Below are 288,358 nucleotides of genomic sequence, written 5' to 3' on the forward strand. Positions count from 1 at the left end.
CGAGGATGATCCAACAGGTTTACTAACAGAAATACAGGAACAGCACACGACAAGTCCAAATAAAACAGGTTCGGGGGTGTCGCGGGCGGGGGGGGGGGACGCTGCGCTCACCATGCTCGGGTCCGGCACTGCTGCTGCTTCGCTTGCTGCTCGGTGGCTCGAGCGGTGGGCCGGATCCGGGGACTCGAGCGGCGCTCCTCGCCTGTGAGTGAAAGGGGGAATGGTTTTGGGGATTTATTGTCCGTGACACCACCCACGGTTGTGGTGAGGTTGTGACACCACCGCTGCTCTGGACGGGGATCCCGGGAGCGATGACAGGGAGCAGATTAGATGTTGATATTCCCCTCCGTGGGTAGGGGGGTTGGTTGTCCCGGGGCCCGGTGAGGGAGGAATGGCAGGTGGGTTACGGGCCTGGTGAGGTGCAGGGTCACGGGGGCAGCACGGTGCCGCACGGCACGGTGGTACTCACTCAGCCAATGATGAATGCAAAGTCTCTGGTAAAACAAACGGCTGGATGGACGGGTCCCACAGACGGCTGCGGTGGTTCTTCTCCTGGTAGGTTGGCGGTGACTGCCTTTCCCTGCACCTGTGTTATGTTCTCGGTTCTGATGGCTTCCCACCGGTAACCCGCTCCCCAGCTTGGATGGATGCTGAGGGAGCCCCTTTTGCCCGCAGGCTCTGGCCCTGGGAACTATAGCCTTGGCGGTGACTGTATTTCCCTCCACGGTTTCAGCGGTTGCCTTCAATCGGGTTTTGACTGCTGGGAAACCCCGGAGGTTCCCTTCGCTAACGGATTTGACCGGTTTTACGGCGACTGCAAGCCTGGTCGGGGTTCGTAGGCCCTGCCGAATGGTGCTGGCTTCTCTTCGCTCCCCGATCCGGTACCGGCGGGCCACCGCCCATCCCCGGTCCTTACGGTTCACGTCAATCAGCCTCTCCTGCAGACGGTCACCACCGTCTGCCAACCTTGCTGTATGTGCCCGGGCCACGTACCCGGACACGGTCAGTCTGCTCCTCTACCACTTCACTCCTCAACTCTCCAACTCAACTACTCTTTTCTACTCTGACTTCCTTTTCCCGCCTCCAGGACTGTGAACTCCTCGGTGGGTGGGGCCAACCGCCTGGCTCCACCCCCTGGTGTGGACATCAGCCCCTGGAAGGAGGCAACAAGGATTTTTGTCTGACTTTGATGTGCCTAGCCGGGGTGTGGGGTGTGTTGTTGCAGTACCTGTGACGTCCTGGCTTGTCCAGGGCGCCACAGGGGCACCTCCCAATAATCCAAAGTGCCAGATCACGACGTAATAGTCCTTTTCAGAGTCCCAGAAATTCCACACAATCCACTGGACGGGTGAATTCTCACCCATACAGATACGGCCTTAGTTTCCTAAGGGCCCACACTACAGCCAGACATTCTTTTTCAACAGTTGCATAGGCCACTTCTCGGTCCAGCAGTTTCCGGCTGAGATAGGCGATGGGGTGCTCGTCCCCAGCTGCATTCACCTGGCTGAGGACAGCTCCCAGTCCATAAGCAGAGGCGTCCGTTTGTACAATGAATCTCCTCTTGTAGTCTGGAGCAGCCAGGACAGGATCGCAGATCAGAGCGTCCTTCAGCCGGTTAAAAGCCTCATCACAGGCTGGAGTCCAGATCACCAGCCGGGGCATTGTTTTCTTGGTCAGGTTGGTAAGAGGCTTGGCCACAGTGCTGAAGTGAGAAACAAATTTTCGGTAATAACTGGCAGTGCCCAGAAAAGCCATAACTTGTTTCTTAGTTTGAGGTACAGGCCAGTCTCTAATAGCCTGGATTTTGGCAGGCTCAGGACGGAGCTTCCCTCCTCCCACTCTATGCCCTAGGTACTGGACTTCACCCATCCCCAATTGGCATTTATCGGGTCGAATGGTTAGGCCGGCTGCAAGAATCAGGTCCAGAATAACGACTACTTGATGCAGATGTTCCTCCCATGTGTGGCTGAAAACGGCGATATCATCCCAGTAGGCACAAGCAAAGTCACCACATCCCCGGAGGATCTGGTCCACCATTCTCTGGAAGGTGGCCGGGGCATTTTTCATTCCAAAAAGCATGCTTAGAAATTCATACAGACCAAAGGGGGTTATAAAAGCAGACCGTTCTCTTCCTTCCTCCGTTAGAGGGATCTGCCAGTATCCCCCTTACTGAGATCCAAGGTAGTGACATATTGGGACCCAGCCAGTCGGTCTAGAAGTTCATCAATACGAGGCATTGGGTAAGGATCGCTGACGGTATGGTCGTTTAGTCGCCGATAGTCCACACAAAATCGAGTACTCCCATCCTTCTTGTGTACTAACACCACAGCGGAGGCCCAAGGACTATGGGAGGCCTGGATTACCCCAAGCTGTAACATCTCCTCCAGTTCGTGCTGCATGGTGTTTCGAATTGATTCAGGTACCCGGTAAGGAGCCTGTTGTATGGAACGGATGCCCTGAGTGTCCACAGGATGTTGGGTGACGGTGGTTCGACCTGGTTGGGATGAGAAAGCAGCCCGTCTCTGTTGAAGCACTTCCACAATCTGGATTTTCTGTAAGGAATCCAGGTGATCTCCCAGGGGAACCTGTTCCACAGTGGATGGGGCTCTCGCTGCTTCCACGAGATCAGGTAGAGAGTCCTCATCCTCTTGACCATCTTCTGAAGCCAACCGACAGCTTGCTATCGTTGGAATGTTCCTGTCATGGTACTCCTTAATGATATTCACATGGACAGTCTTTTGCCTTAGCCCCTGATCATCTAAAGCAAGAAGGTAATTGGTATCATTCAGTTTTCTGAGAACCCGGAAGGGACCCTCCCATGTGGACTGCAGTTTATTCTGCCGATGGGGAACAATCATTAAGACTTGTTGTCCTTCTACAAACTCCCGATAGCGTGCTTTACGGTCATACCATGTCTTCTGTCTGGTTTGAGCCATACGCAAATGACTCTGGGCAAAACTAGCAAGTTGGGCCAGGGTTTCTCGCAGCTTTAGGACATAAGGGACAACAGGGGTTCCTGCATCTTCAACTTGCCCCTCCCAGTATTCCTTGAGCAGGGTTAAGGGTCCTTGGACCTTTCTTCCATAGAGTAGTTCAAAGGGGGAGAACACAGTGGACTCCTGGGGAACTTCCCGATAGGCAAACAAGAGATGGGGTAGGTACTTCTCCCAGTCTGAATCTCGGTCCGTGAAGGCCCTCAGCATATTCTTCAGAGTGCCATTGAATCGTTCACAAAGTCCATTTGTTTGGGGATGATACGGGGTCGTTCGGATCGCTCGTACTCCACAGGTGCGCCACAGACACTGGACCAACTCTGACATGAACTGGGAGCCTTGGTCCGACAAGATCTCACTGGGGAATCCTACTCTGGTAAAAATAATAACCAAGGCCTCGGCCACCTTGGCTGCAGAAATACTTGACAAGGCCACGGCTTCTGGATATCGGGTGGCATAGTCCACAACAGTGAGAATGTACTGCTTTCCAGATTTACTTGGTTTAGCCAGAGGTCCAATGATATCAACAGCTACTCTTTGAAAGGGTTCTTCTATTATAGGGAGCGGTTGCAGGGGGGCCTTTGGGTGATCTCCGGGTCGCCCTCTACGCTGACATATGTCACAAGTTCGGCAGAAATGCGCCACTGCTTGGGAAATCCCTGGCCAATAAAAAGTTGTAGTCGGGGGGCGGAGCTGGACATGGCCGAGTGAGGAAGCTGCTTGTTAGAGCTCCTCTAAATATCCATCCAAAGGGCCGGTTTACTATATATATAATGGGCAAATCCACCAAGAAAAACAAGCCCAACACCTCAGGGCAACTTCCTGCATCTCAGGGCACGATTGGGGTGTACCTCACCCGTTCCCGGGAGCCTGGGACTGCCTCTCAGCCTGGGAAAGAACTACAGCCTGAAGGGGCCCCTGCACCGGTGTCTGCTGGGGCGATGGGCCCGAAGACCCAGAGAAGGGGTGAGGCGGCAGGGTCCCCACATGACAAGGATGGACCCTCCAAAGAACACCCGGGGACGGCGGGAATCAGTGGACCCCCTGCGGTGGAGGAAGCGGCATCATCTGCGGCGCCATTCCAAGATGGCGGCCGCGCCATGGAGACGCCATCCAGCAGACCGGGAAGGGAAGATGGGTCGACCGCAGCAGGCGTCCTACCTGCCTCACGCCCCGCGACATCTCTGCTGGAGCCGGGTAATCCGGATGACTCACCGGCGGCCGGCATCAGGGGAGCGGAGAGTAATGCGGCGTGCGTGCACGGAGTGCACGTGTGCTCGGGCCCAGAAGATGCATCACTGTGGCAGGCCCGGGCACGGGAGAAGCAGGCGCTGCACAGGGAAGCCGCGCTGCAGGCACTGCTGCCCCTGTCTGCATACACTGGCCCGGCAGCCAGAGGAAAGGAGGGAGCAGCGATATGCCCAGAAGGACTGCTGGGAGAAAAGACCCAGGTACGGGGACCGCGGGAGGGCCTGGGGAGCAGGACTCCTACCAGAGAGGGAGGTAAAGTAACCAGCCAGGCGTATGCACCAGGGGTTAAAAGACCTGCAGGGGAAGCAGGAAATGCAGGGGAGCCACCTGAATCCTGGGTAGCTGCCAACGAATCCTGGGGGACACCTCAGAGGGAAGCAACCCCTCCCTCCCCAGATCGATGGTCCACTGGATCTTCCTGGGCTGAGAGCTCGACAGTCTCGGACAGAGAAAAGGGCATTTTGATTCCCAGGGATGGAGGGCCCAGGGCACTGGGAACACCCCCAATGCGCCATACGTCCATGCCACTAATATGGGACGATATGAAAAACCCCCAAAGCACGCAAACGCAAACACTAATATACGGTCCAGCTATACAGGACTCTTTCTATTCATACCCCAATACGTCTTGCGCTGCCACCTCGATGGGCGAGGACCGCCCGGCCTCCCTGGCAGACCTACGGTCACTGTTGCAAGCGATCCCCACCAAGAACGACATTGCAGCACTGGCTAATCAAGTGGTGGCGGAATGTAAACAAGAGTTTATCCAACTACGGCAAGATCTTTCCTCACTTACTCACAGGGTCGACACCCTGACAGAGCAACAATCAAATTCTCAGACGTCTATTCAATCTATTCAAGAGACTGTAGAAAACCAATCCAAGCAACTATTTGCCCTTCAACAACATGTAGACGACTTAGAGAATAGAAACAGACGGAACAATTTATGTATTAGAGGTATCCCGGAATCTATTGCCGCTCCTGATATACCTACTGTCATGATGTATTTTACCTTCTCACTGTATTTGCTGTAATACTATGTCAGGATGTGATGTCACTTTCCTTTGGTTGTACTTACTGAACACTTTGAAATGTCTTGGGATGTAAGTAACCATACCTTCCCCCCATCTCCTGTGTCTCTAGGCCCATAATGCAATTATCTCTTGTCCACACAGCCAGGGGAACTTCTCATTGTTTCGTAAGCAGTGGATAACGCCAACTACACAAACCTGTAGACATCTCGGAGCCAACCTTCTAGAATCTTCTAGTGGGCCCAACCATTGCATAGACCCCTACTCTTGAGGGGCGGGCCCACAAGCTCAGACAATTCACTCCTGTTTCTAAATGCAGTTGGGAGTTGAGTTTTTGAAGAGGAAGGGAGCGAGATCTGAATCTGCGGACAGACCTCGCCGTCCAGTGGATTGTGTGGGATTTCTGGGACTCTGAAAAGGACTATTACGTTGTGATCTGGCACTTTGGATTATCGGGAGGTGCCCCCGAATCTGTTTTATTTGGACTTGTCGTGTGCTGTTCCTGTATTCCTGTTAGTAAACCTGTTGGATCATCCTCGGCCTGTTGTCTCTCTTTGCTCTGATGTACACCCCGTCACAAACTGGTTGGCAGCGCTGGGATCAGAGCAGAAGGAATGGAGGACAACGGCCCATTAACATCTGGAATCAGAACCTCAGAGTACAAGAACTGGACTGTGGTGAGCCTACAAACAATGGCCCGTGAATTAGGAGTCGGTTACAAAGGACTCTCTAAGGAGCAACTAATTGAGGCATTGGAAAACGCTTGCCTGCAAGATGGCACCGAGGAACAATTTCCACAGCAAAGGGAGGAAAGACGGGAGCTGGAGGTAAATACCCAAAAAAGTCAATGGATTGTGTGGTATGAGGAGGAAATGGCACTGCTTGGAGATGAGGCCACCATAGAAGATAAGAGGGAGGCCATGCGTGGAGCTAAAGAGAAGGAGCGCAGGATGGAGGAGATGGCACTGCTGGATAAGGAGCTCGCTGTGGAAGCCGCGAGAGGTTCCAGACAGACTGTAACCCCAGCACCCATCATGAGGGAACTTCCCAGGGTGTCCCGCAAAGACTTTAAGCCGTTTAATGAGGCTGCAGGCGACATTGAGGGCTTCTTCCAGGACTTTGAGCATCAGTGTCGATTAATGGAAGTCCCGGACAGGGAGCGTGTCCGGCATCTGGTTGGGCTCCTAGAGGGGGGAGCTGCTGAAGCCTATAGAGCTATGGACCCTCGGTGGAACTGTGAGTATGCGGATATTAAACAGACTATTCTAGAACATTATGCTGTGACCCCAGACACTTACAGGACTCAGTTCCGTGCTTTAGCCTGTGATGGGGAAGTGTCTTTTAAGATATATGCTCATAGACTCAAACAAATATGTAATCGCTGGCTGGAGGCAGAGGAGGCCTTATCTTGGGAGACCTTCCTGCAGGTCATCCTAAAAGAACAATTCTTTGCCCAGTGCCCCGCTGAGATCCGGGAATGGGTGCGTGAGAGAAAACCAGTGACAGTGGAGGAAGCTGCTGCTCTCGCTGATGAGGCTCTCACCATCAAGCCTCAGTGGAGGGTTCTGTTGGAGGATGGAGAGACGCCTAACAGCTCCACAACACCGGATGCCCCCAGTTATTCTGTCCCCATTGTTCCCCGTTCCTCTAAGCCACCACATGTTGATACCCGTGTTAATGTGCCTCCAGTTGCTTCTACTGCACTTTCTGGAATACGCCGGGGAGAGGAAGTAACAGAGCGCAGGTGTTATGTTTGTAGGCATCCCGGGCATTTGCAGGCCTCATGCCCAGCCAGGCCGTGGAGGAATCATCCTCAAACCCCTACAGCACCTTCAGGTGGGAGCCGGCCTCCAAGTTCCCCTACCCCTTACCCAAGAGGACGCCTTGGATGGAGGGAGACCCAGCTCAGATGCTATCAATGTGGACAGCCAGGGCATCGGCAAGTCTCCTGCCCAGCTGTTCAAATGAGGACTGATCCTGCACCCAATCGGATTGTTAATTATTTACAGCCCAGTGCCATGGAGGAAGATGTGGCACCGTTATGTGAGGACTGGCCTAGTGACTCAGCCCCCCATGTTGCACCACCAGGAGTTTACGGGGTGCGACCCGCAGTTATGACGACTTCTGCTCATCGAGGTAAGCACTTGCAGGAGGTTGTGCTGGATGGACAGAGACTTGTTGGATTTTGTGACTCGGGTGCTTTCCTCACACTGGCTGATCCCCGAGTGGTTCGGCCTGAGGCAATCCATAGAGGACCTGGGATTGTTATTGAACTGGCTGGTGGACAATGGAGGACTATTCCCACAGCCACTGTGGATCTGAACTTTGGTTTTGGGGTCAGGCGATGTGTGGTTGGGGTGATGGGTGGTCTGCCTGCAGCTGTTCTCCTGGGCAATGATGTGGGAGAGCTACGATGCCAATTCGTGGCTGCATGAAGCCACATGTAAGTAACGCTCTGCCTGTGTGTACTTAACCAGCGACCTGTAGAGGTCCCTAGTACGTACACAAGTTGGGAGGGGAAGGAATTGTCATGATGTATTTTACCTTCTCACTGTATTTGCTGTAATACTATGTCAGGATGTGATGTCACTTTCCTTTGGTTGTACTTACTGAACACTTTGAAATGTCTTGGGATGTAAGTAACCATACCTTCCCCCCATCTCCTGTGTCTCTAGGCCCATAATGCAATTATCTCTTGTCCACACAGCCAGGGGAACTTCTCATTGTTTCGTAAGCAGTGGATAACGCCAACTACACAAACCTGTAGACATCTCGGAGCCAACCTTCTAGAATCTTCTAGTGGGCCCAACCATTGCATAGACCCCTACTCTTGAGGGGCGGGCCCACAAGCTCAGACAATTCACTCCTGTTTCTAAATGCAGTTGGGAGTTGAGTTTTTGAAGAGGAAGGGAGCGAGATCTGAATCTGCGGACAGACCTCGCCGTCCAGTGGATTGTGTGGGATTTCTGGGACTCTGAAAAGGACTATTACGTTGTGATCTGGCACTTTGGATTATCGGGAGGTGCCCCCGAATCTGTTTTATTTGGACTTGTCGTGTGCTGTTCCTGTATTCCTGTTAGTAAACCTGTTGGATCATCCTCGGCCTGTTGTCTCTCTTTGCTCTGATGTACACCCCGTCACACCTACTGCTCTCCGTTCTATCTTTAACAATCTGCTAAAGAGGCCACCAGGGGCTCCCCTCGAGCTCGATAGAGTCCATAGAGCCCTGCGTCCCCCGGATCCAGATGACCCCCGCCCGAGGGATATCGTGTGCAGAGTGCATTTTTTCGCTGTAAAAGAGGCCATCCTACAAGCAGCTAGGGGGAAACAAAACTTGTCGTTTAATGGCTCTACCATACGCATAATGCCGGATCTCTCACGCCACACCCTGGCCCAACGTGCGACCCTTAAGCCCCTTCTTGATGCCTTGAAGGAGAGGGGTCTACCGTTTCGATGGGGATTTCCATTCTCCCTGTCGGTGCGGAAGGACTCCCGATGGATGGTCTTGCGATCCCCAGAAGACCTCCCGGCTTTTACTAAGAGCCTGAATCTACCTACAATCCCTATTGCAACCTGGCCGACTACCCTACTCCAGCAGTGGGTACCTAGGGGACGGCCGGCCTCTTCTGGACGGTCCACACCTCCTGTGTCCGGCAGGGGGCTGCCCCCGAGAGAAAGGCGGGGTCGGGGGACGGGCCGTCCCCGGTGACCGATATAGATGTGCTCAGTGGTGGAATGTATGCTGCCTTTAAGTTTATTCATCGCCCGTACTGCATGAATATTTGATATTGTTGCCGGTTCCTGTGGTTATCTTTAATGTTTTTCTTGCATGCACGGAGCTCGGCTTGGCTATGTCTGACATCCATTTTCCCCAAATAGGTCGGGATCCTCTGTCCTGCCTAGATCAGGCGGATATGTTCCCTAGGAACAATTGTTCGGATTTAGTTTACTGTGCAAGGTATTTTTTGCCTGATGTTCTCCCTGTTTTCGTTACTCTTTTCCTCTTCTCCCCACTATATCCTACTTGCCTCCAGTTTTCCCTTCTTTCTATTCTCGGCGGCCGGGCTGATAGTGTTCGATACCCTCTCTTATATATCTCTAATGTACTACTCTTTTATAGATGGCGGATCTAACCATTGCTTCTTTCAATGCCAGGGGCCTCAATGTTCCGGAGAAAAGGACACAGATACTGTATCATCTTCATAAACGGAAGGTGAGAATAGCGTGCCTCCAGGAGACACACTTCAAACAAGGACATGCCCCTATTCTTAAAAATAAATATTACCAGACATGGGTATCCTCAGATAACCCAGACTCCCGTTCTAAAGGCGTGGCAATAGCCATCCATAAATCCCTCCCACATCAAATCTTAAAGTGCACGACAGATAGTCTTGGAAGATATATTATACTCTCACTGAGGGTGGGAACCCACATTTTCACAATAATTAATGCTTACGCCCCAAATCAAAAACAGGACAGCTTTGTTTCCCGTCTGATTGACGTCGCGATCCCCTTGCTACAGGGCACGGTGATTTTATGTGGCGACCTAAATGTCACCCTCGACCCCACATTAGATAATTCCAAAAGGAAATCTAGTATTGCATACACCACCATTAAACGGATCAAAAAAGCTCTACTGCGCATTCAATTGTTTGATACCTGGAGAATACAGCATCCCTCGGACAGAGACTATAGTTTTTATTCACACACTCAGGACTCTTATAGTCGTCTTGACTACATACTAATTCAACATAGCGCTCTCCCATGGATCCAACATACAGGAATGGATAATATATTGTGGTCAGACCATGCGCCGGTGTATTGCACAATAGAGATCCCCTCTCTTTCGGCTCCTAAAGGGTCGTGGCGGCTGAATGAGTCGTTGCTACTGGATGAGCTTTGTGTTACTGATATTCAGACCTCTATTACTAGGTTCATGGAGGACCACTCAGTAGATGACACAGCCCCCACATATAAGTGGGAAGCATTGAAATGTGTCCTACGAGGCATTTTTATTAAACACGGGTCCCGAATCAAGAAAGAAAAGGCCCAAAGCATAGTAAAAGCTCTCCAGAAGGTCTCTGAACTGGAGCTCATCCACAAGCGAGCCTTATCGGCCACAAATCTACAAGCCCTTTTACAAGCTAGGTTCCAGGTTAAAAAACTGCTTGATTCCTCATATCAGCGTCTAATACAGGTGGGAAGGGGGAGGTTTTACGAGTTTGGGGACAAACCCGGCAGATTGTTGGCCAACGCGCTGAGAGAAGAAAGAGCTCATACCCTCATACCTTGCATCAAGAACCCACGTGACGAAATACTCTATGCCACCCCAGAAATCTCGAATACTTTCCACGACTATTATTCCAAGTTATATAATTTACCGGTCGAGCCCCCCAGGTCGAGTGATGAGGGCCCCTTAATGCCCTCACCTTTTGGACGTCTCGATAGCTCTATAATTGACAACTTGGAAAGTCCATTTATACTGGAGGACCTGCTGGCAGTGATTCGCGACACGCCTGGAAACAAGAGCCCTGGCCCCGACGGATTCCCCGCCAAATTTTATAAATCCTTTTCGGAACAATTAGCACCCCTAATGCTCCTTTCCTTTAACTCGATTTCGGACTCTGTCCCCTTCCCACCCCATTCCACCACAGCACACATCTCATTACTCAGTAAGGCTGGAAAGGACCCCACGGTGTGTGGTAGTTTTAGACCAATATCACTTCTTAATGTAGATTTAAAAATTTATGCCAAGCTTTTGGCAAATAGACTTGGTCCTTTGCTTCCTGACCTGATCCATTTGGACCAGGTTGGGTTTGTTCCGGGTAGAGAGGCAAGGGACAACACCATAAAAACCTTGGATTTAATTCAACACGCACATATTAAACAACTGCCGATGATGTTGCTATCTTTGGACGCTGAGAAGGCTTTCGACAGAGTCTCCTGGCAGTCAATTGCACAGACCTTGGACCACATAGGTTTGGGACCGGTTTTCTCATCCAAAATTATGGCTTTATACCATGCCCCGACTGCTCACCTTAAGATTAATGGCACTCTGTCGAAACCCTTCTCCATTCGAAACGGGACCCGGCAGGGATGTCCCTTGTCACCTTTATTGTATGTCTTAGTCATGGAACACTTGTTGTCGGCCATCCGGGCCAACCCGGACATAAAGGGAATTAAAATCGCCAACCGGGAGCATAACTGTGCTGCTTTTGCTGATGATCTCCTTATTTATCTATGTAACCCCATCACCTCTCTCCCATCCTTAATGGTGGAGCTGAACCGCTTTAGCAAATGGTCCAATTTTAAAATCAATTTTGATAAATCAGAAGCCTTAAATATTTCTCTACCCCAAACAACTGTGAATGTTATAAAACCAAACTTTCCCTTTCGATGGCCACCCCACGGTAATATTGGGTACTTGGGCATCAAGATCCCATCTGACTTGTCCAAGCTCTTTCAATTAAACTACCAAAGTTTCCTGTCACGGCTCGAGGGTGATTTAGCCCGGTGGCACAGAGGCACTCTTTCATGGTTCGGCAGGATCAGCGCACTCAGGATGACGGCGCTGCCGAGATTGCTGTACTTGATACAGACCGTTCCGGTTTATGTTCCAGCATACTATTGGGCCAAGATGCAGCGCATATTCAATCAATTTGTTTGGTCCGGAAGGCGTGCCCGTATAGGGAGTAGCGTCCTAACTAGGACCAAGAATGCGGGAGGGACAGGACTACCTGACTGTAGGCGGTACTACTTAGCAGCCGCTTATGCCAGGATCCTGGACCTTTTACATAATACTGGTTCTAAGCTGTGGGTCTGTATGGCACAGGATATGTGCCCCTTATCATTACCGACCCTGCCCTGGACCTGGCCGCTCCTCACCAGACATAAGATTGAGATGTCTTATAGTACTAAACAAACATTGAAAACGGTCCACTCTGTGTCATCACGCAATCTCATGATTCAGCCTGGAGGGCCCCTTATGCCACTAACCGATAACCCGGAGTTTTTACCGGGAGCGTCATCTAATAATTTTCTGGGAAGCACGAAACTGACTCCTTTAAGATTAAACCGGGTGGCTCCGGGCGGGTCTCTCATCCCACTCCTGGAGATAGTAGAGGGCCGGAATTTCAAAATGCAATTTAACTTTGAGTATGCTCAACTCAAGCATTTCCTAGCCTCTCAGGACACTACCAGGGCTCATTCCCCACCCCAAACTCCTTTTGAAAACCTTTGCACTGGGCCTTCCGACACGCGTCATGCAATATCAAGGGTGTATAAGCTTATGACTAGTGCAGCTGAGGGGTCGCTTCCTCGCTTTTGTAGAACTTGGGAGTTGGAACTCAACCAAACGATCCCCAGGAATCTATGGGAGCGTTGTTTCCGCTTGACCCATAGGTCGGTAGTTGCCACTAGGATGCAAGAAACCAGCTATAAAATACTTTCCAGGTGGTACAGGGTTCCGGCGTCTCTTCATGCGTGGTGCCCCGAAATACCGGACACGTGCTGGCGTTGCGGGGCCTCAGGAGGCACCATGTCTCACATCTGGTGGCACTGCCCGGGCCTGTCGGTCTTTTGGAACAAAGTACTGGTAGCCATAAAAGAGGTTACAGGGATCGTAGTACCCAGCCGCCCGGAGGCAGCTTTACTGTATATCTTTAACGTACCGGAAAAGGTTTTTAAAAAATCTATTTTGGGTCACCTTCTTCAGGCCGCCAAGACAGTGGTCCCACGGCGATGGAAAGACTCTACCCCCCGACATTGGACGAGTGGGTAACAGAGGTAAATGTGATCCATCGCATGGAGATGGTGATGGCCCAATCACGAGGGCAAACAGTGGAGACAGCCACTAAGTGGTTCCAGTGGGAGTCTTTCCTGTCCAGTGAGAAATTTCTTGAACTAATTTAATCTCCGGATTGGGGGCACCCTGGCCTTTTCTCTTTTAGACAGTACACACCATCCTCTCGACTAATTTTAGCTCAATAGACAAGGCATCAGCCCCGGTCGCCTCACCCTGCTTTCTATCTCTCCCCTCTTTCCTCTGAAATACCTCTCCTTCTTTGGATTCTATGACTATCACTCAACTTAATCTCTTCTTCTTGTTACATTATCATCTAAGGTTTTAAATGTTTACCCGGGTATTATTTCTACTATCCATAGAATATCACGAAGCCTGCGAAGGCATGGTATTGCATTGACTTGGGATTTCTGATTTGTATCATTTGGTACAGCATGGATGTATGATGTATGTTTTAATTTTGTAATTCCCTTGAAATTTAATAAAATCTTAAATTGGAAAAAAAAAAATTGCGTAGCAGAAATGGAGAGGTGGTGTACAATTCAGAGTTGGTCTAGCTTTATTGACAGCTGAAGAACCAACACTGAATATCACAGACAATGAAACTATGACCCTAAAACTGGCAGCACTTTTTGCAGTTAAAATTGCGTAGCAAAAATGGAGAAGAGTGTAGAATGCACATGTGGTGTACCTTGCTTGACAACAAAGAAACCCTAAGGTAGTATCCCAGACAATTTTAGTATGCCCCTAAAAGTGTCAGCACTTTTGGAAATTAAAATTGCGTAGCAAAAATGGAGAGGAGTGTAGAATACAGAGGTGGTGTACCTAGCTTGGCAGCAGAGGAACACCAAGGGGTACTTTGCACGTTGCGACATCACTACTGCGATCTCGTCGGGGTCAAATCGAAAGTGACGCACATCCGGCGCCGGTAACGGCGTCGCAACGTGTAAATCCTAGAAGCACCAATAAACGATCACAAAAGCGCCGAAAATCAGTGATCTGTGTTGTGTCGGTCATTTCCATAATTTCAATGCAGCGACAGGTACGATGTTGTTCCTCGTTCCTGCAGCAGCACACATCGCTGTGTGTGAAGCCGCAGGAGCGAGGAACATCTCCTTACCTGCATCCCGCCTGCAATGAGGAAGGAAGGAGGTGGGCAGGATGTTTACGTCTCGCTCATCTCCGCCCCTTCGCTTCCATTGGCCGCCTGCCATGTGACGTCGCTGTGACGCCGCACGACCCGCCCCCTTAGGAAGGAGGTGGGTCGCCAGCCAGAGCAACGTCGCAGGGCAGGTAAGTGAGTGTGGAGCTGCCGTAGCGATAATGTTCGCTACGGCAGCTATCACAAGATATCGCATCTGCGACGGGGGCGGAGACTATTGCACTCGGCATCGCTACAATCGGCTAGCGATGTTGCAGCGTGCAAAGTTAGTATCCCAGACAATTTTACTATGCCCCTAAAAGTGTCAGCACTTTGTGCAATTAAAATTGCAGAGCAAAAATGGAGAGGTGTGTAGAATGCACAGGTGCTGTAGCTAGCTTGTCAGGAAAGGAAGCCTCACTTTCTATCCCTGCCAATGAAACAATGCCCCAAGGAATTGCCTGAGTTGATGTAGCCAGACGCTGTTATATAAACCCCTGCACAGCGTTGGCACAGACCTGCCTAGCAACAATGGCTATTAAAATGGCCTTAAAAGGGCTGAAATTACAAGTAGTCCCTAATCCCTAAAGCGATCGGTAGATTTCACTGTATGTCTATAGCGCACACAGCAGCAGCAGCAGGAGCGGTGACGGTCACCCACCCGCAGCAGAGAGATAATGGCGGCAACGGGGAAAATGGCCGGGTCTTATAGGGCAAGGACATGTGACATGCACAGCCTATGACACATGCCCTTGCTTGTCTGGCAAAAATCCACTTTGCTTTGTGTGTGTGTCTGTGATTGGCTGACAGCCTGGCCCACCCCACTGTACGCGTGGTTAGGAAAAAAGGAAAAAAAAAAATGGCGATCGCCAGTCTTTCAGCACTCAGCAGCAGCACTGATTTAAACCCCGTCCCCCCCACACACTATACGCTGAATTTTGATAACATCATGATTCACAGTGACTCACACTATTACAGTGAAAAGCCAGCTAGTAACTAGCTAAACTTTTTGGTGATCGAACGTAACTCGAGCTGCTGAACTTGAAGCAAATCGTTTGAGTTCGTCGAACGACTCGAACACCGCCCAAAATCACTCGAACTTGAAATTGGCGAACCATTCGACTCAAACATCGCTCATCTCTACTCCTGGTAGGCCAGACCAAGAAAGGGAAAACTTCTGGTCCCCCATTCAAATGGGGTGAGGAAGAAGAAAACTCCTGCAGACAGGTAAAGTTGGCCCCGACTAGTGAAGAGATTCTGGCATATCCTGATTACAACCTACCCTTTGTGCTGTACACTGACGCTAGCAACGTGGGATTGGGAGCTGTGTTGCCCCAGGTGCAGAACGGTAAAGAGAAAGTAATTGCCTATGTAAGCAGGAAGCTTCGTCCTATGGAGAGGAACCCTGAGAACTACAGTTCCTTCAAGCTCGAGTTCCTGGCATTGGTCTGGGCTGTCACAGAGCGATTTAAACATTACCTGGCAGCCGCAAAGTGTACCGTTTTCACAGACAACAACCCTCTGACCCATCTGAATACAGCAAAATTGGGTGCACTGGAACAGCGTTGTGTGGCTTGGCTAGCAAATTATGAATTTCACCATCAAATACAGAACTGGTCACAAGAATGCCAATGCAGATCCCTTATCCAGGATGCCTCCCCTGACAAAGGAGGGAGAAGATGTGCATGAGTGGGAAGAAATTGAATTACCAGCTTTCCACCGCCCTTGTGCCTCCCAATACCAGTAAGTCTATAACAAGCATCAAGACGCTGGATTAAATCCGTTACCTCATCATGATTGGAAGGAAACCCAGGATGGTGACCCTGCGGTGAAATTGGTCAAGGAACTGATCACTCAACCAGATGCACACCTAGGACCTGATGCTCCACAGCTGTGGAAAGAAAGAAGCATGTTATGTACCCACAGAGGTAAACTATGCAGAAGTGTTACCAACCCCAAAACTCATGAAAGAGTGTTTATGTGACGCCCTGGCCTATCAGGTCGTCACGGGTATTATGCAATCTGCCCTTCTGTGCAATATCCATCTCCTTCTTGGTTACGGGTCCCTCACCTTTGGTGTTGCCAAGAACAAGGTAATCAAAATCCTAGGAACACTCTGCACCACACCCACCAGACACACCAGTAGACGGCCTGAGTGGAATAGGGTCGCCCACTTGGGGGGTTGGTAAGAGGGGTCAGGAGACAGGGAGACGGACAGTGACTCTCAAGAGCAGAGGTCAGGAGCTGGGCTCTGTGAACTACTAGGTGGCAGACGTTGGTCTGGGCCTGGTAGGAGTTGGACCCCGGTCGCAGGGGATCGTGACAAGGGGCACGGACTGTCGAGGAGGACAGCCGGCGGCCTTGTGCCATCACTGGGCAGGGGCCAGGGCACGACGGGGTACGTGGACCCTAGGTCAGGGAGTAGCTTCAAATGTGGCGCCCTGGGCAAGCCAGGACGTCACAGGCACTACACCAACACACCCCACACTCCCGGTCAGGCACACCAAAGTCAGACAAAAACCCTTGTTGCCTCCCTCCAGGGGCTGATGCTCACACCAGGGGGTGGGCCAGGCGGTTGGTCCCACCAACCGAGGAGTGCACAGTCCTAGAGGTGGGAAAAGGAAGGAGTTGAGTTTTAGAGTTTGAAGTGGAAGGAGTGAAGTGGTAGAGGAGCAGACAGAAAGTGGTCCGGGTGTGTGGCCCAGACGGAACAGCAAGGTTGGCAGACGGTGGTGACCGTCTGCAGGAGAGGCTGATTGGAGTGAGCCGTAAGGACCGTGGGCGGGCGGTGGCCCGGTGGTACCGGACCGGTACGCAAAGAGAAGCCAGCACCATCCGGCAGGGGCTTACGGACCCCGACAAGGCTAGGAGTCGCCATGCAATTTGTCAAATCCATTAGCGAAGGGAAACTCCTGGGTTTCCCAGCAACCAAGTCCCGACAGAAGGCAACAGTCCAACCGTTAGAGGGAAACACAGTCACCGCCAAGGCTAAAGTTAGCCAAGGCTAAAGTTCCCAGGGCCAGAGCATGCGGGCAAAAGGGGCTCCTTCAGCAACCTTCAAGCTGGAGGAGCGGGTTACCGGTGGGAACCCATTGGAACCGTCTACACTACAAAGGTGCAGGGAAAGGCAGTCACCATCAACCTGCCGGGAGGAGAAACACCGCAGCCATCTGTGGGACCCGTCCATCCAGCCGTTTGTTTTACCGGAGACTCTGTGTTTATCATTGGCTGAGTGAGTACCACCGTGCCGTGCGGCACAGCGCTGACCCCACGACCCTGCACCTAACCAGGCCCCGTAACCCGCCCCCCCGGGGCAACCAACCCCCTACCCACGGAGGGGAGAACTAACATCCAGGCTTCTCCCTGCCATCGCTCCCGGGATCCCCGTATAGAGCAGCGGTGGTGTCACAACCTCACCACAACCGTGGGTGGCGTCACGGACAATATCAAACCCCCACAATCAAACCCCCCTTTTTCACTCATGGGCGAGGAGCGCCGCTCGAGTCCCCGGGATTCGTCCCACCACTCGAGCCACCACCGAGCAGCAGCAGCAGCAGCCGGACCCGACCAGTGGGAGAGCGCAGCGTCCCCTCCTCCGCCCGCGACACAAGCATCCTGACAATTTACCAGACGAGGACGGAGCCTTCAAGATCCGTTCTCCACCCGCTCCAAAATCAGGGTACCAGTGCAATGAGAGGGATAGGACTTTCCACTACACGGTCCAGAAAATCCCAAGCGTGAACCCTGAGAGCAAGCTCACCCAGCTAGCCACACTGGGGAGCGGGACCCGATTAGTTTCAGACTAAAGGGACCAACTAGAAGACAAGGTGCCACGGGAAAAGGTCACAGGCCAACAGGCAACACCAACGGGCACGGGTCCCAGGCGTGCTCCCTCTCAGCGGCAACGGTGCCCAGAACTTTGGTTTACTACAGTTGTCGGTATCAGCGTTATTGGACTGAGTGAGTAGGCAAGTGACCCTTACTGTCCCAACGGCACACCCTGTCACCTTCACCGAGTCCCGGGGCATTCCTCCTACCCGTGGAGGTGTTAAACACCTAGCTGCCCACACCACCACCACCGGGTACTCCCAATTGCAGCGGTGGTACTTCACCTTACCACGCACCACAGGTGGCATCACGAACTTTCCACACCATCCCCTGTACATAACCCCCCTTGGTTTGAGGAGCCGTACGACCCCCGGGTCCGGAGCCTTCTCAAGCCACCGCGGATCCGGATCCGAGCAGCCCGGCTGCTGACGCGGGGGCGACACATGTCAAGTGGTGATACCCAGAAGCCACATTCAAATGGTGTTAGAAGCCTACCATGATCGAGCAGGACACTTTGGCTGGAAGACATTGGAAGCATTGCTGCGAGACAGATTCTATTGGATTGGAATGAGGAACTCCATAGAATATTGGTGCAGAAACTGTGATCCCTGCGTACTAAGAAGGAAGGATCGCAACAGTCAGAAAGCGCCACTGCAGTCCATTGTTACAAAACAGCCTTTGGAACTTGTAGCCCTGGATCATGTGAAGTTAACACCCAGTAGAACAGGTTACACCTATGCACTAACAATAGTGGATCACTACTCCAGATTCTTAGTGGTCATCCCAGTCAAGGACTTAACAGTAAAAACAGAAGCAAAAGCATTTCAAGCACATTTTTGCAGACCACATGGATACCCTGAAGAGGTTTTAACAGACAAAGGACCTGCATTTGAAGCTGAGATCTTTCAAGAGTTCTGCACACTGTACGGATGCAAGAAGATTCGCACTACTCCATACCATGCACAAACCAATGGCATGTGTGAAAGAATGAATCAGATCGTCATTGAATTGCTGAAGACTCTCCCACTGGAAGAACACAATCTGTGGCCAGAGAAGCTACCAGACCTAGTGGATATCTACAATAACAACTCAGTAAGTTCAACAAACTGTATGCCAGCATACCTTATGAGAGCAAGACCGGGACGACTACCAGTTGATCTAGAGATGGAAGTCATCATGCCAGAGCTGGATATATCAAGAAGTGGTTTTTCCCCAACAATCCCCCATACAATGGTACTTAGCTAGGGTCGGACCAATGGATGGCTGCCTAGAGGTGCAGCCAAACCAATCCACTAGGGCGACTGAGGAGAATGAGAAGACAGAGAACAGAGAGGAGACGGTGTGGTGTGTGAAGGTAGACGTTAAGTGACGGTCTGACGTGGGTTAACTTTGACCTGATACCCAGGAGAAGTGGTTGCCGGTGGAGTACTCCCAGAACTACGCACCAAAAGGGGTACAGGACCCTAGGACAGGAAAGAGCTCCAAGCTGACCTGTTAACACCTTCACAGCAAGGGGACCATCAAGGACCTTGCTGACCCAAAGAATCCAAAGACTCAGTAGCAAAGGGAGAGCCGGGGACAGGACCAGAGACTCCAACCTCACAGGGTTCACGCTACTGTCAGGCGGACAGAAGTGGACAAACCACCAGACTGGGACCCCCAGTTGCCCTACGCCACGGGCACCCATTTACCAGAGACAGGTGCAGGTGAAGAAGGTACCAGAGAACCAAACTGGAACGAAGAGGACCTGGAGGTGAAACCAGCCGACCTCGGGCAACCAGTTATTACCAGCCAGCCGTGAGTAAAACCAGTTGCACTTAACTCCCTTCTTCTAGCACCCGTCACAACAGGTACCCACTGGGGCCTGGCCCTGCTTGAGGAGGGCCTATCATCCAAGCTGCAAATAACATCAGCCCCAGTAGTGACATTCAGCCGTGGCGGCTCCATACCGGTAGCCGCAACACCGCAAGTGGCGTCACATATGAACACTAACCTCATCCCTTGTAAATACATTCCCATTACAAAAAGGGCCCAGGGCACGGAAAAGGGCAGCGGCCACCACTGTGACATCCCCCAAGAGAGACATTGCCCGGGACCGAGTACCCCATATCCCTGGGTGCTACATGAGCATTAAAAAAATGATCCCTATTACGTTCAATCTATGGTGCTTGTCACATGCAAGTTTTCCACATTCCACCACAAGATGTCAGTGTGAGCTCAGACACGTCGCTGTAAGTCATCAGCTCTGGAGTATATACTGTATATCAGGACACAGAGTTATACACAGATCACAGCCATCCCGCCATCCACAGATATATCACATCACAGCAATCACACAGTCCTGCAAAGATTCCTTCTGCCAGGGCCGGAAAATCCACAATATATGATGCAGATAATATTCCCAGCAGTGATCACTTATAAGCATCACATGTCGAGTAATCAACTGTTAGAACGGATCCTGCAGAGAACCATTGGGAAGGAAGTTTTACAAACACAACCTTTTGGTCCGTTGTTTAATAACTGATGTCTGCCGGATCCATTCTTTTTTTTTTAACATGAGAGTCTATGGGGGACGGATCCGTTAACAGATTGTTATTTATTAGGGATTATCGAATACCTCAAATACCCGGCTTCGCGAATATCCAACGAACAGGTCGCCACTATGCGAATATTCGATGTGCATTGTAAGTCTATGGGAAGCCCGAATAGTTCTGAATAGTTGTTATTTGGGTTTCCCATAGACTTACATTGCACATTGAATATTCGCAAATAGTCGAATAGCACCGACCTATTCGGCAAATATTCGCGAAGCCAAATATTTGAGGTATTCGATCATCTCTATTGTTTATCCATTTATTATTCTTTTGTTTATAATGGATCCGTTTTTTTTTACAGGTCCATTTCACATGGAAGATAAATAGAAATCCGTTCACAGATCTGTTCTCCATAGACTCCAAAGTTAAAAAACCAAATCCAACAGAGATCATAGTGATAACGAATCTTGGCAGGATCTGTTCTGATGGATGATTACTAATAATAATAATAATCTTTATTTCTATAGCGCCAACATATTCCGCAGTGCTTTACAATTCAGGAGGCTCATATACATATCATATACATAAACAAGTAACAATTATAGAAGATACAATATTTAAAGGGAAAAAAGGCAACCCTGCTCGTGAGAGCTTACAATCTACAATGAGATGGGGGGAGGGGCAAGGTACAAGTGCTTATTTACAATGACAATCCAGCCATCTCAAGGAAATGGGGGATAGATAATGGCTTCCTGGACCAATAGGCCAGAGCCTTGAGATGCATTTGGGTGCCATGGAGTTTGACGTGGGGTTATGTTCTGAGCAGTTGTAGAGGGACTAGGTGAAATTAGTTTTGCTAGGGAGTGTGATAGGCCGCCCTAAAAAGATGCGTTTTTAGAGAGCGTCTGAAGCTGAGTAAGTTGTGATTTGTCCTAACTTCTTGGGGTAGAGCGTTCCAGAGGTTTGGTGCAGCTCAGAAGAAGTCTTGGATCCGGGGGTGGGAGGTTCGAATTAGTGTGGATGTTAGTCGAAAGTCATTTGCAGAGCGTAGAGAACGGGTGGGATGATAGACAGAGAGGAGGGTGGAGATTAGGGGGGTGCCGCACTGTGGAGAGCTTTGCGGGTGAGAACAAGCAGTTTGAATTGGATCCTGTGATATATGGGCAGCCAGTGCAATGACTGGCACAGACCAGAGGCATGTGTGTGATGTCACAAATATAAATACAGTATACTGAGTGTAAACAGCAGTAATGTACATATAGTTACATAGGTTGAAAAGAGACCTACTGTAGGTCCGTCTAGTTTAACCTTCCTCCACCAATTATACATTTCATCACTAAATAATTTATAACTGACAATGTTGTGTACTGAGGAAATCATCCAGCCCTTTTGTAAAAGTTGTTATAGTGTCTACCATTCCTACCTCTTGTGGTCGGCATTCCACAGTCTGACTGCTCTAACTGTAAAGAACCCTTTCCTATTTAGCTGTCGGAATCGCTTTTCTTCCACTCTCAGTGAATGCCCCCTGGTCCTTAGTATTGTCTTTGTAAGGAATAAGTCATGTGCCAGTCCTTTATAGTGACCACACATGCATTTATACATATAAATGAGATTTCCTCTGAGACGTCTTTTTTTCCATCTCCCATCATACGGGCGGGCCTCCAATCCTTGCAATAATGTAGTTGCCACCTTTGAATTGACTTTAACTGCTGAATATCGTTTTAAAATGTGGATCCCAAAACTGGATCCCATATTCCAGATGTGGCCTTACAAGTGATTTATAGAGGGGTAACAATACGTTGCGATCATGGGATCTAATCTCTCTTTTTATACACCCTAGAATCTTTTTTGCTTTAGCAGCTGCTGCCTGACATTGAGAGCTGCTGTTCTGTAGTCCTGAGTTTACTTCCATTGAATGTATATGCAGCTATAGGATTACTCCGTCCTAGGTGCATTACTTTACATTTATCAACATTAAATCTCATTTGCCAAGTGTCTTCCCATTCCAACATCTTATCCTGATCGTTTTGATATATTGTACTATTGAGGTCTGTTTTTAATATCCTACATAGTTTGGTGTCATCAGCAAAGATTGACAATTTACTATCAATCCCATCCAGAAGGTCATTAATAAAGAGATTAAAAAGAATTGGTCCTAGCACAGATCCCTACGGTCCCCACTGCCCCAGTACAGATCTCTGTGGTCCCCACTGCCCCAGTACAGATCCCTGCGGTCCCCAGTGTTGACTCTAACCCAATTAGAGAATGTGCCATTTATGACTACTCTTTGTTTCCTATCTTTCAGCCAATTCTTTACCTATCTGCTTATAGTTACCCCTAGTCTTGGCTTCTGGAGATTCAGTACAAGACTGGAATGTGGTACATTATGAAATGCTTTTAGACCAAAACAATAAACCAATTTGATGTATCTAATCCTAGCCTGTGTGATACTGTCTGCAAAGCCATGTATCTAATCCTATAATAAAAAAGCAGGGTGCTCCATAGTGCAGATATCCTTAATTAGGTAAAGAAAATGAAGGCGAATGGTCGTGCACTCACCTTGAAAATGTGCAAATACCAGGCACAACCCTCCAATCCCAACAATCCAGAGATGGAAGAAATCAGCTGCCCCCAGAGATGGTCTATGTATCAGGCCGAAAACACACTTCCGCATAAAAAACGTACGTGTCTCATGTTCCGTGTTTCGTGTCCGTGTTCCGTTTTTTAGGGGCGTTTCTTTGGTACGTATGGCATCCGTGTGATGGCGTATGTGAGCCGTGTGTGCATGTGGAATGTCCGTATTGGCATAAAATACGTACGTGTGCTGTCCGTTTTTTCAGAACCGTATTTTACCACAAATAACCTTGTTATCCCATCATGACGTGCTCCAGTTGTATTTAATTGGACAATTAACTTCCCAATTTAGTTTTTTCGGTTAAACACCCTGTGAAATCAATGCTTTTGGGCTCTTTATCACATCATACACACTCCAACATGTCACTCTCCAATGAAGCAACCATGTATTTGCTGTGGTTGATATCGCGGAGATTTGGGGTTAGGGGACATATGATTGAAGAAGAGCCAGCACAGGAGAAAAGGATGTGGATTCACCCCCTTGTGAAGCTTAGGAATACACATGGCCATTTTCATATTTTGCATGCTGGAAATGCGGAAATTTCCTGCCAAATTCCAAGCCTACTGCCATCTCACCATTAATTCATTTGACAACATCCTTGGCCTTGTGCATAATCGTTTGAAGCATCAGGACACCTCTATGCACCTCAGCATCTCCCCTGAGGGACGACTGTTAGTTACTTTACGATAGGTTTTGTTATGTATACTCATGTTTTTTTAAAAAATGTAAGAAAATTTGAAAAAACTTAAAGGCATGCATTTAGCTAAACTATGCATTTTTTCTTTTTAGTTCTATTTGTGCAGAAAAATCATATAGACCACATAACATCATTGTAAACAATGATAATGGTCTGAGTGCTTACTCATACCATTCTATGGCTAAAAAGATTTAAGACACAAGAGACAAACATCAAACAATCTTGTTTATTAACCCCTTAGTGACGGAGCTAATTTTCACCTTAATGACCAGACCAAATTTTGCAATTCTGACCAGTGTCACTTCATGAGGGTATAACTCTGGAACGCTTCAACGGATCCCGGTGATTCTGAGATTGTTTTTTCGTCACATATTGGACTTCATGTTAGTACCAAATTTAGGACAATATTTTTTGCGTTTATTGAAGAAAAAAATTGAATATTGGCAAAAATTTTGAAAATGTAGCAATTTTCAACTTTTGAATTTTTATACCGTTAAACCAGAGATTTCTGTGACACAAAATAGTTAATAAATAACATTTCCCACATGTCTACTTTACATCAGCACAATTTTGGAAACAAAATTTTTTTTTGTTAGGAAGTTAGAGGGGTTCAAAGTTTATCAGCGATTTCTCATTTTTACATCAAAATTTACAAAACCATTTTTTTAGGGACCACATCACATTTGAAGTGACTTCAATAGGCCTAGATGACAGAAAATACCCAAAAGTGACACCATTATAAAAACTGCACCCCCCAAAGTACTCAAAACCACATTCAAGAAGTTTATTAACCCTTCAGATGCTTCACCTGAACAAAAGCAATGTGGAATGAAAAAAAGCAAAAATTAAATTTTACCTAAAAATGTTGCTCTAACCCAAATTTATTCACTTTTAGAAGACCTAACACAACAAAATGGACCCCAAAACTTGTTCCCCACTTTCTTATGAGTACGCCGATACCCCACATGTGGTCAGAAACCTCTGTTTGGACAAATGGGAGGGCTCGGAACAGAAGGAGCAATATTTGAATTTTGGAAAGCAAATTTGGCTGAAATAGATTGCGGGCACCATGTTGCATTTACAGGTCCGCTAAGGTACCTAAACAGAAGAAACCCCTCACAAGTGACACCATTTTGGAAACTAGACCCCTCAAGGCTTCTATCTAGGGGTATAGTGAGCATTTTAGATCCACAGGTACTTCACAGATTTTGTTAACGTTACGTTGTCATATTGAAAATTTGAATAATTTTCTCAAAAATGTTGCTTTAGCATCAATTTTCTCACTTTTTCAAGAGGTAATTCCAAAAATTTGACCTCAAGGTTTGTTAACCACTTTTTTATGAGCGCGGTGATACCTCACATGTGGTCTGAAACCTTTGTTTGGACAAATGGGAGGGCTTGGAACGAAAGGAGCAATATTTGAATTTTGGAAAGGAAATTTGGCTGAAAAAGATTGCGGGCACCATGTCACATTTGGAGGACCCCTAAGGTACCTAAACAGCAGAAACCCCACACAAGTGACCCCATTTTGGAAACTAGGCCCCTCAAGGAATTTATCTAGATGTTTGGTGAGTACCCTGAACCCCCAGGTGCTTCACAGAATTTTATAACGTTGAGCCATGAAAAAAAAAAAAAAAATTTTACCACAAAATTGTTATTTCAACCAGGTAGCTTTTTTTTTTACAAGAGTAAAAGGAAAAAATTCAGCATAACATTTATTGTGCAATTTCTCCTGAGTTTGGCGATACCTTATATGTGGTGGAAATCAACTGTTTGGGCGCATGGCAGGGCTCGGAAGGGAAGGAGTGCCATTTGACTGCAAAATTGGCTGGAATCAATAGCGGACGCCAGGTTGCATTTGGAGAGCCCCTGAGGTGCCTAAACAGTGGCGGTCCCCCACAAGTGACTCCATTCTGGAAACAAGACACCTCAAGGCTTTTATCTAGGTGTATAGTGAGCAGTATGAATCCACGAATACTTCACAGAATTTGATAAGCTTAGGTTGCCATATTGAAAATTTTCATTTTTTTCACAAAAATGTTGCTTCAGCATCAAATTTCTCACTTTTTCAAGAGACAACAACAAACCGTGGACCCAACAGGTTGTTATCCAATGTCTTATGAGCACAGGGATACCCCACATGTGGCCAAAAACCTCTGTTTGGATAAATGGGAGGGCTTGGAATGGAAGCAGCACCATTTGAATTCTGGAAAAGTTGAAATAAATTGCGGGCACCATGTCACATTTGCAGGGCCCCTTGGGTACCTATACATTAGAAACCCCCACAAGTGACCCCATTTTGGAAACTGGATTTTATTCAGGAGTATAATAAGCATTTTGAATCCACAGGTACTTCACAAAAATGTTGCTGTAGCAACCAATGTCTCACTTTTAGGCTATGTGGCCATGAGCCAGCGACACGGCGTCTAGTACACAGTGTCAGCCTCCTGCAGAGATGTGAGTGTTGTCCACGGGAGAACGCAGCTGCCCATGCCCACGATTTGGGTTCAGGCCGCTGTGGAGCTCTATGCTACCTGCAGAGAACACTCATCTCCGCAGCATAAATTGACATGCTGAGGCTCGGGAAGCTGCGCCACAGGTCAGTTTATGTGGCGGAGAAAAGAAGCACATTGGGCAAGCACATTGGGCATGGGATTTCTAAAAATCCTTCCACTGTGCTTCTACTGCACAATGCAGCGTTATGGACACAGGGAAAACACTCTGCGCCCAAAACGCTGCAAATCCCGATTGTGGGCGCACAGCCTAAAATGCTACAATGGATGAATGGATACATGTCAAACATATATAACGTCCCACCCCCTGCATATTCTAAGCTGGCGCCCTTTAGTGCCTTTCATGTGGCACTAAAGGGTGCCTAGCCTTGTATTTAGCCCCCCAAAAAAAAAATAATTAAAATAAACGACGTGGGGTCCCCCCCATTTTTGATAGCCAGCTAGGGTAAAGCAGACAGCTGTAGCCTGCAAACCACAGCTGACAGCTTCACCTTGGCTGGTGATCAATTTGGAGGGCTCCCCAGGCGTTTTTTTTAAAAAAAAAAAAACGTGGGGTCCCCCCCAAATTAGATCACCAGCCAAGGTGAAGCGGACAGCTGGGGTCTGGTATTCTCAGGGTGGGAAGAGCCATGGTTATTGGACTCTTCCCAGCCTAAAAATAGCAGGCCGCAGCCGCCCCAGAAGTGGCGCATCCATTAGATGCGCCAATCCTGGCGCTTCGCCCCAGCTCATCCCGCGCCCTGGTGCGGTGGCAGACGGGGTAATATATGGGGTTGATACCAGCTGTAATGTCACCTGGCATCAAGCCCTGGGGTTAGTGATGTCACGGCATCTAAACAGATACCCGACATCACTAACCCAGTCAAGTAATAGACAAAAAAAAAAGACAAAAAAAAAATTTATTTGAAAAAAAAACTCCCCGAAACATTCCTCTTTCCCCAATTTATTGAAAATAAAGAAATTACGGTCGCTGTAATCCGTGAGGTCCCACGCCGACTCTGGATCTTCTAGAATATGGGGGGCACGTTCAGGGAACGTATCCCCCATTTTCTGGAAGAGCAAGCTCTCCATGAGCAGTGTGGGTGCAGTAATCTGAGAATACTGCACTCACACTGCCCTGGTCCAACTTAGGGCAGAGTGACCTGCAGTAACCTCATTCCAGAATATGAGGGGCACGCTCACAGAACGTACCCCCCATTTTCTGGAACAGCAGTCTCTCCATGTGAGGACCACACTCCTCACATGGAGAGACTGCTGATTACTGCACTCACTCTCCCCCGGTCCACAGTGGAGCAGCCTGTGCATCAGCGACGTCAGCGTCCCTGCAAGACTGACGTCGCTGATGCACAGGCTGCTCCACTGTGGACCGGGGGAGGAATCCAGCTGACAGCCGCTGTCTGCGCATGCGCCGTCAGCATTCAAGAAGGAGGCGGCGTGATCGCGGGACGGATCACCAGACAGGTAACGTATGACCGGGGGCTGGGGGGGGGTGATGGGGGGTGACCTAGTGGGACCTGGGGACACCTTTCTGCCGCATGTGACGTGTCACATGCGGCAGAAAGAGCAGAATGAATGCGGGGGAGGGGGGGTGGCTCTGGAGACCCGGAGGGGGCTCCGGTGACCAGAGGGCTCCGGTGGACCGGAGGAGGGGTCAGGGGGAGGACATTTCCCTCCGATCTGAAATGTTTGATCATTTCAGATCGGAGGGAAATGAATGCAGAGCCGGCGGCGGCAGTTTTCAGCGCGCGTCGGCGCCATCTTGCACGCTCCGGAGGGGGGCTCTGAAGAACTGGAGGGGGCTCCAGGGACCAAAGAGCTCCGGTGTACCGGAGGAGAGGTCAGGAGGGGGACATTTCCCTCCGATCTGAAATGTTTGATCATTTCAGATCGGAGGGAAATGAATGCAGAGCCGGCGGCGGCGGGAGTTTTCAGCGCGCGTCGGCGCCATCTTGGATTTTCCAGGGGGGGGGGGGGGTTGGATGGATTTCTCCGGTACCGGGGGCTTTGGGGGCACTAAGGGCTCACATTTATTTCTCATCTGACATGTTTGATCACGTCAGATGAGAAATAAATAGATTTTACCAGCCATTTTTTTTTTTTTTATGTTGTCGCCGGTATACGGTGTATACCGGCGATCGCATTAACGGGGTGCATAAAAAACACCCCGATTCATAATCTGGGGGGTCTCAGCTACCCCCGGTAGCTGAAACCCCCGAGATTTTTCGTCACTGGGGGGCGCTACAGGGTTTTTCCGGCCTGACGTCTCAAGACGTCGGAACAGAATAAGTACCCTGTTTTTCCGACGTCTTGAGACGTTAGGCCGTCGCTATGGGGTTAAACAGATCAGTGTTTTTGTTTCCAATATGGAAAGTAAATATCAACAAATATGTTTTAACCACAAAAACAATAAAATAATAGTCATACAGAGTACCGTATTTTTCGCTTTATAAGACGCACCTGATTATAAGACGCACCCCCAAATTTGGTGAAGGAAAAGAGAATTTTTTTTTAATGTTAAATGGGGTCCATCTTATAATGCCAGTGTCCCTCTAACAAATCATATAGGGTATATGTCCCTCATAGCCCCCCATCCTAAAATTAGCCCCCTTAATCTGGATATGGCCCCCTTATATTGAATATAGCCCCCTTGTGATGGCACACGTTCCCCTGTGCTGCTTAGGGCCCCCTATGGATTGCATACATTCCCCTGTGCTGCCTATGGCCCCCTATGGATTGCATACATTCCCCTGTGCTGCCTATGGTTCCCTATGGATTGCACATGTTCCCCTGTGCTGCCTATGGCCCCCTATGGATTGCATACATTCCCCTGTGCTGCCTATGGTCCTCTATGGATTGCACATGTTTCCCTGTGTTAGATAGCGCCCCCATGCTGCTGCCCATGGCCCCTATATAGATCGCACAAGTCCCCCTGTGTTAGATATCGCCCCCATAGTGCTGCCCATGGCCCCTATATAGATCGCACAAGTCCCCCTGTGTTAGATATCGCCCCCATGGTGCTGCCCATGGCCCCTATATAGATCGCACAAGTCCCCCTGTGTTAGATATCGCCCCCATGGTGCTGCTCATGGCCCCTATATAGATCGCACAAGTCCCCCTGTGTTAGATATCGCCCCCATGGTGCTGCCCATGGCCCCTATATAGATCGCACAAGTCCCCCTGTGTTAGATATCTTCCCCAGTAGATGTAGAGAATCCGACCGGATTCTCTACATCTACTGGACTTATATTTTCCGAGCACCTGTATTTTTTCTTCCCCTCCCAGTTGACCAAGGCCTTTTCTAAGATATCTTCCCCAGGCTGCTGCCCATAGTAAAATAAAACCCTCTTTCCTTACCTCCTCCAGCGCTGAGCTCCCTCCTGTCTGGCTCCGTGCTTCTGTTCTTCCACTTCCTGGTTCTCAGTGCGGTCATGTGATCGGCACAGCAGACTGAGATCTCTGCCTGCCTGATCACAGTGGAAGCAGGGACACCGGGGAGAAACGCTGGAGGGAGTAAGTAAAGTTTTTTTTATTTTAGAATGAGCAGCAGCATGGGGGCCAAATCTAACACAGGGGGGGCATGTACCATCACAGGGGCGCGCAGAGACATATAATATGCACCGCTGCCCCAGCCCCTCACTGCGGTGCGATTTCAGCACCACCGGAGATGGATAGCGGCTGGGCATATTATATGAGCGGGAGCAGGAGATCAAACGCTGCCGCCGCAGCTTCACCTGCCCCCAGCACAGCGCCCCCTCCTCCCCTGGACCCTGCAGTGTACATGTATATATACCCCCCGTATATTCGGCTTATAAGACGCACCCCCTACTTTCCCCCAAAGTTTGGGGGAACAAAAGTGTGTCTTATAAAGCGAAAAATACGGTATGTTGCCAGCCATTGCATGACACAAAAGTTTGCATTGAAAACAAACTGTAATGATTACACAAAGTAATGTCTTGTTCTGTTTTAATTTCAGTTACCTTGCAACTGGGCAATCCATCAGCAGTCTACATTTCGAATTCTTTTTTTTTTTAACCTTCTTTTTATTAGATTTTAATAACAAAAACATATAATCAATAATCATATAATACAATACATTATGATTATGTTAAACTACAAAATTACAGATAATGTATCTCCTCGAATCCCAAACCCCCTCCCGACCTCCCCCCACCCCACCTCTGTGTGTCCTCTCTCCAAACCTAGATCTTTATGGTATTGGGTTGTGCCCTCCAATGACCTCTCGCAGGTACCATGAGGTATTTTCAAATTGTGATCTAAGACTATTTTTTAGTGTCTATGGGGAGTGTCTGGATGTATGGACTCCATGTTTCAAAAAATTTCCTGGTCAATTTTTCCTTGTTTGTCAGAGTCTCCAATCTTTCCATTTTAAACAGAAATTTGATTTTTGTGTCAACCAATGCCATAGTTGGGGGATTCAAGTTTATCCATTGGTGTAAAATGCTTTTCCTAGTGGCCGCTGCCCAAATAGAAAGTGCCGCCTTTGTTCCCCTGGGGATACTTTGCTGAGTCTCCCCTAGGATATTAAAGATGGCCCATTGAGGGGTTAACTGGAATTTAATCTTGTATGTGGTTTGAATTCTCAGATGTACTTGTTTCCACAGTTTCAAAATTTGCGTGCATTCCCAAAACTGATGGTATAGTGTAGCTTTTTCCAGACCACACTTAGCGCAAGCGTATATTGTAGATGACATTCTGGACCCAACCAGAGGTGATATGTACGCCCTATGAAAGACCCGCAAAGCCCTGTCTGTGTAACTAGCATATGGCACTAATTTTACTAGAGACAGGGTAGCTCCCAGTATATCTGCTATCTCATATTCCGGGAACTCTGTTATCCATTTCGCCGGGCCCGCCCTCTCCTCCTCCCAGTTCCAGTGAGGACGTAGCAACGAGTATATCTGGCTAGTGGAGGTGGCCTGCGTCCTAGAGTTACGGATAAAAGTGTCCAATTTTCTACTTGGCCCTACTCCTGCTCCTTGAGCAATATTTTTTAGTGCCAAGCTACGAGCTTGAAGGAATAAGAAAGGTTTGTGTGTGAATGCTGGAAAGCGGCGTCTCGATTCCTCAAAAGTTAGTAAAGAAAAGCCGGAATCCAACATATCCACCGCCATCTGACATTTTTGCTTGGCCAGAATTTCGTACTCCACTGAGGGGCTGCCCTCTAGAAAGTGTGGGTTCCCCCTAAATGTCTGGAATGGTGTTACATAGCAGCTAGCACCGCAAATCTTTCTTACCCTCCTCCATGTTTTTATTGTAGCCCAAAGTGTCACATTTCGAATTCTTATTGGGAAGGTCTACAATAGGCAAGATAATCCTGCATACCTGCACTGTGCTATGGGAGACCCTTAAGGTAACGTCACACATAACGAGATCGCTAGCGAGATCGCAGCTGAGTCACGGTTTCCGTGACGCAGTAGCGATCCCGTTAGCGATCTTATGTGTGACACTTACCAGCGATCAGGCCCCTGCTGTGAGATCTCTAGTCGTTGCAGAATGGTCCCGGCCATTTTCTTCAAAGGCGATGTCCTGCTGAGCAGGACACATCGCTGTGTTTGACACTGTGTGACAGGGTCAGTGACTGCTGAGATCGTTATACAGGTCGCTACTGCGACCTGTATTGTTCCGGCATCGCTGGTAAGATCTGACTGTGTGACATCTCACCAGCAACCTCCCAGCGACTTACCTGCGATCCCTATCAGGTCACATCGTTTTCGGGATCGCTGGTAAGTCGTTGTGTGTGACTGGGACTTTAGGCATCATGTCATGCAGCAGCCAACAACACAGGATTAGATGCACATTTCGGACGAATTTTTGGAGAAAACATCTTTTCCAAATTGTATTGGCGCCATTGACGGAAAGCACATTAGAGTGAAGAAGCCACCTAACTCTGCATCAAGATATTATAATTTTCACAAGTTTTTTTCTGTAGTTATTTTGGCAATGGTAGATACAAACTACTGCTTTGTTTTTGCTGATATTGGGGCCTATAGCAGTGTCTCAGATGCGCGCATTTTCAGAAGCTCACGTTTAGCAAGACGATTAATGTCTGATTGTTTAAGTTTGCCTGCACCAAGACCATTGCCTGGTACTAATGGGCCTACTATACCTTTTGTCATGGTTGCAGATCAGGGGTTTGCCTTGTCTAGGCATTTGATGCGTCCATATCCCAGAAGGGTGCTGGACAGATCAAAAGCCCAATTTAATAGCAACTTGGCCAGAGCACGTTGCTATGTTGAACGTGCCTTTGGCATTTTGGCCTCAAGATGGCGCATTTATCAAACCATCATCCAACTCCAACCAACCACCGTCAAGGCTGTCATTAAAGCTACAGTAGTGTTACATAATTACTGTAGATTACATGAAAGCAATGACGAAGAGATTGAAGAGTTGCCTGTTTTAAAAGCCCCATTTGTAAATAATGGTACTATTAGAACCAATTTGTCATCTTCTGGTCTACAAGTGAGGAATCAGTTTAAAGATTATTTTAGTTTAAATCGCCATAGTCATGTATAAAATTGACATTGTTATATATTTTGTTATCTTGGTTACATAATTACAAACACATATGTAATACAAAAGAGAAAATCACCATACATAGGTATATTTTTTGGTTTATTTTGTTGTATTGTTGTGTTTGTGCTACCAATAAGCTACTATGAGTTGTTTTTTTGTTAAAAACTTAGTAAATATTGCTTTGTCAGTGACATTACTGCTGAATATACCTGACTAATAAAAATATTGACAATTATTTAAAAAAAAGTAGTCCAGATTGCTTATTGTACCTATGTATGTCTTTTTTCTTTTGCAAAACACACTGTATTCTATTATTTTTTATAAAGAATTTTGTCAGGGAGATAATCCCATACAAAACACCATACTGTATTATGCAAAAATGTCACACAAACATGATTTGTTTGACACTATTGGAATACACGTATGGGACCAGACCATATGCAGATACTGCATAGTGGCTGGATTTTTAGTAATAAAGGTGTTTGAATGTTATTGTAGTAGTTTATGTGCGTGCAATTCTCCACTAAACACAGTTTTGTCTAATGGATTGACTAAACACCATGTCCAGAGCAAGGCAACATTCTAACAGGCCGGTAATGTTTAGGAAGTGATAGTGTAAGGGTTAGTCGGACCCCTGGTAGTGAAGGAGCGGTTTTTCCCCCCCTGAAGACGCCACAGTAGTATGGTGGCAAATTGTAAATGTTGATGGTAAAATGTTACCTGTCATAAACTGTTTCCCCACTGGAAGAAGAAGCAAACTCCAATACCTGGACCAAGCAGAATGGAGAACAGAGCGTGGCGCGCTCAGCATAAGCAAGCGCTCGCTGAAGCCTGTGGGCTGAAGAGTACCCCGACGGTTGCGCCAAAAGCGGCCGCCGAACCTACGGCTGGAGACAAGCCAAGAGAAGCATCGGCATTACTGGTGATACATCAGAGTATGGTGTCGCACCCGGTAGTTGTTGTCGGCAGCCCACTGCGGTCCAGCTACCCCCTCACCCCCGCAGGAGGCTGAAGGGCCTGAACTGGAGAAGGAAGTACCAGAGCCACCGGGTTATGAGCCGTTTCGTAGGCTACCCCGCTTACCTGGACAGTCCCTCTCCGACCATGTGAGGGCCCAGCGGGCCGAATGGCTGCGTGCATACCACCCGCAGTGAGGAGGTAATCGTCCGGAAGAGAGTGATTTGTTTGCCGTTGAAAACCGGTACTGTTGAAAGCCGGTGAATGTTTCCAGTTACAGTAACGTTAAAAGTACTGAACCCGGGAGGAGCTTAATGCAGAACTGTGCGTGGACTCCTTCCGTGACTGTTAAGAAGGAATCTTGTTGTCTTGTTGTTTTCTGCCCACCCAAAGACCGGGAGCGCTTGGAAATAGCCTCCGGGCAGAAGGTCAGCTAAGACCGGGAGCGCCTGAGGAGGGCCTCCGGGCAGATGTGCGACTAAGACCGGGAGCTTCCCTGGAGGGACTCCGGGCACCAAACTTGTGTGCCAGTCTGTGTGTTTTAAGTATTGTGTTTTCCTACATGTGTTGTTTTGCAGGTACGAACCTCGCCAGGAGGCTGAGGTTAAAGAGGGGAGGAATGTAAGGGGTAGTCGGACCCCTGGTAGTGAAGGAGTGGTTTTTCCCCCCCTGAAGACGCCACAGTAGTATGGTGGCAAATTGTAAATGTTGATGGTAAAATGTTACCTGTCATAAACTGTTTCCCCACTAGGTGCCAGTGTAGAGCAGTGGTTCCCCTGGTAACAGTGGCAGGGAAGGAAGGGGCAGGGCAGCCTAGGTGGGGAAGGAAGGGTTCTGAATGCAGAGTCCAGTGTGCAGTGAGATGTGAGAGGCGAGCAAGCTCGGTCTGAGGTGACGGGGCAGAGTGTGGGAGTGAGACGAGGCAGTCAGCCTGAGTGAGTACTCTTGGCTAGAAAGCAGAGGAAACCCATGAGAAACGGTGGAAGAGTTGGGACTAGTCCGGAGCCGGTGGTGTGTACTAGAGTGGAGTGCAGCTATCAGGAGGATAACAAGTGGCCCCTGCAGGCGAAGGTTAGTGCCCTGACAAAGAAGTGGAGAGGTGAGAACTTATCCAGAGCCGGTAGTGTGTGCTGGATCTGCCCTACAGTAAATCCGGGTTAGAGCGCAGCTACTAGGGGGTTAACGTATGTCCCCTGCAGGCAAAGGAAAGTGCCCGTAGAGAAAAGGAAACCGTTTTTGTAGAAAAGGACCTGTAACTTGTAACGTACTAAAGTAAGCCTGCTGCAAACAGAAAGATGGAAGCTTTGTTTAATAAATCGGTGTTTGGTTTATCTGCTGCCTGCAATTGTCTCTTTCCTGAAAGTGAAGAAGGAGCTGGAGAGCACAGAAAGAACGCTGTCATGAATGGGCCCCATGCATCCACACTCTGCCCCAACAACACACCTGTATTGCAAGTAACGGCCGGGCCGGGGTTCAGCCTGCGGCCCACAAGGCGAGGGGACCCGACTACACCCCCTGAGGTGCCCCCTGCCCCCGTTACAATAGATTAACTTTCTGTTGAATTTTTGGAAACATAATGACAAAAATTACCCTATGCATAAAGATTAATGTTTAACATTTTGAACTGTTTTGAGACCAGCAATAACCCTGAAAACATAACAAAATGTTTAACAATGCATACTTTATCAAATTATGAGTCAACTAAATCCTCTAGGCTAGTGATGCTTTCCTGTGTAGTCTCCATTGCATTGACACCTACTGAATATGTTTGCTGCCCAACACTAGATGTTGTAGTAAGTGACTGATCAGTGTTTCCACTAGTAACAGTTGTTGTACTTGGAACAAATATTGATGCAGTTGTTTGAGCAGATGGAAGACCAAGTGTAGGTGGTACATATTGATGTGTTTGAAGAGGCTGAGTATGTGTGTATGTGTAGTTAGTTGGGTAAGGCTGATGTTGAAAGTATTGTTGTTGTGGATTATTAGGAACATGGTAGGATGTTGTTTGTTGAATCATTTGAGGTAGTCTGTGAACATTACTAACATTATTTGGATAGCTAAAAGAGGATTGTATTGGTGTCTCTTGTGGGCCTTGTGGGTTAAATGATGGCTGTTGAGATGGCCTTTGTATCATTAATGTACCTGTTTGATGTGGGACAATTGTTGGCCTCATTTGTACATCACTTCCCATAGAAGAAGAAGGCCACTGTATATGTGTTTGTTGCACTACAGTATTTAGTTGTGAATTTGAGTAATGTTCATCTGTTTGGGTTTCCACAATTTGTTGGATTGTGTTTGTGTGTGGGCCACGTGGATTAGCTCTCCATTGCTCAATCACTTCAATACAATATATAAGTTCGGGCTCACGCTGGGTAGCAGATATTAGTGTTATTAAGGACGCCCTTAGCCTGTCCTGCCTATCAGCTTGGACCAATGCAAGAGAGGGAGAAAGTGAGAGGCAAAATCTCTCTCTCCATCACTCTCTGGTATCAGTGAATTCATCATGTGTATTATTCTAGTATCAATGATCTCAGGCAGGGACCGTAAATCTTCAAAATGCCTATGTCTGCGACCACGGATAGATTGGGTTATTGTGCGCATGGTATTAGTTGTTATTCTTGACTGTGGGCCTGTTTGTTGCTGTGGACTACTCTCTGCAAGAACTGGTGATGGACCACTTTGTTGACCTGTAGACTGGCCTGGAATTACAGTAGTGGATTGACTTGTTCCCAAACCCAAATCAGATGACATTTCTTCTGCGTCTGGCTGGCTGGCGTTGGGGATTGTGGGTGGTTGGTAGGAGGTTGGCTCCATCTCGGAAGCAGAGGTAGCTGTAGCTGTTAAGACTGCTGACTGTGCCTCCTTCTAGATTATCTGTGTATTAGACTGTGCCTGTCTTCTAGATTATCCTCTGTACTTATGTGTAAATAAAAAAAAATAATTACTGTGTGCATTGTAATAAAGACCGCCATGTGATATGAAGGTTAAAACTTACTTTTGTACTTCCATAATGGGCATGAGGAAGCTGAGTCTTGCATAATGGACATATTTATTCTTTTTGGATGCGGCAGCTGTGGTTGGCACTGGGTTATATTCTCTTCTGAACTGGTCACGTGCAGACCGCCAACGGCATTTCACAAGATCCACTGTTTCCAAAAAGAATAGAATATATCAAAATCATGAACAAATTATTTTCCATTAAAAAAGTCACATAGATCTTGTCTTGCAAACATTTCAATAATTGGGTTAACACATTCATGTGGATTAAAACTACAACCCATGACAATCATATAGTGACATAATAACACAATTAACCCGACCAAGTAAACCAGTTCACCTTTACACAGATTAAAACAATGTATAATCATTTATCACTTTAAACATAGCCAAAAAAAAAACGAAAATGCCATCAGTAAGCCATGAGAGCCTAAATGTCTATAAACCCATGAAGTGCCATATGTTACGCATATCTTGTACATTACAAACTACAAATTACTGTTACCATTACAGACATGGTGGCAACAAGGGTAATGCATGAAAAAAAACAAAAAAAGATTAATGTATAGACACTTAACAGCACATTTTAAAAAGCCTAAAAAAACAAAAAACAAAAAAACATAATAACACATGTTTGATTGATGCTTGACCAGCCTGAAATGCCTTTGGTACATGCATGAAGTGCATTGCAGACCATATACACAGGATGACATTACTACAAAACAACAAGGATTAGTTTAAAGGGAACCTGTCAGCAGAAATTTCGCCCAAAACCTAAAAGATTCCCCCTCTGCAGCTCCTGGGCTGCATTCTAGAAAGGTCCCTGTTATTATTGTGCCCCATGTGAGACCAAAATAAAGACTTTATAAAGTGGTACCTTTTTGTATGCAGATTCTGTAAATGTGACACGGGGGCGGGCTGCCTGATGGCCGTTAGTCTGCCTCCTGCCGCTTTAGGCCGTCCCCCATCGCTGATTTCCATAGCTGTGGACGCCGCCCAGTGCTCCACAGGTCCCCGCGCATGTCCAGTGCTCATCTCTCGTGGATGAGCACTGTGCCCAGTGTCACCGCTGGTGACGTGCGCGCAGGCTTTAGATTATGGGCGGTGCTGTGATGTTTATTACCAAGCAACCGCCCATAATCGCGGGACCGCGCTTTCCCCCCTCGGCGTCCTTCGTTCTGCGCAAGCGCGGTGCTGCTGACCCCACATCACCTCCTTCTATCTATTTCCTGCCTCAGGGCAAGATGGGAATGAGGTGACGTGGGGTCAGCAGCACCGCGCTTGCGCAGAACGAAGGACACCGAGGGGGGAAAGCGCGGGTCCCGCGATTATGGGCGGTTGCTTGGTAATAAACATCACAGCACCGCCCATAATCTAAAGCCTGTGCGCACGTCAACAGCGGTGACACTGGGCACAGTGCTCATCCACGAGAGATGAGCACTGGGCATGCGCGGGGACCTGTGGAGCACTGGGCGGCGTCCACAGCTATGGAAATCAGCGATGGGGGACGGCCTAAAGCGGCAGGAGGCAGACTAACGGCCATCAGGCAGCCCGCCCCTGTGTCACATTTACAGAATCTGCATACAAAAAGGTACCACTTTATAAAGTCTTTATTTTGGTCTCACATGGGGCACAATTATAACAGGGACCTTTCTAGAATGCAGCCTAGGAGCTGCAGAGGGGGAATCCTTTAGGTTTTTGGCGAAATTTCTGCTGACAGGTTCCCTTTAAAGGCCCAAAAAACAACAGTATCCTGTTTGTGAGTCTCCAGTGTAGCTCAAAATGAGTCAGGCCCATTAATAAATGCCAAACAAAGTATACAAATATGCCTAGATTCTGCCTACAGCATGCGCACATGTAGGTAAAGACAGAAGTAATGAAAATATCTGTACTCACCATATCTATTTTTCCTTCCAGGGGTGCATTGAGACCATCCATTCCTGGGGTAGACTAGTTCAGCCACAGACATCCATGCTCGTTCCACCATCAACCTGTCATGTTAGCCATCATCACGTGTGTCCCACAGCTCTGGATGCCTCTCTACTTCCCCAATCAGCCTCTCTGTATCGATTCTGGGCGCCATGATCAGTACCTGTGGTGTTCTCTGAGCTCAAAGTTCCCCTGCAGTGAGAGGACAGGTGCCCAGCTGCCGTCTGGCGTGCAAATGAGAAGGGAAATGTATGTTTGGCGCCAGAATTAATGGACTACAATTGACCTGATAGATTGGTAACAAGTGTTTCAGATTTTTTGATTAAAAACGGACACAGACGATACGTGCTGAACACGGACATACTCCGTGTGCAGTCCATGTAGAAAACCGCACACACGTACTTACCACACGGACACACGTTCCGTGTGATTTTACGTGTGTGTGCCATCTACCATAGAGTAACATTGGTCTCCGTGTCTCCGGTACGTGCAAAAACGTACCAAACACGTACCGGAGGCACGGATGTGTGTTGCGGGCCTTAGGAAAATAGTAAAATACTAAATAATGAAAACACTGCTGATTGTGCTAACCATATAGATAACATCTTAACAAAAAATAATTAAAAGAACAAAGACTCCATAGCCCTCAAACAGAAAAATGACCCCCACATAGCCCTCCATACAGAATAATGGGCCCTACATAGTCCTCCATACAGAATAATGTGCACAACATAGTCAATCATACAGAATAATGGCCCCCACATAGCTCATCATACAGAATAATGTGCCCCACATAGCCCATCATACAGAATAATGTGCCTCACATAGTCCTCCATACTGAATAATGGGCCCCACATAGCCCTCCATACAGAATAATTATTATTATTATTTATTATTATAGCGCCATTTATTCCATGGCGCTTTACAAGTGAAAGAGGGTATACGTACAACAATCATTAACAGTACAAAACAGACTGGTATAGGAGGAGAGAGGACCCTGCCCACGAGGGCTCACAGTCTACAGGGAATGGGTGATGGTACAATAGGTGAGGACAGAGCTGGTTGCGAAGTGGTGTACTGGACTGAGGGTTATTGTAGGTTGTAGGCTTGTTGGAAAAGATGGGTCTTCAGATTCCTCTTGAAGCTTTCCACGATAGGGGAGAGTCTGATATGCTGAGGTAGAGCGTTCCAAAGTATGGGGGAGGCACGGGAGAAATCTTGTACGCAATTGTGGGAAGAAGAGAGGAGTAGAGAAGGAGATCTTGTGAGGATCTGAGGTTGCGTGCAGGTAGGTACCGGGACACTAGGTCACAAATGTAAGGAGGAGACAGGTTGTATGTGCACCACATAGCCCTCCAATACAGAATAATTCTGTATGATAATGGGCCCCACATAGCCCTCCATGCAGAATAATGGGCCCCACATAGCCCTCCATACAGAATAATGACCCCCACATAGCCCTCCATACAGAATAATGTGCCCCACATAGCTCTCCATACAGAATAATGGGCCCCACATAGCCCTCCATACAGAATAATGGGCCCCACATAGCCCTCCATACAGAATAATGACCCCCACATAGCCCTCCATACAGAATAATGTGCCCCACATAGCCCTCCATACAGAATAATGGGCCCCACATAGCCCTCCATACAGAATAATGGGCCCCACATAGCCCTCCATACAGAATAATGACCCCCACATAGCCCTCCATACAGAATAATGGGCACCACATAGCCCTCTGGCATGAAAGTTTAATAGTCAGATATGTTTTTCCAACCCCTGTGTCAGGATTGGCCCCCCTCCCTCATGAGAGCTGTAAATACAAGATACCCACTTAGCATATGTGTTACCAACTCACTTACAGAAAGGAAACAAGCCTCTTTGAGCTCAGAAAACCCACTGGTACTAAGAGACAGTCAGACTAGCATTTGTGTACATGAAGGCGGCAGAGGTTTCTTGCTGGAAGACGGGTCCTCTGATCAAAATAGCCCATCTGGCTCTGATGGAAAAAAGTATTAATATTGCGAGGTACATAAGTCATACAAATATGGCAGGCCTACCTTCAGTCTGAGGATTCCATCACACATGGTAGACATATTTTAACTTAATCGTGGTATGGGCCCATGGCGGCCACGTGGTCTGCTGCTATTAGTGATACTCCAGTGGGAAAGGTAGTAGTTTGCTGAGCTGGGCGCTCGTGTGTATGGGGGGGTTTGGCAAAAATAGCTGTCAGCTGAGACAAGCATTCAGGTGTATGGGGGTTTCGGAGGTGGTAGTTGTCGGCACATTGATATTTTTCGCTTTTATGTCACGTCTCACTGAGTCTTCCATCCATTGCCCTACAGAGAATCATATCTCCGCTCCTTTGTGGATGTAAAAGTATCCTATACATTATAGATATCACAAGAAACTTTGTGTTTGTGTATTATGATCTCAAAACGAGATGCAGATTACGTTCCACACAAGAGCAGGAACACAACCTGACTCCTTGTATCCTCGACTCCCAAAACCCCAGCTGGCTCGCCAATTCCAGCTTTTGCTCATCCTTTGACGGCTCTACTTCTCCGAGCTCTTATTGTGAACTGGTCTTCACGTAAATGATACAAGCTGTTCTAAGCAGGCCGGACACTAGACAGAAGCATTCAGAATAACAAATGATGTATGGATCCTGCCTGGCCGTCACGCCAGTAATTCATGCAGCTCCGTAAAGAGGTATTTAATATTTATTAATCCCCAGAGATAAATCACGCTGAGCTTCAGGATCGTAATTCCTTCCATAATTTCCACCTTGATCAATGTGAAGCTTTCAATTCCTTCCCACCCCCTGCTCTTTCCCTCATGTGAAATGTTTGGGGTTTTTTTTTCTAGAAAGAATTACACTATAAGTTAGGTACCTTATAGAGAACCTTATAGCTGGACCACTATGAATATTTAGAACTTTAGGTGACTGCTCTGACTAATGGGGGTTTAAGGGTTTACCGGGCCTACTGGCAAAGTAGGGGGTTGATGAGAATATCGAGAGAGAAGGGTGGTTACTGTGACTACTTAAGAAGTAGGGAATCTGCAGTGACCACTAGAAATGTTTGACTACTGGGTTATTATGAGGGACTACTGTCGCTATCTGGAAAGCTTGGAGACTGCTGTGACTACTGAAAATTCTGTGTACACGGAAGAAGAAGGCTGGCTACTGAATTGACTGATAAAGTTGGGAAGCTACTGTGACTGTTGGATTAACAAAGGGACAAATGTGACCACCTGAGAAGTAGGGGGCTACTATAAGTACTGGGGGTAGTACTACCTGGCTGGAAGGTTCGGGTACTGCAGTGACTACTGGGGTCTAAGGGTATGTTCAAACACGGCATCTTTTTGTACCACAAAGATGCACCGTTTTTATCCCAAAAAAGACACAGAAAACGCACAGTGGCAAAAACGCATAAAAACGCAATGCGTTTTGACGCGTTTTTACCATGTTTTCCACAATACGTTTTTTTTAATTCAAATCTGTTAACTGGAAGGGCTCAAAAACGCTGGAAAAACGCAGAGTTGATATGCTGCATCTCAGATGCATCTTCAAAAATGCAGCTAAGAGGCAGCCAACAAAAGATGCCCAGTGTGGACAGCAAAATCAAAATCTCATAGACTTTGCTGGGAGAAGGAAATGCATGCATTTTGGTGCATCTTTGTGACCTAAAAAATGCACAAAAACGCAGCAAAAGATGCCCTGTGTAAACTTAGCCTTATAGGGTTGCTGTGAACCCTGGAGAAGAAGGCGGGCTGAAGTGTCTGCTGATGAAGTAGGAGAATGCAGTGGCTACTGGGTTAGAAAAGGACCACTGTAAGTATCTAAAAAGTTGGCAGACTGGCGTGACTATTGGGGTAGTGTAAATAAATAAGGAGGTGCTGTGAATACTGGAGAAGAAGAATAGCTTTTGTGACCACTGTTGAAGTAGAGGAAATGCTGTGCCTGCTGGAATAAGAGGACAACTGTGATCACCTGGAAAGTAGTGGTCTACTGAAACTTGACAATATACCCATGAAGTAAGGGGTCTCCTGTGACTGATGGGGAATTTGAGGGTTGCTGTGACTGCTGAAGAAGTAGATGGTGGCTGTGACCATTGTGACAATATGAAGGCTACCATGATGACTGTGGAAATAAGGATCTGTGACCAGTCATTGGCTGAGTCCTACGGGCTCCCAGGTTTTAGATTTGTTTTCTAACTAGGCTTGATCAGAATGTAGATATACCAGTACCAGTGTCTGGAGATATGAAGGAGAAATGGTATATGAGGAAGACAGCTGGGGACACATGGGAGAAGTATGACATACTGATGCCACCTGTGTCTCTTCAATTCGTAATTCCCTCATTGTGGCCAAACAAGAATTTGATGTGTACAAAACTCATAAGGACACAGACGGTACTTTGAGAAATCACAAAATAATATTTTGTGCCTCGCAATAGAATTTTGTACCACAAGATGTCATCATTTTTCCCTGCATGGTCTCGAATACACAAGAACCCACCAAGCCGTAAACATAAATCAATCAGATCTTCTCGGAGATGGGAGTGACTGGCAGTCTCGTCTATAATACGGCAGAGATTGCACTTTAGAAAGATTGATAACGCGCGGCTGGCACAGACCGGTATGGCCCCTTCCCCTTCGTCTGATGTCCTTTCAAGATGTGCGACATTCGTGACGGCTGACATCAGCCTGACACTTGTGGCTGAGATTAGACTCCCTGCCATGTGATACCCCATATTTTACGCTTGTTTGTGTCCACCGGCGGGACTCGCAGCTGTTTCGCTCTCACTCGTGCCCTATTCAGCTGAATTGGCGTGATGATCTGGCTCGTACCGGCTTGTTTCAGCCTGAGAGACACATTTACCCTTACAATTCTGAAGCCATTTAGGTGGACTTGTTGTACTCCGACGGCCATCTTGTTTACGAGATGCCATCTCTTAGCCTAGTTGAGCCTAGTAGATCCTGCTTCTGAGAAAGAACATATCTGATAAGAGATTAATTGGATAAGCATCTGTACCGTCATGTTTCTATCACTCAGTAGATACTACACCTGTCTTTGAGGTATGCTTTTTGACTTTGAGCCTCAAAAAGGTACACGGATCACCCAAACCTCAGCTTCCAAGTAGGCCTCGACCACTCTGAACTTCGTAGGTCATATTTTGTAGGACCTCAGAAGAAGGCTCCTCAACCGAAACGCATAGCTGTTTATAATTTCTGACACTGTCAGATTATTATTCCGCTACTGCTATGTTCTAAATTTTTAATATTTTCAATAAATGTTTTTTCAATTTTTTGCCTGCTCGCTGGACTTTTTTTTTCTCCTTTGGTATTTCTCTGACGGTGAAATCTCGTCCTGGTAAGGAGCGAGATTATTGGGTGATTGCCTTGTAGCAGCGGATATATTACTATTAGCGTTAAATTGGCGTGTTTTTCCTTGTTTTTGCATACAAGTTTATGGGTGCGAGAGAAACATCACACTGCATTCACATGACACCAGATTGCAGTGCGATATATGCATCAGCTAACAATGGAGGAAATAGGGAGATTAGTCCCTCCCTCTCCCCCGCAGTGGCCGCCTTTTCCTCCGCAGCTGTGCTGCGATTGCAGGATCGCATCACAGTGGGAAGATACTCAGCTTACACTCATAGTAATGCTCGTGTGGCCCCAGCCTTATACTCAGAAACTCAATAAAAAATCAAGAAAAGTTATCCAAAATAACATATAAGGGAGTATTTGTGATTTGTTCCTAAATTTTGACAGGGAAAACGATCATGAAAATGCAATTCAGGAACCCGATAGATAAGAAATTTGCAAAATGGCTGGCGTAATTCCATCTTTTCTTCCTTCGTGAACTTGATTGTGAAACATTATTATACCAGGTCCATGGACAAGGATGGAACTGTTTCTTCGAAGACTGCCCACCCATAGAGTCAAACTATGAGAAAAACAGAGCAAAATGTATGGCGAGAAAAAGGCCACAGGACCAAGAAAAAGAGAGGTCACCACAGAGACGTAGAAAACAACAACCTATAGGCCAAGGTCACGAAAGGGAAGAACCAGGATAGGGTAGAGCAGAGATAACAGCCACAAGTCACAAGGTAGAAACAGTACTGGAAAACTAAAGATAGGAGGGCACAGATTTTTTTGATAATGTGCCGTTAATAAACTACCTACAATCAAGAGGTTAATAAAATTTAAGTGATACCAGCTTGGTAAAATAGACTATGCTCACGTACAGCCTAAATTATGCCGGTGTTAACCTGAACAAGATTTTTGTCTACTTTCTTCTTCTACAACTTTATTTACTGCTCTCGATTTTGACATTTCACCGGCCCTTGTGTTTATTAAAATAACTAAATCTTGAGACTTTGCCTTAGAAATCAAACTCATTCAGGGTCCTTTTCCTGCAGCAGACTGGCATTAAAGTGCCTCTTAAGTTTCCTTTCATTGATGTCCAGCTCCTAGAGAAGTGACGGCTCCCAGAAGAGAAGCCATCTCTTGAACTTGCCAATATCTTTCTCATTTGCTTTCCTTTCATGAATATATTCACACCTCCACAGAAACAACTGTTCCGTATTCATGCCGCTTGATAGGAACCATGATTGAAAAATAGAAGAGAATTAGATTGCAGGAGATGGAAAGCAGGACACTGAGGCCGGGGGGATATAAAGTTGATTATTTCTCGCACGGACTATGGATATTTGACCTATAAAATGGTTTCTGGCTGAATCTCATTGTTTCTCCTTGCTCTTTAGACTTAGTTTTTATATCTTAATCTGCATATTAAGATGTCTTCTGCAGCTTGTTTCCTTTATCTCGTAACATAAAAACTAGTGCTTATAATAAGATATTAGACTTAATTGCTTACGTCAAGGTAGACAGGAGAAAAATGGCTTTGCAACCGGTTGTCTCGAATGCTATGCATCTCGTGGAGAAAAAGACTGGGAAACACAAACGTAAGTCTGCTATCAGATTCCGACTCAGGCTAGGTTCACATTTCCGCTGTTTTGCATCAGTCACATGCATTGCTTGACACTTGTGACTGATGTGGATGACAAGAATTGGAATTCATTGTTATGATAAAGCGGATTCCGTTTTAAAATGAGAGAGAACGATCAGCTGATCATTCACAATAGCTGTCCGCCGGCTTCTGAGAGCGATCAGCTGATCTCCCGGCCGCCGGCTTTTGAGAGTGCTCAGATGATCGCCCAGCGGCCAGCTTCTGTGAACGATCAGCTGATCGGCCAGCTATTGTGAACGATCAGCTGATCGCTCTCAAAAGCCAGCGGCCGGGAGATCAGCTGATCGCTCACAGAAGCCGGCCGCCGAGCAATCAGCTGATCATTCGGCCGCTGAGAGAGACATTCATTTGAATGATTAAACACAAGATTTGAGCATGTGCAGTGAAAACAAAACGATTCCGCTGCTCAAAAAACGTTACATGCTGCATTCCTGCCACCCGACAGTCAGTCGTTCCACAACTGATTAGTCGAGCGGCGGATGCAACGCAAGGGCATCAGTCGCAATACGCCGCTCATACAAGTCTATGGGGAACAATGGAATCTGCCAAACGGATTACGTTGTTTATCAGAGCGGCGGATTGTGACTGATCATAAACATCGGAAATGTGAACCTAGCCTAAAGGTGATGTCACACATAGCGACGACGACAACGACTTCGCTGCTAAGTCACCATTTTCTGTAACGCAGCTGCGACGTCCCGTCGCTGTCGCTGGGTGTGACATCCAGCAACGACCCGGCCCCTGCTGTGAGGTCTCCGGTCGTTGCTGAATGTCCTGCTTCATTTTTTGGACATTGCTCTCCCGCTGTGAAGCACACATCGCTGTGTGTGACAGCGAGAGAGCGACGAACTAAAGCGAGCAGGGAGCCGGCATCTGACAGCCTGCGGTAAGCTGTAACCACGGTAAACATCGGGTAACCAAGAAGACCTTTCCTTGGGTACCCGATATTTACCTTAGTTACTAGCGTCCGCCGCTCTCACACTGCCAGTGCCGACTCCCTGCTCCCTGCATACGTAACTGGAGTACACATCGGGTAATTAACCCGATGTGTACTCTGGCTAGGAGTGCAGGGAGCCAGCGCTAAGCGGTGTGCTCTCATGCTGCCAGTGCCGGCTCCCTGCACACGTAGCTGGAGTACACATCGGGTAATTAACCCGATGTGCACTCTGGCTAGGAGTGCAGGGAACAGGGAGCCGGCACTGGCAGCGTGAGAGCGGCGGACGCTAGTAACTAAGGTAAATATCGGGTAACCAATCGAAGTGCTTTCCTTGGTTACCTGATATTTACCTTAGTTACGCTTCCATGCGTCGCTGCTAGCTGGGGGCTGGTCACTGGTCACTGGTGAGATCTGCCTGTTTGACAACTCACCAGCGACTATGTAACGACGCAGCAGCGATCCTGATAAGGTCAGATCGCTGGTCGTGATCGCTGCTGCGTCGCTATGTGTGACACCACCTTAAGTCAATGTAATGTTAACTCAAAAAGTTAAAGAGGTTGTCTCACACAAAGAAACTTATAATCTAGGGGCAGTGAGTTTGACTCCTACATGGTTGACTCAAGGTTGTCCGAGCAGCTCAGTAGCTTTTGTGGCATTCGAGAGATTGGCTAGCTTATCTAAAAGGTCATGATTTTCTCAAGAGCTTCCCAGATATTCCCGAAGAGTTGGCAATCACCCGCTTATGGCTAGGAGGTATTGTGACCATTTTATTCAGATCTTTGGGACAACCCTGTGAGCTCTAAAAGAAGCCATCGAATGGGGAATGTGTATTGGAGAATCTATATTTGGATACCCGTACACCTATAAAAAAGCTCTTCCAGGTGACCGCCATTGTTTGCCACATCGAAAAACAACTCTGATAGATTGATAAGACATTTGATGGGCACACACATCCCAAGTAGCCAAGGTACAATATGTTTCGTAACAAAATGAAAAACCTAGACATATCTCTATAGGGTAAGACCCCCACTTAAACAGTCTCCTATATGTAAGCTCCCTTGACTGCTTACAAGGATGACCTGAAGAAATAGTGATGTTTTCGGTTAATTGTATCCACCCCCCGAATCTTGATGTTCAAACTACAGTTCAGCGTGTCCACATTTAAGCATTTTCTGCAGCTTTTCCTATTTATGTTTTAATGGCATCAACAAATCAACCATAACCTAATATCATAAAAGACCTTTATACAGAAAACTAGCAAGAAGATGATTGTGCTATTCTGTAAGTTGGATGATTAGCAAATTAGCTTCTTCAAGCTTCATGGGTGCGTATGGATTTATTAAGGTTACTCCAGCTTTTAGTCTGGTAATAATTGAAGATTTTACTGTATATTTGCAACATAAGTCAATTTCCTCATTCACTGGTTTTTCTATTACCATTGATCTTCTCCAGGCAACATTGAAAATCACTTCAAAACCTTCTGGTGAATCCATGTAATCCTGTGTCACATAACTACCGGGCTGGAGAGGCTTATAGCTACAAAATGCACCGGAAGGCATCCTTCATAGTTACTCTAAATGGTTCTCGTAACATACCTCCAGTTATTGAAGGCGAGTCAGGACTATCAATAGTGGACAAATGTCCATGTAGAAGTCCACCTACCTACAAATGTATCATCTAACATCAAACATTAACCATGACATACAAAGCCATCCACAACCTGTCTCCTCCTTACATCTGTGACCTAGTCTCCCGATACCTACCCGCACGCAACCTCAGATCCTCACAAGATCTCCTTCTCTACTCCTCTCTTATCTCCTCTTCCCACAATCGCGTACAAGATTTCTCCCGTGCCTCCCCCATACTCTGGAACGCTCTACCACAGCATATCAGACTCTCCCCTACCGTGGAAAGCTTCAAGAGGAACCTCAAGACCCATCTCTTCCAACAAGCCTACAACCTACAATAACCCTCAGTCCAGTACACCACTGCGCAACCAGCTCTGTCCTTACCTATTGTACCATCACCCATTCCCTATAGACTGTGAGCCCTCACGGGCAGGGTCCTCTCTCCTCCTATACCAGTCTGTTATGTACTGTTAATGATTGTTGTATGTATACCCTCTTTCACTCTAAAGCGCCATGGAATGAATGGCGCTATAAAAATAAATAATAATAATAATCTATCCTCTGGAAAACTCTACACATAAGATATGGAGAGAACCCCATATAGGAAGTGGACTTCAAAGAAGACACATAACCCAAATTTTAGCCAAACCTAAGTTCCTGACAATACTGGGGTGACCTACCAATCTGCATCCAGCAGTTGGACCATAGCGGTTGACAACTGGACAATATTCAGTCCTGTTTTTCAACTTCCATGACTACCATGGAGCACTATCAAGATCTTAGACCAATAAGGGCTCAGGTTTCCTGTACCGAAGTCTTTAACTTTCCTTAGGTTTCACCGATTGACCAAGTAAACACGTCCATTTAATATCACCTGACCATTGACTAAAGGACCACCAGCTTGGGGGGCGGAGCTTGCCGATGGCCGAGTAAGACGCTCAGATAACGGGCTCTCCCCTAAGCCCGTCACCAGAGACCGGCTCACAATACTTACTGCCGTGATTCTACCACATGGGCAAGGCCAAGAAATCCTCCAGACCCGGTGTTGCCGCTGAGGGATCCCAGCTTCCCATGGAACGTTTCCTGAGCTCTGAAGCTCCCCTGCCGCCCAGACACGCGCGAGGCAAGATTGCGCCGGCTGAGGGAGCAGGCCACGCTTCACAGGGAGAGATGCAGACTCCAGAAGCAACTGCTGGTGAGAGTATGAAGTCCCGGGGGGATAAATCCGGAGGCGGCGGTGAGCTCACGTCAGCTGAACTAAGTAAGCTCTTGCAAACACTGCCCACCAAAGATGACCTGGAGGGATACATACATAGAGAGGCTGGAACGCTCATACAAAAAGGAGCTCCACACTTTGAAAATGGAGTTCACCTCCAGAATAGAGGAAGTAGAAACCTCACAGGCTGATACACAAAAGGAGCAACAGGCTCACAGAGAGATTATATTAAGTAATTCAGCTAGACTGGAGGATATGGCAGCGGGAATGGAGGACTTTGAAAATCGCAACAGGCAAAATAATATCCGCATACGTGGCTTACCAGAAAAAGTCCTTCCACGTGACCTGGAACAGGCGGCCCAGAAGCGGTACTCCCAGGTTCTGGAGAAACCAGAGTCCATCTCCATCGAGCTAGACAGAATCCACAGGGCTTTAGGACCTCGACCCAGGGACATTATTTGCAGGGTACACTTTTTTAAAGAAAAGGAGAAGATCATGGCGGCGGCCAGGGGAAAGGGCCCCTTTCACTTTATGGACTCTCAAGTCATACTGCTGCCCGACCTGGCTAGGCGTACCCTGCAGCTGAGAAGAGCGCTCAGACCTCTCTTTTCCTGCTTGAAAGAAAAGGACATACCCTATCGTTGGTGATACCCCTTTTCCCTGACTGACAGCAAAGATGAGAAGACATTCTCATTCTGGGGCCTGGGAGACTTGGCCTCCTTTCTGAGTACCTTCGACCTCCCCTTGATTGCCCTCCCTAAGTAGCCCAGGCCTCCCCAGCTACCAGTGGGCCCTCCTGGCTAGATCACGGTTCGTTGGTACAGATCAAGCGGAAGTCCCCAGGCGCAAATGGGAAACCCCTGAAGCAATAGAAGCCTTTTACATTTGGGACGGATGTCCAAATTTGCCTTAAAGGGTCTGGTACTCCACCAGAAAGTGAAAATTTAAGCATGAGAATAATTGTGGTTTTCCTTTTTTTATTGTCCCTTTAAGCATCTTTTTTTTCACAGTTCTCTTCCATAGCTTAACACTATCAGTTGAATCTGGTCCACACTTCTATAAGTCCATAGTGGGCGACTTTTAAGATGTCTGACATATAGTTAAAAGAGTTTTTGCCTCCTTCTAGGTACTTCTACATCTGTGACTATGCCTATGTTATGCATTATATAGATTGGCTCAAGGCGGCGTTCATCATTATTATAAGTATTTTCATTACTATAACTATCATTATTACTACTTTATTTGAAATTACATTTAATATGCATAAAGTTCGGTCCAGGACGGGAGGGAGAGGCCAAATCGGTAGTTGGTTTCTCCACCTCCCCTCCAGTGCAACAGTTGGCTGGTTCTGCCTATAAACTACACCAATGGCAAATAGGGCCTCTATTTCCTACTGGTGTCTTTCTCATCTCTCTTGTTTTCTTTCCTTTCTTAACCTGTACCTTTCTATCCCCCCACTCACCTATATGGGATGGCTGATATATTTTATCCCAGCTCAATACGTCTATCCAAATGGGTAAGGTCAAATTTTGTTCCCTCAATGTTAAGGGATTTAACGTTCCTGAGAAAAAGAGACAGATCACATATTCGTGTCACAAACTCGAGTCTCTATTTTGCTCCTGCAGGAATCGCTCTTTCGCACTAATTTTATTAGGCGTTTTATTTTCCTGCAGGTGTCCTGGGCATCACGCACTTTCGTAGTGGCGAACATTTACAGTCCAAACCAGTGGCAGTGAAGATTCTATCTAAAATGTCTGCACCAGCTCGAGGGATTTGCGGGCTCTCCTGTAACCCTGGGTGGAGACTTCAATTTACCTCTCACCTCTCTTCAATGGATGTCTCCTCAGGTAGGACATCTTATCCTATCTGATATGCTCGGAGGCTTTGGAGACTTATGCAAGACATGAGACTGGTGGATGTCTGGAGGGTATTACATCCTGATGATAGAGAATACATGTTCTACTCCCCAGTATATACACTGTATAGCAGAATAGATCTCTTCTTAATTTCACGCTCCCTATTGGACATGCAGGTGGATGCGGAGGTGGGTTTGGCCCTATGGTAGGATCATGCCCCTGTTTACTTCACCCTACAGCTGGGTCCTTGCCAGGGACCAGGATATATCTGGCGCCTGAATGACAACCTTCTTCAGGACTCTGTATGCCTGGCAGAAATTAAGAACACTATAAGAAATTTTATGTCAGATAATGAAGATGACACCATGGCCCCTCCTACTAAATGGGAGGCTTTGAAGTGTACTCTGAGGGGGGTCTTGATCTCACATGGAACTCGTCTTAAACGAAAGAGAGCGGCGAAGATTAAAAATCTTTTATCAAACATTTCCTCCCAAGAGAGTCAACATAAACAAAACTTATCACCACAGGTATCCGCCCAACTCTCTAACATTGTTGGCCCTACTAGATCAAAAGTCGCGGAGTCTGAGGGAACGAACTAGGGGTCGTTTCTATCGACTAGGCGACAAAAGTGGAAACTTATTATCAAGAGCCTTGCATCCCCCAGAACTTTAACACGTACATTTCCAGTATTCTAGATCCTTCAGGGACGATAGTTCATAGCGACCGTGACATCACGGCCAGTTTTGTTTTAGGAGCTATTATGAGTCTCTTTATAATCTTAAGGACCACTTTGATGACCTTACCCCCTCCCATCGACAAGATAAGACAATATTTATCCCATCATAAGCTCCCTAGGATTCCTGACAATGTTCTGTCAGAAATGGAGAAAGACTTCTCGCTTGAGGAGGTGGTGGAGGTGATCAGAGACGCTAAGTTGGGCAAGAGCCCTGGACCTGATGGATTTGGAGTAGGTTTTTATAAGCCTCTGACAGAGGAATTGAGTCCTCTTCTCCTTTCAGTAACTTATTCTATTTCCTCTGGATGTCCCTCGCCCCCCCAGGTGTTGATGGCTCATATAACTGTTATCTTAAAACCAGGGAAGGACCCTGCTTTATGCAGCAGTTACAGACCAAGATCACTCATTCAAAGTTAAACTTTATCCCAAATTAATTTCAAACTGGTTAAAGGCCCTCCTTCCATTGGTGAGTGACTCGGACCAGGTGGGTTTCGCTCAGGGAAGGGAGGCCAAAGACAATGTCATCAGAATTGTCTCCTTGGTTGACTGAGCTCGGAGGAGAAAACTGAAATGGATGCTGAAAAAGCCTTCGACAAAGTGCACTGGGATTACATGTTTCAAGTTCTCTGTAAACTGGGACTTGGGGAGATGATGTTAAGGCGGATATTCTCCCTCTATGGCCTTCCATCGGTGCAGGTGAATGATTCTTTGTCCTCCCCTTTCTGGATCCGAAATGGCACTAGGCAGGGGTTTCTACTTTCCCCTCTCTTATATGTATTATCTATGGCCCCTGGCTGTGGCCCTGAGGAATAATCCTTCTATTAAAGGGATATCCATCGTAGGTGAGGAACACAAAACAAATTTATTTGCAGACTACCTTCTCGTTTATATTACATCCCCAACTATCACCATCCCAAATTTAGTATCTGAACTTAAGAGATTTGAATATTTATGTAATTTTAAAATGAATTCTACAAAATCAGAAATCCTAAATATCTCTCTGCCCTCCACAGAGACTAATCATCTCAGATCTTCATTACCTTTTCTATGGCAGGACAATCACCTGACTTAGGGTACCTTCACACTTTAGCGATGCAGCAGCGATCCGACCAGCGATCTGACCTGATCAGGATCGCTGCTGCATCGCTACATGGTCGCTGGTGAGCTGTCAAACAGGCAGATCTCACCAGCGACCAGTGACCAGCCCCCAGCCAGCAGCGACGTGCAAGCGACGCTGCGCTTGCACGGAGCCGGCGTCTGGAAGCTGCGGACACTGGTAACTAAGGTAAACATCGGGTATGGTTACCCGATGTTTACCTTAGTTACCAGCTCACATCGCTTAACTTAGCGTGTGCAGGGAGCAGGAGCCGGCACTGGCAGCGTGAGAGCTGCGGAGGCTGGTAACGAAGGTAAATATCGGGTAACCACCTTGGTTACCCAATGTTTACCTTAGTTACAGCTTACCGCAGGTTGTCAGACGCCGGCTCCTGCTCCCTGCAAATTCAGGATTGTTGCTCTCTCGCTGTCACACACAGCGATGTGTGCTTATCAGCGGGAGAGCAACAATAAAAAAACGAACCAGGGCTGTGTGTAACGAGCAGCGATCTCACAGCAGGGGCCAGATCGCTGCTCAGTGTCACACACAGCGAGATCGCTAATGAGGTCACAAAAAACGTGACTCAGCAGCGATCTCAGTAGCGATCTCGCTGTGTGTGAAGTACCCCTTACTTAGGAGTTAAGATACACTTGGAGCCCTCTAAATTGTACACTTTAAACCATGTAAGATTATTGATGACTGTGGAGCAGGACATAGAGAGATGGACTTGCCTTTCGCTGTCCTGGTTCAGTAGGATCAATACCATTAAAATGGACCTTCTCCCAAGACTTTTGTATGTCTACCAAACCATCCCGTTATGGTTGCCGGCCTCTTACTTTTCACGCCTAAAGGCCATGATAAATAAATTTATTTGGTTAGGCAGGCACCCTCGCATTTCATACCTAACCCTCACGAGGACTATGGGAACTGTTGGGCAGGCCTCCCAGATCTCCGCCTCTATAATCTCCTCTTTAAGAACATGTGTTTTGGACCTGTTCCATGGGAGAGGTCGAAAAAAATGGGTTGACATGGAGCGAGCTAGATCAGGGCTAGAGCCGGTGGCGCGGCTCTGGTCTGCTACAGCAGGTGAGGCGAGTCTGGATCCCCCCGGTTCTGATACAAAACCTAATAAAGTTTATGAGGCTCAGCCCGGAAGCTTTGCATATCTCATCAGTCCCGAAACCAATGACCCCCACTGTATGATAACCCAGAGTTTCCAGTAGGAATTAATAGGACTTCCTTCTTACACAGAAGGAAATCGAATTACCCGATTGTGATTAATTACATAGATTCGACTAGGATCCTTCCATTGTCAGCCATGGTCTCTGACCCTCTGTCTCAAACTGCGATCTGGCTCTTATATGGGCAAATTAGAAGCTTCATTAGATCTGTACACCCTCTGTGCGCTTTTTAGATCGTTTACCTCTTTTGAATCCCTGTGAATGGGAAGTGACCTACCGATTCACACGGTCTCATTATTATACAGAATCTTCCTCGAAGCTCGTAGGGGAGTTGGCTTTCAGTTGCCTTTCTTTACTAGATGGGAGGCTGATTTTGGAAGATAGCTATCAGAAGAAGAATGTACAAAAATCTTGCTTTTCTCTCACAAATCCTCTAGATCTTCCCTGACCCAGGAGAGGAGCTATAAAATTCTCTCGAGATGGTATAGATGCCCGACCTCTATTAATAACATTTTCCCTGGAGTTCCAGACACTTGCTGGAGATGTGAACATCATAGAGGTACCTATCTTCGTATATGGTGGTCTTGTCCTCTTATTAAAAACCTCTAGAGCGCGGGTTTTGATCATATTAACAAACTTTCAACGTCAAAAGTGAGTCCGACCCAGAACTAGCTTTACTATCTTTATGCAACTTTTCCATATCAAAATACAAGAACTTAGACATATTTTATCAGCTGTCAGAAGATTAATCCCATGTTTTTGGAAACAGAATAGGGTGCAGTCTCGTGCGGAACTTGTTGATGAGCTTAATATCATCTGTAGGATGGCAGATCTATCGGGACAGACTATGGGGGTTCAGAGAGATTCCTGGAAGTTTGGACACTTTGGATATTATTTCAAGATTCTCCTGACATGTTGTTGTGGCTTGATGGGATTCGACCCCCACATGTGAGCCAAATATTAAATTCACCAGAAGGTAGTCAGTCGTCCCTGTGGGTCCTTGTTGGCCTCATGTTCTCCCCTTATTTCTAGTACTTTCCTTTATTCTGGACTTTTCTTTTTTCCCCTCTTTCTCCTTTCCATATCTTCTCTCACTTTCTTTTAGTTCTATCCTCTAAATTTCCTCCTCCTTTCTCCTTAATGCTTCAATTCTGGTGTAGGACTATAACGTTGCGGAACATCTTTCTGATCATTGTCACAAAATTTGTAATCTGATTTTGGTAAATGTATGATTGTTCCATTTATATCTGTATTGTTATAAGTCTAATAAAACTTTAATTAACTAAAGGACCACCAGGTTTCACCACCTTTGTCACCTAAAGGCCCAGTCACACACAACGACTTACCAGCGATCCTGAAAACGATGTGACCTGATAGGGATCGCTGGTAAGTCGCTGGGAGGTCGCAGGTGAGATGTCACACAGTCAAATCTTACCAGCGATGCAGGAACAATACAGATCGCAGTAGCGACCTGTATAACGATCTCAGCAGTCACTTTGACCCTGTCACACAGTGTCAAACACAGCGATGTGTCCTGCCCAGCAGGACATCGCCTTTGAAGAAAATGGCCTGGACCATTCTGCAACGACTAGCGATCTCACAGCAGGGGCATGATCGCTGGTAGGTGTCACACATAACAAGATCGCTAACGGGATCGCTACTGCGTCACGGAAACCGTGACTCAGCTGCGATCTCGCTAGCGATCTCGTTATGTGTGACGGTACCTTAAAGCAAATGTAGACAGCTTAGAATAATAAAAAGGGTAGTTCTAGAGCAGAGCATAAAGATTTGCAAGACACAGGTCAAGTGGCCATGTTGTCACACCGTGGCTGTTAGACCCGATCCCTGAGAACCTCCACATCCATGGTAGCCTTCTAATCAGAAGATGCATTGGGGATGGCAGAAGGAGGTCTGTAGGGCTCTGGTCTGGTGGACCACCAATAAAGCTGTTGCACTGGCTCCTGGGAATCTTTTTACTAAACTCTAGGTAGTACCCTTTGAGCTGTTCGACCCTCCAATCAGAGAGCTGCTCCTGTTGGTTGGAGAATCTCACCAAATTACTCATGTGACCTAAAACAGAATATATTTCATAATCTGCTAGTAATAAACCACATAAAAATGCTAGATGGAGATTGATTGGAGCTCTCCACTGCTGCATACTAACCCATTCCTGCCTAATACGTGATGGGTAGAGATAAGGGAGGTTCCTAGGGGAATACACTGCTTAGTATGCAGGAGGTTCTGTCTAATTGGAATTCGACCCTTCTACCATTGCATCATGTGACAAAAATCCATTAATTGTATGCAGAATTTATAATCACAGTAATCAAGACTCTGTGCATATAAAAACAGAATTAATGGTGCTATACCCCTAGAGAAATAGTGTTTATAGGTACAATAATTACCAGAGGAAGAATAATTACATAATGAGATTTGTATATGTCAAGTGTCCGGATTTGTTAAATATGAAGAAACCAAGATGAAATAATAGAACGTAAACTAGTTTATCATCATACAATCCTTTTTCATATTCTTCACCATAGGTGCAGTATTATAGTAGCTGTATTCTTGTACATAGGGGGCAGTATTATAGTAAATATATTCTTGTACATAGGGGCAGTATTATAGTAGTTATATTCTTCTACGTAGGGGGCAGCATTATAGTAAATATATTCTTGTACATAGGAGCAGTATTATAGTAGTTATATGCTTGTACATAGGGGTCAGTATTATAGTAGTTATAGTCTTGTACATAGGGGGCAGTATTATAGTAGCTATATTCTTGTACATAGGAGCAGTATTATAGTAGTTATATTCTTGCACATAGGGGCAGTATTATAGTAGTCATATTCTTATACATAGGGGCAGTATTATAGTAGCTACAGTCAGGGCCAGAAATATTTGGACAGTGACACAAGTTTTGTTATTTTAGCTGTTTACAAAAACATGTTCAGAAATACAATTATATATATAATATGGGCTGAAAGTGCACACTCCCAGCTGCAATATGAGAGTTTTCACATCCAAATCGGAGAAAGGGTTTAGGAATCATAGCTCTGTAATGCATAGCCTCCTCTTTTTCAAGGGACCAAAAGTAATTGGACAAGGGACTCTAAGGGCTGCAATTAACTCTGAAGGCGTCTCCCTCGTTAACCTGTAATCAATGAAGTAGTTAAAAGGTCTGGGGTTGATTACAGGTGTGTGGTTTTGCATTTGGAAGCTGTTGCTGTGACCAGACAACATGCGGTCTAAGGAACTCTCAATTGAGGTGAAGCAGAACATCCTGAGGCTGAAAAAAAAGAAAAAATCCATCAGAGAGATAGCAGACATGCTTGGAGTAGCAAAATCAACAGTCGGGTACATTCTGAGAAAAAAGGAATTGACTGGTGAGCTTGGGAACTCAAAAAGGCCTGGGCGTCCACGGATGACAACAGTGGTGGATGATCGCCGCATACTTTCTTTGGTGAAGAAGAACCCGTTCACAACATCAACTGAAGTCCAGAACACTCTCAGTGAAGTAGGTGTATCTGTCTCTAAGTCAACAGTAAAGAGAAGACTCCATGAAAGTAAATACAAAGGGTTCACATCTAGATGCAAACCATTCATCAATTCCAAAAATAGACAGGCCAGAGTTAAATTTGCTGAAAAACACCTCATGAAGCCAGCTCAGTTCTGGAAAAGTATTCTATGGACAGATGAGACAAAGATCAACCTGTACCAGAATGATGGGAAGAAAAAAGTTTGGAGAAGAAAGGGAACGGCACATGATCCAAGGCACACCACATCCTCTGTAAAACATGGTGGAGGCAACGTGATGGCATGGGCATGCATGGCTTTCAATGGCACTGGGTCACTTGTGTTTATTGATGACATAACAGCAGACAAGAGTAGCCGGATGAATTCTGAAGTGTACCGGGATATACTTTCAGCCCAGATTCAGCCAAATGCTGCAAAGTTGATCGGACGGCGCTTCATAGTACAGATGGACAATGACCCCAAGCATACAGCCAAAGCTACCCAGGAGTTCATGAGTGCAAAAAAGTGGAACATTCTGCAATGGCCAAGTCAATCACCAGATCTTAACCCAATTGAGCATGCATTTCACTTGCTCAAATCCAGACTTAAGACGGAAAGACCCACAAACAAGCAAGACCTGAAGGCTGCGGCTGTAAAGGCCTGGCAAAGCATAAAGAAGGAGGAAACCCAGCGTTTGGTGATGTCCATGGGTTCCAGACTTAAGGCAGTGATTGCCTCCAAAGGACTCGCAACAAAATATTGAAAATAAAAATATTTTGTTTGGGTTTGGTTTATTTGTCAAATTACTTTTGACCTCCTAAAATGTGGAGTGTTTGTAAAGAAATGTGTACAATTCCTACAATTTCTATCAGATATTTTTGTTCAAACCTTCAAATTAAACGTTACAATCTGCACTTGAATTCTGTTGTAGAGGTTTCATTTCAAATCCAATGTGGTGGCATGCAGAGCCCAACTCGCGAAAATTGTGTCACTGTCCAAATATTTCTGGACCTAACTGTATATTCTTGTATATAGGGGGGCAGTATTCTAGTAGTTACAGTGCTGGCCAAAAGTATTGTCACCCCTGCAATTCTGTCAGATAATACTCAGTTTCTTCTTGAAAATGATTGCAATCACAAATACTTTGGTATTATTGTCTTCATTTAATTTGTCTTCAATGAAATAAAAAAAATAAATTTGTCATAAAGCCAAATTGGATATAATTCCACACCAAACATAAAAAGGGGGTGGACAAAAGTATTGGAACTGTTTGAAAAATCATGTGATGCTTCTCTAATTTGTGTAATAACAGCACCTGTAACTTACCTGTGGCACCTAACAGGTGGTGGCAATAACTAAATCACACTTGCAGCCAGTTGACATGGATTAAAGTTGACTCAATCTCTGTCCTGTGTCTTGTGTGTACCACATTGAGCATGGAGAAAAGAAAGAAGACCAAACTGTCTGAGGACTTGAGAATCCAAATTGTGAGGAAGCATGAGCAATCTCAAGGCTACAAGTCCATCTCCAAAGACCTAAAAGTTCCTGTGTCTACGGTGCGCAGTGTCATCAAGAAGTTTAAAGCCCATGGCACTGTGGCTAAGCTCCCTAGATGTGGAAGGAAAAGAAAAATTGACGAGAGATTTCAACGCAAGATTGTGCGGATGGTGGATAAAGAACCTCGACTAAAATCCAAGCTGCCCTGCAGTCCGAGGGTACAACAGTGTCAACACGTACTATCCGACGGCGTCTGAATGAAAAGGGACTGTATGGTAGGATACCCAGAAAGACCCCACTTCTTAGCCCGAGACATAAAAAAGCCAGGCTGGAGTTTGCCAAAATTTAGATGAGAAAGCCTAAAACGTTTTGGAAGAATGTTCTCTGGTCAGATGAGACAAAAGTAGAGCTTTTTGGGAAAAGCCCTCAACATAGATTTTACAGGAAAAAAAAGAGGCATTCAAAGAAAAGAACACGGTCCCTACAGTCAAACATGGCGGAGGTTCCCTGATGTTTTGGGGTTGCTTTGCTGCCTCTGGCACTGGTCTGCTTGTCCGTGTGCATGGCATTATGAAGTCTGAAGACTACCAACAAATTTTGCAGCATAATGTAGGGCCCAGTGTGAGAAAGCTGGGTCTTCCTCAGAGGTCATGGGTCTTCCAGCAGGAGAATGACCCAAAACAAACTTCAAAAAGCACTAGAAAATGGTTTGATAGAAAGCACTGGAGACTACTAAAGTGGCCAGCAATGAGTCCAGACCTGAACTCCATAGAACACCTGTGGAGAGATCTCAAAATGGCAGTTTGGAGAAGGCACCCTTCACATCTCAGGGACCTGGAGCAGTTTGCCAAAGAAGAATGGTCTAAAATTCCAGCAGAGCGTTGTAAGAAACTCATTGATGGTTACCGGAAGCAGTTGTTCACAGTTATTTTGGCTAAAGGTTGTGCAACCAAGTATTAGGCTACGGGTGTCAATACTTTTGTCTGGCCCATTTTTGGAGTTTTGTGTGAAATGATTAATGATTTGATTTTTGTTTCATTCTCTTTAGTGTTTTTTCATTGCAAGCAAAATAAATGAAGATAATAAAACCAAAGAATTTGTGATTGCAATCATTTTCAAGAAGAAACTGAGTATTATCTGACAGAATTGCAGGGGTGCCAATACTTTTGGCCAGCACTGTATATTCTTGTACATAGGGGGCAGTATTATAGTAGTTATAGTTTTAGATGGTTTTCTTATTCTACTCCCTTGTACCATCACTGCCTAATTTAGCACTACACTCTACAGTGCATTACCTATGCTGGAAAAAGATGACAGCAAACATTATTCTTTTTTCTTTTTTTTAATTATTATAATTTTTTTTATTATTTTTTTTATTTTTTTTTTACAAATTTTACATTCACTGTCTTTATAAAAATGCAGATGATGTCAGTCAATACAGAGGGACAACGGGTCGTTCAGTCCAGAGAGTCGGACTTTTATACATTTATTATAAGGGGTGAAGGGTGCAATTGTGTGTAAGGGTGAACAATTCAGGAACCTGCCGTAGACATTAATCTTTATCTGATTAATTGAAAGATCTTCTGAGGGGGAGGATACCTTGCATGGTGCTGCCATCTTTAGTCTCATGATCAAAAACAGTTGGATAACAATTCATTAACTTAACACCCCGGTACAAACGGGAAAAGAAATAAAAAAAAGGCTGGCATATCAGGATGAAATCACCAACAAATTAGCGGCCACCGCTTGTTTTACCACCAGGGACTACCTAACATAATTACTCTTTCGGTTTGGTACATTTTGAGTAGATCTTCCGGGTGAAGTCACAGGGATTTTTGATCATATTGATGACACTAGGGTGTAATCTAAACCCCATTCACAGGGAAAACTTGGATGTTTTTGAAAATTTTTAAAATTACTTTAGTTAGTTTTTCTTTGCTAAATTCATGAAAAATAATCCCAAAACGTCCTTGTGACGGGAAAACTTTTTTTCCCATACACCCTATTGGGGTTCGCTCGGTTTGGTCCGTTTTGTCAATATATTACACAGTTGGACATTCATTTAAATTCTCAGTGTGTTGTATTAAATTTTTCCTTCAGAATTTGACTATTGAACTAAGGCGGGCTTTGCACGTTGCGAGATCGCAAGCCGATGCTGCGATGTCGCACGCGATAGTCACCGCCCCCGTTGCAAGTACGATATCTTGTGATAGCTGGCATAGCGAAAATTATCGCTACGCCAGCTTCACATGCACTCACCTGCCCTGCGACCGTCGCTCTGGCCGGCGACCCGCCTCCTTCCTAAGGGGGTGGGTCGTGCGGCGTCATAGCGAGTCGACGTCACACGGCAGGCGGCCAATAGCGGCGGAGGGGCGGAGATGAGCGGGACGTAAACATCCCGCCCACCTCCTTCCTTCCGTATAGCCGCCGGCGGCAGGTAAGGAGATGTTCCTCGCTCCTGCGGCTTTACACACAGCGATGTGTGCTGTCGCAGGAACGAGGAACAGCATTGCACCTGTCGCGGCAGCGTAATTATGAAAAAGTCAGAGCCTGCACCGATGATACGATAACGACGCTTTTGCGCTCGTTAATCGTATCATCTAGGATTTACCCACAACGATGTCGAAAGTGACGCCGTATGTGCGTCACTTTCGATTTGGCCCCACCGACATCGCACGTGCGATGTTGCAACGTGCAAAGCCGCCCTAAGAGGCTCAACAGATGAAGACAACCCCTCTAAGCAGCTGATCCTTTTAGCTTCTCGTCTACTTGGCGTCACCGTGCCTGGTGAAGACACTGAAAGAAAAGAATTGGCAGTGATTTTTTTTGTTAGCATCTTACAAGTGTTGTATGTGTCAACGTTTTTGCGGGGATTTAATTGGGAAAGAAGGAAAATGCCGGCGTTCACGTCTGCAATTTTCAGAGTTTGTAACATAATTAATTCAGATCTCACATTTTATGTAAAAATCAATTAGCACAAGACGAGCAGCCAATCTCTGTCTGGATAAATGCCAAAAAGTTTTTCTATTTTTCCCAGTTTTTGCTAATTTCTTCATTTTAACAGTTTAGTTATCTGGAGACAGATGTGGCATTGTTACACCCGGTTTGATGATGCTGCATAGTAATACTCAAAACGTCCTGTTGACAGGGGTGGTGCTTTCAAAAATATTAATTGGATTAGTGTAAATACATTTATTGAAAAAAACAAAAATCCAGTGACTTTGGGGTAATGGAGTACCACATGCTGGTTTTCTGCATCCTCTCCTCTTCTAATGCCTTGTAGATATGACCTCTCAATTTTTGCTCACATTATAGCACTTGCAGAAAGGGAAAACTATGAACAGGTTTCACACCATCCACAAGGTAGAGGAAGAAGTTTAAGCCCCATTTTTGCCCCAATTGTATACACGGCCTTGCTGAAAGACTTGGTTGAACTTTTTAGGATGGTTTGTTTATGGCCAACTTCACTTGACCTCTGGTGGGGAAAGGGTGACCAAGGCCATATTGGACTTACTGATGAAAAATTTGGGTTTTCCGGACAAGAAACATGAAAATAAAGAACTAAGGTAATCTGGAAACTAAATCGGACACTACAGCACCCAAAGACCTGAACTTGTCTGTAGAGAAGGTCTTTGTAGATGTAGAACTTGTCTGTAGAGAAGGTCCCAACAGTGTCAAGTGGAGCACCCAAAAAGCACCCAAAAGATGATAACCACTCCGTGACAAAATAAATACAGACTTGTGTTGCTACAATCGAACTGTTCATAATACTAGATTGAAATAAGGCACACATGTACACAGACTATCCATTGAGCTAACTGGATTCAAACAAAGGCAGAACTGCAAGGCCAGGAACCTCTCGCACTTCTCAAGGAACTTGACGTCTTGGCCAACTCTGTTCGGACACTCGTCAAAAAGAGGCAGTGGGTCAGAGCCCCGTTTAGTTTGAGCACACAGTGCTTATACCTTGGCTGGCATACATCACCCTGATCTTGAATATATAGCGCTCATATACAGTAAGTCACCAGGGATTTTAGGACAGCCGAAACGAGACAGTTGACTTGCGATACTGATAAAATGAGAAAATCATTATATGGTGGGCCACCGTTGTTACCTAATCTTAAGGAAGTGGGAGGGTCACATTATAGCCTGCCTCAGGCACCAACATCTATTCCCCAATAAGTTTCTTTTTAACTATACATTTTCAGTAATATAGAAGTGAGTTCTTGCCCCTACACGGTAGGGTATTAAACCTCCTTTTATATGGAGTTATGTTGTGAAATATATATTTATATCTTTATATATATACACACACATGGATGTATATATATATATATATATTAATTTACATTTGATCTATTCCTCTTGAGGTATCCTTTCGTTGTATCCAACTGCATCCAAAAACATTCTGCTTTACACGTTCCTCATTAGTGGTATTTTACGGCTCAGGGACACAGGTAAAGTCCATTCAATTGATCCGTTGCTTGGTATGATCTGTGATGTTACTCCAATGGCCAGCCTCTCACAATACTGTCAACTTTTGATGGACCAACGAAAGGTCACTGGACGGCAACAGATCATGCTCTCCAAATAGAGGAAAACAATGTAGCTAGGTAGAATACTTAAAAACGAACAGCAGATGTCTACCTCCCAACAGAGTCCCACCATGGCTTCACATAATGATCTTTGATGGGGTGTTGGTGGCTTAGTCCATCTTAACTCTTCCCACCACTCTCCAGTCATTTCACACAACATTCCTGTTTGCTGGAGATGACTTGACATAGATGTTTTTGAAGCACTCTTTTAAGAGTTTTAGAACACCAAGGCAAATTTCATAGCATCTGTTTTCACATTTCTGAAGTTTAAAGAGTCTTTTGTTTGGTATAACTTCCAGAAGTGATAATTAATACTTAAACTGGTTTCCCTCCTTTACTGGGGAAGATGGCAAGAACAAGGGGTTTGAGGACATCTCTGGTCTTAAGGATAGGGTCCTTTTCACCATACTTCTCTGCATTGGGGTTTGCTCTGTGTAGCTGTGCTGGCGAGATAGAAAAACACTGTGACTATCCATAGGCACTGGAGTGCCTGTTGAATGCATCCTTGTAAGGAGAGGAGGTGGATGTTGTCTGCTACTTTGTCCTAGGCTATGCTGCCTTGAAACCAATGGCCCTCCTGGACCTATGCTCACGAGCTTGTGCCCGGAGGATAGCGAATGTCTCTGGGATGGGTGTCTGGATTGTTTTTCTAAGCATAATTGAGGAGTAACATCTGGTGGGATGTCCAGTCTCCTGGGCAGACTGTCTCTTGGAAGCGTCGAGGAGCTATAGTAAGGAGCACTTTCAGTGTCAGGAATTTGGGGCTGTACTCTGTTCATGAATGATACAGGGGAATGAGGACTCACAGCTTGTGGGCTTAATGCCATCATTCCTGACATTTTTCTTGGTGATCCTCCACCTTCTGGAAGGTGTTTTAGAAGTTCATCAAGAGTGGTCATTTCACTACCTTTTGGAAGATAACACTGTGAATGACGAATCAAAGCCCTTTCAGAGTTGGGTATCTTTTTATCATCTGCATAGCTAGAAAGAGGTTGGTCATATCCATGCATTGGGCTTGGTAGGATCACGGTGCTAGGAAACTGGAATACTTGGGAGTTTGAAACAGGGAAATGAAACACAGGACTCTTGCTTTGGATAGCTTTAGCATTATTACAGTTTTGGTTTCTTTCCAATTGGTTCTTGAAGGCTTTGAGATTCTTCATTGGTAGCTCTGGCGTGGACTCTGGGGTGGGAAGACCCTGAAGCTCTGGGTGTTCCTTTCCTCCAGCTTTGGTTGTCTCTGTTGGTTGCTCTTTGTCACCGTGAAGAAGAGTGGTATAGAGTTTGGGAGAAGTTGCTTCCATCATCCCTTCCTTGGACTGACTGTCTAGTAGCCCATTCATCTTGGCCAAACTTCTCAGGGATAGTGGTCGTTGAAGATTGGATTCTGGATCCTTAGTATTGTGTTTGTTTTTCTGGAACATATGGTTGCAGTAGCAAGACACAAAGAGACCAGAGAAGATTGCTCCAACCACAAATGCTACAAAGACACATCCGATAAGGAAAGTGAAGTGGACTGTCTTGGTAGAATCTTTTCCCATGACCTCCTGATGTTTACCTTCAAGAGAAAGGAGAAATCTATTAGTGCTGCAGCTGTAGTATTCACATCGTAGTAGGTTATTATTTTTAATCTGACAAGAATCCACCTTCTGGCATTCGTATCAGTCGAAATTTTTTAAAAATTGTTATTTAAGCATGGGGTGGCTTTAAAGTCTATACAGTGAGGAAACCTTTTGATCATGTATGGCACTATTATTTGGATAATGTATGACATTTAACCAAGTCCTGATATTTTTTAGACGCTGTAGTTGGGAAGTGCACACAAGGTGTACTGCACATCATCCAACATAAAGCATGTTGCCACCCCATCTGAGAGCACGACCCACAAAAGCTCCCCTGAACATTTATAGCCAAAATAATAGCCATAAGTCTTTTATAGAACACTCTAATGCGGTTCGGCTCTCTTACAGTCTGAAGTGGTTCTTCATTTTTTTGTTATACTTTCAGTATTCAAGTACTCTTTCAAAATGCAGCCAAGACTCTGCACTTTTTCCAAACTTCCAGTCACAGAAACCAAAAGGTTGTTTATCGAGAAAACATAGAATTGAGTTTAAAATTCTGTTCAGGTAAAGAAAAAAAACAAACTCTCAAAACCTTGTCTGCTCCTTTGAGAATGGAAGAAAACACAACAAATGACGAAGGAACAGCCGAGGGTCCAATTATCTGTACAGTCTCAGCGCAGGGTTTCTGTGCAGCGCAATGTTCAAAGCCAAAACAGAACAAGGGGGAACATGGACCTAATGTGGAACTAACAACTAAACTAAAAAACTATTAAAATATTTCATGGGGGTGACAATTCAGAATGTGGGATCTTTATAAAAATCTTATGATCATGTGATAATTATAAAACCTTTAAGCTTTTCCGCCCCAGAATCCTAACACAATTTGGAATTTGTTATATTTGCACAATTTGCTTATGCAAATTTGCTTGTCCTCCTCAACTCCAGGTAGGCCATAATATCCTTTTATATTTGACTTAATGAGTTCATACATTATTGAAACTTTCAAAGTTTAGTCTAAACCACTTTAACATAACTAGGGTCAAATCTATCGAAATTCTACCTTAATTTTTTTCCATAAGTTCACAATGAAACAATTAGTTAAATCAGTTGCAGGTGACAAAGGATCGGAACATGATTTCTCTTTTTTTTTTTTTTGTTAAACAATATATTGAACTTTGAGTGATAAAAGGGACATCGAACTTGTACATTTTGGTTCAGTATGCGAATAAACTGAGCTTGTTCCTCCTCGTGACCTGAGGTGTCTTTGAACATCTCCTCTAAGAAGCATTGTCCCACCTTTTCCTCTATGTCTTGTGTCGCAAAAGAGACCAAAGAATTTCTTTTTGGTAAAAGACGAAGCTGCGGAGTTGCATCAAACATCAAGGAGCTCGAAAAATCTATGCAATGTGCCATTCAAACCTCCAAAAAAAAAGTCTCAGTCATTGTTGTGTTAGCTAATGTAACCGGCCTTCATCCCTAAAGACTGCCTGGCATGAGCTGAGCCCTAGACCCGAGACAACTTCATTCAAACTAGCGAGAGCCGAGTGCCGGTAATGGAATGAAAGGCGGGAGCCAATCAAACCGGAGCGTGCTCAGCTGCCGAGAGGTAATGAGCTCTCTCCTTCAAAGCCATGACAGCAGGTAGGGCAATCACAAAAACTAATACACCACTTTTATAATTACACACCGACTCCTCCATGGCTCCCTCTAATCTTTCCACACTTGGAATTGTTACTTCTTTTTTTACCGAAAGCTTTGACGTTCTTGGAGTAATTTCCTTTACAGAAAGTGTCGGGAAATTGCATTTTCTTTGTATCCTATTCTAGAATCAATTATTTTAACCCAATTCACGCTGAGGTGAGGATCGGGGACGAAGAAAGAGATAATTGTTTCTCAACTTCAAGATCTATGAATAATTGAACTTTTTTTTATTTTTCTATATTTTTGTCCATATTTGCTGGAGGTTGATGCATTTCGGAGTCAGCTACTTGTTCAGTATCTCCAGGGCAGGTATAAATAGGCTAACTCTATATTTACTTTGCTGGCAGTGGAGAAAGTGGTTGATGTTCATTGAGAGAGGCAATTTTTTTTGCCAATGGAGCAGACTCCGTTAGCGTGTGCTCTGTCGGGGGAATCCGTCTGAACCTCCCCCACCCTGCAAAACGTGTTCCGGACGCATGCGCCAACGGGGCCATTGACTATAATGGAGCAGACTCCGTTAGCGTGTGGTCTGTCTTGCACCATTTTCGGGCATATACGTTTTCTGCAGGCGGACACCAAAACGAAGTCTACTACGTTCGGGTGTCCGCCTGCAGAAAACGTATATGTGCAAAAATGGTGCAAGACAGAGCACACGCTAACGGAGTCTGCTCCATTATAATCAATGGCCCCGTCTGCGCATGCGTGCAAAACACGTTTTGCAGGGGAGTGGGAGGTTCGGACGGATGCCCTGACGGGACCACTGAACGTAAGTAAAAACGCAATGTGAAAGGGGCCTTATTGTCTACTTTGGCGGATACCATACTTAAGAAGGAACTCAGAATCTAAAGTTTTGGCTGGAGTTTTTCTCTGCCTTCTACTTCTCACAATTCACGGTCTTGGATGTCTTAAGAGAGAAAGATCGAATCTACTGGTCCCAGGAGCTCTTAGTAGCAGACAGTGACAGACGGGGTTTTTTGATGACATCAAGTGTCCACATTTCCCTATATCGGTCAAAAACTGAACCTTTTCTCATGTATATATATTTTAAAAACCTGGAATTGAGGTTTGAGGACTTTCCCAATTGCCCTATTTTCCTTACATTACAGAAAGCCACATTTCAAGGAGAATTTTACGAAGAACCTATAGCTTGACAAGTTGGAATATGCAATGTCTTCTACCTCTTATATCATATGCTGCCTTAAATTTCTTAGGACGGGAAGGATTACTAGTTTATGAAGTTCTTAGTAGGTTTTTGACAACCAGAAACGACAGAGGACATGTTCTCTGTTGATGGTTGTTAGGCGGGCTTTGCACGTTGCGACATCGCAAGCCGATGCTGCGATGTCGCACGCGATAGTCCCCACCCCAGGTACAATATCTTGTGAAAGCTGGCGTAGCGAAAATTATCGCTACGCCGGCTTCACATGCACTCACCTGTCCTGCGACCGTCGCTCTGGCCGGCGACCCGCCTCCTTATTAAGGGGGCGGGTCGTGTGGCGTCACTGCGACGTCACACGGCAGGCGGAAAATAGGAGCGGAGGGGCGGAGATGAGCAGGATGTAAACATCCCGCCCACCTCCTTCCGCATAACCTACGGAAGCCGCTGTGACGCCGGTAGTAGATGTTCCTCGCTCCTGCGACTTCACACACAGCGATGTGTGCTGCCGCAGGAGCGAGGAACAACATCGGACCGTCGCGTCAGCGTAATTATGGATTACGCCGATGCTGCACCGATGATACGATTACGACGCTTTTGCGCTCGTTAATCGTATCATCTAGGCTTTACACACTGCGATGTCGCATGCGATGCCGGATGTGCGTCACTTTCAATTTGACCCCACCGACATCGCACCTGCGATGTTGTAGTGTGCAAAGCCCGTCTTAGACTTCGACACCTCTCAAAAGCTCAACCTTGTCTTGAGTATACATATAGGTTATAAAGCCAATAATGAAATTTGAGGACTTTCCCAACAGTTCCTATTGCCCCATGTTGGAGAAAACCACATTTAAAAAGGAGAACTTTACGAAGAACCTAGCGGCTTGACTTTATCTAGAGCCTTTATATTTTCATTGGGCTTCCTTAAGTATACTATCTCTTGGAGTTCAAAGAAATAGAGACACAGAACAGTTTATCAGATTCTTCTTAGACCTCCACACCTATTTCTGCTGGTCAAAAACTGGACCTTTTCTTCTGTTTGTAGATCATTTATGGCTCAAAAATGGAAGCTTGAAGACTTTCCCAATTGTGGTATGTGCGTTATCAAAGTGGAACTCTATTCAGGCCCTAAAGATTGACCTTGGTTGAAGCTTTCAGCCTCAAAATTGGCTATTCTGAGCTCCTTAGGAAGTGGAGGTCTACCAGCCCCTGGAGTAAATGTCTAACGATCCCTGGATTAAGTAGATTTGTAGTACCAGAAGTTACAGAGAACAGTTTCTTAAATTGTTGTCAGACCTCCACCTCTCTATTTGCTAGTACCTTTTATGGTTCCAGAAGAAGTTGCTTTAGTAGGAGAATATAGCAGAGATGATCTGTGACTTATGGTAAAAAAAAAAAAAAAAAAGGACAACTGTAGGGATAAGCAGTAAACATCTAGGAGTGGTCACTTCTGAAAACTCTTCCCAGGGGTCTATTATGTAAATTAAGTAACAAAGACAAATCATTTCAAGTAATATCCCTTTTAAGAAGGAGAAGGTACATTTTTGGGGCAGTTTCCTATATATATGGAACACTAGCATCGGTCTTTCTCTGCAATACAATAGAGTTAAGAATTCAGTTCCTCTAGGCGAAAAAAAAACAACTATTGGCGCTCCCTACGTCTCTATGACTCACTTTAGATTCGTGATGTCTTCTAGAAATAAAACTTGATGAATTAGATAAATTACAACACAAATACAATTATCAGATGTAACGAGAGCTTTGCAGTCTCATGCAAGGTCCATGCACTGTCTGCCATTAACACGCTTATAGCCGCGAGGCATCTAACAGGACACGATGGATAAAGCAGATGTTACGCCATGATGGATGGGAGGGATGTGGCTGAGGAAGGGAATGTAGCTTTGTGGGTGCAAGCCAGGACTAACCTGTAGCATTCACATGTCTACGTTAATTCATCTACCAAGAGCCTAGGGCTGCAAAGAACGAATATCCCTCTTACCCTGGGTTTTTAGATTTTGCCAGGCAGAACGTTGGTAGTAACCGTCTGATGTCACGCCTGGCGGGGCGTAGTGAGGCCAGCCTGGGTGAGTCACATCCCCAAGGGAGGCAACAATGGCAATGGAGTTGTCTCTGCTGGGCGGGACTTTCCCTGCATTACCAGCAAGAAATAAAACATAATAAAACATAGGCAAAGGCAATATCATTAATAGTGGTGAATAAGGTGCAGATCATTGGGTGAACGGAGCGGTGGGGGAAAAAGCGGTGGTGGGGTTGGGGATCTGGTTAATGTGACAATTACAAATCACCATTCAATGTGGCTCAACAGTTAAGTAACCCAGTGTAAGAGGAGACAAAAGAATAATGAATGTTCTATTGAAAGGGCTACCAGGATATTGAGCTCATTTAAAGGGTCATTAAATAATATGGTGCAAATGGGCTAAATGTGCTGCAATTAATACTAGCGAGTCAAATATTATACTTATTAATGATTGTGATCAATACTGATTGGAAAAATGGACCAGAAAGATGTATAATCTCCATGGCACGGTGGCTCAGTGGTTAGCAGTCTTGCAGTGCTGGGGTCCTGGGTTCAAATTCCACCAAAAACACCATCTGCAAGGAGTTGTTATTCCCGTGTTTGCATGGCTTTCCTCCCACACTTCACTGTCTGTCTGTCTGTGTTGCCAGTTGTTTTGTTATATCTTATATTGGGACATCTGAGATCAAAATTTACTGTCTAGATTGGCTGTACGGTGGCTCAGTGGTTAGCACAGCAGTCTTGCAGCGCTGGGGTCCTGGGTTCAAATCCCACCAAGGACACCATCTGCAAGGACTTTGTATGTTCTCCCCATGTTTGCGTGGGTTTCCTCCGGGTACTCCGGTTTCCTCCCACACTCCAAAAACATACAGATAGGGACTTTAGATTGTGAGCCCCAATGGGGACAGTGTTGCTGATGTATGTAAAGCGCTGCGGAATATGTAAGCGCCATATAAAAATAAAGATTTGATTTTTTATTTGATTCAAAAGCCCAGCCCCTTTTCCTAACAGGCCTATTGTATTGTTATTTGCACCATATTATAAAGTAATGCATGGAAACATATGGCCAGTGCAGATATTGGGACATTGCTAGAGCCCCCACTTTACAATGGTCTCGACATTAATCAACAAATGCAAATAGACACTTACATTATAAGCATATTCCTATGCTATACGAGATGCTCTTCTCTTAAAGTAGCAGTAGCCCCAAAATGTAATTTTTTTCAAAGATTTTAGTGTAATTTACAATTTGTCTGCGACTATGCGGGAATATAAATTAAGAAAAAGCAGTGTGTACAGTACCATAAGTCTAAGCTGCTTTCACCTTGTTTGGTCACAAGATGGCAGAGATGCTTTGGATTCAAAATGCCACAATAATAATGGAACATATGGATGTAAAACGTTATTTACTTAATCCTCTGCACTTTTTAAAGATTTTTTTTTTTTTACATAGTTACATAGTTACTTAGGTTGAAAAAAGACCTAGGTCCATCTAGTTCAACCTTCCTCCACCAGTTCTACATTTAGTCACTAAGTCATTTATAACCAACAATGTTTTGTGTACTGAGGAAATCATCCAGCCCTTTTTTAAAAGCTGTTATAGTATCTGCCATTACAACCTCTTGTGGTAGTGTATTCCACAGTCTGACCGCTCTAACTGTAAAGAACCCTTTCCTATTTAGGTGTCAGAATCGCTTTTCTTCCACTCGCAGTGAGTGCCCCATATAACTATAACAGAAAAACCTAGGTATTTTCTTTACGACTTGAAATGATTTTAGACTTTTTACCCTTTAAGTGGACTGATTCAATGTCACAAATTAAATGTCATCCCAATATATATATTACATATATTTTAAATGCAGATATGGTTTACCTCTACCATTTTCCATTTATGCCCTCCATCCATGTTGTTTTTTGTGGGGTTTTTATATAGAATCTTTAGTTATGATACAACGGTTTAGTTAAAACAATATTGCAATTACAATATTGCAAATTCTTAGGTATTTTATTTAATCTGATTCCTTAATTGTAAATATATTATTTTACAAATTAGATTAGCAGTAAAATTTGATTATATTTTTAAGATTTTTTCAATTTTTCCAATTTGTGCTCACTATTAGATATCAGTGATGACACTGTACATCATTCAGACATGTTACATTACTGTATGTATTTTAACCAACTCCTGATTTAAATAGAAGAGAATTTAAAAAAAAAAAAAAAAAAGAACAACAAAGTATAAAGTAAAAAGCAAAAAAACTTGCTAAGAGTACAGATAAAAAAAATTGAAATCTGTATTTTCTTCCGAGTTAAGGAACATATTCTGTAAATTAGAAATCTCCCTCCCCTGCTGGGTTTTCTGTTGCCGGGGGTTAAACATTGACTTTCATTCCGTTTTGGTAACTTTCCACTGATCTGATGGATGTTTTTTTTTCTCTCTCCCTATGTATGTCACACTTCAGTAAATCTTTCCATCTGACAAACACCTCTCTCTGGAGTGACAAATCCGAGCTTAAAGCAAAACGTCTTAAAGATACAAGATGGGACCCGCTGTTAAATTAATGATATACCATCTCGTCTAATCCTCACTGTAATACATCGACATCGCCTGCTCTTCCCACTGAAACAATCCTGGTTTCAGTAAAATGCCACGGGTTCACAAATTAATTCTTCTGCATTTTTTTTTATCAAGTTAAAAAAAAATATTAAGACCTAATTAAAATGTCTTTCTTTTTTCTTATCCTGACACTGTCCGAACATTTCTCTTGAGGCTTAATTTACATGGACAGGCGGTAATAGGCTGATAATGCTAAAAAATGTTAGTGCCGGTAAGGAAGACAAGGGATTTGTCACATGAGACACTGACTAAAAGGCATCTCATTAGCAGTTTCAGAAGAGAATGCCAAAATGTAACTCTCCCCCTCAGAAAAAAAGTTAAAAGTTAAAAAGATACATTTTTTGTTAAAAAGTCAACCAACTTTTTCATTCCTTGTTCTTACAATTTCTGTTATTGAGACTGTATAATAATAAAATCACCCTCATTTCTCTTTTTATTTGAATTGAAAACTTTTAGTAAATATTTTTTTGGGGTGAATTTACAATTTTTTCACAAATTTTATCAATAAGGTTCTAATAAGCCAAAACCACTGGCCATTATAAACCAATCCTGGCCCTTATTCACAGACTCGGAGGTCTGGAACTTCTCAGGCAACATGTATATGTTTCTCATGGACAATAAAATCTACATACAGTATAGGCCTGTAGATTTCGATGGGAACCTTATTATGATGCCACCATGTACATAAGGCCTAAAGGGTACTTTACACGCTGCGATATCGGTACCGACATCGCTAGCGAGCGTAACCGCCCCCGTCGGTTGTGCGTCACAGGCAAATCGCTGTCCGTGGCGCACAACATCGCTAACACCCGTCACGCATACTTACCTTCCCTGCGACGTCGCTCTGGCCGGTGATCCGCCTCCTTTCTAAGGGGGAGGTTCTTGCGGCGTCACAGCGATGTCACACGGCAGCCGTCCAATAGCAGAGGAGGGGCGGAGATGAGCGGCTGGAACATGCCGCCCACCTCCTTCCTTCCTCATTGCCGGTGGACGCAGGTAAGGAGATGTTCATTGTTCCTGCGGTGTCACACATAGCGATGTGTGCTGCCGCAGGAACGACGAACAACATCGTACCTGCAGCAGCAACGATATTAAGGAAATGAACGACGTGTCAACGAGCAACGATTTTTCACGTTTTTGCGCTCGTTGATCGTCGCTCCTAGGTATCACACGCTGCGATGTCGCTAACGGCGCCGGATGTGCGTCACTAATGACGTGACCCCGACGATATATCGGTAGCGATGTTGCCTGCGTGTAAACCACCCTTTAGACTAGGAAAACAGTCTATGGTGTGAGTGATAGCAGGCTGGTTACATTTTGGAAATGAGTTAAAAGCACTAAGGTACAACGTTTTTGCTTCTGATGACCTGCAGCATTCACAAGAGTTCAACTAGAAAACCATGACCAGTTTGGCCAAACGGATTTTGTTTATGATTGTTTCATACCCATTTTGCGTCATAAAATTTTTGGTGAAAAACCATGTGATCAACGTGAGGCAGAAAGCATTGGAAATGATGGGATATAGGCAGGGAAAGAATGACAGAAGGTTTGGAAATAGAAGAGGACAAGAAAGTTACCATAAGAAGAGTCACCTTCTATGTCTGTACTTCCCGAGGCGGTGACAACATCTGGAAGGGAGACAAAACGAATAGAAAATCCTGATCAATTTAAAGATCGAAAAAACGATCGATCAAAAGAGGGTGGGGACTAACTTTTTTTTTTGTTTAACTGATTACATTGTTAGGTACAAAGTCAAAATTTTGGAGGATCACTTAGAATTTTCAATGTTTGTAAATGGGAAAAATAAGAGAAAACAATAAAATTTTGAAACAAAACAGTTACAGACATAAAAATAAGATCACAAGGAGCTCAAAGACTCCAACCGGGGAGCCTCGTGGTTCACGCTTTGTTCCCAATGCACAATAACAAACAGTATCACAACATTCGTGGGTCTTAAGAACGAAGCGTTTCGCAGATTTCCTTAAGTCAATAAGCTCAGTGTAAGTCAGGAGCCGGCGGTGAACAATCATCCACTGTAGTGAACTCATGATCCACTCTGTGAGGTTACAAAACACATAACAGTCTTATCTTCAGGGCTACAATATATCCTTTACTGTCCTTAGAGTTTTTAGAAATAATGATTCTTTTTAGATCTCCCCTATTTTTTCTATAAACAAAATCGAGGCCTGGGGTAAATGGGGGAGGATGTAAATTTTTATTCTATGGCTTAAGCCTGCATTCATTTTCATATCGTATTAACTTATTGGCATTACCCTGTAACCAGACATTTACAGTTGGTGGTGGCTTTGGTCTGGAACAGATCAACTATCTACCAAATGTTGCCTGCTCGAAAACTGTATACAGATCTGCATCACAGTAATAATGCTATGTACAAAATCCTGGGGTTATGGTATCATATATATATTATATATAAAAAATTCTTTACAGGGGGTTGTCTAGGGCTCTGTTTATGACCTAGTAAAGTGAATCAGAGCTGAGTTCCAGTACTCAGGAATATGGAGTGATGCTGCTCTGTATTTGTAGACAGTCTATATCCAGCTACTGATGAAGCTTAAATCAGCTGATCGGTGAGGGTGCTGGGTGTTGAATCCACGTCGATCTGATATTGGTAACCTATCCCAAAGATAAAATCTTTGTGTATGGTAGGCAGAGGTCACCTCTTTACCAATTGGTGCTTTCTCAAAAACTGGATACAGATCTGCTTCTAATGACAAGTCATCAATATCACAGTCCAGATCAATCCCTTTAAGGTCGTGACTACCTCTAGTGTGCCTAAAAACTCCACCAGAGTCGGCACAATCAAATTGATTTGGTTACACAAGCCTTATGCTATGTTCACATCTGTGTTCAGAGCTATTTTACTAAATTTTATAACTTGGCACGAATTTTGGTATAAACATGGCTGACAGTACGGAAGAACCTGACAGACCCCATTGATTTACACACACGATGAGGCAACAGATCTGGTTATCGTATCCACTGGCTGCCATCTTCTCATCCACTATCATATGGATATTCTATTAGATATATTTGTTCACTAGTTAATACCAAAATACAAAACAATTGCCAACTTTTTGTTTTGTCACGTGAAGTTTCCCTTGAAAAATATATCTAACTTTCTGCTCCATACTATCCTACAAAATACACCAGAAAGAAAATGGCTGATAAAGCCCCGTAGCTCAACGTAAAAAATTAATGCAACCTTACGGACAGATAATAAATAAAGACAACATTGGACTGCAGAACAATAGCTACCGGTCGGCATTTGTCTTGTAAATGTCAGGACTCATAATGGGATCTTTACTTTCCAGCATGGTTAGGCGATATATATTGACTTTATTAATGCAGAGTCTTGTAATGCGCCCAGAAGGCTTCGAACATCGTGAAATATGAGATTGGGAATCGGACTAGAGTAAAACCCGCAAGTTAATATATAGGCAGCTTCATCCCTTCTGCCTCGCCATGGAGCCTGACAGAGAAACCCAGTCACAGAGGCCTCCTGCCGAGACGGAACTATCTGTAGGGCACACATTTCACCACTGCCAAATCTGTTCCTATAAAACATGGCTTTCATGTCCTACAAATAATCTCCCGTCACGCTTACTGCAACCCCCGTGAGTTCTTCTCATTACAACAGATGTATTAACTTTTATCTGGAACCAATTCCAACTGTGCATGGCTGTACCATGCTGACTATTTTTGTAGCCACTTAATATGGTTATTAGATGGTGGGTCACTCATCAGCGGGATCGGCCAGTCTAATATGCTTCAAGAGTAACTAACCTTTTCTTTATTTAATTATCAGACTTTGCAAAGTTCTAAATCTTTGTGATATACCTCATTACTTTATTTTGATTGTTTCTCATTCAAACGCCATACTGAAAGTGCTGTTTTAACCACTTAGTTTAATTTCCTTTAGTAGCTGCTTTGAACTGCAGATCTAGTAAGAATTACTATTTACAAACACTTTCCCAGCATCCCCTTCCTTCATGCTTCTACTATGGTAAATAGTGTCTGTGTACATATTTTTGCTAGTGTAGCAGTTCAAAGCAGCTGCTAAAGAAGCCTGAACTAGGCAGTTAAAACAGCACTTTCAGGATGGTGCTTGAGAGAGAAAAAAGTAAAATAAGGTAATGGAATATATTACAAAGATTTAGAAGTTTACTAAGGCTCATAATTAAAAGAGAAACTTTACTTTTGAAGCATATTAGGCTGTTCTAAAATTATTCTTCCGTATTAGATTGTTCCAATATTACTCTTCCCATATTTAGATAGTTATGAACTTGGAAAACATGGGTTTACTTTTGTGCCCCATAGCAAAGTAGGCGCCTGTCCTTGGACTGCCTCTAGTCGTAGATAGAGAATATTTTGGAAAGAGAGTCGCTCACCTTGACAGTTGCCTCGATGCTTCGGTTGCTCGATATCTTGCTCAAATCCAACCCTAGAAGGAAAAAAACAAAACAAAAACAACCCATCAATATAAAATCATAACACAAGAATATTGGAGTCTATTACTGATTTCTTTGGAGACCATGAAGAATAATATCAATCTTCTACAAGAAGTCGAATAATATCAATCTTCTTTGAAGACGTCAAAACTGAACAGGTCAACCAACAAGCTCCTGATACTAGGAACCCAACTGTAATCGGGAAGATTTGAAGAAAGACAATTCCCATCCTTAGGGGCTAAAATTGTCATGGCCAGAGATGTTCCTTCGACAATGTTGGCAGAGGAACCAACAAACTTGAGGCTAAAACCCCATATTGTATGGCAGCAACAACTCTCGAAGCCACATTGTGGCCATCTATGCCATGCTGCATATGTGTGATTACACCTCAAGTCGGTTTATATCGCTACATTTTCGTACTCCTGCGCATAGAAATCATCTTAAGCATAATTTATGGGTTGGGAAGTTAAGACAAGGATCCCTTAATATTTATTTGAACAGATTATTCATATTTTAGTTACATTTAATTAGATCTTAAGGGAACAGACTGTTCCATTCATTAAATGTTAATCTTCAGTTTGCTATAGGAGATTGGCGGAGCAGTGCCCCTCTCCGGTATACCACCACCCGTTATGTAATGTATCTTTCATGTTATATTACCTTATGTCACCTCGGTAATTGGCACAGTTCCCTGATTTTAACCACACGCAGTAAGGATCTCTTGATGCAAGGCAGCTTCTGCGGGAAGGAAAATAATTGACTTTGTACGGTACAACTTTTTTTTTTTTTTTTTTAATAACAGGGGTCTACGACATTTTCGGCCCACAAGAAGCAAAGGAGAACCCTGTCTGTACGAGAAAGCCTGGAGCTTAGCACCATTCTTATCGAAAAACCATCACAGACATCCTTACATCGGAGCCCCTGTAGGCACCACGCTAGGTTGGCAGCCTTCCAAAGATCTTAGGCTTGAGTAGGATGCATTTGGCAAGAAAGCTTTTTCGAGCCTTCGATTGTCTCTTGGCTCCCATCGCAATAAGGAGCCTGTAAATTAAAGCTTTTCCCTATCTGCCACCAGAGCTGCAGCAGCGGGCATCCTGGGAACCCTTCAAACATTATTGCTCGGCTCGTAATAATGATGACTTTGTGGTAGGGTTTTTTCAGCCTGGCGAATTTACCCGCTGGCAGAAGGGGAAGGGGTGGGATTGTCTCATCGAGGGGCATGCGGCGAATGAATGACTAACTGTGAATTGTAAGCCGCTTTGTTCTTGAGATGCACACATGTGATGTGACTTTATTAATGAGATTATTACTGAGCTGGTTCATTTTACTTCGAACAGAAGAGATTTTTTTTTTTCAACTGCTTCCAAAACTGGCGGGAACAATAGATGTGAAGCGATTGTTGTAATGAATACAGCCCACTTATGCAACACAAGCCACGGCTTTCCTTTCTTCTCTTCGTTATGGTCCATTCCCTTGATTGATGGAGCCCTTATTACATGCAACATTTAACATCTCAGCAGAAAAATTGGTGGAGTATGCAGGCATAGCTAGCGCGTATGCATGAAACTATTAGGGTCCAGGGCTCTCAGATGAGGGCAAAACTCCAAAATACCCACTATTACTCATCAACCAACACCCGAGTCAGAGTTACCTACCTCCTACAGGTCCCATATGATTCACATCGACTGAAAGGAACACGAATGATACAGCTCGAAAAAGCGACAAACAGGGCTTTATTGTCTCGATCCAACTGCAGTCCTAGGATCCTCCCATCATCCATCTTCCCACCGCACCTATGTTATACAATATTTCATTGTGTTGGTTGTAAAGTACCAGCACCAAAGACTGTACTGAAGGCTCAGCCCATACCTGTCTTGGTTGTAGACATTCAGTTCTTCCAGGAGAACAGTTTCCACTGTGGAGTTTTCCGTAGTTCCCGTAAGAACCTTAAGAATTTTTCCATCTTCGGATCCCAAGAAGATTACTGTGTAATTTCCGTAAGGACCGGCTGAGGTGTCGGCAGCAATCTGCGTTAGCTTATATCTGGGAATACGCAAGAATTTAATAGAAAAAATGTGTCAAAGAGGTCTTCAGATAGTAAGAGGCATAAAGAGAGTTAAACTTTTTTTGGGAAGGCGAATATGAAAAACAGTCATCATCTAAACCAGGGGCGTCAAACTCACTTTCACCAAGGGCTGCATCAGGGTTATGGTTGCCTTCAAAGGGCCCCTTGTAATATTGTAAGGACTCATGGAGGTCTCCATGCAACACGAGCATGGACTGCAATGCACAAACTGGCCAGGGGCTGTACAAGAGCTGACCATGGATAGTAGGGCTATACCAGAACTGTCCCTGGGTACTAGGGCTATACTAGAGCTGACCATGGGTAGTAAGACTATACGAGAGCTGTCAGTGGGTAGTGAGGCTATACGAGAACTGTCACTGGGTAGGAGGGCTATACGAGAGCTGTCCATGGGTAGTGGGGTTGTACGAGAACTGTCACTGGGTAGGAGGGCTATACGACAGCTGTGCATGGATAGTAGGGCTCTATTAGACCTCTCCCTGGGTAGTAGGGCTATACAAGAGCTGTCCCTGGCTAGTAGGGATTTACGAGAGCTGTCCATGAGTAGTAGGGCTATACGAGAGCTGTCCCTGGGAAGTAGTACTATACACGAGCTGTCCCTGGGTAGTAGTGCTGTATCACAGGTGCACCTGAGTACTAGGGATATACAACAGCTGTCCCTGGGTAGTAAGACTATAAGAGTTCTTGGGTATTAGGGATAGAGTAGTAGAACTATCCAAGAGCTGTCTGTGGGCTGTAGGGTTAATGACACCCACCCAGCATTGCAGACCCCCAAACTCCCACCACAGGCTTCTCCCAAAATCACAGACCCCCAAATCCCACCCCTGGCATATGCCCAAACATCACACACTTCCCAAACTCCCACCACAGGCAACCCTACAGCATTGTACACTCCTCAAATCCCATTCCAGGCACACCTACAGAACTATATACTCCAAAAACCTTTATAACAGCCATCCCCCAGCATCATACACCCCCCAAAATCCCACCACAGGTGTCCCCCAAGAATCACTCACCCCCTAAAATCCCATCAAAAACATCCCCCCACATTGCACAAACCCCAAATCCAACCGCAGGCATTATAGACCCCCAACATTCCACTGCAGGCATACCCACAGCATTATAGACCTACAAAACCCCGCTGCAGGCGTCCCTCAGCATCGTACCCCTCCCCCAAAATCCCAAGACAGGCATCCCTACAACATCGTACCCCCCAAAAAACCACCACAGGAGCCCTGTCAGCATCTTCTGCTCGCGAAATCTCAAGACTCACATCCATACAGCACTGCACACACAAACATCCCAACACAGGAATTCCCCCACATTATAGCCCCCCAAGTCCCACCACAGTCACTCCCCCAGCATTATTGACCACCATAATCCCCGCCACTACATTCCCCTCCGGCATTATACACCCCCCTAAACTGCCATGATGTTACACCTACCAGGAGCACATACATTCAAGCTTCTACCATTTGTACTGTGCACAGCAGTTTCTTTAGCCCATGTCCAGTACAAATTCGTGGAGAACGTTAAAAAAATTGTGGTTGGTGCTTTTTTCTGCCTACTATATGGACGGCAAAAAGATTTTTACTGGCAACCCAGCTTGCGGGCTACATAGAATGATGTGGTGGGCCGGATTTGGCCCATTGGCCTTGAGTTTGATGCCCCTGATCTAAACTAATTAAATAACTCATTAATTTCTCTGTACCTGCTGGTTGTTTTTGTAAACCATGGTGTCTCTGTAATAGAAGGCACAGCCTCATCTAAGAGAGGGTAAGATTTGATGAAGGAAAGGGTCTCATCTGGAAACTCGTTGGATGCCTTGTAGGAAGCGGTATTACCAGAACCTGCACAACACCCTGGCCTGGAAGGGAAAAAGAAAGTGAAAAGTCAAGACCTAAGTCACAATCATCAACAAGATTCAAGATATGGATCTCTTCAAAGTTTCATCAAATTCTGGATCTCTTTGAAGGCCCAGGCTAAGAAGCTCCTCAGAACCCAAGCTATAAATCACGTTGATGTCTTCAGGTATGAATCTTCAAAGTCTCAAGCTATGGGTCCCCTGAAAACCTCAAGCTTCATCTCCTAAAAGCCACAACTTATAGGCCCCTTTACACACTGCAACATCGCAAACGACATCGCTGTAACGTCACCGGTTTTGTGACGTTATAGCGACCTCCCCAGCGACATTGCAGTGTGTGAAACACATCAGCGACCTGGCCCCTGCTGTGAGGTTGCTGATCACTACACATCTCTCAGGACCATTCTTTGGTCCTTTGTTTCCCGCTGTGCAGCATGATCGCTAGAAAGTCTCAGTGTGTAAAGGGGACTTTACAGCGACTTCGTTAGCGACTTCCCTTTCAAAAAGCTGCTTTACAGCGTCCCCAATGACTAGCTAGGTCGTTCTGCAGGTCTGTATCGCTGTTGCGTCGTTTTCCAGGTATGCCTGTTTGACAGCTCACCAGCGACTCACCAGAGACTTTGTAGCGATCCTGGCCACGTTGGGATTGCTGGTGGGATCGCTAGAAAGTCTCAATGTGTAAAGGGGCCTTATGGATCTCTTTGAAGCACCAAGCTAAGGCTCTCCTTAAAACCCAAAGCTATAAATTCACTCAATATCTTAAGATATGGATCTCCTGAAAGCTTGAAGTTATGGATATCTTGGAAGCCTCAAGCTATGTATCTCCTAAAAGCCCCAACTATTGGATCTCTTTTAAGCACTAAGCTAAGGATCTTCTCAAAGCCTAAAGCTATAGATCTTCTCAAAGACTCAAGCTGTGGATCTCCTGAAAGCCACAAGCCATCATTCAAGCCACAACTCATCTAGAAGCTTTAAGCTATGGATCTACTTAGCAACAAGTAGATAATCACTTTGATGCCTCAATTAACGCCATCTATGAATCTCATTGATGCCTTGAGATACAGGTCTCCTAAAAACCTGGATCTCCTGAAAGCCACAAATTGTAAATCTCTTTAAAACATAAAGCTATGCCTCTCCCAGTAGCTTTTGGAAATTGCTCTCTACAGATCCTTGGATTTTCAAGATATGGATTTCCTCAAACCTTCATCTCATAGATCTTTTTGGATCCTCAATCTATAGATCTCCTCAAAGCTTTAAAGTTTGGGTCTCATCAAGGTTTCAAGCTCTCTTTCATACCATAAGCTACAAACCTCTTTGCAGTCTCAAGCTACAGATCTCCAGAGAGACTCAGTTTTTTTAAAGCTTCTTTGAAGTTTCAAGCTGTGGATTTTTCGAAAGACAAAAGATATGGATTTCTTTGAACCTTCAGACTATGTATCTTCTAGAAACTTAAAGCTATGGTTCTATTGTACTTTAAGGCTCAAGTTATCAATCCTTGTGAAGCTTATAAACCTCAAACTATCAATATTCTTAATGTCTCAAGCTATGGATCGCCATAAAGTCTCAAGTTATCGATCTCCTCAAAGACTCAATATATGAAACCTCAAGCCAAGGATCTTCTCGTTTAGAGTAATCTGAAGCTGTACACACCTGGGGACTGGGACTTTTTCTTCTGGAATTGGGGTCCACGCAGATTCGGTGGTCTTCTGCTCTTTGAACTTCCCGTTAAACACTTTCTCAATCTCATCCATGTAGAAGGAACAAACGCCAGATCCGGTGATACTATAACAATACAAGTTCTCGATGAGCTACCAGCTCACCCCTTTAGGAAGTTATTCTCCTGTGGTTTATGGCTCGGTACGGCACTGTGTTTGACATGGAGCCTCAAGCTCTCCATGCAGAAACATTTGTTAATAAGGATTTCTGCTGCAATTATGAGCAGCGGTATTAATCTCTCATTTTAATGGACCCTCTCCCTCGATGCCCATTCGCATGACGCTGCGTAGACGCTAATGTGCCTCCCATCCCATAGCAACACGTCCCTGTAGATCTATTCCCTTTATGAGCCGATACATTCGCTGCCATAGAAAACATTGATACAAATGAATATATTCCCTATGGCCTCAGGGATGGAGTCTGCGGCCCACAGAGGAGAGGAGGCCTCCTGCTCTGGCACCTCGCTCTGATGTATTGCCCTCCATTACCTGCGGTTTCCTTCTTTATAACCTGTAATTTATCGCCCCCTCTTTATTACGTTTTGTCTGGCGGCCGCAGAGTCGGCGTTAAATCTTCCTCTGAACTTTCCCAGCCACTTAATTTCTGTTTCACGGCCCTACCGGGCATCTCTGCACGGCTCTGTTTTGCTTACCTAATCCACTAATAGGGTCTGTATAATGCTCCACTTTGCCTGGACGCGGTCGAATACCGTGCGACCATTATTGGCGGCTTCCTATGCGCTTATGCAGCTTTCATAGCCCTCCCGGGAGTAGCCATTAATATATAATAACCGGGCCGCAGGTGCGCGGAGGAAGAGAAGGCCCATGTGCGTCAGGAGCTATTGCCAGCTTCATTATCTAATCCCTTTTAGGTGTCTAGTATCTGCTTTATCAATGATCTATCTTCTCTAGTCACATTTAAAGCTGACGTAAAAATATTGGTCACATCCAAAGCTAAAAATCCTGCTTCTCTACTCACATCCAAAGCTAACTGTCTGGTATTGCAACTCCATTGAATTGAATAGGCCTGAGCTGCAGTACCAGACACAACCTGTATAAAAGGGGTGGCGCTGTTTTGGGGATGTGTCTCTAATCCTTTATGGCTGGAGTTCCTCTTTACATTCAGGCTCAGATTACGCCATCTCACCTGTTGGCCTGAGTGCCGAACACCCCCATGACGGCAGGCCGGCCATTGATGGTTAGGATGTCGCTCATGGACTGGAGGACGTCAAAGTAGAAGAAGGAGTCACCAGGGACGGAGCAGTTGAGACGAGCTTTCAGGAAGGAGGTCCAGTACTTCTCCAGAACCCGAGGAGAACCACCCATGTCGTTCTTACAGACCCGGGCCACCCGAGAAAACGTCACCTAGGGGCACAATGGAGAAATCAGTGTGATGGAAGACTAACCCACACAAAATGCAGAGTAGCGTCATAATAGCAGGTTTCTTATATTACTGCCATATACAGCTTACATTATAATGCAGTATAGTACCAGGATAATAACGCTATCTCCAAGGAATGTAAAAAAAGCCTAAACTATTGCTGCCATATACATCTTACATAGTAATATTATACAGTTCTAAAGTACTGACATGTCCACAAAATGCTGCAACATTGTGCCAAAATAATACTGCACGCATACGACCACATAATACTGCCAAATACTGCATGCGTAATACCTTGTAGTGCCATATAATACTGTCATATACAGCATGCATAATATCTCTATGCAGTGTCACATACACAGTCAAATACAGCATGCATAATAATCATGTAGTGCCAGTTAATACTGTAATATAGATAATGCATAATACCGCCATGTAGTACCACTTAATACTGTCATACAGATAATGCATAATATCGTAATGTAGTGCCAAAGTGTATGCATAATACCGCCAAGTAATACTGATATATACAGTATATAGCACATCTAATACAGCCATGTAGTGCCAAATAATATTTCTATATATAGCAGGTGTAATACTACTATCTAGCGCCAAATAATGCGGTCATATATAGCACACACATCACCGCCATCTAGTGCCAAATAATACTGCCAAATACAGTATAGCACCAAGATAATCCCACCATCTTCTATGAACTTAAAAAGCTTTGAAATATTACTGCCATATACATCTTAAATAGTAATATCATACAGTTCATAAGTACTACTGTCACGTACCGCTCACAAAATGCTAAAACATAGTGCCAAAATAATCCTGTCATATACAGCCTGCATAATACTGTCATGCAGTGCCAAATATAGAACATATAATACCGCAATGTAGTGCTAATCAATACTGACACATACTGCCTGCATATTACCGTCATGTAGCGCCAGATAATACTGACATATTCAGTATTATAATATTATAATAAATATTTCCCTATATAGCCCAGGGTATGTAACTTCTCCTGTGATATTGTGTGCTGTATCTGAATCGGTGGGCGGTTGTGGATGTGTAATCGGCTGGCGATGCGGCTGAGAGGCAGAGATGGTAGTGGAGTTGCCAGGCTGGTCACGTGAGGGTGGCATAGTCGCGATGGTGCCCGTGTTCCCCGGCAGCTGATGGTGCAGTCACCGGATGGCAATAGAAGATGTCTTGTTATCTTCATAACTTTCACACAGTGCTGGAACAGAAAATCATCCTCTCCCTTTGGGAAACCGCGGCCCACTAGTCTCCAATTACACACCGGGTGCTGTGCTGCCACCACCCGCCATCTACATACCTTCCCCAGGGTGGTGTACTCCATGGAGATCTCTCGGAAGAAGAAGTACACGTAACTCCCATATTCTACCGCATGGATGAAGTGGGGCTCTGCAAGAGGAAGACAGAGGAAGTAAACTAAGGCGTTAAGTAATGCCCCCTGGTGGTCACATCAACATGCAAAATAACCTAATGTACACTGCCCCCTAGTGGTCACATCAACATACGAAATAACCTAATGTACACTGCCCCCTAGTGGTCACATCAACATACGAAATAACCTAATGTACACTGCCCCCTAGTGGTCACATCAACATAGAAATAACCTAATGTACACTGCCCCCTAGTGGTCACATCAACATAGAAATAACCTAATGTACACTGCCCCCTGGTGGTCACATCAACATACGAAATAACCTAATGTACACTGCCCCCTAGTGGTCACATCACCATGGAAATAACCTAATGTATACTCCCCCTAGTGGTCACATCAACATAGAAATAACCTAATGTACACTGCCCCCTGGTGGTCACATCAACATAGAAATAACCTAATGTACACTGCCCCCTAGTGGTCACATCAACATAGAAATAACCTAATGTACACTGCCCCCTAGTGGTCACATCAACATAGAAATAACCTAATGTACACTGCCCCCTAGTGGTCACATCAACATAGAAATAACCTAATGTACACTGCCCCCTGGTGGTCACATCAACATAGAAATAACCTAATGTACACTGCCCCCTAGTGGTCACATCAACATAGAAATAACCTAATGTACACTGCCCCCTAGTGGTCACATCAACATAGAAATAACCTAATGTACACTTCCCCTAGTGGTCACATCAACATAGAAATAACCTAATGTACACTGCCCCCTAGTGGTCACATCAACATAGAAATAACCTAATGTACACTGCCCCCTAGTGGTCACATCAACATAGAAATAACCTAATGTACACTGCCCCCTAGTGGTCACATCACCATGGAAATAACCTAATGTACACTGCCCCCTGGTGGTCACATCAACATGGAAATAACCTAATGTACACTGCCCCCTAGTGGTCACATCACCATGGAAATAACCTAATGTACACTGCCCCCTAGTGGTCACATCAACATGCAAAATAACCTAATGTACACTGCCCCCTAGTGGTCACATCAACATGCAAAATAACCTAATGTATACTCCCCCTAGTGGTCACATCAACATGGAAATAACCTAATGTACACTGCCCCCTGGTGGCCACATCAACATGGAAATAAGCTAATGTACACTCCCCCTAGTGGTCACATCAACATGGAAATAACCTAATGTACACTGCCCCCTGGTGGCCACATCAACATGGAAATAAGCTAATGTACACTCCCCCTAGTGGCCACATCAACATGGAAATAAGCTAATGTACACTCCCCCTAGTGGTCACATCAACATGGAAATAACCTAATGTACACTCCCCCTAGTGGTCACATCAACATGGAAATAACCAAATGTACACTGCCACCTAGTGGTCACATCAACATGGAAATAACCTAATGTACACTCCCCCTAGTGGTCACCTCAACATACTAAATAACATAATGTGCACTCCCCCTAGTGGTCACATCAACATGGGAAATAACCTAATGTACACTGCCCCCTAGTGGTCACATCAACATGGAAATAACCTAATGTACACTGCCCCCTAGTGGTCACATCAACATGGGAAATAACCTAATGTACACTGCCCCCTAGTGGTCACATCAACATGGGAAATAACCTAATGTACACTGCCCCCTAGTGGTCACATCAACATAGAAATAACCTAATGTACACTGCCCCCTAGTGGTCACATCAACATGGAAATAGCCTAATGTACACTGCCCCCTAGTGGTCACATCACCATGGAAAATAACCTAATGTACACTGCCCCCTAGTGGCCACATCACCATGGAAAATAACCTAATGTACACTCCCCCTAGTGGTCACATCAACATGGAAATAACCTAATGTACACTCCCCCTAGTGGTCACATCACCATGGAAAATAACCTAATGTACACTTCCCCTAGTGGCCACATCAACATGGAAATAACCTAATGTACACTTCCCCTAGTGGTCACATCACCATGGAAAATAGCCTAATGTACACTCCCCCTAGTGGCCACATCAACATGGAAATAACCTAATGTACACTCCCCCTAGTGGCCACATCACCATGGAAAATAACCTAATGTACACTTCCCCTAGTGGTCACATCACCATAGAAATAACCTAATGTACACTCCCCCTAGTGGCCACATCACCATGGAAATAACCTAATGTACACTCCCCCTAGTGGCCACATCAACATGGAAATAACCTAATGTACACTCCCCCTAGTGGCCACATCAACATGGAAATAACCTAATGTACACTTCCCCTAGTGGCCACATCAACATGGAAATAACCTAATGTACACTTCCCCTAGTGGTCACATCACCATGGAAAATAACCTAATGTACACTCCCCCTAGTGGCCACATCAACATGGAAATAACCTAATGTACACTCCCCCTAGTGGCCACATCACCATGGAAAATAACCTAATGTACACTGCCCCCTAGTGGTCACATCACCATGGAAAATAACCTAATGTACACTGCCACCTAGTGGTCACATCAACATGGAAAATAACCTAATGTACACTGCCCCCTAGTGGTCACATCAACATGCGAAATAACCTAATGTACACTGCCCCCTAGTGGTCACATAAACATGGAAATAACCCAATGTACACTCCCCCTAGTGGCCACATCACCATGGAAAATAACCTAATGTACACTGCCCCCTAGTGGCCACATCAACATGGAAATAACCTAATGTACACTCCCCCTAGTGGTCACATCACCATGGAAAATAACCTAATGTACACTGCCCCCTAGTGGCCACATCACCATGGAAAATAACCTAATGTACACTCCCCCTAGTGGCCACATCAACATGGAAATAACCTAATGTACACTGCCCCCTGGTGGCCACATCAACATGGAAATAAGCTAATGTACACTCCCCCTAGTGGCCACATCAACATGGAAATAAGCTAATGTACACTCCCCCTAGTGGTCACATCAACATGGAAATAACCTAATGTACACTCCCCCTAGTGGTCACATCAACATGGAAATAACCAAATGTACACTGCCACCTAGTGGTCACATCAACATGGAAATAACCTAATGTACACTCCCCCTAGTGGTCACCTCAACATACTAAATAACATAATGTGCACTCCCCCTAGTGGTCACATCAACATGGGAAATAACCTAATGTACACTGCCCCCTAGTGGTCACATCAACATGGAAAATAACCTAATGTACACTGCCCCCTAGTGGTCACATCAACATGGAAATAACCTAATATACACTGCCCCTAGTGGTCACATCAACATGGAAATAACCTAATGTACACTGCCCCCTAGTGGTCACATCAACATGGGAAATAACCTAATGTACACTGCCCCCTAGTGGTCACATCAACATGGGAAATAACCTAATGTACACTGCCCCCTAGTGGTCACATCAACATAGAAATAACCTAATGTACACTGCCCCCTAGTGGTCACATCAACATGGAAATAGCCTAATGTACACTGCCCCCTAGTGGTCACATCACCATGGAAAATAACCTAATGTACACTGCCCCCTAGTGGCCACATCACCATGGAAAATAACCTAATGTACACTCCCCCTAGTGGTCACATCAACATGGAAATAACCTAATGTACACTCCCCCTAGTGGTCACATCACCATGGAAAATAACCTAATGTACACTTCCCCTAGTGGCCACATCAACATGGAAATAACCTAATGTACACTTCCCCTAGTGGCCACATCAACATGGAAATAACCTAATGTACACTTCCCCTAGTGGTCACATCACCATGGAAAATAACCTAATGTACACTCCCCCTAGTGGCCATATCAACATGGAAATAACCTAATGTACACTCCCCCTAGTGGCCACATCACCATGGAAAATAACCTAATGTACACTTCCCCTAGTGGTCACATCACCATAGAAATAACCTAATGTATACTCCCCCTAGTGGCCACATCAACATGGAAATAACCTAATGTACACTCCCCCTAGTGGCCACATCAACATGGAAATAACCTAATGTACACTTCCCCTAGTGGCCACATCAACATGGGAATAACCTAATGTACACTTCCCCTAGTGGTCACATCACCATGGAAAATAACCTAATGTACACTCCCCCTAGTGGCCACATCAACATGGAAATAACCTAATGTACACTCCCCCTAGTGGCCACATCACCATGGAAAATAACCTAATGTACACTGCCCCCTAGTGGTCACATCAACATGCGAAATAACCTAATGTACACTGCCCCCTAGTGGTCACATAAACATGGAAATAACCCAATGTACACTCCCCCTAGTGGCCACATCACCATGGAAAATAACCTAATGTACACTGCCCCCTAGTGGCCACATCAACATGGAAATAACCTAATGTACACTCCCCCTAGTGGTCACATCACCATGGAAAATAACCTAATGTACACTGCCCCCTAGTGGCCACATCACCATGGAAAATAACCTAATGTACACTCCCCCTAGTGGCCACATCAACATGGAAATAACCTAATGTACACTCCCCCTAGTGGTCACATCAACATGGAAAATAACCTAATGTACACTGCCCCCTAGTGGTCACATCACCATGGAAATAACCTAATGTACACTCCCCCTAGTGGCCACATCAACATGGAAAATAACCTAATGTACACTCCCCTTAGTGGTCACATCACCATGGAAATAACCTAATGTACACTCCCCTTAGTGGTCACATCAACATGCAAAATAACCTAATGTACACTGCCACCTAGTGGTCACATCACCATAGAAATAACCTAATGTACACTCCCCCTAGTGGTCACATCACAGTATTATTCAGATTCACCCTGTCCACAGAGCATGGATACAACTGCAACAAACGATGACCTGTGAGTAGAATTAGGTTTTTATAGGTTTTCAGCCTAAAGATTTGCATCCTCACCTCGCAGCCATTTTGAGTCGTACTTGATGGTGCGGAGGACAGGGCTTTTCTCCCCCAAGCTGCGGTATATGACGGCGTCGCTGGCTTGAAAATCAGCCACAGTGGCAGAATATAGATTCCCATCTGTATGGAAAAAAGAGACGGTGAGGTGAGGGAGAGAAGAGGGTGAGGTGGGGGAGAAGAGAGGAGAGGGTAAGGCGAGAGAGAGGAGAGGGGGAGGCGAGAGAGAGGAGAGGGTGAGGCGGGGGAGAAGAGAGGAGAGGGTGAGGCGAGAGAGAGGAGAGGGTGAGGCGAGAGAGAGGAGAGGGTGAGGCGGGGGAGAGGAGAGGGTGAGATGGGGAGAGGAGAGGGTGAGGCAGGGGAGAGGAGAGGGTAAGGCGAGAGAGAGGAGAGGGTAAGGCGAGAGAGAGGAGAGGGTAAGGCAAGAGAGAGGAGAGGGTGAGGCGAGAGAGAGGAGAGGGTGAGGTGGGGGAGAAGAGAGGAGAGGGTGAGGCAAGAGAGAGGAGAGGGTGAGGCGAGAGAGAGGAGAGGGTGAGACGGGGAGAGGAGAGGGTGAGGCGGGGGAAAGGAGAGGGTAAGGTGAGAGAGAGGTGAGGGTAAGGCGAGAGAGAGGAGAGGGTAAGGCGAGAGAGAGGAGAGGGTGAGGCGAGAGAGAGGAGAGGGTGAGGCGAGAGAGAGGAGAAGGTGAGGTGGGGGAGAGGAGAGGGTGAGGCGGGGGAGGGGAGAGGGTGAAAGAAAAGAGGGAGGCGGGGGAGAGAAGAGGGTGAGGCGGGGGAGAGGAGAGGGTGAGGCCGGGGAGAGGAGAGGGTGAGGTGGGAGACAGGATAATGCGAGGGAGGAGAAAGGAGAGGGTGACGCGGGGGAGAGCAGAGGATGAGCCAGAGAGAACGGTGAAGCAGGAGAGAGGAGAGGGGTCAGCAGAGGTTGAGGAGAGGGTGAATCAGGAGAAAGAAGAGGATTAAGCGGAGGAGGGGAGCAGGGGAGAGGAGAGCAGGGGAGAGGAGAGGGGGTGAAGCGGGGCAGAGGTCGAGGACAGGGTGAAGCGGGGCAGAGGAGAGGGTGAAGTGGGGGAGAGGAGAGCGAGCACAGCATGTAATCTGCACAGGAGCTGCAGCGGCTCGTGTAGTAATAAGACAATTAGTCACAGTCTCGCTGAGCAAGGCAGGCACTAATAGCCGTACCGTGTATTATTAGCACACTCCGCCATCCAGTCGCATCATGTGTGGTACTGTCTGCTGATCCATGTATCTAACCCTATTGTGTGTGATACCCCAAGTGTCAGGGTATCGGATCATCACCTTAAACCACCCTCTTACCTGCAAACAGCGCCACGTTGGCTTGCTTGGCATCAAATGGGCAACGTGCTTGACCGTTAAACTCCTCCCCTTCTTGCTCCAGGGTCTTGATCTATAAGAATATGACCTTAGATAAGCCTCATACGCTCGGTGGGTTAGTTTATGGCCAATCCTGGGGGGAGTGACATACTTTTAATCAAGTTACTATAACCATATTATCATTCCTGCTTGTTAAATATGTGGAAACCATTATTCTCTATCTCATTTGTGTGCGGAGATATCATCGATTAAATACCTGAAGCCCTAGGATAACACTTCCTGTCTGTGCTGAATCAGATCAGCCTGAGACAGTCCTTGGTCCTAGCTAGCTGAAATAGTGGCACATGTAATATGTAACTGATGTAGCTGTTACTGGAATCCACACAATGGCTCAATTCCCACATGGTGTGACAGGAAGTGTTGACATGTGGACTTTTGACCGGCGTATGGTCTGCATTTTCAAACAAAGATATCTCCGCACAGGAATAAGATAGAAAAACACGGTTTTCACACCTGTAATACTCAGAAAAAGAGCTTTTACCTTATGCTATCAATACAGTTTTTTAGAGCGTGCTCACCTTGTAGTTTCGGCACGTGGGATTGAAAGAGTTGGTGCCGCAGGCAATGAGGGTCTGGTCGTTCTTGGGTACCAGTACTTTAATGTAGTTGTAGCATTCATCCTGCGTCAGAGACAATAATCAGACATAATTCACACCCACCTTTCCCAGTATCAGAAAAACATGGCTGCTGCCCCATATAACGCTCCGTCAATGCCTCTCTGAATTCTCCATCTTCCTCCCCGCTGCTGCCAGCATTGAATTCCCTGCGTATTTTACTTTCTTTTGTCCAATGAAGGTAATTTTCCCTTTTTTTTCTGAACGCAGGAAAGATGTCGGGAGCCTCAGGAACGAGGACTCGGCTTTTATCTCAAGACGCATCGTTACTCAGCAACAGAGACTCGTGTCCAGATCATATCAATGAAAGGCGGCGAAAAAAACAATGGCGTCTCAGCGCCAGCCCGAATCTCCATTATCTCCGTGGCGTTTGCATTGCAAGCCTCATTTTCCTGATATATGCTGGAAAAAAAAGCTAAAAGATGCCCAGAGGCACGCCATATTGCCCCACTGATGAAGGCGGGGCCTGTGGGTGACGGATATGAAGGTCCGAACTTAAGTGATATGATTTACCAGGTGGAGGCGCCCACGGGGGGGGGGGGGGGGGCTTCCATCACTCTCTGAAGTCTCTATAGCTTTCATCCTGCAGCGGTTTATGTGATTGATCCTCCAGGGAAAAAAAAGGATAAAAATCCTTATAGTTTGGATCGTTACGTACGGTCTGAATTGGCTGTTGTTTAGTTATGCCTGATCCTGGGATATCTAGGATCATTATTTACTGTCTAGATTGGTTATTGTTTGGTTATGTTTGATATTGGGGCAGTTGGGATCCTTCTAAATTGTCTGGATTGGTGATAGGGGAACATCTGGGATCGGTCCTTACTGTCTCAATTGGCTGCTATTTAGTTGTATCAGAAATTGGAACATCTTGAATTGTTCATTACTGTCTGAAATGGCTGATATCAGGGCAGTTAGGATCGTTCTGTACTGTCTGAAATGGCTGGTTATCTATTAGTTATGTCTGATGTTGGAATATCTGGTACCGTTACTTACTGCCTAGATCTCTAGAGTAGCTCTCATTTAATTACAGCTGACACTGGGACATCTGGGATTGTTATTTAATGTCTAAATTCTATGTTTAGTTACCATATGTATGAAATCAGGGCATCTGGGATCTTCCTTTACTGTCTGTGTTGCCAGTTGTTTTGTTATATCTTGTATTGGGACATCTGAGATCATAATTTACTGTCTAGATTGGCTGTATGGTGGCTCAGTGGTTAGCACTGCAGTCTTGTATTGGCTCAGTGGTTAGCACTACAGTCTTGTGGTGGCTCAGTGGTTAGCACTACAGTCTTGTGGTGGCTCAGTGGTTAGCACTGCAGTCTTGTGGTGGCTCAGTGGTTAGCACTGCAGTCTTGTAGTGGCTCAGTGGTTAGCACTGCAGTCTTGTGGTGGCTCAGTGGTTAGCACTGCAGTCTTGTGGTGGCTCAGTGGTTAGCACTGCAGTCTTGTGGTGGCTCAGTGGTTAGCACTGCAGTCTTGCAGCGCTGGAGTCCTGGGTTCAAATCCCACGAAGGACACCATCTGCAAGGAGTTTGTATGTTCTCCCCGTGTTTGCGTGGGTTTCCTCCCACACTCCAAAGACATACAGATAGGGAATTTAGATTGTGAGTCCCAGTGGGGACAGTATTACCATTGTATGTAAAGCGCTGTGGAATTAATAGTGCCATATAAATGAATAAATATTATTATTTTTAGTTGTGTCTGATGCTGGGATATCTAGAATCGTTATTTACTGTCTTGAATTCTAGTTGTTTAGCTACATTTGATATGGGGACAGCTGAGATCTTCTTTACTGTCTGTGTTGCCTATTTCATTATGTCTAATATGGAGGCATCTGGGATCATTATTTCCTGTCTAGATTGGCTGTACAGTGAAGCCTTGGTTTACGAGCAGAATCCGTTCTGGGAGTGTGCTTGTAAACCAAGTTACTCGTTCAGCAAAGCAAGATTTCCCATAGGAAATCATTGCAATGCAGACAATTCGTTCCACAACTTGTTCAATGTCCCATCCTGGTCCCCTATTGTGCCACTCCACATACACACAAACACATACACGCGCACACACACACACATATTATGCTCACCTTACCCTCCGTTCCATCGCCGGCCTCCTGGTTCTTGTAGTTCGCTGGTACAGGATGTGTATCGGGTAACTATCGCGACTGATGCCGGAGCTTCAGCTGCCAGAGCGCTGACGTCAAAGGCATGAGCCACTTGCCTCTGATTGGTCAGCGCGCTGCCTTTGAGTATCAGCTGACAGCGGAAGTTCCTCCATCATCGCGATGGTTACCTGATATACATCCTGTACCGGCGAACTACAAGAACCATGAGGCCGGCAATGGAATGAAAGGTAAGGTGAGCATAATATGTGTGTATGTGTGCGTGTTTGTATGTGTTTATGCGTGTTTGTGTGTGTTTCTGTGGACTGCAAGAGCGGGTCAGAGCGCGGTGAAAGCACAGAACCGGAGGTGTGTGCAGTGAGTATTTGCTCGTAAACAGAGTTACAAATTTACAGCAAGCTTTGCTCGTGTAGTGAAATACTCGCAAAGCGGGTTACTCGTAAACTGAGGTTCCACTGTACTTAGTGGGGTCTTCTGTTGTGATATCTAGGATCATTATTTACTGTCCAGAATGTTAATTGTTTAGTTATGTCTGCTATAGGGACATCTAAGATCGTTCTTTACTGTCTGTGCTGCCTGTTGACCTATGTTTGATATCTGGGATCATTCCTTACTGTCTCGATTAGCTGTTTAGTTATGTCTGATAGAAAATATCTGGGATTATTATTTTACTGCCTGTGTTGCCTTTTTAGTAAGGGTTGTGGCTAAATTCCAGTGGCTATAAGGACCTTGGGCGTGACCGGCTTGGTTAGTGGGCGTGGTGATGTTTCCTCCCAACTAATACAATCATACAATGGGGGCTTTAGGGGGCTTACCCCCAGACCCCCACTTCTAATAAAAAGAACTCCATGACCACGTGGACTTAAAAAAAGAATGTCGCTTGCTAGTATCAACTATGTAGGTGGAGGCCCCGCCCCCTCTGGTCACATGGGCATGACGTCAGCAGAAGTCCCTTAGCCCTCTGGGATTTAGCCGTTACCGTTTAGCTATGTCTGATATCTGGGATTAACCTTTACTGTCTGGATTGTTGTTTAGTTACATCTAATTGGGAGAAATCTGGGAAACAATCACCCGCAAACGTTTATCAAAGACATCTATAAGGGTCTCGAGCCGCCATATGTCAGTGGTTTTATCATATTGTCTCACCGTGGATAATTTTGATTTATTTTTGGTTGAGCACTTTGAGAAAAAGAAATCAATGAATTCTATGAAATGAAATTAAATGCTCCTATGATCGTTGTGAGCCAATCGCATCGCAAGACGGATGATTGTTGGTATAAAAGGCAACCCCCACCCAAAAATAAGGGGCACTCCGATGCCTGACAGAAGGAAATTCATGAATATGTACAATCGGAATCATGTATTTCTCTGATGAGATATAGAAAGCCTGGAACACCATAGAGAGCACAGGTCATAGTCATAGCCTTACCCTGATGAAATATAGAAAGCCTGGAACACCATAGAGAGCACATGTCATAGTCATAGCCTTACATTGAAGAGATATAGAAAGCCTGGAACACCATAGAGAGCACAGGTCATTGTCATAGCCTTACCCTGATGAGATATAGAAAGCCTGGAACACCATAGAGAGCACAGGTCATAGTCATAGCCTTACCATGAAGAGATATAGAAAGCCTGGAACACCATAGAGAGCACAGGTCATTGTCATAGCCTTACATTGAAGAGATATAGAAAGCCTGGTACACCATAGAGAGCACAGGTCATAGTCATAGCCTTACCATGAAGAGATATAGAAAGCCTGGAACACCATAGAGAGCACAGGTCATTGTCATAGCCTTACATTGAAGAGATATAGAAAGCCTGGTACACCATAGAGAGCACAGGTCATAGTCATAGCCTTACCATGAAGAGATATAGAAAGCCTGGAACACCATAGAGAGCACAGGTCATTGTCATAGCCTTACATTGAAGAGATATAGAAAGCCTGGTACACCATAGAGAGCACAGGTCATTGTCATAGCCTTACACTGATGAGATATAGAAAGCCTGGAACACTACAGCGAGAACTAAGGTCACTGTCGTAGGCTTACACTGATACGACCTACAAAGCCTGGAACACCATAGAGAGCACAGGTCATAGTCATAGCCTTACCCTGATGAGATATAGAAAGCCTGGAACACCATAGAGAGCACAGGTCATAGTCATAGCCTTACCCTGATGAGATAAAGAAAGCCTGGAACACCATAGGGAGCACAGGTCATAGTCATAGGCTTACCCTGATGAAATATAGAAAGCCTGGAACACCATAGAGAGCACAGGTCATAGTCATAGCCTTACCCTGATGAGATATAGAAAGCCTGGAACACCATAGAGAGCACAGGTCATAGTCATAGCCTTACCCTGATGAGATATAGAAAGCCTGGAACACCATAGAGAGCACAGATCATAGTCATAGCCTTACCCTGAAGAGATATAGAAAGCCTGGAACACCATAGAGAGCACAGGTCATAGTCATAGCCTTACCCTGATGAGATATAGAAAGCCTGGAACACCATAGAGAGCACAGGTCATAGTCATAGTCTTACCCTGATGAGATATAGAAAGCCTGGAACACCATAGAGAGCACAGATCATAGTCATAGCCTTACCCTGAAGAGCTATAGAAAGCCTGGAACACCATAGAGAGCACAGGTCATAGTCATAGCCTTACCCTGAAGAGATATAGAAAGCCTGGAACACCATAGAAAGCACAGGTCATAGTCATAGCCTTACCCTGATGAGATATAGAAAGCCTGGAACACTACAGTGAGAACTCAGGTCACTGTCGTAGGCTTACACTGATACGACCTACAAAGGCTGGAACATCATAGAGAGTGCAGGGCATTGTCATAGCCTCACACTGATGAGATCTAAAAAGACTGGAACACTACTGAGAGAGCTCAGGTAATTGTCTTATCCCTACATTGTTGAGGTCTAGAAGACTGCAATACTATAGAGAGAGCTCAGGTCATTGTCATAGCCCTGCACTAATGAGATCTAGAAATCCTAGAACAGAACAAAGGGTGATGGTCATAATCATTGCCTCATACTAATGAGAAGAGAGGCTGCATCATAACCGTACCCTTCTACTGATGAGATCTAGAAAGATTGAAACATACAGAGAGTGCTGGCCATAGTCATTGAGATATACCGATGAGATCTGGAAAGGCTGGCACAGCACAAAAATAGCCAATGTCATACTTATATTGATGATATTTAGAAAGGCTGTGATTGTACAAACAGTCATAATCAATGCATTACACTGATGATATCTAACAAGTTATAATAATTACATTTTATTATTCAGAATTGCTGGCACAGAGCACTAGTCTTGAACTGATAAGATCTAAAAAGGCTGGCACGGTACAAAGAGAGTACAGGATTTAGTAATTTGCTTTTAATGATGAGATCTAAGTAGGCTGGCACAGTACAGAGCACAGGCCATAATCACTGCCTTGTGCTGATGAGAGCTCAAAAGAATGACACATCACAAAACACACAGGTTATACTGCATGCTTTATACTGATGAGTTATAGAAAGGATGGAACCGGTGTTGCTCATAGTCGATGACTGATAATGGTGAAATCTAGAAAGTTTGGCACAGAACAAAGGAGTGTAGACTACAGTCATAGTCTTATGCTCTCCAGGTCTAAAAAGTTTGAAACAGAACAAACTCAGCAGTTTTTGCATGCACTGATGGCATCTTACAAGATAGGCACAGTCACATTTTAACATAAGCAAATATCTATAATTTAAATGGATGAGTTCTAAACAGGCTGGCAGAAAAAAAAAACCCAACAAAAAAAAAGTCAAAATCCTTGCCTTGTACTGATGAGCTATAAAAGGGTTACATGGTAAAACCACAAAATAAAACCTAAAATTGATGGCACAATAAGGAGACACCATTAGCTAAGTCTAAGATGAAATTAAAAACAGCAAAGGCTATTACAGTGGAAACTTGGTTTACGAGAACAATCCGTTCTGGGAGTGTGCTTGTTAATCAAGTTACTCGTCTAGCAAAGCAAGATTTCCCATAGGAAATAATGCAAGCTCAGACAATTCGTTCCACAACTTGTTCAATGTCCCATCCTGGTCCCCTATTGTGCCACTCCACACACGCACAAACACACACAAACACACACACACACACATATTATGCTCACCTTACCTTCCGTTTCATTGACGGCCTCCTGGTTCTTGTAGTTCGCCAGTACAGGATGTGTATTGGGTAACCATCGCGACAGATGCCACGAAGCTCCCACTGCCAGAGCGCTGACATCAAAGGCAGGAGCCGCTTGCCTCCGATTGGCTAGCGTGCTGCCTTTGAGTAGCGGGTGACAGCGGAAGTTCCTCCATCGTCGCAATGGTTACCCGATAAACATCCTGTACCGGCAAACTACAACAACCATGAGGCCAGCGATGGAACGGAAGGTAAGGTGAGCATAATATGTGTGCGTGCATGTTTGTGTGTCTTTGTGCGAAGTGTAAGAGTGGGTCAGAGCACGGTGCAAGTACGGAACCGGAAGTGTGTGCGGTGAGTATTTGCTCGTATGGCAAAGCTTTCTCGTAAACTGAATTACAAATTTACAGCAAGCTTTCCTCGTATAGTGAAATACTCGCACACCAAGTTACTCGGAAACCGGGGTTCCACTGTATATCTAAAAAGGCTAGTATGGTAAAGGCACAAAAAAGACAATTTCACGCTAATGAGATTGAAAAAGACTGGCACACAAAAAAACACCAGTGTACAAAAAGTAGAAACGATGACAATGAAAAAAACCCACAAGCCTTGTATTATACTGATGAGATATTAAAAGGTCGGCACAAAAAGTAGAAGCAATCATGGTCTAAAAGGCCGGAACAGGAATCTCTCCACCAAGATCATCTTTATGGTCACAGATATGCCAGGTCCGGTCAGTTGGCATGTCATGGTAATTGGTTCGAAAAGAGGTTTCCTGGTTCCCGGGCAACCAACAGCTGCTGTTTATTCCTGCATTTTCTTTTATTTTGCCCAATTTTTGTTTGTTATACCGGGGCATTTATAACCAGCAGGTCGAAACAACCGTCTGTCGTCTGAAGGAAATTTTAGTGAGTTATTCTGGGCTCTGGTTTCGTATAATAAACCTATTCACACGCAATCTGGGCAGTCTAACTCCACTCCATTAAATCAGTGCCTGCCGTGGAACGGTCATCTCTTTTGCTCCGTTGCCTTTGTGTAAATGTTTGCCTCCTGTAACACCTTCAGCTTCAACAAGAAATGGCTTCTCCAAGAGAAAATGTACTTTTTATGCTATTCACATCGGTGTCCAAAGTGTCACAGCTTGACGGCTGTCCACTTAGCTGGGGCCCTACACTTTTAACTCTGTAATCATATACGGTTGTGTGAAAAAAAAAGTGCTACCCTGCGGAGTTGTGAGGAATAATAAAGCTTTCTTGTTGTGAAAAAGGCCCCTGAAATGGGTCTGGAGCGCAGCGGTGAGGGTGTAGCGCTTAATGTTATGTATGTGCCATTATGTATTCCGACGACAGAGTCCTCGCGAACCTTTCATGTCGAAATAAAAAACTTCAGAAATGTATAACTCGGTGCTTAGAGAAAAATAAGCCTAAAACGCAAAAATAACACTCGATTTATTGGGAACTCTTCCAACTATAAGGAGCAAACTAAACTTCAAAAGAAGAAGTCAAATAACCTTCTTAATAAAAATCAGATAAAATACCACTTTACCGCATCAGTGATGCAGAACATTTATCATCCAGAATCCTTCTCAGTCACATTTTCAATATCAGTGTCCTGTAGTTTCTTAAACAATCCTCTCCAACAAAACCATCACAATTTTTGTTTAAAAAAACAAAACAAAAACAAACAAAAAAAACCTGGGTTTCGCCGGACGGCTTCCTCTGGGATTAGCTAGGCATGCTTACAAGTCACATTATATTGGTATTAATCCCTTATTAGCAACAAATTAGTTTTTTTCCTCTCCATACTTATACATAATATTATTAAGTTATCACCATACATCAATATGTAACTATCATACAATAATCCCCCTAAAAATTAAAAAAATATATCAAAGGTTTCCCCAGAAGAAGCAGGTGAAACACAGAGACAGGTCGAAAGCTGGCATGTCACATGTGATTTTTTTTTTTTAATGTGTTTTATCTCTTAAGGAACATTATAAATTGTGGTTGTTACATCTGGACCTGGGTGTGGTTAATTAAAGGGAATTAAAGAAAATGAAAATATTTACACTTACTGCACAAATTATGCTCTGAGAGGGGCAGAGAGAGCTGCATAATTCAGTGGATGGACACAGAGCAGTTGACGGGATTGTTACAAATAGGCTGTGCCTACTTTTATAGGTTTACATAAGCATGTATTTTCTCAGCGGTCAGTAACACTATTATAATCTTTATGTTGTGCATATACTGTACATGTAAGAGGAAGTGAATATAGTTTTAATAAGGCTCTATAGAATTAATAGAGGAGGTGCCCATGGCAAAAATTGAGTCGGTGTTTTCTAGTTGGGGTGGTGGCATCTGCCTTCACATTTCGCCATTCAATGAGGCAGAAAAGTGTAGTATAACCTTGGAGTTGGTATAAAAGAAGGGCTACCAAAGAAGAAGGTGATATCAACAGGAAATAAGCAATTTAACCCAACAGGGCCTTCAAAAGCCCACAGTTGAAAGTTGAACTAGATGGACCTAGGTCATTTTTCAAGCTATGTAACTATGAATATAAAATGGTACAACCAGTTCAGGTATAGCTGGTTTCGAGTGAAGACCAAGCAAGGTCATAGTGCCCTAGAGATGTTTGTTCAGCTGTTGACATAGGGGGTTCTCCATTATATTTTGGGCCCCAGATGTAAAATAAATGAGCAAATACATTTTTCAAAAATTGGGAACGAAAAAGGGTTCATGAAGGATACACACATTGAGATAGTGGTTTTGGAAGGGTTTTCGTAAGAAAAGATTGGCACTGACCTTACTATCAAGAAAAAAAAATGATTTTGGGCCTCCATGGAGTCATGCAAGTTCTTCTACTTTACAGTGTTGTCGAACAGTTTATAGACACAAAAGGAATAATTCCAGAGATTCGTCGCCCTCCCGAAACTATTCGAGACATCTCCATCTCCACCCCCAGTCTGTCTGGATGCTCTTTTCATCTCTGTTCATTGACTCGTTCAGAAAGCTCCTCCGCCGGCCTCCCGAAGGGGTAAAACTTGCAGGTGAGCCATTTTGTTTGAGATCAGAAAACTAATCAAGGCGCCCATCGTAGAGAGAGCATCGCGTCAGTGTGGAAGGCGCTGGAGTGTGAGACATTGACAAAGAGAAGCGTGCAGACATCGGTGCTTAGCTCAGCAAGAGAAAATCTGCCGCTGTGCAACATCACAGAGTCGCTGAGTGTACGGGGGAGCGGGGTCATCTGCTGCTCAGCCTCAGCAGCATGCTCTTCTTAATTAAAGGCGAATTCTAATTAGTGGCGGGGATAATGTTATTTTCCCTGGGCCAGCAGTCGGAGCTTTCTCATTTAGGAAATTTTCATTTAGCAGACGAGTAACAAAGGCCTTGAGCCGGCAGCGATGATCAGGGATTGTGAATGAGAGTTCTTCGGTTCATTTTCGAAGCGCTTCAGAAAAAAAAAATCGTTTTTCGCAACCTATTGTGTTTGGTACATTCCTAATTTGCTCTTCTGTCGTCTCGGGATGGAAACGTTCTATGTTAATTAGTGACGAGGAGCTGGATGCCTGTATACCGCCTCAGGCGCACACCCGCTCTACCCATTATGTTAGGACACCTCATGTCCATGGATCCTCACGTCATCACCATGTATCTGAGACCTAAAAATGGGACATCAAGATACCATACAGCCTTGACTTTCCTGTCCCAATCCATGGGGAGCTTATCTCAACCCCCAAAAACTAAGTGTTTTAAAGAAGTCCATAGGTGGTTCCAATTTTCAGTTCTATCATAACAAGCAATGACGGTCCTCATATAACCCCTGATGAATGCCACTTACTGGTTTGCCCCTCATAGCGCAGTTATCCATGTCCTTCGTCTTCCATGTTATATACTGAAAAAACAAACAAACATGAAATGTAATGTGGAGACCCCTCACCTTGGTTCTTATCATAGAGAACCCCTAATGACCCAACAACGGACAGATAAAACTGAAGGGTCACTTCACAGGTCGACATACACCTGTTGGCTGATCTGCCCAACCTCCGAGGTACCAGATGACCATCTGATGTGTACAAGAGAAGTGTTTCCAAACACAGTTTTGATGATTGCGGGTCAAAATAGTAAGGGTTTACTGAAATCCTGTCTAAAGTGGGTGCTCCTGCTCGATTGGGGGTCCTAGAGATTATACTGATTCCCTAGAGAGTCATTCAGGCCTAGTGACTACAGCTTCGGCCTGCTTGGATTGTTGCATTGCAACTCAGGCGGAGGCCTATGAGAGAAATGTCCAGACCTCTCATGGCTTTTGTTGGGTGGTGGGGCCGGTCCACCATACACAGATCTTACCTTGTCTGGTGTAAGGGAGTCTTTGGCTTTCCGTAGATCTATGGCGTACACATGATCCCTGAAACAAAAAAAAGTGAAAAGGAACATACGTTATCATATAGTAGACACTAACAGGCTTTAGCAACACCTAACATAGTTTTCTTGGTTGCTATAGGTAAAAAGTGCACGCCTTATTTATGATAAAGATGGTAGCCATTTTATTTAAGGATCGGCCACCATCTTATGACATTTAGCTCGAATATTCCTACACAGAATTTTTTCCCATCAAATATCCTATTTCCAGAGATTGACGAGTATAGTTTATATCTCAAGGCATACCAGTCATTATCCCCTCAGGCGGTAAAAGGAAATCCGTGCTCTGCTCCGTAATTATACACATTTTCCCCGTCTGCGACACTGATGAATCGTTCAATTATGAAGATGAATTTTGGTTGCAAAAATGGTCTCATGTGGATTTCCACATTATGGCAACTAGACCGATTCTGACCCACACACCCAACCCGGACCTTCATAACACCATGAGCATTTATGTGGGTGTTTTATTTAGTAAACTTACTTTTGACCATCGGTAGAGATACAAATATCAAATCCTGAGAGATCACACTCACCTTGCTGCAACAAACAAGGTCTGGTTAAGCTTAAGCATCTTCTGAAAGTCCAAGCCAAGATGGGCAGAGTCGTGATCGGTGGTCAACCCTCGAAACCATGGATAGGCCTTTGTACCTTCGGGAACGAAAAGCAGATGTCAATAAAGGTGAGGTATATTCATTGCCCAATAGACCTATGAGACAGAAGTTCATTTTGGAGAACCATGAAGAACGTTCTCTGGATGTCCAAGGTCATCAGGACATGATGGGTATCATACAAGGTTTGAAGACGTTTTATGGAGAACAGAGAACTTACTTCCACTATCGATGGTTCTTAGGGGACTCAGGTCTTTTGGGAACACGAGTGAGGCGGACGGTGGACATCTGACAAGGAGAAGAACCAGAGCAAGAAGCAGGTGGAACATTCTTATCCTCTTCCGAAAGTTGCAGAAATGAGAGGGTGGTGTCAGGTTATTAGGGGATATTCATTATGATCAAAGAGGCTCTGAAATCAGAACATAATACAAGCACTGATGAGCATGGAGCAAGTACATATTGTTTCACACATGGTGAGATTCCACATGCTCCCACTTTACCATAGATCACCACCCCTTTCCCCAAAATTTGTATGGTATTTTAGGGTACAAACACGTTTTTGTTTAGCGGTGAAACCAGTTTTGTACACATATCTGGTCAACACCCGAATCTACCCAATTACTCTAGAAAGATTGGATGCACACATCTCACCCTTCATGTTTACAAAAGAAAGCGGTATTGTACCCAAGAAAAACAATACAGGCCTTCTGAGGATTTTTGGAGTCTATATTTGGCTTTGGTGCATGACTATTCCTCACGGGCACAGGATGGTTATCCCTTTGGTGCAGCACTGGTGGACTAGGGGGGCTGTTAGGCTTGTGTGAAGATGTAATTTACCCTCTCACTGTATATTCTGTGATACTATGTCATGATATGTATATTTCCCTGGTTGTATTAGTTGTAATTCATGTATTTTCTTGGGGGAGCTACTGGTCTCAATGTGTCTCTCTCATACAATTGTAGTCTTGGCATCTAATGTGATTATGTAAATAGCCTGTCCTCTTCTTTCCAGAGTTGTGTATCTAATCTGTAATTGCATTGGCCAGTGAAGGAATAGTCATTGTTCTGCACAGCAGGGGATCCCTTCATCTACTGTGGCTGGCAGACATATTGGAGCCCTGTGATGGACCAAACCATTGATGATAGGATGTGTGACCCCTACCCCCTGAACAAACATGGTGGGCTGGTCAAGCAGCCCAGACAATGCATTTCCCTTTTTGTAACTTCAGAGTGAGCTGAAACTTGAAGAGAGCAGGAGCCCCAGCCTGGGTGGCTGTGGACACGGACGGAGCTAGGCCTGTGTGGCGGCCCGTGGGATTGTGTGGAACTCTTTGGACTACTGTAAGGACGATTGCTTTGTTATCCGGTCCGAGGATTGTCGGGAAGGGTCCCCGAATCTGTTTTATGTGGACTAATCGTGTGCTGTTCCTGTATTCCTGTTAATAAACCTGTTGGATCGTTCCTCGGCCTCGTCCATCCTTTGCTCTGTTGTACACTCCCGTCACAAACTGGTTGGCAGCGCTGGGATCAGAGCAGAAGGAATGGAGGACAATGGCTCAACATCAGGAACCAGCACTGCAGAGTACAAGACCTGGACTTTGGGGAGCCTGCAATCAAAGGCCCGTGAAGTAGGAGTTCGTTTCAAAGGACTCTCCAAGGAGCAGCTGATTGAGGCGCTAGAAGGAGTCTGTTCGCAAAATGACGTGGAGGAAGGATCCTCACAGCAAACGGAAGAAAGACGGCAGCCGGAGGTGAATACCCAAAAAAGTCAATGGGTTGTGTGGTACAAGGAGGAGATGGCACTGCTTGGAGATGAGGCCACCATAGAAGATAAGAGGGAGGCCATGCGTGGAGCTAAAGAGAAGGAGCGCAGGATGGAGGAGATGGCACTGCTGGATAAGGAGCTCGCTGTGGAAGCCGCGAGAGGTTCCAGACAGACTGTAACCCCAGCACCCATCATGAGGGAACTTCCCAGGGTGTCCCGCAAAGACTTTAAGCCGTTTAATGAGGCTGCAGGCGACATTGAGGGCTTCTTCCAGGACTTTGAGCATCAGTGTCGATTAATGGAAGTCCCGGACAGGGAGCGTGTCCGGCATCTGGTTGGGCTCCTAGAGGGGGGAGCTGCTGAAGCCTATAGAGCTATGGACCCTCGGCGGAACTGTGAGTATGCGGATATTAAACAGACTATTCTAGAACATTATGCTGTGACCCCAGACACTTACAGGACTCAGTTCCGTGCTTTAGCCTGTGATGGGGAAGTGTCTTTTAAGATATATGCTCATAGACTCAAACAAATATGTAATCGCTGGCTGGAGGCAGAGGAGGCCTTATCTTGGGAGACCTTCCTGCAGGTCATCCTAAAAGAACAATTCTTTGCCCAGTGCCCCGCTGAGATCCGGGAATGGGTGCGTGAGAGAAAACCAGCGACAGTGGAGGAAGCTGCTGCTCTCGCTGATGAGGCTCTCACCATCAAGCCTCAGTGGAGGGTTCTGTTGGAGGATGGAGAGACGCCTAACAGCTCCACAACACCGGATGCCCCCAGTTATTCTGTCCCCATTGTTCCCCGTTCCTCTAAGCCACCACATGTTGATACCCGTGTTAATGTGCCTCCAGTTGCTTCTACTGCACTTTCTGGAATACGCCGGGGAGAGGAAGTAACAGAGCGCAGGTGTTATATTTGTAGGCATCCCGGGCATTTGCAGGCCTCATGCCCAGCCAGGCCATGGAGGAATCATCCTCAAACCCCTACAGCACCTTCAGGTGGGAGCCGGCCTCCAAGTTCCCCTACCCCTTACCCAAGAGGACGCCTTGGATGGAGGGAGACCCAGCTCAGATGTTATCAATGTGGACAGCCAGGGCATCGGCAAGTCTCCTGCCCAGCTGTTCAAATGAGGACTGATCCTGCACCCAATCGGATTGTTAATTATTTACAGCCCAGTGCCATGGAGGAAGATGTGGCACCGTTATGTGAGGACTGGCCTAGTGACTCAGCCCCCCATGTTGCACCACCAGGAGTTTACGGGGTGCGACCCGCAGTTATGACGACTTCTGCTCATCGAGGTAAGCACTTGCAGGAGGTTGTGCTGGATGGACAGAGACTTGTTGGATTTTGTGACTCGGGTGCTTTCCTCACACTGGCTGATCCCCGAGTGGTTCGGCCTGAGGCAATCCATAGAGGACCTGGGATTGTTATTGAACTGGCTGGTGGACAATGGAGGACTATTCCCACAGCCACTGTGGATCTGAACTTTGGTTTTGGGGTCAGGCGATGTGTGGTTGGGGTGATGGGTGGTCTGCCTGCAGCTGTTCTCCTGGGCAATGATGTGGGAGAGCTACGATGCCAATTCGTGGCTGCATGAAGCCACATGTAAGTAACGCTCTGCCTGTGTGTACTTAACCAGTGACCTGTAGAGGTCCCTAGTACGTACACAAGTTGGGAGGGGAAGGAATTGTGAAGATGTAATTTACCCTCTCACTGTATATGCTGTGATACTATGTCATGATATGTATATTTCCCTGGTTGTATTAGTTGTAATTCATGTAGTTTCTTGAGGGAGCTACTGGTCTCAATGTGTCTCTCTCATACAATTGTAGTCTTGGCATCTAATGTGATTATGTAAATAGCCTGTCCTCTTCTTTCCAGAGTTGTGTATCTAATCTGTAATTGCATTGGCCAGTGAAGGAATAGTCATTGTTCTGCACAGCAGGGGATCCCTTCATCTACTGTGGCTGGCAGACATATCGGAGCCCTGTGATGGACCAAACCATTGATGATAGGATGTGTGACCCCTACCCCCTGAACAAACATGGTGGGCTGGTCAAGCAGCCCAGACAATGCATTTCCCTTTTTGTAACTTCAGAGTGAGCTGAAACTTGAAGAGAGCAGGAGCCCCAGCCTGGGTGGCTGTGGACACGGACGGAGCTAGGCCTGTGTGGCGGCCCGTGGGATTGTGTGGAACTCTTTGGACTACTGTAAGGACGATTGCTTTGTTATCCGGTCCGAGGATTGTCGGGAAGGGCCCCCGAATCTGTTTTATGTGGACTAATCGTGTGCTGTTCCTGTATTCCTGTTAATAAACCTGTTGGATCGTTCCTCGGCCTCGTCCATCCTTTGCTCTGTTGTACACTCCCGTCATAGCTTGTATTAGGCTATGGACGGTGGCTGACCCTTATGGACAAAGTATGGTTATCTCTATTGTGGGACACCAGGCCTATCAATATAAGGGAACTGAGTATGTCCTATAAGCACAGTATGGTTATCTCTATTATGGGCCTTCATGGCTGTCACTATAAGGGCATTGTGGCTTGATCTGGGACAATGTGACTTGCTGTGGTCTTGGGGAACATGAGGTGGGTATTGGGAGCATGCTATTTTCACACCTGATGACAGTCTCCCTCTTACCCCTTTGGTTGGCAGTGAGGGTTAAATCTGTATACACCATTGTCAGCACTTCCCGAGCCCTGGCACAGCCCGTAGATGGCGGTATCATTTATCTCTACGTGTGTCAGTATTAATTTCACACGGTATTGTTCTGTCTCTATAGACGGTTAATACGCTGGACCTTCTGAACCCCAGACTGGGGAAGCGAGAGGCCTGATTAATAGGAATGCTGATCCGATCTGATACCACGTCTGTAATGTGTATTTATTAGCAGCTTCCCACCCCATCTACGCTCTCCGATCCCACTTGACCGGTTGCCTCGGCTTCATCATTTAGTTCAAAGAGAAGAGGCCGGTCGTCAACGAGACGTCCGCCATGACAACCCGCACTTATCCTATAAAAGGACATCACTTGTTTGTTTGGTAACTCTCGTAATATTTAATTTCATCCATCTCGGAAAGGTCGGTGGTGTAATAATCTGCAGGACATATCACCCATTAATGGCGCTCAGCCGCAGCGCGCCGCGTTGTATAATGCAGCATAAAGCCATCTTTGGTAATGATGGAAATGATCAGGAGTCAGTAAATCTCACAGATCTTCATATGAGGGGCTGGAGGCCTAATGAGCAGTCATTAAAACCTTATACATGTAGGGAGCGCGTTTCCTGTTTGTGACATCCTCCTGGTGAGAAGAGCGCAGCACGTGGAGCCGGTGAGGAGCGGGGAAGTGGAGAAAAACGCTCCTTGTTATTACCCAGCAGATGGAAGGAAATGGAGTGGAAATTAACCCTAAAAGCACGCCGGCCCATCCCCCGCCCTCTCTCACAGATTCTAATTTCAGGCCATTTCCGAGGCCCAAATTGAAGCAAAATTGGTCTTGCAGACAATGGCGGAGTGGTGTCTCGTGATAGATAATTGGGTATAGTCTGTGGGGGGTTAAGGTGTGCACAGAAAATGGAAACACACAAGGCTGTGATCAAACAGAAGCTTGTTATGCTGTCTACAGGTAGCAGCCGAGTCTGCGGTACCAATTGTTAGGTACTGACACTTTGTAGTAGTGTTGGTTGCACATATTCATATAAAAAGATAGGCCCGAGTCCCAAACTGAGACCTCCATACATGAAACACCCCTTTAACACTAGAAGTCCTAGGAATTTCGAGCTCCATAGGGTTTCAATGGTAGAAATGTTAAATGACCCCTCTCTGGGACTTCTAGTGTTAAATGGAAGAAACACAAAATGTCTCACCTATGGGAACTGCCAGGACCATTTACAAGGATGGAAATGCTTTTCAATTTTACACCTCCTTGCACTCACAAAGATAAGGTTAAAAAAAAAACCTGTGATACAACTTTTTTTGGTTTTTACCTTCTTGCAGAATTATTGGTAAAAGAAAATTGTCACGAATCGACTTTAGTTTTCACCCTCTTGCACTCACTGAGCTAAGAGTAAAAGAAAACTCATATAATGGCAGCTCTGTTCTCACGCCCTTGCACGTAGAGAACTATAGTTAATGGGAAACTCTGTGACATGATGGTTATTCTGTTTTCACCCCCTTCACTCACTGAGCTAAGGTTATAAGGAAATTCAGTCATTTGCTGACTTCTGTTTTCACCCTCTTGCACTCACCGAGCTAAGGATAAAAGAAAACTCATATAATAGCAGCTCTGTTCTCATCCCCTTGCATTCAGAGAACTATGGTTAAATGAAAACTCTTGTAATGCTACCACCAGAGGGTGCAGGTACACAGGAGAGATGTACAACTCCTATGTGTAATGTGGCGTCTTCCCACTAGTTGTCACCAGTATCTAGACAGGAAGGTAGCACAATGGTCGTAAATGCCGAGAGTCTGAGCCGGGAAGTCACGTCAGTGCAAAGGAGGAAGGGGAGCTGATGTCTTGTGGAAGGCTAAGGTCGGGAGGTAACATCAGATAAAGATGAAACGTGAATGCTGGGGAGGAGAAAAGGGGTTAATGCCGCACTGCTGACAAAGTAATGGACTGTTGATTTAATCAATTGTTCTTTATTTTACAGGTCTACGCGTTTAAGAGGTCAGAGCCTCCTTCATCAGGACAAAGGAAAAATCAATCAAGACATTGTTGTTTTTTCCTTTGTCCTGATGGAGGCTCTGACCTCTGAAACACTTAGACCTGTAAAATAAAGAACAATTGATTAAATCAACAGTTCATTACTTCGGCATCAGTGTGGCATTAACCCCGTTTCTCCTCTCCAGCATTGAAGCTTAAACCTATCTGGGGCTGTGGCAGCCGCCATTATCTCAGGCTTGCATAGGGGTTGTGACTTACACAACCTCTTTAGGTGAGTGTCTCTTCATGTACATCTCCCTATAATATTTGGTAAGACAATAATGGTGCTCTTTTTCCTTCAGCTTTCATCAGATACAGATGGGGAGCAGAACCGTAGTCAGAGAGCAAGCCGGGGTCAGAAGCCGAAGGGGAACGCAGGAAAAAGGGGGGAAGCAGGACTGAGGGAACAAGATAAACGGAGTGTCAGGAAGTTAGGGAGCACAAACAAGACGGACGGAGCGGTGGACAGGGGGAGGAATCGGGGTAGCGGAACAAGGATCAGAACAAACTCACGGGAACCAGAAGCGCGCACTGCAGAACAGAAACTATCACTGGCAACGTTCCGGTCAAAACATCCTAAAGGTAAAGCGATAACCGGAACGAGGCACCAAACAAGCCCTGCCCACTGGCAAGGACCCGGGAAATACAAACAACAGAGCAAAAGACAAAACCCAATGGCTCTTCAAGGAGCAGAGCCAAAGGTGATTCATAACATCTGTGGCATGATGGTTGCTCTGTTTTCACCCCCCTGCACTCACTAAGCTAAGGTTATAATGAAATTCAGTCATGTGATGGCTTCTGTTTTCATCCCCTTGCACTCACTGAGCTAAGGTAAGACAAATGTCATTAAACCGCTGCTCTATTTTCACCCCCCTTGCGCTTACAGACATCAAGTCAAAAGGAAGCTGTGCTCTGACATCTGTTCTGCTTTCACCCTCTTTTACTCAGAAACATAAGGTTAAAAGAAAACTGTCCAATAACAGATGCTCAGTTTTCAACTATTTTACTCTCAGACATAAGATTTTTAAACAAATTATGTGATTGGTTCTAGGTATCACAGATGGGATATGTATCTGGGGTACCATACCAACGGACAGGAGGATATTAACCCTGGAGCAAAGCACAAAATCCAAGAAGATCCTTCTGAGGAACATGTAGAACATGCTTCTTAGACATGCTCCGAGGCAGACAAGGCCCCACATTGCGATCAAGTTCAAGGATCCCTTATGTAAAATGTCCACTTCTACACAAATTGGAGAAAATTATTCACATTTTTTGAATTTTTATTAAAAGGTCATTGAGTCATATACTGGAGGTTTCGACTTTGAGGGATGAATTCTTAGAAACTTGCTTCATGTATCTGACCTTCTCCATAAACAGCTGCTATGAAAGATCCAGTTTCATCATCGGTGTCAAGTTGAAGAAGACCGTGAGTTGCACACTGCAGTAGTGTTGGATTTGGTGTCACCACCATATTGTGAACTTATTTAGGAGCCACAGTAAAGGAGGCTTGTCACATATCGATCTGCTCCTAAGTGGTGTGGAGTCACAGACCTTATAGCAGCTAATGGAAATACCCTAATCAACAGAAAAATTATTCCATCCCAATCTAATTAATTAATGAAATTGCCAGATGATGCATTCATCTGCTCCCAAATAAGCCGAGAAATTGATGCCATGTTCTGCAATTAATGGATTAGGAGATTTGCTATGGTGGTGTAGTGTAAAAGGTTTCCTATTTTTAGGTCAAATTTAGATCACCCCAGGAGCAGGTCCAACACTGGGCGATAAAGTCACTCGTGTATTCCTAAGGAACTATAATACTGTAACTACTGAAATACTGCTCCTCTGTACAATAATAACTACTATAATACTGCCCCTATGTACAAGAATATAACTACTATAATACTGCCCCTATGTACAAGAATATAACTACTATAATACTGCTTCCTATGTACAAGAATATAACTACTATAATACTGCCCCTATGTACAAGAATATAACTACTATAATACTGCCCCCTATGTACAAGAATATAACTACTATAATACTGCCCCTATGTACAAGAATATAACTACTATAATACTGCCCCCTATGTACAAGAGTATAACTGCTATAATACTGCCCCCTATGTACAAGAATATAACTGCTATAATACTGCCCCTATGTATAAGAATATAACTGCTATAATACTGCCCCCTATGTACAGGAATATAACTACTATAATACTGCCTCCTATGTACAAGAATATAACTACTATAATACTGCCTCCTATGTACAAGAATATAACTACTATAATGCTGCCCCCTATGTACAAGAATATAACTACTATAATACTGCCCCTATGTACAAGAATATAACTACTATAATACTGCTCCCTATGTACAAGAATATAACTGCTATAATACTGCCCCTATGTACAAGAATATAACTACTATAATACTGCCCCCATGTACAAGAATATAACTGCTATCATACTGCACTGTGGTCTGCACCGTGTGTTTCGGACTAGCTCCGGTGTACTTGATGTATGTGGCCGGGGCGGTGTATATAGTGAGGAGTATTTGTGTTCGCAGAGTATGGCTGAGCAGCGGCGCCCTCGTATCTCCTCACGCCGCCTGCTCTCTGGAGCCGGGGTATAAATTGAGTTGACGAGGGAAGCTTGCAGTGCGTCTTGCTCGAATAAACTCTCCATTACATTACAAAGTCACAGCATGTTCTGCCTGGCTGGCTGATAGGATTTCATTACCTGGCCCGGTGTCTCTGGGCGCGTGTCACACACCATTCTGCTTCCTGCGCTCCGTGTCACAGACACTTTATACTGTTTAGTGCTCACGTAAAATGTGGCGAGTGACGGCAGAGTGGGCCCGTGCCATTCCACGCAGCATCGCCACTGGCCACCAGTATTAGCATATTCTAACCGGCCTAATGACAGACAGCCATTTTCACACCGCCAGTGAGGGGCATTCTGGGTAATCACATGCAAATGAGGTGTGAGACCATCAAACTGTGTGCTGAAACCCCGAGGAGGCAGAGCCAGAAAGTGAACTGGTACCACACCTGAGGGGCTGAGATACATGGCTCACCAGACTGTATCACACCTGAGAGGCTGAGATACATGGCTCAGCAGACTGTATCACACCTGAGGGGCTGAGATACATGGCTCAGCAGACTGTATCACACCTGAGGGGCTGAGATACACGGCTCAGCAGACTGTATCACACCTGAGGGGCTGAGATACACGGCTCAGCAGACTGTATCACACCTGAGGAGCTGAGATACACCGCTCAGCAGACTGTATCACTATAGGGCTCCCCCCTCTCTATAATGATTTATTGGTTCGGTGGCTGACCCCCACTATGCCGTGCATGCCCTGTGTGGTTTGCAAATTCCTTCTGTTACTATCAAAACTAATGTTGGAGTCTGTTCACATTCGGCCTCCTCACCCTGTTCCACAGGCATTGTTAATTAAGCACCATTACTTGGGCCTCCTGCGCCTTTATCCATGGTCTGACACTGTGAGGGCCAGTTCTGACATTGTGCTGATGTGCGTGGCCTTGCTGCACATGCTGGCACCTGGACTGTCTTTATTCGCAGTTGTCTGTCTTTGCAACATGGGAGCGGTTCTGAGATGTCACAGGTATATGTGCTGCTTTTATATGGTTCTGCTTATTAAAATATTTCGGAGGCCATATTGCACAATGGTAAATTATGCAATATAGAGAAGGACCCCCCCCTCCTATTGCGATTTGCCGTGACGTGGCAGGGGTGGGCCAAATTATTAATCAGTTGTTTGCGAAAAATCTCATTTTGCATTATAGCACAGTAGGAATGAATTTGTGAATTTTACACTTTTTATTTGTTGCATGCCATTCATAGGCAGTGCTGGCTACCCCCTCTCTATAACGGCTCAGCAGACTGTATCACACCTGAGGGGCTGAGATACATGGTTCAGCAAACTGTATCACACCTGAGGGACTGAGGATGTATGGCTCAGCAAACTGTATCACACATGAGGCTGAGATACATAGCTCAGCAGACTGTATCACACATGAGAGGCTTAGATACACAGCTCAGCACATAGTATCACACATGAGAGGCTGAGATACATGGCTCAGCAGACTGTAGCACACCTGAGGGACTGAGGATACATGGCTCAGCAAACTGTATCACACATGAGGCTGAGATACACAGCTCAGCAGACTGTAAAACACATGAGAGGCTGAGATACACAGCTCAGCAGACATTATTACATGATGGCATTGGTTCAGCACTGAGTATCACACATAATAGGCTTAGATACACCCTTGTGCCTCTCCGTATCCCCCTTTCCCATAGAGACGTTCTTCAGCTCAGGCATGAGACGATTTCGCCTTCTCTGCAGTCGCCTGTGTCCTCAGACGTTATGGCTGATACATTGGGAAGCAGCCAAGACTCTCAGCTATTCCTGTGTGATTTTTTAGAGGGACTCTGGGAACATCCAATACCCCACAGGCGACCGTTCCCACAGCTTTCCACTTCGGGGTCGAGGCCGAGGTAGGAGGGCTATAGGTCGACCGTTGCAGCCGACGTTCAGACAGACTCAATTCATTCTTTCTCACGGCCTGAAACGCGTAGGTCACGCTTTTCCTACAATGCATTTCTTTCTCATAATATGTCTAATTTTTTTGGCAACTGAGAGGAGCATAAGCCATAAAGCAGCGGTGGCGGCGGCAGCTCGGTGACGAGTGGGAGGTGACCAGAGTGCATTTCGAAAGGCAACAGGAAAAAAAAAAAGGAGGAATGATATCGGGAAGTGAACACGTTATTAGTCACTTTCTGGGATTTTGATAATGGCTGTCTGTCAGTGCGGGAGGACAAGCGCTGATTGTAGGGTGGTAACGAGGCACTTCATGCTTAAGTGGTGTTTTGGGCTGAGCGGCGCCTCAATGAAACAACAAAACTGCGGCCGCTGAAGGATCCTCGCTGCTCAGATATTCGTTACAGCTCTCAGATCCTGGAGTAAACATCTGGATACCTTCTTCAGGTACATACAGCTCCCGGGAACAAGGATGAAGCGATCCTCGGTACAGGTTGCGTGTTTCTGAGGAACAGAGAGGAAACTGTGGGGACATCAGTGAGCCACGAGGAACTTGATGCCTCACTTGTTCTTACTGTGGCGCCCTGGACAAGCCAGGGGCCACAGAGAACAACACCCACACACCCCACACTCCCAGTCAGGCACACCAAAGTCAGACACAAAACCCTTGTTGCCTTCCTCCAGGGGCTGATGTCCACACCAGGGGGTGGGCCAGGCGGTTGGCCCCGCCCACCGAGGAGTTCACAGTCCTGGAGGCGGGAAAAGCAGGCAGATCAGTAGAGAACAGTTTGAGAGTTGAAGGTGGAAGGAAGGAAAGTGGCAGGAGAGCAGACTGAAGTTGGTCCGGGTGTGTGGCCCGGACGGATCAGCAAGGTTGGCAGACAGTGGTGACCGTCTGCAGGAGTGGCCTATCGGAGTTTACCGTAAGGACCGTGGACGGGCGGTGGCCCGGCGGTACCGGACCAGTACACAAAGAGAAGTCAGCACCAACCGGCAGGGGCTTGCGGACCCCGGCAAGGCTAGGAGTCGCCGTGATTTTGCCAAATCCGTTAGCGAAGGGAACCTCCTGGATTTCCCAGCAGCCAAGTCCCGAAAGAAGGCAACCGTCCAACCGAGAGAGGGAAACACAGTCACCGCCAAGGCTAAAGTTCCCAGGGCCAGAGCCTGCGGGCAAAAGGGGGCTCCTCCAGCCCATATCCAAGCTGGGGAGCGGGTTACCGGTGGGAACCCATCGGAACCGTTTACACTACAAAGGTGCAGGGAAAGGCAGTCACCATCAACCTGCCGGGAGAATCAACACCGCAGCCGTCTGTGGGACCCGTCCATCCAGCCGTGTGTTTTACCGAGAACTGTGTCCTCATCATTGGCTGAGTGAGTACCACCGTGCCGTGCGGCACAGCGCTGCCCCCGCGACCCTGCACCTCACCAGGCCCCGTAACCCGCCTGCCATCCATCCCTACCCCATGACCGGGCCCCGGGACAACTAACCCCCTACCCATGGAGGGGAAAACTAACATCCTGGCTGCTCCCTGTCATCGCTCCCGGGATCCCCGTCCAGAGCAGCGGTGGTGTCACCAATATCACCACAACCGTGGGTGGCGTCACGGACAATAATCAAATCCCCACAATCAAAACCCCCTTTTCACTCACGGGCGAGGAACGCCGCTCGAGTCCCCGGGATCCGGCCCACCGCTCAAGCCACCACCGAGCAGTAGCAGCCGGACCAGAGCAGTGGGAGAGCGCAGCGTCCCCTCCTCCGCCCGCGACATTACGACAGATGTATGAACTGACACCGTGCAAGTGCAATTTTTTTTTACCTCAGATGCAATGGAGGTTGCCAATTTTTATGACATCATCATTCATACAGAGTGGAGGTGGCCATTTTGTATGACATCATCATTCATATACAGCGAAGGTGGCCATTTTGTACGACAGCATTATTCATACACAGTGGAGGTGGCCATTCGTATGATGTCATCATTCACATAGAGGAGATGGCCATTTTGTATGACATCATCATTCATACAGACGAGACGGCCTTTTGTATGTCATCATCAATCACACACAGTGGAGGTGGCCATTTTATATGACATCATCATTTATACACAGTGCAGGTGGCCATTTTGTATAATATCATCATTCATACACAGTGGAGGTCGCCATTTTGTATGACATCATTATTCATACAGAGTAGGTGGCCATTTTGTATGACATCATCATTTATACATACCGTAGTAGAGGTGGCCATTTTGTATGATATCATCACTCATACAATGAGAAGATGGGAAGAGGCCATTTTCGATGACATCATCATTTAAACACAGTGAAGGTCGCCATATTGTATGATATCATCATACAAACACAGTAGTGGTGAGGTGACAAATGTGCATGCCCTGGTGCATATAAGAAGAGATGGTAGATGGGGAGTACAAATTTTGTGAGGATTCACTCAGACACAACATCAACAGCCATTTTGTGTGGAGGAAGCCTTTTTTTTCCCCACATCATTCAGATGCAGAAAACATTTGCATGTCACTCTCAGGGTCAGTATGGGGGCATTTATTGATGAACAGGACTTTCTTTAGAAAGATGCCCTCTAATTTGGATAAGGACAGGCACGTTTACTCATTACAAACACAATTTACCACTTTTCTGAACCTAAATCGCATTTTGTCTCATAAAATCCTATCCCTTCTCATTTTCTAACCAGCCGCAGTTAGATAGCTTTGTTTTTTTATTACGTTTTCTGGCTGGAGACAATTGGATGGCGGTTAATTAGCCCCTCAGGCCGACGGTGCGTCTTAAGAGCCCTTCTATCGATGGGGATTATACGTCTTTCTCTCTAATTGGTCAAGAAACCGCCATCGGGAATATGACGTCCGGCCAGCGTCAAGGGACAGTGTCGAAATGGATTTTAGATTATCCGCTCAATTTACAAAGATTTTATCCCCCATCCCCCGGTCCCTTATTATCTCCCTGCCCTGCTGGGCGATTAAATTAATCCTCTTTATGTATTCCCGAAGAGAATGGTGGAATCAATATGGCCGCCTGGATTATACACAGAACAGATCGAAGCAGGAAAATATCGATAAGTCAAGATGAAAAGAGATTTCATGAGGGAACGGAGGAAGATCTTGGAAGTCCTTGTCTATTACAACACTCATACAGCAAAACTGTCCATGTTGCCCCAAGCAACCAGAGATCAGCTTTTATTTTTTAAAAATCCTCTGATTGGTTGTTATGGGCAACAAATACCATTTTGTAGGCCTTTCGGACTCCCTAAGCTGTTAGCCTGGAAACCATTGAAACTTTCCGGACAGAAATGCTTCACAAGGTTTCTTGTGTTAGATATTGGGCGAGGGGTTTGAGGGGGTATGATGTGAACATTTAGGGGGGGTGACAAGGAAAAATAATCAACACTGGTCATGTGGTATTGTATGTTTGTCCCTGAAACTTGGAAAGCATGCCTTCTAGTGGTCACCACTACAACAGGACAACATGGGATAGATGGGGATTTAGTTGGCCAGACCCCAATAAACATTTCTATATGACATACACTATACAGTGTGTCCACGCATATCCTGTCCACCGCCATTAACATGAGAACGGTGGCAGCTATAGGAATAGAAGTTGTGTCTAGGTATAGTAAAGTAGCCATGCGCTACGCAATGAAACCACCTATAGCGCCACCTGGTGGAAAACAACGGAGTTAGCATTTTTATCTCGAAAACGAAACAAGATAGAGAAAAAAAGTGAATTACAAAGTTGTAGGGCATCATCAATTCAATACGAATCGACACCTTGCATACAGAAATGCTATGATTAGAACGTGTACAACTCACAAGGCTGCGGACATGAATCGATACCTCATGGAGACCTTCCTACAAGTCATTGGGTATGGTGGCTGTGTGGAGTGGCCTCCACGCTCACCTGGACTTCTTTCTGTGAGGTCACATCAAACAGCAGGTGTATGCGACCCCTCCACCAATATTGCAGGACCTACAACGACGTATCACAGATGCTTGTGCAAACGTGTCACCTACCATATTGCACAACGTGCAGCAAGATACAGTATGCTGTGCAGAGTCCAGATGTGCATTGCAGCTGACGGTGGCCACTTTGAGCATCAAAGTTAAATGAGCACCATATGCGTGACCAGCATTCAATGTGTCGGGGGGGTCATGGGTTTCATATCATAGTATTTCTGTATGCAAGGTGTCAATTCGTATTGAATTGATGATGCCCTACAATTTTTTAATTCACTTTTTTTCTCTATCTTGTTCCGTTTTCAAGATAAAAATGCTAACTCCGTTGTTTTCCACCAGGTGGCACTATAGGTGGTTTCATTGCGTAGCGCATGGCTACTTTACTATACCTAGACAGCACTTCTATGCCTATAGCTGCCGCCGTTCTCAAGTTAATGGCGGTGGAACGGATATGGGTGGACACACTGTAGACACATCCTATAATTCTGCCCCTTATAATACCAGCACTATGGTGGATTAAACTAATTTTGACCATCAAAATGGCAGCCAGCAGATTTGTAAACCCACTCAGAGGCAAAAAGAGAGAAAATATTTCATAATCACCTTACCTACCGCAAATTTAAGGGAAGATCTCATTGTATAAGCGGACATCTTGTCTTATTATAGGAGTCTAGAAACCTCATTATAGATAGAAGTGAGGCAGGGTAACTGCGGCTACTGATTACTTATCACTAATGATCCCATTGAGACTTCTACCTATAGTACAAGCTGTCCTCGGCCCAGTGAAAATAATAATTCAGTCCCTTGTGCTTGAAACGCGCCGCTGACAGCCTGTGAAAATAAAATAACTGGAATCTCATTATCCGACTTAATTCCCCTTTCATTAATAGGATACAGGATGGAAGGTCGTCGGGAGACAATTTCATTTTTACTTGTTACGTCGGATGGGAGAAACTATAAATACACCTCGGTGGTGGGCGACGTCGGGGGTGCGCGTCATATGGCTGCAGCATCGTCTCCTGGTGGCAACTGCTTAAAGAAGAATTCATCACAGCCTTAACGCATAAACTTATAGATCCGCATAATCCCCTTGTACACCGCGTCGACGTAATAACAAACCCTTGATAAAAATAGCTTGTTAATCCCTCCGCCACTCTATACTCTTAAGGCTTCCTTGTGTCTCACGCCGTGAATGCTGTAAATGCTGCGAGGCACTGTCAAACTTCTGCTTTCATGCCAGTCTGCACAGACAAACTGAAGCAAACCGCGCTTTACACCCCCCAATTAATGTACTTGTATTCCTCCCCATTGGCACTAGTTGGCACCCTGCTGCGCTTTTGATTCATCTGCCAATTTTCGACCTCGTAGGTGACCTGAAACGCATGGCGTATATGGGCATCACACAGTAGAAAGCACCGTGCAGCATGTTTTTATGGGAATGTCCTTCAGCACTCCCTTGGTATTTGTACGAAGTCATGCTGAGACTAGAGACAGGTCTCGGGGCTCCGTACTGAGCATCATTCTTACAAAATATCATAATGCGCTAAATGTGCCGCCTCATTCTGCTGACTGCAGAGCATCTGAGATCCTGAGAGCTGCCTGTGCTTTTTGCTAACCTATCCAGCCTGCAGGCAAATATTCCAATGTGTGCCTGCGTGCCACTGCTCTCCAGTCAGCTGGATGTGAACATGACGGGCAGGGAAGATAATTATGGAGAGAAGGTTTCCTCAGTTATGTGTCCTTGTGATAATTCGGCACACATGGTGTCGATGGGATGCCAGATTGGTTTAACCACCCCCTGCCTATAATTGGGCACCAAGTTTCGATTTGAGCCCAATCTTTAGAACACCTGTTCCACCATCAAGGCCGTACACACTATAGAGGTCATATAGGGGTTTCACATTGGTAGGTTTCATCCTCATTTCTATTAAAGGGTGGAAAAATTGTAAAGAGTCCACTGATAAGGCAGATGACAGAGGCAAACAAGCCTACTTTCTCAGGTGGTAAGGGAAACAGTGGCAAGAGCCTGCATCCGATAAGAGGCTCAAGGGCCCCGTTGCTCTATGAACAACATAATGGAATCCGCTGCATTGTATGTGAAACCATATGCTAAAAATAGAGGGTCCAGTAATGAAACTAAAATGAAAGCCTTGACTGGCAACACTGATAACCAATATACAAATAGCATCCTTGGTCTTCTTTTTGGATGGGCATGCGAGGCACTCGCAAGTGTGACACCGGCCAAACATGCACTGTTGGAGGCCCTTGAGGACTGGAGTTGGAGACCCCTGGTCTAAGGTGAAGCAATAGAGAGAGGACGTCGTAGGACTGTAGGTCTACAGTGAAGCAAGAAAGTAAGTCCTGCCTGACACAGTAGGTCTAGGATGAATCAAAAATAAAGTTCTTCTCAAAACTGTAGGTATGGAATTAAGTAAGAAGGGAGGTCTTACTGAGACCGGTGGTGCAAAGTAAGGTAAGAAGGAAGGTCCTTCCATATAATGATGTGAGAAAGAAGGTCCAGCTTGGGACTGTAGGTTGAGCAAGAAAAAAAGTCTTGCTTGGACGTTATGTCTAGCGTAGAACACGAAGGAAGGTCTTGACAGGACTGTGGGTAGGGTGAAGCAAAAATATAGGTCTTGTTTGGACTGTAGATCTAGGGTGAAGCAAAAAGGTAGGCCCTGTCAGGGCTATACCTCTAAAGTGAAGCAAGATGGGAGGTCTTGCTAGGACTGTAAGTTTAAGGTGAAGCAAGAGAGAAGACGTCATTGGACTGTAGGTCTACAGTGAAGCAAGAAGGGAGGTCTTGCTGGGATTGTAGGTCCATGGTTAAGGAAGAAAACAGGCCCTGTCAAAATTGTAGGTCTGGGGTAAACCAAAAAGAGAGGTCTAGAGTAAAGCAAGAAAAAAATGCTGCTGGGTCTGTAGATTTGGAGCAAAAACTAAAAGAGATGTCCTGTAGAGACTGTAGATCTAGAGAAAACTAAGATGAGAGGCCCTGGCAGGACAGTAGGTCTGGGGTGAAGAAAAAGCATGTTCCAGCCACGATTGTAGGTTTGGGGTGAAGCATGAAGGGAGCACATGTACGTTCCCGCCACAACAAAGTGGATTTTCTGTATCAGCGAGAGTCTGCTTCACATATAATTTATCGCCAGATTACAAGATGTAACTTACAGCTCAGACACAACAAACAAACGCCGCTTTACACGGTGCTAGAATTTCTAATTAATCCCCTCTAGGCAAGCAAGGGTTATTAATGGTTGACGAACAGGAGGATCGGCTCCAACAGTAAAGTACACAAGGCATAAATCCATCAATTTCCAGAGAACTCCCCAGGGTGTAGAGATTAGTCATAGGGCTACTGCAGCTAATAGGAGAAATAAATGAGGTGGCCGAGAAGAGCCAAGGAGATGAAGGGCACGGCCTGGTGGAGGGGGCAGTCAAACTAAAGAGATGATGTTGTATAGGTGGAGAGCTTCCCTCTCTGTGGATGAGACAAGATGTCTAGATAAAGGCGATGCGATGGACAAGACGTCTATTGATTGCTCTCAGCTGTCACTCATGCCTCGGACGGCTGTCTCGTGTCTCTATGTAGACACAATAGGCCATGGCGGACACTGCTTTTGTCTCCTTGCTGGTATTCTCGGGCCCATCAGTGGCTTTTGTATCCAGGTGTCACCTTGTGCCGGAGCAGACGCTCATTGTATCTCAACCATCTTAACTTCCTGCTGTTATGGAGGACAGTAATGATGGTGAAGGAAATGGGCGAGCGAGATCTAACTGGGCTTTTGTGTTATTGTCGTGAAGGAGAACTAGGTCTAGTAGTAGGCGCCGCTTCATATGATGGTGGCAGGTAACTAAGGACTTGTATTAGTGGTAAATAGCAAATGTCTTGTCATACTGACTTCTACAAAAGGTACGTGGCCACAGTGTTGGTCAACTGTCTTCAAATGGCGGTAGGTGGCCAAACTGATGTTAGTGAGTTTTAGTAGAGGACGCTGGCCATAGTGATATATTAATGACTTCTAGTAGAGGTGAGTGGCCATAGTATAGAGCCCAATGACTGTGTAGATTTCTGTGGCCATAGTGGCATCCATGTGATTTGTAGTAGAGATATGTGGCCATAGTGTTATCCTAGTGACTTGTAGTAGAGGTATGTAGCTGTAGTGTTATCCTAGTGACTTGTGATTTCTCAAGATGCAGCAATAACACTGGAAGTCAATAAGAGAATAGCTGTGGGCAAATAAATAATAGTCACTGGACAAGGTCCTCAAATCAAGGAACATTTCACTGGTGATGAAGACAGGGCTTGCACATAGTCTGGTCTTTTCTTTAGTAACATATGGATGAGAAACCTAGACAATAAAGAAACAAGACAGAAGAAGAATCAAGGCCTTTGAAAGGTGGTGCTGGAGAAAGATGTTATCAATACCATGGATGGCAAGAAGAAAAAAAAAATCAATTTTGGAACAAATCAAGCCAATCATGTCAGTCAAAGCAAGGATCCCCAAGCTACGAGTTACCTACTGGTCACATCATACGAAGAGAGAAATCACTGGAGAAGGACATCATGGTTGGAAGAATAGAAGGAACAAGGCTAAGAGGAATACCAGCAACCAGATGGCTTGATGAAATCAACAAAACGGTGAAGACCCTGATGTACCTATTTAGGGTTAGGGTTAGGTTTATCTATCAAGTCGCTATGGCTTGAAATCGAGTTGAAGCCTGTTTTTTAAAAAAAGTAACTTGTAGTAGCAGTGGTGGCCATAGTTTTACCCTAGTGGCGTCTAATAGTGTCACGCTCCCCGGGTCCCGACGTCGTTTCTCACTCACCGCTCCGGTCCCCGGGTCCCCTGCCTCCAGCCACACGTCCTCCTCGGCACCGCTCCCTGCTCTGGCCTCCAGCACCCGGGCTTCACGCATGTGCATTAGGGCGCGCGCGCGGTCACTGACCTCCTCTTAAAGGCCCTGCACTCCCTAACAGGATATTGCATCAGTCAGGGTCAGGTATATTAGGAGCTCCCTGCCTGGAGGGCGTCGCCTGTTCGTCGAGTTCTGCAAGCTAGAAGTCCAGGTCCCCTTGTGTCTGACTCTTACTAAAAACTTTGTCTCTTCCGTAGAGCCTGCTCTGCCTCCGTAACCGGTCCCTGAATCCAGTCTTGCCAAGAGGTCCTCCGGTGTCCGTCGGCGAGGAATCGAACCACCGTTTCGGCAGCCTGTGCCTGTCTGGTATCTCCGACTTCACCCAGCTGCCTTCCATCACACCCAGCTAACCCGGATCCCGCCTGAGCTTCCTAACCGTCACCCGTACTGGACTTCCGTAATTATCTCCGAGGACTCTGTGGCTCCAAAGACTTCGTTTTACCCGTTCCCTGTGGGACGCTACCCCGGTTCCGCTAGTACTCCGGCTACCGTGTACCTAGGCCCTCTGGTGGGGTGACGGGACAGTCCCTGTATAGGGGTTAGCTCCAGGTTGCCTCACTGGGGGAGTCCGGTACACGGCCCAGAGGATCCACCATCACCCGGACCTAACAAATAGTATAGATCTGAGTTACCCTAATGGCTTTTATTGGTGTAGAGATAACCAATGAGTTTTCTTAGAGACTTCTCGTAGTAGAGAAAGGTAACCAAAGAGTTACTGTAGGGCTTTCTAGTAAAAGAGTTAGGAGAAAAGTGTGATGTCCCACTGACCTCTAGTAAATGTGGGAAAGCAATGAATCATGTTAGTAACTAGTAGTGAGGTTAGTTAACTAATGTGTTACCCACTTACAACACAGAGCACCAATGACTTAAGGGCCATTCAGGCCTCTGAGATGTTGGGCATCGCTTTGGTAAATTATCTCAAGACCCAAAGGCAGGGCGTCCAGATACTGGTCCCCCAGGCCCAACCCCCAGGCCCTCAGTTCAGTCCTGAACCCTCCTGCATAAAATATTGTTCTCCGATATTTAGGACTGAGAAGATGATTGTAAGTCTGGGAAAGCTGGTCCTCGTAATACCTCTAGTATGGGGATCGCCTTCTACAGAGCTGCATAATGCTATTTTCCAGGCTCCAATGCCGACCAGCTAAATGGATTTTAATGCGCCTGTCCAACAGGGCCGGTAAATACCAGCACGTCCTCGGTAATAATAGATGCTGGCCGAAAGATTCAGATATACAGGGAAACTTGCTCCAGGCTCGGTAAATTATCTAAAGTCTATAACAGCTTCTAATGGGTCTAGCTTAAGGCTATTACTCACTAATACTCCCTCATCCACCCGGGGAAAATGATAACCACCTGAGCAATCTCTCTGTAGACACCCCCGCAAAACCCCCTCGTTCCCTCAGGGGGACGCTCATCAACCAATTATGAAGTCAACTCCACCATCGCGAAAGAGATCTTGTGCAGAACTGGCAGGACGCAGGTTCTGTGCTTCTCCGGGAAGATTGTTATTTTTCCGTACATAAAGCATTTCCCCCCCAATTTTCTAAACAGAAATAGCGGAGGTAATCAGGTCACATTCTGGCGGTGTGATTACAGAATATGCTTATTCGTACTGATGCCCGGGCTTATCAACACCCTCGTGGTTTGCGCTGTCTGCCTGCAAAGCCTTGTAATCATGCCTGTGCCAGTGTCGCACATCACAATCGTCTCGGAGAAGGGCATACTGCTGCTAAGAGATATTTTAAGCCTTTAATGCTTTGTGTTATTTACAATTTTATTAGCTGTTTGTTTTTTTTATATATATGGCATTTTAGATAAAAATTTAGGCTATTCTCTCTGTTTGGGCCAGTGTCACCCATTGAGGGCCTAATACAAAAGCTGGCTAGTTTAGGTTATACTTGCCAAATATCTGGCAACGTCCATAACATTTTCTTAAAAGGCGGAGACCTACTTGACTCCTGAAAGAGTTTACCCTTGGCGAACCCTCTCAAAACCGCCTTGAAAGAAGCACTACCAAAAGGTTTCTTCTGAGGGACCAGATGCAAAACCAGTGTCCAAACACACATTCAGTGGCCATGGAGGAGTGTGATCTTAAAATCGGGCACAATTAAAGATAATTTTTGGCAACACACTTCCGGCATTGCACTTGGATACTTCCTGGAAAGTCAACTCCAAAGAACCTCCTATAGTTTTGGCAGGATTGCCGCCTGAATGGGAGTTGGAACCCAATTGCCTGATCCTTTTGGTTGGCGAAGGGTATACCGAGCGCTTCTATGATTGGGGGTGTCGGGAGAGATTGATGCTAACTAATGTGTATGGCCTTAAAATTGGCAAATATGGTTTGGATCAACCTCTGGTAGCCAGGACCATGGAAAATCGGTTGAGCTGAATTCTTTTTTCTTAGTCAAAGTGCTATAGTTTACCTTTTGCTGGAGTAAACGTTGGAGGTTGTCACTTGGAAAACTAAGGAAGATGCCAGCGCCCACTTGGCTTGAAGGGGCCTTAGCTGAAGTTGGTTGATAATAATAAAGCAGGAGCCCACTAGAAATTAAGGTCCAAAAACAAATGGAGCTGGTCATGCTATAGTAGATACTCACCGACATGTCAGTTAATTAAAATGGAAGCATTTAAGTCTTGCCCCCAGGAATACCTACTGTGGGTGAATTTTATGTAAAGTCTAAAGGCCCATCACGCAACACACGTATACATGCAACGACGTATCTAACGATATATCGCTGGGGTCACGGATTTCGTGACGCACATCCTGCATTGTTAGCGTCGTTGTTGCATGTGACACCAATGAGCGGCCATTAACAATCAAAAATTCTCACATTATCGTTGATCGTTTACACGTCGTTCATTTTAAAAAAATCGTTGATTGTTGAGGACGCAGGTTGTTCGTCGATCCCGAGGAAGCACACATCGCTACGTGTGACCCCTCGGGAACGACGAACTACAGCTTACCTGAAGCCGTCGGCAATGAGGAAACAAGGAGGTGGGTGGGATGTTACGGCTACTCATCTCCTCCCCTCCGCTTCTATTGGGCGGCCGCTTAGTGATGCCGCTGTGACGCCGCACGAACCGCCCCCTTAGAAAGTAGGAGGTTTGCCGACAACAGCGACGTCGCTAGGCAGGTAAGTCCGTGCGACGGCTCCGAACGATTTTGTGCACCACGGGCAGCGATTTGCCCGTGACGCACAAACGACCGGGGCGGGTGCTTTCGCTAGCGATATCGCTGTGTGTAAAGCCCCCCTTTAGCCTTTTCTTACTGGGAGATGCTCAAATTTGCATGTAGACTGCCCCAGAAAACTTGGGATTTTTGTCATCTCTGTCGATGGTTGACGTAGACCGATGATCAATTATAACATTTGACCATTATCTGATGTCAATGCCAAATGTAGCAGTCCGAGACATTACATGATGTCTCAGGGCTTTACCCTTGACACGATTCCTAGTTTATGATCTCTTGAGTTGACTTCATAGCCTCTACTTAAAGGGATTGTACCAGAGTAAAGAAAATGAACAGTCTCAGAAATAATACACCAAGTCTTAAAGATAAGTTGTTACGTGCGACTATGGGGATAGCAGGAAGCCGGGGCACCTAAGCTAGGGGGGCCCTGTGATATCCCTATTCTCAGAGATACCTCTAATGGTGGGGATGTCTGAGTCTCCTTCTTGGCCCTGCTCCTGACCAGCCTTGACCTTATACCCCCTCCTTCTCCCCCAGGGGAGGGCTGGAACAGGAGTGTGATTTAACCCATAGAAATAGACAAACAAGGGAAACCAAAACTTTGTCAATAATGACAATAAAGGGCACTTTACATGCTGCGATATTGCTATCGATATCGCTAGCGAGCGTACCCGCCCCCGTCGGTTGTGCGACACGGGCAAATCGCTGCCCATGGCGCACAACATCACTTATTCCCATCACATGGACTTACCTTCCCTGCGACATCGCTGTGGCCGGCGAACCGCCTCCTTTCTAAGGGGGCGGTTAGTGCGGCGTCACAGCGACGTCACACAGCAGACGTCCAATAGAAGCAGAGGAGGGGCGGAGATGAGCGGCTGGAACATCCTGCCCACTCCCTTCCTTCCTCATTGCCGGTGGATGCAGGTAAGGAGATGTTCGTCGTTCCTGTGGTGTCACATATAGCGATGTGTAATTCCGCAAAAACGACAAACAACCAGCGGCATGCACCATCAACGATATTATGAAAAGGAGTGACGTGTCAACGATCAATGATTTTCAACGTTTTTGCGATCGTTGATCGTCATTCCTAGCTGTCACACGCTGCGAAGTCGCTAACGACGCCGGATTTGCGTCACAAACACCGTGACCTCGACGATATATCGTTAGCGATATTGCAGCGTGTAAAGCACCCTTTAGAGATTAGGAGGAAAACAAGAGCAGGGTGGAAACAACAAGACAATGGGTAACTCCACAACAACATCAAGCACAAAGCAACACTTTCTCCTGCAAATCTGGGACACCACAGTACACAGACCAACACAGCAGAAACTATAGTCGGCTTGGGTGGAAGATCTCCTGCCACCTAAGTATGAGAGGAGCAGAAGTGATTGGCTTCCTTACAACATGTGATCCCAAAAGCCTAAGCAGGCTAGCAGACGTGATCTCTTACTAGCCTGTCTATAACTGAGCACACAGCTGGTTATTGCCCGAGTACGCCTGTGGAGGTCAGAAACACCAGAGAAACCATTGGGTGAGGTATCAGAATCTGCAATGTGAACAGCATCTGATGCTGCCATGACAGTCGCTGAGTTTTGTGTAAAACTCCGTGTGACATATCCCAGGCCTGTTGGTATTAATAAAGGACCATGAGGTCATAGGTCAAGTTTAAGATGTTAAGCCAGGACTATAAGACAAGAAGTCAGTCTTGATACCAGCAGCTCCATCTAGAGGACGAGATGTCTCATTACATAGTACATTGGACGTTCTATGCTGAACTCTCTGTTGTTTCAGATTTATACTGAATATATGATTGGAGATCATGGTGGCTCCAGCCTGACAACCAGAGCTGCCAAAAAAAAAAAAAGAATAAAAATAAGCCTTAAATGATAGTCTCATAGTCTAGACGCAAAGACGTGTGTTGATCAATCAGGCCGGCGTGCACAGCATACAGATGGAGGCCAGGGCTCCAGCAATATCCACATACATCATAGCTGCTGGAAGTGTAAAGGTCAGGCTGTTTGTGATGCAAGTCATGGCAAGCCTGGGGACGGCAGAGAGACACGTGATACAGATGATCTGTATTATCAGAAGGCGCAGAAGGCCCCGGGTGCCCCTTGGTACAGGCAAAAAAAATATACAGTTTTGAAGCTGGGTCTGTTCTCGTCAGTCGCACTCCTAAGGACAAGTCATGATCGTATCACATGTTAGACTGGGCAAACAATGAGGGTTTTATTAATATTTCATCTTAAAGTACTTTCATTTTAAGCTTGGGAAGTGATCACTATCCTGTGCAGAGAAGGTCCATCTTCTGAGGAAGGTTTGATGACCTGGTAATTTAGCTATGCTGTGACTTTTCGCTGGGAGAGGGGTAGAAAGAGCTGCTCTGTTCACCATCCGGTAGCTCTGGTAAACATTTGGTTAGTTAGGTGGTGTATATAACTCCTTAGAGGGGAGGACCTATCACTTACCCTAAATATGTATTTTTTTTTTATACCTGGTGTAAATGCTGCAGTTCCCCTGAATCCAATGTTGTTTTTCTTATGTTCCTGCACCTCTAAGATTCTGAGATATGACCCCCTCTTTTTTGTATAAAAATCTGGGGTTTTTTTACATCTGGGTGTGGTCCTTAAGACTACACTCCCAAAGAAAACTTAAGGTCCACGCCCACTTGGCTTAAAAGACTACACTTATTTATCGAAAATAGGAGGCCATAATCTCAGAAATGGAGAGGCGCAGGAACAAAAGAAAAACATTGCCAGATTCAGAAGAAAAGCACCTTCACACACTATTTCTGGTGATTGACAAGTTAATATAAAACAGAAAAAAACCCTCTGGTAAATATAGAAAATCTATTCTTAACCTGGGTTGTGATGTCTAGCTTGTGGAAAACAGAAGGATTTTGAGATACTGCAATTCACAAATGCTGTGACTTTCGCTGTGAGAGAGGCAGAGAGAGCTGCAAGGTTCAGTGCTGTACAGCAGGTCCTCTGGGGGTTGACAGCCTATATTTTATCCAAAATTTTCATGGATAGTGCCACCTGCAGAAAACGGTGTTCAGATAAGTCAGCCACAAAAAAATGCAATCGTTAGTGATGCCTTAATTAATAGAACGGCCTTAAAACTGAAAATATCCAACTGTTTTTTACGGAATCCTGTGGGAAATAGTAATAGAGCGTGGCAGGCGGCTCCGGTGATCCTCCCGGACAACGGTATATGTGTATACAGCAGCTCTGTATCAGGGGAATGGGAAGGAAGGGCAGGTGCCGGCGGTAACACTTCCATCTATTCCTGGCAGCCGCTTCCCACTTACACCTGTTACTAATTGGTTAATTTGTGTAATTATGCTCAGCTGCACATTAATTCTACCATTTACTTGCTAAAGTTCACAAGCCCCTGGCTGGCATCTGCTCCCCGCGCCCCCCACCCCTCCCCCTAATTGGGGGAGATCTGAAGGGAGGGAGCTGTAGGGGTTAATGTGATTTGTGATCCTAATGACAATGGGGGTTGTGGTTGTCCATGGAGATGACATTGACCAAAGTCAAGTGTGAACGACAACCTAACAATCACAGGAAACCTGCAGGCACTGAAATCACTGAGATGCTGTATCTAATCCTGTAATGTATGATATTGTTTGCCGAGCTGTGCATCTAATCCTATCCTGTGTGATACTCTCTGCTGAGCTGTGCATCTAATCCTATACTGTGTGATACTGTCTGCAGAGCTGTGTATCTAATCCTATCCTGTGTGATACTGTCTGCTGAGATGTGTATCTAATCCTATCCTGTGTGATACTGTCTGCTGAGCTGTGCATCTAATCCTATCCTGTGTGATACTCTCTGCTGAGCTGTGCATCTAATCCTATACTGTGTGATACTGTCTGCAGAGCTGTGTATCTAATCCTATCCTGTGTGATACTGTCTGCTGAGATGTGTATCTAATCCTATACTGTGTGATACTGTCTGCTGAGCTGTGTATGTAATCCTATACTGTGTGATACTGTCTGCTGAGATGTGTATCTAATCCTATCCTGTGTGATACTGTCTGCTGAGCTGTGTATGTTATCCTATACTGTGTGATACTGTCTGCTGAGATGTGTATCTAATCCTATACTGTGGGATACTGTCTGCTGAGATGTGTATCTAATCCTATACTGTGTGATACTGTCTGCTGAGATGTGTATCTAATCCTATACTGTGTGATACTGTCTGCTGAGATGTGTATCTAATCCTATACTGTGTGATACTGTCTGCTGAGATGTGCATCTAATCCTATACTGTGTGATACTGTCTGCAGAGCTGTGTATCTAATCCTATACTGTGTGATACTGTCTGCAGAGCTGTGCATCTAATCCTATACTGTGTGATGCAGTCTATTGAGCTGTGCATTTAATCCTATACTGTGTGATACTGTCTCCTGAGCGGTGCATCTAATCCTATACTGTGTGATACTGTCTGCTGAACTGTGTATCTAATCCTATCCTGTGTGATACTGTCTGCTGAGTCGTGTATCTAATCCTATCACGTGTGATACTGTCTGCTTAGCTGTGTATATAATCCTATCACGTGTGATACTGTCTGCTGAGCTGTGCATCTAATGCTATACTGTGTGATACTGTCTGCTGAGCTGTGCATCTAATCCTATACTGTGTGATACTGTCTGCTGAGTCGTGTATCTAATCCTATCACGTGTGAAATCCGCTGTTTCTAACGCCATGACATTTGGTGTATCTCAGCCTGTCGTGTGACTTCTGCTCCTGTTGATCGGTTGTAGTACGGCGGTTCTGATTTATAGGACAATGGATACAGGTGAAGTGTCCGTAGATTCCCGAGACGTCGCTCCCCTTTCCCCTCTGACGTTCGCGGTCTCTTCCCGTTTTACTTGCGCTTCCTTCCCCTCTCTTGACTGATACTACAATCCCTTGTGGTCCCATGGGAAACTTATCAGGACCTGCAGCTTCCTGAACTGCAGGCTACACCCTAGTCCTGGCCAATGTTTGCAAAACCTCTTGTGCTACAGTGCGGAAAACAGTGGGTAAAACAGATTAATGGACACTTGAATTAAATCACAGTATGCACAGCCACTCCCCCAGTAGTAACTCCGCTCATAAAATAATAGTAGTACACATGTTGGTCTCAATTTTCCACTTAAAGGGGAATTACGACTAATTTTCCTGACTGGTACATGTCATAGATCTCTAACTGCTGCTTAAAATGAGGGTCTTGGCATCACTGACAAATGTATTATACAAAAGTTACAGCATTTTAAAAATCAATGGTTTGAGTGGATTAGCCTTCACAGCACGCGGAGTTATGAGACTGCTGTAAATATAAACAGCTCGCTACTGACACACTGGTGAGAAACGGTACTGCAAGGGAAAAAAAATATTGTGATAAATAGCTATTTTATATAGAGAATTATCTAAATTTCTGGGTTACTGGTTATCAGTGTAAAATGACCTTGATGCCGGTTACTTGAAAAATCACAGAGTTTGCGGTTTTCATTTCTCGCCCGGGGCGGTAGACTTCCTTTCTGTAATTAAGAGTGTTCATCAATTCTAAGAAAAAGAAACACTAGCAATTGATTGTTTATCAGCTCATTAGGCGCAAGAACTTGCGCTCTTTTCCTGTTTCAATGAGGTCGGGAAGCTGGGTTAATATTCGGGGAGTTGACTTGGTTTCCTGATTGGGTTAAGCGAGCCTCGGCTTTCTGACAATGGTGCAGGAAGCCGGGTGTGATTTATATGCTAGGACTGTTTTGTGTGACTTGAGAACTTCATCAGCTCGGAATTACAATTCTAAATTCGAGAGGGATTGGAGGCGAGGCGTATGCGCTGTCACGCTCGGCTGTCGTTAAAGGACGGCATGACCCCATCAGCTTCGTCTTATAGGTGTAGCGTAATCCTGGTCCCAATACAGAATATGGAACCTGGCATCGATGGCAGGATGTGTCTTCAGCGCAGTCGTATTTTCTTTGGAAGGGAAATAGGGGATTGTATTAACTCTCATCAAACAATAGCAACAGGGCTCAGACCCCGGAATAATCGTAGGGGTATACAAGACGTATATACTATTGCGCAAATGAATAGACACTAGAAGGGTTAAAACCTATCACATAATCCTTCTACTTCCTTATACATGTTTCACTGTTAATTCGCTTCATCAGGAGTACAGGGCCTTAACGTTAAGTGTGTACCCCTGATGAAGCTGGATTAGTGGTGAAATATGCTCAAAGAGCTTGTTTCATTCACTGTTAAAATGGCTTTGTAAGGTGTTCAGGGGAATAAACTATGTTCCGTACTTCTGATGAAGCAGATTAGGTGGACCATGTCGGAAAGTGTGGGGGTGAGGATTGTGAACAATAAGGATAAAAAAAGAATCAGGTTCAATACTGCGCTAGAAACCACATGTATCCATGGATGCGTATTAAAAACCTTTTCTTTATTTCTGCAGGTCAACGCGTTTCAAAGACATATCCGTCTTCATCAGGTATTGTTTCTTGTGTCCTGATGAAGAAGACGGATATGTCTTTGAAACGCGTTGACCTGCAGAAATAAAGAAAAGGTTTTTAATATGCATCCATGGATTCATGTTTCTAGCGCAGTATTGAACCTGATTCTTTTGTTATCCTTCTTATTCAACACTTTTTTCGGAGCTGCTGCTGACCACTTTTTATATATGTGCATCAAGGAGTTGTGCCTGTCACAACTTCAGCAGGTGAGTGTGCCTTTGGCACCTTATTTGTAAAATCTCATACCTGGTAAGACCCTATGTGCGCTTTCTTTTCCACAGACAAATAAAAAGGGGTGAGGATTGTGTGATAGGTTTAACAAGTTGTAAACCCCTGTCTCCTGATGAAGGCAGAATAACAGTGAACTGTGTCAAAAAGGAGGGGTTGGGGGCATCTGTGATGGATTTTAACAAGCTATGAGCCCATGAACTCTTGATGAAGCCAGATTAACAATAAAACTAGTCAGAAGGTGGCTGTAGAGGGGATGTGTAATAGGTTTTAACAATTCTGGTGTTGTCCCTAACACAAGTAAGGTGTACTGCAGCAACATCCTCAGCACAATTAGTGCAGCAATGGAGGAGATGATGAATAGTACAGTTTTAATAAGCTATGAACCCCTGTACCCATGATGAAGCCAGATTAACAGTGAAACATGTCAGGGGGCTTGTGTGATAGATTTTAACAATTGTGGTGGCCGTCCCTAGCACAAGACACTACAGACACACCAACAACACAACATTGCAGCAATAGGAGACTTGAGTAAAAGTGCTCTGAATTAGTCAGCAATATAGATACAAATTAGAAAACCTCTATACTCCTTGATGAAGCCATATTGATGGTGAAACGTCAGGGAATTTATGTGATAGATTATAGCAACAGAGTTGCAGTCCTTGGAACAAGTAAGGTGATGTGCACTGTAGACACACCATCAGCAACGTTTTGCAGCAATAGGAGTGAAGAGGAAATGTGCTCTGAATTAGACAGAAATATAGATAGAAGATATGAACCCCTGTACACCTGATGACGCCATATTAATGGTGAAACACGTCAGGGAGTTTGTGATACATTTTTACAACTGAGTCTCAGTCCCTGACACATTTAGGATGCTGTGTACTGTTGACACACCATCAACACAAGTTTTGCAGCAATAGGAGAGTTGAACAAGAGTGCTCTCAATTAGACAGCAATATAGCTACAAGTTATAAACTTCTGTACCCTTGATGAAGCCAGATTAATGGTCAAACATGTCAAGGAGTTTATTTGATAGATTTTAAAAATTGTTCCGCATAAACTGGCACAAATAAGGTGATATATATTATTTGCACACCACCACCACAACTTTTGCAGCAATAGGAGAGTTAAGTGCTCTGCATTACACAGCAATATAACTACAAATTAGAAAACCCCTGTACTCCTGATGAAGCCAGATTAAAGATGAAACATCTCAGGCAATTTATGTGATAGATTTTACAGTCCCTGGCACAAGTAAGGTGGTGTGTACTGTAGACACACCATCAATTCAACTTTTGCAGCAATAGGAGATAAAAGGAATAGTGCTCTCAATTAGACAGCAGTAAAGCAAAAAGTTATAAAGCCCTGTACCCCTGATGAAGCAAGATTAATGGTGAAACATATCAGGCAATTTATGTGATAGATTTTACAGTCCCTGGCACAAGTAAGGTGGTATGTACTGTAAACACACACTCAATTCAACTTTTGCAGCAATAGGAGATAAAAGGAATAGTGCTCTCAATTAGACAGCAGTAAAGCAAAAGGTTATAAAGCCCTGTACACCTGATGAAGCCAGATTAATGATGAAACATGTAAGGGAGTTTATGTGATAGATTTTTACATCTGAATCACAGTCCCTGTCACATGTTGGGTGGTGTGTACTGTAGACAAACCATCAACACTTTTTCAGCAATAGGAAAGTTGAAGAAAAGTGATCTCAATTAGACAACAATATAGCTACAAGTTATAAACCCCTCTGTACCCCTGATGAAGCCAGATAAATGGTGAAACATGTCAGGGAGTTTATGGGACAGATTTTTACAACTTTGTCGCAGTCCCTGACACAAGGCAGGTGGTGTGTACTGTGGACACACCATCAACACAACTTTTGCAGCAATACGTGAGTTGAGATATAGTCCTCTCAATTAAACAGCAATGTGAGAAAATCCACAAAATACAGACTCAGTTTTGGATATATCACATTATTCCGTATAGAGTAAACCTATTATAGGTGATGTTATAATATTATGGGTGGATATGGATTTTTTTTCCATTCAGACAATTGTACATGTATCTTGTCACAGTTCTTGGCACTGATGTTGTGCCCATTGCTGTGCCCATATTTCAGATTAATTTTCCTTTGACATAGCGAATTGAGATCTTGACAGGCTGAGTTACTCGCCCCCTCCACTCTTTAATGTTTTTTTTTTCCCTGAACCCCCCTAAGAGTCCCTTCGAAGCCAGACGTTAAAAAATTGCCTTTGTGCCACAAGCTGGAAATGAATTCCCCCTGATCCCTCATCCTATGTAAGTAAATAAATAAATAAAAGGCTACTAAAAATCAATATAGCGATAACTGACTAATGGCTTATTAGTCCTGACACACAGCAGGTGAGGGATGCTGGGGAGCGGCTGAGCGCAGAACACTGCGGTGCTGTCGAGGCTGAGCACTTGCCTTTGGCTGCATAACAAACACATAGCAGGGGAGAGAGTGCAGGAACAAACAGATAATCTATAGGAAATAAATGCTCCGCACACGCCAGGTATTGTATTCAACTGAAGGCATAATAATATCATTAACATTAGAGCGGCAATTCAGGTCCGTGTATCACGGCTGCTCGGGAGTAATATTGTCATTAAGGCAAAGCTAGTCAGTAGTCTGTAACATCGTCCTCTCCGTGCTCTGCCTGAATGAAGAAAGTCATCTCCGGCTGACAATTCCCTGAGATTAACCCTACACAGCACTCACTCTGCAGCCCGTGTATACACCTGATATTACCACTATGTCTTGGTGGTCTAGGGGTATGATATCACCGCTCTATGTCAAGGTGGTCTAGGTGTCGTACTGATCACTATAGTCACCAGTGATATCACCGCTCTATGTCCTGGTGGTCTAGGTGTCATACTGATCACTATAGTGACCTATCACCAGTGATGTATATACAGTGATATCACCGCTCCATGTCCTGGTGGTCTAGGTGTTGTACTGATCACTATAATCACCAGTATAAGTGTCCTGTATTTTCCAAACCCTACTTCCTACTTCTTGATGGGCTCGGACGTCTCTGTGGTGACTGATGACGTATCACGTAATGTACTTAGGCGCAAAGGAGCCGAACATTGTGCTATAATATAATGGATGTCCGGAGCACAATGAGGGCCGGTAATAAGAGAGTGGGCCATTGTTCCCGCGAGTGTCATATGAGTCTGATTTCAAAGGCTGCAGCGAATTAGACCCGTCCTCTTTATAAGGCTCTCTTGTCTGGGGCTTTTTTGGGCGCTTTCACCTTTTATTATTCTGACTAAACCCATTAACGCTGACCGGTGGAGTCTGTCCGGCAGAAGAAAAGAGGTGACATTAACATGGAGATGATAACCCCGCCATTCACCCGTCACGTGTACAATATCAGATTGTGTAGAGTGCTTCCGTAACGATAGCGATATGTCGTAGGAAAGGGCCGATCCCTTCATCTTCTGCCATAAAGGTGTCACAATCAATCCCGGGCCTAGTTTTCCGGCGCCCGTGATGGGGCCTTCTTATTAGATCACTAGATTTACAGTCATTTGTCACGTCTAAATCACAGCGGAAAAGGGAATGGCTGAATGTAATTATCTCATGGAGTAATGGCATTATGGCCCACCAGGCATTAGCCCACCACACCCCAACATCTGCACGCCTTCGAGTCACCATGGCAACCAGGCTCCGCAGGCCTCCTTCCTTGCAGGCCGCATCCATTAGGGCATGATAGGGCCTGCAGGCGTAATAATGAATGAAATATAAGCCGCCAGTATTCTGCTCCCCCTCCCCACCTCGTTCTCGCCTAGTGGGGGAGAACCAGTAAGTGATGGTGGCGGTGGTGGTGGGGGGTGTAAGATGAATGAACCTTTCTCATCTCCGACTTAATGAGAAATTTTAAATCAAATAATGAACGTAAATTCATCAAACACTGACACCCGCCCCACCCCCCACCGCCGGCTTCCTGGAAGATTCTCCGCTCCGCAGTCTACTTCCCTTATATCATCCCTTATCGGAGCCTCTTATAGATATACATCTACACGAAGCGCAAAACCACGGGGGACACTTCATTTGTCTTAATTTGCTGAAATGGTTAACACTTATATTTCCACAAAAACTGTTTATAAGTGCTTCATATCAAGTGATTATCAAGTGACTATAAGCAGCAATTATAGCACTTATATTACTATACATAGGAGCAGTATTATAGCAGTTATATTCCTGTACATAGGAGCAGTATTATAGCAGTTATATTCTTGTACATAAGGGGCAGTATTATAGTAGTTAGGGGGCAGTTTTATAGTAATTATATTCCTGTACATAGGAGCAGTATTATAGCAGTTATATTCTTGTACATAAGGGGCAGTATTATAGTAGTTAGGGGGCAGTTTTATAGTAATTATATTCCTGTACATAGGAGCAGTATTATAGTAGTTATATTCTTGTACTTAGGGGCAGTATTATAGTAGTTATATTTTTGTACATAGGAGCAGTATTATAGTAGTTATACTCTTGCACATAGGAGCAGTATTATAGTAGTTATATTCTTGTACATAGGGGCAGTATTATAGTAGTTATACTCTTGTACATAGGGGGCAGTATTATAGTAGTTATATTCTTGTACATAGGGGCAGTATTATAGTAGTTATATTCTTGTACATAGGGGCAGTATTATAGTAGTTATATTCTTGTACATAGGGGGCAGTATTAGAGTAGTTATATTCTTGTACATAGGGGGCAGTATTAGAGTAGTTATATTCTTGTACATAGGAGCAGTATTATAGTAGTTATACTCTTGTACATAGGGGCAGTATTAGAGTAGTTATATTCTTGTACATAGGAGCAGTATTATAGTAGTTATACTCTTGTACATAGGAGCAGTATTATACTAGTTATACTCTTGTACATAGGGGCAGTATTATAGTAGTTATATTCTTATACATAGGGGGCAGTATTAGAGTAGTTATATTCTTGTACATAGGAGCAGTATTATAGTAGCAGTATTATAGTAGTTATATTCCTGTACATAGGAGCAGTATTATAGTAGTTATATTCTTGTACATAGGGGGCAGTATTATAGTAGTTATATTCTTGTACATAGGAGCAGTATTATAGTAGCAGTATTATAGTAGTTATATTCCTGTACATAGGGGCAGTATTATAGTAGTTATATTCTTGTACATAGGGGGCAGTATTATAGCAGTTATATTCCTGTACATAGAAGCAGTATTATAGTAGTTATATTCTTGTACATAGGGGGCAGTATTTGAGTAGTTATATTCTTTTGCATATAGATGGTATAGAATAGATCTTTCGGTCTTCTTATTTTACCTCCCATTTTGCAGACACACATCTCCCGGATCTGATTGTGCCTCCAGCATACAGATGTAATATTTACAACAGTAGAAATCGCTTCTCTCAGCTAACGGACACATCACGGCAAGAAATGACAGCCTGCCATCCTGCTGTTTCCGGCACTAATAATAGGTATTGTATCAGCAGTTGAGCGTAATGCGCACAGCATATGAAGCGGCCGTTAAGTGATAGCTTATGTGAGACGCCACTCAGAAAAGGAACCAACACAGACCTTCAGATCACATGGAAAGGATGGATGCAAAACCCTTAAGGAGATCTGGACCTTGTCTGGCTTTGCTTGTCTCGATAAGGCGGCCATATGCCAACCTGATCTCCATCGTTAGGGTTGGTTGGAGGAACATAAACACATTCTTTAATCTCCATGCTTTACCTGAAAGACCTGAATCACATTGTCCAATGCCAAGTTGATCCTATCCAAGTTTCAAGCCCACTGTTAGGTAATTTGTGTGCTGTACCGTTCAACTTTTAGGTAATTGGTATGTTGTACTATCCAACTTTTAGGTAATTGGTGTGCCATACCGTCCAATTTTTAGGTAGTTTGTGTGACGTACCGTTCAACTTTTAGGTAGTTGAAGTGTCCTATCGTCCAACCTTTAGATAGTTGGTGTGCCATACCGTTCAACTTTTAGGTAGTTGGTGTGCCATACCGTCCAACTTTTAGGTAATTGGTGTGCCATACTGTTCAACTTTTAAATAATTAGCATGCAGTACTGTCCAACTTTTAGGTAGTCGGTGTGTCCTATCATATAACTTTTAGGTAGCTTGTGTGCAGTACCGTCCAACTTTTAGGTAGTTGGTGTGCCTTACCGCTTAACTTTTACGTAGCTGTTGTGCAGTACCATCAAACTTTTAGCTACTTTGTGTGCCCTATCATACAACGTTTAGGTAGTTGGAGTGCCTGCTGTGCAGTCCAGCTTTTAGGCAATTGGTGTGCCGTACTGTCCAACTTTTAGGTAGTTGGTGTGCCATACCACCCAACTTTAAGGTAATATTGGTGTGCCAAGCTGTAAGGGAACCCATGCCCTGACCGAGAGAAAGAACCATGATGTAAGAAAGCTAGTGAAGGGAAAGTGACCTAAGGATGTTCTCGTTTTCCCGTTGCAAAGTTGGACATGGAGCTGAAAACTTTGTACTTTGTGTTGTTGGCCATGGCGGATTTTATTTTTTCTTTTGGGTCCGTCATGCTCATGTAAGTTCCTACGACTTAGTTCTACCTCAGCAGTATCCCATTAGTAGAGGTGACCCACGCTACGATTTGCCCGGCAGTGAAGCCGCCATAGACCGTAATCTCCCAGCACACGTTATAAATTTTACTTTTCGTTTAAGCGACTTAATATAAAGACCCAGAGGAGCTGAGGAAGGAGGAGAATGACTTCAATTAAAAGAAAATCAAATAAGAAACAATGGCTCCTGCCTCAGGGCAGCTCTCTAGAAATCAAATTATTTCTTCTTAGAGACAAAAAATCCAGCGGAGCTCTAGGGAATGTAATAAAAGCTTCCCCCCCGAGCGGGACGGTGAAGCGGGGCTAGACGAGGGGCTTACAGCGCCGCCATAAAGGGACTGTCTCTGCATTATAGCGGGTTATTTTACTATTATTATTAATTTCAGAGAAGGGACCCCGAGCCTCGTGTCACACTCCAAGAGACGTCTACATTTATCTTTCCTTAATTTTCCACAAGATATCACCGCGAAACCATCAAAAAAACAGCATGAGGGAGGATGATAAATAGCCGCAGTAGACTGGAATATTACTGGCCACTGGACCACAAAATGGCTTCTTAATTGCAGAATAATATTTCTTTCAGAACGGGAACACCAGGTCTGGCTTTAAGGAAAGTTTGCAGACTGGTAAGTTTCTTGCCGACACATTGACGGCCATTTTGAAGCCGGTAAGTTAAAAGGAGCCAACAGAAAACAGGGTGAACTAAAGAAATGGTTACCATCAGAAGTACTAGGACAGGCGTAGATATGGGCTGGCACCGTGGGGAGCCATTTCCATGGTGGGTCCCTGTTTTAACCCTGAAGGATACACTCGTCAGCTGCCGGTTGCCGGTTAAGATGAGAGAATCTTTTGAAACATTAATTTGCTTTACACGAGACAAGCTATCGTGCGATGCATCGTCGGGGTCATGGTTTTCGTGACGCACATCCGGCATCGTTCACGACGTCGTCTCGTGTAACACCTCTGAGCGACGCAGAATCGCTCACAAATCGTGAGTCGTGTACTCGTCGCTCAGTTTCAAAATATTGTTTATTTAAATTGGCGCCAGTTGTTCATCGTACCCGCGGCAGCACACATCGCTCCGTGTGACACCCCGGGAGCGATGAACACAGCTTACCTGCCGCGGCATCTTCCGGCTATGCGGAAGGAAGGAGGTGGGTAGGATGTTTACGTCTCGCTCATCTCCGCCCCTCCGCTTCTATTGGGCGGCCGCTGTGTGACGTCGCTGTGATGCCGAACGTCCCTACCCCTTCAGGAAGTGGACGTTCGCCGCCCACAGCGACGTCGCTCAACAGGTAAGTACGTGTGACGGGGGTCTCACGACTTTGTGCGACACGGGCAGCGATTTGCCAGTGACGCACAAACGACAGGGGCGGGTGCGATCGCTCGTGAAATCGCACGATCGGTTGACTCGTGTAAAGCAGGCTTTAGTTTTGCCAGGAAATTAAATTTTCTGTGAATCAAAAGCCTCTAATTGCCGCCAAAAAATGAGTACGACGCTCTGAGGTCCTCTTATTCTCTCTCCATAGCAATAAAAATCTCTGTATTATTCAGTTATCCTCGCACATTAATCTTCACACACTATCTGTATGATTTCTTCATTGTTCTATGGCTTTTGCTATCTCTATGGCTAAGCTGCTAAACTGTAAAGTTTTCTTACTATCCAGATTGAGCATAAAATGACCGCTGCATTCCCTGCCTCGGCTTTTGTACAGGCTCTAATAGATCTTCATGGATGTGCTAAGCATGTGATGTGATAGCTGCAAGGCATTACTGAAAAGTCCGCATGAGGATTACAACTCTTCTCTGGCCCATTCAATCTTCTACAATGTGTAAAAACAACATAGACATTTTAGGCTATTCATGGGAAAAATCCTAGGTTCAGCTCATTCCGAAATATTTAACATGAACTAAATTCACATCCAATTAATTCACCTATCCATACCAGGTACCGGTCGCCCAATTTTTCTCTCGCTAATTGGTACTTTGTGAGGCAGCTCGGAGGATGCAGCTGTAAGCTTCTGGAATGCGAGGACAGTTTCATGATACATGATGATTGCATAATTTTCTTTTCACCCCACAGTTTGTGAGTCTGTTTTGGCAATATGGTTGCTAACTTTGGAAAAACTAGGAGACTGTTATACAGTGTTGGTATATGCTCATTGCACTCCCAGTCTGACACTTTTCGAGGTTGTTTAGAGGATACCGTCGTCAGGTTCAGAAATGCTTGTACAGTTGTAAGATATAGGACGCTCCTACACAAGGTAGGTGGCCAAAATCATGCCGGGAATCTGGCCTACAACATACTTTCTATCCCCTTACTGGCACTTTAGAAGGCATTCTCCGTATAATTAAGATGTAGGATGCTCCTGCATGCTGTAGATGCTTATGTAATACCAAACCTCATATAGACACCTTCAAAGGGGATCTGTCACTTGACATAAATATGTTATTTTTGGACTTGGTGTAAACGCCGCTGTTCTCCTGAATCTGTTGATGTTTTTCTTTTGTTTCTGCTCCTCTCTATTCCCGAGATATGACCCCATCTTTTCTGTATGTAAATCTAGCAGAATCTAGAGAACTGGGCGACGCCCACAGGCAAGTTAAAGTCCACGCCCAATTGGATAACAAGACTAGACTTATATGCAGGGAAAAGGGGGCCATATCTCAGGAATGAAGAGGCGTAGAAACAAAAGAGAATCATTGCCGGATTCAGGAAAACAGCGGCATTTACACCAGGTAAAAAGAAAAATACATTTATGGTGAGTGTCATCTCTGACTCCTTATAAATAAATTCTCTCCTTTTAAGTGGTTGTAGTCACACAAGAGGATTAGTTACATCATCAAATGATGACTCTGCTGAATATTAGCATGGGGGGGACCAAACCCTAATACCCTCACTCTCCGAAGCTGGGAATAGACCAGGAGGAATTTTTCTCTTCTGTACATGTAGCAATTCTTGAAAATATCTGGAGCGAGAATTAAGAAGCGCAGATAAACCGAGCACAAATATGATGAAATATGGCCGCGATTAGAAAAGCATCGACTTTAACCCTCAGGCTATACGTAATGTAGGTATAATGAGCTTCCCCCTCCCAGGAGGGCTATTACCAGAGCCATCCTCAGCGTACAGACAGGCTGTTAGGGAAAAATATCGCTGAAAATACACTGCTAAATGGTTTAGAGAATCATTCATTTACACTAAGTGAGCGCGGGGAGGCCATCTAAAATCTGGAGCGTTATTGGGAGTAGGGATACGGTCAGCAGAAAAATATTCCATAACGCCAAAAAGTGAAAACAAAATTTTTTTTATGGTGCAGTAACACACCGTATCCTGCAGGTGTCACTGTTACAACTGACGGTAGAAAAACACTGAGAAAAGTAATGTAAAATAAACGTGTGATCAGCCTGAACTATTCTGTGCGGGCTTTGACCTTGACTGTATGAGGTTACTACAGTGAGGATGGGGATCACTTGTAGAGGGCACCGGTTGGCACAGGGGGCAGAGAGGATGGGGATCACTTGTAGAGGGCACCGGGTTGGCACAGGCCACCGGTTTACGCAGGGGAAAGAAAGGATGGAGATCACTTTTAGAGGGAACCAGTTTGCACAGGGGGCAGAGATGATGAAGATTATTAGTAGAGGGCACCAGTTTGCATAGGAGGGAGAGAGGATGGGGATCACTTGTAGAGGGCACCGGGTTGGCACAGGCCACCGGTTTACGCAGGGGAAAGAAAGGATGGAGATCACTTTTAGAGGGAACCAGTTTGCACAGGGGGCAGAGATGATGAAGATTATTAGTAGAGGGCACCAGTTTGCATAGGAGGGAGAGAGGATGGGGATCACTTGTAGAGGGCACTGGTTGGCACAGGGGGCAGTGCAGATGGGGATCACTTGTAGAGAGCACCGGTTAGCACAGGGGGCAGTGCAGATGGGGATCACTTGTAGAAAGCACCGGTTGGCACAGAGGGCAGAGAGGATAGGGATCATTTATAGAGAGCACTGGTTGGCCCAGAGGGCAGAGAGGATGGAGATCACTTGTAGAGAACACCAGTTGGCACAGGGGGCAGAGCAGATGGGGAATCACTTGTAGAGAGCACTGGTTGGCACAGAGGGCAGAGAGTATAGGCATCATTTGTAGAGAGCACTGGTTGGCACAGAGGGCAGAGAGGATAGGCATCATTTGTAGAGAGCACTGGTTGGCACAGAGGGCAGAGAGGATAGGCATCATTTATAGAGAGCACCGGTTGGCACAGAGGGCAGAGAGAATAAGCATCATTTGTAGAGAGCACTGGTTGGCACAGAGAGCAGAGAGGATAGACATCATTTACAGAGAGCACTGGTTGGCACAGAGGGCAGAGAGTATAGGCATCATTTGTAGAGAGCACTGGTTGGCCCAGAGGGCAGAGAGGATAGACATCATTTGTAGAGAGCACTGATTGGCACAGAGGGCAGAGAGGATAGACATCATTTGTAGAGAGCACTGGTTGGCCCAGAGGGCAGAGAGTATAGGCATCACTTGTAGAGAGCACTGGTTGGCACAGGGGGCAGTGCAGATGGGGATCACTTGTAGAGAGCATCGGTTAGCACAGGGGGCAGTGCAGATGGGGATCACTTGTAGAGAGCACCGGTTGGCGCAGAGGGCAGAGAGGATAGGGATCATTTATAGAGAGCACTGGTTGGCCCAGAGGGCAGAGAGGATGGAGATCACTTGTAGAGAGCACCAGTTGGCACAGGGGGCAGAGAGGATGGGGAATCACTTGTAGAGAGCACTGGTTGGCACAGAGGGCAGAGAGGATAGGCATCATTTGTAGAGAGCACTGGTTGGCACAGAGGGCAGAGCAGATGGGGAATCACTTGTAGAGAGCACTGGTTGGCACAGAGGGCAGAGAGGATAGGCATCATTTGTAGAGAGCACTGGTTGGCACAGAGGGCAGAGAGGATAGGCATCATTTGTAGAGAGCACTGGTTGGCACAGAGGGCAGAGAGGATAGGCATCATTTATAGAGAGCACCGGTTGGCACAGAGGGCAGAGAGGATAAGCATCATTTGTAGAGAGCACCAGTTGGCACAGGGGGCAGAGCAGATGGGGAATCACTTGTAGAGAGCACTGGTTGGCACAGAGGGCAGAGAGGATAGGCATCATTTGTAGAGAGCACTGGTTGGCACAGAGGGCAGAGAGGATAGGCATCATTTGTAGAGAGCACTGGTTGGCACAGAGGGCAGAGAGGATAGGCATCATTTATAGAGAGCACCGGTTGGCACAGAGGGCAGAGAGGATAAGCATCATTTGTAGAGAGCACCGGTTGGCACAGAGGGCAGAGAGGATAAGCATCATTTGTAGAGAGCACTGGTTGGCACAGAGGGCAGAGAGGATAGGCATCATTTGTAGAGAGCACTGGTTGGCACAGAGGGCAGAGAGGATAGACATCATTTGTAGAGAGCACTGGTTGGCACAGAGGGCAGAGAGGATAGACATCATTTGTAGAGAGCACTGGTTGGCACAGAGGGCAGAGAGGATAGACATCATTTACAGAGAGCACTGGTTGGCACAGAGGGCAGAGAGTATAGACATTATTTATAGAGAGCACTGGTTGGTACAGAGGGCAGAGAGGATAGACATCATTTGTAGAGAGCACTGGTTGGCCCAGAGGGCAGAGAGTATAGGCATCATTTGTAGAGAGCACTGGTTGGCCCAGAGGGCAGAGAGGATAGACATCATTTGTAGAGAGCACTGATTGGCACAGAGGGCAGAGAGGATAGACATCATTTGTAGAGAGCACTGGTTGGCCCAGAGGGCAGAGAGTATAGGCATCACTTGTAGAGAGCACTGGTTGGCCCAGAGGGCAGAGAGTATAGGCATCATTTGTAGAGAGCACTGGTTGGCACAGAGGGCAGAGAGTATAGGCATCATTTGTAGAGAGCACTGGTTGGCCCAGAGGGCAGAGAGTATAGGCATCATTTGTAGAGAGCACTGGTTGGCCCAGAGGGCAGAGAGGATAGACATCATTTGTAGAGAGCACTGGTTGGCACAGGGGACAGAGATGGAGAGTATCTTCCAGGTCTTGTGTGTGGTCGTGAGCCGCACACAGAGTGACTGATGCAAATGTAACAAGCTCACCAACCACGCAGACAAGGCTCATTGATCAGAATCCGCAGCTAATTATCTGCAGGGTAACGGAGCGGAATTCCGAATATATCTGCAGAACCAGCACGCTCCACCATAATAACTTATCAAGAGTAGGCAAGTGGTGCATCTAAGCTGATCCTGTATGATACTGACTGGTGTATCTAAGTCTCAAGTGCGATACCTTGGTATGTCCCGGCTTCGCTGACCACAATAGGCCCCACTAGTGTCATGTGGACTACTCTCTGGTGTATCTAAGCCTCACGTTTGATACCTTCTCAGTATCTCCCGACTCTGCTGCACACAATAGGCCCCACTAGTGTCTTGTGGAATACTCTCTGGTGTATCTAAGCCTCACGTGTGATACCTTCTCAGTATCTCCCGGCTCTGCTGTACACGATGGGCCCCACTAGTGTCATGTGGGATACTCTCTAGTGCAGTGTTTCTCAACTCCAGTCCTCAAGACCCACCAACAGATCATGTTTTCAGGTTTTCCTCAATCAGGTTTTCAGGATTTCCTTAATGTTGCACAGGTGATGGAATTATTCCCTGTCTAACATTGAGGAAAACCTGAAAACATGATCTGTTGGTGGGTCTTGAGGACTGGAGTTGAGAAACACTGCTCTAGTGTATCTAAGCCTCACGTGTGATACCTTCTCCGTATCTCCCGACTCTGCTGTACACAATAGGCCCCACTAGTGTCTTGTGGAATACTCTCTGGTGTATCTAAGGCTCACGTGTGATACCTTCTCAGTATCTCCCGACTCTGCTGTACACGATGGGCCCCACTAGTATCATGTGGGATACTCTCTAGTGTATCTAAGCCTCACGTGTGATACCTTCTCCGTATCTCCCGCCTCTGCTGTACACAATAGGCCCCACTAGTGTCTTGTGGAATACTCTCTGGTGTATCTAAGCCTCACGTGTGATACCTTCTCGGTATCTCCCGCCTCTGCTGTACACAATAGGCCCCACTAGTGTCTTGTGGAATACTCTCTGGTGTATCTAAGCCTCACGTGTGATACCTTCTCGGTATCTCCCGGCTCTGCTGTACACGATGGGCCCCACTAGTATCATGTGGGATACTCTCTAGTGTATCTAAGCCTCACGTGTGATACCTTCTTCGTATCTCCCGGCTCTGCTGTACATAATAGGCCCCACTAGTGTCTTGTGGAATACTCTCTAGTGTATCTAAGCCTCACGTGTGATACCTTCTCGGTATCTCCCGCCTCTGCTGTACACAATAGGCCCCACTAGTGTCTTGTGGAATACTCTCTGGTGTATCTAAGCCTCACGTGTGATACCTTCTCGGTATCTCCCGCCTCTGCTGCACACAATAGGCCCCACTAGTGTCTTGTGGAATACTCTCTGGTGTATCTAAGCCTCACGTGTGATACCTTCTCGGTATCTCCCGCCTCTGCTGTACACAATAGGCCCCACTAGTGTCTTGTGGAATACTCTCTGGTGTATCTAAGCCTCACGTGTGATACCTTCTCGGTATTTCCCGCCTCTGCTGTACACAATAGGCCCCGTTCCTGCCATCCTCCGCTCCTGACTCCCACTCAGTGCCGGCAGCCTCCAGATTAGATTATTAATAATTCAGGGCCGTCCCCTATTTTTGTCAGAAAGCTGAAAGGGCAGAGGAGATTGGATTTCTCGGTGTCACCTCTCCCGTGGTCAGGCCGCCGGCTGATGAGCCCATTCACAAATCACGTGTCATAACGTAACACACAATCTAATTCCTTCCTGTTGTAATCACTTAATATCTCGCTCCTTTCACTTATTTCATCATTTCATTTACATTCGGAGATGTTTTCCCCGGAGCTGTAATCATGATATCTCCTCTCCCTCCATAATGACATTTCCACCCGCTTCGCTCGCTTTCTTTCGTTTTGTCTCACTTCACGTCAGGAAAATTTAATCTGGAAAAATTACATCGGCGGTCATGTTCACACGGACAGAATAAAGAAAAGGTGGCTGGGTTTTCACTGGACGTGCACATCCTGAGACTCCTGCTTCATGAATACAATGCTAGAACTGCAGTGACGACTGCCACTAATCAATAGAATCAATTATTGGGGAGGGGCATTCAGTATTCATGGAAATATTCTCTTCTTGTTCACGAGTTCGAATCCAATCAAGTCCTAAATCTCTATTATTCTCATATCAGATCCTGAAGGATTAATTTAACATATTATGGATGGGGCTGGCGCTCTGATTGGGGACATCACGTGATCAGGCGGCTCTCCTGAGGGAGGCGACGAGAGCTCTAGATTTATGACGCCGGGTGCGGTGTTAAAGCTGCGTTTTTCGACATATGTTTTTGCCTGGTGCTGTAGTGAATAAAGGCGGTGATTAATGGCACATACCCCGCCATAGTGATGAGCCAGCGATAGGAGAAAACTCTCCTCCTTCTCAGGATCGATTCATCATCTTGTAAAAGCCGAGTGCCGAAAATCTTAAATGACCCAAGCCAGATTTCAGGTGTTTGTGCAGTTAATTATATTACTACATTTATCTGTGCAGATTTTCCTTCACAGATGGTGGATAATGCGGGCACAGAGTCGGATTCATCCCATTAAAAATCTCAATACTAGTATGATAGGGATGTTTTAGTCCAGAATTGCCCACTTTTGGGTGGAGTTCACATATCTACACCCCCTTTTCCTACATTTTTGGGAAATTCAAAACAGTTAGTTACAATAGTGTTGGGTCTGTCCACTCCTGTCTTGTTGTCTCTATCACCTCATTTTTTTTCACAGATGGTGGATAATGCGGGCACTGAGTCGGATTCATCCTATTGAAAATCTCAATAAAAGGATGATAGGGATGTTTTAGTTCAGAATTGCCACTTTTGGGTGGAGTTCACATATCTACACCCCCATTCCTACAGTTTTGGGATATTCAAAACCGTTAGTAACAATAGTGTTGGGTCTGTCCTCTCCTGTCTTGCTTTCTCCGTCACCTACACAGATGATGGATAATGTGGGCACGGAGTCGGATTTATGCAACTGAAAATATAAAAAATGGTAAACTAGGCATGTTTTAGTCCATAATTGCCCACTTTTGGGTAGAGTTCACATATCCACACTCCCTTTCCTACAGTTTGAGGAAATCCAAAACTGTGGGTAACGATAGTGTTAGCTCTGTTCTCTCCTGTCTTGTTTTCTCCGTCACCTCCCTCCTTCCTCCCCTTCCCTCGTCCTCTAGAGTCCTATTTTATTGCTTGTTTTATTATACGGTTGATGTTTCTCATTGTCCGGCTGTCTGGATCTGGAAGGCCATAATAATCCGGGAAGACACAAACATATACGTCGCCTCCTCTCTCGCATAGAAGGGATTACACTCTGTAGATTTAATCAAAGCCTTGACACTTTTCATCAGTTTCTTGTGACAAGATCTAAACATAAAATTGGCCTGGAGGACCCGGCTTTATGGTCACATGGGATGTTCAGCAGCGCCGCTCGGTATGAGCAGCTAACGGAGATCTGTCTAATTATCTGTACTAAATGGCGCTATCGACTTCATGCTCATATATGATATAGACAAAATATCACAATACATCACCACCAGGACATAACAAACCATTTGACACACAATAAGTACAGTACCCAACTAAATACTACCACTATATAGTACCTATATAATACAGCAATAAAGCACCTACATAATACTACCAAATAATGCCTTCATAATAGTGTCATATAATTTCTACCTAATACTTCTCTTAAGTGCCTACATAATACTGCCATATAATACTTTAACCATACTGCCATACAAGGTCTACCTAGTGCTGCCATACACTGTCTTTATAATACTGCCAAATAATGTACTACCATACAACATACGTCAGTATCATAACTATATGATACTGCCACATATTGCTGTCAAAATGGCGTCATAAAATGCCTATATAATAATGTGAAACAGTGCCTATATAATACAGACATACAGTGTCTATATATAACCATATCATTCTTACCATATAGTACCACAGTGTCATAAAGTAAACACATAACAATACCTCTATAAAGTTGCTGTATATGCCGACATAATGCTGCAATACAGCGCAACATAATACTGCAATACAATATCTATTTAATATAACCATATAATGCCAACATAATACTGCCATACAGTGCCTAAAAAATACCGTCATACTGGACCTACATCATACTGTACCTACACAATACTACCACACTCCAAAGATATACAGTACAGACCAAAAGTTTGGACACACCTTCTCATTCTAAGAGTTTTCTTTATTTTCATGACTCTAAAAATTGTAGATTCACATTGAAGGCATCAAAACTATGAATTAACACATGTGGAATTAAATACTTAACAAAAAAGTGTGAAACAACTGAAAATATGTCTTATATTCTAGGTTCTTCAAAGTAGCCGCCTTTTGCTTCCATTACTACTTTGCACACTCTTGGCATTCTCTTGATGAGCTTCAAGAGGTAGTCACTGGAAATGGTTTTCCAACAGTCTTGAAGGAGTTCCCAGAGATGCATAGCACTTGTTGGCCCTTTTGCCTTCACTCTGCGGTCCAGCTCACCCCAAAACATCTCGATTGGGTTCAGGTCTGGTGACTGTGGAGGCCAGGTCATCTGGCGTAGCATCCCATCACTCTCCTTCTTAGTCAAATAGCCCTTACACAGCCTGGAGGTGTGTTTGGGGTCATTTTCCTGTTGAAAAATAAATGATGGTCCAACTAAATGTAAACCGGATGTAATAGCATGCCCCTGCAAGATGCTGTGGTAGCCATGCTGGTTCTGTATGCCTTCAATGTTGAATAAATCCTCAACAGTGTCACCAGCAAAGCCCCCCCACACCATCACACCTCCTCCTCCATGCTTCACGGTGGGAACCAGCCATGTAGAGTCCATCCGTTCACCTTTTCTGCGTCACACAAAGACACGGTGGTTGGATCCAAAGATCTCAAATTTGGACTCATCAGACCAAAGCACAGATTTCCACTGACCTAATGTCCATTCCTTGTGTTCTTTAGCCCAAACAAGTCTCTTCTGCTTGTTTCCTGTCCTTAGCAGGGGTTTCCTAGCAGCTATTTTACCATGAAGGCTGCTGCACAAAGTCTCCTCTTAACAGTTGTTCTAGAGATGAGAGGGTGTGTCCAAACTTTTGGTCTGTACTGTATATAATGATGGTGAAAGTAGATTGTGAGCCCCAGTGGAGACAGAGATGATGATGTCTGCAAAGCACTGTTGAATTAATGGTGCTAAGTGAGTAAAATAACTAAATACTACATAATAGTGCTACAGAATGCCTTTCTTATAGTGCTATAAAGTACAATATAGTACCTATATCATACTGCCATACAGTGCCTACATAATACTACCGTACAATGCCTATATAATACTACTGTACATTACCTACTAATACTGCCATACAGTACCAACATAACACCCCCAAACAGTGTCTATTTAATACTGTTATACAATCCCTATGTTGTACTGCTATACAGTCTCTATTTAATACTGCTATACCGTGCCTATGTTATACAGTCCCTATTTATTACTGTTCCTACAATGGAGCTCCTAGGTCTGATGCCCCTTGTACAGTCGCTTTATTCCCGCGCTCCTCGTATAGTGTTATATTTTATTAGTGCAGATGATGTCGGCTTTTCCCATGAAAAAGATGTGTGGCATGAAGCTCCACAGCGAGCGCCGCACACACTTACCACAGGACCTCCTGCCACCGCCTCACTCGTCTCCTTCTCAAGGCTATAAAAAGCCCTCATTAAATGGGACTTGTGCTTTTATCGAATTCTCCGCATCTCCTCAGACGTCTTTTCTCGCCTTGTTTAATCCCTGCCTGACAGTTTATGGCACTCAGCGCGGCGACGCACAGCACCTACACTGCTGCCATCCTCCCCGATCATCACTGCGCACAGTACCACCGCCCCACAGAGGGCCAGGACCGTCCACATGGACGCCACACAACCGACTGGGCCCTGACATGGCCTCCTAATGAGCCTCACTGAACATTCCCAGACACCACTGATATCATCACAGCGATGCCAGATACGGCTAAGGCCCTAATCTGTCTATACTACGCCTCTTATCCAGTCCTCATTGTTACCCCCTGCCTAGTACTGTGCTGTACTGGAGACATTAATAACAGGAGGAATGTATGTATATAAACTATGTATAAGTATATAACTACAATGATACTGCCCCCTATGTACAAGAATATAACTACAATAATACTGCCCCCTATGTACAAGAATATAACTACTATAATACTACCCCTATATACAAGTATATAACTACTATAATACTGCCCCCTATGTACAAGAATATAATTACTATAATACTGCTCCTATGTACAAGAATATAACTACTATAATACTGCCCCCTATGTACAAGAATATAATTACTATAATACTGCCCCTATGTACAAGAATATAACTACAATAATACTGCACTATGTACAAGAATATAACTACTATAATACTACTCCCTATGTACAAGAATAGAACTACTATAAAACTGCCCCCTATGTACAAGAATATAACTACTATAATACTGCCCCCTATGTACAAGAATATAACTACTATAATACTACCCCTATGTACAAGAATATAACTACTATAATACTGCCCCCTATGTACAAGAATATAATTACTATAATACTGCTCCTATGTACAAGAATATAACTACTATAATACTGCCCCCTATGTACAAGAATATAATTACTATAATACTGCCCCTATGTACAAGAATATAACTACAATAATACTGCACTATGTACAAGAATATAACTACTATAATACTGCCCCCTATGTACAAGAATAGAACTACTATAAAACTGCCCCCTATGTACAAGAATATAACTACAATAATACTGCCTCTATGTACAAGAATATAACTACTATAATACTGCCCCTATGTACAAGAATATAACTACTATAATACTGCCTCCTCTGTACAATAATATAACTACTATAATACTGCTCCTATGTACAAGAATATAACTACTATAATACTGCCCCCTATGTACAAGAATATAACTACTATAATACTGCCCCTATGTACAAGAATATAAATAGTATAATACTGCTCCTATGTACAAGAATATAACTACTATAATACTGCCCCTATGTACAAGAATATAACTACTATAATACTGCCCCTATGTACAAGAATATAACTACTATAATACTGACCCCTATGTACAAGAATATAACTACTATAATACTGCCCCTATGTACAAGAATATAACTACTATAATACTGCCCCCTATGTACAAGAATATAACTACTATAATACTGCTCCTATGTACAAGAATATAACTACTATAATACTGCCCCCTATGTACAAGAATATAACTACTATACTGCCCCCTATGTACAAGAATATAACTACTATAATACTGCCCCCTATGTACAAGACTATAGGTACTTGAGTACTGCCCCTATGTACAAGAATATGGCTTTGACAATACTGCCCCCTATGTACAAGAATATTGCTATAATACTGCCCCCTATGTACAAGAATATTACTATAATACTGCTCCTATGTACAAGAATATTACTATAATACTGCCCCTACGTATGGTACATGTAGTTAGTGTTATCTTGACATGTATTACATCACTGTCACATCTTATCTTTCAGCCCCCCTCGGTCATTTAGGCCTGTCTTCTGGGGGTCTCGGTGCAGTATATACCAGGCTGCGCTGTATCTGACCCCGTCACCCTGGCTCGGATGTTTGTGACAGGAAGATAAATTGATGTTGGGTTAGTCATGGGTTTAAGACAGGGAGACATTAGGTCATTATTGCGGCGGTTAAAGGGTTATCTTGGCCCCAAAAGGGGGCGTTGGATGCCGCTGGTTATATGTATCTGCCCGTGTATTTTTGTGTAGGCTCATTGTACATGGGGTGATGTAGTGGCTGGCATACACATTGTTTATGGAGGGGAGGCACTGCTAGGAGGCACAGCGCATCGTGGGAAACCACACAATTGCCAGTTTCCTTATCCCAGTCTTATCAGAGATACCTTGCATCTGGCACTTGTGAGGTTGGGACAAGGACAGAATTAGATGGTTGTGTCTGCTCAGCCGCTTATCACCTCCCGCCTGTCTCCTTGGCTTTGGATGTTTATACATGGAGGCCATGATGCCAGGAATTCTGTAATGTCAAAGTGTGTGTACTGTCATGTACTGTCCTGATAGTCTTTGTCTTCTCATATTAAAAATGCTTGGAGTGTACTGTATAGGCGGTGACCGTTCTCTACCACTCTAAAGAGTTAATTTCCGTCAGTGGAGACATGTAATACAGATCGATGAGTGGTGAGATAATTATCCAGTAACAGAACTAAAGTCACTTACTCATTATCTTAAAACAATAAATATACAGTAATCCATTACAACACAATATGGTCCTGTATAGATGGCAGCTTGTTGCTAACTATATCCGTACTGATTGTGCTATCTAAATTGTCACAAATAACGAGCAAGTGACTTTAATGTACACAAAATGCAAAGTATTGCGACCATGGTATGTTTGTGCTAATATGACAGTACCATCATGATTAACTTAGGTAAGAAGCAAGTAACAGTATACTGCACAGAATATACTGTATTGTAGCTGTTTGCTCTCTGATTAACTTAGGTAAGAAGCAAGTGACAGTATACTGCACAGAATATACTGTATTGTAGCTGTTTGCTTTCTGATTAACTTAGGTAAGAAGCAAGTGACAGTATACTGCACAGAATATACTGTATTGTAGCTGTTTGCTCTCTGATTAACTTAGCTATGAATCAAGTGACAGTATACTGCACAGAATATACTGTATTGTAGCTGTTTGCTCTCTGATTAACTTAGCTATGAATCAAGTAATAGTAATGTGCACAGAATATACTGTATTGTAGCTGTTTGCTCTCTGATTAACTTAGGTAAGAAGCAAGTGACAGTATACTGCACAGAATATACTGTATTGTAGCTGTTTGCTCTCTGATTAACTTAGGTATGAATCAAGTAATAGTAATGTGCACAGAATATACTGTATTGTAGCTGTTTGCATTCTGATTAACTTAGGTAAGAAGCAAGTGACAGTAATCTACACAGAATATACTGTATTGTAGCTGTTTGTAACAGCAGTAGTTTCAGAATACACAGAACTGTATCCCTGGTGCTCTCTGATTATTACAGGTAAGGAGCAAGCACCTGTAGTAGGCATAAAATACATAGTGTTGCAGGCCTAATGCTCTCTGATTGTCATTAGTATGAAGTAAGTGACAATAATAGCTAAAGAATACATAGTATACTATTGTAGGCCTGGTGGTCTCTTATTATCAAAGATATAAAGCAAGTGACAGTACAAATTATAAAATACTTAAAATTCTAAGCCTGTAGGTCTACGATTATAATAAGTAAGGAGCAAGTGACTGAAATTTGCACAGAATGCATAGTATTGTAGCTATAGTGCTCTTTGACTATCACAGATCAGGAGAAAGTTTTGTGCTCTCTGCTTATCATAGATAAGAAACAAGTGACAGGAATAGATACAGAATACACTGTTTTATAGCCTTGTATTCCCTAATTAATATAGCAGAAAGCAAATTACAGCAATCTGCACAGAATATACAGTATTGTAGCTCTGGTGCTCTCTAGTTATCATAGAAAAGGAGCAAGTGACAGCTATGAGCCCAGCATATACAGTATTATAGCCTGGCACACTATTATCGTTAAGAATCAAGCAGTGGTAGGCAAGGAATACAAGTATTGTAACCCTGTTGCACACTGATTTATTATAGGTAAGAAGCAAGTGACAGTAATAGAAACAGAATAAACAGTATGGTAGTTTGGTAGTCTATTCTAGTTAAGATGCAAGTGACAGCAAAGTGCACAGAATACACAGAATTGTAGTCTGGTGCTCACTAGTTATCAAAGGTAAGAAACAAGTGACATTAATCGACACAGAATACACAAAATTGTAGCCGCAATTCTCACTAGTTATCAAAGGTAAGAAGCAAGTGACATTAATAAACAAAGGATAAACAGTATGATAACCCGTTAATCTCTAATTTTTATAGTTAAGAAGCAAGTGACAGTACTGCGCACAGAACTGTAGCCGCAAAGCTCACCAATTATTAGATGCAAGAAGCAAGTGACAGAATAGACACAAACTAAACAGCATGGTAGCTTGGTAATTACTAATTATTATAATTAATAAACAAGTGACAGTACAGAATTGTAGCCCCGATGCTCACTAATTATATAAGGTAAGAAGAAATTGACAGAATAGACACACATTATACAATATTGCAGCATGGTAATCTCTAATTCTTCTTATTATTATTGGTAAGAAGCAAGTGACAGTAATATTCACATAATTCACAGTATTGTACTCCTAATGGTCTCTAATTATCATAGGCAATCGGGTCACCTGCTCGTTATCCTTACTTCATTTTGCGGTTACTGCCCCACAGTGGTATTGCAGTAATGGGCCATTGAGATTTGCTATGATTATAGGCATAGTATAGCTACGTCTATCATTTATATTACACAGCAGAACAATATTGTTTGTTAAAATTACACCTTGTCTACTGTACTGAAGCTAATAAGGAAGGGTCACGCTCCTAATCCCTTCTGGGTCCGGCGGCTCATTAATCCCAGTTATGTTTTTCCAGTTAACCGCTCCAGATTAGCCGGAGAGCAGATCTCGATGCTGGGAAAAGGCTTATCACCTTCTGCCCATTCATTACCTTGCACACAACAGCATTATCCAGATTAATGCATCACATGACCCGCCACCCACAATAATCCTCCCGTGACCCGCTTGCCCTGGCCAGATACGTAGAGAGGTTTACATCACCTTGGTTCTGCTTCTTGACCCTCAAAGGTGACCCACATGGACTCATCCCAGATTAAGATCACAGAAGAATTGCTTAAATTAGCCGCAGGTAACGATAGAGTGAGCGGTCTGGTAGCCCGACGCCCTCCACCAAGGATCTAGTTAATATATGCACCTCTAGGAGTTCACCAAGTCATATTTGGAGCTATGTATATAACGGAGGGGGAAAGGTGGTCCTCAATGTTTATGATCTGCCGGCTGGCATTGCCATGTTTGAAATCACCATGATCACGTCAACAGGCTGGCATGTCCATGGTCGAGACTCACACGATCAAGAACACTATGATTTCTGATCTCCATTTTTGCATCACCATGATCAAACTCAACATGATGGTGTTGACAGGCTGGCGTGGCCATGATCGAGATAAACAAGATCACAAGGCTGTTATCGCCATGATCAAGATCTCCATGATCAATGATCGCCGGACTCACATTGCCATGATCAAGATCGCCACTATTGCGAATTGCCAAGCAGGCATCACCGCAATCAAGATCGACGTGATCAAGATCTCCATGATTGATGATCGCTGGACTTACATTACCATGATTGAGATCACCATGATTGCTCATTTCCAAGCATGCATCATCGTGATCAATATCGACATGATCAAGATCACCATAATCAAGATCTCCATGATCGATGATTGCCGGACTCACATTGCCATGATTGAGATCGCCATGATTGCTCATTGCCAAGCATGCATCACCATGATCAATATCGACGTTATCAAGATCACAATGATCAAGATCTCCATGATCGATGATTGCTCAACTTACATTGCCATGATTTAAGATCACCATGATTACTCATTTCCAAGCAGGTATCATCGCGATCAATATCGACGTGATCAAGATCGCCATGATCAAGATCTCCATGATCGAGGATCGCTGAACTCACATTGCCACGATCAAGATCTCCACGATCGATGATTGCCGGACTCACATTGCCATGATTGAGATTGCCATGATTGCTTATCGGCAAGCAGGCATCACCATGATAAATATCGACGTTATCAAGATCGCCATGATCGAGGATCGCTAGACTCACATTGCCATGATCAAGATCTCCATGATTGATGATTGCTCAACTTACATTGCCATGATTGAGATCACCATGATTGCACATTGCCAAGCAGGCATCATCGTGATAAATATCGACATGATCAAGGATCGCCAAACTCACATTGCCATGACCAAGATCTCCATGTTCGATAATCGCTGGACTCACATTGCCATGATTGCTCATCGCCAAACCGGCATCACCGTGATCAATATCGACGTGATCAAGATCGCCATGATCACTGACCTGCATTGACATAATCAAGAATGCCATGATCAATGATCACCGGACTCACGTTGCCATGATGGAGATCACCACGATTATATCAACAAGTTGATATTATCATGGTTGAGATCGGCACAATCGAGATCACAATGATGGGTGATCGTCAGGCCAACATCGCCATGATCAAAATCGACACGATTGAGATTGCGCTGATGGTTTCGACAGGATGGCAACTCCATGATCGAGATCACATGATTGCTAATCACCAGGCAGGCAAAATTATTGATGTGATCAAGATCGCCATGATCGATGCTTGGCATCGCCACAGTCTATGATCACCAGGCTCACATTATTGAAAAAAATGGGAAAAATCTCACAAAACAGCTTCTCATCTTCGATTCCTGAACCCCTGTGACTAGGACACGGGGTATGAGGGTTATGGTCGTTCACATCTGCATTTTTAGGTTGCAGGCGGAGTTACACTTTAATATCATTATATGTAATGCCAGTAAAGGGGCGAGGCTGTGACCACTCGTTTTTGTACAATAGCTGCGCTCTGTGGTGTTCGCTTGGGCTGACGCTCAGTTAGATCCCCGTATTGCCTCCGCACAGCTTCTGCGATCAGAGAGATGAGTGTGTAGTGCTGTGACACGGCCTCTCCTCGCCTCGTATAAAAGGGATGAGGAGACAATGAGCTTTATTTATTATGCATTAAAAGTAACTGTACTCCGCTGCTAAATCAGTCAGAGTAACAGACTACCGCAGCTCCCCGCTGACTCGTCTAGTGCCAGCGAGATGGGAATGTCTCCGTCTCAGTCCCAGGGGGCAATATGTCCTTTAATGGTGACCTTAATGGGGTTTTCCAGGATCTTAGTACCAGCTGGGGAACTCTAATGGTTAGTACGTAAAATAACCAACGTTACCTAAGGGTGTATCAGTCTCCCCTGCTATAGGGGGCGCCACCTAGCATCTAAGGCATATAAAGACCACTGTATCTTAATATTATTACATTCCTGTACTATTTAGACACTGTATAGCACGTTTTTACACATTTGCTAATGTATATAGAGATGTTATTTGATCACTGTATGGCAGAATTTACTTAAAGGAGACCTGTCACTTGGCATAAACATGTATTTCTTTTTACCTGGTCTGAATGACGCTGTTCTCCTGAGTTCAGCAATGTCTTTCTTTTGTTCTTGCGACTTTCTGTTCCTGAGATATGGCCCTCTAATTCCTCAATGGAAATCTAGTCTTGTTACAAAGTGGGCATGGTCATCAGCAGCTCAGTGGGCGTCGCCTTAGGAGCCACACCCACTTGGATCACATTGGTAGAAATATATACAGGGGAGAGGAGACCATAGCTCAGGAATGGAGAGGCACAGAAATAAAAGAAAAACATCGCCGGATTCAGGAAAACAGCGGCATTGACACAAAGCTAAAAAAAAAAATCATATTTATGGTAAGTGACAGATCCCTTTTAGAATTATGTGGTGCGGTTACATACACAGTATGTGGTTTCTTCATGCTTCAATTGTTATTATCGGTTGTCGTCAGGTTTTTTTTGTTTTTTTTTTTTTTTTTTTTTATGTAACTAGACTTATTTGACCTGTGCTTGACAGTGTTATTTCATCACTATTTGAACATTGTATGGTGGTATTTGCTTGTGTCATTGTTCCTTAGGCACTGTGCAGTTCATTATTACCATGGCAGTTGTATTCCTTTTTAAGTAATCAATTCAAGGGAAGTGTTATTTGCTCAACAATTTAGACTATTATTCAGTCATTGTACGGTATGGCTCTTGACACTGTATGACGGTATACTATATTAGGGCATGCTTTCCCATTTTTGAAGTCCAAGTTTTAAAGTCTGCTCTCGGAGAGTAAAGTGATAACGTAATTACACCGATTCCTTTCCTACACATTGGGCAAGTCTTGGCCACACCTCATTACCACTTGGCCCCACCCCTGAGGATCTTTTGTGGTATCACCAAGGTTTTTCTTGGCATTATGTAGCCTCTTCTCTCTGTGAAAGTAGGGGAATATGTACAAAGGCTTGATAGTGCGGGTTTAATGGAGGCAGCATACCGCCATATACTGTACAGTCCCTTTGCTTGCAGGGAACATGTAGTGTATTGATCTTCCCAGTTTATGATTACAGCTCTGCGGTATGTCGTGTGGCTCTGCAGTGAGCGATTGGAGCGTTTATTTGGTATTCCGTACCTTCCCTTGCTCAGATTTGTTTGCTCTTTTATGTCGGAGCCATGAATATGAATGAATGTGATTTATCAAGGCCGCGCGCATCCTGTTTTATTGGAAAAAGCTGTGTTTTGTGCATTATTAGCGGAGCCGAGGAACCCAAACCTGGGCGACTGACCTTTGCGGCCAGCGAATCACTTTTTATTATACCGCCTCATTTGTCTTTTTCTTTCAAGGAGTAATTCCTTCGTTGGACAGGTTGGAAACGCCGGATCTGCTGAAAACCATCCCCACCCGATGGAGATACCCGCTTTTATACATTTAAAATGCTGTTTTGTACATTTTTCCTTGATGTCAGTGGATGGAAACATTCTTGCGACAAAATATATATATATACACATATCCACCTTTTGTGCAGCTTACTACAGTCCTCTTCACTAGAGGTCCTCTACACGGTTCATATAGGAACAGCGCCATAGATAGTGGTGGCTGTGCCAGGTACTGCAGCTCCGCCATAGAGTTTTATGGGACTCACATTGACTGGGTTAATGATAAATTGCCTATTAAAAGCCCTGGTGGTGACATAAGGCGCATAAATGGCTGTCACACCACAGCAGCTCCAACAGGCTGTAAACTACGTGACTGAGATAAGACACAACGCAGACAGGTTACAGGTACTCAGAGCCTTACCGCAGTGCCACTCCGGGATCACAGAAGAGTCCTTCAACTTCAATGACAACAGTAAATCTGAAATGTAAGAAAAAAGATGCAAGTAAAATATATCTTTGTACCGTGTTAGCCAGTAGAGATAAAAAAAATTTGTTTAAAAGAACAGAGAGTCCTCAGTGGTTGATACCTTTTAATGGCTAACTGAAAAGATGGTAATAATTGCAAGCTTTCGAGACTACTCAGGTCTCTTCATCAGGCATGGTATAACACAAAATCTGAAGAGTCACGTATTTATACACAACAGGACTTAGAATAGTGCAGTAAAAAAAAAAAAAAAAAAAAGAACAAGTTATATGAAACATAGAGATAGTTCTGTTTCATATAACTTGTTCTTTTTTTTTTTTTTTTTTTTTACTGCACTATTCTAAGTCCTGTTGTGTATAAATACGTGACTCTTCAGATTTTGTGTTATACCATGCCTGATGAAGAGACCTGAGTAGTCTCGAAAGCTTGCAATTATTACCATCTTTTCAGTTAGCCATTAAAAGGTATCAACCACTGAGGACTCTCTGTTCTTTTAAACAAATTTTTTTTAGAAAAAAGATGGTGAGAACAACAGAAAATCCAAAAATCAACAGCACAGAGCGGCGTTATAAACTGAACCCATCCCAACCACACATAAGAGGAACTAATTCAATTCAGAGCCAGAGAGGGCTGTATTGTAGTAGTTATATTCTTGCACATAGGGGGCAGTATTATAGTAGCTATATTCTTGTACATAGGGGTCAGTATTATAGCAGTTATATTCTTGTACATAGCGGCAGTATTATAGTAGTTATATTCTTGTACATATGGGCAGTATTATAGTAGTTATATTCTTGTACATAGGAGCAGTATTATAGTAGTTATATTCTTGTACATAGGGGGCAGTATTATAGTAGTTATATTCTTGTACATAGGGGCAGTATTATAGTAGTTATATTCTTGTACATAGGGGCAGTATTATAGTAGTTATATTCTTGTACATAGGGGGCAGTATTATAGTAGTTATATTCTTGTACATAGGGGCAGTATTATAGTAGTTATATTCTTGTACATAGGGGGCAGTATAATAGTAGTTATATTCTTGTACATAGGGGGCAGTATTATAGCAGTTATATTCTTGTACATAGAGGGCAGTATTATAGTAGTTATCTTCTTGTACATAGGAGCAGTATTATAGTAGTTATATTTTTGTACATAGGGGGCAGTATTATAGTAGTTATATTCTTGTACATAGGGGGCAGTATTATAGTAGTTATATTCTTGCACATAGGGGGCAGTATTATAGTAGTTATATTCTTGTACATAGGGGTCAGTATTATAGCAGTTATATTCTTGTACATAGCGGCAGTATTATAGTAGTTATATTCTTGTACATATGGGCAGTATTATAGTAGTTATATTCTTGTACATAGGAGCAGTATTATAGTAGTTATATTCTTGTACATAGGGGGCAGTATTATAGTAGTTATATTCTTGTACATAGGGGCAGTATTATAGTAGTTATATTCTTGTACATAGGGGCAGTATTATAGTAGATATATTCTTGTACATAGGGGGCAGTATTATAGTAGTTATATTCTTGTACATAGGGGACAGTATTATAGTAGTTATATTCTTGTACATAGGGGGCAGTATTATAGTAGTTATATTCTTGTACATAGGGGCAGTATTATAGTAGTTATATTCTTGTACATAGGGGGCAGTATAATAGTAGTTATATTCTTGTACATAGGGGGCAGTATTATAGCAGTTATATTCTTGTACATAGAGGGCAGTATTATAGTAGTTATCTTCTTGTACATAGGAGCAGTATTATAGTAGTTATATTTTTGTACATAGGGGGCAGTATTATAGTAGTTATATTCTTGTACATAGGGGGCAGTATTATAGTAGTTATATTCTTGCACATAGGGGGCAGTATTATAGTAGTTATATTCTTGTACATAGGGAACAGTATTATAGTAGTTACATTCTTGTACATAGGGAGCAGTATTATAGTAGTTATATTCTTGTACATAGGAGCAGTATTATAGTAGTTATATTCTTGTACATAGGGGGCAGTATTATAGTAGTTATATTCTTGTACATAGGGAACAGTATTATAGTAGTTATATTCTTGTACATAGGGGCAGTATTATAGTAGTTATATTCTTGTACATAGGGAGCAGTATTATAGTAGTTATATTCTTGTACATAGGGGCAGTATTATAGTAGTTATATTCTTGTACATAGGAGCAGTATTATAGTAGTTATATTCTTGTACATAGGGGCAGTATTATAGTAGTTATATTCTTGTACATAGGGAGCAGTATTATAGTAGTTATATTCTTGTACATAGGAGCAGTATTATAGTAGTTATATTCTTGTACATAGGGGCAGTATTATAGTAGTTATATTCTTGTACATAGGAGCAGTATTATAGTAGTTATATTCTTGTACATAGGGGCAGTATTATAGAAGTTATATTCGTGTACATAGGAGCAGTATTATAGTAGTTATATTCTTGTACATAGGAGCAGTATTATAGTAGTTATATTCTTGTACATAGGAGCAGTATTATAGTAGTTATATTCTTATACATAGGGGGCAGTATTATAGTAGTTATATTCTTGTACATAGGGGGCAGTATTATAGTAGTTATATTCTTGTACATAGGAGCAGTATTATAGTAGTTATATTCTTATACATAGGGGACAGTATTATAGTAGTTATATTCTTGTACATAGGGGGCAGTATTATAGTAGTTATATACTTGTACATAGAGGGCAGTATTATAGTAGTTATATTCTTGTACATAGGAGCAGTATTATAGTAGTTATATTCGTGTACATAGGGGCAGTATTATAGTAGTTATATTCTTGTACATAGGAGCAGTATTATAGTAGTTATATTCTTGTACATAGGGAGCAGTATTATAGTAGTTATATTCTTGTACATAGAAGCAGTATTATAGTAGTTATATTCTTATACATAGGGGACAGTATTATAGTAGTTATATTCTTATACATAGGGGACAGTATTATAGTAGTTATATTCTTGTACATATGGAATATGAAGCCTCTATTTTCCTAAGTACTGAACTAACAACATGGCCGAATCCGGTGGTAATTTGTGTCCCTATGAATGAACACATTCCCCTTTGCTATTGGCAAGAATTTGACTTAATCAAAGGTTTTCCGAAATCTGGATCCCTTCCATGGAAATTAACGTTAATAGTAGTGGGTACTTATCTAGTGAAAGTAATCCTATTTCCCTGTGATGGATTCTCTCTAACGTGAGGCAAGGGTTTATAGAAGCGCAGCAGACAACGTTAGAGCTTTAATGGTCCTGTTTATGAACTCTTAACATGAGCAGAAAAATTAAAATTGTGCAAAGTACAAAGATTTATAAACCCTCTTATTTCTTTTTTAATAGGAAACTGTCCTATCATAGCCGCAATTATAATCTCATGGATTGCCAATATCTGCTGTACACATCTAATTATACATAAAATACCCAGGTTATACCAGCTGTACATATATAATTATATACAGGAGATGCCCAGGTTATACCAGCTGTACATATATAATTATATACAGGAGAAGCCCAGGTTATACCAACTGTACATATATAATTATATACAGGAGATGCCCAGGTTATACCAGCTGTACATATATAATTATATACAGGAGATGCCCAGGTTATACCAGCTGTACCTATATAATTATATACAGGAGATGCCCAGGTTATATCAGCTGTACATATATAATTATAAACAGGAGATGCCCAGGTTATACCAGCTGTACATATATAATTATATACAGGAGATGCCCAGGTTATACCAGCTGTACATATATAATTATATACAGGAGATGCCCAGGTTATACCAGCTGTACATATATAATTATATACAGGAGATGCCCAGGTTATACCAGCTGTACATATATAATTATATACAGGAGATGCCGAGGTTATACCAGCTGTACATATATAATTATATACAGGAGATGTCCAGGATATACCAGCTGTACATATATAATTATATACAGGAGATGCCCAGGTTATACCAGCTGTACATATATAATTATATACAGGAGATGCCCAGGTTATACCAGCTGTACATATATAATTATATACAGGAGATGCCCAGGTTATACCAGCTGTACATATATAATTATATACAGGAGATGCCCAGGTTATACCAGCTGTACATATATAATTATATGCAGGAGAAGCCCAGGATATACCAGCTGTACATATATAATTATATACAGGAGATACCCAGGTTATACTAGCTATACATATATAATTATATACAGGAGATGTCCAGGTTATACCAGCTGTACATATATAACTATATACAGGAGATGTCCAGGTTATACCAGCTGTACATATATAATTATATACAGGAGATGCCCAGGTTATACCAGCTGTACATATATAATTATATACAGGAGATGTCCAGGATATACCAGCTGTACATATATAATTATATACAGGAGATGCCCAGGTTATACCAGCTGTACATATATAATTATATACAGGAGATGCCCAGGTTATACCAGCTGTACATATATAATTATATACAGGAGATGCCCAGGTTATACCAGCTGTACATATATAATAATATACAGGAGATGCCCAGGTTATACTAGCTATACATATATAATTATATACAGGAGATGCCCAGGTTATACCAGCTGTACATATATAATTATATACAGGAGATGTCCAGGATATACCAGCTGTACATATATAATTATATACAGGAGATGCCCAGGTTATACCAGCTGTACATATATAATTATATACAGGAGATGCCCAGGTTATACCAGCTGTACATATATAATTATATACAGGAGATGCCCAGGTTATACCAGCTGTACATATATAATAATATACAGGAGATGCCCAGGTTATACTAGCTATACATATATAATTATATACAGGAGATGCCCAGGTTATACCAGCTGTACATATATAATTATATACAGGAGATGCCCAGGTTATATAACCTGGGCATCTCCTATATATAATTATATATGTACAGGTGGTATAACCTGGGCATCTCCTGTATATAATTATATATGTACAGGTGGTACCAGCTGTATGTATATGTCACGCTCCCCGGGTCCTCACCCCCGCTCCCCGGCTCACCTGCCACGCTGCCCGCTCCTCAGCCCCCGGATTCCGTCCGTCCCAGGCCCCCTGGTTCCCGATCCCGGCGCCCGACGGCTTCCCAGGACCTGGCCGGCTCTCCTGCGTCCTCCCCTCAGCCTCCTTCCCTGGCTTCTGGCACCCGGGCGGCGCGCATGCGCGTTAGGGCGCGCGCGCGGTCACTGACCCTTTCTTAAAGGGCCAGCGTCCATTAACAGGAAATGAGGTGGAACAGGTACTGGGTATAAAGGGGGTTAGTGTCCAAGGGGGCGGGGCCTGATCTTCGTGTTCCCTGAGCTAGGAGTCAGGTCTCCTGGTGTTTATGTGCCTGTACTCACCTATCTCTCTTTGTAGAGCCGTACCTGCCTCGCCATCCCGTCTGCCGTATCCTGAACCCCGCACACTGTCCGTCTGCCATCTGACAGTCCGTACCATCTCGGATCCCTGCGGTGACCCGTCATCTCGCTCCTGAGGTTCCGGACCCCGCCTGATATCATCTCGGCTTCCGAACCTGAGCTACGTCACCAGGACTACCATCTGTGACACCGTGGTCCCAGGGACTCCTCCGCTGCCTTCACTTGCACGGACTGTTCTGCTGCCCATCAGTGCTTCAGCTGCCGGACTCCCTACCACCATCTTAAGAGTTCGGTCCAGTGGATCCACCTCCTGGGTCGGCCCGACCGCCCGGCCGTGACAGTAAGATCAGGCCATGGATCCCGCTGCAGCACTAGCGGCCTTGCAAGAGGAACTCCGACGTCAGCATGAAGTCCAGACCCGCATGTTGCAATTTATGACCTCCGTGGACACCCGCCTGTACACGTTACAAGCATCAATGACGCCTGCGGCACCCAGGTCCCCAGCTATGCAAGCCATGGCTCCCGCACCAGTGGCAGCCTCTTCAGATGCTTCCCGTCTCCGTTTGGCGTCACCACCTCGTTATGCTGGAGATCCCAAGACCTGCAGGGGCTTCATAAACCAGTGTTCCCTTCATTTCACGCAGCTGCCACATCTGTTCGCCTCTGACCAAGCCAAGGTCGCCTTTATAATGTCTCATTTGGAGGGCGAGGCGCTGGCGTGGATGAACCCCTTGTGGGAGAAGGAGGACCCCATGACCAAGAACCTTCAAGAGTTCCTGCAGGCCTTTCGCAGCACCTTCGACGAGCCGGGACGCGCCTCTGCGTCTGCTTCATCCCTCCTCCGCCTACGTCAAGGAACACTGACGGTGGGTCAATATGCCATCCGTTTCCGTACTTTGGCTTCTGAACTCGGGTGGAATAATGAGGCCCTGACAGCCGCCTTCTGGGAAGGACTCTCGAGTCGCATCAAGGATGAGTTGGCGGGTCGTGACGTGCCCTCCACCCTAGATGCCCTGATTGCCCTAGCCACTCGAGTGGACATTCGTTTCCAGGAACGCTCCAAAGAGCTGTATCGTGAGAGACGTGCAGTACGGCACTCCCCTCCTCCACAGAAGTCCTCTGTGCCTCACTCTTCAACAGCTGGGATTCCTGTCCACGAGCCCATGCAGGTTGACCGAGTACGACAGTCTGACCAACGTAGAGCAGAGCGGCTCGCCAAAGGCCTCTGCTTTTACTGCGGAGAGGGCACACATCTCTTACGCTCCTGTCCGGAAAGGCCGGGAAACTCCAAAGCCTAGGGTTGGTAGGAGAGGCCACCCTAGGTGCTGGGACTCTCTCAGACCCAGTTATGTGGACGATACAAGTGTCAACAGGAGAGACGCGCTTCACGGCTGAGGCATACCTCGACTCCGGAGCAGCAGGCAATTTTATCCAGCAGGCCACGGTGGACAAGTACCAGCTGCCTGTTACTCCACTCGATAAGCCCCTAATGATTGCCTCGGTGGATGGGAGACCCCTCTCTGATACCATCTCCTGGATCACCAAGCCGGTGGAATTGCGTATAGGTGCTCTGCACACCGAGAACATCGCTCTCTACGTCCTTCCACACATGTCCCATCAAATCCTGCTGGGACTTCCTTGGTTGCGGACACACGAACCATCAGTCAGCTGGGGTACTGGCGAAATCACTCGTTGGGGCTCTGCCTGTCATGAGAGATGTCTAAAGTCCCTACAACCAATCCGACGTCCCCCGGCTCCAGAGAACCTACCGGAACTGCCCTCGGCCTATTGGTCCTTCGCGGACGTTTTTGACAAGAAGGAGTCTGAGGTACTTCCGCCACACCGTCCCTACGATTGCGCCATCGACCTGCTCCCAGGAACAACACCACCTCGAGGACGGATATATCCGTTGTCTCCAGCGGAAACCAGGGCCATGTCCACATACATCACGGAAAGCCTGGCAAAGGGATTCATCCGGAGATCCTCCTCTCCTGCGGGAGCAGGCTTCTTCTTCGTTAAGAAGAAAGAGGGTGACCTACGCCCATGCATTGACTACCGGGGCTTGAATCAGATCACCATAAAAAACAAGTACCCCCTACCGCTCATCCCCGAATTGTTCGACCGGCTCAGAGGAGCCCGTGTGTTCACCAAACTGGATCTTCGGGGTGCCTACAACCTAGTTCGTATCCGCTCTGGGGACGAATGGAAGACCGCATTTAATACTCGCGACGGGCACTACGAATACTGCGTGATGCCCTTCGGTCTGTGTAACGCTCCTGCCGTATTCCAAGAACTGGTGAACGACATATTCCGGGACCTCCTCTACCTCTGTGTAGTAGTTTATCTGGATGACATCCTTGTCTTCTCTCCGGACCTCCAGACCCACAGAGAGAACGTAAAGCTGGTTCTACAAAGACTGAGAGAGAATCGTCTCTACGCCAAATATGAGAAGTGCGTCTTTGAGCAGTCTTCTCTCCCTTTCCTGGGATACATCATCTCGGGTACTGGGTTGCAGATGGATCCAAAGAAGGTCTCCTCCATACTCAACTGGCCTCCTCCTTCTGGACTGAAGGCAATCCAACAGTTCCTGGGATTCGCCAACTACTACCGCCAGTTTATCCCGCACTTCTCCGCCCTGACTGCCCCTCTCTCCGCTTTGACCAAAAAGGAGGCTAAACCAAAGGACTGGTCACCTGCGGCCGACGCCGCGTTTTGCTCTTTGAAGCGAGCTTTCGCCTCCTCTCCTGTACTCCACCGACCGGAGTTAAACCGCTAGTTCACCTTGGAGGTGGATGCCTCCTCCTCAGGAGCCGGAGCAGTGCTCATGCAAAAATCCTCCTCCGGGAAGATGGTGACTTGCGGTTTCTTTTCTAAGAGCTTCTCAGCACCAGAACGGAATTACACCATCGGTGACCGAGAATTATTGGCGGTCAAACTAGCTCTGGAGGAGTGGCGCTACCTCCTGGAAGGAGCAGTGTACCCCGTGACCATCTACACGGACCACAAGAACCTGGAATACCTGCGGTCCGCTCAGCGACTGAACCCGCGGCAAGCCAGGTGGTCCTTATTCTTTGCCAGGTTTGACTTCCAGCTCCACTTCCGACCCGCGGACAAGAATATACGCGCCGATGCCTTGTCTAGGTCCCTCATGTCCATGGAGCAGGAGGAAGAGACTACCCAACCTATCATCCCTCCTAGCAAGATTGTTCCGGTGGCTCCCGTCACTCTGGCCCAGATACCACCCGGGAAGACCTATGTCTCGGAGACCGACAGGCAAAAAGTGTTACACTGGGGTCATGCCTCAAAAACAGCCGGCCATGCAGGCCAGAAGAGAACATGGGGTGCGATTGTACGCCATTACTGGTGGCCATCCCTTCGCACTGACGTCGCCGCCTTTGTCTCTGCCTGCTCCTCTTGTGCCAGGAACAAGACGCCCAAACACCTGCCCTATGGCCGTCTGCTGCCTCTACCGATACCCTCAGTTCCCTGGCAACACATTGCGATGGACTTTATTACGGACTTGCCATTATCCTCTGGACACACAGTCATATGGGTCGTGGTGGACCGGTTCTCCAAAATGGCCCACTTCATCCCCATGGCTGGACTGCCCTCTGCTCAGGAACTCGCGGAAGCCTATATCCATCACATCTTCCGCTTGCATGGCTTTCCATCCCACATCGTGTCCGACAGAGGAACTCAGTTCACCTCCCGCTTCTGGAGGGCGCTCTGCAAACACCTGGGAGTAACTCTGGACTTTTCTTCCGCATACCATCCTCAGTCTAATGGCCAAGTGGAGAGGGTCAATCAAATCTTGACATCCTTCTTACGTCACTATGTCAACACCCATCACGACGACTGGTCCACGCTTCTGCCTTGGGCTGAATTCTCACATAACCACCACATCAGTGAGTCGTCCTCCAAATCTCCCTTCCATGTCGTTTACGGACTTCAGCCCTCCGTTCCATTGCCTATATCCCCTTCTTCGGATGTCCCTGCGGCTGATACTGTAGCCCGTGACTTCGCTACCATTTGGGACTCTGTCAAGGCGTCCCTTGGACGCGCTTCCCAGCGGATGAAGAAACACGCTGACAAGAGGCGTCTGGACCCTCCGTGTTTCTCTCCTGGTGACCTGGTCTGGCTTGCTTCCCAGTACATCCGATTGAAGATACCTTCCTACAAGCTGGGTCCTCGCTACATCGGGCCGTTTAAGGTCCTCGCCAAGATCAATGAGGTCTCCTACAAGCTACAGCTCCCGGCCACGATGAGGATACCCAACTCATTCCACGTCTCCCTGCTCAAGCCGGTGGTCCTTGGTCCCTTCTCCAATGCTGCCAGTCCGGCCCCTCCACCTATTGCCGATGACGACATCTATGCGGTAAGGGATATCGTGGCCATGAAGACCGTACGAGGTCGGCAGTTCTTCCTGGTGGACTGGGAGGGGTATGGTCCTGAGGATAGGTCTTGGGAGCCCAGGGAGAACGTGGGCACTCCTCTTATCCGTGCCTTCATGTCCCGGTTGCGGGGTGGGGGGCGTGGGGGGGGGGGTACTGTCACGCTCCCCGGGTCCTCACCCCCGCTCCCCGGCTCACCTGCCACGCTGCCCGCTCCTCAGCCCCCGGATTCCGTCCGTCCCAGGCCCCCTGGTTCCCGATCCCGGCGCCCGACGGCTTCCCAGGACCTGGCCGGCTCTCCTGCGTCCTCCCCTCAGCCTCCTTCCCTGGCTTCTGGCACCCGGGCGGCGCGCATGCGCGTTAGGGCGCGCGCGCGGTCACTGACCCTTTCTTAAAGGGCCAGCGTCCATTAACAGGAAATGAGGTGGAACAGGTACTGGGTATAAAGGGGGTTAGTGTCCAAGGGGGCGGGGCCTGATCTTCGTGTTCCCTGAGCTAGGAGTCAGGTCTCCTGGTGTTTATGTGCCTGTACTCACCTATCTCTCTTTGTAGAGCCGTACCTGCCTCGCCATCCCGTCTGCCGTATCCTGAACCCCGCACACTGTCCGTCTGCCATCTGACAGTCCGTACCATCTCGGATCCCTGCGGTGACCCGTCATCTCGCTCCTGAGGTTCCGGACCCCGCCTGATATCATCTCGGCTTCCGAACCTGAGCTACGTCACCAGGACTACCATCTGTGACACCGTGGTCCCAGGGACTCCTCCGCTGCCTTCACTTGCACGGACTGTTCTGCTGCCCATCAGTGCTTCAGCTGCCGGACTCCCTACCACCATCTTAAGAGTTCGGTCCAGTGGATCCACCTCCTGGGTCGGCCCGACCGCCCGGCCGTGACAGTATATAATTATATACAGGAGATGCCCAGGTTATACCAGCTGTACATATATAATTATATACAGGAGATGCCCCGGTTATACCAGCTGTACATATATAATTATATACAAAAGATGCCCAGGTTATACCAGCTGTACATATATAATTATATACAGGAGATGCCCAGGTTATACCAGCTGTACATATATAATTATATACAGGAGATGCCCAGGTTATACCGGCTGTACATATATAATTATATACAGGAGATGCCCAGGTTATACCAGCTGTACATATATAATTATATACAGGAGATGCCCCGGTTATACCAGCTGTACATATATAATTATATACAAAAGATGCCCAGGTTATACCAGCTGTACATATATAATTATATACAGGAGATGCCCAGGTTATACCAGCTGTACATATATAATTATATACAGGAGATGCCCAGGTTATACCGGCTGTACATATATAATTATATACAGGAGATGCCCAGGTTATACCAGCTGTACATATATAATTATATACAGGAGATGCCCAGGTTATACCGGCTGTACATATATAATTATATACAGGAGATGCCCAGGTTATACCAGCTGTACATATATAATTATATACAGGAGATGCCCAGGTTATACCGGCTGTACATATATAATTATATACAGGAGATGCCCAGGTTATACCAGCTGTACATATATAAATATATACAGGAGATGCCCAGGTTATACCGGCTGTACATATATAAATATATACAGGAGATGCCCAGGTTATACCAGCTGTACATATATAATTATATACAGGAGATGCCCAGGATATACCAGCTGTACATATAAAATTATATACAGGAGATGTCCAGGTTATACCAGCTGTACATATATAATTATATACAGGAGATGTCCAGGATATACCAGCTGTACATATATAATTATTAGTGATGAGCGAGTACTAAAAAGCTCGGGTGCTCGAAGCTCGGGCCGAGCATCCCAAGATACTCGTGTACTCGGGCCGAGCAACGAGCCCAATGTTATCCTATGGGAGACCCGAGTATTTTTGTGAAATGACCCCCCGGCAGCATGGAGAAACCCTAAAAATGTCACAAAAGTCTCAGAAGAGTGCTCAAATGACATGGCAACAGCATGGGGAAGACCCCTTGAAGCATTTATCACTGAAAAGTCACAGCTGTGAACAATTTTGTCCGCGTTTTACGCCATTTTTACGGACTCACCAGAAAACCTTCCAAAATGACCCCAAAATGATTTTTCATGGCAGAAATGTTAAGGGCACATACCCAATAGTGAGATAGAGCTGGTGTATGTTACTTTTTGAGATTAATACATGAAAGATTTTACGTGAAAACATTGTGTGGCACTCCGATGTCCCTGAGAAGAGACGTACATGAAGGCCTCTTGAGTCTAATGTGCCCATTTTGAGGAAGTGAGTCTTTGTAGTATTTTCCTTTGCCAGGGCAGTCCAAAATTGTGAGGTTCACCAATGCCCCTGCATACAGACGTGCATGAGGGCCTGTAAACCTGAAGTGCCCATTGGAAGGAAGTGGGTCTATTGTAGTATAGCCCTTAGGCAGGGCAGCCAAAAATTGGGAGGCTCCACGTTGTCCCTGGATAGAGACGAGCATGAGGGCCTGTAAACCTGAAGTGCCCATTGGAAGGAAGTGGGTGTATTATAGTATAGCCCTTAGGCAGGGCAGCCAAAAATTGGGAGGCTCCACGTTGTCCCTGGATAGAGACGTGCATGAGGGCCTGTAAACCTGAAGTGCCCATTGGAAGGAAGTGGGTCTATTGTAGTATAGCCCTTAGGCAGGGCAGCCAAAAATTGGGAGGCTCCACGTTGTCCCTGGATAGAGACGTGCATGAGGGCCTGTAAACCTGAAGTGCCCATTGGAAGGAAGTGGGTCTATTGTAGTATAGCCCTTAGGCAGGGCAGCCAAAAATTGGGAGGCTCCACGTTGTCCCTGGATAGAGACGTGCATGAGGGCCTGTAAACCTGAAGTGCCCATTGGAAGGAAGTGGGTCTATTGTAGTATAGCCCTTAGGCAGGGCAGCCAAAAATTGGGAGGCTCCACGTTGTCCCTGGATAGAGACGTGCATGAGGGCCTGTAAACCTGAAGTGCCCATTGGAAGGAAGTGGGTCTATTGTAGTATAGCCCTTAGGCAGGGCAGCCAAAAATTGGGAGGCTCCACGTTGTCCCTGGATAGAGACGTGCATGAGGGCCTGTAAACCTGAAGTGCCCATTGGAAGGAAGTGGGTCTATTGTAGTATAGCCCCTAGGCAGGGCAGCCAAAAATTGGGAGGCTCCACGTTGTCCCTGGATAGAGACGTGCATGAGGGCCTGTAAACCTGAAGTGCCCATTGGAAGGAAGTGGGTGTATTGTAGTATAGCCCTTAGGCAGGGCAGCCAAAAATTGGGAGGCTCCACGTTGTCCCTGGATAGAGACGTGCATGAGGGCCTGTAAACTTGAAGTGCCCATTGGAAGGAAGTGGGTGTATTGTAGTATAGCCCTTAGGCAGGGCAGCCAAAAATTGGGAGGCTCCACGTTGTCCCTGGATAGAGACCTGTTAGGTTCTTAGAGCCTCCGTGCTTGCATTTAAAAACCGCACGTGTGTGCCTGTTGGTGGCAGCTTTCCGCTGCATTTGTGTGAGTTTTGCAAAAACTTGGATATAACGCACAAGTCTAGTGAATAATACACATCAGCACAGCATTGCAAAATGCGCAAGGGCGTTGTCAACGAACAAGGAAGTGGACGTGATGGTGGTGCAGGCAGAGACCGAGGTTGTGTGCAAGCTCTAATTTCGCCACAACAAAGGGCCACATCTAGTCGCTCGCACGTCCTGTCCCAAATTCTTGGTGACCGCAGCAGTACACCGCTCTTGAACCAAGACCAGTGTCAACAGGTTGTTAGTTGGATAGCGGATAATGCTTCTAGTCAGATTGGCACCACCACAAACACTCTGTCTTCCACACGGTCAAGTGTCAGTAGCCGTGATACTGCACCGCACATTTCAGAACCTGATCCTCCTTCCTACCACCAGGCCGAGTACACGTCCACGGACATTACTGATCCCACACTTGTACACTCGGAAGAGCTGTTCGTTCACGTTTCCATTCACAAATTCTGGCCTCTCGCCAGCTCCTGTTGAAGTGGGCCATGACGAGATTGTATGTACAGATGCCCAAATATTTGAGCAGCCACGTTCTCACGAAGTTGGCAACGTGTCTCAACAAGGGGTGGACGATGATGAGACACAATTGTCAGGAAGTCAGGAGGAGGAGCAGGGTGCGGAAGAGGAAGACGACGTGGTGGATGATCCAGTAACTGACCCAACCTGGCAGGAGGATATGCAGAGCGAGGACAGCAGTGCACAGGGGGAGGGAGGCGTAGCATCCCAACAGGCAGTAAGAAGCAGAGTGGTGGCCCCAGGCAGACGTCAGGCAACTGTTCCCCGGAACAACACGACACAAGGTGCCTGTACAAATGTTAGGTCTTCCCGAGTCTGGCTGTAATACTATTGTATGTATTGAGGATTTCGATTGCGTTAGGGCAATGACAACCAGAGACGAGTTCTTGGTGCAAGACGTTTATAATATGCAACCAGCAAATATGTACATAAACGGAACAAAAACACAGTAGAACATAAATACAGGAAATACCTTCCAGGGACGGAGCGAAAGGGAATTCCCGGGACCGCGCACCGGACTCCCCCAGGGAGACCACCAAGAGCGAACCCCTATACAGGGACTGTCTGGCAATCACCCCAGAAGCCCTAAATGCGCAGCAGCCGGGACACAAAAGGGCAATAGGTAAGTCCAAAAATGTCCGTACGTGATGTGAGTCCAGAGTGGTATTAAACGGAAGGAACCGGGCAGAAGTGCCGACCAAAGACGGCAAACGGAGTCCGGGCACAGCTAGATGATACCAGATGAAGTCCAGAGTCGGTGTCGGTTGTTTTCCAAGAGGATCCGAATAACAATCAGGAACCAAAAGCAGCAGGGCAGGAGCACACAGGAAGCAGTATACTCAGGCACTGGACTAAGCTTTAGGGGCGGCTTTTAAACAGATGGACAGGAAGTAGGGCAACAGAACAGAAAACTCCATGTTAACAAAGGGCAAGCTCTTTCAAAAGAAAACTGGAAAACCCGGAACTCTGACACTGGCAGTTTTTTAAGTTGGCTCCAGATGATTCTAAAAAGGCCATTTGCAACACCTGCCATGCCAGCATCAGCAGGGGTACCAAAACTAGCAGCCTGACCACCACCAGCATGATCAGGCACATGTCAGCCAAGCACCCGACTTTGTGGGAAGTACAACAGAGTCGAGGAGCAGTGCTTGCTGATGTCACTGCTACGTCTTCGCTGGTTGTGCATGCGAGCCAATCCCCTGTCCATGCTGCCTGAGAACAAGCCTCCTCCACTCCTGCACCTGCAGTTGCCTACGCAGAAAGAACACCATCATCAAGCACGTCCTTGTCCCAGCGCAGCGTTCAGTTATCCATTCAGCAAACCTTTGAACGCAGGCGCAAATACACTGCCAACACCCCACATGCCACAGTTCTAAATGCTAACATTTCGCGACTGCTTGCGCTGGAAATGTTGCCTTTTAGGCTGGTTGAGACAGAAGCATTCCGCGACATGATGGTGGCAGCTGTCCCACGTTACTCGGTCCACAGCCGCCACTATTTCTCCCGGTGTGCCGTCCCCGCATTGCATAACCACCACGTGTCACAAAACATCACACGTGCCCTGAACAACGCTGTTTCAGCCAAAGTCCACCTAACCACAGACACGTGGACAAGTGCATGTGGGCAAGGCCGCTACATCTCGTTGACGTCACACTGGGTTAATATTGTGCAAGCTGGGACCCAGTCTGAGCGAGGGACGGAACACGTCCTTCACACACCAAGTTTTGCAGGCCCTACCTCAGTCAGGGTTTCACACACACACTCTACAGCTCCGGAATGTCATGCTCCTCAGCCTCCTCCTCCTCCTGCGCATCCTCATCCACTTTACCCTCCACACCAGTCCCAAGCTGGAAGTGTCGCGGGCGGAGGAGGGGACGGTGCGCTCTCCCACTGCTCGGGTCCGGCTGACGCTGCTCTACGGCTGCTGCTATCGCTCGTTGGCTCGAGCGATGGCCGGATCCCGGGGACTCGAGCGGCGCTACTCGCCCGTGAGTGAAAAGGGGTGGTTTGGGTTTTGGGGATATTGTCCGTGACGCCACCCACGGTTGTGGTGATTGTGTGGACACCACCGCTGCTCTGGACGGGGATCCCGGGAGCCTGTGACAGGGAGCAGCTTTGTTGTTATTTCTCCCCTCCGTGGGTAGGGGGGTTGGTTGTCCCGGGGCCTGGTGATGGGGTAGAGATGGATGACAGGCGGGTTGCGGGGCCTGATGAGGTGCAGGGTCGCAGGGGCAGCGCTGTGCCGCACGGCATGGAGGTACTCACTCAGCCCAATGATGATGACACAGTTCACGGTAAAACAAGTGGCTGGATGGACGGGTCACTCGGACGGCTGCGGTTGTTCCTCCCTGCAGGTTAGTGATGACTGTCTCTCCCTGCACCTAAGTTAAGTGTTGGTAGTGATGGTTTCCCAACGGTAACCCGCTCCCCGACCTGGATATGGGCCGGAGGAGCCCCTTTTGCCCACAGGCGCTGGCCCTGGGAGACGGTTGCCCTTGGCGGTGGCGGTGTCTCCCCTTCACGGTTGTACGGTTGCCTTCTATCTGGACTTGGCTGTTTGGAAACCCTGAGGTTCCCTTCACTAACGGATTTGGCAAATTCACGGCGACACCAAGCCTTGCCGGGATCCGAAAGTCCTCTGCCAATGGTGCTGGCTTCTCTTTGTATACCGGTCCGGTACGGCCGGGTCACCACCCGTCCACGGTCCTTACGGCAGACTCCAATCGGCCTCAACTGCAGACGGTCACCACATCCTGCCAACCTTGCTGTCCTGTCCGGTCCACACACCCGGACCAACTTCAGGCTCTTTGCTGTCACTTTTCTCCTCTCTACTACTTTCCTCCTTCCACTTCCTTAGCTTAACTCTCACTGCCTGTGTTTTCCCTCCTCCTCGGTGGGTGGAGACCAACCGCCTGGCTCCACACCCTGGTGTGGACAACAGCCCCTGGGGAAGGCAACTAGGATTTTGTGTTTTGACTATGATATGCCTGCAGGGAGTGTGGGGTGTTTAAGTGTTGTGCTCTGTGGCCCCTGGCTTGTCCAGGGCGACACAGAAGCACTGCAGCACTGCCTCGGCGAAGCGGCAACAGGCAGTGCTGAAGCTAATCTGTATAGGTGACAAACCCCACAATGCAGAAGAGGTGTGGACAGCTCTGAAACAGCAGGCAGATCACTGGCTCACAACTCTGAACCTAAAGCCAGGAAAGGTCGTGTGTGACAATGGCCGGAACCTGGTGGCGGCTTTGAGGCGAGGCCAGCTGACACATGTTCCATGCGTGGCCCATGTGCTCAACCTCGTGGTTCAGCGGTTTCTAAAGTCATACTCAGAGCTGTCTGATCTGCTGATAAAAGTTCGCCGCCTGTCTGCACATTTTCGAAAGTCACCTACTGCTTCAGCCGGCCTTGCCGGCTTAAGACGCCGTTTGCATCTTCCGGCACACAGACTGGTGTGTGATGTCCCCACGCTTTGGAATTCAACTCTGCACATGTTGGTCAGGATATGTGAGCAGAAGAGGGCAGTTGTTGAGTACCTGCATCACCTAAGCCGTCGGGAAATGGGTCAAACTCCACACATAACACCTGAGGAGTGGAGAGGGATGTCCGACCTATGCACCATCCGCCAAAACTTTGAGGACTCCACCAAGATGGTGAGCGGCGATGACGACATTATTAGCGTCACCATACCGCTTCTCTGCCTTCTAAAATGGTCTCTGCTCAAAAAACAACCATGATGCATTGCAGGCGGAGCGCGATGAGTTTGAGCAAGAAACAGTAGTGGGTGTGGGTGATGATAACACACAGCCCAGCCTCGTCTCATCACAACGTGCAGTGGAGGACTATGACGAGGAGGAGGATGAAGACATGGAGCAACTCTCTGGCCAAATTGAGGATATGACATGCAGTCATATCCTCGGTTCAGCGTGGCTGGCCAGAGGACAGGGTAGATGATGAGGAGGAGGAGGAGGACAGCATGTTCAGTCATCGTGTTGGTCAGGATACTGAAGTGATGGCTGTTAAGAGTCTGGCACACATGGCTGACTTTATGGTAAGCTGCCTGTCTCGTGACCCTCGCGTTAAGAACATCTTGGCCGACAATCATTACTGGTTGGTAACACTGTTAGACCCACGCTAAAAGGACAACTTTATGTCTCTTATTCCCGAGGCGGAGAGGTCAGGCAAAATGCAGCAGTTCCAGAAGGCCATAGTCACGGAAGTAGGCAAAGCATTCCCCTCACAAAACGCTAGCGGCATAGGTCAGGAATCAGTGGACAACCAAGGCGTACAGCCGAGAGGGGCACAAGTCCAATCCGCCAGAGGTAGGGGAACAGTCTTTAAGATGTGGGACAGTTTTCTCAGCCCCTCACATACCACAGCCCCTGAGGTGAGGGGTAGTGCCACAAGAAATCCTAAGTCTGCCCAGATGCTCAAGGAGTACCTTGCAGATCAAACAACTGTACTCCGACATTCCTCTGTGCCTTACAATTAATGTGTATCCAAGCTGGACACGTGGCATGAATTGGCTCTCTACGCCTTGGAAGTCCTGGCCTGCCCTGCCGCTAGCGTTTTGTCAGAGCGTGTTTTTAGTGCCGCAGGTGGAATCATTACAGATAAACGCACCCGCCTGTCAACTGTAAATGCTGACAGGCTGACTCTGATCAAGATGAACAAGGGTTGGATTTGGCCAGACTTCACCACACACACCAACAGCAAATTACAGCGGAATTTAAAGTTTGTAACGGGAATTTGCCATGTACCTCCACTCACCCATGGTAACACACTTCTGGACTTTGGCTAATCGCTGGACTGCTCCTCCTTCTCCTCATGCGCCATCATGGTGACCATTACAATAGTTAAGCCGTTGTTTCAGGTATACCCCCAGTGGTAAATTTTTTCGCCCATTCTTTCTGAATGGGCATTACAACGACAGGAGACCCGCTCCTTTGCAATGGGAACAATGTTTTGAGGCCCTCATGCACATCTCTATCCAGGGACAATGTGGAGCCTCCCAATTTTTGGCTGCCCTGCCTAAGGGCTATACTACAATAGACCCACTTCCTTACAATGGGCACTTCATGTTTACAGGCCATCATGCACGTCTCTATCCAGGGACAATATGGAGCCTCCCAATTTTTGGCTGCCCTACCTAAGGGCTATACTACAATAGACCCACTTCCTTACAATGGGCACTTCATGTTTACAGGCCATCATGCACGTCTCTATCCAGGGACAATATGGAGCCTGACGCTGCCACCGACTGCCACACACATGCTGTTTTTAAATGCAAGCACGGACGCAATAAGAACCTAACTGGTTTTTAGGAGCGACAATTACTGAGAAGTCTGACACTATCAGACACTGCTGACTGACGTGTATTATACACTAGACTTGTGCGTTATATAATAGTTTGTGCAAAACGCGCACCTGTACGCTGCCACCGACTGCCACACACGTGCTGTTTTTAAATGCAAGCACGGACGCAATAAGAACCTAACTGGTTTTTAGGAGCGACAATTACTGAGAAGTCTGACACTATCAGACACTGCTGACTGACGTGTATTATACACTAGACTTGTGCGTTATATAATAGTTTGTGCAAAACGCGCACCTGTACCCTGCCACCGACTGCCACACACGTGCTGTTTTTAAATGCAAGCACGGACGCAATAAGAACCTAACTGGTTTTTAGGAGCGACAATTACTGAGAAGTCTGACACTATCAGACACTGCTGACTGACGTGTATTATACACTAGACTTGTGCGTTATATAATAGTTTGTGCAAAACGCGCACCTGTACGCTGCCACCGACTGCCACACACGTGCTGTTTTTAAATGCAAGCACGGACGCAATAAGAACCTAACTGGTTTTTAGGAGCGACAATTACTGAGAAGTCTGACACTATCAGACACTGCTGACTGACGTGTATTATACACTAGACTTGTGCGTTATATAATAGTTTGTGCAAAACGCGCACCTGTACGCTGCCACCGACTGCCACACACGTGCTGTTTTTAAATGCAAGCACGGACGCAATAAGAACCTAACTGGTTTTTAGGAGCGACAATTACTGAGAAGTCTGACACTATCAGACACTGCTGACTGACGTGTATTATACACTAGACTTGTGCGTTATATAATAGTTTGTGCAAAACGCGCACCTGTACCCTGCCACCGACTGCCACACACGTGCTGTTTTTAAATGCAAGCACGGACGCAATAAGAACCTAACTGGTTTTTAGGAGCGACAATTACTGAGAAGTCTGACACTATCAGACACTGCTGACTGACGTGTATTATACACTAGACTTGTGCGTTATATAATAGTTTGTGCAAAACGCGCACCTGTACGCTGCCACCGACTGCCACACACGTGCTGTTTTTAAATGCAAGCACGGACGCAATAAGAACCTAACTGGTTTTTAGGAGCGACAATTACTGAGAAGTCTGACACTATCAGACACTGCTGACTGACGTGTATTATACACTAGACTTGTGCGTTATATAATAGTTTGTGCAAAACGCGCACCTGTACCCTGCCACCGACTGCCACACACGTGCTGTTTTTAAATGCAAGCACGGACGCAATAAGAACCTAACTGGTTTTTAGGAGCGACAATTACTGAGAAGTCTGACACTATCTGGACTGTTTTACACTGTGTACACCAGCCCCAGATATGATGAAGGCTGGTATACGGTCACCACTAGGAATGGCTATATACCCTGCCTGCCTGCCTGTATACTGCTACAATAGTCCTGACAAGGACTCTTCTGGTCACTAGCCTGTATTCCGACCTGGCTATACCCTGCCTGTATATAGCAACAATAGTCCTGAGAAGGACTCTGCTACTGTACTCCGACCTGGCTATACCCTGCCTGCCTGTATACAACTAGAATAGTCCTGAGAAGGACTTCTGGTCACACTGTTTGCAGCCCTGCTCCGGAACTAACTATAAAGGGCCGCAAAGCTTTCCCTGAATCAGCGACACTCTCCCTACACTGACTGTCTGAATAGCTGTGAGCAGAGCACAGCGCGCCGGCCGATATAAAGGCTCGGTCACGCTGTGCAGGCCGGCCAATCACTGCAATTCCACAACTAACAGGGCTGTGGCATTGCAGTGGTCTGCCAGCCAATCCCTGCATGAGGGCTGGCTCTCAAAAGAGCGCCAACATGCAGAAATGAAGACCACGAGTACAGCACGAGTATCGCGAGATTACTCGGTCCCCGCCGAGCAGCCCGAGTACAGCGATACTCGTGCGAGTACCGAGTAGTAACAAGCATGCTCGCTCATCACTAATAATTATATACAGGAGATACCCAGCTGTACATATACAGTCATATGAAAAAGTTTGGGCACCCCTATTAATGTTAACCTTTTTTCTTTATAACAATTTGGGTTTTTGCAGCAGCTATTTCAGTTTCATATATCTAATAACTGATGGACTGAGTAATATTTCTGGATTGAAATGAGGTTTATTGTACTAACAGAAAATGTGCAATCCGCATTTAAACAAAATTTGACCGGTGCAAAAGTATGGGCACCTCAACATAAAAGTGACATTAATATTTTGTTGATCCTCCTTTTGCAAAAATAACAGCCTCTAGTCGCTTCCTGTAGCTTTTAAGGAGTTCCTGGATCCTGGATGAAGGTAGATTTGACCATTCCTGTTTACAAAACAATTCCAGTTCAGTTAAGTTTGATGGTCGCCGAGCACGGACAGCCGCTTCACATCATCCCACAGATGTTCAATGATATTCAGGTCTGGGGACTAGGAATGCCATTCCAGAACATTGTAATTGTTCCTCTGCATGAATGCCTGAGTAGATTTGGAGCGGTGCTTTGGATCATTGTCTTGCTGAAATATCCATCCCCTGCGTAACTTCAACTTCGTCACTGATTCTTGCACATTATTGTCAAGAATCTGCTGATACAGAGTTGAATCCATGCGACCCTCAAGTTTAACAAGATTCCCGGTGTTGGCATTGGCCACACAGCCCCAAAGCATGATGGAACCTCCACCAAATTTTACTGTGGGTAGCAAGTGCTTTTCTTGGAATGCTGTGTTTTTTTGCCTCCATGCATAACACCTTTTTGTATGACCAAACAACTCAATCTTTGTTTCATCAGTCCACAGGACCTTCTTCCAAAATGTAACTGGCTTGTCCAAATGTGCTTTTGCATACCTCAGGCGACTCTGTTTGTGGCGTGCTTGCAGAAACGGCTTCTTTCGCATCACTCTCCCATACAGATTCTCCTTGTGCAACGTGCGCTGTATTGTTGACCGATGCACATTGACACCATCTGCAACAAGATGATGCTGCAGGTCTTTGGAGGTGGTCTGTGGATTGTCCTTGACTGTTCTCACCATTCTTCTTCTCTGCCTTTCTCATATTTTTCTTGGCCTGCCACTTCTGGGCTTAACAAGAACTGTACCTGTGTTCTTCCATTTCCATACTATGTTCCTCACAGTGGAAACTGACAGTTTAAATCTCTGAGACAACTTTTTGTACCTTCCCCTGAACAACTATGTTGAATAATCTTTGTTTTCAGATCATTTGAGAGTTGTTTTGAGGAGCCCATGATGCCACTCTTCATAGGAGATTCAAATAGGAGAACAACTTGCAAGTGGCCACCTTAAATACCTTTTCTCATGATTGGATACACCTGCCTATGAAGTTCAAAGCTCAATGAGGCTACAAAACCAATTTAGTGCTTTAGTAAGTCAGTAAAAAGTAGTTAGGAGTGTTCAAATCAAGAAATTGATAAGGGTGCCCATACTTTTGCACCAGTCAAATTTTGTTTAAATGCGGATTGCACATTTTCTGTTAGTACAATAAACCTCATTTCAATCCAGAAATATTACTCAGTCCATCAGTTATTAGATATATGAAACTGAAATAGCTGTTGCAAAAACCCAAATTGTTATAAAGAAAAAAGGTTAACATTAATAGGGGTGTCCAAACTTTTTCATATGACTGTATAATTATATACAGGAGATGCCCAGGTTATACCGGCTGTACATATATAATTATATGCAGGAGATGCCCAGGTTATACCAGGATGGTCTGTGTTACATGCACATGAGTTTGGCGCTGGTCCCCAGGCGTCCATGTTTGCAGGCGGCAGCTTGTTGTGTGACATACGATAGATATATGTGGCGCTGTTAGCAGTTTACTTAGCTGGGAGCGCCAGGCTTCTCGGTGGGCGTCTCGCCCCCTATACGGTTTCATACTGTCACTGCTCTCATAGTTCTAGGGGGCTCGTAATATCATTATACCAGCTGTCTCTCCCTGTACCAGGCGTCTAATGTTACAGGGACGGTGGTCAGGACTTAAGTCACTTCAAAGGTTTCCTGACAAGTGTGCTGCCTGCGGTGCAGAGTTCTCCTTTAATCTCAGCTATTTATACCAGTAATTAATGTAATAATATTGGGATCTGTGGAGGTGACACCATGTGGCCCGCCAGCTTCCTTTAAGGGCAGAGCAGCTGTAATGCTGCGAAACCACATAACTTCTCAGTGTCACACACAAGAAACCGTCTGGAAGCACTGCTGCTGATGGAGCTTTTCAGTGTCACATGGGAAACCGTCTGGAAGCACTGCTGCTGATGGAGCTTTTCAGTGTCACATGGGAAACCGTCTGGAAGCACTGCTGCTGATGGAGCTTATCAGTGTCACACAGGAAACCGTCTGGAAGCACTGCTGCTGATGGAGCTTATCGGTGTCACACAGGAAACCGTCTAGAAGCACTTCTGCTGATGGAGCTTATCAGTGTCACACAGGAAACCGTCTGTAAACAATGCTGCTGACGGAGCTTCTCTGTGTGACACAGGAAACATTCTGGAAGTCCTGCTGCTGATGGAGTTTCTCTGTGTTACACAGGAAACCTCCAGGAAACACTGCTGCTGATGGAGCTTCTCTGTCACACAGGAAACTTCCTGAAAGCACTGCTGCTGATGGAGCTTCTCTGTCACACAGGAAACTTCCTGAAAGCACTGCTGCTGACGGAGCTTCTCTGTGTGACACAGGAAACATTCTGGAAGTACTGCTGCTGACGGAGCTTCTCTGTGTGACACAGGAAACCTCCAGGAAACACTGCTGCTGATGGAGGTTCTCTGTCAGACAGGAAACTTCCTGGAAGCACTGCTGCTGATGGAGCTTCTCTGTGTGACACAGGAAACCTCCAGGAAACACTGCTGCTGATGGAGCTTCTCTGTCACACAGGAAACTACCTGGAAGCACTGCTGCTGACGGAGCTTCTCTGTGTGACACAGGAATCTTTCTGGAAGCCCTGCTGCTGACGGTGCTTCTCTGTAGTACACAGGAAACGTCCTGGAAGCACTGCTGCTGATGGAGCTTCTCTGTCACACAGGAAACTTCCAGGAAACACTGCTGCTGATGGAGCTTCTCTGTCAGACCGGAAACTTCCTGGAAGCACTGCTACTGACGGAGCTTCTCTGTCACACAGGAAACCTTCAGGAAACACTGCTGCTGATGGAGCTTCTCTGTCAGACAGGAAACTTCCTGGAAGCACTGCTGCTGATGGAGCTTCTCTGTCACACAGGAAACTTCATGGAAGCACTGCTGCTGATGGAGCTTCTCTGTCACACTGGAAACTTCCTGGAAGCACTGCTGCTGATGGAGCTTCTCTGTCACACAGGAAACTTCCTGGAAGCACTGCTGCCGATGGAGCTTCTCTGTCACACAGGAAACTTACTGAAAGCACTGCTGCTGACGGAGCTTCTCTGTGTGACACAGGAAACATTCTGGAAGTACTGCTGCTGACGGAGCTTCTCTGTGTGACACAGGAAACCTCCAGGAAACACTGCTGCTGATGGAGCTTCTCTGTCAGACAGGAAACTTCCTGGAAGCACTGCTGCTGATGGAGCTTCTCTGTGTGACACAGGAAACCTCCAGGAAACACTGCTGCTGATGGAGCTTCTCTGTCACACAGGAAACTACCTGGAAGCACTGCTGCTGACGGAGCTTCTCTGTGTGACACAGGAATCTTTCTGGAAGCCCTGCTGCTGACGGTGCTTCTCTGTGGTACACAGGAAACGTCCTGGAAGCACTGCTGCTGATGGAGCTTCTCTGTCACACAGGAAACTTCCAGGAAACACTGCTGCTGATGGAGCTTCTCTGTCAGACCGGAAACTTCCTGGAAGCACTGCTACTGACGGAGCTTCTCTGTCACACAGGAAACCTTCAGGAAACACTGCTGCTGATGGAGCTTCTCTGTCAGACAGGAAACTTCCTGGAAGCACTGCTGCTGATGGAGCTTCTCTGTCACACAGGAAACTTCATGGAAGCACTGCTGCTGATGGAGCTTCTCTGTCACACTGGAAACTTCCTGGAAGCACTGCTGCTGATGGAGCTTCTCTGTCACACAGGAAACTTCCTGGAAGCACTGCTGCTGATGGAGCTTCTCTGTCACACTGGAAACTTCCTGGAAGCACTGCTGCTGACGGAGCTTGTCTGTCACACTGGAAACTTCCTGGAAGCACTGCTGCTGATGGAGCTTCCAGACATCACTCACTTGAAACCTCCTCCGCCTCATCTTTTCTCAGAGTTCCTTTTCCTGGGACCCTTATGAAAGTTTCTAGAGTTGTGAAGTATATCTAGACAGAGGCAGACAATCCTCGTAGAATACTCTACTTCCTCCATGTATATAAAGTATTCATGCAGCTCTTCAGTGTGAAGAGGCAACAAACAGCTCCTCATATCTCAGCTTCCAGGGTCAGTGTGAGAGTGACATTGTAGAAATGGGATATTGGGGTTAGCATCAGTCAGACCTCATTTTTTCCCATTGTAAGTGGAGTCGGCCTTTAATTTTTTATCTAAATGGCGCCATAAATATGAAATAATGTGCAGCCCTCAATTTTCTGCAGGGAGAATCTATGAAATTAATGGGCGTAGCATCAACTATAAACATAACGCCGTTCTGCAATTACATGTTAAAAGGGGTCAGATCTCTCCACAGGCAATCCACCATCATGTTACCGCCAATCCCCAGTCCCACCCGCTGTGCCGGGAGAAAAATTGCTTACCTAATTATGTGCGGCCTCTACAAGCGCGACGGAAGCCCAATAACGGGAGACAAAAGAGCTGTCTGGTCACAAACATTCCCTTATGTAATACCAGAAATGACGACGGATGGCACAAATTCACTCCCTAAATAATATCACCAAACAGTACCAAAGCAGTATTGTAATACCGTATAGTGCCAACATATACGAAAACCACTAGAACACACCTCTATAAAAAATATATTTTTATTCAATTTATAATAGAAAATAAATATGACACCAAATGTCTGACAAACACACAAAGACACTGTGCTCATCAAGGCCTAGTGGAGAGTAGAGGGAGCGTGCAGAGATAGATAGCTGAATAATTTTCAGTGAACTAGGAGGAACTACGATACTCCTCAACTCCTCCTGCCTACTTGCGGAGAGTGCTATAAGGTATTGAACACTCCCCGCTCCGGGTGGCTGTCCCTATATATCCCTACGCTCCACTAGCCTAAACCACCACCACCAAGTGCATTGTGACAAGACCAGGACAACATGTAATGTATAAAATCTGTTGGTTCCTGACTCGGACTGGAGACTATGCTACAGTCCAGATACTGTAAACAGCAGTTTAGGACAGAGCTATGGACCCAACAAGATCGGTGCCCACAGCTCCTCCCGACGCGTTTCCCCCCCTCCTAAAAAAATATTCGGGGGTTCATCAGGGGTGATTAGCCAACATACACTTGGAACAGCATCCAAGTGTGGTGTAATAGCAGCAGCAGGGTGTGCTTGTACAGTATAACTTGACACCATCAACTCAAGGGACTATAGATGTCCTCTCTTCTTAGGTCCACTTTTCTTTTCCTCCAAAATATGGTATTAATGTTGTTCAGTGTCTCACCTCACCATATCCATTCTAGGTGAATGATGCATGATGTTCTCCAGGGACAATAAACCCTTTAGCGCCACTTCTAGGCCTTTGCTATGAGTCTAAAAAGAGGGTTTAAGGTGATGGACGGTATACAGTTTGGCACTTGAGATAAGGTGCAGCATGCACTCTCTAGCAGAAAAAAATCTATCTGCCCTCTCTTAGGATGTGGATCCTGCTCTCCTGGTTAGCCCCCTGGGCACTGATATATCCTTAGTGGAAGCCCCAGGTATTTCCTTAGTGGGAGTCCTAGGTAACTGCTTCAGATCCCACTAGTGAATGAACACGTTCAGCAGGGACATTACGGACCTTTAGATCTCTAGCCTGGGAGGCCATATCGCTGTGCCCTGGGGAACTTCATACGCCTTAACGCCTGGTACCTTGGTCACTGAAGACCGAGCCTTCTGCTGAACGTGTTCATTCACTAGTGGGATCTGAAGCAGTTACCTAGGACTCCCACTAAGGAAATACCCCCGAATATTTTTTTAGGAGGGGGGGAAACGCGTCGGGAGGAGCTGTGGGCACCGATCTTGTTGGGTCCATAGCTCTGTCCTAAACTGCTGTTTACAGTATCTGGACTGTAGCATAGTCTCCAGTCCGAGTCAGGAACCAACAGATTTTATACATTACATGTTGTCCTGGTCTTGTCACAATGCACTTGGTGGTGGTGGTTTAGGCTAGTGGAGCGTAGGGATATATAGGGACAGCCACCCGGAGCGGGGAGTGTTCAATACCTTATAGCACTCTCCGCAAGTAGGCAGGAGGAGTTGAGGAGTATCGTAGTTCCTCCTAGTTCACTGAAAATTATTCAGCTATCTATCTCTGCACGCTCCCTCTACTCTCCACTAGGCCTTGATGAGCACAGTGTCTTTGTGTGTTTGTCAGACATTTGGTGTCATATTTATTTTCTATTATAAATTGAATAAAAATATATTTTTTATAGAGGTGTGTTCTAGTGGTTTTCGTGTAATTCCACCTTGGTTATTATTCTAATAGTGGTCGATGTAGTGCCAACATATAGTATGGCAGTGTTATGCTATTCAATGTCTAAACAATACGTCCATCCAGTATTCAAGTAATACTACTGTATAGTGCCCACATCACACCGCCACACATTCACACATAATGCTGCCATTCATTGTCTAAATAATACCATCATACAATGGCAAAATAAAGAACAAGAAGTGGTGTTCTAATGAAGTGAAGGTTTATATTCTTCGAATATGGGTTATTTCTGTGAGCCCCATGTTTGGATGCACCCTAGAATTCAACAGCTTCATCCAATACAAGCATATAGGACAAGGGACTCAGCTCCCTGCTGAGATATATGGAGACTACGGGGTACCAGTGCCCAGAGGTGACCTGGACTTAGAGGGGAGCTCCATAATAAGTGTGTCTGATACCACCACGTTGCCTACATTGTGCTCCAATGCTGCCCCTTGGCCTGACACCACTATTACGTGGTACAAATTAGGGAGTAACAAGTTCCAAAAAAATAGTAAAAATATTTCACATTTACAGAAGGGACTGTCAGACAATCCGTAATCAATGATCTCCATTGTTAAGAAAGTTTTATAGATCTAAAAGAAAGAAAACGGATCAATTCCAGAGAACTACTCCCACCGCCAATTATATATTATATATATTATAGTACATGCAGAAAGCCTTGGAACCAGGAAAAGAAAGGAAGGGAGGGAGGGGAGAAGGAAGGAAAGGAGTAAGGGAGGGAGACAGGAAGAGAGGGAGGAAGGGAGGAAAGGCGGGAGGAAGACAGGGAGGAAGGGACGGAGGGAGGAAGGGAGGGAGGGAGGAAGGGAGGAAGAGAGGGAGGGGAGAAGGAAGGAAAGGAGGAAGGGAGGGAGGAAGGGAGTGAGGGAGGAAGGGAGGGAGTGAGGAAGAGAGGGAGGAAGGAAGGAAAGGTGGAAGGGAGGAAGGGAGGGAGGGAGGGAAGGCGGGAGGAAGGGAGGGAGGGAGGAAGGGAGGGAGGGCGGGAGGAAGGGAGGGAGGAAGGGAGGGAGGGAGGAAGAGAGGGAGGGAGGAAGAGAGGGAGGGAGGAAGGAAGGGTGGAAGGGAGGGAGTGAGGAAGAGAGGGAGGAAGGAAGGGGGGAGGGGAGAAGGAAGGAAAGGAGGAAGGGAAGGAGACAGGAAGAGAGGGAGGAAAGGACGGAGTGAGGAAGGAAGGGAAGGAGGGAGGAAGGAAAGAAGGGAGGGAGGGAGGAAGGAAGTGTGGGAGGGAGGGGGAGAGGGAGCAAGGAAGGGTGGGAGGGAGGAAGGGAGGGAAGGAGGAAGGGGAGAAGGAAGTAAAGGAGGAAGGGAGGGAGACAGGAAGGGAGGAAGGAGGGAGGAAGGAATGGAGGAAGGGAGACAGGGAGGGAGGAAGGAGAAAAGGGAGAGAGGAAGGGTGAGGGGAGAAAGAAGGAAAGGAGGAAGGAAGGGAGACAGGAAGAGAGGGAGGGAGGGAAGGAGGAAGGAAAAAGGGCAGGGAGGGAGGAAGGAAGGAAGGGAGGGAGGGAAGGAGGAAGGGAGAGAGGAAGGGGGGAGAAGAAAGGAAAGAAGGAAGGGAGGGAGACAGGAAGGGAGAAAGGGAGGAAGGGAGGGAGACAGGAAGGGAGAAAGGGAGGAAGGAAGGAATGGAGTCAGGAAGGGAGACAGGGAGGGAGGAAGGAGGGAAGGAAGAGAGTAAAGGCTGCTTTACACCTTACAATTTCGCATACAATATCGTATGCGATGTGACCCGCCCCCATCGTATGTGCGGCACGTTCAATTTGTTGACCGTGTCGCACAAACGATTATTTCCCGTCACACATACTTACCTCCCATACGACCTCGATGTGGGCGCCGAACATCCACTTCCTGGAGTGGGAGGGACGTTCGGCGTCACAGCGACGTCATGTGGCAGCCGGCCAATAGAAGCGGAGGGGCGGAGATGAGCGGGACGTAAACATCCTGCCCACCTCCTTCCTTCCGCATTGCCGGTGGGAGCCGCGGGACGCAGGTAAGTTGTGTTCATCGTTCCCGGGGTGTCACACACTGCGATGTGTGCTACCTTGGGAACATTGAACAACCTGACGTTCAATTTTTAGTAATTGAACAACATGTATGCAATCAACGTTTTAACATTCAATCGCATGGAGGTTTCACACGCTACAATGTAACTAACGATGCCGGATGTGCGTCACTTACGACGTGACCCCGCTGACACATCGTTAGATAAATTGTAGTGTGTAAAGGCCGTTTAAGGGGGAGGGGAGAAGGAAGGAAAGGAGGAAGGGAGGGAGACAGGAAGGAAGAGAAGGAGGGAGACAGGAAGGGAGGGAGGAAGGAAGGAATAGAGGAAGGAAGGGAGACAGGGAGAGAGGAAGGAGGGAGGGGAGAAGAAAGGAAAGGAGGAAAGGAGGGAGACAGGAAGAGAGGGAGGAAAGGAGGGGATGAGGAAGGAAGGGAAGGCGGTAGGAAGGAAAGAAGGGAGGAAGGGAAGGGAGAGAGGAAGGGGGGAGCGGAGAAGGAAGGAAACGAGGAAGGGAGGGAGACAGGAAGAGAGGGAGGGAGCAAGGGAGGGAGGGAAGGAGGAAGGAAGGAAAAAAGGCAGGGAGGGAGGAAGGAAGGAAGGGAGGGAAGGAGGAAGGGAGAGAGAAAGGGGGAGGGGAGAAGGAAGGGAGGGAGACAGGAAGGGAGAAAGGGAGGGAGGAAGGAAAGGAAAGAGGGAGGAAGAGAGGGAGGAAGGAAGGAATGGAGTCAGGAAGGGAGAGAAAGAGGGAGACAGGAAGGAAGGGAAGGAGGGAGAAAGGAAGGGAGGGAGGAAGGAAGGAATAGAGGAAGGAAGGGAGACAGGGAGGAAGGAGGGAGGGGAGAGAGGAAGGGGGGAGGGGAGAAGGGAGGAAGGGAGGTAGACAGGAAGAGAGGGAGGGAGAAAGGGAGGGAGGGAAGGAGGAAGGGAGAGAGAAAGGGGGAGGGGAGAAGGAAGGGAGGGAGACAGGAAGGAAGAAAGGGAGGGAGGAAGGAAAGGAAAGAGGGAGGAAGAGAGGGAGGAAGGAAGGAATGGAGTCAGGAAGGGAGAGAAGGAGGGAGACAGGGAGGGAGGGGAGAGAGGAAGGGGGGGAGAAGAAAGGAAAAGAGGAAAGGAGGGAGACAGGAAGAGACAGAGGAAGGTAGAGGATGAGGAAGGAAGGGAAGGCGGGAGGAAGGAAGGGAGGGAAGGAGGAAAGGAGGAAAGGAGAGAGGAAGGGGGAGGGGAAAAGAAAGGAAAAGTAAGGAAAGGAGGAAGGTAGGGAGACAGGAAGGGAGGAAGGAATAAAGGAAAGGAAGGAGGAAGGGAGGGAGGGAGAAAGGAAGGAATGGAGGAAGGAAGGGAGACAGGGAGGAAGGGAAGGAGGGAGACAGGCAGGGAGGGAGGAAGGAAAGGATGGAAGAAGGGAGGGAGGAAGGAAGGAAGGGAGAGAGGAAGCGGGGAGAAGGATGTGAGGGAGACAGGAAGAGAGGGAGGAAGGAAACAAGGGAGGGAGGAAGGAAGGGAGAAAAGAAGGAAGGAGGGAAGGAGGGAGGAAGGAAAGAAAAAAGGAAGGGAGGGAGGAAGGAAAGGAAGGAGGAAGGGAGAGAGGAAGGGGGAGGGGGTAAAAGGAAGGAAAAAAGGAAGGAAGGGAGACAGGAAGGAAGGGAGAAAGAAATGAAGGAATGGAGGAAAGAAGGGAGACAGGAGGGAAGGGAGGAAGGAAGGGGGAGGGGAGAAGGATGGAAAGGAGGAAGGGAGGGAGTGAGGAAGAGAGGGAGGAAGGGAGGGAGTGAGGAAGGAAGGGAAAGAGGGAGGAAGGAAAGAAGGCAGGGAGGGAGGAAGGAAGGGAGGGAGGAAGGGGGAGGGGAGAAGGAAGGAAAGGAGGAAGGGAGGAAGGAAGGGAGGGAAGGAAGGAGAGAGGAAGGAAAGAGGAAGGGAGGGAGAAAGGAAGGAAGGAATGGAGGAAGGAAGGGAGACAGGGAGGAAGGGGGGAAAGGAGAGGAAGGGGGGAGGGGAGAAGGAAGGAAAGGAGCAAGGGAGGGAGACAAGAAGGGAGGGAGTGAAAAAGGAAGGGAAGGAGGGAGGAAGGAAGGCAGGAAGGGAGGGTGGAAGGAAGGAAGGCAGGAAGGGAGGGTGGAAGGAAGGAAGGAAGGTAGGGAAGGAGGAAGGGGGAGAGAAAGTGGGGAGGGGAGAAGAAAGGAAAGAAGGAAGGGAGGGAGACATGAAGGAAGGGAGGAAGGAATGGAGGAAGGAAGGGAGACAGGGAGGGAGGAAGGAGGGACAGGAGAGAGGAAGGGGGAGGGGAGGGAAAGGAGGAAGGGAGGGTGGAAGGGAGGAAGGAAGGTAGGGAGGGAGGAAGGAAGAGAGGGAGATAGGAAGGCAGATGGATACATAGAAGGATAAGTAGAGTGGTAATAGAAGAATAATACAAAGAGAATAGATAGATAATAGATGATATATAAATAATAGATAGATAGATAGATAATACACATCAGACCCTTTGTCCCTCACTACTCTCTGGCACTATTATATCACCCCAGGCTCATTATACAGCCATTACTTTGCAGTGGGCCTGAGCACCAGTAATGGGCTGTAAGTGATGGCCGCCAGCCAGTGCTCCTCACCCATTACCCCCCACCTCCATTCCCCATGTTGGGCTCCCGCCCTCACACAATGACATTACCGTCCCATGTATTGGAGGCACAGGACTCCCCCACGGCAATTATCATCACACTTCTCTCTTGACCCCTGACTGATTACCCATGGATTATTCATGACTACATCCCTTAAGGCTGCTTTACACCAGACAATCTATCGTGCGATAGATCGTCGGGGTCACGTTTTTTGTGACGCACATCCGGCATCGCTGGCGATGCCGGCCTGTGTGACACCTCCTAGCGACGCAGTATCGCTCACAAATCGTGAGTCGGGTACTGCTCGCTAGGTTCCATAATATCGTTGAATTTAGTTGACCATCGTTTCCGTGGTAGCACACGCCGCTCCGTGTGACACCACGGGAACGATGATCAGCTCACCTGCCTCCAGCGGCCGCCGCCGGCTCTATGTGGAAGGAAGGAGGTGGGCGGGATGTTTACGTCCCGCTCATCTCCGCCCCTCCGCTTCTATTGGCCGGCGGCCGTGTGACGTCGCTGTGACGCCGAACGTCCCTCCCACTCCAGGAAGTGGACGTTCGCCGCCCACAGCGAGGTCGCACGAGAGGTAAGTATGTGTGACGGAGGTTACTAACTTTGTGCGACACGGGCAGCGATTTGCCCGTGACGCAAAAAGGACGGGGGCGGGTACGATCGATTGTGAAATCGCACAATCGGTCGTACCGTGTAAAGCAGGCTTTACTCTTTTCCTCGCTCTGTCCGGAGAACCATGGTGATGTACCATGCAATCCTGTTACTCCTCCTGGAACTGTATCGAAGTATTATGGGTGTTACCAATCATCTATGTATGATACTGGATACTTTTAACTGGAAACGTATGAATAGACGAAAAGACCAGGGGTTAGGAGGGACATGAAGATGAAAGACGATGAGGACTTTCATTCATTGCCCAGGGGTAGTGTTTTGGATCAGACGTTGGTGACAATGCATCTTCCTCCTAATGAAATGACGCATTAAGGCAGGTCAGCACCAGATGGAGATGCTCAATGCCACCATAAATCACCGCTCGCCCCATCCGCTAACACAAACGGCTGTTTTAACCCCTTGACCCAGCGCTTTGCAAAACAAAGAGCCTTCTGGGTAACGAGGTTAGGCCCAATTCATTTCCAGATAAAGCCGTCCCAGGGATCATCACTATATCCATTAGATCAAATTCCGAAGAGGAGGAATCAGACGTGACGGGAATCCAGCGTTGGCTCTGCTACATTTTTACACTTCCTAGTTACCGATCTGTAACCTTCACAGTCCACCTGTCATTTACCTTTAATTTCCTAAAAGCCGATTGAAAATTCTCTTCTCGTCTTCCCCTGACCCGCATTATCTACCAAGATTAATTGTAATAACTGCAGTGGAACATTAGCGAGACGCGCTCGGAATGATGTGCTCCACCTGCTCTCCCGGAAAAGTATGAAACGGGTTCAGGCCAAGAGGGAATGATTGTGCCTGAAATTTACAGTTATATAAGTGTAAAAATAAAGGGTGACGCCCCCTGGAGGGTCACCGTCGTAACTCCCGCCCTAGCACTGGGCATAGTATGGCACAGGGCCCCTGAAATCAGAGTAAGGTGGAATGGAATGGACAACCATGCAGTATCGCTCAGGAAGCAGGTGTTCACACTCCACCCCTGCTGTGTATTTATTATAGGCTCCACCCCTGCTCTGTGTATTTGTCATAGGCTCCACCTCTGCTCTATGTATTCATCATAAGCTTCACCCCCACTCTGTATTTATCATAGGTTCCACCCCTGCTCTGTGTATTCATCATAAGCTTCAACCATGCTATGTATATTTATCATAAGCTCCACCCCTGCTCTGTATATTTATCATAAGCTCCACCCCTGCTCTGTATATTTATCATAAGCTCCACCCCTGCTCTGTGTATCATAAGCTCCACCCCTGCTCTGTGTATTTGTCATAGGCTTCACCCCTGCTCTGTGTATGTATCATAGTCTTTACCCATGCTCTGTATATTTATCATAAGCTTCACCTATGCTCTGTTCATTTAGCCTAAGCGCCACCCCTGCTTTGTGTATTTAACATAAGCTCCACCCCTGCTCTGTATTTGTCATAAGCTCCACCCCTGTTCTGTGTATTTGTCATAGGCTTCACCCCTGCTCTGTGTATTTATCATAGGCTCCCCTCCGGTCTGTGCATTCATCATAAGCTCCACCTCTGCTCTGTGTATTTATCATAAGCTCAACCCCTGCTCTGTGTATTTGTCATAGGCTTCACCCCTGCTCTGTGTATGTATCATAGTCTTTACCTATGCTCTGTGTATTTATCATAAGCTTCACCTCTGCTCTGTTCATTTAGCCTAAGCTCCACCCCTGCTCTGTGTATTTATCATAAGCTCCACCCCTGCTCTGTGTATTTATCATAAGCTCCACCCCTGCTCTGTGTATTTATCATAAGCTCCACTCCTGCTCTGTGTGGCTTCCCCCCGCTCTGTGTTTATCATAAGCTCCACCCCTGCTCTGTGTATTTATCATAAGCTCCACCCCTGCTCTGTGTATTTATCATAAGCTCAACCCCTGCTCTGTGTATTTATCATAAGCTCCACTCCTGCTCTGTGTGGCGTCCCCCCCGCTCTGTGTGTTTATCATATGCTCCACCCCTGCTCTGTGTATTTATCATAAGCTCCACCCCTGCTCTGTGTATTTATCATAATCTCCACCCCTGCTCTGTGTATTTATCATAAGCTCTACCCCTGCTCTGTGTATTTATCATAAGCTCCACCGCTGCTCTGTGTGGCTTCCCCCCGCTCTGTGTGTTTATCATAGGTTTCACCCCTGCTCTGTTTATTTTTTTTAACCTTCTTTTTATTAGATTTTAAAAACAAAAATAATCAATAATCATATAATACAATACATTATGATTATGTTAAACTATAAAATTACAGATAATGTATCTGCTCTGTTTATTTATCATAATCTCCACCCATGCTATGAGTATTTATCATAAGCTCCACCTCTTGTTGTGTATTTATCATAAGCTCCCCCCTGGTCTGTGTATTTATAATAAGCTCCACCCCTGCCTTGTGTGATTATCATAAGCTCCACCCCTGCCTTGTGTGATTATCATAAGCTCCACCCCTGATCTGTGCATGTTTGATAAGCGCTACCCATGCTCTTTGTATTTATCATAGGATCCACCCCTTCTTTGTGTTTCTCATAGACTCCACCCCCGCGCTTTGTATTTTGCGCTCCTGCTCTGTGTTTACCCTAGGCATCGCCTCTATTTTTTGTGTTTATCATACAGACTCCTGGTTTAGCACAGGCTTCATACTTTTATTTCATGTTTATAATGCAGACTTCACATCTTTCTCTCCTGATCCTTAAAATAAATGGTCAAGCTTTATAATATCCTACTGCTACCTTATTGATTTTTTCCCTAATTTTTGGCTACATCTGGGATATTTAATCTTTTTTTGACCTCAAATCCACGACTGAATTAGAATTGGTTTTCTAATTTGATGAATAACTGCAAATCTTTGTGGTCCTGAAATTAAAGGGGAGGAGAACTGTCCTAATTGGATACTGGAAATGTTCAGCTCCTTCTCGTATGCTCCTCCCCTATCACATTCATGGTTACCATTATATATTTCCATTTGTTACAACTTTATTGGTTATATTTTTGCTTACAGACGAGACAGACTCCCCCTTTACACTGTCTCACCCCTTGTCTCGCTCGCTCATACTTCCGCCTCCTCATCTCAGATATTGAGCCAAGGACATGGGTGACTCACAGGCAGAGAAAATATCATCGCCGTACCTATAATTTTGGCTTCACACCTCTCAGATTAGTTTATTTTGGGGAAGGAAGTGGAGAAGATTAATTACCGCTCTTCGGAGCAGATGAGGCCACTTAAAGGGACGGTCACGTAATAGAAATATCAAAAGCTGTTGTAACTGTAATAACTATACTTATATACCACATTACTGCTATACATACTATATTTGCAGTGCCTTTTAAAAAATCTTCATACCCAGTGAACGTTTCCACATTACACCCACAAGATTAAATGCGATATTGGTATTTTATATGACATTCCACCACTAAGTACAAGGGAGTTTGGTCTGGACTGTGACTGGGCTGATAGCGCACATGAATATGTTTTCACGTAAACCATCCATTGTAGCTCTGGCACTATGCTTAGGGTCGTTGTCCTGCTGCATCAAGTCTTTTGCTGTCTCTAACAGGTTTCCTCCAAGATTGCCCTGTATTTCGCTCCATGCCCTGTATTTCGCTCCATCCATCTTCCTATCAACTTTGACCAGTTTCTCTGCCTCTGCTGAAGAAAAGCCTCCCCACAGTAGGATGCTGCCACCACTATGTGGCATACTTTATGATACGCTCCGACATGGTATCTATTGTATATAGTTGTATATTAAGTATATTATGTAATATATATATAAATATTGATTTCTTTATTTTTCACTTCACAGCGACTGTACATGATAAAGGCCGTTGGGCCGAAATGTCCACCATTTTTTGTCACCATCAAATAAATAAAAAAAAAATCACTTTTTTTGCAAAGAAAAAAACTTTTTGTCTTCATTTTAACAACAAGAGAGTACAGTGTTCATTATATAATACCACTATGTGTGATGGTGGGGATGGTGTTTTCAGTGTGATGTGCAGTGTTACTTTTTCACCACACATACCATTTTGCATTTAGCCCCAAAAGTTCCAGGATTTGCCCTGCATTTAGCTTTATCCATCTAACATCACCTCTGATTAGCTTCCCTGCCCCTGCTGAAGAAAAGCCTCCCCACAGCAGTATGTTGCAACCACCATGTGTGATGGTGAGGATGAGGTTTTCATATTGATGGGCAGTGTTACTTTTCCTCCACATAGCATTTTGCATTTAACCCAAAATATTCTCCTTTGATCTCATCTGACTAGAGCCTCCTCCTTCTATATGCTCGCTGTGTCCCCTACGTGGCTTTTCGCAGACTGCAAACGGAACTTCTTATGGCTTTATTCTTCTTGCTCTTCCATAAAGACAAGATTTGTGAAGTATACAACTAATAGTCCTCCTGTGGACAGATTCTCCCCCTGTGCTGTGGTCTCTGTGGCTCTTAAAGTGACCATGGACTTGTCATCTGCTTCTCTAATTAGTGCTCTCCTTCTTGGTACGTCAGGTTTCGTAGGTTTGCAGTTGTGCCGTTCTCCTTCTATTTTTGGATGATGGATTGAACAGTGCTCCGTGAAATGTTCACAGTTTGGGCTATTTTTTTATAACCTAATCCTGCTCTACTCTTCTCCTCTTTATCCCTGACCTGTCTGGTGGGTTCCTTGGTTTTCCTGTTCCTGTTTGATCCCTAATGTTCTCACACAAACCCCTGGGGCCTTGACAGAAAAGCTGTAGTTATACTGAGAAGAAATTACACACAGGTGGACTTTTATTACAGGGGTGTGAATACAAATGCACATCACAATTTTCAGATTTATATTTTTAAAATATTTAGAAAACCAGGTATAATTTCCTTTTCACTTCACAACTGCTTGTACCTAGTGTTTGTATCACATAAAAATAAATTTTACGTTTATGGGTGTAATGTGAAAAGAATGGGGAAAAGGGCATGGAGTATGAATACTTTTTCAAGGCTCTGTATGCTGCATTACTGCCACATAGATTATGCTTTTATACAGAATTACTGTCATATAGTCTATACTGATAACATTGAGATACTTAGTGCACAAATTGGAATAGGACAGCCTGTGTGCGGGAGTATTCAACGTTAGCAGCATCAGCCATATGGCGGTATTGCACTTTATATTCAGCAGTCAGTCCCGGTTGGCCGGGTACACCTGCTATTACACTCCACTCTTGTATACAGGCCGTGCAGGCGGGCGGTCTGTTATATAGTATTATTGATTATCCGCAGTGACTATTCCTTTATATGAAGTGACTCTCGCTCTCGTCCTCTCTGGCGCACACCGTGGCCTCCATTGTGTGAGCATCAGCCCCTCCTCGCACACATCTATGGTTGAGAAAACCCCTGCATTGATCGGTTTGCTCGGAAATAATTTCTAATTTGTCAGAGTCTGAAATCAATATGTCCGGGGAGGAAGGGGACATGGCGGCCATATTACAGAGGAGAGGAATGGCAGAGAATAACGACACGGCGCTGCTCATCGATCACTACCAATTTATTATCTGGAAGACTGATGGCCGTTGCGGGTAATAATGTCAAAAGTAGTCCTGGTGGGGAGGGGAGGGGTCTTCCATCAGATTAGCCCCCTATATTGTTCTCCGGGGCTGCGTTCATTGCGTAAGTGACAAGGGCCTGTCGCTCCGGCCAAACTATGGGCTCTCGGTCCAGGAGCTGTCACAATCATGTGCGGATCCAGACAATGTAAACAAAGGGAAGGGTACCAGGCCTGCGGGGGGCGCTCACTGCCTTCTATATGGTGACTGAAAACATTAAGTGTCTGGAACTATAACTCCCCACATCTACTACTTGGTATAACCCTGGAGCTTCCTGCCAGGCCCCTGCTATCAGTGTAGGGCCGTACATTAACTGGACACAACACATTAGGCCTCATTTATCAACATTGTTGCCCATAGCAACTAATCAGAAACTCAGCTTTCATTTCTGAAACTGCCCTGGTGACATGAAAGCTGCACTCTGATTGGTTGCTACGGGTGACAGATTTGATAAATCTGCCTTTCTACTCTGGTCACCTCCAGAGCTTTAAATGAGCACAAGATTGATAAAGTAAAACAAAGATGGTGGCTAAAGGTGGACATATCCTTTCCGAAGAATGTTGTTGTTTTTTTCAGGTTAATTTCCCTTTAAGACAGGTCCTGACATGGTTAAACGTGAAGACTTTATCTCGGTGCTGCTCCACCACAGGGGGGGTCGGTGAGCGGCTCGCTGGCGGCTCTCACATCATTACGGCGAGCACTTAGCGAGCATGAGGTAAGAATTGGCGAAACCTCTCGCTGTCAGAAAGACAAAGTAATCAGGGACTTGGCCGTCCTGCCGGGACCGGATTTGTGTTTCATAGAAAGCCAGCGAGGAAGAAATGGGCAACCTGGCCCCCGAAGCCCCAAACCAGAATTCCTTAAAGAAACACCAGCCAACGTATCAAAAGGCTTCAAAGAAAGGAACAGGAAAAGACGTGTGCAGAATTTCCTAGACAGTATCTCCCTCACTTTTAAGATTCCTTTACTCCCCCTGATATATATGGCATTGGGATCACAAATATGACCCCCATCATCATGCTCCAACCTAGACCATATCCGCAAAATAAATACAGGCCCCAGAATGCACACCTTGAAAGATAAAGACCCCAAACCAGCCCCCTAAAAATACAGCCCCCAGCCCCCTAAAACTACAGATCACAGACCAGTCTCCTAAAAACACTGACCCCAGACCAGTCTCCAAAAATACAGACTGCAAACGAGTCCACTAAAAACATTAACCCCAGACCAGTCCTCTAAAAACACAGACCCCAGACCAGTTCCCTAAAAACACAGCTCCCAGACCAGTCCCCAAAAACAAAGACCACAGTCCAGTCCCCTAAAAATACAGACCCCAAACCAGCCCCCTAAAAACACAGACCACTGACCAGTCCTTTAAAAACACAGACCAGCCCCCTAAATGCACAGACCAGCCCCCTAAATGTACAGACCAGGCCCCTAAAAATACAGACCTTAGACAAGACTCGCTAAAATATAAAGCCTGCAAAAATGAAATAGGTTCACAAATCGCCCCCTGAAGTGAGTGGTCCACTCTGTTTGAGGTGTTTCTGGGAAAGATTAGGCCTAAGTTACCGACACCCCTACTACAGCTTTTCCATGATCCAACTGTTCCATCCTAATGCTTCAAGAATGACTATGGTCACTGCCAAACATGGCCGCCCCTGGGTGACAAATTAGCAGGTCAATAGTCTTATCCCGAAAAATCAAATTCACTTTAGAGTGTCCATTAGAGATGAACATACTGAGCTGCGAAGTGGACATCGACCCGGATGACCATTAACCTTTTTTTGCTGTGAACTGCATAAGTATTGGCCCCCAGGAGACATAACTAATGCACCTTGTGGTTATTTTTTTCTAAGAAGAAGCCATTTTTCAATTTATATATTTTTTTTTCCCCAAAACTTCCCTTTCATTTGCCACAGAGGCAGTGCCCATAACTGGAGCGTGACCTCGGCTTCTGAAATCTGCTTCCCCTCCGGGCCATTGTTGACTCTCTCATTGTAAGTGGTGTGAGGTGCCCGTGATGTGCCTCCAGCCTCGGGGCCGTATCCTGGCTTTGTTCTGGAAATTGTAAACAACCCAGAGGAAGACGAAGACTTCTACAAGAAAACTTCATATCGTTTGTGACCCATCTCTACAGCGGGATCCACTCCGGAGGGGCTAAAATGAAATACACGCTGCATGCTGTCTCACAACATCCATTTTGTAAATCACTGAATATTTAAAAAGAAAAAAAAACTAAACCTAGATCTCACAATTTATTATCTCTACGATTGACTGTGCCATTTTATCATTTTATATCACAGATTATGATTGTGTGGCCAATTTTATGCCACAGATTTCGATTATGTGCCCTATTTGATCATTTTATATAATAGATGCGCCCTATTACGGTATATAATTTTCTGACAGATTATGATTGTATGCCCATTTTGTACCCCAGATTACGATTGTGTGTGCCTTATTTTATGCTACAGATTATGATTGTGTGGCCAATGTTATGCCACAGATTTTGATTATGTGCCCTATTTGATCATTTTATATAATAGATGCGCCCTATTACGGTATATAATTTTCTGACAGATTATGATTGTATGCCCCATTTTGTACCCCAGATTACGATTGTGTGTGCCTTATTTTATGCTATAGATTATGATTGTGTGCGCCATTTCATCATTTTGTGCCACAGATTACAATTGTGTGCGCCATTTCATCATTTTGTGCTGCAGATTACGATTGTGTATGCTATTTTAGCATTTTGTACCACAGATTATGATCGCATGCCCCATTTTATTCCACAGATTATGATCATGTGCTCCATTTTATGCTACAGGTTACGATCATGTGTGCCCCATTTTATTTTGTGCCACAGATTCTGATCATGTGCCCCATTTTGTGCCACAAATTATGATCATGTGCCCAATTTTATGCCACAGATTACGATCGTGTGTGCCCAATTTTATCATTTTGTGTCACAGATTACAATTATGTGCCCCAATTTATGCTACAGATTACAATGTGTGTGCCATTTTATCATTTCGTGCCACAGATTACGATTGTGTGTGCCATTTTATGCCACAAATTTTGATCATGTGCCCAATTTTATGCCACAGATTACAATTGTGTTCCCCATTTCATGCTACAGATTACGATCGTGTAACCAATTTTATCATTTTATGCCACAGATTACGATTGTGTGCCCCATTTTATCATTTAGTGCCACAGAAAAAAGATTATGTTCCATACTTAATTGTTTCGTGCCACAGATTGAGGTCTTGCAGATTGATATGTAACTCAACTGTGATACGTAATTACGTTTTTTTGTAACACGTTACTATTTTGCTACACAATTTATTTTTTTTGTTCCTTTTTCTCATTTTGTAAAAACAAACATGGCAGTTTATGAAAAATAACCAATCGGTCAGGTAAAATTATATATCTCTTCTGACAAACTACCACTTCATGACAATGGAGTACGATTGTGTTCCCTGTTTTATAATCATTTTGTGATGTGACCTATCATTTACTTTTGTGATTTTTTTATTTTATGCTTTTAAAGTTTTGTCAAGATTTTATTAGAAATTTTTCAAATTTTGTAGACACATTTTTTATTTAAAAAAAAAAAAAAAAACAAACCTAAGAGTCCCCTGCCTTTCTTGTTCCCTGTCCTAAATATGTGTGAAGACAAGGAGAGAAATTTTCGGTGCCTTCGCCACCGAGAGCGGGGAAGACGAGCAGCCTCGCAGAACAACGCACACAAATTGTCTGTTATTTGAGAGGCTGTCAAAACAAGATTGTCATAGGGAGGAGAGCTGACATATCATTTAGCTGAGACATCCTCACTAGTGTGTCTCCCTGCGGTGTCTATGTCATGTCTGATGATAAAGGGTGTGATGGGCACTGCCGGAGCCCGCGGGGAGCCTCTGTGAATACAAATCTGGATTATGTATTCATGGATGTGCCCGGTCACAACTGGTAGATCAGGCTTCTGTACGCTCAAGATATCTTGATCCAAAAAGTGGCCAATCAAGACAGAATGGACCATCCTACAATCCTGGTGCCATCAGTAGATGTCAACTACTCAAATTTTGCCTCTACAACCAGTTTTCCAGTTCTTCTCAAGAAAAGAGTACTGCATAGGTTTTTGCCCCAACCAAGATAAGACCAACTAGGGCTTGGATCTTCTCTTTATATGCTTTTATTTACTTCCCTCTCTGTAGGGTCCACAATGTCATCTAGCTATGCATCTTGATTACTGAATAACTCCATGGGTGAGCGGTTTGTTGATGTCAATGTTGTGATTCGACTGGCCCACAGTGGTGGTGAGGTTATGGTATGGGCAGGCGTATGTTATGGACAACGAACACAGGAGCATTTTATTGATGACATTATGAATCCACAGAGAGACTGTGACTAGAGTTGAGCGGACTGCCAATAATCCGGGTTCGGCGGATCAGTGGCGGGTTGACAAAAGTCCGGATCCGATCCGGAATCCGGGCCCATATATGTCAATGGGGAGCGGAATCCTGGACGAGAGAGAGAGAGACAGAGACAGAGAAAAAAAAAAATTGCCGAATCCGGATCATGCACCCGGAATCCCGTGTCTGGGTCGGACTTGGATCTGCCGCTCAAACCGCGCAGATCCGTTTTTTGCCGGTCCGGGTCCGCTCAACACTAACTGTAACGAGATCCTAAGGCACATTGTTGTGAAATTCATTCACGACCAACACCTCCTATTGCACCATATTGCATGGCCCCACGTTGCAAGGATCTGTACAGAATTCCTGGAAGCTGAAAATGTCCCAGTTCTTGCATGGCCGGTATACCCACCGTACATGTCACCCATTAAGCATGTTTGGGATGCTCTGGATCGGTGTATACGATAGCGTGTTCAGTTTCCTGCCAATATCCAGCAACTTTGCAGCTATTGAAGAGGAGTACACCAATGATCCACAGGCCACAATCAACAGTCTGATCAAATGGTGGTCACAACAGATACTGACTGCTTTTCAGAACCCTCCTCCTGGACCTTTCCAATACTGTAAAACTGAACATTTTAGAGTAGCCTCTTATTTTGGCCAGCCTAAAGGGGGCTTTACACGCAACGACATCGCTAACGAGATGTCGCTGGGGTCACGGAATCCGTGACGCACATCCAGCCTCGTTAGCGACATCGTTGCGTGTGAAACGTACGAGCGATCGCTAACAATGCAAAATACTCACTGTCATGGTTCGCCTCCCTGTCCACATGGCTAGGGGGCGGAGCCTTCTCTCGAGCCTCACTTCCAGACCCTGGATGCCTTAAAAGCTGGCATTTCCAGTGAACCAGTGCCGGCTATAAGCTTAGCACTGCTTTGCCTGTGATTGCTGGTCCTGTGAGTGATATCCTGATCTGTCTGTTCCTGTGCCCCCGTGCCCTTGTCTGTGTTCCATCCCCTGGTCGTCCCTCCTGTCCTCTGTCCCCTCTCCTATTTCCCTACTCGGTTGCTTCCTCCAGTACTGACCTTGGCCTGACTTTGACTCCGCTTTTGCTCGTTCCTTCGGTCCTGCTTCTGCCTGTACGGTGTTTGACCCAGCCTGTGTTACTATTCTTTGCATGCTCTGCAGCTCTGCTTCTCAGCTGTGCTTTGAGGTAATGCATGAGAACGCTGTGAATTCACTTCCTGGTTCTCATTGCTCTGTGTAGTGTATTATGCTACAGAGCTCTGGCTCCCCCTGGTGGCAGCATTACACTCACCAAATCGTTGATCGTTGACACGTCGTTTAAATCCCAAATATCGTTGCTGTTGCAGGACGCAAGTTGTTTGTCGTTCCTGGGGCAGCACACATCGCTACGTGTGACACCCCAGGAACAAGGAACAACACCTTACCTGCGTCCTCCGGCAATGAGGTGGGCATCACTTTCTTTTGGCTGCTCTCCGCCCCTCAACCTCTATTGGACGGTTGCCGTGTGACATCGCACGAACCGCCCCCTTAGAAAGGAGGCGGTTCGCTAGCCACAGTGACGTCGCCAGGCAGGTAAGTATGTGTGACGGGTACTAGCGATATTGTGTACCACGGGCAGCGATTTGCCCATGACACACAACCGACGGGGGCGGGTGCTTTCACCAGTGACATCGCTAGCGATGTCGCTGCGTGTAAAGCAGCCTTTAGGCATACCCGTGCAATAATCATGCTGTCTAATTAGCATCTTGATATGCCACTCCTGTGAGATGGATGGATTACCTCAGCAAGGAAGAAGTGCCCACCAACACGTATTTAGACAACTTTGTAAACAATATTTGAGAGATAATAGAAAAGTCTTATATCTTTCAGTTCAGCTCATGAAAAATGGGAGCAAAAACAAAAGTGTTGTGTTTTATTTTGTTCAGTGTATTTTAACTCCACCAGTCATTCCAAACCTGACTAGTAGAAGATAAACGTTCATCAGGATGTCAGAAACTGGTAGCCCAAAAATAATACAGAAAATAATTATAAATTTAGAAATTTTCTAAGAAATATTCAAGATGGACTTTTACTTCTGCAAATTTCAGTGGTTCTTCTGAACAATTAGAACCACAGAAAGAATATTGAGGTCTGGAAACCTCAGAGATAAAATGATTCTACCAGTCAGCCCACACATTGGGCCAGATGAAGGTTCTCAAAGACATCATGAACTCATAACCTAGAACTAGTCAAGGCTATAAAGGATAATATAGAAATTTTCTAAGATATATTCATGATCGACTATTTTTCTGTTTTCACCAATTTCAAAGAAGACATGTCAAGTTATGAAAACCTCAGATATGTTGATTTCACCTGCCACCTCACACACCACACCAGTAGAAGATGAAGGCTCTTAAGGACATCAAGAGCGTATGGGCCAGAAAATGTATACAGAATATAATGAGGAAATTTCCTAAGAAATGTTTAAAGTTGGAATTCTACTACCAATTTCAATGGTTTGTCTTCAGAAGAAGGAGAAACAAGGAAGTAATGTTAAATTCTGGAGATCTCAAGCCAAAATTGCTTTAGAAATTTGCTAAGACATGTTCACGTTGAACTTTCTCAGCCAGTTTCAATCATTCTTTTCCAGAAAAAAAATAATGGAAGACATGTTCAGTTCTAAAGACCTCAGGCGTATGTTGATTCTAAAAGTCACCCCACACACTAGACCAGTAGAAGACAAAAGCTCTCAAATACTTTAAAAACTAGGTGGTCCAGAAAAAGTATTCAAAAACTAATGAGGAATTTAGAAATTTCCAAGAAACGTTCAAGTTGGACTTTTTCTTTGACCAATTTCAACGGATAGTCTTCAGAAGGAGAACCAAGGAAAAAATGTTGGGTTCTGGAGATCTCAAGCCAAAATTGCAAATTAAGAAACCTACCAGTCACTCCAGACTGAACATGTAGAAGATGAATGGGAAGAACTATTAACCCCAAATAGTCCTAATTATGAGGAATTTTGAAATTTCCTAAGGAATATCCATAATGGACTAATTTTTCTACCAGTTTCAATGATTCTTCTTCTTCAGAAAGAAGAGCCATGAAAGAGATGTTGAGTTATGGAGATCTCATACATATGTTAATTCCACCAGTCACCCCACACATTTGACCAGCTAACGATATAGGCTCTCGAGGTTATCAAGAATTGGTGGTTCAGAAATAGTCCAAACTGTAATGAGGAATTTCCTAAAAAAATATTCAAGGTGGAATTTTTCAACTAATTTGAATAGTTCGTCTTTAGACGAAAGACAACTATTGGGTTCTAGAAATCTGGAGAGAAAATTTTATACCAAGAAACCCACTAGTTGTCCATACAAACATTGAAATGGTCTTGTTGACCTAATACATTAATCCCACCAATCTACTGGCCCCAAACTTGGTATAGTCATGCTCCAAGGTGTTTCGTCTTTATTTTGGATTTTACCTGGTCACTTCTTAGGCTTTCTATATGATACCAGTCTTTCATTATGCCATCTTTCATACTGCCTTGATGAAGGGATGCTTTGGTGTCAGAAGGGATGAGGGTACTGGATCTCCTATAGGAAATCCAATTAGACGTCCAGCCATCAAAACAATTTTACTTGGCACAGAGAAAAGGAAGCTAGGAACATAATCTCACTGCTCTATGGGTGACTGGGTCAATTTAAAGGGATACTCAGGATTTGGGGTGAAAATGGTCCAAGTTTTTTAAATTGTCCCTCCAGTGAGGAAGGAGACACACTCTATTGGAAGTAGCAATCCTAAAAGTCAAAAGTGGCTTTTTAAACAAGCCTTTTCATAAGACTTAAGACCCTGTCACACACAGAGATAAATCTGCAGCAGATCTGTGGTTGCAGTGAAATTGTGGACAATCAGTGCCAGGTTTGTGGCTGTGTACAAATGGAACAATAAGTCCATGATTTCACTGCAACCACAGATCTGCCAAAGATTTATCTCTGTGTGTGACGGGGTCTTTAGGATTTATTGCCAGATCAGAATCCCAATTTGCAGACATGGTGTTTTGGGGTGATTGCACCTCGTCAGTGCAAAGTGTGGGTATGCAAAGTCTGGCTTATGAGAAGCTATGTGGGGACCACAGGGAAGACTATTCTCCTTATGGAGACCTGACAAACCAGTCTGCTGTCAGTAAGGGGACTTATAGCTGTTTTTTATGAAGCCAAATAGTGAATCCATAAGACATTAACCATCTCCTAGGTGGTGAGGAAAAGACATAAAAACATGCCAAAATTACACAGGGTCCTTAAATATATCTTTACAATGGCTGCATGGCTACCAATAAAGGGGAAGAAATGAGCTTTGCCGCCATCTACATAGAAACAAGGCACTTCACATAGGATGGTAAGGAAGCAAGTCTCAGGATGGGGGGGGGGCACGTGACCATGTGATATATTTCCGACTTCTAGGGGGTAATAATATATATTGCCCCTGACAGTAGCATGGCCTGCTGGTACGATTACGGAAGCTGGTGGCAGCGGTGTATTACTTTAGTAAGCCCTGTGATAAAATGCCCAGTGACAGATGGCATAACTGTATCGCTCACAGAACAGTATGGCGCGGGCCCGGCGGCTATGACGGAGGTGACATAGCCAACTGTTCAGTAATCATGAAATGACAAGATAAATGACAGCAGAGGCGCGCGCCATCCCACAACAAGGGCTCAAAGAAGGAGGGGGGCACATACTTTGTACCGGGGGTGGCAGAGTTTACTTTTAAGAAGCATCCTGCATCTGTTTTGGTGTGAGGCCAGCCTACCCCTAGCCTGTCACTCACTTTATTAAGGGTTGTTGGATATAGATCCCAGCCCCTAACTGCGGAGTATTAATACGGTGGCGACAAAGTTTGGTGACCCTCATAACTACAGCGGTGCGATTCAGATCTAACGTACAGAGAATAGAGTTCATCCAGTTCATTCTGATTCATCCCATAGTGGTAAATATAAGTCACTGGCTAGTGCAGGGTTAACTCTGTGCCCCCCACGCTGTCCCCCGCTGTGTTGGTTTCATTGTGAGGACACGTACATTTCCTGTCTTTATTTCTCACGGATGAAAAAAAATAATTCCTTGGAAAACTAAGAAAAAAGTAAATAAGCTGAGATGTGAGCCAACAATGTTTCCCCCAGGCCTGTAAACCTGCGAAATCTGACTGTTTCCTCAGAAGTGGCCCCTCAACCCCAAACACAGGCCCCCAGCAGCGGCCTCCACCCCTCCACTGCAGCCGTAGGGGTGATCATATCTGCAGCGTAGCTTACACATCTAAAACTTTCTATACAGAGTATCATCCAGCTTTCCCAGACTCCTGAATGGCCGATTGCTCTGGATCTGCAACAATACGGACAGGCCACATTGATACTGAGGACGATAAAGGAGATGAATGGATGGATGGATAGATAGAGTCTAGACCCTTGAAATTGTTCCAGAAAATGAAGTATTTCTCAAAGAAAATTATTTCAATTACACTTTTGTTATAGACGTATTTATTTCCTTTGTGTGTATTGGAACAACACACACGAAAAAAGCAAATTGGACATAATTTCACACAAAACCACAAAAATGGTTTAGACAAAATTCTTGGTTCTTTTCCAAAATTATGGTGGTTAAACAACTTAGTTGCAAGCATATGCTGCTCCTTCAAACTCCCCAGTGGCAACTATAAAGGTGTGGGCAATAAGGAAATAACACCTGAAACCAGATAAAAAGGGGAGAAGTTGCCTCAATCTTTGCAATGTGTGTCCGTGTGTGCCACACTAAGGCTGGAGTCACACTTGAGTGTGTGACTCGCGAGAGGATCGCATAGTCCAGACTGACAGATTTCTCTCCGGAAAAGAGTGGGTCAGCTGAAGGTATTTCTACACAGCTGCACACTCAAGGCAAGAGAGAAGCCGGCCATTTTGGGTGATGCGATGCGATTCTCGAGAGAGTCACACCCAAGTGTGACTCCAGCCTAAGCACGAAGAACAGAAAACGGAGATGAGAACTGTCTGAGGTCTTGAAAAACAAAATTGTTGAAAAATATCAACAATCTCAAGGTTACAAGTCTATCTCCAGAGATCTTAATGTTCTTTTGTTGGCAGTACACAACATAATTAAGACGTTTACAATCTATGCCGCTGCAGCTAATCTTCCTGGACGTGGATGAGAAAATTGATGAAACATTGGAAGGAAGGAGAGTCCGGATGGTGGATAAGCCGCCCCAATCAAAATCCAAAGAAGTACAAACTGTCCTGCTGGCTCACGGGGCATCAATGTCAGCGCAAACTATCCATCCACATCTGAATGAAATGTAACGCAATGGAGGAGACCCAGGAGGACCCCACTGCTGACGCAGAGACAGAAAAAAACTAGACTGCAGTTTGCCAAAATGTACATGAGTAACCAAAATCCTTGTGGGAAAGCATCTTATGCACAGATGAGACCAAGATAAAGCTTGTTGGTAAAGCACATCATTACACTGTTTATCAAAAACAGAATGAAGCCTGCAAAGAAGAGAACACAGCACCTACAGTCAGGTAAGGTGGAGGCTCAAAGATGTTTTGGGGTTTTTTGCACTTGGTGTGTTGACTGTGTGCAAGGCACCATGAAATCTGAAGTTTACCAAAAGATGTTGGGTGGCAATGTAGTGCCCAGTGTCAGAAAGCTGGGATTGTGTCCTGTCATGGGTCTTCCAGCAGGACAATGACCCCAAAAACACTTGAAGAAGGCCCCAGAAATGTATGGAAATAAAGCACTGTAGAGTTCTGAAGGGGCCACAATGAGTCCGGATATAAATCCTATTGACACCTGTGGAGAGAACTTAAAATTACTGTTGGGAGAAGACGCCTTCAGATATGAGAGACCTGGAGCAGTTGATAAAGAAGAGTCCAAAATTCCAGGTGAGAGGAGTAAGAATATAGATAGATAGATATATTACACATGTTCGCGTGGCCTTTCTGAACACTGTGGGGGACCTACAAGTGTAAGCTCTTTGGACAAAACGGCTGTTACATGATGAGGATATGGGTGGCTGTACCTGAGATGAGTGTCACACGTGGTCTTCTCATCTTGGTGGGAATGTGCTGGCGCCTATCAGCAGGCTGGCACCGCACGTCTAACCTTTCTTCAGGTGTCAGACTCACAAATCGTCTCTTCTCAGCTCCGCCGGCAGCAGAGGTCTAATCAGGCCCAATATTCTCCTCTCCTCCTCCCACATTATGCGTATAACCCACTTACATCTCATATATGCTAAGATATACATGTCCTGCCCTCTTCCCCCCCGCCGCATCTATCTATGGCTCCAAAATCAGAGTTACTAGGCAAAAAGGAAGCCATGTCAGAAGATGTGGGCAGAACCACAAAAAAGTCCATAGTGATTGTCATCACACGTGTAAAGTAAGATCCAGGTAGGTACACATAATAAGTAGGGCTGTTCTCACCACTATCATCTGATTTCAACAGGTCATTTTGCACTACAAAATGCATTTTGTAAGCGCAATATACTTAAATAATTGACAAAAGTGTAAATGCATGAAAACACAAACATAAAAACATAGCGCCACGCCTAATTTGTACAACCTCTGGGCACAAAATCGCAAATCCGTTCCACAAAATTATATTTTGTACTACAATATACAGTGTGTCCACCCATATCTTGTCCATCGCCATTAACTTGAGAACATCGGCAGCTATAGGCATAGAAGTGGTGTCTAGGTATAGTAAAGTAGCCATGCGTTACGCAATGAAACCACCTATAGCGCCACCTGGTGAGAAACAAAGGAGTTATCAGCTTTATCTCAAAAACAGAATGAGATAGAGAAAAAGTGAATTAAAAAATTATAGGGCATCATCAATTCAATATGAATCGACACCTTGCATACAGAAATGCTATGATATGAAACCCACGACCCCCCCCCCCCCCAACATTGAATGCTGGTCACGCATAAGGCGCTCATTTCACTTTGATGCTCAAAGTGGCCCCCGTCAGCTGCAATGCACATCTGGACTCTGCACAGCATACTGTATCTGCTGCACATTGTGCAATATGGTAGGTGACACGTTTGCACAAGCATCTGTGATACGTCATCGCAGGTGTCACGCTCCCCGGGTCCCGGCGCCGCCTGTCACTCACCATTCCGGTCCCCGGTCATCCTGCCCGCGGCTGTGCTTCTCGCTCCCCCTCCTGTGCATCCTCCGTGCCTCCCGTCCGCCGGTCACGGCGTCCTGCTGCGACCCGGAACTCTCTGCCTGGCTCTCCTGCATCTCCTTCACCCTCCTCTCTGCTTCCTGCTCTGGTCTCCGGCACTCGGGCCTCGCGCATGCGCATTAGGGCGCGCGCACACTCACCTCTTCTTAAAGGGTCAGCGTCCCGGGAACAGGATATGGATGATTTGATTTCAGGTACAGGGTATATAAGACTTCCTTTTTCATGTGGGCGGTGCCTGTTCAACGTGTTTTCATAGCTAGGTGTTCAGGTCCCTCTGTGCCTTGTCTCCAGAATAACACTGTCTCTTCCGCAGAGCCCATCTGCCGTCCTGACCTGGTCCAGGTTGCTGATTCCCCAGGAAGTGTCCCGGTGACTGTCTGCTGTGGATCCCGCCATCATCCGTCAGCCTGATCCCGTCACCGGTCCCCGATTCCACCTGGTAACGTCAGCCTGCACATCTCATTGGATCCGGACCCCGTCTGCTGTTCCTACTCGGCACCTGAACCCGGCTCCAGACATCCGTCCTGCCTACGGTTCCCTTTGGACTTCTAGACATTTCCTGTGCAGACCTCTGAAGGACTCAGACTCCGTACCCCTAGTGTTCCGGCTACTGTGCATATAGGCCCTCTGGTGGGGTGATCAGGACAGTCCCTGTATAGGGGTTAGCTCCGGGTTGCCTCTCTGGGGGAGTCCGGTGCACGGTCCCGTGAATCCACCTCCAGGACGTTACAGTAGGTCCTGCAATGTTGGAGGAGGGGTCGCATACACCTGCTGTTTGATGTGACCTCACAGAAAGAAGTCCAATGGGGTCAGGTCAGGTGAGCGTGGAGGCCACTCCCCGCAGCCACCATACCCAATGACTTGTATGGAGGTCTCCATGAGGTATCGCTTCACATCCGCAGCCTTGTGAGTTTTACACGTTCTAATCATAGCATTTCTGTATGCAAGGTGTCGATTCGTATTGAATTGATGATGCCCTGCAACTTTGTAATTCACTTTTTTTCTTTCTCTCTTTCAGTTTTCGAGATAAAAATGCTAACTCCTTTGTTTTCCACCAGGTGGCGCTATAGGTGGTTTCATTGAGTAGCGCATGGCTACTTTACTATACCTAGACACCAATTCTATTCCTATAGCTGCCGCCGTTCTCAAGTTAATCGCGGTGGACAGAATATGGGTGGACACACTGTATAAACTAAATAGTACAAAAATAAGTCTTCATCACAAAACGTTCTAAAAACCAACTCACTGACTTCATGTTGTGTCACAGAAAAAAAAAAAAAAAAAGAGGGGACAAAATGGTGTGTGGTGCCATAGAATATTAATTGATAGCACAAAATAAAACATAATGTTCTAGAAACCAAGTAACTGACTTTGCAGAACACCTTGTCTGTTCCAGAATAACCCAAAATTTTATTTGGTGCCACAAAATGATGTGCTGTGTCACAGACGAAAAAAAACGTGACTAAATTGTGTGTGGTGCCACAGAATATTAATTGATAGTAAAAAATGAAAGTATTCATCACAACACTATGCTTTTCATTGAACATCTTAAGAAAGTCAAGCTCCAGCTTGTCCACCCAAAATTCCACCTAGAACATCTCAAAATGATATTCTATGTCACAGAAGAAAAAAAACATTTTCTCAAAATGGTATTTAATGCCATTGAATGTTACTTGACAGTCTAAAAATACCAATACTTGTCACAAAACCTTTTAGAAAGCATCATATGGACCTCATAGTCCCATTCGTCATCACACAAACTATATTCTGTCTCGAACAATTGCTTCTGTGTAACAAAACGTGTCCCGAAATCACAAAGTCACAAAAAGTTCCTCCATCTGGTCCAAGTGCCCATTATTAAGCGATTTCTCATTCTTCAGCTCAGTACGGGAACGCTCTGGATCACGGTACAATGGTGAATGCAGATGGCCGTTTCCTATTTCCCGTCATTATGAAGTTTAAAGTAAGTACCCCCTCCTCCTTTCCCTAATATTCTGTGCTATTGTTTAGTGCTGGCCCATCTGGCAGGGAAGAGGTTAACGGATAATTACATAGCGGTAGTGATGTTGAAGTCAAAACAATCATTTCTACCCCCCCAGCTGCAAACAAAAAAAAGACCCCAGGAATCTGCTGTTTTGCTGAATAATAACATAACCAGTTCCTGCTCCCTTCTCTCCTGGAGATGTGTCCCCCTCCCCGGCCATGACCCCAGAATATGGAGAACACAGTTATGATACACTCACTCCTGTCCCTGTACATATAGCACCGAGCACGTCACTATCAAATACCCAGAGGGTAAATAAAGACCCGCCTGGAAAAAATGACCCATCGCCAAACTGCCCATAACAACATTAGCACAACATTTCCAAAAAACGTAACTCCTAACACTCAAGATTGTATATAATAATAATACAGAAAACAATTTTAAATTTCATCAAGACTATAATACTGCCCCTTTCTACAAGAACATAACTGCTATAATACTGTCTCCTATGTACAAGAATATAACTACTATAATGCTGCCCCCTATATACAAGAATATAACTACTATAATACTGCCCCTATGTACAAGAATATAACTACTATAATACTGCCCCTATGTACAAGAATATAACTACTATAATACTGCCCCTTTCTACAAGAACATAACTGCTATAATACTGTCTCCTATGTACAAGAATATAACTACTATAATAATGCCCCTATGTACAAGAATATAACTACTATAATACCGCCCCCTATGTACAGGAATATAACTACTATAATACCGCCCCCTATGTACAGGAATATAACTACTATAATACTGCCCCTTATGTACAAGAATATAACTACTATAATTCTGCCCCTATGTACAAGAATATAACTACTATAATACTGCCCCTATGTACAAGAATATAACTACTATAATACTGCCCCTATGTACAAGAATATAACTACTATAATACCGCCCCCTATGTACAAGAATATAACTACTATAATACTGCCCCCTATATACAAGAATATAACTACTATAATACTGCCCCTATGTACAAGAATATAACTACTATAATACTGCTCCCTATGTACAAGAATATAACTACTATAATACTGCCCCTTTCTACAAGAACATAACTGCTATAATACTGTCTCCTATGTACAAGAATATAACTACTATAATGCTGCCCCCTATATACAAGAATATAACTACTATAATAATGCCCCTATGCACAAGAATATAACTACTATAATACTGCCCCTATGTACAAGAATATAACTACTATAATACTGCCCCTTTCTACAAGAACATAACTGCTATAATACTGTCTCCTATGTACAAGAATATAACTACTATAATAATGCCCCTATGTACAAGAATATAACTACTATAATACCGCCCCCTATGTACAGGAATATAACTACTATAATACCGCCCCCTATGTACAGGAATATAACTACTATAATACTGCCCCTTATGTACAAGAATATAACTACTATAATTCTGCCCCTATGTACAAGAATATAACTACTATAATACTGCCCCCTATGTACAAGAATATAACTACTATAATACTACCCCTATGTGCAGGAATATAACTACTATAATACTGCCCCCTATGTACAAGAATATAACTACTATAATTCTGCTCCTATGTACAAGAATATAACTACTATAATACTGCCCCCTATGTACAAGAATATAACTACTATAATACTACCCCTATGTGCAGGAATATAACTACTATAATACTGCCCCCTATGTACAAGAATATAACTACTATAATACTGCCCCCTATGTACAAGAATACAACTACTATAATACTGCTCCTATGTACAAGAATATAACTACTATAATACTGCTCCTATGTACAAGAGTATAACTACTATAATACTGCCCCTATGTACAAGAATATAACTACTATAATACTGCCCCTATGTACAAGAATAGAACTACTATAATACTACCCCCTATGTACAGGAATATAACTACTATAATACTGCCCCCTATGTACAAGAATATAACTACTATAATACTGCCCCCTATGTACAAGAATACAACTACTATAATACTGCTCCTATGTACAAGAATATAACTACTATAATACTGCTCCTATGTACAAGAGTATAACTACTATAATACTGCCCCTATGTACAAGAATATAACTACTATAATACTGCCCCTATGTACAAGAATAGAACTACTATAATACTGCTCCCTATGTACAGGAATATAACTACTATAATACTGCCTCCTATGTACAGGAATATAACTACTATTATACTGCCTCCTATGTACAAGAATATAACTACTATAATACTGCTTCTATGTACAAGAATATAACTACTATAATACTGCCCCCCTATGTACAAGAATATAACTACTATAATACTGCTCCTATGTACAGGAATATAACTACTATAATACTGCTCCCTATGTACAAGAATATAACTACTATAATAATGCCCACTATGTACAAGAATATAACTACTATAATACTGCTCCCTATGTACAAGACTATAACTACTATAATACTGCCCCTATGTACAAGAATATAACTACTATAATACTGCCCCTATGTACAAGAATATAACTACTATAATACTGCCCCTATGTACAAGACTATAACTACTATAATACTGCCCCCTATGTACAAGAATATAACTACTATAATACTGCCCCTATGTACAGGAATATAACTACAATAATACTGCTCCTATGTACAGGAATATAACTAATATAATACTGCCCCTATGTACAGGAATATAACTACTATAATACTGCTCCTATGTACAAGAATATAACTACAATAATACTGCTCCTATGTACAGGAATATAACTACTATAATACTGCTCCTATGTACAAGAATATAACTACTATAATACTGTCCCTATGTGCAAGAATATAACTACTATAATACTGCCCCTATGTACAAGAATATAACTAATATAATACTGCCCCTATGTACAGGAATATAACTACTATAATACTGCCGTATGTCGGTGGTCTGGTTCTGGAGGTGACACTGCTATGTGCTGCAGATGAGACAGACGGGAAGTATCGGTGTAGTGAGCGCTCAGCACCGGTCCCGCTGCCTCCGGCTGCGGATGAGACGTTGGTACCAGATATATAGAAGTGTTGCGCTTTGTCTCCGCTGCGCAGTGTGCGATCATGTAACATTCATCTCTCTTTTCCGTTCCGGCCCCGCTGACATTTGCTGACGGAATGAACATCCTCATAATGATACTGAGTTGAGGTGGAGGGGATCCAGGGCGTGCGAGGGGTTAAATCTAAGGAACGATGGAAGACGCAGTCCGATATCTGAGGGTTCAGACCGTCTTCCCTGTGCCACGGAAATGAGATTGTCAGCTCTTGGGCACAGAATGTCGCCCAGACCTGTGGCTGAGTAGATTGTCAGCTCCTGGGGGGTAGGAAGGGAGGGCAGAGGGTATTTTTGGTGATGAAGGTACATAGGCGGATATGTAATGAGGTTATCCCCTTGGCCTTACCCCATAGGGCGGTAGATAAATGGCACATCTTTGGGCAGAGCGGTGCGGGAGGGGAGGAGGGGGCGCGGAGTATTAAACAGACCCCTGGGGCCGCACTTTGCAGACACAAAACTCATTGTCCAGGCCCCGAGCGCGGTTTCGACAGCCATTGTTACCGATCTTGGCAGCCTGACAGCGCAGGAATCGTATCAGGAGAAGGGCGAGACGCGAGGGGTTAACTCCGAGAACAGGGGCTAATCGATATGAAAGAGGGGTGCGGAGCCTGGTCCAATGCTCTGCACTCGGGGCCCGGGTAGGTGAGACCCCCAATACCGGCCCCTCGGCACTGACAGCTATAACAATGGCTGAGGCACAGGACGTTATGTCTCCGATCTCCAGACGGCTCTTCTCTGGAGCCCATCCACCGTCCATAGTGTGAAGTGCCGCCAAGTCGGGCTTTCCACTGTACACTTCAACCGGTAGAGACAAAATAAGACCAACGCTTTACATAGTGTACAGATAACCCCGCCATATAGTGCCCAAAGAAATGGCTGCCATCAACTTACCCTGTTCAAAAAAACAACTAAATGTACCGCCATACAGTGCACAAATAATACCAACATACTGTCAACGAATACCTTTGACATACATTGTCCAATAATAATGTCGCACAGTGCTGCCACCAACTGACCCAGTAAAAAAATAACTGTACAGTAATACCACCATACAGTGCAAACATAATCTCAATATGCGCCACAGAATAATGCTGCAATATATTGTCCATAAACAATGCCGTACGGTGCTGCCACCAACTTACCCTGTAAACAATATCACAACACTAAATAATAATCTGTACAACGCCCAAGTAGTAATGCCACATCCTGCCGAAATAAATACCGCCATAGAGTGCTGAAGTAATACCAACATACCGTCACCACACAACAGACAACAGTGCGGTACATCACCCAGTAGTGTCAGAGAAAAGGAGCGTGTAATAAATGTGCTCTGCACATAACATACACATAATGCTCTGCACAGTATACACCACACATATCATACACATACTGCTCTGCATAGTATATACCGCACATATAATACACATACTGCTCTGCATAGTATATACCGCACATATCATACACATAATGCTCTGCATAGTATATACCGCACATATCATACACATACTGCTCTGCACAGTATACACCACACATATCATACACATACTGCTCTGCACAGAATATACTGCACACATCATACACATACTGCTCTGCACAGTATATACCGCACATATCATACACATACTGCTCTGCATAGTATATACCGCACATATCATACACATACTGCTCTGCACAGTATACACCACACATATACACACACTGCTCTGCATAGTATATACCGCACATATAATACACATACTGCTCTGCATAGTATATACCGCACATATCATACACATAATGCTCTGCATAGTATATACCGCACATATCATACACATAATGCTCTGCATAGTATATACCGCACATATCATACACATAATGCTCTGCATAGTATATACCGCACATATCATACACATAATGCTCTGCATAGTATATACCGCACATATCATACACATAATGCTCTGCATAGTATATACCGCACATATCATACACATAATGCTCTGCATAGTATATACCGCACATATCATACACATAATGCTCTGCATAGTATATACCGCACATATCATACACATAATACAGTATACACCACACATATCATACACATAATGCTCTGCACAGTATACACCACACATATCATACACATAATGCTCTGCATAGTATATACCGCACATATCATACACATAATGCTCTGCACAGTATACACCACACATATCATACACATAATGCTCTGCACAGTATACACCACACATCATACACATAATGCTCTGCACAGTATACACTACACATATCATACACAATGCTCTGCACAGTATACACCACACATATCATACACATAATGCTCTGCACAGTATACACTACACATATCATACACATAATGCTCTGCACAGTATACACTACACATATCATACACATAATGCTCTGCACAGTATACACCACACATATCATACACATAATGCTCTGCACAGTATACACTACACATATCATACACATAATGCTCTGCACAGTATACACTACACATATCATACACATAATGCTCTGCACAGTATACACTACACATATCATACACATAATGCTCTGCACAGTATACACCACACATCATACACATAATGCTCTGCACAGTATACACTACACATATCATACACATAATGCTCTGCACAGTATACACTACATATATCATACACATAATGCTCTGCACAGTATACACTACACATATCATACACATAATGCTCTGCACAGTATACACTACACATATCATACACATAATGCTCTGCACAGTATACACTACACATATCATACACATAATGCTCTGCACAGTATACACTACATATATCATACACATAATGCTCTGCACAGTATACACTACACATATCATACACATAATGCTCTGCACAGTATACACTACACATATCATACACATAATGCTCTGCACAGTATACACTACACATATCATACACATAATGCTCTGCACAGTATACACTACACATATCATACACATAATGCTCTGCACAGTATACACTACACATATCATACACATAATGCTCTGCACAGTATACACTACACATATCATACACATAATGCTCTGCACAGTATACACTACACATATCATACACATAATGCTCTGCACAGTATACACCACACATATCATACACATACTGCTCTGCACAGTATACACTACACATATCATACACATAATGCTCTGCACAGTATACACCACACATCATACACATAATGCTCTGCACAGTATACACTACACATATCATACACATAATGCTCTGCACAGTATACACTACACATATCATACACATAATGCTCTGCACAGTATACACTACACATATCATACACATAATGCTCTGCACAGTATACACCACACATATCATACACATACTGCTCTGCACAGTATACACCACACATATCATACACATAATGCTCTGCACAGTATACACCACACATCATACACATAATGCTCTGCACAGTATACACTACACATATCATACACATAATGCTCTGCACAGTATACACTACACATATCATACACATACTGCTCTGCATAGTATACACTACACATATCATACACATACTGCTCTGCATAGTATATACTGCACATATCATACACATACTGCTCTGCATAGTATATACTGCACATATCATACACATAATGCTCTGCACAGTATACACCACACATATCATACACATAATGCTCTGCACAGTATACACCACACATCATACACATAATGCTCTGCACAGTATACACTACACATATCATACACATAATGCTCTGCACAGTATACACTACACATATCATACACATACTGCTCTGCAAAGTATACACTACACATATCATACACATACTGCTCTGCATAGTATATACTGCACATATCATACACATACTGCTCTGCACAGTATACACCACACATATCATACACATAATGCTCTGCACAGTATACACCACACATCATACACATAATGCTCTGCACAGTATACACCACACATATCATACACATACTGCTCTGCACAGTATACACCACACATCATACACATAATGCTCTGCACAGTATACACCACACATCATACACATAATGCTCTGCACAGTATACACTACACATATCATACACATAATGCTCTGCACAGTATACACTACACATATCATACACATACTGCTCTGCAAAGTATACACTACACATATCATACACATACTGCTCTGCATAGTATATACTGCACATATCATACACATAATGCTCTGCACGGTATATACCGCACATATCATACACATAATGCTCTGCACGGTATATACCGCACATATCATACACATAATGCTCTGCACGGTATATACCGCACATATCGTACACATAACGCTCCGCATGGTACATAATGCACAAATCATACACAATATTTTGCATGGTATACACCACACATATACCCATAATGCTCTGCATGGTAGATACTTCACATATTGCTATGCTGCACGTATGAGACATTGCTCTGCTGTTGTGAACGGTTGGGGCAGCTGAAGGGTTAATTGTTCCCATTCCTGATCCCAGTGTGCAGATTCCCAGTCCTGTGAGCTCCCAGCAGTGGAGGCTGACCGCGAGCAGATCCATCAGCCACAGCTGGAGGAGAAGCCGCTGCTTAACCCCTCACCTGCCGGAAGGAGGCTGCAGACAACAATGGGGAGGGGGGAGGACGAGCAAGGGTTAATGGTGTACATGAGGAGGGAAAAGGAGTCACTATAGGGTCAGGGCTGCCTGTAGGTGTCCATCACCACATACCTATATATATATATATGTATATGTGTATATGTGTCTGTATGTAATATACTGTATATGTATATTTGTGTGTGTGTGAGGGAGAGTGTAATATATATGTATATGTGTCTGGGTGTATATATCTATATGTGTGTGTATATGTGTGTGTGTGTGTGTGTGTGTGTGTGTGTAATACACATGTGTATTTATGGATCTGTTTGCTGCTTGTTTCAGGTTTGTTGTTGCGTTTGGATGTGTGTGTTATTGATGTATATGCAGGGTGTCTGTATGCAGGGTGTATGTATATGCCAGTCCTGTGTAGCACGAGCACTATCTGTGTGTGTGACGTTTGTAGTTGTTTTTCATGTACACTATGTAACTCTCTGTATTGTGCTGCTGTTTCTGTATTTGTGTACTTGGGTTTGTGTGTGTGTAATGTGTATATATATATACACACACACACACACACTGTATATAAACACATCTATGTGTGTATATTTGCAGCTGTGTATGTGTAGAACTTTGTGTGCATGTGATGTGGTATATATGTGTCTTTTTGTGTGTGTTCATATATATATTTGTGTAGGTATATGTGGCACCTACTTATTCCACAGCCTTTTACAATCAGGTATACACTGTAAAACAAGCACATACACAGACAACATGGAGCTGTATTATTTGTATACCACACATCTGTACATATAGGGTATATATAGTGTATACCGCACATCTGTATATATGACCTCATACACCTCTATAGGGTATATATATGATGAGCTGATATAGATACCTAGATTTGTGCACGTTTTATATATATATATACACATATATATGTATATTTATACTCAACGGTGCCTATGTGAGATATACACTTATATACATGGTACACACATTTGTAGGTCGTCCATGTGTATAAGTGTATGCCTCTTATCTGTATATACAAGCTCATACACCTCTATAGGGGTCCGTATATGAGTGTATACCACACATCTGTATATACAACCTCATACACCTCTATAGGGGGTCCGTATGAGTGTATACCGCACATCTGTATATACGAGCTCATACACCTCTATAGGGGGTCCGTATATGAGTGTATACCGCACATCTGTATATACAACCTCATACACCTCTATAGGGGGTCCGTATAGGAGTGTATACCGCACATCTGTATATACGAGCTCATACACCTCTATAGGGGGTCCGTATATGAGTGTATACCACACATCTGTATATACGACCTCATACACCTCTATAGGGGGTCCGTATAGGAGTGTATACCACACATCTGTATATACGACCTCATACACCTCTATAGGGGGTCCGTATATGAGTGTATACCGCACATCTGTATATACGAGCTCATACACCTCTATAGGGGGTCTGTATATGAGTGTATACCGCACATCTGTATATACGAGCTCATACACCTCTATAGGGGGTCTGTATATGAGTGTATACCGCACATCTGTATATACGAGCTCATACACCTCTATAGGGGTCCGTATAGGAGTGTATACCGCACATCTGTATATACGACCTCATACACCTCTATAGGGGGTCCGTATATGAGTGTATACCGCACATCTGTATATACGAGCTCATACACCTCTATAGGGGTCCGTATATGAGTGTATACCGCACATCTGTATATACGACCTCATACACCTCTATAGGGGGTCCGTATAGGAGTGTATACCGCACATCTGTATATACGAGCTCATACGCCTCTATAGGGGGTCCGTATATGAGTGTATACCGCACATCTGTATATACGAGCTCATACACCTCTATAGGGGGTCCATATATGAGTGTATACCGCACATCTGTATATACGACCTCATACACCTCTATAGGGGGTCCGTATATGAGTGTATACCGCACATCTGTATATACGACCTCATACGCCTCTATAGGGGGTCCATATATGAGTGTATTCCACACATCTGTATATACGAGCTCATACACCTCTATAGGGGGTCCGTATAGGAGTGTATACCGCACATCTGTATATACGAGCTCATACACCTCTATAGGGGGTCCGCACATCTGGTTACGGAGCCGCTGACAGCACACATTGGGGGAGGACCTGCAAATAACCCCGTCCCCACAGTCAAGAACACAGATATCCCCCAACCCTCCTCCTGGCAGTGACCCCCGGTCTCTCTCCATTAAAACTTCCATAGAGCCATACAATCCTGCGATGCTGGAGCGCGGGGCTGGCGATCGCTGCCCACTGACAGCTGCTGATCGGCTGCCCACTGACAGCTGCCATCCCAGGGTCTTTCCAAAGTGCAAGGAGACAATGGGGCCGGGGATAAGGAGCCGGGTCTTACCTTGCAGGGCGAGGAGGGGTCCGTTTCCTCTTCTTTTCTCTTGTTGGGGGTCTTTTCTGAACACAATGGGTTGTCAGAGGGGTCGGGGGGTCCGGCGCGGAGGGCGGGGGTGGCACATGCCCCGGATTCCTGGCCAGGGGTACTATAATTCCTTGTGGTGTGAAGGTTGCTCCCTTTCTCCAAACTGAAGGCAGAGAAAAACAAAACTACTGCATGCCAGGATCTCGTAATCCACAGACCGCCCCCTCCGATCACTCCCCGCTGCAGGCGACCAATGGCCAGCCGCTGCCTGCCTCCCCCTGCCTGCCCTCCTCTCCTCCATCACCGCCCAGACCTGCTGTCATCTGTCACTGCCAGCTCCGCCGGCACGCCAGGGGTTAACGTCCTGAGAGTGCCAGCTGTGGGCGACCTCACAGCTGAGGGTCCGTCACAGTGGGTCGCTGTTCTGGAGCTAACACTTCTCACAGGAGAAGGATCGTTACAGTGTATCAGTCTGGTATTCCCAATCCCCCAGGAGGTCAGCCGGGGGTCATTCAGCTTAGGAATCTGTTTTGCACCCCTCAATGAGGGGATAATTTGGGGTAATGGGGGGTCCTCTACCTGTAAACCAGCAAGGATGGTGGTTATAAAGAGCATCTATCTCCGGAGGACCCAACCAAATCGATGATATGAATGTGTAATACTGTGCTTGTCCTGCGGGGGAGCTGTGGGCAAACTCCACACTTACTGATCGCGCCGATCACTGCTGATCGGGGAAACCTGACTTTTCCAGTAAGTAGAGGTCATCCAAAGTGGAGAATATATTTAAAGGGGCACTCCAACCACAGGATAAGGGGCTGGGGTCCGAAAGTTGTCTGTCCCTGGCACCAGGTCCGGCCTCAACGTTCAGGGTAATTAGACTTTTTGCCTTGCTTTGGACAATTCTGTCAGTAAGTGATTTTTTTCCTAACAGCGCCCCCACAGGGGAAATGAAGTATTACACCTCATGTATTCTCAGGGCAGGATGCCTCCTCCATTAATGTGCTGTATACAAATCACAATAGGCACGGTGCCAGTGACTGAGGCGCGAGGCTCCGTGTGCCCCAGACTCCTTCATGCTCCATATTAAGTGCCAGAACAGGTTCAGCAGAGCCGCGTGCTGTCACCGCTGACTCGTCCCGATGCCTTCTCATACATGCCGCATTATTGTCATTTTTCTGGAAAGGCCCCACACACACAAAAATGCTTGCCTGTTGAGATATAATTTCAGGTTACTGTCTCTTTAAAAGATCACATTTAAAGGGCCAGAACGAAAAAAAATGACATTGATGCCATGCAGGACTACGGCGGCGGCAAAGCACCGAGTCACCCGATACACCACCGAGACATGGGAGTTAAGCAGCCATTATGTATGCCCACGTCTGCACTGCCAGGAGGTGAGGAGCTGCACTCGCGAGAGGCTGCCGCACACGGAGGGCTCCGGGCGCTTTGTAGCTGCTAATTGGTGCTGGAAAGCAAAGCTCGGATCATGTCACAGTCACCGGTGTCATCTGTCACCGGCAACAGAGCACACCAACACCGCCGCACAGTGTGCGTCACTCACATCTGTACATGGCGGGATTAGATACATGGCTCAGGAGACAGTATCACACCGGATAGAATTAGATACACAGCTCAGAAGACAGTATCACACAGGAGAGGATTAGATACACAGTTTAGCAGAGGGTATCACACAGGATAGGATTAGATACACAGCTCAGAAGACAGTATCACACAGGAGAGGATTAGATACACAGCTTAGCAGAGGGTATCACACAGGGTAGGATTAGATACACAGCTCAGCAGGCAGTATCACATAGAACAGGATTAGATACACAGCTCAGAAGACAGTATCACACAGGATAGGATTAGATACAAAGCTCAGCAGAGGGTATCACACCGGATAGGATTAGATACACAGCTCAGAAGACAGTATCACACAGGATAGGATTAGATACACAGCTCAGAAGACAGTATCACACAGGATAGGATTAGATACACAGCTCAGAAGACAGTATCACACAGGATAGGATTAGATACACAGCTCAGAAGACAGTATCACACCGGATAGGATTAGATACACAGCTCAGAAGACAGTATCACACAGGATAGGATTAGATACACAGCTCAGAAGACAGTATCACACAGGATAGGATTAGATACACAGCTCAGCAGACAGTATCACACAGGATAGGATTAGATACACAGCTCAGCAGAAGGTATCACACCGGATAGGATTAGATACACAGCTCAGCAGACAATATCACACAGGATAGGATTAGATACACAGCTCAGCAGAAGGTATCACACCGGATAGGATTAGATACACAGCTCAGCAGACAATATCACAATTGACTTAGATACACGGCTTAGTATGGAGTATTGAGTTTGTTGTGTAGAGTTGGGGTGTTGTGTTGGTAAATTGGGGACACTTTAGTTTCCCCGCTGCCCTGATGCAGCCCTGCCCTGCTCCTCCCATTTTCGGGTTAGGGGTGTAAACCCCTTTGGTTCTATATGCTGCATATTTCCTGGGATTGTTTCCAATCAGGAGAATGGCGGTAAATGTGGTGGATGTGATACGTGGCTCTCCCGTCTGATATATTGGATGTAATTGGCGTCTGATATTATTACACACGCCCCATCAGTTTGGGTTTACGGCCTGTCGTCCTGGTGACAAGATGGCACCCGCTCATGTCGGATGTCGCTCCTGTCATATTCTTCCGGGCCTCTAATGACTCACTAATAATACCTGACCCGAGTGGAGGAATCATGCACGAAGAGACCAACCGGCCTCTAATTACTGCCCTGAGCTGCGACAATGAGACAATGGAAAGGAAGGACTGTGCGGATAATGAGCCCATCTACGCCAGTGTCCGTGTAAAGGCCGAGGTAGCTCTCATGAATCAAAATGGGCTTTGTTTCTCATAGCAACCAATCAGAACTCATATTTCATTTTCAAAACTGCTGTAGTAAATAAAAGCTGTGTTGTGACTGGTTCCAATGGCAACAAAGATGGTTTTGATAAATGAGGCCCACTGTGGCCAAATGTGGTCTTCAGCACTGAACCAGGCCCTCTACAACTGACACTGAATGGTGGGAAACCAGGCCTTGTGCAATTGACACCGAATGGAGGGAAACCAGGCCCTCTGCAACTGACACTGAATGGAGGGAAACCAGGCCCTCTGCAACTGACACTGAATGGAGGGAAACCAGGCCTTGTGCAACTGACACCGAATGGAGGAAAACCAGGCCCTCTGCAATTGACACCGAATGGAGGGAAACCAGGCCCTCTGCAACTGACACCGAATGGAGAGAAACCAGGCCTTGTGCAACTGACACTGAATGGAGGGAAACCAGGCCCTCTGCAATTGACACCGAATGGAGGGAAACCAGGCCCTCTGCAACTGACACTGAATGGAGGGAAACCAGGCCCTCTGCAATTGACACTGAATGCAGGGAAACCAGGCCCTCTGCAACTGACACTGAATGGAGGGAAACCAGGCCCTCTGCAACTGACACTGAATGGAGGGAAACCAGGCCCTCTGCAATTGACACCGAATGGAGGGAAATCAGGCCCTCTACAAACAGACACTGAATGGAGGGAAACCAGGCCCTCTGCAACTGACACTGAATGGAGGGAAACCAGGCCCTCTGCAACTGACACTGAATGGAGGGAAACCAGGCCCTCTGCAACTGACACTGAATGGAGGGAAACCAGGCCTTGTGCAACTGACACTGAATGGAAGAAAAACCAGGCCCTCTGCAATTGACACCGAATGGAGGGAAACCAGGCCCTCTGCAACTGACACCGAATGGAGAGAAACCAGGCCTTGTGCAACTGACACTGAATGGAGGGAAACCAGGCCCTCTGCAATTGACACCGAATGGAGGGAAACCAGGCCCTCTGCAACTGACACTGAATGGAGGGAAACCAGGCCCTCTGCAATTGACACTGAATGCAGGGAAACCAGGCCCTCTGCAACTGACACTGAATGGAGGGAAACCAGGCCCTCTGCAACTGACACTGAATGGAGGGAAACCAGGCCCTCTGCAACTGACACTGAATGGAGGGAAACCAGGCCCTCTGCAACTGACACTGAATGGAGGGAAACCAGGCCCTCTGCAACTGACACTGAATGGAGGGAAACCAGGCCTTGTGCAACTAACACCGAATGGAGGGAAACCAGGCCCTCTGCAACTGACACTGAATGGAGGGAAACCAGGCCCTCTGCAACTGACACTGAATGGAGGGAAACCAGGCCTTGTGCAACTGACACCGAATGGAGGAAAACCAGGTCCTCTGCAATTGACACCGAATGGAGGGAAACCAGGCCCTCTGCAACTGACACCGAATGGAGAGAAACCAGGCCTTGTGCAACTGACACTGAATTGAGGGAAACCAGGCCCTCTGCAATTGACACCGAATGGAGGGAAACCAGGCCCTCTGCAACTGACACTGAATGGAGGGAAACCAGGCCCTCTGCAATTGACACTGAATGCAGGGAAACCAGGTTCTCTGCAACTGACACTGAATGGAGGGAAACCAGGCCCTCTGCAACTGACACTGAATGGAGGGAAACCAGGCCCTCTGCAATTGACACCGAATGGAGGGAAATCAGGCCCTCTACAAACGGACACTGAATGGAGGGAAACCAGGCCCTCTGCAACTGACACTGAATGGAGGGAAACCAGGCCCTCTGCAACTGACACTGAATGGAGGGAAACCAGGCCCTCTGCAACTGACACTGAATGGAGGGAAACCAGGCCTTGTGCAACTGACACTGAATGGAGGAAAACCAGGCCCTCTGCAATTGACACCGAATGGAGGGAAACCAGGCCCTCTGCAACTGACACCGAATGGAGAGAAACCAGGCCTTGTGCAACTGACACTGAATGGAGGGAAACCAGGCCCTCTGCAATTGACACCGAATGGAGGGAAACCAGGCCCTCTGCAACTGACACTGAATGGAGGGAAACCAGGCCCTCTGCAATTGACACTGAATGCAGGGAAACCAGGCCTTGTGCAACTGACACTGAATGGAGGGAAACCAGGCCCTCTGCAACTGACACTGAATGGAGGGAAACCAGGCCCTCTGCAACTGACACTGAATGGAGGGAAACCAGGCCCTCTGCAACTGACACTGAATGGAGGGAAACCAGGCCCTCTGCAACTGACACTGAATGGAGGGAAACCAGGCCTTGTGCAACTGACACTGAATGGAGGAAAACCAGGCCCTCTGCAATTGACACCGAATGGAGGGAAACCAGGCCCTCTGCAACTGACACCGAATGGAGAGAAACCAGGCCTTGTGCAACTGACACTGAATGGAGGGAAACCAGGCCCTCTGCAATTGACACCGAATGGAGGGAAACCAGGCCCTCTGCAACTGACACTGAATGGAGGGAAACCAGGCCCTCTGCAATTGACACTGAATGCAGGGAAACCAGGCCCTCTGCAACTGACACTGAATGGAGGGAAACCAGGCCCTCTGCAACTGACACTGAATGGAGGGAAACCAGGCCCTCTGCAACTGACACTGAATGGAGGGAAACCAGGCCTTGTTCCTCTGACACCGAATGGAGGGAAACCAGGCCCTCTGCAACTGACAATGAATGGAGAGAAACCAGGCCCTCTGCAACTGATACTGAATGGAGGGAAACCAGGCCCTCTGCAACTGACACTGAATGGAGGGAAACCAGGCCTTGTGCAACTGACACCGAATGGAGGGAAACCAGGCCTTGTTCCTCTGACACCGAATGGAGGGAAACCAGGCCCTCTGCAACTGACACTGAATGGAGGGAAACCAGGCCTTGTTCCTCTGACACCGAATGGAGGGAAACCAGGCCCTCTGCAACTGACAATGAATGGAGGGAAACCAGGCCCTCTGCAACTGATACTGAATGGAGGGAAACCAGGCCCTCTGCAACTGACACTGAATGGAGGGAAACCAGGCCTTGTGCAACTGACACTGAATGGAGGGAAACCAGGCCTTGTTCCTCTGACACCGAATGGAGGGAAACCAGGCCCTCTGCAACTGACACTGAATGGAGGGAAACCAGGCCCTCTGCAACTGACACTGAATGGAGGGAAACCAGGCCTTGTTCCTCTGACACCGAATGGAGGGAAACCAGGCCCTCTGCAACTGACAATGAATGGAGGGAAACCAGGCCTTCTGCAACTGACACTGAATGGAGGGAAACCAGGCCCTCTGCAACTGACACTGAATGGAGGGAAACCAGGCCCTCTGCAATTGACACTGAATGGAGGGAAACCAGGCCCTCTGCAACTGACACTGAATGGAGGAAAACCAGGCCCTCTGCAACTGACACTGAATGGAGGGAAACCAGGCCTTGTGCAACTGACACTGAATGGAGGGAAACCAGGCCTTGTTCCTCTGACACCGAATGGAGGGAAACCAGGCCCTCTGCAACTGACACTGAATGGAGGGAAACCAGGCCCTCTGCAACTGACACTGAATGGAGGGAAACCAGGCCTTGTTCCTCTGACACCGAATGGAGGGAAACCAGGCCCTCTGCAACTGACAATGAATGGAGGGAAACCAGGCCTTCTGCAACTGATACTGAATGGAGGGAAACCAGGCCCTCTGCAACTGACACTGAATGGAGGGAAACCAGGCCCTCTGCAATTGACACTGAATGGAGGGAGACCAGGCCCTCTGCAACTGACACTGAATGGAGGAAAACCAGGCCCTCTGCAACTGACACTGAATGGAGGGAAACCAGGCCTTGTGCAACTGACACTGAATGGAGGGAAACCAGGCCTTGTGCAACTGATACTGAATGGAGGGAAACCAGGCCCTCTGCAACTGACACTGAATGGAGGGAAACCAGGCCTTGTGCAACTAACACCGAATTGAGGGAAACCAGGCCCTCTGCAACTGACACTGAATGGAGGGAAACCAGGCCTTGTGCAACTGACACTGAATGGAGGGAAACCAGGCCCTCTGCAACTGACACTGAATGGAGGGAAACCAGGCCCTCTGCAATTGACACCGAATGAAGGGAAACCAGGCCCTCTGAAACTGACACTGAATGGAGGGAAACCAGGCCCTCTGCAACTGACACTGAATGGAGGGAAACCAGGCCTTGTGCAACTGACACTGAATGGAGGGAAACGAGGCTCTCTGCAATTGACACTGAATGGAGGGAAACCAGGCCCTCTGCAATTGACACCGAATGGAGGGAAATCAGGCCCTCTACAAACGGACACTGAATGGAGGGAAACCAGGCCCTCTGCAACTGACACTGAATGGAGGGAAACCAGGTCCTCTGCAACTGAAACCGAATGGAGGGAAACCAGGCCCTCTGCAATTGACACTGAATGGAGGGAAACCAGGCCCTCTGCAACTGACACTAAATGGAGGGAAACTAGAATCTCTGCAAGTGAAATAGACCCTCTTTAACTGACAACCAGTGGAGGGAAACTTGGCAGTCTGTAACTGGCATTAAGTGGAGGGAAAACTTGCCTTCTTCAAATGAAATAGACCCTCTGCAATCGACACTGAGTGGCGGAAAACCTGACCCGCTGCAACTGACAGACTCTCTGTATGTGACACAAAATTGAGGAAAACCAGGTCCTTTGCCATGGACATAGACCCTCTGCAACTGACACTGAATAGAGAGAATCGAGGCCCTCTGTAACTCAAACAGGCCCCCTGAATCATGAGGGGAGGAAAACCTGGACCTGAACAACTGATACAGACCCTCTATAACTGACACTGAGGGGAGGGAAGCCATACACTCTGCAACTCTCCTCCTGTACCAATCTGTGCCTTGTTTTGTTTATTGTACTTGTCGCTACTATGTATACCCCTTTTCACATGTAAATTTCCATGGAATAAATAGTCCTATAATAATAATAAATAATAATAAATGATACATACCTTTTGCAACTGACACCGAATGGAGAGAAATCTGACCTTCAGCAACTGAAAGAGGCCCTCTGTAAATTACACTGAGTGGAGGGAGACCTGGCCTTTTGCAACTGTAAGGCTAAGTTCACACTTCAGTTGTTTTAAATCCGTCAGGTTCGTCAGCAACGGATCAGTCGTTTTCAAGATGTCAACTGATGCAACGGATGTGTTTTTTACAGGATTCCTTTCAGGAATCCTGTGAAAAAACTGATGCGTTACATCCGTTATGCATCCGTTTTTTGACGGATCAGTCATGATCCGTTTGTGTTTGGGACAGCCCAGGGGGTGTGCCAAACATGCTCGGCATGCTCAGTAGAGCATGACGGAATCCTGCGCTGGATTCCGTCATAAGACAGATTACGATGGAATCCAGCACCATAGACATACATTACAAGCTTGACGGATGGCAACGGACTCCTGCGGGGCGCGTTTATTTTTACGGCCCGAAAAACGTTACATTCTGCGTTGCTCGGCGGTCAGTCAAAAACGACGGACCGGGACGCAGCAGATGCAACGCAGGGTCATCAGTCGCAATCCGTCACTAATAGAAGTCTATGGGGAAATACTGGATTCCTGCAAAATATTTTGCAGGATACCGTAATTCCCCAAGGCGACGGATTGTGACTGATGCAAAACAACTGAAGTGTGAACTTAGCCTAACAGACGACCCTCTGCAATTGACACTGACTGGAGGGAAACCTGACTCTCTGCAACTGATATTAAGTGGAGGAAAACTTATCGCTCTGTAACTGACAGACTGTCTGCATTTGACGCTGAATGGGGGGAAACCAGGTCCTCTGCAACTGACATGGACTCTCTGTAAGTGACAATGAATTGAGGTTAACCAGGTCCTCTGCCATGGACATATACCCTCTGCAACTGACACTGAGTGGAGGGAAGCCAGACCCTCTGCAACTGATACAGATCCTTTGCAACTGACACTGAATGGAGGGAAACATGGCCTTCAGCAACTGAAACAGGCCCTCTGTAAGTGACACTGAGTGGAGGAAGAACTGGCCTACAGCTGTAACAAAAAACCCTCTATAACTGACACGGAGTGGAGCGAAACCTGGCCCTCTGTAACTCAAACAGGCCCCCTAAAAGTGACACTGAGTGGAGAGAAACCAGGCCCTCTGCAACTGATACAGTCCCTCTGTAACTGCCACTGAATGGAGGGAAATCTGTCCGTCAGCCACGGATACTAAATGGAGGGAAACCAGACAATCTGAAACTGATAATAGAGAGAAACCTGCCCTTCCGCAACAAAAACAGACAACCCTCTGCAACTGACATTGAATGGAGAGAAAACTGTCCTTCAGCAACTGAAACAGACAAACTGATATTAAGTGGAGGAGAACCTAGCGCTCTGCAGCTGATACAGACCCTTTGCTATTGACAGAGGTAGGAAACCTGGCCAGTGCAACTGACATAGACCCTCTGTAACTAACACTGAATTGAGGAAAACCAGGTTCTTTCCAACTGACATAGACCCTCTGTAGCGGACACTGAGCGGAGGGAAACCTTGCCCTCTGCAACCAATACACATCTTCTACAACTGACAATGAATGGAGAGAAACCTGGCCTTCAATAATTTAGACAAACTCTCTGTAAGTGACACTGACCGGAGGGAAACCAGGCTCTCTGCAACTGATACAGACCCTCCTCAACTAACACTGAGTGGAGGAAAATCTGGCCCTGTACAACTGACAGATCCTCTGTAACTGACAATGATTGGAGGGAAACCAGGTATTCAGCAACTCAAACAGGCCCTCCATACATGACATTGAATGGAGGGACAGCAAGCTCTCTGCAACTGACAGAGACCCTCAGTAAGTGACACTGAATGGAGGGAAAAGCAAGCTCTCTGCAACTGATACAGACCCTCTGCAACTGACACTGAGTGGAGGAAAACCTGGCCCTATACAATTGAAACAGGCCCTCTGTAAGTGACAAAAAATTGAGGCAAACCTGGCCCTCTGCAACTGTGCCGCCCCGTGGCCCCGTTACCTTCAGGTCGTCTCAGGGCCTTCAGGGACTGCACGTCCTGGATCCTTCTGGTCACAGGTAGGTTGACTTCTATGGGATTCGTGACGCCACTCTCGGTATTGCGGTCAGGGTGACTGCCACTGCAGTTTAGGGGACGCCTGGGGCTGATGATGCAGTTAGATGTGGTGGCCTCCCGAGAGTGAGGCTGGCCCCAGGGCCCGATGTAGGTGTGTGGTACCACAGGTCGCAGAAGAACTCACACGCACAGCAGGAATGTCTTTCAGGGTTTTTACTCACTTCAGGTGGCAGGGGTGAGTTAACCCGGGCGATGCTGTGATGCTCCAAGTGGGGAACCAGGCTCCTTCAGGCTGACTTAGGGGGTGGCTACTGACTCGCCTTCCTAGCCCTCTTGTTTTTGTGGTGACCCAGACTTGAAGTCCTACGGGGCCACCCAGGGAAGTTGCTTCCGCCTGTTCTCCCCTTTTCGGCCCGTTTGCTTGTAGCCTGGACCAGGTAACTCCGGCTGCTTGCCTCCTGTGAACTATGGGACCTCTCGTTGCTACGTGGCTGCGGACTCTGTGGTGGTGAGGTGAAGGGCATGAAGTGCCCCCACCAGCACGTTGAGCAGGCCAACTGAATGGGCCCCTGCTCTGGGGACTTGTAACCCCGTGCGGGCCTGGTTCACCTGGTAGTCCCCGTACTCAGCCGCCTTTCCACACTCCGGCCTCAGGTGGTTTTCGGGCGGCACTACAGGGTGACCGTTCTCCCCCACCAGCAACCACTGCATCTGCGGTGTCTAACTAGTGACAGCTTCCAGGTTCTTCCTCTGCAACTGCTCTCTCTCCCTGAGCTTCACTAACTGGCTCACTGCTCCCTCCCCTCTGTGCCTGCCTCCACAACTTAGCCACCAGACTCTCTACCACACCCCTTGAGTGGAGATGGAGGCCATGCCCCCTCCTAGATTCCCCAGGGGTCTTTTCAAAGGTCAATGTGGGAGACCTGATTACTATGTGCCTGCGTGTCCATGTCAGCCTTCTGGATTACCTGTGTTGTACTGCCCCCAGCATGGGTGCAGTACTCAGTGGTGCCTGACCAGGTCAGGGGCACCACATTCCCCCTTAGTTATCAACAGCATGTCCTCGGGCTGTAAAGACAAACATTTTAAAATGCATAGAACAGTAAAAGCATTGTAAAAACACTGTAAAACATACCAGGTACCATACATCACCACCCTTCACCCACAAGTCCGTTACCCACCCAAAACCCTCTCAGGAGGCAGGTCACCGGTCCTTTTAGCAACCAGGTCTGGGCCATCTGTTTCCCCAGACCTTTCCTCCAATCTTCCTCTCCTGGGGCTGGTGGTTGAAGGCCAGCCCCTCCCGTCGAGCCGCGTCTTCGGCCTCTTCTGGCAGGATGTAGAGGCGGCTTCATTGGTCAGGTTGTTAATGGGTACGCCTCCCTTGTGGAGCCGCGCCTTCCGCCTCTTTTGGCAGGAATGTAGAGGCGGCATCCACAGTCAGTCCAGGCAGGGTACCCACTTTGTGGTGGAGAGCTAAGCCCCATAAACAGGCGTGCTCTCTAGTCACAGACGAGCAAGGCCCCTAAACAGGCGTGCTCTGGTGTTGGTACCTCTGGGGTAACTATAAACACTGCGAGAGTTTGTGGCTATAGCCAGTTCATAGCCTAATGGTCCTTGTAAAAGTGCACAAACCAGGTGCATATGCTTGGTAAAACAGGGTTCTCACATTAGTTCATGTGGGCACATTTCTTAAAACTTTTCTTCAAACGTTGCAAAAAACTGGGAACTTGTAACTTCCTTTATTCTTCACATGGACTCTCTTTACCAGGGCTTTGGCCTGTAGGGCTTTGGCACTGGACAGTTTCTGTGTCTTTGTCGTCATCTATGGTTGTATCTAGTTCTTGCTCTTTGTCTTCTTTATCTGTTTGCTTTGGGGGTTGGGTAGAGACAGTTGGACTACAATACGGATTCCTTGGACATGGCGTTACATCTAATTCGTACCATCCACGCTCTCCTTGGTGCTTGGTGAATTCTACCAGGTCTCCCATATGCAGGTCTCTGCCAGGGTGTCCTCTGGGTAATTGTGAACGAACATTTCTTCTGCTGACAAATATGCCTTCCTTGACACCGGGCGCTACGATGAAGCCGTAACCAGACTTGAGGCTAAATTCCTCCACTACTCCGCGGTAAAGAGGTCCTCTCACCTGGTGACGGGCTTTTCTCAGAAACCGTTTCTCTTCCAAATCCCGGGCCGTCACCTCTTCTTTCTTTTGCCGATCTGAAGACTGTTGCGCAAGGGGCAGTTTTGCTCTGATGTGGCGTCGTGCTCTGCTCGTTGGGTTCTTTTTGACTGCCGCCTCACTGCCTGCAGGCTCCCAGGTAACGTACATGCTCGGGATTAAGACGGACAGCTTTTCGTCAGCAGAGGGTGTCGGGCTCTCTTCATCCCAGCGGGAGTAAGGCAGCATCTCGGCCTCTGGACCTCCCTCAACTATACAAGGTGCTGCGTCCTCCTCCGATGGTTCTGGGGGTCGACTCTTCAGCCTCTGAGCCTCTTCCCCCCCTTAGTGCTCTTGAGCATTCCTCCGGCAGCAGCGCTGGGGATGGACATTCATCGGAGGGCGGTGGGCTCATCTTAGCCAAAACAGCTGCTGGAACCACTCCATGTCCGGATAACTGCCTGGGGACAATGTACCGGTCCACCAGCTCCTTGGGTAGCGGGCACTCAGCTCCTCTTTCAGCTTCAGGAAAACTGGGTCTTCTCCTGGCGGGGACGCAGAACCTGATTCCTTGGGCGGTGGCTGGGGTGCAGTGACTGTTTCTGCCTTGCAGGCTGGGGTAGATGGTCCTGTAGCCTGGTCTTGGCGGGCCGAGCCTGGCGTGGCTGCGGCCTGGTCTTGTCGTGCTGGACGGAACACTTCTGTGGCCTGGTCTGGTCTGGCCGGACGTGGCTGCACTGGGCGTCTCAGCGGGAACCACAGGCTTCGCAGCAGGGATCTCCACGGACATCGCCTCCGGGATCGCAGCAGGGACCTTCACGGGCGTCGCCTCTGGGATCGCAGCAGGGATCGTGTCAGGTGTCACTTCTGGGATCGCAGCAGGGACCTTCACGGGTGTGGCAGCATGGCGCGCCACGGGCATCGCAGCGGCCTCCAGGTATGGTAGCGCCGGCGGGGTTGGTGCACTCGAGCGGGCAGAGGCAACACAGGACTCACCCATAGGTAACATCATCGGGGTCTGAGTGGTCGCCGCCCAGTGTGACACTTGCCGCGCAGTCCACCTTTCGTAGGCCCGGACCGCTACAGCCATCTCCCGAAGCTCCGTGCGTCCCTCTCTGATCTGCTCCACGATCCGAGCCTCCAGCTGGTCGCAGAACTGGGCAAGCTCCCAGTCCCACCAGGCAGCGGAGCCTGGCTCTAGGTCACCGCGTGTGGACGCCATTCTCTCTTCATCCTCTGCACAACCTTCCAGCTTTGCCTCTAGCAGCAGACTCGTGACTTCTTCTTCCCGCCGTCTCTGGAGAACTCCGCCTTCATCGCTTGTGAGGTCAGGATGCTGCAGGGGTTCTCTGGGTAGCCACACCTCTTCGTGGGCGGCTCCTTCTTTCTGCGCGGGCGGCTGTGGTTTCTTGGCGCGCTTTCCATGGTGGCAATATGGCGGCGCTTCAAATTTTTCGAATGGACCACCAAGGCACATGGTCACCTGTCTTAACAGGTCTAGTCCTTATCTTGTTCATGACGCCAGAGTTGTGCCGCCCCATGGCCCCGTTACCTTCAGGTCATCTCAGGGTCTTCAGGGACTGCATGTCCTGGATCCTTCTGGTCACAGGTAGGTTGACTTCTATGGGATTCGTGATGCCACTCTCGGTAATTACGGTCAGGGTGACTGCCACTACAGATTAGGGGACGCCTGGGGCTGATGTTGAGTGCAGTTAGATGTGGTGGCCTCCCGAGAGTGAGCCTGGCCCCAGGGCCCGATGTAAGTGTGTGATACCACAGGTCACAGAAGAACTCACACGCACAGCAGGAATGTCTTTCAGGGTTTTTACTCACTTCAGGTGGCAGGGGTGAGTTAACCCGGGCGATGCTGTGATGCTCCAAGTGGGGAACCAGGCTCCTTCAGGCTGACTTAGGGGGTGGCTACTGACTCGCTTCCTAGCCCTCTTGTTTTTGTGGTGACCCAGACTTGAAGTCCTACGGGGTCACCCAGGGAAGTTGCTTCCGCCTGTTCTCCCCTTTTCGGCCTGTTTGCTTGTAGCCTGGACCAGGAAACTCCGGCTGCTTGCCTCTTGTTCCTATGGGACCTCTCGTTGCTACGTGGCTTCGGACTCTGTGGTGGTGAGGTGAAGGGCATGAAATGCCCCCACCAGCACGTTGAGCAGGCCAACTGAATGGGCCCCTGCTCTGGGGACCTGTAACCCCGTGCGGGCCTGGTTCACCTGGCAGTCCCCGTACTCAGCCACCTTTCTGCACTCTGGCCTCAGGTGGTTTTCGGGTGGCACTACAGGGTGACCGTTCTCGCCCGCCAGTAACCACTGCACCTGCGGTGTCTGACTAGTGACAGCCTCCAGGTTCTTCCTCTGCGACTGCTCTCTCTCTCTGAGCTTCACTTCAGACTCACTACTCCCTCCCCTCTGTGCCTGCCTCCGCAACTTAGCCACCAGACTCTCTACCACACCCCTTGAGTGGAGATGGAGACCACGCCCCCTCCTGGATTCCCCAGGGGTCCTTTCAATGGTCCATGTGGGAGACCTGATTACTATGTGCCTGCGTGTCCACACCCCGGTCAGCCTTCTGGATTACCTGTGTTGTACTGCCCCCAGCATGGGTGCAGTACTCGGTGGTGCCTGACCAGGTCAGGGGCGCCACACAACTAATACTGAATGAAGGGAAACAAGACCCTCTGCAACTGATACTGAATGGAGGGAAACTAGTCCCTCGGCAACTGATACTGAATGGAGGGAAAGCAGACCCTCTGCAACTGATATTAAATGGAGGGAAACGCTTTGAGGAAAAAAACAATGCAAAATCCTAGGGGCAACATAGTAACAAGAAGGTGGTTGGAGTCCATGTTTTTCGTTTTACATCCATAGGAGAAAATGTGATCCACGTGCAACTATTTGAGGTAGAAAATTGCTACTTAGGCTGTTCGCACCCACATCACCCTTATTGAACCTTGGCCAGTCCAAACCCTACTCGTAGTCCTGTATGGAGGGTGTCACCTGAATCAGGTTGCTCATTCCAAAGAGTCGGCTTAGTTATTGGGATGAGTTTCTTAGGATGGGCAACTGATTTGTGCCCCTTGTTTGGGTTAAAGTAGTGAGGTGAGGGTCTTGCTCGGACCCTCAGGATACTGTGATCATATCACAGCTTAATTATTTCGGCGTTAGAACCCATCACACACAAAGCGGGACTGTTCAGCTCATGACAACTGCGGCAGGCAGCTGAAGTCTGTCACTAGCAGCTGTCCGGGAATCTGTTTCGGATGGAGATTGTCCCCCGTCTCCATCTGCGCAATACCTATTCTTCTACCCCTCAGGCCTCTCTGTGATGTGCTAAAGCCAGTATCTTACACGGCTGGTACTGTGGTACTGATACCGCGTAGACCTCTCCTGTGTGTATATACAGTACAGCCATAAGTCAAAAGGTAAAGTGCATAATACCGGTAAGTGGAAGCAGGAATGATGAGCAAGCGTAAGGATCTGAAATATGACAAGGTCCAAATGGGATGTTGAGACGAAGTGGGTTTTTCCAATATGCAGCAGTTAGTAACATGATGTGAGCACGGGGATGCAAATAGAGCAGGACCCTCTCCTCCAGCAGCACAGAGTATTTCAGGCGTAACAGAAAGGCTTTTCGGAAGATTGCACACATGACTTCCTGGTCTCATGATGCTCTCGATTCTCTGCTGTGACTAATAGACATTTGTAAACCAGCCTGAGTGATACACGAGGGGGATTACGTACATACAGACGATATACAGCCATATTCCGGATCTCTTCTTGCGGTCATTGAATAGAAATATCATTCACTACCAATCCCTACCATTTTATCCAGTCCAGACCATTCTCAGCTTTATACATTTTCCCTGCACTGATATACTAACTCACAGCACATGAGAGAAATGCGAGGTGCTAATGTGTTCAGCTCACTGAGGATTGACCCTTGACTCTTATCTCTGATCTTTGACCTTCCCTTTGGACCATAATGTCATTTCTGTGCCAGTGCCTCTCTGTGGTGGGAGGAGGTATCACACTTAATTTCCTCCACATCTGCCCATGTAAGGTTTAACTTGGCGGCCATCGCGAAGCGGCAGGAATATTTATAGGCTTGGATGCAGCGTCTGTAGACCATGTATCAAACTTCCACAAATATGTGTTTTGGCATAAAGTCGATTGATTTTGCGTTAACTTGAGCATGTCAGTGGTTATCAATCAATGGCGCTAATATTTCATCGTAATGCCGAGAGCCTGTGCCCCCGATGTGTTGGCTGGGAAATGACTGCGTCCCCAAAACTTCACCCCGCTGATGAAATATGACCCTGTGATGATGTAACCTGTCTGTAAGATATGAGAGGTGATGTCACCATGTAGATCATCAGCAGTATGTCACCCACAGAAGCACTGCCTCTGGGACACATACATTCATCAGAGGCTGAGATGATGCTGAGGAAAGGTGGCGGATGCTATACAAAAACACAGTGGCTCCAAAACTTAACACTAACCATTCATCCTCTCGTAGTTTAGACTATACAAGCATGGTAGCCATGTAGAAACTCCAGTCTTATCTGCCTTGCCAGCAATGGTTTCTCTCTTGCTGTAGTTGCAGAGGTAATCAGAGAAGATAAGCAGGGGTGGGACATCATGGGCGGGGCAACAGAAGTAGCACTATGCTCCCAGCTTCCTCCTGGACCTTGAAGGCTATCCAAACACAAGTAAAAATATTCAGGACGATATTGACTTTGAAGCGGTATTTGTACAAATCAGAAGAGATAACCAGGGATGGGACATCAGGGGAGGGGCAACAGAAGTAGCACCGAGCTCAAGTAGGGGCGGGACATCAGGGGAGAAGCAACAGACGTAGCACTAACCTCCCAGCTTCCTCCTAGACCTTGAAGGCTATCCAAACAGAAGTAAAAATATTCAGGGCCAAATTGACTTTGAAGCTGTAGTTGTATAAGTTATCAGAAGAGATAAGCAAGGGTGGGACATTAGGGAAGGGGAAACAGAAGTAGCGCTAAGCTCAAGTAGCGGTGGGACATCAGGGGAGAAGCAACAGGAGCAGCACTAAGCTCTCCCCTTTTTCCTAAACTTTGGAGGCTATGCAATGAAACGTAAAAATATTCAGCAAAAAATTGACCCTGGAGCTGTAGTTGTACAAGTCATCAGAAAGGATAAGCAGGGGTGGGACATTATGGAAGGGGAAACAGAGGCAGCACTAATCTCTCAGATTCCCCCTGAACTTTGGAGGTTATCCAAATAGAAGAAGTCCAAATTTTCAGGACCAAATTGACTCTGAAGCTGTAGCTGTAAAAGTCATCAGAAGAGATAAGCAGGGCGGGACATCAGGAGAGGTGAACAGAAGCAGCACTAAGGTTGCACCTTTCTTCTGAACATTGAAGGCTGTCAAAGGAGAAGTACAAATATTCAGAATGAAATTGACTCTGAAGCTGTAGTTGTAAAAGTCATCAAAAGAAATAAGCAGGGGTGGGACATCAGGGAAGAAAGAAGCAGACACATTCTAAGCTCCCAGATTGCACCTGAACCTTGGATGCTATCCAAAAAGAGGTACAAATATTCAGGACTAGATTGATTGTCAGTTGGACAATGCCACCGTAGTGGTAAACATTATGTGAGAAGATAAGCAGGGGCGGGGATAGAGTGTTGCTTTTGTTGCTCCTTCAGACAAAAGATGCTAGCTTGATCCTAAACCTTCAAGGATACCCTAACAGTAATAAAAAAACCTTCAAAATTAGCTTGATTTTGGAGTTGTAATTGTGGAAGTCACCAAAGACCTGCAGGAGTAGAGACATGAGGGGAACGAGTAATAAAAGAAACTCTAAGCTCCCAACATTCTGCTGTGCCTTAGGGGCTATCCAAATAAAAGTAACCAATTCAAGACTTGTATTTGCAGATGTCAACACCAGAAAAGATAAGCAGGGGCGGGGATATCAGGTGGAGGAATAAATTATGCAGCCATAACCTCTAAGATTTCTGCTGGACCTCAAAGCTATCCAAATATAAGTATTTAATTGAAGAGCGGACTAGCTGCACTTGTAGCTACAGAAGCAATTAACGTTAAGCAGAGGCAGGGAAATTGGGGGGAGGTGAAATACAAGCACCATAGGCTCTCAGCATTCTGCTGAACCTTGCAGAATATCCAAACAGAAGTCCAAAATTTAAAAAATAGCTTGCCTTTGGACTTATAGTTGCAGTGGTCATCAGAGAAGGTAAGCAGGAGTGTGAACATCCAGGGTAGGAGCAATAGAAGCACAACTCAACTCCCAGCTTTCTGCTTTGATGTCTGGAGGTTTTCCCAAACATAAGTCAAAAAATTCAGGTCCAGATGGACTATAAACTTGTAGACACACAGGTCTTATGATAAGCAGGTATGGAGATATCAAGGGGAGAGGCATTAGATGCAGAAATTAACTAAGTTAACTGCTGAACCCTGAACACAATCCAAGTAGAAGGTCAGAATTTCAGAGGTAGGGACACTCGGCACTAAGATTCTGGCTTCTTGTGGAGGTTGTCCAAAAAGGAAGTTGAAAAATATGGTACCACGTTCTCTCTATAGATACATGAAGATAAGATAAGCAGGGGCGTAGATATTACGAACGATGGTCAACAGTAGTAGACTCAAGGCTTAATGCTGAACCCTTAATGTTCTGGAAGAAGAAGATTTTCATGTTATTGACAGCAAGATTAAAAGAATTTTTAGTATACATCCTTAAAGAATGTGAAAATCAATTCTAGCAGACGTGTTGAGGACCGGAAGGTGTCTCGCTTGACCTCATGCAAGGAAATGAGGGTGTAGACAAACTTTAATAAGTGGTGTACGTTAAATCGTTCTTGTCCATCTAGCACTGGATATATCAGATTAGTGTAAGATCTGGTGGATCAAAGTGAGGATCTTTAATCATCTGTGACCTTAGCCCTGCCCCTGAAGAAAATGCAAATAATATACATAAATACATATTTCAGGCCATGCTTCTTTAACTCTTGCTCCTCATAAAAATTGATTTTCTGTTTATTTCAATTTTCTCCCCTTCATTAGATTTCGGAGAAGGAAAGAACTTCACAGCTTGTGCCCATTTCTCATCACTCCCGCTCCTGGCTGTGGTTACAGGCTGTCATTGTATTTCTAATGTGCCAACGCATTTCACAGAACTGTCTGATAAGGTAACAGGATGACACTTGAGGACTGACGGAGGGATCAGGATGGTACAGGCATTTTTTTATGATTCTTTATGGGTTTTTCAGAACATTTACTGCAGGAGGACATATGGGTTTTTTCGCAATTTGAAAATAGTTTTGTACGTCGGGAAACTTTCCAGTGAGATGTCCTAGGCGGTGACATGTGGACACCACTCGAACGAATAGTGATAGGGGGAATTCTGCTAGGGGTAATTTACTAAAATGCTACCAGAAAGGACCCCTAATTGGTTTCTGCCTCTACCTATGACTATGAAATGCGTTGGGTAGGGACAGGCGTGGAGATTTAGGTTCTAAAAACTCAAATAAACATCTAAGGGGAACTTTCTTCTACCAATATGGTCAGGGTATAACTTTTCATTATAGACCCCTTCCAGAATGCGGGGGCAATGTCTATGACAGGGTTGGACCCCCTTAAATTATACTAATTTGCCTCGTACAGAATCCCATAATTATCCAATACAAGTTATACTTTTAACTCATTTATGACAACACTTCTAAACATTTCTGAACTTCCTAGGTGGGCTATAAGGGATTTTGTATTGCACAATAAACTTGCCTCAGTGAATAAGAGTCCATAGTGGTGATAGCCACTTATCGGAGTACATGCGTGAGATGAGATTTAGATTGGCTACTTTGGACAATAAGGATATCCCACCGGAGACTTGAAACCCATTGTATATCCATTTTTTCAAATACGTTCTTACGACTGATTAGTCCTGGATAAAAGAAAAAAAATCAGGAATGGATGATCACTGATCCAGGTAAGGAGGTAGAAGAACGATTTATTACAAAAAATATGTTTCTCTGGACTATCAGCACAATATGTTGCTAATTACCAAAAAGATTGTTATAAATGTAAATTGTGTGGGCTCATAGCAATTGAATGTGGAGATGGCTTAGTGGGTAAGAACACTAACTATGACATATACAGTATTAAACAACGGTTAATAATAAAATATGGGGTATGGTTCCAAGGTAATTTAATTATTCTTTTTGAGGATACACAAGCAATGATTCTGACAAGTGCTCTTAACCACTAGTCCAATTTTCTATTTATAAATGATTTGGGGATTATTTTCTTGTAATACTGCTGGCAATCCATCTGTATACCTTTTCCTCTTCTCCCAGGATAAGCTGTAGGGTTACTCGTCTGTGAAATGCGTGACTCACTCAGCTTTTACAAAGGTTTTCTACCAACCATTGAAACCGTTCTCCTTCTCAATAATTGTCCTTTTGGCAGGAGCACGGATGGATAATCTGCCCGCATTGGGTTTTAAGGGATAGTCCGTATAATAATGGGATAAGCAAACCTTAATCATACGCTTTAGAAACAGATAAACTCCCTCCCGTTCTGTGGCCTGAATAGCACAAGGTTTGTATCTGGTAATTTAGCTTATATTACCTGGACAAAAGTATGTGCACCCTCCTTCTAAATAGTGGGTTTGGTCATTTCAGCTACACCTGTTGCGAACAGGTGAATACAATCCAGTCTGCAGCTATTGTGGACTTAGTTGGTAGAATGGATCTTGAGTTGCCGTAATTAACTGTCATCACAGTACAGTCAAAAGGAGACCACCTCTTCGACTCGTCTGGCGGTCAAATATCCACCATTATGAAGCTGGCTCGGTAAGCGTTGCAGCTTTGGACTTATATACAGTGCCTTGTAAAAGTATTCAGCCCTCTTGAATTTTTCTACCTTTTCCCACATTTCAGGCTTCAAACATAAAGATAAAAAATTTACATTTTATGGTGAAGAATTAACAGCAAGTGGGACACATTTGTGAAGGTGAACGAAATGTATTGCTTATTTTAAATTTTTGTAAAAACTAAAAAAACCTGAAAATTGGGGTGTGCAATATTATTTGTCCCCTTTACTTTCAGTGCAGCAAACTCACTCCAGAAGTTCATTGAGGATCTCTGAACGATCAAATGTTGTCCTAAATGACTGATGATGATAAATATAATCCACTTGTGTGTAATCAAGTCTCCGTATAAATGCACCTTCTCCGCGATAGTCTCAGTGTTCTGTTTAAAGCAAAGAGAGCATCATGAAGACCAAGGAACACAACAGGCAGGTCCGTGATACTGTTGTGGAGAAGTTTAAAGCCGGATTTGGTTGCAAAAAGATTTTCCAAAACTTCAAACATCCCAAGAAGCACTGTGCAAGCGATCATATTGAAATGGAAGGAGTATCATACCACTGCAAATCTACCAAGACCCGGCCGTTCCTCAAAAATTTCATCTCAAACAAGGAGAAGACTGATCAGAGATGCAGCCAAGAAGCCCATGATCACTCTGGATGAACTGCAGAGATCTACAGCTGAGGTGGGAGAGTCTGTCCATAGGACAACAATCAGTCGTACACTGCACAAATCTGGCCTTTATGGAAGAGTGGCAAGAAGAAAGCCATTTCTCAAAGATATCCATAAAAAGTGTCGTTTAAAGTTTGCCACAAGCCACCTGGGAGACACCAAACATGTGGAAGAAGGTGCTCTGGTCAAATGAAACCAAAATCAAACTTTTTGGGCACAATGCCAAACGATATGTTTGGCGTAAAAGCAACACAGCTCATCACCCTGAACACACCATCCCCACTGTCAAACATGGCGGTGGCAGCATCATGGATTGGGCCTGCTTTGCTTCAGCAGGGACAGGGAAGATGGTTAAACTTGATGGGAAGATGGATGGAGCCAAATACAGGACCATTCTTGAAGAAAACCTGTTGGAGTCTGCAAAAGACCTGAGACTGGGACGGAGATTTGTCTTTCAACAAGACAATGATCCAAAACATAAATCAAAATCTACAATGGAATGGTTCACAAATAACCGTATCCAGGTGTTAGAATGGCAAAGTCACAGTCCAGACCTGAACCCAATCAAGAATCTGTGGAAAGAGCTGAAAACTGCTGTTCACAAATGCTCTCCATCCAACCTCACTCAGCTCCAGCTGTTTGCAAAGGAAGAATGGGCAAGAATTTCAGTCTCTCGATGTGCAAAACTGATGGAGACATACCCCAAGCGACTTGCAGCTGTAATCACAGCAAAAGGTGGCGCTACAAAGTATTAACTTAAAGGGGCCGAATAATATTGCACGCCCCAATTTTCAGTTTTTTATTTTTTACAAAAATTTAAAATAAGCAATAAATATTGTTCAACTTCACAATTGTGTCCCACTTGTTGTTGATTCTTCACCATAAAATTTTAAATTTTTATCTTTATGTTTGAAGCCTGAAATGTGGGAAAAGGTTGAAAAATACAAGGGGGGGCAAATACTTTCGCAAGGCAGTGTAGGATTAACAAGATCTACACTTAGGCGGGCTTTGCACGTTGCGACATCGCAAGCCGATGCTGCGATGTCGCACGCGATAGTCCCCGCCCCCGTCGCAGGTACGATATCGTGTGATAGCTGGCGTAGCGAAAATTATCGCTACGCCAGCTTCACATGCACTCACCGGCCCTGCGACCATCGCTCTGGCCGGCGACCCGCCTCCTTCCCAAGGGGGCGGGTCGTGCGGCGTCATAGCGACGTCACACGGCAGGCGGCCAATAGCGGCGGAGGGGCGGAGATGAGCAGGATGTAAACATCCTGCCCACCTACTTCCTTCCGCATAGCCGCCAGCGGCAGGTAAGCAGATGTTCCTTGCTGCTGCGGCTTCATACACAGCGATGTGTGCTGCCGCAGGAACGAGGAACAACATCGTACCTCTTGCGGCACCGGCATTATGGAAATGTCGGTGAATGCAACGATGATACGATAATGTCGTTTTTGCGCTCGTTCATCATTTCATCTAGCATTTACACAGTACGATGTCGAAAGTGACGCCGGATGTGCGTCACTTTCGATTTGACCCCACCGACATCGCATGTTTGATGTCGCAACGTGCAAAGCCGCCCTTAGACTACAGAAATAACCCAAGCCTGAAATGCATGGTGTAAGAATGCTAATACACCCTCAGGAGCTTTATAGATTGAGTGGTCATTGCTTGAGCTCAACATTTCTGGATGACTGGAAGAACCTTCTCCAGAAAGGCTAATCATGGCCATCTCATGGAATAATGTGCATTTGGACTATGCCAGGAGAAGTCCTCCTTCACCAATGTATCAGTTGACGTGCCAAGTTTAGTGATGGATGTACAATTGCTTGGTCTGCTACATAGAAAAGTGTATCAATTTTGAGAAGGTCCATTTGAGCACAGTATTACCATCTTCCCCGGTAGGAACATGAGGTTTGTTGTGGGAAAAACTGGAAACATCCATCAACCCCATCCAAAAACAATGGAATGAACTTGAATTTTGAGCCATCACGTTATTAGCCAACATCAATGACCAATCTTATCACTGCCTTTAGGGCATTTATGTTGGCTAATAAAGGGCACAAAACTTCACAGTCATCTTCTACGACCTAGTGGAAAGTATCCTTCCAACAGTGGAGGTTTCAATAGAAACAAATTGGGAACCAACTCTGGCCATGGTCATGGAATGAGATGTTCAGTTGATGGACAACATAAGCCATCTTTATCTATGTCAAACCTGGGCTGTTGCCTTTCATCTCTGTGAGCGAAATACACTCTTGTGCCTCTTGAACTCCAAATTAATAAGATTTGTTTTACATGCGCTCGGGAAATCAATAAAGCACACACTTAGTATGGTGTACTCAAAGAATTCTCCTTTATTAGTACACGTGACCAATTTATATAACGTTATAGACAAAGGAAAAGTTCCTCTGAACTATGCACCTAGAAGAGCACTAGGGGCATGAATGGAAATGTCAGAGCCCAACCGTGTTAGCTGAGCCTTATGACATGATTAGCTATAAGACATCATGGAACAAAATGGATTCTGTTCTCTCACATCTCCAAAGCTGTGCCATAACCTCCTGTAATAAGCAATATGTGGCTACATCCAGAAGATCGAGACCTGGACACTACTGTCTATTGGTGGTTATCCCAATCTGGGTATCAACTAGTAAAGACCTTACCTTTGTATAAAGATACCTTAGACTAAACACCTGAACTTGATAACACGTTTGTATCACCTACTCGAGAGTCCAATCGACAAACGCTACTTTGGTGGGCAAATCTGCTTTCTTTTAATAAAGCCTATTGCCTGAAGGACAATTGTCATCTTCTAGGACACCAGCATCAAGTACACTACTGGACAAAAGACTGATAGAGGGCATTACAACATTAAGATGTGATGTTTAAAGGTGTACAGAGAGAGGCATTGGTTGGGCACCCTACATTTGAGGTACAGTGGCCTAAACCTTGGAGCCTCTCTACTCCTAATGTTGAGTCAAAAGTCAATCATTTGGAGTAGAACTAAACCTTAAGACTACCTTATCCGGAATTTGACCCGAGTAACAAGAATAAAGGGGTAAATTTCAGTTGGGTGCCTCCCTCATACCAGAAATTACTTTTTTAGGCAATATCGTTGAATAGTCTTGTAGATTTTTACTGATGCATGGAAGGTGGAGATTTTATGTGGCCTCTTTGACTGTGAAGTCGGTCTATCCCTACCGAGAGGCGTTCATTGTCATTTGATTGACATATTTTTTTCATTCTTTTTTATTTACATTGTAGGAAAAACCAGTCCGGTCTCTCTAATGAAATTCCGACTTGATTGTAAACAGTAATGGATAAATTCTTGGCGGGGCTGAACAAATCCTATGGCTTAACCCACACAAGCCAAAAAAGTCTGCGAAGTGGGACCAGACGGGAGGAACCATATCTTCTCAAGAAGTTTTTTGGAAGTCCCAAATGATTAGCTGTGACAGATCTGCGAGGGTTCCATTTTTTTGTATTAGAGGGTGGTCATGAGGTAGGGACTACCTGTATGATGTCCTCATGCCATAGTATCTCTATCCCCCAAAATCACCTATTGTCTTTATTTTTTGCATACTAGAACATCCGAATGGAATATATTTTTATTTAAATTAATCATAATTTTTTACCTTTTTGACATTCTATATATTTTTTTATTTCCTTTATTACATGCAGTGCGCAAAATTTATTCACAGACTTTTTTACTACTGTTATTAATATCGAAGACGCTTGGTAATAAAGAACATATTTTTTAACAAATGGGCCGTAGACGCGGTTTCCCATTTCTTTGGCGTGCTCGTTATTAAACCATTGCATAGGTAGACGGAGCCCGCTGAGACATTAGTTCCATCACAGCTGGAGAGCAGCATCTAATATTATTTGTCTAATGATAAAAATCATCCAGAGCTTTCATCTTTTAGATTTTTTAATTTTTTCTTCTTTTCAATGTTTTTTATGAATTCTAATAATTTACTATTATTTTTTTCATGTCCTGAAATTAAAAAGTAAGTGCCATCTTACATTTTTAATTTTCTTTCATAGGTTATTGTATCCAGAGTTCGTCAGAATGGTCTGGTTGTAACGCTAACAGCCGGTATAAGGGTTACTTGACCCACTGGACCACAGAGAGGAGGGAGAGGGGCTTAACTAAGTCCCTACCATGAGGTGGATAACAGGTATCACTCCCAGGGAAGTGACCGCCACTGTGGCAGCTGACTCCCAGGGCAGGTGACGAACTCAGGAATAGACTGGTACAGGTGGGGTGACATAGGCAGGCTGGAAAGGCAGGTACGAACAGGAATGGTGGGCACAGCAGGGATACTAATGTATAGGAAGGCAGACTCAGGTGATGGACACAGGGATAATGGGACTTGATAACTAGCTAGCAGACTGGTATACTGACTAACTGTATGTGTTGCACAGACACCTTCCCTAATGGGAGGGTGCCTTAAATACACAGTGCCTCTCAGCCATAGGCTGAGCGGCATTTCCTGGAAATCGTGCACCGGCCCTTTAAGAGGAGCGCACACATGTCTTAGGTGCACTTCCCGGAACCCTATGTGGCATGTACATGGCAAGGAAGGTGGCAACAGCATACATGGATGGTAGGGGAAGTGCGTGGGAGGACGCAACCCAGCTGGGGTGGTAAGTCGGCTTTTTTGCAGAGACATCAGCGCTACACTGGTAGTACAGAATCAGTGATCGTAAGGAAGAAATCTGGACTTAAATTGGGGTACAGGTCATAGAGTTTTACTTTTTTTTGTTTCCAAGATAGTTTTTTTCACATTTTATGCTTAAGATTCAAGTCAAGAAAAAAAAAAATTTAAAGATGGTCCAGAAAATCAATCTGATGCAATTTGAAATCCCGACGAGAAGACTAGTGACTAGTTCTTTGCCCGGATAATTGGCTAATATAGCACAACCCAACCGTGATGGATTATGTATAAGAATGGAAATAAAAAAAAGTACCCTAATAAATAAGGTTACTGATCAGACTAGTTAGATCTCTGTGAGTAATTAAAGTAGTTTTTCCTGATACGTTTCACGCCTAATTGTATTTGTTAAGATGATATTTTTATTTTATTTTTTTTTATTTTTAGATGTTTTAAAAGGAAAAACCATACATTTCTTAAAATATTATTCAAAGTTGACTGCTCTAACGAATTTCACTGCACTCCAAAATCCTTATATTGAAGTAGAAAAGCAGCAACTTTATATATTGTTTGATAGCATATTATTTGTTCAGAACAGCCCATGGTCTATTTATGTTTACCCATTTGTCGCATTTCAGGCCCATACAACATTTTACATCCTGTCAGGTTTAAATAAACAGGCATCTCAACGCATTTAAACCATTAGATGAAAAAAGCAGCTATTACATTTTTTCAGTTCTTACCCTTTATTCAAAATGTTTCATGGTCTATTTATGTTTCCTCATCACCTTTTGCCGCATTTCAGGGTCAAATTACATATTCAGTTCTGCTTTGTGTCTTACGTGATGTAAACAGGTTTCACAATGCATTACATTGCCCCCCCCCAGGCTATTGATTTTTAATTCATGCTTCTGTTCCAAATAAATAGGCATTTTATGGTTAGCAACCTAATCAAATCCCATGTAATAATTCCTCTAACGCATTTTACTGCCTCAACAAACACTTATATGGAAAAAGAGAAGAGACTTTAAAAAAAAATATATAATTTCGCTTTTTTTTAGCCCTTGGTTAAATGGACCGGGGTCTATTCATATTCCCTAGTTGCCCTACTGACGCGTTTCAAGCCCATAGGACAATTAATCTCTATACTTAATGCATTTCATTTTCCCCAAAACTCTTATACTGAAGAAGAAAAGAGGTTACCGTAATTGTTTTTGATTTATGCAGATGTTCCAGTGTTTGGTTTATTACCCCCTCCAAACCTTTTTAAAGAAGATGAGTGACTTATGTAAAAGAAATATATAATATTTTCGTTTTTAGCCTTTGTTTAATTGGATCATGGTCTAATGCTGTCGCCTGCCTGCCAATGCCTCCCAGTATCAGCCTGCCTGCCAGTGCCTGCCTGCCAGTACCAGCTTGCCTGTCTGTACCTGCCATCCAATCTGTCTTAGCGGTCCTGACTGCACACAACTTTGTACATGCCTACCTGACCCTTGGAGTCAGCTGATATAGTGTCGAGAGTTCGCCTGTTGTGGCTGCTGGCGGCTACCTTCCAGCACAAGCCTAACCTTACCATTAGAGGCTCTAGTGAAGACGAGGTAGTCGCTTAGTCATGCCCCTCCAGGGTGAACCCAGTCCCGTGGCGCAGTGGGTCCACATCCACTAGCATGACAGTTTGCTGGAGGCCATCGACCCGCTTATTCCACCTCCTCTATGCATCCTGCATTGTACCAGGAGAAGACTCGTCAGCTGGAGCAGCAGAATCAGGTCCTTACTTTCCTACGGTCTGTGAACACCCGATTGAAGGCTCTGGTGCTGGCTACCTCATTTGAAGCAGTCCAGTCTACATTCCCAGTACAGATGGTTATTCCTTTTCCTAGCTTTGGACTCCGCTTGTCTGCGCCTCCATGGTTAAATGAAGACCCCAAGTAATGCTGTGGGTTCATCAACCAGTGCACATTCCATTTTCAACTCCTAGCTTATCAATTTTCCTTAGACCGGGCCAAGGTGGCATTTATTAGTCCCACCTGGGAAGAGAGGCGCTTACGTGGCTCAACCTCTTATGGGAGACAGGTGATCTCGTACTCCCGAACCTGCAAACTTTCCTAGAGGTGTTCTGCAAGGTGTTCGTTAACCGGGCCTGGTCACCGCTGCAGCATCTTCCCTCCTCAGACTGGGCCAGGGAAGCCTTACTGTTGGCCAGTATGCTGTTCGTTTACACACCCTGTCTTCAGAACTCGGTTGAAATAATGAGGCTCTAGTAGCAGCTTTCTAGGAGGGTCTGAACGAGACAATTAAGGATGCGTTGACTGGTTATGAAAGGGAAACCAGGTGGGACTATCTATCCGAATCGACCTCAGGTTTAAAGAACCTTCTAGAAAGGTGAATGGAGATAAGAGGTTGATGTGTCTGGCTCTGTCATTCCAGAGGCCGATTGTTCTGGTATCTTCGTATTCCACGGTTCCTCCTAAACCAATGCAAGTAGACCAAGTGAAGCTGGAGGAACGTAGCCAGGAGGTCTGTCGCTCCGAAGGGAGGTGCTTCTATTGTGGCAGTCCTTAACACGTCATCCGCTCCTGTACTGAGAATTCGGGAAACTCAAGCCTAGAGTCGTTTGGAGACACCACCCTGGGCGAGAACAACTCCTCTAAGCTTCTGACTCTGTATCCATATCCTGCGGTGACACCAGAATTATTGATTTGGCCTATCTGGACTTCAGTTCTGCAGGTATCTTTGTGCGACAGGCCACAGTGAACCGGTGGTGTCGTCCATTGATGGGAACGCCCTGTCCGAGGCCGTCCATTTCATCACCGAGCAAGTGGTGCTTCGGGTGGGAATGCTGCACTCAGGTCTGTCACATCCACTGGTACTAGGCCTGCCATCGCTTCGAATTCATGAGCCTGTTTTGGACTGGAAATCTCATGAAGTGTTTAGTTGGGGCGAGTCCTATCATGAAAAAAGTCTTGTTCCTGTCCGTCCTGCTTGACCACCAGTGACTCCGTCAAATCTTCTGGGTCTGCCATCCGCCTATTAGTCATATGCTGATGTTTTGGCCAGAAAATAGGCAGAAATGTTACCACCATACAGGCCATATGACTGTCCGATACTGCAGGGTTCTTCACTGCCTCGAGGCCGAATGAATTCCCTATACAAGGCAGAAACTCAAGCTATGTCCAAGAACATCAAAGAGAACCTGGCAAGTGGATTTATTCAGAAATCCTCTTCTCTGGCTGGCGCTGGGTTCTTCTTTGTGATCAAGAAAGATGGCTCCCTCTAGCCCTGCATTAATTTTAGGGGACTTAATTAGATTACTGTCAAGAATAATGCGGGTGTCACACGAGATGAGCTATCGTGCGATGCATCGTCGGGGTCACGGTTTTCGTGACGCACATCCGGCATCGTTTGCGACGTCTTTTCGTGTGAGAACCTCCGAGAGACACTGAATTGGTCACAAATCGTGAGTCGTGTACACGTCGCTTATTTTTAAAATATCGTTTATTTTTCATGGCGCCGGTTGTTCATCGTACCCGGGGCAGCACACATCGCTCCGTGTGACACCCCGGGAACGATGAACACAGCTTTCATGCATCCCGCGGCACCCGCCGGCTATGCAGAAGGAAGGAGGTAGGCGGGATGTTTACGTCCCGCTCATCTCCGCCCCTCCGCTTCTATTGGCCGGCACCTGTATCACGTCGCTGTGACGATGAACGTCCCTCCCCCTTCAGGAAGAGGATGTTCTACAGCCCACAGCGAGGTTGCTCAGCAGGTCAGTACATGTGACGGCAGTTTAACGACTTTGTGCGACACGGGCAGCTATTTGCCCGTGACGCACAAACGACGGGGGCGGGTACGATCGCTCGTGCGATCGCACGATAGATCGTACCGTGTGACGCCCGCATAAGTATCCATTGCAACTCATCACGGAATTGTTAAACAGTCTCAGAGGCTCCAGAATCTTTTCCAAACTCGATCTTTAGGGATCATATAATCTGATCCATATTCGCCAGGGAAACGAATGGAAGACAGTCTTCATCACCCATGATGGTCCCTACAAATATTGAGTAATGCCAATTGGGCTCAGCAATACTCCTGCAGTCTTCTAAGAGTTTGTAAATTATATTTTCAGGTATCTTCTCTATTCATCTGTGGCCATGTACCTGGACGCCATCCTGGTGTTCTCTCCCGAACTGCCCCCACACAGGTCCTGCAGAGACAGAGAGAACCGTCAGTATGCCAACTTCGAGAAGTGCATGTTCGAACAAACCTCCCTATCTTTCCTAGAGCATATAATTCAGATACCAGATTGAAGTCGAATGGTGTCGGCGGTTCTGAAGTGGCCTTATCCTGACGATGTTAATTCAATCCAGCGGTTTATGAGATTTGCCAATTACTTTCGCCAATTAATTCCAAATTTTTCTTCACTAACCAGCCCAATCTCAGTCATGATCCACAAGGGGGCGAATCCGAGGAATTGGACTCTAAGCTGATAACACTTTTATCTACCTGAAACAAGCCTTCTCATTGGCTCCGATGCTGCATTGACCTGAGATCAACAAAGGTTTTCCTAGAGGTGGATGCTTCTTCCTCTGGGGCTGGTGTGGTTTTCACGCAGAAATATCCAACCGGCCAAATGGTGACCTGCAACTTCTTTTCTAAGCTCTTTCCTGCCCCTGAGCAAAACTATTGAATTGGTGAATTAAGGGGACTTTACAAGCAACGACATCGCTAACGAGATGTTGTTGGGGTCACGGAATTCGTGACGCACATCCGGCCTCGTTAGCGACGTTGTGGCGTGTGACACGTATGAGCGACAGCTAACAATCAAACATACTCACCTAATCGTTGATCATTGACACGTCGTTCAAATCCCAAATATCGTTGATGGTGCTGGACGCAGGTTGTTCGTCGTTCCTGAGGCAGCAGACATCGCTACGTGTGACACCCCAGGAACAACAAACATTGTACCTGCATCCTCCGGCAACGAGGTGGGCGTGACTTTCCTGCAGCTGCTCTCTGCCCCTTCACTTCAATTGGACGGCTGCCGTGTGACGTCGCTGTGATGCTGCATGAACCTCCCCTTTAGAAAAGAGGCAGTTTGCCGGCCACAGCGACGTCGTTAGGCAGGTAAGTATGTGTGACGGGTACTAGCGATATTGTGCGCCACGGGCAGCGATTTGCCCGTGATGCACAAATGACGGGGGCGGGTGCTTTCACGAGCGACATTACTAGCGATATTGCTGCGTTTAAAGCAACCTTTAGAGTTGTTGGCAGTTAAGATAGCTCTGGAAGAGTCCCGGTATCTACTTGAAGGGGCAGTCCATCCTGTTGTCATTTTCACCAACCATCAGAATTTGGCCTACATACAGTCTGCACGGAGATTAAATCTGCGCCAGGTTAGGGTGGTTGCTGTTTTTTGCTTGCTTTGACTTAGTCTTCAAATTTCAGCCAGCAGACAAGAACGTCAAGGCAGATGCACTTTTTGTCAGACGCCCTGGTAGAGGAGCTTCAACACATCATTGAGCCCTTCAAGATTCTTATAATAGCTTAGGTAAGCTTACCTCAGGTTCCATCTGGAAAGACCTTTGTCACAAAAGCAAACAGGAAGCTAGTATTACAGTTAGGTCATTCGTCTAAGCTGGCTGGCCATGTCGGGAGAAAAAAAACTGCTCTTCTCATTTCACAACATTACTGGGGTCCATCCCTGCATAAGGAAATTGTAGACTTTGATTCTGCCTGCCCATCATGTGCCCGGAATAATACTCCCAAACAGCTTCCATCAGGTTGGTTACTACCACTCCCTGTGCCTTCTGCTTCCTGGCAACACATCGCTATGGACTTCATCATGGACTTTCCAATGTCCTCGGGGTGTTCCGTCATATGAGTGGTAGTGGACTGATTCTCCAAAATTTTCCGGTCTCCTCCTGCTCCCATACTGGCAGAGCAGTTCATTCAGCATGTCTTCCACCTTCACGGTCTACCCCTCCACAAAGTTTTTCATAGAGGCGTTCAATTCAAGTTCAGATTCTGGAGGGTCACCTGTAACCGGCTGAATGTACCTCTGGACTTCTCTTTGACCTATCATCCTCAGTTCAGCGGTCAAGTGGAGCAGGTAAATCAAAAGCTGACAAATTTCCTGTGGCACTTAGTGAATGCACACCACAGTGAATGGGTCAAATTTTTACCTGGGGCTGAGTTCTCCTCTAACAATAATATGAGTGAGTCCTCCGCTAACTCTCCATTCTACATTGTATATGGACAGCAGCCCAATATTCCTTTCCTTGTGGCTACTCCGTACGGCAAGGCAACCCTGCGGCCAATGCTCTCACCAATAGTTTCTCCAAAATCTGGGCAGATAGCAAGGCCACTCTGGAGTGGTCCTCGGTACGGGTGAAAAAGCACACAAATTATAGACACCTGGATATTCCCTCGTTCAGGACTGGAGAAAAAATCTCTCTTCCAGAAATGTCCATCTCAAGATGACCTCCTACACGTCGGGTACCCGCTTTATTGGTCCCTTTGAGGTCCTCCAGCAGATTAATGCCGTATCCTACAAGCTTTAGCTTCTGGCCTCCAGTCCTTACATATCCCCAATTCCTTCCACATGTCTCTTCTCAATTCTGTCGTCCTGAGTCAATTCTTTAAGTATCCTCACAGTCTGTTAGGAGGATGTCTTCGAGGTAAAAAACATCTTGGCCATGAAGAAGGTGAGAACCCTTTTTCTAGTGGCCTGGAAAGGTTTTAGTCCTGAAGAGAGATCGTGGGAGCCAAACGAGAATATTAATGCCCCTCTTCTGAAAAAATTCCTTTCGGGCTTGAAAAAGAGGGAGCATAAATGGGGGGTGTACTGTAACGCCATCATAACGTATTTGGTTTATGCCTCTGTTCAAAATATTATGTAACGGGGCCACTAACGCGTTTCATTGCCCCTTGCAAACCTTTATAATGAAAAGGAGAGACTCTTTAAAAAAAATGTTTTTTTAGCCATTTATGTTTCTCCATTACTCACTGACGCATTTCAGGCTCACATGATAACACATATCAACAGATCTTCAAGTCTCTCTTGTTTATAATCGTGGCTGGATGTAAACAGGTTCCTCAGGTATTTTAACCATAATTGCCGTATTAAGTAATATCTCTTTCTAGAGAGGAGCAGGACGAGTGTCTTACTTCTATGTCAGTATCTTTTCAACTACGATACTACCCCTGGGGGTAATCGTATTCACAAATATTTTATATGTCACTGTTAAAATTTGTGAAAAACATTTTTGCTGGCAACAGTCACTGTGAAGTGGATGAAGTCAGGGTGACGCCTTTTCCGGCAGGCACACTCATGGCCCCGTACAGTCACTCCGATTGATGACTTTCTGGACTCATTAAATCAGTCACTGTCTCATTAAACTTCCAGAGTAGGGTGAGGTCTCTGCCCCTGTCTGACTTTCTGAGATAGTATTTTTTTTTTTTTAATTTAGATTATTAATATGCATTCCCCAAATCTAGTTGGTTGACAATCCTGAGCGTTGAGTAGGAAATATTTGGCAGTGCAGATTGACAAAATTAAATTCCAGTAATAAGATGCCTCCAGGGGAATTTGTATAGGTAGAACTGGTTCTGTTTTTGTCCCTCCCGAATGACTGAACTTCTTAATGGAACAGGTAGGACACAGGTCAGGATAGCAATATATCAGGACTTTAGCTGTCTTCAACTAAGTACAGCACCCCTGCAGATAAAAATGGGGTACTGCACATAAAAGTAAAATCTCTTTGGGGGAATTTAGTTTGTAAAATCAGATTATCTCAGAGATGAATCGGACTAATGGCTAAATATGGACTTTCTGAACTTGAGCAACTCACTTCGCAAAGCTAGTGTCCCAATGACTATGGGAAAGTGGGGAACCGGGGCTCCTAAGCTGATCCTCAAGCTATGGGGCCCTATGATATCTCTAACCTCAGGGATACTTCTGATGGTGCAGAGGCCTGAGTCTCCTTCCTGCTCCTTACCAGTCCTGATTTGATTCTGCCTTCACCTCCCACCAGGTAGGGATGAAACAGAAAGTGTGTTAAAAACTACAGATAAAGACAAACAAGGGAAAAGCAAAATTCTGTCATACAGCACAGAAAGGTAAAAAAAATAAAAGATAATAAATAATAATAGAATAATAAAATAAATAATAAAAGAGTTTGTGCAAAACTCTGTGTGGCAGCTAGGGACTAATCCACATGCCCGTATTTTTTTTAGTTCAACCACAGATCTTGTGACTCGTATTATCTACGATCCTATTATTTTGGATCAAAAGATATGAGATTATATAAAATAGACTTTACTCCAAATAAAATGCTTTTTATGCCCATATTCACATCATCTTTGGAAAGCGGATGAGTAAACCCAAATTAAAGTCAAAAGAAGGTAACAGAAGAAATATTAAGCTGGACCTGTTTAGGATATAATATGCCGTGGGCACAAATCATGGTACTTTCACAATGTTAAAACCCACATACACATTAGACTAAAGTTGTCAGAACCCGCTGATGTTGGTGAGATTGGTTTAAACTCTCCCTGAGGCCTCTTTCACACGTCTGTGAAAAACCACGAACATTTTTCACGGACGTGTCAAAGGTGCGTATTGCACTACGTGAGCCGTGTTTATGGCACACGTGTGTTCTCCGTGTGTTATCCGTGATAATACACGGAGAACAGGAACTTTCTGCTCACCTGTCCCTGGCTTCGCTGTCCGTGGTGCTGATCTTCGGACTCCGGTCCTGCCGACTCCCCGCTGCTGCTGCTTCCAGCCGCAGTGAAGTGAATATGCAATGAGCATAATGAGCGGCGGTCGGAAGCAAGTTACAGCAACGGCAGAGACAGCAGGGCTTGAGAAGGTGAGTAAAGTTTTGTTATTTTTTCCTCAGACACGTGTGTTTTCTCCGATGCGTGTCCCACGGAACACATCCGTGTGGTCAGTGTGCGGGCCGTGTGACTCCCGTGATGCCGGCAAGTATGCTCCACACGTACACACGGTCCATGGCAGAACACGTACGTGAGCGCAGACCCATTGATTTTAATGGGTCTACGTGTGCCCGTGTCTCCGGTACGTGAGGAAACGGACCAAACACGTACCAGAGGCACGGACGTGTAAAAGAGGCCTGACAAATGATTATAGAAACCGGAGGATAAATAATGTAGGAAAAAAAGAATAATTTGACTTGTTCTTGTTGCGGTTTACATTGGTTTGTGGCCTTGGTACCTATCTAGTCCAAAGTAATCACTAAATCAGTCTTTGTGGTCCTCATGGCTTTGTCAAAAAAGCATAATTTCTAAATAAATAGCTGAAAATGGACACTAGAGTGATCAGTGTCAGTCAGCAGCTGCTAAAGCTGAGAATAATAATAACGAGAGGATTATTAGTATGTAACAGTGACATAACATTATTTAACCACAAAGATTTGATTCCTAAATGAAAGAAGATTGGACGAGACTTGTGAATGCTGCTTTCTTGGTAATAAAAATAGGCATTATGGGAGGTATTATTTACTTCAGAGTGGAGCTCACGTGAATCCCATTATATGTTCCAACAAAGAACCTGTCAAGGTCACAAAATGATTGTCTGATAATAAAACCGCTTTCAGATGATCGGCACTGGTGGGGAGGGAGTTCAGCTGCCAGAACGTTAAGGAATGGATAGGAAAAATGTACAAAACCATGCAAGAAGTAAAAAGAATGAGCTACAATGGAATAATATACTGATCATTAAGGGTTTTTTCTCAGTTGTAAACCAGGTTAGGGACCCTTCTTAGCTCAATATCTGTGTATATATGACCTTGAATTGGGTCTGTCATCCACTAAAGAAGACCAGATAATCCATAATTTTATCATTCTGATAGGAGTTAAAAGGGTATTTCCATTTCCAAGATCCCATCCCAATATGCACTAGGTGTTATAATAATATTAGCAAATACCTTCAATTGGAAACGTAGTATAGTTCTCCTGATATAGTGATATCATCACTATAACATCAGGTGCAGGGCATTGTAGTAGTTTAGGTATCCATGGTTACATCCTATCATATGGTGATAGTTTGTTAATTACCATGGATACCAATGCCCTCCATGTGAGGTAAGAGACATGGCTATATCAGGAGAATTATACTACATTTCTAATTGGAGGTATTTTAAAATATTGTTATTATTATGCCTACTACATATTGGGATAGGATCTTGAACCTGGAACTACTCATTTAACCTCTCTCCCCTATCAGAGGAGTGGGTGAGGTATTGGAGTCCCTCCTTTAGTTAACTTTGTAGATGTAATTTCTCTAGACTTTGATTGAACCTGCATCTGGAAACCTGAATCTGAAATGTGACCCTATGGGCTGAAACCTGGACATACTACCTTAAACTTGAACCTGTACCTGAAACTTGAGTCTGAACCTGAAACCAGAACCTGTGCTATAAATCCCAGGTTCCCAGGAACCTGAACTTGAACCCGGAAAACATGAACTTGCACCTAGAAAGCAGAACCTGTACCTGAAACCTCTACCCAAAAACCGGAACCTGAACTTGTACCTGGATACCTGGACCTGTACCCAGAACCCTGTATGTTAAAACCTGTACACCTACCTGAAACCTGAACCTGTACCCAGAAACCTGAAACTGAAATATGAACCTGCGCTCCGAAACCTGAACCTGTGCCTTTAAACGTGAATCTGTTCCCAGAAACCTCAACCTTTCGACTGAAACCTGAACTTGTACCAGTAGATCATGAACCTGTACCTGAAACCTGAGCCTGTACCTGAACCTATACCCAGAAACCAGCACCTATACACTGAAACCAGAACCTGTACCTGAAACCTAAACTTGAAACCTGAACCCGAAAACCTGAAATGTATGTGAAAATCTGGACTTCTACCTGAAACCTGAACCTGTAACACATGATCCCGTAACTAGAAAGCTGAATTTATATCTGAAATCCTAACTTAGAAACTACAACCTGTACCTGAAAACCTGACCTGGTATCTGGATAACCTGAACTTGTACTCAGATACCTGAACTTGTATCTGGATAACCTAAATCTACACCCAGAAACATGAACTTCTTGGAATCCTGAACCTGTACACTTGTACGTACACTATATACTTGTACCTGAAACCTGAACCTGTACTCTCAAACGCAAATCTGTACAGGAAACCTGAACCCAGAAACCTGTACCTGAAATGTGAACCTGTTCCCTGAAACCTGTACCTCAAAACTTGAATCTGTACCTGGAAATCTGAACCTATAGACTGAAACCTGAACTTGTACCTGAACCTGTGCCCTGAAACCATATTGTGATTTCAGTCTCTGTGGCTTTACCTATTGCAGTCAATTCTAAATGTGGAACCCATGGGAATGAGCCTGAGCACTTCCATCCGGAGGGTGAGCCCGAGGAGATTTAGATTCACTGTCTGCCCCTTTCCCAGTACCACGTAACCCTGGGATCAGTGCTGCTTGAATCTAGTTTCCTGTACCTACAGTAATATCTAAAAGTGAATGCACCCTTGAAATCATTCCAGAAAATGAGGTATTTCTCACAGAAAATTATTGAAATTAGACGTTTTGTTATACATGCATTCATTTCTTTTGTGTGTTTTAGAGCAACACAAAAAAATAAAAACAAAAAAAAAAACAGAAAAAAAGGCAAGTGGACACAATTTCACATAAAGATCCAAAAATTGGCTGGGCAACATGGTCAGCACCCTCAACTTAATATTTGGTTGAACACCTTTTGAAGTAAATAACGAATAACTGATGCCCCCTGAACCCGCAGGGCAGCTCTAACTTCTTTGGAACTTGATTGGGGCGGCTTACTCATCATCTTGACTATCCTGTCTTACAACCTTTCATCAATTTTTCTCTGCTGTCCACGTCCAGGGAGATTAGCTACAGTACCATGGGTTGTACACTTCTTGATTATGTTGCACACTGTGGAAAAAGGAACATCAAGAATTCTTGAGATGGACTTGTAACCTTGAGATACTTGATATTTTTCAACAATTTTGGCTCTAAAGTACTCAGACCGTTCTCCATCCTTAGTGTGGCTGTGCCGCCCCCGTGCCAGCAGCCGAAGCACTCAGATCCGGGTTCTCAGTGGCTTGAGGGTCTCCGGACCCGGGGGGTCGTGCGGCCACTCAAATGAAGGGGGTATTTGCAAGGGATTTTATAGAGTTTGTGATGCCACCTGTGGTATGTGGTAATTTAGGAGTACCACCGCTGCAGTTGGGAGTACCCGGGGTTGATGGAATGGGGCAGCCAGGTGTTCGGATCCTCCACGGGTAGGGGGGGGATACCCCAAAACTCTGTTTGGAGGAGAATGCCGTTGGGTGCAAGGGGGGGCACTTTGGTACTCACTCAGTCCATTAAGCAGACACCGACAACTGGTAAAACAAGTCTCTGGACACCGCTGCCGCTGAAGGGAGCTAGTTCGGGTCCCATCCCCAATGGTGCTGCCTGGTGATCCGTGATAAGTTTACTTCATTGGTGGTTCCTGGTAGGAGCTTGCTCTCAGGGCTCACGCTTGGGATTTTCTGGACCGTTTTGGATTTGAAAGTCCTATCCCCCTCGTTGCGCTAGTGCCCGGATTTTGGAGCGGGTGGAGGACGAATCTTGAAGGCTCCATTCTCCGCGGGTAAATCTTGAAGGCTCCATTCTCCGCGGGTCCACGTACCCAGTCGTGCCTTGGTCCCGGACCGGTGATGGTGCAAGGCCGCCGGCTGTCCTCCTTGACAGATCCGTGTCCCTTGCCATGATCCCCTGCAACCGGTGGTCCGACTCCTCTAGGCTCAGACCACCGTCTGCCACCTAGATCGTTTCACATCAGCCCCGCTCCCGACCTCCTCTCACTTTCACTACTCAGTCTCCTCTCTTGACACTCCTCGCCTCCCCAACCCCCCAGGTGGGCGACTCTATTCCACTCAAGCCGTCCACTAGTGTGTTTGGTGGGTGTGGTGTAGGGTGTATCTTGGATTTGATTAGCTGATGTAAGCAACACCATATGGTTAGGGACCCAAAACCAAGAAGGAGGTGGAAACTGCATGGGAGGGCAGATTGTGCAATACCCTGTGACGACCCGATAGTTCAGGGGTGTCACATTCCCCCTTGGTTAAACATAGCTCATCCTCGAGCTACAGGATATCAGAAGTTTAATATATATTTTTTTTTTTTTTTAAACTGCAAAGATAGAAAAAGAAAACATTTTTATTACAGGTTTCATCCCACATTAGGGAGGCTTTTCTCTTAAACGTTACGGTAACTTTTGAGTTCATCATATCAACAATGGAACGCTACCAGTTATGTTAGTAGCGGAGGCTCAACCTGCTCCATTGCAGCCTCTTCCTGCGACAGTCCAGTCCCAACAACCCGGATCCCATCAACCCGCCACCCAAACAACCTGACCCGCTGCATAAATATTTGTGGGTCCGTGACCAGGTTAAGGTCCCGGGTGTTGTAAAAGACAACTCTGGTAACAGTCCTGAGCAACCTGGTAGCCATTGCTCTATTGCGCCGACCCCCACTGGGGCCTCCTGGTGCAATCTACCAAGGCCCCGATGGTCTTTTCCCTGGAACAAAATGTAGAAAAAGGTTCAACAAAGAGGGCGCAGTCTACTTGTAGCAGAACTTTTCTGTCACCTTCCATCAGGAACCCTTCAGCCGGTCCCTGACAGGCTCCTCCACTTGAACACTGGAGAACATTCAACAAAGGTAACAGTCCACACAGAACTTTAAACCTTCCAGTTTCCAGCCCCTTTACTGTCGAGCGTCTCCTGGGCACACTCTTGCAAAGTGCCCGGGCAAACCACAGCGACGGCATATGGGCACCATTACATCCATTGTATCAACTGATATTTCTTAATCTGAAGTGGACTCTGCTTCCACCTCCATGATCTCCAACTCGTGAATTGCACGCGATGACAGGGACATCCGATAGCCATTCTCTCCGAAACAGGGTACCCACGCAGCCTCCGGGGTGCTGGAACCTGAATCTCCTTCTTCCATCTCCTCCGGTTCAGAGTCCACGGTAACCGGGTCAATCTGGTCAGGACCCGCGGCCTGGTCATCTCCATCAGGGGTCGAGGAATCCGCTGCTGGTGTTGCGGGCAGTGCTTCGGGATCAGCCGTGGTAGTGGGCGGAGGTGACGACGGCTGAGTGCTTGCCGTGAGCAGGGGCGACCCGGGTCCCACAGCCACATCAGCCGGATTAGTGGAATCAACTGGGACTGGTTAACCGCTTACCCGCTCCTCACGTGAGACTCCCATCTCACGGGTTTGCACAGCCGTGGCTGTCCTCTGCATCTCGGTCCATGCAGCCACTCCAGCAGCTGTATCCACTGCTGAACAGCTGCGCCTCTCTACCATCTTGCCTCTGCAACATCCAAGAACATTATGGCAGAGTTCTGGCGTCCCTGCTTCTCTTCCACTGCTACATGCCGTCACGCCCCCTCGGTTTTCGTCCACAACTCACTTCTCTTCTGTGGCCCTCTGGGAACTTCCGGTTCCGGGCTGACTCTCAGGACGAAGGGCGGGGCTTCGGATTTGCGCGCTTTTGGTCGAGCAGATGGCGTTTTGGCGCCAAAAGATGGTGGAAGATGGCGGAAATGGCGGGAAACGGGACTATTGACTCGTGGTTTGGATTTTCAAGGCGTACGTCACCCAGGTAAGTGGTTCCTGCTCGTATCCTGTTCTTGACGCCAAGAATTTTGAGGTGTGCCGCACTCGTGCCAGCAGCCGAGCTGCTCGGATCCGGGTTCTCAGTGGCTCGAGGGTCTCCGGACCCAGGGGTCGTGCGGTCACTCAAATGAAGGGGGGGGGGGGTATTTACAAGGGATTTTATAGAGTTTGTGACGCCACCCGCAGTATGTGGTAATTTAGGAGTACCACCGCTGCAGTTGGGAGTACCCGGGGGTGATGGAATGGGGCAGCCAGGTGTTCGGACCCTCCACGGGTAGGGGGGATACCCTGGGACTCAGTGTTTGGAGGAGAATGCCATTGGGTGCAAGGGGGGGTTGGTCACTTTGGTACTCACTCAGTCCATTAAGCAGACACCGACAACTGGTAAAACAAGTCTCTGGACACCGCTGCCACTGAGGGGAGCTAGTTCGGGTCCCGTCCCCAATGGTGCTGCCTGGTGATCCGTGACCTGCCTCCTGGCACTAAGTTTACTTCTTTGGTGGTCCCGGTAATGTGAAACTTGCCGGGTCCCACTCCCCACTATGCCTAAGTGTGGTAGCTTGCTCTCAGGGCTCACGCTTGGGATTTTCTGGACCGTTTTGGACTTGTAAGTCCTATCCCCCTCATTGCGCTAGTGCCCCGATTTGGAGCGGGTGGAGGACGAATCTTGAAGGCTCCGTTCTCCGCAGGAAAATTATCGGGTTGCCTGAAGCTACTCCCCGGCCTAGGGTCCCAACCCAGTTGTGCCTCGGTCCCGGACCAGTGATGGTGCAAGGCCGCCGGCTGTCCTCCTCGACAGATCCGTGCCCCTTGCCACGATCCCCTGTGACCGGGGGTCCGACTCCTCTAGGCCCAGACCACCGTCTGCCACCTAGATAGTTTCCCAGGAGCCCTGCTCCTGACCTCCCCTCACTTTCACTACTCAGTCTCCTCTCTTGACACTCCTCACCTCCACTTCACAACCTCCCAGGTGGGCGACTCTATTCCACTCAAGCCATCCACTGGTGTGTTTAGTGGGTGTGGTGCAGGGTGTATCTTGGATTTGATTAGCTGATGTAGGCAACACCATATGGTTAGGGACCCAAAACCAAGAAGGAGGTGGACACTGAACGGGAGGGCAGATTGTGCAATACCCTGTGACGACCTGATAGTCCAGGGGCGTCACATGGCACACACAGACACACAATGCAAAAACTGAGTCATCTTCTCCCCTTTTTATCTCATTTCAGGTGTGATTTTCATATTGCAATACCTAAATTAGAATCCTCACTCAACCATAAGGGTATAAATCTGTATAAACCAAAAGAGCCCCTTATAAAATGTATAAACTTTATTAATATTTTATATATAAACAAAGGTGCAAGTTAAAACTTGGGTGCATGGATTATTATTCATGAGTGGGTCCCTGGGCTCAATCCCTAGTTTCCTCCTTCCTGTCCGTGGAGGTCGACACCCTAGTGTGGACGCCGTGGTGCCCCCACTCAACGTAGACTATCCCTGACAGTCCCTTCACTGCAAACAAATTGGTGCTGCTATGCTCAGGTGAGGGGACTTACATAATGTATGGTGATTCACACACATGCCACTCACACTATGATTCGTATAGATCAGAGATACTGATAGATATAGTTTCCAAATCTTGCTATTATATATACCAACATATATACGCGCATACAAATGTAATTGTATACACATATAAACATATGCGTGCATATACTGAACACAGCGAATAAATTACAGCTATTCAGATAGGGAGACTAGTCCAGGGCATAGTCTAGACTCCTATGCATCCTTATCCTGGATATATCATCTGTAATAAATCAGCTCAATAGCCTGTCCTCTGCCGTACTACGCGGCTCTCCGCCCAACACGTTTCCCCTCCAGGACTTCCAATCAAACGGAGGTTCCTCAGGGGCTGTCCACAATGGGGTCATAAACAGGATATACTGAAACAACAATTTATTTATACATCAATCAGTGGTCTGGTCAGACTTATGCCATGGTTCCCAAATCTCTCCCCAATAAATCAGTACTCACATCTCCTTTACAACATCAAGAAGTACTTTTAGTCCTTCAATGAGGGATTTCTTAGTCACTGTAAGTACATATATAAAAATATCCATTACACTAATAACCCCTTCTTTTGAAGGACCAAGCTCCCCATAAATCATGATACTTACTAGCCAATCAAGCCTGCAAGAGTACATTTGCTGGGCGTCTGCTAGTGGTGCAGGAGATGATTATCGCCTTCCTATTGTAGCAATGCAGAGGTATCAGTACTAACAATTCCCCTCCTCATTTATCTACAGCTCCCATCTCTTTTATGTACTTACTTGCAGGTCCGGCTGCATAGATATCAGTGCTCTGGACGTCAGATGGCAAGGTCAGCAGATGATAGACGCCAGGCCATTATCGCCGCCATGGGGTTTAAATATCCCTCCATATGGGCGTATTTTACTTCATTTCCGGTTTCGGATATGTCATTTTTTGATTGTCACTCCAAACAACCAATACGACTATAGGAGGAATCATATGACCAGCTCCGTTACCTCATTTCCGGTTTCTCAGTATCGCGATTCGTCATTTCCGGTCTATGCATTTTTTCATTGCCATGGGGATAAACTGATCGTCACTTCCTCTCCCAACAGGCCACACTGTGGGCGGAAGTTGTCATTCAGTGTTCCCTTGCGTCCACGAGCCAGAGCACACCTGCAGCTGATAGGTCTGCTTATGTCATAGGGGGTGCCTTATAACTCCACCCCCACCGGCGGCCATTTTTTTGGTTTGATACCAGCAAAACCTAGATATATGGATTTCAATTTCCTATATTGTTCAGGAGAAGTGAATATATCACTGATCCCAATATTACCTACTCTGATTCAATTGGCTGTTATTGAACTCCAATATTAAACCATATTTATTATAAAATACGATTTATAATACATAATGGGGAGGGGTGTTTTTGTTGGTAAGGGAAGATCATTAGGGGCCATGGCACAATCAGACCAGTATAAAATACAATACAGTGGACACCAACCTACACTCATAAATCTAACAAGATTTTTACAATTATTGATAATGTCATGGCTACTAGTATCCAGCAGCCTAATATTAAAATGACACTCCCCTTCCTTAGAAGGTACTCTCTGTGTCTGCTGGGAAATTTCCTGTGTGACGATTATTCTCAAATGAAACTCACAAAACTGAGCTGTTCATTTAGCCCTTTGGGGTAAGTCGATTGTAACCAGAAAATCCATCGTGTCTCTCTTTGTATAATGGATTTATCCCAGTCACCTCTTCTTATGGATTTCGGAATTGTCTCAATACTCCTGAAGGAGAGGGATCCCACATCCCCACCATGACAGCCATTTACATGGCGGGCGATGGGGGTGTCCCTCTTATTCCTAACATCTCCCAGATGTTCACCAATTCTGGTCTTTAGCTGTCTCCTCGTTTTTCCCACATAATTTAATGGGCAGGTACATGTGCATAAATACACCACCCCTTCCGTCCTGCAGTTTGCAAAATTCCTGTTTTTATATATTCTGCCCGTACTAACACTGCTAAATTCCCTAGATGGGGTAATGTATTTACAAAAGGAACATTTTCCACATCTAAACGTACCTGTTTCTCTATGGTCTAACCATGTTCCTGCCTTAAGTGATGGTGTATACAGGCTATGTACCACCTGATCCACGATCGTTCGTCCCCTTCTGTATGTCACTGATGGGGTGTCTGTTATTGAGGCATTGATGTTCGAGTCACTCAGTAGTATCCCCCAATATTTCCTTAAGATTCCCATTACTTTATTGTTCTGGTCATCGAAAGTGCCAATTAGCCTTGTTTTAGCATCACTCTCACCTCTATGTCTCGGGACCAACAATTCTGTCCTCTGGCAGCTCCAGGCATGGTTATGGGCTCTATTGATGGTGTCCAATGGATATCCCCTCTGTATAAATCTGTTTTTTAGATGCCTGGCCTGTTTTTCAAAGTCATCAGCCAAGGAACAGTTCCTGCGTAACCTCAGGAACTGTCCCTTGGGGATGCCTCTTTTCAGCGGGGGGGGGGGGGGGGGGGGGATGGTAGCTTTTCCAATGTAGTAGACTATTTGTACAGTTTGGTTTTCTGTAAATGTCCGTTTTTAACCTTCCATCAGAATCCTTTTGGATAAAGATATCCAAAAATGGTATTTTGTCCCCTCCTATCTCATACATCAATTTCAGACCCAAATTGATCTTATTTAGATGTTCCACAAATGCCATAAAGGATTCTTTGGTCCCGGTCCATACCACAATGACATCATCAATGTATCGCCCCCAGAAATTAATCTGGGGGCTCCACTCTGTATCCTCATCACCAAAAACTACAGTATCCTCCCACCAGCCCAGGAACAAGTTTGCGTAGGTGGGAGCACAGGGGCTCCCCATCGCGGTGCCCCTGAGCTGGTGGAAAAATTGAGAATTGAATACAAAGTAGTTTCTGGTGAGGATAAATTCCATGAGTTTCAATATAAATTCATTGTGGAGATTGTATTGAATACCTCGAGATGAGAGGAAGTATTCGATTGCTCTAAGGCCACAAGCATGGGGGATTCGACTATATAGTGACTCAACATCAATCGATGCTAATATAGCTCCTCTATCTACCGTCATCCCTTCTAATCTCCTAAGTCCATAGTATCTTGAATATGTGAAGGGAGGGCAGTGACGAATGAACGTAAAATATGGTCAATATAGGTACTGCTGCTCTGACACAAGGCATCGATCCCAGAGACGATGGGTCGTCCCTTGAGGGGATCACATCCCTTGTGTACTTTGGGTACTGTATAGAATGTGGCTATTCTGGGATACTTTGGTAGAAGGTAATCCATCTCCTCCTTTGAAATGAGTTTATTTTCCTTAGCCTCCATTAATAGTGACTGTAGTTCTCCACAGTAGATATCCGTCGGATCAGATTTAAGCACTTCATAGGTTTCTTTATCTTTGAGTAGCACCGAACACTGTTACACGTCGTGGCTCTCTTGTTGCAAGGAATGAGGTGGTCCCCCATTCCTTGTCAGCCACGAGCCCTACTGCTCAGCAGCACCAAAGGTCTGGGAGACTGCGCAGTCCGCAGGAGTTGCCTTCTCAGAGACACAGCAGAAGGGTGACACCTAGTGGTTCTCCCCTTGCAGGGAATGGAGCGGTCTCCCATCCCTTGCCTGCCATGAGCTCTCCTGCTCAGCATCACGGAGGCTCTGGGAGGTTGCGCAGTGTGCAAAGAATAGATGCTCAGGGAAGCAGCAAGACTTCCCATGTCTCTGCACATTGTGAAACCGGGGATCCCGCCTTTATGACCCAGAGGCAGGAAGATGAGCATGTGCTCCACGTGACGTCTTCTGATTCGCTCACTGATATCACACGGCCCCATGACGAGGCTGGTGATGTGCTGAATCCTGACGGGCTGGGCCAGGACGTCACGAACCCTGATTGAGTCACGCCCGTCTCGCGCCCGCCCTTGGGTGGAGCTACACCTCCTTAAAAGCTCCCCCTGCCATCATGGCGGTGCGCGACCGTCCTTCTATGTTTGGATGTCTGGCAGCGTGCTGCCACGCCACTGTACAGACGTCATTGTTTTTCGTGGGCTTTGCCCTTGCTGCTCAGGCAGCACCTGGTTTGCAGGCCGTGTTCCTGCCTTGCTGCTCCGGCAGTATCTCCTTCAACAGGCCGTGTTCCTGTCCCAGGTGAGCTCCTCGAGTCTCCACCGGACTCACCTGGTTATTGAAAGCACACGTGCGTGGGCACCTCTGTGCTACCCTCGTGCCATATCCTGTGACTCCCGCTGGCACACGTGCGTAGGCACCTCTGTGCGTCCCCGTGCAACAGGTACACCGTACGAGAAGCCCCGAGCCATACAACCCTCACGGGTTAGGGCGGACCGGTGTACATAGATCGTCTGTGACGTTCCAGACGATCACTAGTAGCAACCCGCTCACTCTTTCCTGACCATAGCAGCGGTCCCTTACACCGCACAGTGGACCTTGACCGGCGGAAGCTGTCCATTTCCCATCTTGGCACGCTTCCCCGGGTCCCCCTCGTAACATTATGGTCGCGCCAAAGGTCTGGCTATGGCGGAAGAGCAGCAGCAGTTGCTGCATTATGTGCAGCAGTTGGAGTCACGATTGGCAGCAGTGGAGCGGTCTTCCCCCGATAAGGCTGCTCTAGCAACAGTCGCCACCCAGGCGGCTACTCAGGCTGTGGAATTGTGCGGAAGGTCGCCTCGCCTTGCGCTCCCAGAGCGCTTCAGCGGGGACAGCTCTGAGTGCCGTGGTTTCATAAACCAGGTTACCACCTACTTGGAGTTGTCCGCGACTGATTACGCTACTGAGAAGGCGAAGGTAGCCTTCGTCCAGTCCCTGCTCACAGGGAAAGCGCTAAAATGGTCCACGCCGTTGTGGGAGCGCGGAGATCGGGTGGTGAATCACCTTCCAGTTTATCTTGAGGCCATGAGAAAGGTGTTCCTTGGGCCTCAAGTCACCCACGACTCCGCGCTGCGGCTCCTACGCCTTCGGCAAAGGTCCACTTCAGTCGGGGACTTTGCAGTACAATTCAGGACACTCGCCGCAGAGCTGGACTGGCCAGATAAAGTCCTGGTCCCTGTGTTCTGGGAGGGTCTGGCAGGGTTCGTCAAAGACGCGCTGGCCACGCGTGACGTGCCGACCACCTTAGAGTCCTTGATTCGGCTTGCCTCTCGCATAGACATCCGCCACGCGGAGCGGAGGCTCGAGGTCTCTTCGGCACCCACGTTTACCTGGTCTACAGAGCCTCTGACTTCCCTTCCCCACCAGACCGGTCTCCCAGCCAGCTCTGTTGATGACTCTGTGGAGCCAATGGAAGTCTCCAAAGTGGTCTCCTCTACCACAGGTTCTCTGCCGTCGGCCGATTGCTTTGCCTGTGGGCAGGGGGGACATGTAGCTACCCGATGTTTGAAACCTTCGGAAGAAAGTCAGTGTCTTGTTTCACCTTCAATCAGCGTGAGGAGGGTCATTTCCACTTCCCAAGACCAGGTGCCATCTAGTAAGACCCTCACTTCCTCTGACTCACGGAACGGTGTGCTGTCATGGGATCATGCCTCCAAAGTTGGGGCCCACTTAAGGGTCGACAGGACCAGAGACCTAGGGGTCAGGCATTATTGGGGGCCGGCAGTAGCTCAGGATGTACAGAAGAATATGGGAGTCCGTACGTCGTGTGCGTATAATATACCAATCAGGCAGAGGCCTGCGGGTCTTCCACATCCTGTGCCATCTTTCGCACCTGGTGACCTAGTGTGGCTGTCTTCTAAACATATTAACCTTCCGGTACAGACAGCCGAGTTTGCTCCTAGGTACCTTGGCCCGTTTACAGTAATAGAGCAGGTAACCCCGGTAACATATCGACTCCAGCTCCCTCCGCGCTGGGCTATTTCTAATACTTTTCATGTATCTCTCCTGAAACCCGTACGACCTAAAACCTCGGGGTCTCTGCTGTCCCAGGTTGGCTTCTCATCCGACGACCCTGAAGTAGCGAAGCTAGTAAGAACAAAAATTGTACAGGGCAAGAGGTACTTCCTCGTGGAGTGGGTCGGTCGTGGCCCGGAGCATAGGTCCTGGGAATTGGAGGAGCATGTCCACGCCCCAGGTTTGGTGGCGGCCTTCAGGCGCAGGCGAGGGGGGGGCCCTAGACGGGGGGGTAATGTTACACGTCGTGGCTCTCTTGTTGCAAGGAATGAGGTGGTCCCCCATTCCTTGTCAGCCACGAGCCCTACTGCTCAGCAGCACCAAAGGTCTGGGAGACTGCGCAGTCCGCAGGAGTTGCCTTCTCAGAGACACAGCAGAAGCGTGACACCTAGTGGTTCTCCCCTTGCAGGGAATGGAGCGGTCTCCCATCCCTTGCCTGCCATGAGCTCTCCTGCTCAGCATCACGGAGGCTCTGGGAGGTTGCGCAGTGTGCAAAGAATAGATGCTCAGGGAAGCAGCAAGACTTCCCATGTCTCTGCACATTGTGAAACCGGGGATCCCGCCTTTATGACCCAGAGGCAGGAAGATGAGCATGTGCTCCACGTGACGTCTTCTGATTCGCTCACTGATATCACACGGCCCCATGACGAGGCTGGTGATGTGCTGAATCCTGACGGGCTGGGCCAGGACGTCACGAACCCTGATTGAGTCACGCCCGTCTCGCGCCCGCCCTTGGGTGGAGCTACACCTCCTTAAAAGCTCCCCCTGCCATCATTGCGGTGCGCGACCGTCCTTCTATGTTTGGATGTCTGGCAGCGTGCTGCCACGCCACTGTACAGACGTCATTGTTTTTCGTGGGCTTTGCCCTTGCTGCTCAGGCAGCACCTGGTTTGCAGGCCGTGTTCCTGCCTTGCTGCTCCGGCAGTATCTCCTTCAACAGGTCGTGTTCCTGTCCCAGGTGAGCTCCTCGAGTCTCCACCGGACTCACCTGGTTATTGAAAGCACACGTGCGTGGGCACCTCTGTGCTACCCTCGTGCCATATCCTGTGACTCCCGCTGGCACACGTGCGTAGGCACCTCTGTGCGTCCCCGTGCAACAGGTACACCGTACGAGAAGCCCCGAGCCATACAACCCTCACGGGTTAGGGCGGACCGGTGTACATAGATCGTCTGTGACGTTCCAGACGATCACTAGTAGCAACCCGCTCACTCTTTCCTGACCATAGTAGCGGTCCCTTACACCGCACAGTGGACCTTGACCGGCGGAAGCTGTCCATTTCCCATCTTGGCACGCTTCCCCGGGTCCCCCTCGTAACAGAACACATTTGTAGGTATCTATATCTATCCATAACAACCGTATTCCCGCCTTTATCAGACGGTTTTATTATAATCGCCTGATTTTTTTCGAGATTATACCCAATGGTGCTGCCTGGTGATCCATGACCTGCCTCCTGGCACTAAGTTTACTTCTTTGGTGGTCCCGGTAATGTGAAACTTGCCGGGTCCCACTCCCCACTATGCCTAAGTGTGGTAGCTTGCTCTCAGGGCTCACGCTTGGGATTTTCTGGACCGTTTTGGACTTGTAAGTCCTATCCCCCTCATTGCGCTAGTGCCCCGATTTGGAGCGGGTGGAGGACGAATCTTGAAGGCTCCGTTCTCCGCAGGTAAATTATCGGGTTGCCTGAAGCTACTCCCCGGCCTAGGGTCCCAACCCAGTTGTGCCTCGGTCCCGGACCAGTGATGGTGCAAGGCCGCCGGCTGTCCTCCTCGACAGATCCGTGCCCCTTGCCACGATCCCCTGTGACCGGGGGTCCGACTCCTCTAGGCCCAGACCACCGTCTGCCACCTAGATAGTTTCCCAAGAGCCCTGCTCCTGACCTCCTCTCACTTTCACTACTCAGTCTCCTCTCTTGACACTCCTCACCTCCACTTCACAACCTCCCAGGTGGGCGACTCTATTCCACTCAAGCCATCCACTGGTGTGTTTGGTGGGTGTGGTGCAGGGTGTATCTTGGATTTGATTAGCTGATGTAGGCAACACCATATGGTTAGGGACCCAAAACCAAGAAGGAGGTGGACACTGAACGGGAGGGCAGATTGTGCAATACCCTGTGACGACCTGATAGTCCAGGGGCGTCACATGGCACACACAGACACACAATGCAAAGACTGAGTCATCTTCTCCCCTTTTTATCTCATTTCAGGTGTGATTTTCATATTGCCCATACCTGATACTTGCCACAGGCGAGTATGACCGAGCATCACATGCTTGAAACAAAGTTGTTAACCATGTTTTGGAAAAATGCCAACAATCTGGCCCATTTTTGAGGTTTTTTGTGAAATTATGTCCAATTTGCAATTTTTTTTGTGTTGTTCCAAAACTCACAAAGGAAATAAACATGTGTATAACAAAAAGTGTAATTGTAATAATTTTCTGGGATAAATATTTCATTTTCTGCAACAATTTTAAGGGTGCCAACACTTTTGGACAAGACTGTGTGCTATACATTTTGTATTACTTTTCACTGGCTAAATATTCACATCGACTGTCCCTGAACAATATTAGCTCTTCTATGTTCCTGTGGTGATCACTATCGGCCCTGGTGTCCTTCTTTGCTAACTCTGCTCATCATCTACTCGTATTCCAATCGCCTGGCTATGCAGCTGAGTCGAGCAGTAACTCGTTGTACACTTTTGGAAAATGGCATAACAATGGTGAAATTTCTGCATTCCACTCAAAATTTTGCACCTCATGCTATGTTTTATTACAGCACCGCTCTTCAATGTTCTTTCGCAGCGTTGTCTCTGCCTCTACTGTTTGACAATCTCTGATGACAATGACATTATAATGACACCTCTGCCTCCGCCACTTGACATTGTGCTCACGTCGGTGGCTGTAGGCTGGGAGCGATTTACAATACCGGTATTTTTAGATGTTGTTTGTAACAGTGAACGATCAGGAAGAATGGGATTAATGGAGGTTATTCGGAGCAATGGGGATTTTCACATCTATCCCAGCAGGTCTTATGTCCTTTTCCCGGCAGGAGTACGTAGGCCGAACCCATGTACTTCTATAACCTCTGTTACCCCGTCCTCAACTACATCAGTACTAGAAAGGGATTAACCCCTTTCAATACCAGGTCAGCCGCTAATATTATATTCTGAGTTATTCTCACTCTTTACATGACCCCATTTTACAGTTCAGTAAGAAAATACATAACATGGTCCTTATAGCAATGAGAAAGTATGGACAGTTCCCCTGCTCCTGTCCTGTATACTGGGTGTAATCCTCAGTACCTGTATTAATCTGTATATATACACTGCACAGTACCACTTCTCCTGTCTTGTATACTTGGTGTAATTCTTAGTATGACTTATTCTGTATACAGTGCCTACAAGTAGTATTCAACCCCCTGCAGATTTAGCAGGTTTGATAAGATGCAAACAAGTTAGAGCCTGCAAACTTCAAACAAGAGCAGGATTTATTAACAGATGCATAAATCTTACAAACCAACAAGTTATGTTGCTCAGTTAAATTTTAATACATTTTCAACATAAAAGCGTGGGTCAATTATTATTCAACCCCTAGGTTTAATATTTTGTGGAATAACCCTTGTTTGCAATTACAGCTAATAATCGTCTTTTATAAGACCTGATCAGGCCGGCACAGGTCTCTGGAGTTATCTTGGCCCGCTCCTCCATGCAGATCTTCTCCAAGTTATCTAGGTTCTTTGGGTGTCTCATGTGGACTTTAATCTTGAGCTCCTTCCACAAGTTTTCAATTGGGTTAAGGTCAGGAGACTGACTAGGCCACTGCAACACCTTGATTTTTTCCCTCTTGAACCAGGCCTTGGTTTTCTTGGCTGTGTGCTTTGGGTCGTTGTCTTGTTGGAAGATGAAATGACGACCCATCTTAAGATCCTTGATGGAGGAGCGGAGGTTCTTGGCCAAAATCTCCAGGTAGGCCGTGCTATCCATCTTCCCATGGATGCGAACCAGATGACCAGGCCCCTTGGCTGAGAAACAGCCCCACAGCATGATGCTGCCACCACCACGCTTGACTGTAGGGATGGTATTCTTGGGGTCGTATGCAGTGCCATCCAGTCTCCAAACGTCACGTGTGTGGTTGGCACCAAAGATCTCGATCTTGGTCTCATCAGACCAGAGAACCTTGAAGCAGTCTGTCTCAGAGTCCTCCAAGTGATCATGAGCAAACTGCAGATGAGCCTTGACATGACGCTTTGAAAGTAAAGGTACCTTACGGGCTCGTCTGGAACGGAGACCATTGCGGTGGAGTACGTTACTTATGGTATTGACTGAAACCAATGTCCCCACTGCCATGAGATCTTCCCGGAGCTCCTTCCTTGTTGTCCTTGGGTTAGCCTTGACTCTTCGGACAAGCCTGGCCTCGGCACGGGTGGAAACTTTCAAAGGCTGTCCAAGCCGTGGAAGGCTAACAGTAGTTCCATAAGCCTTCCACTTCCGGATGATGCTCCCAACAGTGGAGACAGGTAGGCCCAACTCCTTGGAAAGGGTTTTGTACCCCTTGCCAGCCTTGTGACCCTCCACGATCTTGTCTCTGATGACCTTGGAATGCTCCTTTGTCTTTCCCATGTTGACCAAGTATGAGTGCTGTTCACAAGTTTGGGGAGGGTCTTAATTAGTCAGAAAAGGCTGGAAAAAGAGATAATTAATCCAAACATGTGAAGCTTATTGTTCTTTGTGCCTGAAATACTTCTTAATACTTTAGGGGAACCAAACAGAATTCTGGTGGTTTGAGGGGTTGAATAATAAATGACCCTCTGAATAAACTTTTCAACAAATAAAAAATAAAAAAATAAAAAAAGAAATAACATTCTTTTTTGCTGCAGTGCATTTCACACTTCCAGGCTGATCTACAGTCCAAATGTCACAATGCCAAGTTAATTCCGAATGTGTAAACCTGCTAAATCTGCAGGGGGTTGAATACTACTTGTAGGCACTGTATATACACTGCACAGTACCACTGCTCCTGCCCCCCTGCCCTGTCACGGCAAATCTCTATAGGGGGGTCCCTAACGCTATATTATGAGTGAAAACTGTGGAAAAAGAAAGCGCAATAGGGTCTTACCCCAATATATATAGGGTGAAGCAAAGAATAATCCTACTCACCAATTCGGGTTGTGACAGTCACAACACCTATAGCAGCATATAACACCAAGTCCCGGCAGCGGTCCCCATGAGGCAGATAACAGAGAGTAGTAGAGAATGGGTTTCACAGCCGCGCCAAAAGACTACTGGATTCTTCTCAGATTAATGTTTCTTTTATTTCATAACAGGTCAAGTCTACGCGTTTCAGGAGAACACAGCTCCCTTCTTCAGGACAAACCAGCAAAGAATCATCAAATCTCAATTTGATGATTCTTTGCTGGTTTGTCCTGAAGAAGGGAGCTGTGTTCTCCTGAAACGCGTAGACTTGACCTGTTATGAAATAAAAGAAACATTAATCTGAGAAGAATCCAGTAGTCTTTTGGCGCGGCTGTGAAACCCATTCTCTACTACTCTCTGTTAACGCTATATTATAAATTATTATGTACCATAAGGTCTCATATAATGAGCAGGACCATATGAAAACACCACTTACCCGAGACATGTCTGAATCGCTCCCATGCTGCCAGGACTGACAACCGCGAATAAGGGCCAGTCCTGACATTGTGCTGGTGTGTGTGGTTCTGCCACACACACTGGCACCTGGGCTGCCTTTATTCGTGGATTTGCCGTGACGGGGCAGGGGGGCTCAAATCATTGATCAATAATTTGCAAAAAATCTCATTGAATTGTTACAGTAGGAATGAATTTGTGAATATTACACTTTTTATTTCTTCATTGTTGCATGCCATTCATAAGCAGTGCTGGCTCCCCTCCTTTTTTCGTTTACTGGGTGTAATCCTCAGTATCTGTATTATTCTGTATATATACACTGCACAGTACCACTCCTCCTTTCCTGTATACTGGGTGTAATTCTCAGTATCTGTATTATTCTGTATATATACACTGCACAGTACCACTTCTCCTGTCCTGTATACTGGGTGTAATTCTCAGTACCTGTATTATTCTGTATATATACACTGCACAGTACCATTCTCCTGTCTTGTATACTTGGTGTAATTCTTAGTATGACTTATTCTGTATATATACACTGCACAGTACCACTTCTCCTGTCCTGTATACTGGGTGTAATTCTTAGTATCTATATTATTCTGTATATATACACTGCACAGTACCACTTCTCCTGTCCTGTATACTGGGTGTAATTCTCAGTACATGTATTATTCTGTATATATACACTGCACAGTACCACTTCTCCGTCCTGTATACTTGGTGTAATCCTCAAAGTGTTAAGGTACTGTCACACTAAGCGACGCTCCAGCGATCCCACCAGCGACCTGACCTGGCAGGGATCGCTGGAGCATTGCAACATGGGTTGCTGGTGAGCTGTCAAATAGGCAGATCTCACCAGCGACCAGTGACCAGCCCCCAGCCAGCAGCGACACGTGGAACCGATGCTGCGCTTGGTAACTAAGGTAAATATCAGGTAACCAAGCAAAGGGCTTCTTGGTTACCCGATATTTACCTTGGTTAGCTGCGTACACAGAAGCCGGCTCCCTGCACATTCAGTTGTTGCTCTGTCGCTGTCACACACAGCGATGTGTGCTTCACAGCGGGAGAGCAACAACTAAAAAATGGTCCAGGACATTCAGCAACAACCGGCGACCTCACAGCAGGGGCCAGGTCATTGCTGGATGTCACACACAACAACATCATCATCATCATCATCATCATCATCATCGCTAGCAAGGTCGCTGTTGCGTGTCAAAAACCATGACTCAGCAGCGATGTTGCTAGCAATGTTGCTTAGTAAGACGTGCCCTTTAGAAGGATAGCCAGCAATCACATTCTGGTCGTGATAAAAAAAGCTTCATTTCTTAAATCCATTTGAAAAAATCCATTATAAGTCTTGGATTAATATTTTTTATATGGATTAAATAAAAGAAATTGTTGTTTATCACAACCGGAATGTGATTGCTGTATATTCTTCTAACACTTTGTGGATGCCAAGCTACCTTCCTTATTATCCGTGCACCGTCTGGTCGGGTGAGGCCTCTTTGCAGATTTTTTTATACATTGATGTAATTCTCAGTACCTGTATTATTCTGTATATATACACTACACAGTACCACTTCTCCTGTCCTGTATACTGGGTGTAATTCTCAGTACCTGTATTATTCTGTATATATATGTGGCGCCCTGGACAAGCCAGGACGTCACAGATACAGCAACAACACACCCCACACCCCGGTTAGGAACATCAGAGTCACACACAAATCCTTGTTGCCTCCCTCCAGCGGCTGATGTCCACACCGGGTGGGGTGGAGCCAGGCGGTTGGCCCCACCCACCGAGGAGTTCACAGTCGTGGAGGCGGGAAAAGGAAGGCAGTAGTTGGGAGAGTTGAGTTGAGGAGTGGAGTTTGAGAGTTGAGGGAAGTGGTAGTGGAGCAGACTGACCGTGTCCGGGTACGTGGCCCGGGCACAAACAGCAAGGTTGGCAGCCGGTGGTGACCGTCTGCAGGCGAGGCCGATTGACGCACAACCGTAAGGACCGGGGACGGGCGGTGGCCCGCCGGTACCGGACCGGGGAGCGAAGAGAAGCCAGCACCATTTGGCAGGGCCTACGGACCCCGACCAGGCTTGGAGTTGTCGTTAAACTGGTCAAATCCGTCAGCGACAGGAACCTCCGGGGTTTCCCAGCAGCAAAGACCCGACTGAAGGCAACCGCTCAACCGTGAAGGGAAATACAGCTACCGCCACAGCTAGAGTTCCCACCGCCAACCTACCGGGAGTGACCACCGCAGCCGTCTGTGGGACCCGTCCATCCAGCCATTTGTTTTACCAGAGACTCAGTTACTGGCTGAGTGAGTACCACCGTGCCATCTGGCACTGCACTGCCCCCGCGACCCTGCACCTCCCCAACTCCTGCCATCCACCCTCCAGTCACTATCACCGGACCCCGGGACCACCAAACCCCCCCTACCGACGGAGGGGAGAGAAACATCTCAGCTGCTCCCTGTCATCGCTCCCGGGATCCCCGTCCAGAGCAGTGGTGGTGTCCCATTATCACCACAAACCGTGGGTGGCATCACGGACTACATCCCCAAACAAAATCACCCCTTTCACTCACAGGCGAGGAGCGCCGCTCGAGTCCCCGGAGCCGGCCCACCGCTCGAGCCACCGAGCAGCAGCGCCGGACCCGAGCGTGGTGAGCGCAGCGCGCCCTCCCCGCCCGCGACAACTTGGCGTCACGAACAGGATTCTTACCATTCTACCGCCTGGTAGAAGTGTGCCTTGTGTCCCGCTGGAGGTGTCCGGCCGAAAATTTTCAGAAGCCGCCATCTTGGGCGCGAAAAGTTCCCGGCTCGAGCGTCTTCCCGAGCAGTGGAGGCACAAAAGCCGAAGCTCCGCCCCTGAAGGGGAGGTGCAGCAAGCCCGGCCACTACTCCCGACGGTGTCCGTTAAACAAGCAACCCCTGGGGCCAAGGGCCAATCCTCGGGAGTAGAACCCAGTGGCCCCCCCGACTGGCGAGACCGGTTCATCGGGGCCCGCCCCATCAGCCCTCTGGCCGTGGACGGCGTCCCGCTGATGGCGCTCCTGGACACTGGATCTCAGGTAACCACGATGCCATATACACTGTAGCAACGGTATTGGGGAGATGATGAACTTGCCCCTCCAGATGCAAGCATGACATTGATCGCCGCTGATGGCCTCCCCTTGACCCAAGTGGGGTACAAGTGAGTGGCTATGACTGTGGGGCGGACCGAGCTGCAACACCAAGGAATGATCGTGATAATGAATGACCCCAGCGATCATGATCCGAAGGTAGTGCTAGGAACGAATGTAATGGAGCATTGCATGAGTGAGGTGCTGACCCTACTACAGCAGCTGGCCGTCACCGCAGCAGGAGGCCGACAGAGGGCTGTGCAGCGCGAGATTCAGGCCTTGATGTATCGGCAGCAAGTAAACTCTGCGGGGGGAGAGATTGGGGGAGTGAGAGTGATGCATGTGGCACCATTAATTGTGCCTCCCTGGAGCGAAATGATGATTTGGTGTAGGGCAGCGGTAGGTCCCCAGGGACGTGATTACCCAGCCATGGTAGAGCCCATGTCCTCCAAACACTGGCCCACTGTAATGGCCGCCCGAGGAGTGGTAGACGTTAAGAAGGGGAGGGTGCCCGTGAGGGTGTTAAATTGTGGGGAGGAGGAGGTTAGGATCCCTCGGTACGCTACCGTTGCCAAGCTACTTACCCTGGACCCCCACTCCATCCAAGAGGCCGTGTCCCCGACCTCCCCGCCTTCAGCCAGTCACCATACGTCCTCTGAACGGTTAGATGAGTAGTGTCGAGAGTTACACGTAGGCACTGACGATACCCACACATCACAGAGACGGGGTATACCGGGTAGTGCAGGAGTATGAGCAAGTTTTCAGCAAACACCCGCTGGATTTTGGGCAGATTAGAGGGGTCCAACACTACATTCCCACCGGCAAACACCCCCCCATTAAGGAGAGGTATAGACCTATCCCGCCCGCACACTATCAATGCGCCAAAGACATGTTGAGGAACATGAAAGAGGCGGGGGTTATTCGGGATAGCTGCAATCCTTGGGCAGCTCCGCTGGTGCTGGTCAAGAAAAAGGATGGCACCATGAGAATGTGTGTGGATTACCGAAAGATCAACCAGATAACGCATAAAGATGCCTATCCTCTGCCCCGTATTGAAGAATCTCTAGCCGCGCTGAGAACCGCTAACTACTTCTCTATCCTTGACCTAACCAGCGGGTACTGGCAGGAGGCCGTGGCACCCGAAGTCCGTGAGAAGACCGCCTTCGCTACTCCCATGGGACTCTGTGAATTCAACAGCATGCCGTTCGGGCTGTGCAATGCCCCTGGAACCTTCCAACGGCTAATGGAATGCTGTCTGGGACATCTGAATTATGAGACAGTCTTGTTGTACCTGGATGATATAATTGTGTACTCACAGACGTATGAAGCCCACCTGGAGCACCTAGCTGAGGTGTTCGTGTCCCTTGCCAAGTATGGGATGAAATTGAAACCCTCCAAATGTCACCTGTTGAAGCCCAGAGTGCAGTATCTCGGACATGTGGTGGGCGCAGAAGGCGTCGCCCCAGATCCAGAGAAGATCACTGCCATACAAGACCGGCCGACACCGACCACGGTGAGGGAGGTGAGACAGTTCCTGGGGCTGGTGGGCTACTACCGCCGCTTCATTAAGGGGTACACAAAAATGGCTGCCCCCATGCAAGACCTCCTCGTGGGGCAGACCAAGGGTGGTAAACCTCCGGGAACCCCGTTGGCGTGGGGGGGAGAGCGGAAGCAATTTTATATGTTTTTACTTCTTTACAGTTAACAAAAATAAAACCGGTGATTGACGGGCAGCCCGCGGACGGTCTGCGTTTAACCAAGGGGGAATGTGGCGCCCTGGACAAGCCAGGACGTCACAGATACAGCAACAACACACCCCACACCCCGGTTAGGAACATCAGAGTCACACACAAATCCTTGTTGCCTCCCTCCAGGGGCTGATGTCCACACCGAGTGGGGTGGAGCCAGGCGGTTGGCCCCACCCACCGAGGAGTTCACAGTCCTGGAGGCGGGAAAAGGAAGGCAGTAGTTGGGAGAGTTGAGTTGAGGAGTGGAGTTTGAGAGTTGAGGGAAGTGGTAGTGGAGCAGACTGACCGTGTCCGGGTACGTGGCCCGGGCAGAAACAGCAAGGTTGGCAGACGGTGGTGACCGTCTGCAGGCGAGGCCGATTGACGCACAACCGTAAGGACCGGGGACGGGCGGTGGCCCGCCGGTACCGGACCGGGGAGCGAGGAGAAGCCAGCACCATTCGGCAGGGCCTATGGACCCCGACCAGGCTTGGAGTCGCTGTTAAACCGGTCAAATCCGTCAGCGACGGGAACCTCCGGGGTTTCCCAGTAGCAAAGACCCGACTGAAGGCAACCGCTCAACCGTGAAGGGAAATACAGCTACCGCCACAGCTAGAGTTCCCAGGGCCAGCGCCTGCGGGCAAAAGGGGCTCCTCTAGCAAATACACCGCTGGGGAGTGGGTCACCGGTGGGAAGCCATCGGGGCCGAAAACCCATCAAAGGTGCAGGGAGAGACAGTCACCGCCAACCTATCGGGAGTGACCACCACAGCCGTCTGTGGGAACCGTCCATCCAGCCGTTTGTTTTATCAGAGACTCCATGTACGTTACTGGCTGAGTGAGTACCACCGTGCCATCTGGCACTGCGCTGCCCCCGCGACCCTGCACCTCCCCAACTCCTGCCATCCACCCTCCAGTCGCTATCACCGGGCCCCGGGACCACCAAACCCCCCCTACCCACGGAAGGGAGAAAAACATCTCAGCTGCTCCCTGTCATCGCTCCCGGGATCCCCGTCCAGGGCAGCGGTGGTGTCCCATTATCACCACAAACCGTGGGTGGCGTCACGGACTACATCCCCAAACAAAACCACCCCTTTCACTCACGGGCGAGGAGCGCTGCTCGAGTTACTGGATCCGGCCCACCGCTCGAGCCACCGAGCAGCAGCAGCAGCGCCGGACCAGAGCGTGGTGAGCACAGCGTGCCCTCCCCGCCCGCGACATATACACTGCACAGTACCACTTTTCCTGTCCTGTATACTGGGTGTAATTCTCAGTATCTGTATTATTCTGTATATATACACTGCACAGTACCACTTCTCCTGTCCTGTATACTGGGTGTAATTCTCAGTACCTGTATTATTCTGTATATATACACTGCACAGTACCACTTCTCCTGTCCTGTATACTGGGTGTAATTCTCAGTACCTGTATTATTCTGTATATATACACTGCACAGTACAGGGTGCTTTACATGCTGCAACATCGCTAACGATTGCTAGCGATATCGCGAGCGTTAGCACCCGCCCCCGTCGTTGGTGCGATATGTGGTGATCGCTACCGTAGCGAACATTACCGCTTCGGCAGCGTCACACGCACATACCTGTTCTGCGACCTCGCTGTGCCCGCCGAACAATCCCTCCTTCACGGGGGAGGTGCGTTCGGCGTCACAGCGACGTCACAAAACAGCCGTCCAATAGCAGAGGAGGGGCGGAGATGAGCGGCCGCAACATCCCGCCCACCTCCTTCCTTATTGCCGGTGGACAGAGGTAAGGAGATGATCGTTGCTCCTGCGGTGTCACACATAGCGATGTGTGCTGCCGCAGGAACGCCGAACAACCTCGCTACGTACGAGACAACGATTTTTGGTAAATGAACGACCTCTCATATACCAACGATTTTTGTCTCTTTTGCGATCGTTTAAGGTTGCCCCTGCCTGTCACATGCTGCGATGTCGCTAACGGCGCCGGATGTGCATCACAAACACCATGACTCCGACGATATATCATTAGCGATGTCGGAGCGTGTAAATGGCCCTTACCACTTCTCCAGTCCTGTATACTGGGTGTAAGTCTCAGTATCTGTATTATTCTGTATATATACACAGGATAGATATATATATTATACACACACACACACACACACACACACACCACAATTCAAAAGTTTAGGGTCGCTTAGATATTTCCTTATTTTTGAGAGGAAAGCACCGTTTTTTCAATGAAGCTAACATTAAATTAAACAGAAATACACTGTATACATTGTTAATGTGGTAAATGACTATTCTAGCTTCAAACGTCTGGTTTTTAATGCAGTATCTACATAGGTGTATAGAGGCCAATTTCCAAAAAACACCACTCCAGTGTTCTAATAGTGCATTGTGTTTGCTAACTGTGTTAGAAGGCTAATGTATGTTTAGAAAACCTTTGAAAACCCATGTGCTAGTATGTTAACACAGCTGAAAATCAGTTTTGCTGATTAGAGAAGCTATAAAACTGACCTTCCTTTGAGCAAGTTGAGAATCTGGAGCATTACATTTGTTGGTTCCATTAAACTCTCAAAATGGCCAGAAAAAAAGAACTTTCATGTGAAACTCGAAAGTCTATTCTTGTTTTTAGAAATAAAGAATATTCCATGCAAGAAATTGCCAAGAAACTCAAGATTTCCTACAACGGTGTGTACTACTCCCTTCAGAGGAGAGCACAAACAGGCTCTAACCAGAGTAGAAAGAGAAGTGGGAGGCCGCGCTGCACAACTGAGCAACAAGACAAGTACATTAGAGTCTCTAGTTTGAGAAATCGACGCCTCACAGGTCCTCCACTGGCAGCTTCATTAAATAGTACCCACAAAACGCCAGTGTCAATGTCTACAGTGAAGAGGTGACTCCGGGATGCTAGCCTTCAGGGCAGAGTGGCAAAGAAAAAGCCATATCTGAGACTGGCTAAGAAAAGGAAAAGATTAATATGGACAAAAGAACAGAGACATTGGACAGAGGAAGATTGGAAAAAAAGTGTCATGAACAGACGAATCGAAGGTTGAGGTGTTTGAGTCATACAGAAGAACATTTGTGAGACGCAGAATAACTGAAAAGATGCTGGAAGAGAGCCTGACGCCATCTGTCAAGCATGGTGGAGGTAATGTGATGGTCTGGGGTTGCTTTGGTATTGGTAAAGTGGGAGATTTGTACAAGGTAAAAGGGATTTTGAATAAGGTAGGCTATCACTCCATTTTGCAACGCCATGCCATACCCTGTGGACAGCGCTTGATTGGAGCCAATTTCATCCTACAACAGGACAATGACCCGAAGCACACCTCCAAATTATGCATGAACTATTTAGGGAAGAAGCAGGCATTCTATCTGTAATGGAGTGGCCAGCTCAGTCACCAGATCTCAACCCTATTGAGCTGATGTGGGAGCAGCTTGACCGTATGGGATGCAAAAAGTGCACATCAAGGCAATTCAACTTGTGGGAGGGGGGTGAGCATAAGGTGAAATATCTGCAGATTACCTCCGCAAATTACCAGCTAGAATGCCAATGCTCTGCAAAGCTGGAATTGCTGCAAAAGGAGCATTCTGTGATGAAA

At 45.9% G+C, this 288,358-nt stretch overlaps 1 protein-coding gene across 4 annotated transcripts; it reads right to left on the reverse strand.

Annotated features, from left to right (window-relative positions):
• Positions 1 to 60,938: 60,938 nt before the first annotated feature.
• On the reverse strand, positions 60,939 to 225,984 carry SEMA6C (semaphorin 6C). Of its 4 annotated transcripts, none has more exons than XM_075330490.1 (20): positions 225,763 to 225,984; positions 162,118 to 162,174; positions 104,660 to 104,848; positions 104,365 to 104,479; positions 103,757 to 103,814; positions 103,251 to 103,304; positions 93,016 to 93,117; positions 92,420 to 92,510; positions 91,104 to 91,226; positions 86,078 to 86,166; positions 84,496 to 84,713; positions 83,284 to 83,415; positions 81,481 to 81,636; positions 79,556 to 79,729; positions 79,342 to 79,479; positions 78,347 to 78,424; positions 77,627 to 77,679; positions 74,810 to 74,845; positions 70,562 to 70,711; positions 60,939 to 65,701 (listed from the first exon to the last, which is right to left on the reverse strand). In XM_075330490.1, exons 3-20 carry the CDS (start codon positions 104,766 to 104,768, stop codon positions 64,452 to 64,454), a joined length of 3,126 nt encoding a protein of 1,041 aa, XP_075186605.1. In that variant the 5' UTR covers positions 104,769 to 104,848; positions 162,118 to 162,174; positions 225,763 to 225,984; the 3' UTR covers positions 60,939 to 64,451. The 4 variants fall into 4 exon arrangements, with proteins under 4 accessions (XP_075186605.1, XP_075186604.1, XP_075186607.1 ...); XM_075330489.1 differs by having other exon boundaries at positions 74,795 to 74,845; XM_075330492.1 differs by lacking the exon at positions 70,562 to 70,711 and having other exon boundaries at positions 225,763 to 225,983.
• Positions 225,985 to 288,358: the final 62,374 nt, after the last annotated feature.

Source organism: Anomaloglossus baeobatrachus, chromosome 12 (genome assembly GCF_048569485.1).
Source record: "Anomaloglossus baeobatrachus isolate aAnoBae1 chromosome 12, aAnoBae1.hap1, whole genome shotgun sequence".
Lineage (NCBI taxonomy): Eukaryota > Metazoa > Chordata > Amphibia > Anura > Aromobatidae > Anomaloglossus > Anomaloglossus baeobatrachus.

What these genes read in the sequence shown, in the direction of transcription:
- SEMA6C (XM_075330489.1), bottom strand. Translation starts at nt 104,768, where the DNA reads ATGTTCCACCTGCTTCTTGCTCTGGTTCTTCTCCTTGTCAGATGTCCA. An exon ending in CGACTCAAAATGGCTGCGAG is followed by an intron (nt 86,167 to 91,103) that starts GTGAGGATGCAA and finishes TTCCTCTTGCAG; the next exon opens with AGCCCCACTTCATCCATGCG. An exon ending in TTCGGCACTCAGGCCAACAG is followed by an intron (nt 83,416 to 84,495) that starts GTGAGATGGCGT and finishes GTATTGTTATAG; the next exon opens with TATCACCGGATCTGGCGTTT.